Raw genomic sequence first — 251,651 nt, forward strand, 5'->3', positions numbered from 1 at the left:
CCAAACACGAGCTAGCACAACTTCCCCCACCCCCAAGGTGAGTTATGTGTGATACTCCTCAGGCACCCCTGGCTGCCCAAGAACAAAAAAAAAGGGGGGGGGACAAACGGTTAACAGAAATCACAGTCATACAGGACATGCGTCTCCATCAGTTTACAAATGTCTTAGTAGTAAATGACAAGAAAACAGCAATCTTATCAATAGCCTAATCTCCACAAACCTATAGTTTCCTGGAGCCCCTAATATCACCTTCCTCTGCTTAGTGATGTGGGAAACAAAGGCAAGAAGGAAATGGCGGTAAAATTAAGTTTCTTTATAACCTGAGCCCAGTGAGGCAAATATAGAATATAACACTTCTCCAGGAACTCCTATTGTCCTAATGTTAATGCCCCTGGCATCTCAGGAGTCTTCTTGTAGCATATCAAAAGGCCTCCCTTTCATCTTTACCTCCCCGAACTCAATAGTATATAACCAGTCTCTCTTTACAACCCCAGTGCTGCTCTTTCTTCCCAAGGGTCCTGTCCCCATGCTTTAATAAAGTCACTTTTTAAAAAATGTTTATTTTTGAGAGGGAGAGAGAGCACCAGTGGGGACCAGGGCAAAGAGACAGAATCCAAAGCAGGCTCCAGGCTCTGAGCTGCCAGCACAGAGCCTGCTGTTGTTGCATCCACACGACTCCTGAAACAGAATGCTACGGGCACCAGTGACAGTCACAGCAAAGTTTATTGCAACGAGAGGCAAGGCCGACCGATCGGAACCAACACTCTTGATCAGAGTGCGGCCCCGAACAGCCAGCATATAGAGTTTTTATAGCCCCAACCACATTGTCTTAGCATATGGGAACAACATAAAGGAACAAGTTCCAGGATGTGGGTGTTTATTCTAGACATTCTGTCGTTAAGGCGCAACCAGTTGACCTTCTTGACCCTGCATCTGGCGCCACTTCTTCCAGTATCTCTTTAATCCCTTGAGCAATGAACTGTTACTTACAGAAGCAGAACAAAGCGGTTAAGCTACAGTTTAACCCTAAACTACAATTTAACCCTTACATTCCCCCCTTTGTCTTGTTAATGAATCAATCCCTTGATTCATTATTAAGGACTAAGGGGACATAATTGGATCTAATCATCATAATTTTTACTTCACCAACTCTCTGTTGACATACTGTACTACCCAATTGATAATGCACTGGCCGATAGTTAACCCAAGAAGTAACAATAGCAGCGGCCCAGCTATGGCGGTGAGCAACAATATGAGCCAGGGGACCAAGAGAACAAGCTTTGGTACCAATTATTCTTGGCCTGTCTGTCCTGTTCTCTAGCTCTAAGGTTATCTCTGACCAGGCTGAGAGTGTCTCGGATTACTCCAGAATTATTGGCATAAAAACAGCATGTTTCCCCGAGGGCCATGCAAAGGCCTCCCTCCTTCATAAAGAGTAAATCAAGTCCTCTTCTGTTCTGCAATACAACCTCGGCTAAAGAATCTACCTGTTGTTCTAGCTTAGAGATTGAAGTTTCCAAGTAGCCTAGGTCTAGGTCTACTTGCTTGCTCAAGGTTTTGAAATTTTGGTCTCCTACGATGAGTCCAGCAGTTCTAACAGCTGTGGATCCCGCAATTCCTAGTCCCACCAGAAGTGGAATAAGGACTGGGGCTGCCCTTTTTGTCCTGGATTGTCCTTCTAATAGAAGTAAATGTTCTCTCCCTGCCTCTCCGCTCTATAGGTATATTTGCAGGAGAATGTGAACTAGGATACAAATCTCTCGGGTGCCGACTCCAAAGTACGCAGCTGCAATGCAGGGGATAATTCCTGATGAGAAAGCAAACCAGGCTCCAGTAGGGCCTCGGTATGCTATATCTTGGGCGCTATCGGTATCTGAACTACTTGGAATGTACACTTCTGCACAAGAGTTTTTGTAAGGGGAGGTCTGCCAATTATGTTCTTGGGACACTATGCACCAACCCTGCCTTTGGAGGTCTCCTAGCGTTAAAATTGGTCACGAACCCCAAGGGCACAATGACATGCTTGGATTTTGCAATTTTATGACATGTTTTTCTATGTCTTGTCCAATGCTAGCATTTGTAGCCACTCCCACATAATATGGGGGTTTAGGGTTTAAACACAGCCAACAATCTTGTACAATCTTGGTGTGAGATGAATTCAGCCAGGCATACATAGAATTTACTACCTCTAACCAATGTGTCTCAGGGGAGAATGGGTTTTGGAGATGACTTGTAGTCGGTAATTCTGACTTTGTGGGGGCACCCGATTGCAGGGTAGGTTGGGAAGGGACAGTCAGAAGGAGCGGGGGGATAAAATCATGTCCTTGTTTGGCCTTATTGGATTGGGTGGAGTTCTTCTCTTAACCCTCTGTATAGTAAAGGAAGTGCCCTTATCAACTCCTGAAGTATACATCTGGAGACCCCAAGTGTGTCCAGTGTCCCAAAAGGAGGGGAAAGTACTGGAACTAGAAACCTTTTTTAAACATACTTTTTGTTGGGTTACAGGTTCCTGAGATCTCACATTGGGGTTTCGGGACTCTAAGGAGAGTGATTAGGGGGTCAAGGCCCTGTCCTGCTAGCCAGGGGGCTAGCGTCTCACAACCCCACTTGGCCCAGTGGTACTGACCCTCTCCTTCACATTCATCTTTTTTACCTGCTGGGCAGCCGTACATCCCTGTTATACCTGCCAATTTTTGTTCTTGATCCCTGTGTCCACATCCATAAGTAGTCATATAGGGGTTTTCTGGGACTGGAGGAACAAAACCCCATTGGCTGTTTATAATTAGTAAAGTTCCCTATGATTCACCCACTAGGTCACATAAGTCAAAGAAAAAACGGGGCCTAGTGGAGGAGGTATTAGACGCTACTACCTTTCCCGTGACTGTGTCCCTGAGTTCCCATCAGTATGGCCAAAAAGATAGGGGGTGCAATCTCGTACAGTTTCCCAAGCTTATCATTATACAAACCCAGGCAATTATTATTATGCCCGCATTAGTCTTATCTTTAAAGGATCCTCTGGGTGCCTTTGGACCTTCCATTGCTGTTCGTTCTCTGGTTCCATATCAGCCTGGGGTGTTTCTGCCCTCATGCAGTTTTCTTAACCTGAGAGTGATGAATCCAGGTTCGGACACCATCTATCTTCACGGCCGTGGGTGTAGTTAGGATCACGGTGTGCGGTCCTTTCCAGCGCGGCTCCAGGGTTTTAAGCTCATGCCTCTTGACCTAGACTAAGTCTCGTGGTTGAAAGGGGTGGGGAAGAACAGGAGGATGAGCGAAGGCTTCTTTTAAGTCCCCGGTTATTTCCTTTTGTACATGTTGCAGGGCCATGAGTGAAGCCAGCAAGTGGTCCTGTTCCAGCTGTTCCTTTACGTCGTCTCCTAGCCTCAGTAGGATAGGTGGAGGTCTGCCAAATAAAATTTCGTAAGGGGAAAATCCCTTGACAAATGGAGTACAACGCGCTCGCAAAAGGGCAAAAGGCAGAACATCAACCCAATTTTCCCCCGTCTCAAGGCACAATTTGGTTAAGTTACAATTTGTAAGGTAACTTCAGGATCCTGAACCCACTTTTGTCCTGGTATCATACTTCCCCCTTTTCTTGAAACCCACTCTAAATCTTTACGAGTGTAACTGGGCTCCGGCAGAAGCAAGGGCTCTATTAAGATCGGTAGCACCAAAGAACCTTTACTTTTTAGTTAGGGCAGCTTCTCAGGCTGCCACCTCAGCAAGGCGGTTTCTGACTGCCTCTAGGGAGTCGCCTTTTTGATGTCCTGGGCAGTGAATGATCCTGAGTCTCGCAGGCTCCCAGATGGCTGCTAGAAGGTCTAGAATTTCAGCTTTATTTATTTTTTCAATATATGAAGTTTATTGTCAAATTGGTTTCCATACAACACCCAGTGCTCATCCCAAAAGGTGCCCTCCTCAATACCCATCACCCACCCTCCCCTCCCTCCCACCCCCCATCAACCCTCAGTTTGTTCTCAGTTTTTAACAGTCTCTTATGCTTTGGCTCTCTCCCACTCTAACCTCTTTTTTTTTTTTTTTTTTTCCTTCCTCTCCTCTATGGGTTTCTGTTAAGTTTCTCAGGATCCACATAAGAGTGAAAACATATGGTATCTGTCTTTCTCTGTATGGCTTATTTCACTTAGCATCACACTCTCCAGTTCCATCCACGTTGCTACAAAGGGCCATATTTCATTCTTTCTCATTGCCACATAGTACTCCATTGTGTATATAAACCACAATTTCTTTATCCATTCATCAGTTGATGGACATTTAGGCTCTTTCCATAATTTGGCTATTGTTGAGAGTGCTGCTATAAACATTGGGGTACAAGTGCCCCTATGCATCAGTACTCTTGTATCCCTTGGGTAAATTCCTAGCAGTGCTACGGCTGGGTCATAGGGTAGGTCTATTTTTAATTTTGGGGGGAACCTCTACACTGTTTTCCAGAGCGGCTGTATCAGTTTGCCTTCCCACCAACAGTGCAAGAGGGTTCCCATTTCTCCACATCCTCTCCAGCATCTATAGTCTCCTGATTTGTTCATTTTGGCCACTCTGACTGGTGTGAGGTGATACCTGAGTGTGGTTTTGATTTGTATTTCCCTGATAAGGAGCGACGTTGAGCATCTTTTCATGTGCCTGTTGGCGATCTGGATGTCTTCTTTAGAGAAGTGTCTATTCATGTTTTCTGCCCATTTCTTCACTGGGTTATTTGGTTTTTTGGGTGTGCAGTTTGGTGAGCTCTTTATAGATTTTGGATACTAGCCCTTTGTCCAATATGTCATTTGCAAATATCTTTTCCCATTCCGTTGGTTGCCTTTTAGTTTTGTTGATTGTTTCCTTTGCTGTGCAGAAGCTTTTTATCTTGATAAGGTCCCAGTAGTTCATTTTTGCTTTTAAGTCCCTTGCCTTTGAGCATGTGTCAAGTAAGAAATTGCTACGGCTGAGGTCAGAGAGGTCTTTTCCTGCTTTCTCCTTAGGGTTTTGATTGTTTCCTGTCTCACATTCAGGTCCTTTATCCATTTGAGTTTATTTTTGTGAATGGTGTGAGAAAGTGGTCTAGTTTCAATCTTCTGCATGTTGCTGTCCAGTTCTCCCAGCACCATTTGTTAAAGAGACTGTCTTTTTTCCATTGGATATTCTTTCCTGCTTTGTCAAAGATTAGTTGGCCATACTTTTGTGGGTCTAGTTCTGGGGTTTCTATTCTATTCCATTGGTCTATGTGTCTGTTTTTGTGCCAATACCATGCTGTCTTGAGGATTACAGCTTTGTAGTACAGGCTAAAGCCTGGGATTGTGATGCCTCCTGCTTGGTCGTCTTCTTCAAAATTACTTTGGCTATTCAGGGCCTTTTGTGGTTCCATATGAATTTTAGGATTGTTTGTTCTAGCTTTGAGAAGAATGCTGGTGCAATTTTGATTGGGTTTGCATTGAATGTGTAGATAGCTTTGGGTAGTATTGACATTTTGACAATATTTATTCTTCCAATCCATGAGCACAGAATGTTTTTCCATTTCTTTATATCTTCTTCAATTTCCTTCATAAGCTTTCTATAGTTTTCAGCATACAGATCTTTTACATCTTTGGTTAGATTTATTCCTAGGTATTTTATGCTTCTTGGTGCAATTGTGAATGGGATCAGTTTCTTTATTTGTCTTTCTGTTGCTTCATTATTAGTGTATAAGAATGCAACTGATTTCTGTACATTGATTTTGTATCCTGCAACTTTGCTAAATTCATGTTATCAGTTCTAGCAGACTTCTGGTGGAGTCTATCGGATTTTCGATGTATAATATCATGTCATCTGCAAAAAGTGAAAGCTTAACTTCATCTTTGCCAATTTTGATGCCTTTGATTTCCTTTTGTTGTCTGATTGCTGATGCTAGAACTTCCAACACTATGTTAAACAACAGTGGTGAGAGTGGACATCCCTGTCGTGTTCCTGATCTCAGGGAAAAAGCTCTCAGTTTTTCCCCATTGAGGATGATGTTAGCTGTGGGCTTTTCATAAATGGCTTTTATGATGTTTAAGTATGTTCCTTCTATCCCAACTTTCTCAAGGGTTTTTATTAAGAAACGTTGCTGAATTTTGTCAAAGGCCTTTTCTGCATCGATTGACAGGATCATATGGTTCTTATCTTTTCTTTTATTAATGTGATGTATCACGTTGATTGATTTGCGAATGTTGAACCAGCCCTGCATCCCAGGAATGAATCCCACTTGATCATGGTGAATAATTCTTTTTATATGCTGTTGAATTCGATTTGCTAGTATCTTATTGAGAATTTTTGCATCTATATTCATCAGGGATATTGGCCTGTAGTTCTCTTTTTTTACTGGGTCTCTGTCTGGTTTAGGAATCAAAGTAATACTGGTTTCATAGAATGAGTCTGGAAGTTTTCCTTTCCTTTCTGTTTTTTGGAATAGCTTGAGAAGGATGGGTACTATCTCTGCTTTAAACGTCTGGTAGAACTCCCCTGGGAAGCCATCTGGTCCTGGACTCTTATTTGTTGGGAGATTTTTGATGACTGATTCAATTTCTTCGCTGGTTATGGGTCTGTTCAAGCTTTCTGTTTCCTCCTGATTGAGTTTTGGAAGTGTGTGGGTATTTAGGAATTTGTCCATTTCTTCCCGGTTTTCCAGTTTGTTGGCATATAATTTTTCGTAGTATTCCCTGATAATTGCTTGTATTTCTGAGGGATTGGTTGTAATAATTCCATTTTCATTCATGATTTTATCTATTTGGGTCATCTCCCTTTTCTTTTTGAGAAGCCTGGCTAGAGGTTTATCAATTTTGTTTATTTTTTTCAAATAACCAACTCTTGGTTTCGTTGACCTGCTCTATAGTTTTTTTAGATTCTATATTGTTTATTTCTGCTCTGATCTTTATTGTTTCTCTTCTTCTGCTGGGTTTAGGCTGTCTTTGCTGTTCTGCTTCTATTTCCTTTAGGTGTGCTATTAGATTTTGTATTTGGGATTTTTCTTGTTTCTTGAGATAGGCCTGGATTGCAATGTATTTTCCTCTCAGGACTGCCTTCACTGCATCCCAAAGTATTTGGATTGTTGTATTTTCATTTTTGTTTGTTTCCATATATTTTTTAATTTCTTCTCTACTTGCCTGGTTGACCCATTCATTCTTTAGTAGGGTGTTCTTTAACCTCCATGCTTTTGGAGGTTTTCCAGACTTTTTCCTGTGGTTGATTTCAAGCTTCATAGCATTGTGGTCTGAAAGTATGCATGGTATGATCTCAGTTCTTGTATACTTATGAAGGGCTGTTTTGTGACCCAGTATGTGATCTATCTTGGAGAATGTTCCATGTGCACTCGAGAAGAAAGAATATTCTGTTGCTTTGGGATGCAGAGTTCTAAATGTACCTGTCAAGTCCATCTGATCCAATGTATCATTCAGGGCCCTTGTTTCTTTATTGACCGTGTGTCTAGATGATCTATCCATTGTTGTAAGTGGGGTATTAAAGTCCCCTGCAACTACTACATTCTTATCAATAAGGCTGCTTATGTTTGTGAGTAATTGTTTTATATATTTGGGGGCTCCTGTATTCGGCGCATAGACATTTATAATTATTAGCTCTTCCTGATGGATAGACCCTGTGATTATTATATAATGCCCTTCTTCATCTCTTGTTACAGCCTTTAATTTAAAGTCTAGTTTGTCGGATATAAGTATGGCTACTCCAGCTTTCTTTTGACTTCCAGTGGCATGATAAATAGTTCTCCATCCCCTCACTCTCAATCTGAAGGTGTCCTTAGGTCTAAAATGAGTCTCTTGTAGACAGCAAATAGATGGGTCTTGTTTTTTTATCCATTCTGATACCCTATGTCTTTTGGTTGGTGCATTTAGTCCATTTACATTGTGTTATTATAGAAAGATATGGGTTTAGAGTCATTGTGATGTCCATAGGTTTCATGCTTGTAGCGATGTCTCTGGTACTTTGTCTCACAGGATCCCCGTTAAGATCTCTTGTAGGGCTGGTTTAGTGGTGACGAATTCCAGTTTTTGTTTGGGAAGACCTTTATCTCTCCTTCTATTCTAAATGACAGATTTGCTGGATAAACGATTCTCGGCTGCATATTTTTTCTCTTCATCACATTGAAGATTTCCTGCCATTCCTTTCTGGCCTGCCAAGTTTCAGTACAGAGATCCATCATGAGTCTTATCAGTCTCCCTTTATATGTTAGAGCACATTTATCCCTAGCTGCTTTCAGAATTTTCTCTTTATCCTGTATTTTACCAGTTTCACTATGATATGTTGTGCAGACGATTGATTCAAGTTACATCTGAAGGGAGTTCTCTGTGCCTCTTGGATTTCAATGCCTTTTTCCTTCCCCAGATCCGGGAAGTTCTCAGCTATTATTTCTTCAAGTACACCTTCAGCACCTTTCCCTCTCTCTTCCTCCTCTGGAATACCAACTATGGGTAGATTATTTCTTTTTAGTGCGTCACTTAGTTCTCTAATTTTCCCCTCATACTCCTGGATTTTTTTATCTCTCTTTTTCTCAGCTTCTTCTTTTTCCATAATTTTATCTTCTAGTTCACCTATTCTCTCCTCTGCCTCTTCAATGCGAGCCGTAGTTGTCTCCATTTTATTTTGCAGCTCATTGATAGCATTTTTTAGCTCCTCCTGGCTGTTCCTTAGTCCCTTGATCTCTGTACCAATAGATTCTCTGCTGTCCTTTATACTGTTTTCAAGCCCAGCGACTAATTTTATGACTATTATCCTAAATTCACTTTGTTATATTGTTTAAATCATTTTTGATCAGTTCGCTAGCTGTTGCTATTTCCTGGAGATTCTTTTGAGGGGAATTCTTCCATTTCGTCATTTTGGATAGTCCCTGGAGTGGTGCGGAACTGCGGGGTACTTCCCCTGTGCTGTCTTGAATAACTTGCGTTGGTGGGCAGGGCCGCAGTCAGACCTGATGTCTGCCCCCAGCCCACTGCTGGGGCCACAGTCAGACTGGTGTGTGCCTTTTCTTCCCCTCTCCTAGGGGTGGGATTCACTGTGGGGTGGCATGGCCCGTCTGGGCTACTTGCACACTGCCAGGCTTGTGGTGCTGGGGATCTGGCGTATTAGCTGGGGTGGATCGGCAAGGTGCACAGGCGCGGGGGGGGGGGGGGGCAGGCTCAGCTCGCTTTTCCTTCGGAGATCTGCTTCGGGAGGGGCCCTGCGGCACCGGGAGGGAGTCAGACCCACCCGCTGGAGGGATGGATCCGCAGAAGCACAGCGTTGGGTGTTTGTGTGGTGCAAGGAAGTTTCCTGACAGGAACTGGTTCCCTTTGGGATTTGGGCTGGGGGATGGGCGAGGGAGATGGCGCTGGCAAGCACCTTTGTTCCCCGCCAAGCTGAGCTCTGTCATCAGGGGCTCAACAGCTCTCCCTCCCGTTGTCGTTGTCCTCCAGCCCTCCCACTCTCCGAGCAGAGCTGTTAACTTATAACCTTCCAGATGTTAAGTCCCGCTTGCTGTCAGAACACACTCCATCTAGCCCCTCCACTTTTGCAAGCCAGACTCCGGGGCTCTGCTTGGCCGGTGGGCTGCCCCTCGGCCCGGCTCCCTCCCGCCAGTCCGTGTAGCGTGCACCACCTCTCTGCCCCTCCTACCCTCTTCCGTGGGCCTCTCGTCCTCTCTTGGCTCCAGAGAATCCATTCTGCTACTCTTCTGGTGGTTTTCTGGGTTATTTAGGCAGGTGTTGGTGGAATCTAACTGATCAGCAGGACACGGTGAGCCCAGCGTCCTCCTATGCTGCCATCTTCCTCTTTCAAGATTTGTGCTTTTTTGGCTGACACTCGGTACCCCAGTTTTTGTAGAAGATTTAAGAGTCCCTTGGTGGTGCTCAGGCATTCTGAATGAGAGGGGGGGCCGCCAGCAAGATATCATCAACATACTGCAACAGAGTTACCTGCGGTTTGGAGATTCGAAATGATTCTAAATTCTGGTGCAAGGCTTCATTAAAAAGAGTAGGAGAATTTTTGAATCCCTAGGGGAGTCGCGTCCAGGTGAGCTGTCCGGCTTTTCCCTCTTCAGGATCGGTCCATTCAAATGCAAACAGTGGCTGGCTTTGGGGGTCAGTGGGATGGCAAAGAAGGCATCTTTTAAGTCCAGAACTGTATAATACACCTGAGAAGGGGGAAGCAAACTAAGGAGAGTATAAGGGTTGGGTACAGTGGGATGAATGTCCATTACCCTGGCATTTACTGCTCTCAGATCCTGATCTGGCTGGAAATCGGATGAGTTAGGATTCCAGACAGGAAGAATCGGAGTGTTCCACGGTGATTTGCATGGGATCAAAATGCCCGAGTCGCACAAACTCTTGATGTGAACGGCGATTCCCCGCCTAGCCTCCCGGGACATAGGATATTGTTTCAGTCTTACTGGAAGCACAGACGCCTTAATTTCCACTATTATCGGAGCTTGATGAATCGCCAGCCCAGGTGGATTGGTCTCGGCCCATACCTGGGGGAAGACTGCCTAGAGGCTTTTAAGGAGGGGATTGACTGTATGGACACTTTCATTGGGCACTGGAGTGAGCAGGCCCTCTTCCCCAAGTGGCACAGTCACCATGACTGTTGTTGGGCCAAACTGGCCGACTTTAACATGCATACCCCCTTTAGTGAATCTCAAAGAAGCCGTTAGTTTATGCAGTAGGTCCCTATCTAGTAATCCAGGGTAGGGGCATTCAGGCATGATTAAGAAAGAATGCATAACAGTCTTACAGCCCAAATCCACTTTTTGTTCAGTGGTCCATTTACAAGTTGGAGACCCAGTCCCACCCTGTACCAAGGTTGCTCCTCACCCAGTGGGGCCAGGATCTTGTTTTAGAACAGAAAAGGTTGCTCCAGTATCCGCCAAGAAAGTCTTAGGCTGGCCCCCTATATTAATAGTAACCAACGGCTCAGAACAGGCCACCGAGCTGCGGCCCTGTCAGTGGGAATCAACTTCCATGATAGATGCCTGGGGTGACCGAGTTTTGCACTGGGCTAAGTTGGGCAATCTTTTTTCCAATGTCCCTCTTGCTTGCAATACACACATTGGTTTTTTCCTCGTGGCGCTCTAACCTTTTATTTGTCTTTTTTTTCTTGTCCAGACCGAAATTCTCTAGTCCCTTTGGGTCCCCTTCCCTTGCAGGCATCCAGGACAGCTGCTACCACCCTCGTCATCTTTTTTGTTTGTCTTTCTTTCTGAGAGTCCCTGTTGTTAAAGACTTTTGGGGCAATTTCAACTAGTTTAGATAAATTTTTTCCTTCAACCCCATCTAATTTTTTGTAATTTCTTTCGAATGTCTGAAGCTGCCTATGAGACAAAGGCCAGGTTTAATGCCCGTCTAGTTTTAGGTGCCTCAGGGTCTACAGGGGTAAAGGTACGGTACGCCTCCATGAGCCTCTCTAAGAAGGCTGAGGGGCTCTCCTCAATCCCTTGAACTACTTTAGTTACCTTAGACATGTTTGTGGGCTGGTGGGCGGCTGCTTGGAGACCTCCCGGTAGAGTCTGGTGAAATAGGGTAAATGATCGCCTACCGTGAGGAATGTTTGGGTCCCAATCTTCAGCGTGTGAGGAAGGAAAGACTTCCTTGAGTAAGGCGGGATCCTCAGTGGGTTGCCTGTTTGGCCCCATCACCAGTTTCCGGGCCTCGTGACGGATCTTATCCCATTCCTCAGTAGTGAAGAGAACCTGCAAGAGCTGCTGGCAGTCATCCCAAGTTGGCTGATGGGTCACAAATATAGTTTCAAGGAGAGAAGTTAATGCTTGGGGTTCTTCTGAGAATGGGGGCTTTTGAAGCTTCCAATTATAAAGGTCGCTAGTGGAAGAGGGTACATACGTCATAAAGGGTCGGACATCACCCTGCAGGGGTGGCCCTGGGCCGAAGGGGTAGGGCAGCGGGAGGGGGATGGAAGGAGGTTCCTGACCCGGTGTGAGATGGGCTCAGGGGAGTATCTCAACTTAGGCTTGCCTCCTGGTCTGAAGCATCCTGACCCGTATTCTCCGGGCGAGAACTATAGGGCAGCAGGGGGTAAGTTTCTTCTTCCTCCTCCAGTGCAGACTGTAGAGGGGACGGCCGCTTAGTCCCATCAAGACTCGGACTTTGAGCTTCAAGTGGATGGCCAGTGAGCGGCAAAGCCTGTACCTTAGGGAGGCGAGAGGGAAGGAATGGTTTTAGCCAATCTGGAGGGTTTTCGATGAGGGTCTCCATGCCTCAATATATGGGACTTGGTCTTCGTGCCTGGAATAGACAATAGCATGAACCTTATATACCAAAGTCAGGTCAAAGGACCTCTGCGGAGGCCATTCGACCTGAAAGCTGGTCCATTCTACCTCACAGAGAGTTCAAAGGACCAGCTTCTTGGCGTGGAAGCTGAAAACGGAGGCAGCTCTCCTATAGTCCTGGAAATGGGTTAGTATGAGACTCAGAGGGGTGGGGGTACTCTGATTTTGAGAGATAGGCAAAACTGACAAGGACGCACAGTCAACAGGAAGAAAACAATTAAGACACAAAGAGAACACAAGTTTGAGATCTCTAGGCCAGTAGGCCATGGCAGCCACCTGAAAATATCGTTTTTGACCAAAAAAAAATTCAACCCAAATGGGGTCCACCGGCGTCCTGGTAGGAGCCCTGACTCTGCGTCTATAGCTGGTCCAGCAGACCCTCTTGAGTCATTCAAATGGCGCACCCCAAGAATTCCTTACCTCTCCCAATCCCAAGCCTCCTCCCAGGGGTCAGCGGAGCAATCCGAGGAAAGGGCCCTGTTTCAGACCTTTAACTTTCCTGGCCAATGCACCAAATGTTGCATCCACACGACTCTTGGAACAGAATGCTATGGGCGCCAGTGACAGTCACAGCAAAGTTTATTGCAACGAGAGGCAAGGCCGACCGATCGGGACCAACACTCTTGATCAGAGTGCGGTCCCGAACAGCCAGCGTATAGTTTTTATAGCCCCAACCACATTGTCTTAGCATATGGGAACAACATAAAGGAACAAGTTCTAGGATATGGGTGTTTATTCTAGACATTCTGTCATTAAGGCGCAACCGGTTGACCTTCTCGACCCTACATCTGGCGCCACTTCTTCCCGTATCTCTTAATCCCTGGAGCAATCAAGTGTTACAGAAGCAGAAAAAAGTGGTTAAGCTACAGTTGAACCCTAAGCTACAATTTAACCCTTACAACGTGGGGCTTGAACTCACACACCACAGACCATGAGATCATGCCCTGAGCCAAAGTCTGACCCTTAACCGACTAAGCCACCCCGGTGCCTCCTAAAATCACCTCTTTGCACCAAAGAGGTTCTCGAGAATCCGACCACCATTCCAAAACCTCATCAGGATGATTTCTGTTTCTCTGTCTTGAGATTCATTAAATTTTTGTCATTCCATTATGCAGTTAAATCCATCCAGTGATTGTTTTTTGAGAACTTTTTCCAATTTCAGAGTTTACATTTGGTCCTTCATTTACTATTTCTATTTCCTGATAGTATTTTCTAACTTTTTATTTATTAAGATTATATTTTCCTTTACAATCTTGAGATAGTTATTTATAATTGTGACTTACTATTTCTTGCCTCCTGTTTTCAACATTTGGGTGATCTCTAGGTCAGTCTCCTATGATTGTCTTTTCTTGAGTATGGGTAGAGTAGTAACAGTGTCATTCATTAGAGTATTTGGGGTTGTATTGTGGATATCATGAATGGTACACTAGAGATTCTAGATTGTTACGTATTAGAAAAGCACTGGATTTATATAAAAGCAGGCCTGGTTCATATCAAACTGTAGATTCTCTCCCTTGCAATGGATGACAGATGAAATTTCAGTTGTCACTTTAGCTTTAGTTGAACTACTTGGAGTCTGCCTGACACACATTATGCAGGAGTCAGCCAGAAACGTGGGCAGAATTTTTTACACACAACTTAGAACTTCTCTTCAGTGGCTTCCCCCCTCCCCCCCCTCCCCCCCCCCCCCGGGATTCCACCCCACCTCTTGGTTTTTCAAGTGCTATGCTTACCCAAACATTGTCCTCTGCTCCTTTAATCCAGTAAGACAGTTTGGTTTTGTGCTGGAATTTAGCTGATCCAAGTAGGGCAGACCAAGGTGTGCTCTTGGCCAAAACTTTGCAAAATGGAAAAGTCACCATACACAGTTCTTTGTGTCTACCCGCTTTTATTCAGTCTCCCCAGCACCTTCAGATAATCTTTTAGAAACATACTTTGTCCCCAGTTTACAGATACTATCTGCAAGAGTTACTCTGAAAAAAGTAAGCAGCCATTACCAGAAGCTTAACTCATTCTGTCAGAAATGGCAGCTTAGCATATTGGGTTTGAATCTCTGCATGGCTGTCTAAGCTTGGGCAAGCTGCTTAAATGACCTCTAAAGTCACTCCTGCCCCAAGTGTGCAAAGGACAAAAACCAGGGTGTATAGAGGAAGATAAATTAGGGGGCACATGTAAGAGGAGCTGAGTGGGTACAGTCACACCTTTGGGAAGGGACCGGAGTAGACCACCCTCACTTTTCTTCCTTCCTCATTCAATTTCAGAGACACCAGATCCTTCTGGCATTTCAGCTTTGTGGTAAGCCACCACACACCTTTGCACCCAAAGAATGGTCTTGTGTGCTGAGGCTTTTGATGAAAACACATTCCCTGACCGGGAATCGAACCCGGGCCGTGGCGGTGAAAGCGCCAAATCCTAACCACTAGACCACCAGGGAATTGGTTGCTGACCTCTTTTTCCTGCCCTCTGATGATAGCTCTATTGGAATGCTACTCTAGTTGTTTTCAGTCTCCCTATCCTTCCTTCCTTCCAGGGATGGACCTTTTAGGTCCTACCCTCCAAATTTTCCTAAAAGGCAAGCCCACAGGCTACGCATGGGGTGCCCTGTCCCCCAAGTAATGGCCGCCTAGGCAGCCAGGTGACCAAGTCACAGGGTATTTGTGCCTCTAAGACTACAAGTTCAGAACTGACCTGGAGATGCACCTTTTCCTAGAGACATGCGTGAGAGATCAGATTGCTGTGAGGGGGCTGCATGGGAGGCTCCCAAGGTGAGGAGGGGCTAAGCACTGAGACCTGGTGTCAATGACAACAGGATGGTGAGGTTTTAGGGTGATGGGGGGGGTCCAGAGCTGAAGACCAAAAAAGAATTCTTGAAGACGTCTTTGGTGCAAAAAGTGATTTTATTAAAGCATGGGACAACCCGTGGGCAGAAAGAGCTGTGCTGCGTTGTGAAGAATGATTGGTTTTACACTATGGAGTTAGGGAAGGTAGAGTCAAAAGGGAGGCCTCCAGAGGGACTTTGCTGTGATAAAGAGGACTCCGGAGATACCAGATACCTGAGGCCTTGCTATTGTCCAGCTAAGGTGGTTTTTCCCTCTAGCAAAGCATTAGCATTAAGACAGTGGGGAGTTCCTGGGAAACATTTTACTCTGCTGGCCTCAAGTATCAGTCAATGGGCTGCAGGTTATAAGGAGACTTAGTTTCCTGCCATTTCCTTCTGCCTTTGTTCCCCATATCACTGTGGAGAGGTGATGTTGGGGCTCTAGGAAACCGAGTCTCTAGGTTTCTAGACATTAGGCTATTGATAAGACTGCCTTTTTCTTGTAATTTACTGAGATATTTGTAAACGGATGGAGACCCAAGTCCTGTATGACTGTGATCTCTATCAGCTGGCCATTTGTTTTCTTTCCTTTCCTTTGTCCTGGGGCAGCCAGGAGTGCCTGAGGAATGTCACACACATCCCATGGGATGTGCTAGCATGCTAGCTTGTATTTTGCCCTCAGCCTGCCTGAGGCTCCCTTGTCAGAAATCTCTTTTAAGCAAGGCCCTGATCAGAACTCGGATTGTCGCCCCCCTCCCCCCAAAACATTTTGAGACTTACATTGTTTCCATCTCAGTTGGAATCCTTTGTTTCCAGGCTTCCAATGCTCAGAGCAAAAAACCTTAAGAGAGTTCTTTTTGACTCCAATGTAGTGCTCAACCCCCACATCTAGTTAGTCAGGAATTTGTGTTTTCCACATCTAATTAATTAGTCAGGAATTAATTCATCAAGTATGGATGTTGATCTACACGTTCCTCCTCTTTCTTGATTTCTGAATAGGTCAAACAATGCTCTTGATAAAAGTGGGGAGATCGATTTAAACAAGGGATCCTTGGCTCACTCAAGGTCTTAGGTTCCAGACAGTCTCAGGATGGTTGGGTGATGTGATCTGATGCTTGGGTCGAGAGCGAACAGTCAAGAAAGAATTCTTCAGACATTTTCAGTGCAAAAAGGTGGTTTTATTAAAACATGGGGACAGGACCTATGGGCAGAAAGAGCTGCACTGAGATTGTGAGGAGTGACTGATTATATAGAGTTTTCTATCCTATGGAGATGAAGGTGACATTAGAGCTCCAGGAAATTGAGTGTATAAGGTTCCTGGAGGTCTGGCGATTATTAACATTGTGCTTTTCTTGTAAACCATTAAGATGATGGGGAAAAAAAAAACCCTGACCTTGACAGGGAAAAATTATGTTATAAGACGGCCAACTGTAAAGGGCAAACATAGCTAGCCTCCTGTAGCCCAAGAGTAAACTCTGACCTATGTAAGCTTAGAAGGACCCCAGCGTATGAGATGCTGAACCAGTGTTTGTTTTGGGCTTTCATAGAAGTGCTGCTCCTGTTCCCTAAATATTAGTTCTGCTTAAAACCACATTTGCTAAGTTACTGGGAGATAAAGCTCCCTCTTAACTGCTTGTTTGAGCTTCTGTAAACCTGCTTGGCGTAACCACCCTTCCCCATTCTCGGGCACCGCATTCTGTTCGAACTAGATAGAAAACTAATATTATAAACAATATGATTCAGCATTCAACTAGCTAGAGTCAACAAGTTATATTTTAAAATTCTTCAGGACTGTGTGATTGGTGCCCGCCTTATATTTTAAAGACCTACAACATTGTGTGATTGGTGCCCGCCCTTTCAAACTGCCACCCTTTGCAACCCGACTGGTCAATACAGCCTTTATAAGACATTCCCAAAGCTTGTTTGGGGCCAGACTTTTGGGACCTGTTGTATTTCCCTGTCTGGCCCGGCCGCAATAAACTTGTTTTGATCCTGTTTTTGCTGTCCGGCGTTCATAAGCGATCGCGACCTACAACACCGACAGGACTGATAGGGAATTCCAGTCCCTGCCCGGAAGACTCTCCTTCCGGGATCTTCTTCCTGCCCCACTTGCCACATGCCAAATTGCCACCAACGCGGAAGTAGCAGGCTATAGATTGCCCCTATGCTTATGCTCGGGGCTCAGATCTTTGGAGAGACCTTCTCCCCTGAGCCCACTGATGTAAATAAATCTCCAATCCTCCAAGATCTCCTGGCTCTGTAACAAAGACAGTGACACACTGATGGAGTTTCATATCCTGCATGACTGTGATCTTTTGATCTTTAGGGGTTGACCATTGTCTTTTCTTTGTTCCTGGGCAGATATTAGTGCTTGAGGAATGGGGGTGGGGTATGTAGGGTGTCACTTTGCCTTTCCCCTCAGCTTGCCTTTTGTTATCTCATCGGTGGAGGTGATGAGGTTTTGGGTGATAGTGGGGTTCGTGGGGTCCGGAGCCGATGGCCAAGAAAGAATTCTTGAAGCCGTCTTTGATGCAACAAGGTGAATTTATTGAAGCACGGGGACAACAACCATGAGCAGAAAGAGCTGCCCAGGGACCATGAGGCCATGAGGAGAGACTGGTTATATACTATGGGGTTGGGGGAGGTAAAGTCCAGGGGAAGTTTCCAGTGAGATTTTCATATGCTAAAGACTCACAGGATAGTGGAGGCCTGGCTATTGTCAAGCTAGGGTTGTTTTCCCTCTAGCAAAGCATTAGCATTAAGACAGCAGGGGGTTCCTAGAGAAACTTACTCTGTTGGCCTCAAGTATTTGTCAATGGGCTGCAGGGTTTAAGGAAACAGTTCTATCTGCCATTTCCTTCTGCCTTTGTTTCCCCCCATCTCTATGCAGGGGTGATGGAGACTTAGGTCCTGCAGGACTATGATCTCTATCAGCTAACCATTGGATTTCCCCCTTTCCTTTGTTCTTGGGCAGCCAGGAGTGCCCAGGAGTATCACACATGTCCTACATGGGGGGGAGAGGTTTTCAGCCTGTCAGTTTGCCTTTTGCTCCCTCATCAGGGGTGGCTTGTCTTTGGCTCTGCCCCCAACTTCACCCTCTTACTGGCCCGTGTCCTGTGTGCACCTCCTCTCCTGTAGCAGAGTCAGGAGCCCCACACGTTCCTGTTCAACCTGCAGGGAAGCGACAGGTTCTTTGGCGGAGTTTGGAAGGACCCGGAGAGGTGCGAGTGTGCACGGAGTGAGCTTGTGGTTTCCTCACTGACTGCAGCCATTCACACTCCTGTAGAGGAAATGGCACCCGCTCCCTCTCTTCTGTCTTGATGGGGCCCCCAAATCCCACAAAACAGAAAAATGAATCTTCTCTCACTGGGCAGAGAAAGAGGAAGATAGATCAAGGAGGGAAAGAAAGGGAATAATGGCATTAAATTTCCTGATCTAAAGCTACCATAAAGTCTGCCTCCTCTAGGAGCTGGCCATCCAGTCACTGATGAGAATGATATGGTCCATTCCTGTTCTGGTCTCCAGTTTGGGCCAAAGTTGAAAAAGGCCAACCACCTCGGTGGGGTGTCTAATAAAGCCATTAGATCAAATTACTCAGTAGAATTTTTGTTCTTTAACAGAGGCAAACCTGAAAACGTTTCAGACATTACTTTTCTCCGAAAACTATCCCTGCCTCTGCTGAAATTCACACTGTAAGACCTGGTCAGTACGGAAACTAAAGACGCAAAAAAAAAAAAAGGTTGGGGTGTTGCAAAAGTTGAAATAAAACTGCCCCTAAAAAAGAATCTAAGACCTATGAGGAGAAATCCTGTCATCACAAAATATGCACGGAGCGTCCCTGGGTCCTCCACCTTCTGGCAAATCCTGAAACTCTTGTGGTTTATATTTGGCCTGGTCGCCTAAGTGTATTTACTACAGGCCAGAAAACATGATTTGTTCTATATTGGATATTTGACATTTTCAAACAGACAAATGCCCTAAGATATCAACCTATGTTACCGAAGCTGCTAAAAGACGAAAGTGTGATTAAAATATTGAACTAAATGAGCCGGGTAGAATAAGCGACAGCGGCAAGAATCGGAAGGACCCCACTGCCAGGAGGGTCGCGGCGCGTCGCAGAGCCAAAGTGTTGGCGGAGGAAGAGCAAGCACCCGACGTCTGTCCTGGGGCCCCTCGTACTGCAGGCGGACACTGCGTTCGTTGCGGTTCCCAAGGCCAGGCTGCTGAGGGCGCCAGGGTCCCGTCCTGGGGGGGAGGAGGGAGTGGGGAGGCACGGGGTCCTTTGCCAGGGCCGCTTCGGGGGCGCGGGCTCCTCGCTCGGAGGGTTGTGGCTGTTTCCAGGGCCTTGGGCGGTTCAAGCGAAGTCGGCGGCCCGATAGTGTGGCCGAAATGCCGCTTTTGGGGGTTAGAGCCGGAGACCAGGCCGCCTGCCTCGTTTCCGTAGTGTAGTGGTTATCACGTTCGCCTCACACGCGAAAGGTCCCCGGTTCGAAACCGGGCGGAAACAGCTTCCTTTTACCACTACCCCCCCCCCCAACCCCGCCCCCCCATCTATTGTCCTTTAAAACGCAAAAAGAACGAGGGCCGGAGTCCCACCGCCACCTGAAAGCCTTCTCAGCACTCGACCACCAGGCCTGGCCGCTGTGTGTCTGCTCCCAGTCACCTTGGAGAGCGGGCCACACCCAGTTAGTCACTCCAACAAGGGCACGCAGGACGAGGCCCACTTCAGGTTACCTCTACTTCCACGCATCCGCTGACCTGCTCATCTGGCGCCTCCGTCTGCCCGACGGGCTCACAGCGACCGTGGCTCTGAAAAGCAGCACGTTCTTCCCTGGGCGGCACATTTGCGCAACAGGTGTATTTATTTGCCTGACAGAACGCAAAGAACACAAACCAGCTGCACCTGGGACCCGAGCCAAAGACGCGTAGGTGAGGCGTTTCAGGCTCCACCTAATGAGCCCATGGGGACACCAAAGGAGCCCGTCCCCGTGCCGTCGTCAGGACAGCTCTGGAGCTACTTCGGAAGTCGCCAAGTAGAGGGACTCCGCCCCTCCCCCCCGCTGAGAGCCGAGTCCGCACCTTACCCATCAGCAAACGAGGCTCAGAAAGAGAGCACGGCCTTGGCTCTGCAACACACACGGCTCCAGCTGGACTAGAGTGTGGCACAGGCCAGTCACCTTGTGGTCAGGGCCCAAGGGGTCGCTGAGGCTGGAAGAGGTGGTGAGCAGCAGGGCAAGGGCTGGGAGCCTTGTGCGGCTGCATTCAGCCCTGCGCCGCTGGGAATCGCCTCCGCTTGTGCTCTGTCCGCCTGGGAAATGTCACCTTGACTTTCAGGGTTTTCATCTGCAGGGGCCGAAGCAGGGATCCTGTGTGGGTGGATTCCCCGGGATCGGATCGGTGGGATGGGATTTGGATTTTTCACCGCTACTGCTCAGGTTCGATTCCAATCCAGGAGACTTTGTGGCGCTGTCTCCATACTTAGGATTTGCCTTTTCATCCCCCAGAGTCTGGTGTGCACCCAGGGACGCTTGCAGAAGTGGCTGTGCACTGAGCCCCTAAAATACGGGAGGTCAGGAGTCCGGGTCCTTGTAATGGCCAGGCTGGGAGAGGAGAGCTGGGATGAGAAGCCAGGCCAGCGGCTCCCTTCCATTCACCTCAGAAACCCAAGGTCTCACTTCAAGCATTTTCCTCTAAAGAGAACCTGGCACTTGACTTTGTCACTCCTTTCAAACAAACAAACAAACAAACAAACTTTGAAACATACCAAAACAGTTGCCAGAATGGTCACATCCTATATCCCTCACCCAGGTGCACCAGTTAACATTGCCCCACATTTGTTTTCTCATTCTCGCTCCACATGTACAGACAGGACTTGTGCAGTCATCTCCAGATGATTGTTTGGTCCGCGGTTGCTCCTTTGCCTTGGGCAGTGTCCCGCAGAACCAGCCTCTGCAGGACCTTTCCTCCAGGGCCAGGGGAGGGCTTTGTCCTCTGGAGGAGAGCCCTCCTGTTCCTTCAGGAAGCAGACACCTGTTCCCTTCAGGCTGTAGAGAAGCTTCAGGCAGGCAGGCGGTTGGTTCTTCGGCTCTCCTGGAGAGGGCAGGCCAGGCGTGTCCTGTGCTTGTAGGAACACGTCCAGGTTGTCGTGCCCCCAGCACCGGCTGCCCTCCGGACTCCTCCTGGTGGCTTTGGTGGGCAGTGGATCTAGGGTGAGCCTGAGCTCTAGAACCCCCCCACCCGGGGAGAGACCCTTCAGGGAAGTGCAGCTGCTGCCCCCTGGATCCTCCTGCCCTCCAGGCTCTCCTGCCCTGCAGGGATCTTCAAGGGTCCTGGCCCAACGGAAGGTGAAGGATCCTTTCCCCGTGGTGGGAGGATGAGGGGGAGCGGGTGGGAAAGTCTTCAAGGGGAAGGGGAAGTTTTCAAGAGCTTTCCAGGATTGTCTGCCTTGGCACTGTCAGGTAGGTGGCTGCCCTGTGATAATGGTGCTTGGTCTTATCTCGTCCTGTCCTTGAGCTTGTCCTGGCTCCACTCTGAGTCCAAGCAGACACAGGCAACCTGATTTGTGGTGTGTATTCAGTTGAGCCCCTTCCCCAAGTGGGGTAGTGACTGAGCTTCTATTTCCAGGACCCAAGGGGGGCGTGCAAGGACGCTATTGATGGGGTTTTGTCCCCCTCACCCTTTTCTTTCTCTGCCTCCGCCCTTCCTTCCTTCTCTTTCTTTTCTTTCTTTTTTTTAAAGATCAAGAGTCCCATGCTCTCCGGATTGAGCCAGCCAGGCACCCCTCCTACTTCCTTTCTTGCTGAATCTGTAACCCGGGAAAACAGACAAACAAAAAACCCTGTTTAGATGTAGATAAATTGCTCTCCGTGCACTCAGGTACAAGGGGAAAACATCAAGTGGATAGAAAGGATGAATCTCGAATACGTTTAAACACTTTAAAGGATTTTAATAATTTACATATAATGGCACAGAACATGTTTATATCATGTCATATTTCTAAAGAGGACTTTTTGTGTGCATCCGACTGGTTTAATAGTTGTGGCCTAAAAACTGTTTTATGTTGTCTTCCAGGTTTTCTAATAATATAGAAAATATTGGTAGATATATTCTAGTTTATACAGGTCTTGGATTTATTTTCTCTTCAAATTCCTGGTGACATTTAGCCACCTAAATTTCCTATATTGGTTTTACTGGCCCAATAAGCGCACTTCAATTCCAATAGTATTTAAGGAGTTTATACAATATGAAATTATGTGTTTCAGTACATTAAAGAGATCCTATAAGATTTGTAAATGGAGAGTAAGTCTTAGAAGTCTGGAAGTCATAGTGACTTAATTATTCTTACAATATTTTGGGGTAAAGGTTTTTAGGTATTTTATATTTTTATATTCCACATGCATTTCTCCATTATGTGTCGAGTCAATTTGCAATTTTAAGGTCTACTGTTATCTTTACGTTCTTCCAATGATATTAAACTGAGTTAATTAATGTATCATTTTAGCCTAGAGCATTTCTAATTAAGAGCAAAAGAAAAAAACACTTTTTTAAAATAAAATTCCTTTAATATTTATTCATTTTTGAGAGAGAGACACAGTGCCTGCAGGTGAGGGGCAGAGAGAAAGGGAGACACAGATCTGGAGCAGGCTCCTGGCTCTGAGCTGTCATCACAGAGCCCAACGCTGGGCTCACTCAGAACCGCAAGATCATGACCCGAATGAAGACAGACACTTAACCGACTGAGCCACCCAGGCACCCCAAGAACAAAACACTTTTAATATAATGCTGCTGCACAGCTGCACATATTTAGACATCATATAGCGTAGCCGTGGGCAAGAGGTTAGGAGGAGGTGTGGGGATCTTGAGGGAATATTGGTGATACCCTGTCCCAGGCATAGTCAACCATTGAATCCTTTCAACAGGCCCACTTCATATCACTGTCCTCATTTTCCATGTAAGACAACTGAGATCCGGAAAGATTAAGCAACCTGTCCACTCAGCCAGTGAGTGGGATTGGAAAGCAGGAATTTGGACTGAAGACATCCTGGCTCCAGAAGATAGGCTGAGAACCACAATGTTTACACGCCTCCTACTTTTAAAAACCGCTAAAAATGCTGGACAATTCCTGGTTGTCCAGGTTTTGTCCAAATGCTGGTTCCTGCCAGAACCAGGTTTTCCCTCCCCTTCATGTTTTCCTCTCACCTACCTCACACCTCTTTCATATCTATTCTGTTCTTTCACTTCCAGGACACTCATTTTTTAAGTTTAAAACTATGAAAAATAGGGGCGCCTGGCTGGCTTAGTCCATAGAGCATGCGACTCTTGGTCTCAGGGTCTTGAGATCAAGCCCCACCTCGGGCATCAAACAAACAAACAAACAAACAAACAGAAGAAGGTAAGCATTCATCCTTATGCCACCACCTGGAATTAACTACTTCTAACATCTTTACATATTTTTCTTCAAATCTATTTTTAAGTTGTTCTACATTTTTTGCAAAAGCTATACATGGTAAAATTACACAAATGGTAAAATGCAAATGATGCACAAAATACGTATATGTAAAATTTTGAAACAGCTTAAAATAAAAAAATAATTTTGTATGCATTAGGTAATTACTAATGGAGTCATATTTGATAAATCTATAGGGAGGATGTATTTACAAATATTCTTGTATAAAAAACTGAGCTCTTATAGAGCCTATTTTTATTTGAAAGTATTGAGTTTAATAGGGCATGAATTTCACGGAAGAAAAAGATACAAAACAAATATGGAGGGATCGTTCACTACATGAGTGATAGTTTTCTAAAAGAACTTTCCAAGGCTAATACTAATTAATTGCACTTCAGACACTAAAATTGGAATGATTTGTTTTTAAAACCAAAAGTCTTAAGGTGTAATTTGTAAATAATACAATGGATCCATTTCAAGTTTGATGAGTTTTGACAAGTTGGATGCACCCAGGCAACCACTACCCTGTTCAAGAGCAAAGAACATTTCTATTGCTCCAAAATGTCTTCTTGTGCCCGTTTGCAGCCAATCCCCCACACCACCTCCTGTCCCAGGCAATCAATGATCTAGTTTTGTCACTATGGCTTAGTTTTGCCTGTTCTAGACACTGACATGGATGGAACCACAGAGTATGTGTGGGAGGCCGGGCCCCGGTGCCAGGCTGAGACCGGGTCGAGCAACGGTTCCCTGTTGACTCAGCCAACCCGGTGGTTCCCCCTCCCATTCCCCCACTTTCAAGGGCATACGAAAGCCTTGTCAAGGCTGAGAAAGTTAATTCCTGAAGCCTGTGGTCTGCGGGTGTTGGCAGTAATGTTACCTCCCCTTTTTCTACCACGAGTCAAATAGAAACAAACATGGGAACTGTGTTTTGCTAGCAATCTATCAACAAGGTCTTGTGACCCGTTCAGAAAGTTCACAAGGTACACAGAACTAAATGTTTTGGCTGGCAGTGACCATGTGAAACCTGTTTATTCTTAGAATGACCTGATCCATAAGAGTCTTATATTATAAAAGATTGTGTACAGCAACAATAAAGCCGTCACTTGGGCCATCAGCCCATGGGACCCTCCTGTTCCCAAACTGTCTTCTCTTCTCTCTTTTTTTCTTACATTCCCCTACCCTCAGGACCCTGATCTCGGTGTTTGTTGCGCCGGTCGCAACAAGTATGTATTCTTTTTATCACTCAGCATGCTGTTTTTGAGGTTCATCTTCTACTTTCAGTGTCCTCAATACTCGAGACGCATTCCAGTGTACTTTTTTAGTCTTCTTTGGACCTGCCCTTGTTTGTATACAACCCCTTCCCCAACTCTACTCCCTACCTCCAACTCAACTCCTGCTCCTAGTCTCTCCAGTGGTCTCAGCAGCTTCTGAATGCTGTTCCTGAGGTACCCACCAGGGAGGCTTGATGGTTCTGCCCGCCATGGCCCTGCCGTTTGCTTTTGGTCAAGTAGTTTCTATTTGCCAGGACAACTGTGGATCAGAAGTGAGCAAGTTAAGAAGACATCCTGGGAATTGGCAAAATGTGCACGACTGTCATCAACACTGGACCTGGTTGGTTTTCTTATAAACCGGAGTTGGATATACCACCGCAACTGCATTTTCAGACAGGGAACATCTAAAATTACTTGAGAGCTAAAAAAAAAAAAAAAAAAAAAAAAAAAGTTACTTACAATTCTTGCTGCCTTCTTATTAAGGAAGCTTCCTAATTTGCCACACTACTGAAGAGTGCCAGGTGCAAACCGGAGGCTGAGAGAGAGCTAGTGTTTTCGTGTCTATAAAAGGTATCAAGAAAGAGCCTGAGAGAAGAGATGGAAGGAAGGGAAAACCAAAGCCAGAAATAGAAAAAGCTGCTTTGGGGTGGGAAGGATGAGCGGGTGGTGTCTTTGGAATCGGCTAGTAACGGCTTTAAGGCGTAAAAAAGCAAGACAGACACCAAACAGGGAAACTAACGCTTAAAAAATGAAGTCTTAGGCAAGGTTAGGTGTTTAAAGAGTAGGACGCAGCCTAGTTGCAGCCTCTCACAAGAGGAGAAACTGGTCACCTTTGACTCCCAAGACTCTCTAGTGTAGGTTTCTGGTTGGATCACAACGCTTCCGACCACGATTCAGGTCTCACTGCGCTTCAGATTTGCAGGGAATATAACATGTGCAAAATTCAGAGCTGCTTCCTCGCGTAGCCTAAACATGTTACGAACGGAAACGAATCTGGACCACGGTACAGGCAGTTTCTCCCTAGCTTTGGGAAGTGTGTGCACCATGGCCTTGGCCTACCCAGCACGAACCACCCACATAAGAGTTCCTTTAAGCCTGTACACTAAAGAAAACACCTACGAAAAAACACACCCGTTCATGCGAACTGCGTGCACTACGGTGCCCTCACACGTGTCATATTCATAACGAACACACCTGTGGTCTGAATGTACACGCAGAAACGCAGAACTTCCATACCCAAAAACACCAATACGTAAGCCCACAAGATGAAACAAAGGCAAAACTCAAGAAGGTAAGAAGCTTTCAAAACACCTCAGCAATGCATAGAACTAGGTAAGGCAAAAACCAGCTTGGTTAAGCCAAGACACCACCACGCAGAACAGCACGTTCTCTTCTGTCTTTACCACGAAAAGTCAGGGGAAAGCGCGAACGCAGTCCCCCACTACCACAAATTATGCAGTCGAGTTTCCCACATTTGGGGAAATCGCAGGGGTCAGCACATCCCAAGTGCAATGGATAAGCCTCGCCCTGGGAAAACCACCTTCCTGATCATGGTATCTCCCCTGCCAGGTAAGTATGACCTCCGCCTCCTCCGCCCCACTACACCCTCTCACGCCTCACACTCTCTACACACGGTCACTTCCGTCCACACACCCCCGAGCCTCCCTAAGACTTTGCCACACGCAGCACACGCACTTGCAACCAACAGTCCTGGAATGGCTCCCACAGCACGCGAGATCATACGCTATTTAAGCGGTAGTTACCGAAACAGCAGCCCCTGCGCTCCCCTATTTACATAGCACACGCCCTATCCGTGACGTCACGGGAACGCGCCTTCCCTCCGGCCCATGCCTCGCCCTTGCCCCCTCCTCAATATAGCCAGCCAACCCTCAGGAGGGTGAAATTGGCTTGTCCCTCTTTTCCTCCAAGTGCCCGCCTGCTGGGGCAGAGGGTGTGAGTTCTGAACCTCCGGCCGGCGGGGAACCTGTCTGGGAGGCTGCTGGCGCCTGTGTACCTTTCTTTAAATAAATAAGGCCTTTTGCAGCGCCTGAGTGGCTCAGTCCCCTTAGGGTCTGATTCTTGGTTTGGGTTCTCTCGCTTCGTCTTTCTCTGCCCCTCCCCTACTCACAAGCGCACATGTGTGCGCGCTCGCGCTCTCTCGCGCGCTCTCTCTCTCTCTCTCTCAAAGTAAATAAACATTAAAAAAAATTACCTTTCAATGTGTAGAGCGCAACATTTAGGACTACAAAGGAAAGGGTTCCTTTCAAGTTCGGTGAGTTACCTCTGCGATGCATTTCAAAAAATTTTTGAAGCTATCCGGTATCGAAAGAAACTGAATTTATGAAACTAGACACAACAGCCAGGTGACTGCAAACCAACCCTTCTGTTTTTACCCCTATTGGTGTTCCAGGCTGGAAACCCAGCTTCAAGGCTATGTGAACATTAAAAGTAGATTCTATTCTGTTGCTCAAATCACAAAACATTTGCTGAAACGTTCTCCTCTGGAAACGGTAAAGCAAGGGCTCTGTGGCCACTGAGGCCACTGAAGGACACGGCAACGGGGATTAGGTGACAGTGTCGCAACTGAATGTGAATCAAGTTTGATCCAGACCCCATTCCCTGAATCCTGGCAGCCAGATGCACTGTCCAGGTGCGAGTGAAGAAATACTTTCCGGAGAATCTGACCAGCCTTGTAACAGAAACACCATGTCCGACTCCATATTGCTTCTATTTCCCTTGCTGCTGCATCTCACAGCTTAGAATTATCTGCTTGCTTAGCTCTACACTGGGCATGTGACAGCTAAGATTTGCAAAATCTGCTTTGCACCTGAAATCTACCTCACCTGAGGAGACGAGGAAGTAGGTACAGAAAGGACTATGCTCTGTTTAAGATGTACGGGATCGACATGACCAGATTCCTGTACACAGAGATCAACTGACCAAGGACAAAAAACCTACACGGCCTCCCTCAGATGTCTGCAGATGTCAGCCACCTTTTGACTCCAGCCCCCTCCCACTTCCCCCTTTTGCCAACATAAAAGAAACTTGGATTTCATGCCAAGAGGACATGGTTCTTTGGGAGAATAGTCCACCATTTCCTCGGTTTGCTGGATTTCTGAATAAAGTCGCTTTCTTTGTCCCCACATCTTGCCTCTCCATTTGCCTGTCACACAGGGAGCAGGAGGAGCTTGGACTCGCTAACAGCCTGAGAGGAAAGACGTGGCATCAGCCTGTAAGGGATTGCCTGGAGAGATTTGGCTTTAGATACTGCAGTCGGGGAAACAAACTTCAATATAAAACCGAGGGCAACTCCCAAAGACGGCAAGGAGAACTGTGGATTTACAGCCAAAGGAAAGAGTGAGGGAGTCAGTGACTGGAAAATTGCTACAAGGAACTTGTTTAGATATCAAGGATGGGGGGATTCTTGCTGGAACTGGGCTTGGAAGGCTGAGGACTAGGACTAACTGAGGGCCCCAGGAGCCTGACTTAAGTGAGTCAACGAGGGAGTCCTTGCCAACCCTACAGTGACGCTCCTGTTAAAAAGCAAAAGCCAAGCAAGAAGAGCAAAGGCTTATTTATTCAGGGCTTGCGTTTTTGCAGAGACTGAAATGAAAGGAAGGCAGAGGAGTGGGAGAACTTTACAGTAGAAAAATGGGAAGCCTTCAGGTGTGCCCTGATTGGAGGCCGTTGGCATGGGTAAGCTGTAGGCAGGTATTAACCTTGAAAAGTTATTTTCCCAGCAAAAATGGGCTTATTTGGGAACAGCAGAGAAATGCAATCCAGGACATTCATGCTATGGCAGAGCCACAGGCAAGCTGAATAAACAAAGGAGGGGAATATCACTAGATGGAGGAGAAGGAGGCAGTTGAGAGAGGCTGTTTTGAAGTAAAGTCCATTGGAGAAAAGCAAGAGTTCAGGGTGATGACTGTTTCTCATTGCTCCCTCCGCGCGGGGGGGGGGCGGAGGGGGGGTGGTCCTCAATTTCTTGTAGGAGATGCAATATACATTCTTCTTCCTATTGGGGCCTGTCATTGATGACTCTTTCCCGTTGAGAATTCTTCTGTTGGGGTCTACAATTGGCAATTCTTCCTGTAATTCATGTTGAGTGGTATAGCTCCCCCTTCTGGCCTCCCAACTCCATTCTAGTGAGGTTTCCCATTCTTAATTTTCACACTGGCTGACTAGAATTTAGAGGTATCCTGTGAGGTTGGTGGGGGTGCATACCTGGCTTTCTCTGGTTGGTCCTAAGTTGGAAGCAGGAACAAACACGAGGGAAATTATCAATTACCAAGTCCTGGCATTGTGGATGGGTATACTGGCATGCTCAGACTGTTCTAACAGAACACCACAGACTGCCTTAAACAACAGCAATTTATTTCTCACAGTTCTGGAGGGTGGGAAGTCCAAGATCCAGGTGCCATCAGGGTAGGTTTCGAATCCGGCCAAATATGCCACCCCCAAATAGGCCACTTTGGCTTAAGGATTATTTTCAGCGAAGGGCATGCTTGAAAAACAGATGCAAGAGTGCTCTGACCTCCTGTCCTCTTCCTAACAGCAGAAGATAAAATTGCCATGGGAAAGATGCCCTCCCTATACCAGGAGGAGAGAAAGGTTCTTGTCACCAGATTTAGGAAGTCGAGGCTGAGAGAAATCTATACAAACAGACCTGGTTAAAATAACCCTGATCTGTCTTTTGCCTCCTCGTATATTTTGGTTCCTTTTCGTAATTACTACTCTTTGCCGCACCTAGTACATGACCACTTAGGTCTAAGTACTTTTTGGATCTTTCTTCTTCCTTGAAAGCTCCCATGTGCATGGGAAGGATGTCTATGTTCTTCTCCTGCTAATCTGTTTTATGCCAACTTAATGCTGAGGCCCAGCCCGAGACCTTAAGAGGGTAGGGGAAAGAGTTTAGCCTCCCCTACAGCTTCCTTCTGAGGCCTCTTGTCATGGCTTATAGGCAGCCCCCTCTTGCCATGTGCTCACAGGACCTCTGCTAAGAAGAGGGGGAGGGGAGGGTGTTGAGGAAAACATATCTTGAGTTTTCACTGCCCCAGAGGTGTTAATCCAGGTGTAGCAGGTGGTGCTGGCCACAGCACAGACACCTCTTTGCTCCGCTAAAAAATAATCAAGAGCTATTTTATTATCAAGAACCATTTTGGGGGCGGCTGGGTGGCTCAGTGCCTCAGTCGGTTGAGCCTCCCACTTCGGCTCAGGTCATGACCTTGCGGTCCGTGGGTTCGACCCCGCGGCGAGCCCCGCGTCTGGCTCTGTGCTGACAGCTCGGAGCCTGGAGCCTGCTTCAGATTCTGGCTCTCCCCCTCTCTCTGTCCCTCCCCCACTCACGCTCTGTCTCTCTCAAAAATAAATAAACATTATTATTATTTTTTTTTTTTTTTAAAGAACAACTTTGGCCAGAGAGTCTAAGGATCTTTGCTGGGCAATTACTGCTTTAGCAGATTCTGCAATAACTTTAAGAATTAAGAAGTTCCTGATCATAGATAGCCTCACTTATTTTTATCCCTTGTCAGGGAGCAGGGATCTGCCAGTAAGAGTGAATCCTGACTCATGAAAGCCTGGTAGGTCCTCTCTAACTCACAATGTAAACAGGGATTCGGCCAATGAGATGGCTCATTTTGCTTGTGACAAGCCAGGGGCAGAATGAGATTTTGTCCTAGACTTAAATAAAAGGTTGTTCTAAGTTCCAGAGGTTCCCCCCCCCCCCCCCCCCCCCCGTTAGCAATGGTCTGGGGGATAAAGATGAAGGTGTTATCTTTCCAGGCCAATGCCAGAGTAAAGGAAAGGAAAGGAGAAAGGGTTTCACGTTTAGTTCAAGTATGAAATCTTGATCTGTTGTCTTCGGTGGGAGCAGTCTACCTCAAAGGCAACTGCTTCCTTTCATCGCTTTGATTTGAAAGTCTCCAGCATCTACACAGGCCCAGGTATCAGGTGGAACGTTTTTTAGCTGTGTGATGTGTACCCAAGGGTCCATGCTTCCCAGTTTTGTGGCAGTATTTGTGGTCAGGAGCACTTGGTTAGGTCCCTCCGAATGAGGCTCACGGGCAGTCTTCCTCTGATGACATTTCCAGAATACCCAGTCACCGGGCTACACAGACTGTGACCAACAGAATCTTTTAAATTGGGATCTGGGAAGTCTTCTTTAACCTACTGATGATAGATGTGCCTGAGCAGAAGACACTACAGACTTACAGCAGCTGGTAATCCTAGCACGAGGTGACAAGGGAACAACATAAGGTTACACACTGACAGAACTCTGAGAAGTCTGCAAGGTTTTTGTTAAGGTTTGTATTTTTCCAGTGATATGGAGATTGTGGGGGGTGCACAGCAAGTGGAAAACACACTTTCTTTCTTCCTTTCTTTTTTAAATTTTTTAAGTTTATTTATTTATTTGGAGAGAGAGAGTGAGCAAGCATGAGCGGGGGAGGGGCAGAGGGCGAGGGGGAGAGAGAATCCCAAGCAGGCTCCACACTGTCCGTGCAGAGCCCCATGCAGGGCTCGAACTCACCAACCGTGAGATCATGACCTAAGCCTAAATCAAGAGTCTAGACGCTTAATCCACTGAGCCGCCCAGGCCCCCCGGAAACACACTTTGTGACAGCCTTTTTTCTTACTGTGGGGGCATCAGCCCATCTGGAAAACGTAACATACCAGGGCGAGAATATATTGATGACCTGTACTAGGTGGCAACTGGATGAAGTCCAGCTGCAGGTGTTCAGAGGGTCCAGAGGGAGGTTTGAGGCCTTTAGAACAAAAATAGCTTTTCCAGGATTACAGACCTGACTGGTCAGACATTGCTGGTAGACTAATTTTGCAATTTTATACAAGTCTCCCCATACTATGGTAGGTGAAGGAATACAAAAACCAAAATACAGGATTTGTCAGAGAGCCCGGAAGAACAAATTGGCCGTCTTGGTTTTCCGTTGGCCCCAAATGTTCTCGTACTTCACAGCCCTTGTTCACTCAACCTTACTTTTTCTGATTCAGGAGCAGATTGCCTGGCATGTGATGGGACGTTAGGATGACAAAATCCTGGCAACGTGGGGCCATTCTTTGCGGAAGCAGAATGGGATTTCACCACCTGTGTCATCATCTTTATAGAGTCTGTGGCTATTGTCTTGCATTTTAGAAAGGCTCCATTTCCCTTGAGCGGCTCAGGTCATGTTCTCACAGATCGTGAGTTCGAGCCCCGTGTCAGCTCTGTGCTGACATCTCAGAGCCCGGGGCCTGCTTCACATTCTGTGTCTCCCTCTCTCTCTGCCCCTCTCCCACTCACGCTCTGTCTCTTTCTCTCAAAAAGAAGTAAACGTGGGGCGCCTGGGTGGCGCAGTCGGTTAAGCGTCCGACTTCAGCCAGGTCACGATCTCGCGGTCCGTGAGTTCGAGCCCCGCGTCGGGCTCTGGGCGGATGGCTCAGAGCCTGGAGCCTGTTTCCGATTCTGTGTCTCCCTCTCTCTCTGCCCCTCCCCCGTTCACGCTCTGTCTCTCTCTGTCCCAAAAATAAGTAAACGTTGAAAAAAAAAAAAAGTAAACGTTAAAAACAATTGCTTTCAATAAAATAAGAACATAAAAAAAAATTTAGAAAGGCTTCCATCTCTGCTGTTTCTGCTTGGGCCCCACTTCCTCATGTTCCATATTTTGCCTCTGAATACCCAAAGAAGCCATGTTTCCACTTCAAGGGGGAAGCAAGAAAGTTAATCATCCTCTGAGTTTTGTCCTAGGCCCCAAATACCTGTTAACACCCGAGAAGAGCCAGAGCCCAAACGTGTTCCAGGACATTAGCTTCCAACAAACCTTAGCTGATGCTGGCGTCAATAGCCCTGCCTTCGGGAATTTATGGAATAACTCCTGTTGTTCGCCTGGCAGTCACCTTTGTCTGGACCCTACCTTGGATTCCTGAAGAAACATGTACTCTCGACTCTTCTCCAACGTAAACACCTAGCCCCAAGCAACAAGGAGACTTTTTCTCCTTTACTGAAGTCTCAGAAGTCTTTCTGAGTCTCCCGGACACTTGGTCTGCTAGTCTCCATCTGTCACTCTCCCTGTTCAATAAACTTTATTTTCACTTTCTCTGGCTCCTGTTTGATCTCGATCCTTCGTGAAACCAAGGACTCTCTTGGCCAGTCCTGTGGGACCCTCCCCTAGGTCTCCGGACCCAGCCTGCCTGCATCACCAGCATTCTTTAGATTTGCAAATTTATAAATATATTTTACAATTTCCAGAAGCACTTGCCTTTTTAAATTTTCCCAATGTGGCACTAACACATTTAAGTATCTTTTAGTTTCTCTGTAAGAAGAAGCCAAAAGTAGATAAACCTATTATTTAGTCATTAATGTTTTGATATTTTGTCTTATTTGGAAATGGTCTAGATATTTAAGGAGTTTAACTTATCGTTTAACCCAACTTAGCAAAACTGTAAGGTTTTAGGTTACCAAAAAGAAAACTACTTAAGTAGACACAACATGAATTTATTTGGCTAAAGTTGATTTTACTCCAGTAGAGCAAAAGTTTTATATTTAATGCTGATAACTCTAAAGATGTGTCCGTTTTAATTAAACCATCAACCTTGGGGTGCCTGGGTGGCTCGGTCGGTTAAGTGTCTGACTTCAGCTCAGGTCATGAACTTGGGGTTTGTGTGTTCGAGCCTTTCCAAAATCCAGAGTCACTCTCAAAGATAGCCAAAACAAAGAGCCAACGACTTGCATGTTCCAGGCAGACAGAAAGCCTAGCCCAGTAATGCAAAATCAGACAAACAGGAAGACCATAGCTATCCGTGGGACAGAAAGGATCAATATAATAGGTTTGGATTTGAAAAGAAAGGGACAATGTGAAACTTTATTTTTCTTAGTTGGGCACTACAGATAGAGATCCAGAACTGATTCTGGTAAGAATTTTCACTCTGCGGGCACCTGGGTGGCTCAGTCGGTTAAGCGTCCGACTCTTGGTTTCAGCTCAGGTCATGATCTCATGGTTTTGTGAGTTTGAGCCCCCCATCCCCCATCAGGCTCTGCGCTGGGATTCTCTCTCTCTCTCTCTCTCTCTCTCTCTCTCTCTCTCTCTCTCTCCATCTCTGCCCCTCTCCTGCTCACACTGTCTCTGTCTCTCTCAAAATAAATACATTAAAAAAAAAAGAATTTTTGCTCTTCACTGGCTTCTGCCAGTTTTTTCAGGACCCCCTCCCTCTGCAGTATCCTCAGTATCTACCAGTTTCCCCTTGCCTATTTCAAGAATTATACAGCAGTTTACCAGAAAATCCCTCACAGTTTCATCAACTCTGGGAGGGGCCCACAGGGGCCCTCCTTTGCAGGTAGGTATAGGAGTATCTGTAAGGCCATTAACTCAGAAGGCTTTTGTTTACAGTTGTGTGGTCTCTTCCGAGTGGAAAAGCAATTGGGACAGAGGATCAGTAGAAGGAGTCCTCAAAGGAGGACAGAGGGGAGCAAAAGGAGTCACATCAGTGTTACAGTCTTTTGTTTTAGCCTTTTTCTCCATTAGCCTTTTGCAGTGAATCTTTCAATGAATTGGAAGGCTTCTGGAGGTTTTTCTTGCCAATTAACACAGTTATCCCATTCTGTTTAATTTGAGAACCTTTACTTTTAAGTGCACTTCTTAAATTGTCTTATCTACTTGGAATGTTCCCCGTCGTGGCCATTGTAATTCCAAATTGTTTTTAGTAAAATTTCGCCATTTCTACAGTTATGCACAGCTCCTGGCACCATAGTTTTTAGACATAAAGTAAGCAGGTGTGCCAGAAGGTGGCGTGCTTGGCTCTTTAGAATTTAAGGATCCTATTAGCTAAGCCCTGTTCACACAAAACCAGACAAACGTAGGCACTTCAACACACCAGCAGTAACCAAAAGATATTACTGGCAAAGAGAAGGCCCTGCACACCACCAGCGATTCCCAGCATGGACTAAACCAGTAGACTCCAGTAAATGGAGACTGTGGACTGGAAAAGGAGACAGGACTCCAACGTGTACTTGTGGACTGAACGAAGGGCTAAGGACTGCCGCTCTGTCGGAACCTCCCGTCAGTCTACACTACCCCACGACCCCTAGACTGGGAAACCAGTTAGATCAGTCGCTCGAACACACACACAGAAGCGGAGCTCAAGCCAAGACAGACTTACCAGTAGTCCTCAGAAGTGGCGAGAAAGGCAGTGAGCTCACAAGGCACCATGCCTGTTTCTCATTGTCCCCGAATGCCATCAGAAGTACACTTTGGATCCCCATGCTGCACCAAATCTCTTAAAAATACCCAATTCAACCTAGTAAATTTGAAGATCTAATTGGCTTCATTAAATGATTCATGAGTCAGGCAGCAGCCCATCTAGCAAGTACAGGGGAACTCCGCGGGAAGTTAAACAGGCAGAAAGGTTTTTAAATGCGGAAAGGGCATAAAAATCAAAGAAGAAAGGAACTTATTAGCGAGAAATGCATGATTTAGGCAAGGCTGCCCTCCTAAGGGGAAGAGGGAGGAGTGTACCAGTAAAGTTCCTGGTATTGACCAGGAAATTCCATGTTGCCGGTTACAATGTTAAAGGTTACATTTCTGGGAGGTTGAAACCGCAGTTAGGTTAGGTGGTAAGTCCTGTCTTACTGACTTGGGGCCTTAACCCAAGTGATGCCATTTTGGGCCTGTTTTGTTTTTGTTTTGTTTTGTTTTTTTAATATACTATTGCCGGGTGAACTGGGGAGACCCGGGGTCCTGGGGCCTCCTCAATCCAGCCAGAACCTGAAGGAGTTGCCAAAGGTTCTTGGTCTTGCCAGGAGAAGGAATTCAAGAACAGACATGTAGCACAACAGATGAGTAACAGAAGCAAAAAGTACACTCCTGGAGATATGAGAGCAGCCGAACTTGAGCTCAAGAGTAAGAGCGCCAGTGAGAGTGCTAGTGACAGAGGGACAGTGACAGCGGGAGGGGAGTGAGAGCCAGAGCCAGGTGAACTGCCACACCCTGGGGGTTGGGTTTCTCTCTTTCATTGACAGTTATTGACTAGGGGGGCGGAATATTTACTGTTTGGTCCAGAAGCAGGGTTTCCTTTTTTTTTTTTTTTTTCCCCTCAATTTTCCCATCCTGGCTCCCACCATCTTGGGCCTATCTGGTTTGATCCGGCTTCTTGTGGACTGCCGCTGCCAGGACAGGCCTCTGACCTCCCTGATAGCTGGCCAGCACTTCCTCTTTGCTGACCTCCAGGTGTCCTGTTAGAACTTAACTACCTGCCTACTCTAACGATACCGAAACCAGACAAATGATCCAGGATGTTGAACTGGTCCGGGCTTGCTGACCAGCTCCTCAAAAATCAACCCTGGTGGAATTATAGAAGGAAGGAAGAAACATGCCTTACAGGAATTATAAAAGACTTCTAACCCTCCATAGAGACTGAAGGCGTTTTTGAACTGGTGTGTGTGGAAGGCTGACGTTCAGAGGTAGCAGTGAGACATTATGGAGAAAAGCATTTAAGTTCTGTTCTTGCATCTCACTCCCATAGCACCGGCTCTACCATTTCTTATCCCTTCAAGAAAGAAATGATCAGTGGCACATATTCAATTTGCCAATGTGGCAGGGGCAGTTTGAGATCTGGGACCCTACATAAGGTTTGTTGAGGAAAATAGTAGATGAAAACAGGGGTAGGCAAACCTGATGATCCCTGGGTTTTCTTTTTCCAGAGTCTCCTCCTCCAAACCTCCAGAGCTGATGATTGTCATGGCTTCCCGCCCGCCCCCCTCCCCCACCGTGCTGCTTACCAATAAGCATAAAAACGATGCACTAAATAGATTTTTCCCGGACAGACTATAAAACAATAGTAGTGAAAATGACTTTATTGTACATGCTGCTCTACACTCGGGGACTCATCCTTCATTCTACCAAGACCATCAAAGACTGAAGCCTATCTCTACCCAGTTCCCCTCATCACCCTGTGGATTCTTCCCCACAAGTCTCCTCCTTCCTGGGGCCCCTCATTTCTTCCTCTCCACTGGGGTGTCTGCCTAGCCCTCCCTGCGGCTTGTCTCAATTTGGGAATTTCGTTTCTTGATCCCCACTCCATAGTGAGACGTGGTCCAATGGTCTGCCCAAGTCCAGCATGTGTATCAGTGACCAGATGACTCTATGGATTCCAGGGACCACCAGAAGGAAGAGTAAAAGTAACACTGGCTCTAGACCCAAAGATGCAAAAACGTCAGAGACAGACCCGTCAGACACACCCGCACGTGAAGGACATACCTTCTCCCAAGTCCCTGTTCACACAAATTCCTCAATGTCTTCTGCCCCGGAAATAACCCACTTTCCTCCCCTAATGGGGCAGCTGTTCCCTGAAGGTCAGAACCCCAGAGGGACCTAACTTGCCTGAGCAACAGACAGACAGTTCAAAGTAAAACTGCTGAACACACTGCACTGGCTGGGAATTGAACCCAGGCCTCCACCACTGAACCACCAATGCTCCCCCAAGATGTGCTGTACTAGGTCAAATCAGAAGGAGTCACCGGAAGGACTTGGAAAAAGCAATGGTAAACTAGATTTTCGCAGTACTCACTGTGGGCAACATTGTCAAAAAACAAAAAAGACACCCAGAGCAAAGGCTTGCATAGGAGATTTAATGTCCGGCAATGCTGTGAAGTTTTGGCTTCATGGCCAAATCCAAATATAGGATTTGGAAAAGTCTAATTCTGAAGTCGGCTCTTTACAAGTTGATAACAGAACTCTGTAGAAAAACATCAGAGATTCATGTTGTTTCTGGTCTCTGGTCCATATCTGCCGTGGACCCATGGAAAGTTGATTTTCACTGGCTGACACATTCTCTTTGCCCACCCATTGCTTGGTGCCTCCCAGACCCTTTCTTCCAAACTTTGAGATGAATACCAGTTCTCTACCCCAAATAGGTGGTCAGGACCCAGTGACGGTTCAGGAGGCTGGACTGGTGTGTCTAACTTACTCCAGAAGATCTGGGCGATAACTGAGGTTCTCTCCCTCTATGTCTCTTTTGAGTCCCTGGAAAAGGCCAAGGATTGAATCCTGCTTTTACATTTTTCTGCCTGACACAGACCTCTATTGAAGCAAAAAAAAAAAAAAAAGAAAGAAAAGAAAAATCCTCCTAGATTTGCTCCCTTCATCACATGTTCTGATCTGGCCACCCGGAAAGGTTGGTTCAAGGGGAAAAAAAAAAAAAAAAAAAAGAGAGAGAGTAAATTACGGGTACTTACAGATGCCAGGATATTACCCCTCTATCTAATTTAAAACTTTCTTTGCTTTTTACCCTTGTCTGATATTCATGTTTCACTCTTTTATCCTTTTGTTTATAATTAGCCTGGCATAGATTTTTCATACTCTTAATATTTAACCCTTTTCTAATATACTGCTATATCTGGAAGTTATTTTTTTTATCCAATCTGAGAAAATTGGATCCATTATAATCCGCAGTAATTGGTGTTGTATTGGGGATTCCTGTCATAGTATTACTTCCACCACCTCAGTGTGTGGTTTCTGTTTTGCTTTTTAATTTAATTTTTTAATTTAAAATATTTATTTATTTATCCATCTATCTATCTATCTTTTTTCTTTTCTTTTCTTTTCTTTTCTTTTCTTTTTTTTTTTGAGAGACAGCGTGAACAAGGAAGGGTCAGACAGAGAGAGAGACAGTGTATCCCAAGCAGGCTTCACACTTAGTGTGGAGGGTGTGGGTGGGATTTAAAATAATTTTAAATGTAGATTGGTTCACTTAAAATCTATTCCATCCTCCTAGCTGAAGAGGTTGAAAAACTGAAAAAATTGCATTTCTCAGATTCCCTTGCAGGTTGGGTTCAGGATAGAAATTAGATGCACTCAAGAGAGTTGGCAGAAGTGAGGAGAGGCAACCTTCTCACTGCTGTTGCTGATGGTAAGTAAGTCAATAGGGTTATGGAACCATGAGTGTTTAGAGACACTTTTGGTTGACAGTCACATTCTGGATTGTAGTCACTAGTTGAGTAGGTGTGAAAGGTGGTGGTATTGGCAGGGTTGAAGCTTCCTGATTCCAGTTAAGAAGGAAAGCCACAGTTTTCTATATACCAATGCTTCTACTACTTCTTGCGCCCAGGGGTTGCAGGGAGGAGATAAGGACAAGGGAGGAAAGCACCTGAGCAGAGCAGAAAAATATTCTCAATGTGTATAAATAAAAAATGTGGAGGGGCGCCTGGGTGGCTCAGTAGGTTAAGCGTCTGACTTCAGCTCACGTCATGATCTCATGGTTTGTGGGTTCGAGCCCATGGTTTGTGGGCTCTGTGCTGACAGCTCAGAGCCTGGAGCCTGCTTCAGATTCCGTGTCACTCTCTCTCTGCTCTTCCCCCGCTTGCGCTGTGTGTCTCTCTCTCAAAAATAAAAAACAGGTCTCTGGGAGCAGGTTTCTGGGAGGTCATATTGTTGACTGGGTACACCATGATTCCCTAGTGTTTAGTATTCCCTAGCCTACTATGTTCAGGAGATGAATCTGAGAAGACTCCTAAGTTTAAAAGTCAAACTTCAATAGCTAAAGCTCCTAGGATTATAGTATAGTACAGTATCTTAAATATAGTATAGTAGAGTAAGTATAATATAATATAGTTGATATGATATGATATGAATGATATAATATAATATAACATAATATAATATATTAACAATCCTGGGATAGGAGAGATTTCTCAGAGAACAAAATTGGCTTAACCATAAAAGAAAAACTATAGACAAATTAGATTTCATTAAAAAACTTATGCTCATAAAAAAACTATAAAAAGTGAAAAGGAAAGGCATACCGGGAGAAGCTTTTTGAAATACATGTATCTAACAAGTGACTCAAATTCTGAATATAAAAAATGCTTAGAAGCCAATAGTAAAAAGTCAAGTCATCAATCAAAGGAATCAAGGCTCAGGGTGCCAGGTTGGCTTAGTCGGAAGACCATATGACTCTTGATCTGAGGGTCATGGGTTTGAGCCCCACAGGGAGCACAGAGATCACTTTTAAAAAATAAAAATTTAAATTTTTTTTAAAAAAGGAATCAGGGCTCTTTGGAGAAATGGCTGATTTTGGCACTGGGGCAGGAAATACACAGGGAGACCCTAGAGCGTTTTGCAATACCATAAAATAAGAAAGTACCAGAGAAAAAAACAAACTCCACAATGATGGGGGTATGCCAAAGGAAAAACAGAAATCAACTGAAAATGCTCACAGTGGCTGAAACTGAAACAATCTGGGCAACAAAATGAATAAAATAGTATTGGATTATAACCCCAAAATATAACATAAATATCGACATGTCCATACTGATATAAGTAAATAAATGAATAGGGAAAACAGACAAATGTCCCATGCAGAAGTATCCCAAATTAATGGAGATACTCCACCCTCCTTAAAAGTGTGGGCTACTCGCAGTGACTTCCTTCATCTCATGGGCAAAAACAGTGATTTTACAGTGGAGAAGCCTAATAAACACTTCCTCAGCCAACGAATCAAGATTAACATCAACAGTGGTAAGTCATGGTAACAGTACATACTATTAAGAAACAAACCTCAACCGAGTAAATTTGAAGGTTGAATTAGTCTTTTTAAGTGATTCATGAATCACGAAGCATCCCAACCAGCAATCAGAGGGGAGCTCTGCTGGGCTAAACCAAAGGAGATTTTTAAAGGCAAAGAGAAGACAGAGAGAATGAAAGAATGGAAGGAAGGAAGGAAGGGAGGGAGGGAGGGAGGGAGGGAGGGAGGGAGGAAGGAAGGAAGGAAGGAAGGAAGGAAGGAAGGAAGGGAGGGAGGAAGGAAGGGAGGGAGGGAGGAAGGAAGAGGGAAGAAAGGGGGGAGGAAGGAAAGAAGGAACTTATTAGCAAGGAATGTATTATTTAGGCAAGGTTGCCCTCCTAAGGTGAGAGGAAGGGGTCTATCAGTAAAGTTCCCAGTATTGACCAAGAAATTCCATGCTGACTGGTTAAAGGTTATGTTTCTGGAGAGTTAAAACGGTAGGTAGGTTTTGGTTTACTGACTTGGGGCCTTAACCTCAACGATGCCATTTCGGGCCTGTGGTTTTCTTTTTAACAATACCCATTATACAAAGTGATAAGAATGGTACTTTACCTCCCCAAACCCCTAACCCCAGTTTGATCATGAGAAAAACATCAGACAAATCCCAGTTGAGAGACATTCTGCAAAGTATGTGACCTGTACTCCTAAGGATTTTCAAGGTCATCAGTAACAAGAGAAGTCTGAGAAATTGCTAGTCAAGAGGAGCATGAGGAGACATAAACTGAAGGCACTGGGATACTCTGGGTGGAATCCTGGAACAGGAATACGTCATTATGGGGGCCCCTGAATCAAGATATATTCTTAAAAATATGTCATGACAAAATTGGTCTTACACTGGGAAAACAGTTGATTCTCACTGGAAAATAAATTAAGGGGCACCTGGGTGGCTCAGTCGGTTAAGGGTCTGACTCTTGATTTCGGCTCAGGTCATGATCTCACAGTTCGTGGGATGGAGCCCCACGCTGCCGGGGAGCCTGTTTGGGATTCTCTCTCTCCCTCTCTCTGCCCCGCCCCTGCTCCTGTGCATGCATTCTCTCACTCTCTCACCAAATGAATAAACATTTTAAAAATGTTTTGTAAAAAAACAAAACAAACAAACAAACAAAAACAAAACAAAGGGAAAAGGTCATTATGTAAAAATCAAGGAAATCTGAATAAAACATGAACTTTAGTTAACACTAATATTGGGGCGCCTGGCCTAGGTGGCTCAGTCGGTTGAGCGTCTGACTTCAGCTCAGGTCGTGAATTCGAGCCCCGCGTCACGCTCTGGTGCTGACAGCTCAGAGCCTGGAGCCTGCTTCAGATTCTGTGTCTCCCTCTCTCTCTGCCCCTAACCCACTTGCATTCTATCTCTGTCTTTCTCAAAAATAAATAAACATTAAAAAAACCCCAATAATGTATTCATTCAATTATGACAAATGAACCATTCTAATGTAAGATGATAATTATAGGGGAAACTGAATGCAAGGTATATGGGAACTTTCTATACTATAATCTCAACTTTTTATAAATCTAAACCTAGTCTAACATAAAAAGTTAATGTAAAAAGTAAAGAAAAAAAAAAGTCAAGCCAATTAAAAGTAGATAAAACACTTGAAATCTCTTCACAAAAGATTTCTTTAGGACCAAAAGGCATAAGAAAGAATTCTCAACACCATTACTCATTAGAAACACAAATTTAAAATACTGTGATATACCATTACATACCTCTCAGAATGGCTAAAATTTAAGAGACAAAGAACACTCATGCTGACAAAAATGTGTAGCAACTTTATCTCTTGTTGCTGGTGAAAGAGTAAAGTAGTACAACCATTCTGGAAAACTGATAGCTGCTTCTTCTTCGTTTTGTTTGTTTGTTTGTTTGTTTGTTTGTTTGTTTGTTTTAACGGTTATTTATTTTTGAGAAACAGAGAGACAGAGCACGAGAGGGGGAGGGACGGAGAGGGAGACCCAGAGCTGCATGCAGGCTCCAGCTGTCAGCACAGAGCCCGACACGGGGCTCGAACCTAGGAACCCGTGAGATCATGACCTGAGTCGAAGTCAGAGGCCCAACCGACTGAGTCACCCAGGCACCCCGAAAACGGATAGCTTCTAATAAAGTTAAATATACAAATACCTTATGGCCTAGCAATTCTATTCCTAGGTTTATACCCACACAAAATGAACGTACAAGTGCACAAAAAGATTCCTGCAAGAATATTCATGGCAGCCTTATTCACATTATGCAAAACTGAAAATAGCCCAATTGTCCATCAACTATAGTGATCAACACATTGGAATAACACTCACTGATAATACCAAAATGATCTACTGATACACACAACAAAGTGGATACATCTCAAAAATATTATGTTGCGTGGGAAAAAAAGCCAAACACAAAAAGTATATTCATTTACGGGAATTTCAAAAGGAGGCAAAATTAATCTATGGAGATAGAAATCAGAATGGTGATTGCTTCAGTGAAGGTAGGGTGAGGATTAACTGTGTTAAAAAACAAAATTCAACCAAGTAGATTTGAAGATTTAATGAGCTTTATTAAGCCATTCATGAATCAGGCAGCGTCCCATGTGGCCAGAAGAGAGATGTCCCAAGGAGTTGTACCAAATGGAAGGTTTTTTTTGGGGGGGGGGGGCAGTTGGGGGCAAGGAAGTTAATTAGCCAAAGACAAGAAAGTTATTGAGTATTTTCAAGGACTCCAACAGAGAATACTACAACTTTATCAGCAATATTTTTCCATCCCTCTAGGGATAGAGGCCAAGCTATTAATTCAGGTACCTCAGGAGTATGGTTTGTTCTGGCACAAATCAATAGTCAGGTTTGTAGAATCAGATGTTTTTTTCCAAGCAAAGGGCAATGGTATGGTATGGTAAGACTTGACCATCAGCAATGAGGGTCACGAGAAAAAATGTGTTAACCCAGGGGCTAAAATTTATTCGTAACAGCAGAGGCCCCTGTAAAAAGAACTTAGATAAAGACAATTAGATATTTTGGCCTAGTGTATGAGTTTCAGGCAAGAAGGAAGACATTCAGTCCATATGGCAAATAACCTACGAAATCAGCGAGTTCTTCCATATTATAGGGTTTTACCAGCAGCGAAGGAGTCTTACTGTGTGTAATATAGCGAAAAGCATTAGGATACTTATTAGGACAAATACCAGCCCAAATACCTCAATCCAACACTCCTTCATGATTAATTCCCCAAAGAATCTGAAGGATGTTAAGTTAAAATGCCAAATATAAGCCCATTTGTGGAATTCTTTATTTCATGCAAAGAGGTCCACGAGAAGGAGTATCAGGACACAGGTTACAAATGCTGTCATATTACTTCATAGAAAAATACATAAGGGAGCTTCCCTAACCAGATGATTACAAAAAGTGTTATAAAGAAAATAACAAGTTATTGGTTTAAAAAAACAACAACACAGTACCAGTCAATTGTGCCTCTTGGGGGCCCTAAAAATATTTCCCCTCCCATATTGCTTCATGAGATTTGTAAGTTTATCAACTGCCCGGTGGGTCAGCTGATGAGTCACTTCTTCCCCACCCCCTCCCCCCGCCCCCTTATGTTCATTTATTTATTTTGAGAGAGAGGGAATCCCTCAAGCAGGATCCGAATTGTCAGCAGGGAACTCGATTCAGGGTTCAAACTCAGGAACTGTGAGGTCATGACCTGAGCCTAAATCAAGAGTCAGCTGAGCCCGACTAAGCCACCCAGGTGCCCCTGAGGAGTCATTTCCATCAGGGATCTTTCCGTGGACCGTGACCAGACAGGATTCCTATTTGGGCCATACCATAAATCAGTCAGTGGACTGAAACTACAACCACTGGCAGCTCTAAGGTTTTTTCTTTGTGGGATACCCTGGATTGAACATCCTTAAAAAGGAGTTTTAGATTTCCTTTCGGGAGATCATTTATGTTACCTATGAGGGCCTTGGTTTTGATAGATTTTAAGGCAATGGTCCTTGGTGCTCTACCAGCCAAAAATTTGTCTTTAGCTCCTCCTGAATCTAATTTGTACATATGTATGTATGTATGTATGTATGTATGTATGTATGTACGTACGTATGTATGTATGTATGTATGTTATGTCTGTAAGGGAGAGTGAGCGTGAGTCGGGGAGAGGCAGAGAGAGAAGGAGAGAGAGAATCCCAAGCAGGCTCTGCGGAACCAGACACCGGGGGATGGGGCTCAATCTCACTGGACCCTGAGATCCTGACTTGAGCTGAAATCAAGAGTCCGATGCTTAACCAACTGAGCCACCTAGGCACCCCTTCCTGAGTCTAATTTTGAATGTCCAGGAACCTTAATAATGGCCAAGGTGGATGCAAGTTTGTCAAAAATATCAAAAAGTCTTAGACACCGGACTGTATAGGATCACAGAACATGAATCAATAGTTAATTATGTATTGGACCACAACGACAATAAACGATTTTAAAGGCAAATACCAGGACATTACATAGCTGAGCAAACCCCATAAGAGACCTGATAAAGCACTGAAAATTATTTTGATAAAACACAAAATCTTTGCTTTCCTTTTTTAACCTCCTCTCAGGTGCAGAACGATAGTACAGGAAAACTTTGTCGTTTTAACAGAGGAAAAAATATTAATATTTGGTTTGATATAAGTAAATTACAATATGAGATCCATTAATTAAAAAAAATTTTTTTACCATGTATTTGTTTTTGAGAGACAGAGCACGAGCAGGGGAGAGGCAGAGACAGAGGGAGACACAGAATCTGAAGCAGGCTCCAGGCTCCAAGCTGTCAGCACAGAGCCCGACACGGGGCTCAAACTCACAACCATAAGATCATGACCTGAGCCGAGGTCAACCACTTAACTGACTGAGCCACCCAGGCACTCCTAGATCCGTTAATTTTATATGTTCATCCTGACATTGTTCTGCTAGACTGGGAATGACAGAACAGGCAGGGCCAATAGGATTCCATATTGCTGAAGAAGGTTGCTCTAGGTTGAGTAGGCAGAATAAAGATTTAAAAGATGGGACAAGTTCTAAACTGAGGGCAGATGGTATAAATATCAAAGAAGCCATCACCAGAATCCCAGCCTTGCAAGTAGTTATAAAACATGGGGAAGTTTTTGGGGCACCTGGGTGGCTCAGTCGGTTGGGCATCTGACCTCGGCTCAGGTCATGATCTCACAGTTCGTGGGTTCGAGCCCCGCATGGGGCTCTTGTGCTGACAGCTCAGAGCCTGGAGCCTGTTTCGGATTCTGTGTCTCCCTCTCTCTCTGCCCCTCCCCTGTTCACCCTCCGTCTCTGTCTCAAGAATAAATAAACATTAAAAAAACAAAAAAACATGGGGAAGTTGTTTCAACAAAGCTTGCCACCTGGCTATGAATCTTAAAAGACAAGGCAACAAAGGATGAGCCCATCAAAGAGTGATTGCAGCCTGGCCTTGAGGAGTCACCGCTGTGTGTGCAGAGGACAGAAAGGATGATTGTTCTTGTACTGGCATTTCAGCTGGCCACACAGACCCTTTGTTGCTCAATTTACTGTGGTATATAAGCAGTGGCTCTCAAACATGTTGGATCATTTCACAGCAAGAAATATACTGTGTAGTGTGTCTCAGCACATACTTACACACATAAAACCATATAACTAACTCAAGTATAAGTTTAATAAATGGACAAGTATTGCCTATTTTCAGTATATGCCATGTAGGTACTCTAATTTTTACTTTTTTAATGAAAATTTTATTTTTAATTTATATATAGATAATAACTACATCTATAATAAAATATGTATCGTCCATTCATCTGTATAAACAGATATGGATAACATTTGTATTTTCTACTTAAATAAGTGTTCATCATAATTCATTGATGGTCTGTGACCACAGGTTGAGAAACCCGAAGTTACAATAAATCCTTCCACAGTAGGAGAAAGATCTTATGGAAGTTCACTGATTCTTCTCTTCCGAAGGCACACCTGCTGGCTTGTCTGCATTCTCTCAGCATCCACGCATGCAGTTTATGCAGAGTTAACATATGCTTAGTATTCTAAGTATTCTCATTGGTTCATTTGTATTTTAACTCCCTTTCCAATCTAATTTTTAATCATTTGTTTTTTTAATTTTTTAATATTTATTTATTTTTGAGAGAGAGAGAGAGAGAGGGAGGGAGGGAGGGAGAGGGAGCTGGGGAGGGTCAGAGACAGAGGGAGGCACAGAATTCGAAGCAGATTCCAGGCTCTGAGCTGTCAGCACAGAGCCCAAGGTGGGGCTCAAACTCACCAACTGTGAGATCATGACCTGAGTCAAAGTGGGATGCTCAACCAACTGAGCCACCCAGGTGCCCCCTCTTTAACCATTTGTAATTTTTGCTTTTCAGTGACTATTAGGAAGCAGGCAATTGTGAACTGTCTATCATAAATTAGCATCCTGTTGTATATTAGCAAGCTTATAAATACATTTCAAAATTTTTAGAGACATACTCTTTCTCATAATAATTTTTTGGTACAAATGGAAATGCCAAAAGTAGATAAACTAAGCTTAGCATTTAATATTTATCTATTTTGGAAATAATTTAGATATTCAATGAGTGTCCATTATTTAGTTTATCTTAGTATAAACTTTGATCTTCTATTTATTTAAACTAAAACATTTATTTAAAAATTTTTAAGTTTTTATTTATTTCTTTTGCGGGGCGGCGGGGGGGGGGGGGGGGGGCGGCGAGAGCAGGGGAAGTTCAGAGAGAGAGGGAAAGAATCCAAAGCAGTCTCCATGTTATCAGGCTGTCAGTACAGAGCCTGACTGAACCGGAACCAAGAGTCCAAACGTTAACCGACTGAGCCACCTAGGCACCCCTAAATTACTTGTTTTTAACAATTATACTTGGATAAGACATTAAACAGCTAATCATCATTTTAAGTTATTTCTTTTGTTGATGAATTTTGTAACATAGAGATAACATGAGCTTATTTGATTAGTAAACTCAGGTAGAAAAGGCAGTTTATCTGCATTCTATTTAATGTTGATAACTCTGAAGATATTCTTGTTTTTATTAAACCAACAAACTTGAATTCGTTTTTATTTATCAAAGATTATCCTAGACTATATGAACTTGGGTTACTTTTTAGTCTATTTCTGAGAACTTTAGGAATACTTAATAGATATAAGTACTTGATATTCCTCAAGCCAATTAAGTAGAATTCTTTTACAAATTAATTTTGGCAATATCATCCCAAGACAGTAAAATACCATATCTATAACATGCATACACACACACACACACAGCTCTTACAGCTTTCTTTCCTTCTTTCTTTCTTTCTTTCTTTCTTTCTTTCTTTCTTTCTTTCTTTCTTTCTTTCTTTCTTTCTTTCTTTTTTTTTTTTTTTTAAACTTCAGCCATGTCTCAGGTAGGAAACCCAAAAGAATAGCTGGACCCAGGGGTGCCTGGGTGGCTCAGTCAGCTAAGCCTCTGATTTTGGCTCTGGTCATGATCTCATGGTTTGTGAGTTCAAGCCCCATGTTGGGCTCTAAGATGACAGCTCAGAGCCTGGAGCCTGCTTCAGATGCTGTGTCTCCCTCTCTCTCTGCCCCTCCGCCCCCCTTGTTCCTGCTCTGTCTCTCGCTCTCAAAAATACATAAACACTAAAAAAAAAAGAATGGCTGGATCCAAATTATGTTTCCAGCAGATGGACTAACTTAAGGCTACTTGCTCAGATGACGAAGCTTTTATTAAAAATGTATTATTATCATTATTATTATTTGCATGAATCCAAATTATGTTTCCATAATTTTAAGGTTACCTGCTCAGATGGCCAGTCTTTCATTAAAAATGTATTATTATTATCATTATTTTTGCATGGATGAGCAATCTTTTATTTAAAAATTGTTGTTGTTGTTGTTATTATTATTATTATTATTATTATTATTATTATTATTATTTGCATGCTATCAGGATCCTTTTAGAGCTGTTTTGGACTTATTTTGTCCTTTGCATACTAATCAAAGAATGCATTCCACTGTCTCAGAGAGGTTTGGAATCCTCTTTTTTAAGGGTGCCCCTTAAGGTGGACTTAACTAAAACAGAGGTTCCCCAGAATGGCTACTGCAATTTTAATTTATTTTTTTTCAACGTTTATTTATTTTTTTTGGGACAGAGAGAGACAGAGCATGAACGGGGGAGGGGCAGAGAGAGAGGGAGACACAGAATCGGAAACAGGCTCCAGGCTCTGAGCCATCAGCCCAGAGACCGACGCGGGGCTCGAACTCACGGACCGCGAGATCGTGACCTGGCAGAAGTCGGACGCTTAACCGACTGTGCCACCCAGGCGCCCCTGAATTTAAACAACACTTGTCCTAAAACAACCAGCAATCACAATCCCCACCTACACACACACACACACACACACACACACACACACACACACACACCCTATGAAACAAAAGAGTACTCATCAATAGTGAAACCCCTCCCTCCAGTGGCATGATGGGCATCTCCTCTCTCTCTGGGCACCCACCCGCCTGATCCCAGAGAAAGGCAACGACCTCAACCAAAAGGAAGGAGGGAGGTCGGTACCTAAGAGGACTCACGGTGCGAGTAGAAGGCTGTCCGTATGTATACAAGCTAGGAGCGGTGAGCACTAGTCTCCTGTAGAGACCGCACCCAATTCCAGGAGACACCGGTCCTGCCTTGCTGAAATCACCTCAGGTCCTGCTTCTGACAACAGGCTGTCGGCCTAAAATTGTCACAAGGCAATAATTAAGCAAGACCATTTATTTGGGATCAAAGAATCGCAGTTCAGCATACACAGATGTGAAGAGCAACCCAAATAGTTGTTTAACGAGAACTTTCGATTGGTGTTAATGGCAGAAAGCGAATCTGGACTGAGTGTAATTGATTGCTAAGGCTATCACTAAGCAAAGTCTCTGACTGTAGCAAGTTACAGGTTTTGCGGCTCAGTCCTTGTAATATTTGGTGTTTGGCACAATTCAAAAGTTCCCAGTTCTACCCGGTGGAGACGTGCCTGCACAAAGCCCATCTCCTTAATGGCTTCCTGGCTCCATTTTAAAACCCTTTCATGCAAGTGACCCCATTTCATTCCACCTTTCAGATTCTTTTTTTTAACAACAGGAAAAGAGGTCTAACTTTCGGGACTGATGTAAGTTTTTCGTAATTTCGGCCAGATACCAGTTACATTTAGCAAAACTCACTGGGTGGTGCACTTAACATTTGTGAACTCTATGTTCAATCATTCACTGTTCGAAAAAAAATGTTATCAAGTGAAGATGTTATTTTATTTGTTAGGTTTTATTTAAAGTATCCGTTGGAGTTCGAACTCTCATTTCATCTCGTTTCTTAGCTCGTCTAAAAAGGCCCCAGTGGCGCTTGAAACTTCTCAACCAGAAAAGCCTCATCGTTTCATTTTTGCAGAGACACCAAATACAAGGCGGCACCTCCCTCACCTCCTTCCAGACGTAGGGCAGTCAAGCATCTCAGTCAAGTCAAGTCTGAAGACCGAGACTTCAGCATGCACGGCGGAGGTTCCCTTTTTCTCAGCGCAGAGCTCTGGAATGGCGGGAAACCGTGCTCTCGTGCCGCAGGCAAATGGGGCAGCTCGCGCAGGTTTAAATCTAGCACTCGCCACCACCTCAGGAGACCCTGCTTTGAGCGGGATTGGAACCGAGGCTGCTACAGGTAGAACGCAGAGCACTAAAGAGCCTATGAGCCGGCTTGCAAATGTCTTGCTTTAAGCGGTCCTAAAGGCCTTCATGATATCTTGCTGCCTTGCCCCCCCCCCCCCCCCCCCCCGCCCCGAGCTACAAGTCTAACACCCTTTTCGTTCTTTCCCGTTCTTTTTCCTTCCTTCTCCTTCAACTACGATACAAGACCCATTCTCATCTCTCCGGGGTCTGGCCCCTTACGGCTGCCAGGCCGCCGAGGAGGTCTTGTTGACCCAGTACGCGCCTCCGCAGCTTCCCTGCCCCCTCTTTGCGGCTCCCTTTTCCCTCCACCTGCTGTGGGCCCCAGGCCCACGCCGACCCCCCACCCACCGCACTGAGCACGTACGCAGCGGAGCCGAGCTGAGCGCCGGAAGCTCGAGCCGGCGGGTGGCGCGCGGTTCGTCTTTCCCGTTGCTGCCGCTGCGGATGCTGCTCAATTAACTGGATGGGTAAGTTTGAAAAACAAATTTCCGCTTTGAAAAGCTTTTCACTATTTCCATTCTCGGGGTTCTTCAGTTCCTCAAGGGCCTAAAAGCTAAAGACGACCAAGTAATTTACAAGTCCCAGGAGAGCGTCCTGGTGAATGTCTGACCCTGTTCTCGGCGTGGGGACATTAGAACGACCATCGACCCGACCCCTGCCGTCGTGGAACCTCCCTGCCGGGCAGAGGAACCCGAAGGAAGTGGAAGCACCCCACCAGCCTCGAAGGTATCTCCGAATGGTGGGCTCTCCTTCTGACCAATTATGCCCTTCCTTACTTCCTCCAGGCCTCACATTCGTCCTGGGTTAGGGGACGAGTGCCGATGAAGGGTGGTCTGATGAAGGCAGAGAAGAGGGAAGCGTCACCAGGCGAGCCCACCGGGACGTGTAGCTTCCCTCGGGCCCCTCTCGCCTCGGCCCCGGGGACGCTAGCTAGCATTTCAGGCGGGTGGGGAGCAAGGCAGAGTGGGGCCGCTGGGCTGCCCTTTTGTCTTCGGAATCTCTCACTCACGGTTTTCACGCGATGAACACGCTTTGTCAACTCCTCTCCGGTTTTCCGAGGCATTGGAACTTGTTTCCTTGTCTAGAGTGCGGCACGTCCCCGAGGTTAGCAGGTACTTCCTACCTAAGGAGGCAGGGGAAGGGTGGAGCGCTGTGTCTCTGTGGCGCAATCGGTTAGCGCGTTCGGCTGTTAACCGAAAGGTTGGTGGTTCGAGCCCACCCAGGGACGGGCTGCTTCACTTTTGGCTCAGTTCCGCGTGTTTCCTGCTGTTTAGTTAGCACCTGCACATTTCCTCACATAAAGTACACATTACTGGATTCTGGGCCCTAGCCACCTCACAGCACCTAACCGTTCAGAGCCACCCCCCACGTCCCAACCTCATTCTCTGACGGTATCTGCTGGCCTATCAGCTTTATACCTCTACAACGCCAACTTCTCAAACAGATAGAAGAACCCGGGTTCTACCCAGTGTGGTAAAACTCTGTAGTCCGCCCTGAAAGATTGGATGAGTAAGTGAAACTTTTTGTGACTCCCATCTTTTTTTTTTTTTTTTTTTAATTTCTAAACATGATTGCCTTCATTGTTCAAACTGCTTGCCTTGGGAAAATTGGTCCGGGGGCTGACATTTTTTTTTGAAAAAAAAATGCTAATTGTTCATTTTTTAGAGCATTTTCGGTTCACAGCAAAGCTGAGGGGAAGGGACAGAGATTGCCCACACCCTTCCTGCCCTCCCCCCCCCCCACACAAATAGCCTGCCTGGTTGTCAACACCCCCCCCCCCCCCCACTGCAGTGCCTTTGTGCCTTTGTGACAACTCAGGAATCTATCCAAAGTCCATAGTTTACATTAGGGTTCACTCTTGCAGGGTGGGTTTGGACAAACGTATCCAGAAATGTGTCCACCGTTATAAGTATCACACAAAGTAGTTTCACTAGCCCAAACATCCTCTGCGCCCCCTTTCTGGCAACCACGAATCCTTTTCCCGTTTCCATAGTTTTGCCTTTTCCAGAAGGTCGTGTAGTTGGAATCACACAGTATGTAGCCTTTTCAGATCGGCTTGTTTCACTTACTAATACGCACTTAAGATTCCTCGATGTCCTTTGGTTGGATTGGCAGCTCATTTCCTTTTAGTGCTGAAATACTACTTCATAGTGTGTGTGTGTGTGTGTGTGTGTGTGTGTGTGTGTGTGTGTGTGTGTGTGTCACAGTTCCTTTATCCCTCCACCTGTAAGGGACATCTTGGTTGCTTCTAAGTTTTGGCAATTGTGAGTACAGCTGCCTTGGCATCCGTGTGCGGGTTTCTGTGTGGGCATAACTTTTCAACTTGTCTGGCTAACAGGGAGCCCGGACGCTGGCTGCTATATTAAGAACATTTTTGGTTTTGTGAGAAATTGCCAGACTGCCTTCCACGGTGGCTGTACCATTTTGCGTTCTCACCAAGCAGTAAGTGAGAGCTCCTGTTGTTCCCCCATCTTCGCCAGCCTTTGGTGTTGATGTGCCTCAGTTCTTTTTCATGGGGAGTAGGAGGCCAACCATGGTGTCCCGTCCCCAGGGAGTGCCTGGATTTGGGCATTGCTCTATCAATAATGTTGTGATCAGTGGATCCTCATCATCATTGTCCTCTGCATTTGTTTGACAGAGGCATTTCTTCCACAGTATGTGTGATACGTATTTAACCTCTTCCATATTGCTTTTGAAATTGAGTTGGTTTTATGGTTTTATGATTACGAATTCCTGTACACATATTTTTGGCCACTTGTGCAGGTACTTCTACAGCGTACAGAACTGGAAGTGCAATGACTGTAGTATAGTGTTCATATGCTGCTAATTTGGGGAAGTCCTGCAAACTTGCCTTCCACGGGAGCAGTACCAAATCACAGTCCCAGTTTATTTCCCAACCTATCCATGTGCCGTTCTTCATTACCTTGCCCACACCGCAATCTTCCTGAACGCCTTACACATAAGACTTTTTTCTTTCAAGGCCCTGAAATCTCGCTCAGCATTAGATTCATTTTAGTCCACCTCGTCCGTCCCTAGCACCAGCAGCTCCTGTGTGTGTACTGATGTCTCCGCTTCCCCTGAGCTGTGATCATCGAGAGGAGGACTGTCGGGTTTTCCCTTGGCTGGTAACGAAGAACCATTCCACGTCCTGGTTGGCCAGGGTTTTCATGCACTGATCACCCAGCCCCAGCGTGGCTCTGGGCTCCTCTGAAGGCTGCCTGTGCCCATGCCTCAAGGGAAGGCTTGTGGAGGGAGGCTCCTGGGCTCCGCTCATTACCTCCCTCATTGACTGTCACAACACTACTATCTCCTTTTGTGTTCTAGTTACACCCTGCCTGTGGCTATTCCTAGTGGTGTTTCCGTTACGACGCTGATATACAATTGAGTCTAAAAAGAAATTTACTAAGTAGAAGCTGTAAATCAAAGTATGGAAACTCTTCGGTAATCGGTGATAAAGGTACATGGCTGTGGCCAACTATGAAAGTGCTGTGTTCCTTAATGAGCTTTGAGAAGCATGATTTTTGTCTCATTTTTACGTGATCTCCTCTGTCCCCCTTGTCACTGCAGGTACACTCCCTCTTGCCCTGAGGCATTAAGTAGGTGGGAGGGCTCAGCTGTCTGCTCCACACTTTGAACATAAAAGGCACACTTGACAGGGATTTGTTTTCTTTTGTTTTTGTTTTTGTTTGTTTTGGGGAGCCTCTCTAGGGAACTTCCTTGTTCAGACCATTAAAAAAAAGAATCAAGATTCAGTAAATACTTCGGTTGGGAGATGTGATTGCATCATCCCGGGAGCCATGGAGTCTGTTTCTGGGGAGGACTAAATCGTTTTGTTCTTTCTCTTCTTCATTCCGTCCATTAGTTGCCAGTGTTAAGTAGGCCTTACTTTTAACCTTCTCTTTCTTTTCAACATCAGGGAGGCTGAGCCAGGAGGGGACGGCAAATCTTGGTGAAGGCTTCTCAGTGCGCGCTGGCAGGCTGGCCAAACACGAGGGCTCTGGAGGCAAACTGCCTGGCCCTGAGTGCTGGCCCTCCCCGTCACAGGGCTGGGCCCCTTGGAAAGTCAGACCAGCCTTTCGGTGCCTGAGTGTCCTCACCTGCAAGCAGGGGTGCTGATAACCTACACCGTCTCGGGGTTGTTATGGGGACTAGATAGGTTATGCTCGGTACAGCACCGAGGAACTGCGTGCTGCTCACACGGTGACGCTCGCTCGGAGAAAACTGCCAGTATCATTGTAACTAAGACTTCCGTTTTCACTTCTAACTGCACCACTGCTGACTTTCAGCATTCCCCAGAATAAATGAGGAGTGTTAAATGGTTCCCATGGGCTCTCCGCCTCTGTATCAGTGACCAGCACCTGGAAAACTGGTCGCTTGATAATTTCCATGGTGAGTTAACTGACAGGACAGTGCAGCAGGGAACTGGATCCAACTTGATCAAATTCTCGGACCTTGGACAGGCGTGATGAGTGTTCAGCTCCAGGTAGACAATCTTTTGCCCGTGCTTCTAGCAAGAGCTTTTGATATCCAGTCAGACTTCCCCGGGGGGGTATTAAAAGAAAACTTCAGCTATGCACCAGTGACACCCCCCCCCACCTTATTTTAAGAACAAAAGGAGGAAGAAAATGTGATTTATCTGGAAATTGTAGATTTCACCTTTCAGTGATGATGGAGTATTTGTAGCAGAACAGCATTCGCCCTGAAAAGAAATGAATGAAGTTTGAATGGAAGGAATTCTGCTTGAAGATTTGGAGAACTATCAATGCAGATAGGACCCACCAGTCCTTCAGCTCAAGGGGAGAGATGAGAGAGAAGAGAAACTCAATGGAATGAGACTAATTTTCTGCGTTATCCCCTCAGGGCATTTGCCAGTTCTTGGCAGGAACAGGAGACTGAGAAACTGGAGAGAGGGAAGCTACTAAGAGTCAGAGAAAACAACATGTTAAGTGATCTCATAGGTCTGGACAGAGAAGTTGGGGGGCCGGGGGGTGGGGGGGGGGGAGAGGAAGGTCATATGGAACTGTCCAAGGATTCAGACTTGAGCAGCCAAGATCCTGGAATGGGTTAAGTGAGCTGGGTGCTTGGTACAGAAGTTCCCCACAATACATTTGCAAATTAAGCTATGTGCATCGAAGGGGCTTGGAAGGCCAGCAGAGTGTGGCTGAAAGAGAGTGGAATTTGCAGCACTACCGAGGTGCTTAGGGGATAAAAACTGAAGCTCAGGATTCATGGAAGAGGAGGGGCCCAAGGAAACATACCAAGGTCGCAGGTGGGAGCCCCGGACGTCTGCAGCACAGCAGTGTGAGCAAACTAGCTGTAGATTGAGGCTTTCCCTGAGGGCGAACCAGCTGCAAATCAGCTTCGTCAAGGATTAGAGGTGATGCGCCCCTCTGCTGCCTGCTGGGGGAGAAGGTGAAAGATCTTCAGAGAAACAACATCTCCAGCCTGGCTGTCCTTCACACCACGGGTTCATCATTCAATCACAGTATTCTAGGATTGTAAAGGAAGAGAAGCAAGAGAAAGAAGGCAAACCGTAGAAATTGCCTCTTGAGATCTTGAGTTCTCAGATAAGAACTCAAAGCGGTAGGTTTCAGGGGAGCCTGGCTGGCTCAGTGGGTAGAGCACGTGACTCTTGATCTCTCTGGGTTGTGAGTTTGAGCCCCACGTTGGGTGTACAGGTCACTTGAATAAAATTTCTTTAAATTACTTAAAAATCAGGGGCACTTGCGTAGCTCGATCGGTTAAGCATCTGCCTTGATTTTGGCTCAGGCTCAGGTCATGATCTTAAGGTTGGTGAGATCTATGGGGCAGAACCTGCTTGGGATTCTCTCTCTCTTCCTCTTCCTCTGCCCCGAGCTTGTTCTGTCTCGCTCTGTCTCTCTCAAAGTAAATAAATTGAAACTTGAAAAAATATATTACTTAAAAGTTAGAAAAAAAAAAAGGTAAAGTGGTATGATTCAGCTGTTCAGAAAATAGATGACAAGATAAAATATTTCATCAGAGAAATAGAATCTAGTTTTAAAATCACATGAAAATTAAATATATGTAATAGTTGGCATTTTAAAAAAAGTCAGCAGGTCAGTTTAACTGCAGCTTGGACTCAATGGTAGAGAGAGTATTAACCTCGAAATTTGTAAGTAGAAAGAAACTCTCCAGACTGAAGCATACAGAGCCAAAAGGAAGAAATATTAAGAGCGTAACAAAGATAATGAGCCATGTCATGAAGTCCTAACACGTGTGTAATTAAAGTCTCAGGGGTTGGAGGACCAGAAAGTGGGGCAGAAACTATATCATGGAGAATCAAAGAAAAATCATGATGGTCTCTCCAACCACATGTGCAAGAAGTTCGGTGCACTGCAAGCCAGGTAAGGACAAGAAGGTCACACCCCTAAACTGCTGAACAACCAAGGGCAGCTGAAAACAATCACAGCAGCACCCAGATTGGGGTGTGGGGAGGAGGGGACACTCCTATGACATCGTCCAAAGATTGGGAGCTGAAATCTCAGCAAAAACATGAAAAACAAGACCTCAATGAAGGGCCAGAGCAGTATGATTTCCAGCCACCACGTGCTGTCCCCGACCCAGTATCTTTCAAGGGTGAGTGAAGTGAAGACCTTTCCACATAAGCTAACGAAAAAGAAATGCAAAGTGCAAAAGGTAACTCTTCAGGCAGAAGTAACTGCACAGGTCACAGGGGAACTGTGCAAAAGGAAGGAAGGAAGGAAGGAAGGAAGGAAGGAAGGAAGGAAGGAAGGAAAGGGAAGGAAGGAAGGAAGGAAGGGCAATGAATAGGTAAAATACGTGGCTAAGTCAAATAAATATGACTCTCTGAGCAATGGTAATAATGCCTATGTTTTTAAAATGTATGTTGAGGGGCGCCTGGGTGGCTCAGTTGGTCAAGCGTCCCACTTTGGCTCTGGTCATGATGTCATAGTTCACGAGTTTGAGCCCCGCGTTGGGCTCTGTGCTGACACCTCAGAGCCTGGAGCCTGCCTCGGATTCTGTGTTTCCGTCTCTCTCTGCCCCTTCCCTGCTCACGCACTGTCACTGTCTCTGTCAAAAATAAATAAAATAGATAAAATGTATTTTGAAATAAAATTAATGCCAATAACTCAAAAATGAGGAGGGTAAGTGGAGTTAAGATATTCCAAGTATACAGTGCAATAATGTGATAAACGTGTAAATGCTTGTACTAACAATATATGCAACATATCCATCAGCCCGGGAAGTTTCCCGGCAAATTATTTCAAAGAGGGAACCACTCTTCTCTGCTAATACTTCCTGGAAATGGAATCACCCAGGAGTATCAGACAGGTACATATAACTATGCGAGGGGCTTATCCGTGTTACCGCCTAAACCCTAGTTTGGATGTTTTTACTACAGAGTACTTAATCCATTCTAAACATATACAAGGGTTTGTGTATCACCTCTGTTGAGGGGCATTTGGGTTGTATCCGGTTTTGCCTAGTATGAATGATGTCGCACGAACGTTGTTGTAGAAGCCTCTTTGGATGTTGGCATTCATTTTTCTGGGGGAGTGAATAGCAATATTCCTAGGTAACGGGGCAGGTCAGGTTTTTCACTGTATGAGAAACTGCCAAATATTAGGAAAGTCGTGCTAAATTACAGTGCAATCAAGATCACGCAGTAATACCGTACACACTCCAATGCGGGAGGGAGAGAGGAAACAGCTTTAAAAATACCTATTTTTCTAGGCTTTTCGTCTTCACTTTGTTCCCAATGCTGAAGGCCCCCCTGAAGGTGGCTGTGGTCACACCGAGTCTCACCACCAGCCTATTCGGGAGACTCCAAGGCAGCCCACCCAAGAATCACTCAAAACGCCAGGTAGGAAGAGACCTTCCCTCCCCAGTCGTGGCTCTGCCACTCTTCCGCTCGGTGCCACTCAACTCGGTTTCTGGCTCTTCCTTTTCATCCCTCTGGTCCGTGACCTAGATTTCACTGGAGCGTGTTGGCCGCGGACCTCCTGTCAGTGGCTTTAAAGCAGCGCAGGCAGGAGCCCGAGGGACCCCCTTCGCCCAGAGGACACCGAAGAGACTCCGCTCTGCCGGGAGGGCCGCGGGGCGGCGCAGAGCCAACGGGCTGGCGGAGGAAGAGCGCGCACCCGACGTCTGCCCCGGGGCCCCTCGTCCTAGAGGCGGACACCCTGCGTTCGGTGCGATTCCCGAGGCCAGGCTGCTGAGGGCGCTAGGGTCCCGTCCTTGGGGGCGGGTGGCGGGGCGTTGCGGGGTCCTTTGCCGGGGCCGCTTCGGGGGCGCGGGCTCCTCGCCCGCAGGGTCGTGGCTGTTTCCAGGGCCTTGGGCGGTTCAAGCGAAGTCGGCGGCCCGATAGTGTGGCCGAAATGCCGCTTTTGGGGGTTAGAGCCGGAGACCAGGCCGCCTGCCTCGTTTCCGTAGTGTAGTGGTTATCACGTTCGCCTCACACGCGAAAGGTCCCCGGTTCGAAACCGGGCGGAAACAGCTTCCTTTTACCACTACCCCCCCCCCCCCCCCCCATCTATTGTCCTTTAAAACGCAAAAAGAACGAGGGCCGGAGTCCCACCGCCACCTGAAAGCCTTCTCAGCACTCGACCACCAGGCCTGGCCGCTGTGTGTCTGCTCCCAGTCACCTTGGAGAGCGGGCCACACCCACTTAGTCACTCCAACAAGGGCACGCAGGACGAGGCCCACTTCAGGTTACCTCTACTTCCACGCATCCGCTGACCTGCTCATCTGGCGCCTCCGTCTGCCCGACGGGCTCACAGCGACCGTGGCTCTGAAAAGCAGCACGTTCTTCCCTGGGCGGCACATTTGCGCAACAGGTGTATTTATTTGCCTGACAGAACGCAAAGAACACAAACCAGCTGCACCTGGGACCCGAGCCAAAGACGCGTAGGTGAGGCGTTTCAGGCTCCACCTAATGAGCCCATGGGGACACCAAAGGAGCCCGTCCCCGTGCCGTCGTCAGGACAGCTCTGGAGCTACTTCGGAAGTCGCCAAGTAGAGGGACTCCGCCCCTCCCCCCCGCTGAGAGCCGAGTCCGCACCTTACCCATCAGCAAACGAGGCTCAGAAAGAGAGCACGGCCTTGGCTCTGCAACACACACGGCTCCAGCTGGACTAGAGTGTGGCACAGGCCAGTCACCTTGTGGTCAGGGCCCAAGGGGTCGCTGAGGCTGGAAGAGGTGGTGAGCAGCAGGGCAAGGGCTGGGAGCCTTGTGCGGCTGCATTCAGCCCTGCGCCGCTGGGAATCGCCTCCGCTTGTGCTCTGTCCGCCTGGGAAATGTCACCTTGACTTTCAGGGTTTTCATCTGCAGGGGCCGAAGCAGGGATCCTGTGTGGGTGGATTCCCCGGGATCGGATCGGTGGGATGGGATTTGGATTTTTCACCGCTACTGCTCAGGTTCGATTCCAATCCAGGAGACTTTGTGGCTGTCTCCATACTTAGGATTTGCCTTTTCATCCCCCAGAGTCTGGTGTGCACCCAGGGACGCTTGCAGAAGTGGCTGTGCACTGAGCCCCTAAAATACGGGAGGTCAGGAATCCGGGTCCTTGTAATGGCCAGGCTGGGAGAGGAGAGCTGGGATGAGAAGCCAGGCCAGCGGCTCCCTTCCATTCACCTCAGAAACCCAAGGTCTCACTTCAAGCGTTTTCCTTTAAAGAGAACCTGGGACTTGACTTCGTCCCGCCTTTCAACCAAACAGACTCGGGCTTAACAGCAGTGGCAGGACCGACGGTTTTCAGGGTTAGAGCAGGAAGCCAGGCTGACTGGTTTCCATAGTGAAGTGGTTATCAAGTTCGCCTCACACGCTAAAATTCCGCGGTTCGAAACAAGGTGGAAACAGCTTCCTTTTCTTCAATGTTAATCCTCCTAACAGAAGGAAAAAAGGCAAGGGATTGGGAAATTGGGAAGGACTAGCTGTACCTGTGATTCTCAGGAACCATGAGAAAAAGTACAATTACTACTCACCACTATCTATGAGCCAGTACTCATTTGTCTTCTCATAAGCAGGTTGAAGAGGAGGCCAGGGTGTTACCACGTTCCCCCCACCCCCGGAAACACAGCAATACCCAATTCAGGTTGGACTTTATATCAGGAAATGCCTTAAAATTCCCTTTGTTTACCTTCTAGCGCCTGAATCTTCTCCATAGGCTCACACTGGATAAAAAGATTGTGTATCTGAAGTATTGCCTAAGGGTAGAGCTCAATTTCCCTTGACTCCATAGCAAAATCGCAGAAGTTTATTTCCTTGACAAAGCCAAGGTAAAGATATCTAAATCTGTACCTGGATCTCAAGCCAAGGATTTCCAGAGTCAATATTTCCATATGCATACCAATTAAAAGTATATATTTTTGTATGTTACCGAACTAAAGAACCCAACACTCACTCAAGGATACTATATGTGTTTTTCAACAACACAATCTTATTTACATATGCAAAGAGAAAGTGTGATGAAAAGACTTTCAGTAAATCCCTGAGAGTGTAAGCCACCAGAGGTGGACAAGGGAAAGGGTGTGGGGAAGCAGAAACTAACTGAAAGACAAGTATGAAAGAACCTTGCTTAGAGCGCCCATGTTAATTTTTTCCAGAACTAAGGCACAGAATGCCTGGTCTTATGTACCCAGGACCCAGAAATATATTGGGAAATATATCAGGAAAATGGAGTTTTCTTAAATGCTATAGGAAAACAGAAAATTGTATCTGTGTAAACCAGTCTAGTGAAAAACATAAGAAAAAAAAATTTTTTAATACATGATATAGAAATGAAACCAACTGGGTCAGGAATCCCCAACACAAGACTACACACTGCTAATTATAATGGCTTCAAGTCTTGTCAGGTTGTTATAAAAGTAAATTTCAGTTACAATAGGATATTAGAAAAGGGCTAAATATTAAGAGCAGTACAAACCTGTACCAAGCTGAGCACGAAAGAACTAAATATGATTCTTAGACAAAGGCAGAAGGCAAAAAAGTATTACATTGAGTAGAGTTGTGTTAAAAAACAAAATTTGAAGGTCTAATTGGCTTTAAGTAATTCATGAATCGGGCAATATCCCAGCTAACAAGTAGAGGGGAGCTTTGCAAGGTTTTTATAGGAAAGAGAATGGGACAACACGGTATTCAGCAAAAGAAAAGAAAGGATGTTTCAGACTGGGTCATCTTTCCTTAGGGGTAGTAGCTAGGATTCTAATTAGGTGGATTACTTCATCTTCCTTTAGGGAAAGGAGAGGGCCCAGGTGACAGATTAACTCATTGGTGCTGACCAGAAAGTTCCAGATTTATTGGCCTAAAATTCTAAAGTTTTTTTTAATGTTTATTTACTCGAGAGAGAGGAAGGGAGAATGAGTGGGGGGTGGGGGGTGGGGGCAGAGAGAGAGAGAGGGAGACACAGAATCCAAAGCAGGCTCCAGGCTCTGAGCCCTCAGCAGGGCTCAGACTCACAGACCAACTCCCAAACCATGAGATCATGACCAGCTTAGCCACTCAGGTGCCCCTATTGGCTTCAAATTCTACTCCTGGAGAGGCAGAAACTGCAATTAAGTCTTGGTTGGTTGTCCTGGGGACAAGTGACACTATCTTGGGCCTGTGTTTTTCTTTTTAACAGGTGTAATTGTCTTAGGTCTATCCATAATGTAGTCAGACTGCTTTGCACCGAACTGGCTTCCCTTCATGGCCAAAGGTATGATAAAGGAAATCTCGAAGTGAAGTTTCACTATTTGCTCTTTGTCTCTAAAACAAAGGAGATTAAAAGAGGAATCATTCAATATTTGGTCTTTTCCAGAGACTCACAAGAGACATCAAAATAGAAAGTACAAGTATTGTTACAGGCAGCTGGTTAGGTTCCAAGAGGATGTCTGGAGGCAAACAATGAGGAGATCAGAGCCAGACCAGAGGTCAGGAGAGTCATAGGCCCTTCCTGGCAGCACTCTAAAACAAAGCCACAAAAAGCTATATCCAACCAGACAGGCCCAAGATAGCTGATGAAGTAGGTTGGAAACCCCTGGCAAAATAAAGAAAAAAAGATGAGAACTCCTGCTTCCAAGCTATCCCCACCCCAAGTAATGAACATTCTACCCCCTCGTTCACAACTGTCAATAAAAGATAGAAACCTAAACCCCAACTTCTCTGAACTTCTCTCTCCCCACCTCCCTCTCCCTCCTGCTTCCCTGCTCTCTATCCCAAGAGTAATAAACTTTACTACTTGTGTCCCTACTATGCTGTGTTGCACGTCTATCTCATGACAAGACCAAGAACCTTTGCCAACCTGTTTGGGACGGGCCAGGTCGGAGCCTCAGGGTCTCCCCAGGTCACCTGTATCACGCAGATTTTCTTTAGCAACTTGGACACATTCCTTAATGTTCAGCTTCCTGAATTGTCGCTGGGTCCTGAACACCTTTTTGGAAGAACTGGTGACCATAAGTCTACGCTAGCGGATATCCTAGAGGATCAACAGCTGGGTTTGCAATCCAGTCCCTGGACCAGGCTTCCAGTATAGGATAGAAGGCCCCAGTTGATAGAATTTTTATGTTCAGGCTCCTTGACTTCCAGAAGCTGTTGGAAGCAGACTTCAGCAATCCTATTGTGAAATTTGTGATGGTTAAAAGGGCTGAATTTTGGTTGCACATCCCCATGGCTCTTAGCCTAGTAAGTAGTGATTCACTTCTACCTAGGGATTATTCCCTGCAGTCATTCATTCAACCTGTTTTCATCCTATTCTTCTATCCTTCCCTTGAGTGGGCATTACTCTCAAGTAATTTATTCCTAGTGTCCCTTTGTTTCCACATAGAGATCTTATGATTTCTTTGATTTCTCCACCTCTGCATGTTCATAAGTCTGGCTAAAGTTAGAAACCCACATCAAAGACAAGTCACACAGCTGGACACAACCCCAACTACTTTCACAGGATCCCAGGATCCAATTTTGAGGTCTACAGCTGGTGGTTACCTTGGTGTGGGAGCTCTTGTGGGGCAGGCAGGTTTAGAGGTGGAACAGAAGGATTGAATAAACACAACTATCATTCCTTTCCAGGGAAGCAATTCCCTAAAGAATTTTTTGTCTTATTTTTAATTTTTTAAAAATGTTTTTTAATTTAGAGAGAGAGAGAGTGAGCAGGGGAGGGGAAGAGAGAGACACAGAATCTGAAGCAGCCTCCAGGCTCTGAGCTGTCAGCACAGGGCCAGCGCAGGGCTCAAACTTGTAAACTGTGAGATCATACCTGAGCTGAAGTCAGCTGCTTAACAGTCTGAGCCACCCAGGCACCCCAGAAGCTTTTGTCTTTTGCCAAGTCTAAGTGATCTAGGCATGATTTCATGTTGCAACCCTTGTTGGGTAAGAATTCCCAGATGTATGTTGGAATATCTAAGCTGGTTCCTTTACTTACTTTCTGATTCTTGTCCCACTGAGATTTGAACTTTGCTTCTGAATTTCTAGTCCAGAGCTTTGATCCCTGGACCTTAAGATAATGTTGGGAGGAGATAGCTTATAAGACTTTTGGAGAAACAAAAATTAACTATCATAGAAAAACATGCAGTATGGATTTACTCTGTGAACCAGGTATGGTTATAATGTCCAGTGAATTTTCTTAATCTTAGAGTGCCAAAAATTCTTCCCCTTACATCTGTTTCTAACGTTCAGAGTCTTACCAATGTATCATATGCTTCTTGACTTCTCCTCCAATTGACGGAATCACAGGGAGAGCTAAAGTATGCCTTTGGAGTAGAAATCCAATATAAAATGATGTAACTTCCAACTAGGTCCCTTTGATTATTGGGTTTGACAAAGAAGTTCCACTGGCTCTCATGTTCAGTATGTGAACCATGCCTAATGGTTTCAACAGGGGTTGGATGGGGGATAAAGAAGAGGCTGATAACTATGGAATGATACTTTAGGGGAGCAGAGATGAAATTTTATTTCTACTCTTTCCCTCTCTTGTCTGTATATTTCCCACCTATTATCTCTTATTCTTAGCCCTAAAGAGCCATTCAGGACTGTTTTTATCTTATTTCCAAGCAAAATTTTATTTATGCTGATTTTATTCTCTATCCTTCCTAACTGTTCTGCTAGGATCTCTCCACTTTGTAGACTGCTTCTCCTGTCTGTCCTGCTAAATTCCTTTTCCTGTGTGTCTCAGAGAAAGAGACAGAGAATTATTCTCTTATTCATTTATCCATTCTTTAAAGCTAGGTCTTGAGGATATATTAGGTACTTACACACACACTTGGCTTTCTAGGAACTTCCAATATTTTGGAAAATAAGGACAAGTAGACAGTTATTTCATTAGGGAATTCTTAATGTCAAAATGTAAATAAATACATCAGAGGGCATCTAAGTCAGTTTAGAGGGTCAGAAAAATCTTTCAAAGGAAATGACTTCTGGAATGAGATTTGAAAAATGAGAATGAATCAGAACAATGAAGAGGAGGCGGGGAGAGACGGTTCCCCATAGAGGGAAGCACGTGCCTAGAAGTGTGAGAGTGACCAACACGTGGAGATCTGAGAACTGGCAAGAGACTAAGATGATGAGCATGTCGGGATATAGATCATAAGGTATCAGCCATTTTAGAGAAGGAATACAGGGACACTACATGGAGTTGGGCTGCAGGTATGTAGATTTAGGGTGTAGAAGGGTCACTCAGAATGCAATGTGGCAAAATATTGGAGTCAACTAGACTGGCTGGAGGGAGGCCAACTTTATACTGGTTGTATCAAGGGAGGTTAAAGTGCAGGATACCAGGTGTTGGCCAAACATACAGGTACTTTCCTAACCACCAGATAGAATGTCTGATGTGAGCGAATGAGCTCTCCTCACAAGACATTTGAGCAGAAACGACATGATGTGTCAATAGTCGAAAAGACTCTTGCAGGGGCCCTGGGCGGCTCAGTCGGTTAAGTGTCTAACTTCTGCTCAGGTCATGATCTTGCGGTTTATGAGTTCAAGCCCTGTGTCTAGCTCTGTGCTGACAGCCTGCTTGGGATTCTGTGTCTCCCTCTATTTGCCCCTCCCACACTCACACTGTGTCTCTGTCTCTCTCAAAATAAATAATCATTAAAAAATATATATATGTATATATAAAGATTCTTGCACCAGTTGCCTCTTTCAATCGTTTCAACTCTAAGATCCTTTTTTCCTGTGCTTGACAATTTCTTCACCAAATAGGTTTGTTAGTTTAAGAGGATTTTACACTCACCTTAACCTGAATTATCATAAGATCTTATCAAGTGTCCTGAATTACTGAGGAAAAATGATTAGTTAACTGTGCCTTGAGGAAATCTGGAGGGCACACCAGGCCAAGACATGTGCTTGTGTAGAGGGTACCTGGTCCAGGATTGGGGTCAGGAAGGGGCCAGCCTGACTCTAGGGAAGGATTTGTATAAGAGAGTTCTGGGAATTAATATTGGATAAGAAAGAGAAGTCACAAGTTAGAAGAACTACAAAGGCAGGGCGAGGAGTTTCGAGTTTGTATAGCAGATGGTGGAGAGTAAGTTTTCATAAACAGAGTGGGGACATAATGAAAATAGAACTTTTGGGTAATAAGATAAGACATTTGATAGTGTGGAGATGCTAGAATCAGAGAAAGTAATTAGGAGAGTGCAGACATGAATGATGAGACTGATATAAGGGACTATCTGGATGACTAAGTGTAAAAGATGCATGAAAGACATTTTATTTTTTTAATTTACATCCAAGTTAGCTAGCATATAGAGCAACAATGATTTCTTTTTTTTTTAATTTTTTTTAATGTTTTATTTATTTTTTGAGAGAGAGAGACAGAGTGTGAGTGGGGGAGGGGCAGAGAGAGAGAGAGGGAGACACAGAATCTGAAGCAGGCTCCAGGCTCTGAGCTGTCAGCACAGAGCCTGAGGTGGGGCTCGAACCCACAAGCTGTGAGATCATGACCTGAGCCGAAGTCAGACACTTAACTGACTGAGCCACCAAGGCGCTCCAACAATGATTTCAAGAGTAGATTCCTTAGTACCTCTTATCCATTTAGCCCATCCCCCCTCCCACAACCCCTCCAGCAACCCTGTTTGTTTTCCATATTTAAGAATCTCTTATGTCCCCCTCCCTGTTTTTATATTATTTTTGTTTCCCTTCCCTTACGTTCATCTGTTTTGTCTCTTAAAGTCCTCATATAAGTGAAGTCATATGATGTTTGCCTTTCTCTGACTAATTTCATTTAACATCATACCCTCTAGTTCCATCCTTGTAGTTGCACATGGCAAGATTTCATTCTTTTTGATTGCCAAGTAATACTCCACTGTATATATATATACCACATCTTCTTTATCCATTCATCCATCGATGGACATTTGGGCTCTTTCCGTACTTTGGCTGCTATAAACATGGGGGTGCGTGTGTCCCTTTGAAACAGCACACCTGTATCCCTTGGATAAATGCCTAGTAGTGCAATTGCTGGGTTGTAGGGTAGTTCTATTTTTAGTTTTTTGAGGAACCTCCATACTGTTTTCCAGAGTGGGTGCACCAGCTTGCAGTCCCAGGATGAAAGACATTTTGAAGAAAAACTTAAACATTGGTGAGAATGAGGATGCATAGAGGGGAGGAGAGAGAGGAGCCCCATGTTTACCTCCTGAGCTGACAAGGCTATTTGAAGACTTCAGTTGGCCACTGTGTGAGAATATACATTCATTTCACAGTAAGAATATAAATATGTCTGATTATGGGGTACTGCCCCAGACCCCACTGGAGGGGTATATGATGTAAGGACTATGTGCTGTATTACTCCTTAAAGAACCACAGAATTCTGGTTCTGAACACTTCTGACCCCTACTTTGCTGATAAAGGAATTGGACCTCTACTACATTACTTAGTGCTATTAGTATCCACAGTATGGAAATCGATGTATGTTTATGTCGGTGAATGTGTGAAGGGTGGCCAAAAATTACACACAAAAAGAAGTTTGAAAGGTTTCAGAACTCTGACAAATTCACACAATTAGGTGTTTGGTCTACAGTTGTCCAACCCCCTAGCTCATGGTATCTAGAGCTTTGAGGCCCTGCTTCCTCCTCCCCTTTCATTTTATTCCTATGGGGAAAGATCAACAACTCTCTCTCCCAACCCCTCCTATCTTTGTAGAACCTTCTCTTTAGGTTAGAGTACTAGAGATAATAGTAGCTGAATAATAGGTGTAATTTTGTCTGTCAATCTAAAGTGCTCTAGATTCAAGTGGGTGATTTTCATCACAGGAAAACTCTATGTTTTACCAATTCACCGCTAATGGAGTGCTTTGTAGAGATTTTAAAGAAATCTCATACTTAAACTGAATTTTTTTGTTGGCAATTATATTGTGGACCAATTCCGAAACTCTTTTGAATTTACTATAAGACAACAAATGAGCAAATATGCTGATACTGTGGGAATCAGTGTTCTCACTGTGAGAGAAGCAAAAATATGTCATGGGAAAGGAAGAAAGAACTGTGTGGTAATGGTTTGGAATCAGAGATGTCTGTAGGGTCTCTTGTCTTTATTGCTGAGAGGCATTGACACCACAGTATCAGTGAGAACAGCTGCCATTCAGATCTTGGGTTCTAAAAATCATTGGGGCGCCTGGGTGCCTCAATCGGTTGAACGTCTGACTTCGGCCCAGGTCATGATCCTGCGCTTTGTGGGTTCATGCCCCACGTCGGGCTCTGTGCTGACAGCTGGGAGCCTGGAGCCTGCTTCGGAGTCTGTGTCTCCCTCTCTCTCTGTCCCTCCCCTGCTTGCCCTCTGTCTCTCTGTCTCCCAAAAATAAATAAACATTAAAAAAAATTAAAAAATAAATAAATAAAATAAAAATCATTACCCCCTGTAATGACCCAGGGATTTTGAGAAATGGCTGATTTTAGGTCTGGCTGCAGAAAGAATGAAATCCTAGAAAATATAGTTGTGTTATAAATCAGTAAAATACCCAAGACTAATGTGGACATGTCAATGGCACATAGATAGGTAACTGCCTTGGGGGAAGTCATATTGGCCACATTTGTCATCTGTCACCTAGCAGAGATGGATCTCTGTCAAGTAAGAAACACGTTTATCATAAGAAGTTCATTTCACGATATGAAAACCCAAACCATGGGCAGTTTGTAAAGCAAGTGACTCTTAATCTCAGGGTTGTGAGTTCAAGCCCCACACTGGGCATGGAGACTACTTAAAACAAAAAACAAAAAACAAAAAAACAAAAAAACAAAATAAAAAACCCAAACCATCCACACTGATGTTACTGATGGAAGGGAACATCAACAATGTACAAATAAGATAGTTAGGTAGACAGATAGATAGACATTAAATCCAAGGACCTGACTGAGTGTGTAAAAGCCAAAGCTTTCATTTTTACTGATGAGATTCAACAGAAGGACCAATGGAATATGGGCTGAAAGATCCTTGTCTACACAGATGCATTGTCAGGTACCAAATTCTATTGGCTCTGATGAGTTGTATAAATGGGATAATTTTTGCAGAAACAACCAAACACTGGCAAGGAAAAGTGTGAAGTTAGTCGCCCACATGCTAATTCACCCTTCTACAGGAGGGGAAACAGTTATTAGATTGTTTGCATCCAAATAAAGGCAAAAATACAATTTATAAAGAAAGGGGAGGAGGATCATATGTCTGGGAACAGTCAGTTTTTTGTCCTACTGGATAAACTTCTTGGCAGGAAATTATCAGAGAGACTACTCTAGTCACTCTTCTCTGCATGCAGTTTATTGGAAGACTTTCTAAATATCTTGGAAGTTTAGCTGCTGAACATATGCAACAGTGTATCTCTGGATAATGTCCACATGTCTTTCTGTTGTACCTCTCTTAGTTAAGTCAGGAAGGCACCACTCCCCTTCTATACAATCAGATGTATAGAAAGTTTGTTGTGCAGGCAAAAGTATGAAGAAAAAGGCCCTCTCACTGAGTTTGAAAAATATATCCGAACATAAATTGGTGCAACTCTTACTAAAGTCAAACTTAGAAAATATAGAGAAGCCTTTGGCTTCTAGCAGAGGGGAAGTAACAGAAACCAGATTTAGCTTCATTTGAAAATAAAACAAACACAAGAACAGATAATATACATGAAATGATGGTTTTCAAGATCCTGGAAATCAGGCAACAGAGGATAGCAACCCCCAAGAGATGGGAAAGAAAGAGGTGAGACCTATGGTTGTCCCAGCTTACACTGTCAGGTGCAAAATCGTTTCCAGATGTGGTACAGGAAGGGATCGGAGGCAGTCAAAGAGACTGTATTGAGGAGATGAAGCTGAGGTCTGAGGAGAAACAGCCAGAGTTCATAGGACACAATACCAGTGAGGAGACAGCTGGGCAGAGAGAGAAGTCAGGAATTCCATCTCCAGGACTCTGTGGATCATGAGCTCAGTCCCTGATCAGTGAGCTCATGCTTGTGAAGAAACTATCTGAGGTCACGGGAAGAAACATATGAAAAGATTATGGAACAGGGCCTGGCATTCCCATAGGGCAGGAAAGAGTGCCTGTTCCCACTAGGTAGACTGGAACTATGCATAATTTGTTCTGCTTCAGTAGTAAGAAATAATCAGTCCTAGAATGAACACTGTTCCTGAACCACCTAAAAAATCCTAAAAGCAAGACCCAACAGGATCAGTTTATAAGTCACTTAACTATACCCCAGAATAACAATCAAGAATATGTATAGAAATACCAAAATAGCCAGTACCCAAGAAGCTAAACTTTGACAATGTCTGCGATCCAATCAAACAATGCCAGGCATGTAAAAACGTGACCCATAAAGAGAATAATCAGTCAATTGAAACTGAACCAGAATTTACACGATGTTAAAATGATCAGAGACAACTTTAGGACAGTTATTATCACTTATATATGTCCAAAGAGTTAAGTAGAAATGTGGAACATATACAAATGGCCAGAATGAAACCTTAGAGATAGAAACTAAATAAATCTACACCTGAAATAATAAATTCACCAAATGGAATTATCAGACTAGACACTGCAGAAAAAAAGATTAGGAACATAAAGATATGAACATTTGAAGATATGCAAAATGAAACTCAGAGTAAAAACAATTTTTTTTTAAATGAGCATAGCATCAGTGAATAGTAGGGCAACTTTAAAAGTCCTAAAACATGAATAATGGGAGTTCCTGAAAAGATCCGGGGAGTCAAATGAACCCTGAGCACAAGAAACATGAAGAAAACCACATAAAACCATATCATAATTAAATTGCTCAAATCCACTGAAAAAGATTAAATCTCCAAAGCAGCCAGAGGAAAAAGACATGGTCCATACGGAAACAAAAATAAAGGTCAGAGCTCTTATCAGAACCAGCGTGAGTGAGAATATAGAAAACATCTTTAAGGTTTATATTTTTGAGTCAGAGAACGAGTGGAGAGGGGGCAGAGAGAGGGCGACACAGAATCCAAAGCAGGCTCCAGGCTCCGAGCTGTCAGCACAGAGCTCTTGGGGCTCAAATCCAAGAGCAGTGAGATCATAACCTGAGCCCAAGTCAGATGCTTAATGGACTGAGCCACCCAGGTGCCCCCAGAAAACATCTTTAAAGGACTAGGGTTTCCCCCTAATGGAATGTGGAATTCTATGCCTGCCCGCCATCAAGTTCTTTCAAAAATGAAGGTGAATAATGACATTTATAGACATAAAAATGCTAAAAGACTACATCACCAGGAGGACTCCTCCAGGAAGAAGGACATTGATACCACATGGAAATCTGGAGTACCGAAGGGATGAAGGACAACAGAAATTATATCTGTATGGGAAATTTTATAAGATTTGTTATTATTTAAATCTGTTTAAAAACATGACAGTTTAAGGGACCTCTGGGTGGCTCAGTCAGTTAAGGGCTTGACTTCAGCTCAGGACATGATCTCACTGCTTGTGAATTTGAGACCTGACTCTGACAGCTCAGAGCCTGGTGCCTGCTTCAGATTCTTTGTCTCCCTCTCTCTCTGCCCCTCCCCTGCTCACACTCTCTTTCTCTCTCTGTCAAAAATAAACATTAAAAGAATTAAAAAAAAAAAAAAAAAACATGACAGTTTCGGCAAAAGTATAACAATGGATTGTGGATTTTATAACATATGTAAAGTAAAAAGCATGGCAACAATAGCATAAAGGTGAGCAGGGGAGAAATGGGAAGAGGCATGGGATCAACTGGAGGGAGACTGGTAAGTTACACATGTATATGCTATGAAGCCCAAAGCAGTCGCCGAAATAACAAAAAAAGATTTATAACAAGACCACAAAGGAGATAAAATGGAATCATGTAAAAACTGTGGTAGAGCAATTGCTTTTCCAGGACTCTATGGAAATACCTGTACAAGCGGTCAAAGATATGTCGACAGGAATGAAGACTACAGCATTATTTGTAATGTTAAAAATATAGAACCAAATTAATTTCAAAAGCACACAGAGTGTTAAACACTAGTACAAACGATAGAAGAAACTTCTATGGAAAGTGAGGCCGAGGACAGCTCTGCTTGTTCTTGCTTTTTCATGCATATGCTTTAAATAGCTCTTCCCAGGATCTGGGATGACCTTCCCATAAAGGATCTAGACGGTGCAATAAAGGATCCCGAGGTGCACAGGACCCCGAAGTGCTCCAGACGCAGAATGGTAATATAAGTGAGGTCTTCTCCTTCTTAAAGGGAAGGAGATCACAGGACAAAGGCTTTTCAAGGCCAAACATTACGTCCCTGGGTGGGCTCGAACCACCAACCTTTCGGTTAACAGCCGAACGCGCTAACCGATTGCGCCACAGAGACCCGCTCAAGTCAGGCTTTTCATCCCAATAAAGAATGAGCATGCCCTCCACGCGGGGAGAGCCGCCCACCTCGGCAGGACCACCGTGCAGGTTCCAAAGCCTCGAAAACCCGGGAGGACGAGTCGACGCGGCTAGTTCCTCGCGTTTGAAATCCTTGCCTTGGGCGATTCCGAAGGCAGAAGGGCAGCCAGCCGGACTGTTCGTTGTTGTGGCGGGAACCAGAAAATTAAAGGGAAGGTTATGGGGGGCGGGACCAGGAGGAGGTGGGAAGGAGATCAGGGGAAAACACGAAACGTGGAAAGGAGAAGTATGGACGAGACGGAGAGACCTGCCCGGACGGGAGATGGGAAAATTGTTTTGTGGAACAGAATGGGGAGGGAGAAACGGAGAAGAGCGTGAAAGAGGACAGCACGAACATCTGTAGGTGTCCAAGAATAAAAGGGCAAAGGAAGTGTGAATATGCTTACGTAAGAACAAACTGTAGGTATCTGGCAGTGGCGGCCCGCAGGCCTGTGGTGCATGGTCACTGTGCAGTGGTTAGGGCGTTTGTGGCTGCAAGTTCAAACCCGGTAACGGCAGAGTAGCGTCTTGACCCATCTTTTTGGGTTGCTCGTCATCCCAGCGCCAGAGTTAGCAGCAGTTGGAGCACAGCATACTTGGGTGCAGAGTACACGGCTGACCCCACAGAGCCACGCGGCCACAAGAGGAGTAAATGCCACGGTGCACGAACTGGCAGGCCGCCAGCCAAAGCGAAACTTTGGGAGTTTCCTCCTCTCACTACCCAGCAGAAAACATCCCAAAGGTGAAATACCGCCTTCAGGGAGGCTTGCCTGTAGCCTCCACTAACGAAATAGTGCGGTCATAGCCTTTTTTTCTGGTAAAGATATTTCAAATATCTGTGTGTGTGTGGCGGAGGGGGTGGGGAGGGGCTTACACTAAACGAGAACGAGTTTTTGAGTTTAATAAAATGCCAACAAGCGGTCCTGGTCTACCTCAGCTTGTCTTCATCTGCCATTCATTACTAGTTTTTATGGGAATAGTAAATTACTGAACTATAGTTCACATAGAGTAAAAACCACAAATCTTTAGTGTACACTTTGTTGAATGTGGGCAAATGAAATCATCACCCAAATCAAGTTACAAAATATTGCCATGATCCCAAAAGTGTACACTGATCCCCTTTCCAGGCAATTCAGACCCTATCTCACTTAGTTATCACTTGGAGGTCTATTTCCTATAGGTTACAATTGCTTTTTCTTGAAATTCAAACAAATAAATGCGTATTTTTTTTGCATTTGTCTTTTTTTCATGCAACATTATGTTCATTAAATATGTCCATACCGTTATGTATATCACTTCTTGATTTGGGTATTATTGGAGTAACTTTGGTGTTATTTAGTATTAATTAGTGCTATTGATGAATATTCTTAGTGTTTTGATGCATAGTCTGTGCCGGACTTTCTGTGTACTTGTACATTCATAGAAGTACTGCAGTTGCTGGGTCATGGAGTTTAACTTTATTAGAAATCACTGGGGTTCCTGGGCGGCTCAGTCAGTTAAGCCTCTGATTTTGGCTCAGGTCATGATCTCATGGTTTGCAAGTTCCAGCCTTAGGTCAGGCTCTGTGCTGAGAGAGCTCAGCCTGCCTCAGATTCTGTGTCTCTCTCTGCCCCTGCCCCACTCATACTCTGTATCTCTTTCTCTCTCTCTCCAAAATTAAAAATTAAAAAAAAGAGAGATTGCCAATAGTCCTCTAGAATGATTTTGAACCAGCAACTACAGTTGCAATTGCTCTACATTCTTATCAGCATTTGGTGTATTAATTATTTTAAATACAGCCATGCTGGAGGGTGTAGAATGTTATATCTCCTTATATTTTAATTGTATTTCCCAAAGGAGTAAAAATACCTGGAATATTTCTGATAACTTTTGGTCATTAAGATATCTTACTTTCTGAGGAAAGACTATTCAAATATTTTACCTATTTTTATTTGGTTTAGTTTTTTACCACTGATTTATAAAAATAATTGAGACATTTTATTTATTTATTTATTTATTTATTTATTTATTTATTTATAGGGACCGAAGGGGAGGGGCAGAGAGGGAAAGAATCCCAAGCAGGCTCTGAGCTGAGAGTCCTATGTGGGATTTGATCTCATGAAGCATGAGATCGCCACTCAAGCTGAAATCTAGAATTTGAAAGGCTTAACAGACTGAGCCACCCAGGCACCCCTGAGACATTTTAAAGTAATAATGTGACTAATATATTTTCTCAATTTGTGACTTGACTTTCATATGGTGATTTCTCATGAGTATAAGTGTTTAATTTGGGTGAAATTTTTTTTAGCTTTATTTTTTTGTTTATATTTATGCCTTTTTATGTTCTATAAGAAATCTTTGTACCAAATATTGTGAATATATTCTCCCAAATTCTCTATGAGCTCTAGAATTTTAGTCACAACTTAAAAATCTGTGATATGTTCTTCTCAAAATCAAAATAGTCTTAGGAGCTATCAATGACAAGGAATAGAAAATACTTCTAAAATGCTCTTAAGAGAATCTATTAGGGACTTGGGATGATGGTGTTAGCAATACTCCATGTTCACAGGAAGATTCAGAAATTATCCTTCAAACCTGTCAAGTGCTGAGTGAAAATGACTCTTTTGGAAATCTCTACAACGCAGTTTGCCCCTGGTTGCAAGGGCTGTTTACTGGATCTAGTGAAAGTCTGCATAGATAACCTGCACAGGTATTTTCTGAATTACAGTCTTCCCAAGGCTATCTCCAGTGAGTGATTCTCCCATAATATTTGGCTTCCTTTAGATGGCATTCTATTCTATTTTTTTTATTAAATAATTTTTTTTTTTTTTTTTTTGAGAGAGAGACAGGGTGCCAGCAGGGGAGAGGCAGAGAGAGTGGGAATTCCAAGCAGGTTCCAGGCTCTGAGCTGTCAGCGCAGAGCCCTACCCTGGGTTCGAACTCCGGAACTGTGAGATCATTACCTGAGCAGAAGTCAGACGCCCAACCGATTGAGCCACCCAAGCACCTTGATTTTATATTTTTTAGATGGCATTTAAAAAAGCCCTGAGAGCCTATCATGCGCGCGCACACACGCACACACACACACACTTACACTTGTCATATTTGAACACTTACCTCCTTCACACATTCCCCTTCCTCACTCCTCCTGGGCAGGGACCTGACCCACAATCTATCCAGCACCAATTCCAGAAGATCCCGGGGTGGATCCAACATCCCCCAGGATTGACAACTCTACCAATTCCGTATCTCTCCTACTCCAGACCTTAACGACAAGCATTTGCAGCTACCGCACGCCCACGTCATAAGGTGCCTTTGCGCGCCAGGTTCACGGCTCTAAGCCCCAGGAGCCCAAGGCCTCTTTGATGCTGGTGTCTGTGCGGGAACACCGGGGCTGGGTGGGTCAGGCGCGATTCTCCCTCCTGGCGTCGCTTTCAGCCCTGCTTGGGAAATCGGGTCTGCACCTTCGTCTTCCTGGATCTCCTCTTTCGCGACGTAAGTGCATGCTTCTAACTGCTTCTTGCACCACACCCCCTGTCTGTCCAAAAGGTGCCAGAGCTACACCTGCTCTTTCCCTGCAGCCCGCCCTGTCTGCGGGAGCTCCGGCGCCAGGATCTGGCCCAGCGAGCTCAGCACCAAGCTGGGAGCTCCTCGCAGGCCAGCAGGACAAAGGCCACACGGCGTCCGCTGGTGGGAAAGCACGCGGGGCGTCACCTGAGGGCCTCCGCTCCAGCGCCACATTCCCTTTGGAACGAAGTCGGAAGGAGGCACCCCTTCCAGGAGCAAGGAGGCCAGAAACCTGTCTTCGCACGGAGGCTCCCGGGGCCAGCGCGCCCTTTGTCTTCCTGCCCCGGCTGGCCATGGTTCCTCGTCTCTCACCCGGCTTCTCCTTCCCGCTGCTTCTCTCCCACTCCCGCTGTGTCCTTGGGGACAGGAAGCCGCCCTCTCCGTCCTCCCCGTCCTCCCCCCCGCCGTCTCCCGCCGCCACCCCATCCCCACCCCTACCCGCACCCCCCGCGGAAAGGACCCGTCGCCTCTCCCATGCTTGCGGAGCAACCTTTTGTAACAACGGGAGGAGAGAGGAACTGCGGTCGGAGGCAACCGGTTCCCGCGCTGGTTCTCACGGCCCAGCCCGTCGAGGGGCCCGGCTCGAGCCCAGAATCCTTGCTTCTCCTTGAGCTGCCAGAGCCTGCGGCGCCCGGAGCTGGCCAAGTCAGCGTCTCTCCCACCGCACCCCAGGGAAGAGCTGGAATATCCTGTGGGGGTCGCTCTTACCCAGAAGAGACACCTGGCAAGCGGTCCAACCGAAGCCCGGACTCTGCGCCCCGGGCCACTTCTCGGCGTCGCTTCCGTCGGCGCGTGCAGCCCTCGCGGGGCCTTGGAGAGCGGAGGAATGATGGAGAAGGACGCACTCTCCAGTGGCAATAAAAAAATCCCACTTTCCCCCAACTTGCCTCACCGTCCTCCCCACTCCTCCATTCTAACACCTCCAGGAAAGAAGAATGGTGGTCTTGCTTTTCTTGCAGATTTGTTTTTGTCCATGACTCCCTTTCCTTTAACGGACATGTATTCACATATCCACAAATTACTAGTAGAATGACATTTTTACCAGCCTTTCCCCAAGTAGAGTATATTGAAATTACTTAAGTATCCTGTCATTGGTCTTTAGTTTTACGCTGGTATACTTATCATTACACCATTATCATTAACACCAGAATCAAAGTGTGACAAATGCAATAACACATATAAAAAACATGATGTTGCTTGATAATGGTTAGTTAGAAAAAGTGTATATTCATTCATGTGAATCTGAAGAAAGGACAAGCCTAATCTGTGGGGGTAGACATCCCTAAAATAGCAAGGATGGATAGGCATTACCTGGAAAGTGTATCAAAGGGCCATGCTTGGATGAGAGAAAATTTGTCTCGATCCTGGTGTGATTAAACATTGCAATATTTAAATAGCTGTCCATTAATGATTTGGGCATTTTGTTCCATGAATACACATTACTAATTTCCTTTTTAGGATAAAATTGACTATCCAACGTTAGAGACTACAACGTAGACCACGACCAGTTTGGAGTGTATTGCAAACTCTTTAAAATCTGTTCTTTTTGTGTACAGCAGTCTCACTAATGTTTGAAATAGTTCCACCAAAAACAAAACAAAACAAAAAAAAAAAAAAAAAAAGAAAAAACAACTCGCCATAAGACTAGACCATTTCCTTAGTGGAAGCTACATACAGGGATCATTGAGAGCTTCCGCTTCATCTTTAGATATTTTCTGTTAAATTGGGAGATGTGGAGCGCGTCCAGGGTTTCTCTGAGACAGCGCTGCATAGAGCTTAGTGCACTATTGTTTGTTTTTTCCTTCCTCCTGACCGTATTGCACTTGGTGGTGGCCTGCGAAAAGTGTGGCTCTTTGCGTGCAGGTAAGGAGAGCGGCCCGTGTGGTTTCAAACACAAAGTAAAATGGAAAGCCTTGCCGTGACTCGGATTCGAACCGAGGTTGCTGCGGCCACAACGCAGAGTACTAACCACTATACGATCACGGCGCGCCACTCTGCCGGCGGTGAACTCAGTTCTTGCTCTGACAAATGGGATGAAATTCATTCCAGTTACTGTGCTGCTTTGTTGTTGGATAACTGCAGGTACTCGTGCTGTTCCCTCGTGTCTTGCCTTCGTTTTCACCCTCCCCATTCGAATTCTGGCATCCAGCCCAGCCTGTGCGTCTGCACAGGCCTCTGCGGGGTATCTTTGCGGTGTCCATGCCTCCTCCGCTTCTTTCCCTCCTCCATACGTTTCTCCTTTTGATGCCCCCACCTCTCACTCCGGCTCCCACCCCACCGACCGCGGCTGAGCAGAGCATCATCAGCACAGATGGGCGGGTGAAGACGGCACAACCCGAGGAGCCATCACGAGAACCCACCAGGCGTTCAGCTTCTCTTGGGCACCTCTTGCATCAGGCTCGGGGAGTCGCAGCCCTGGGCGTCTCTGGGGGGCTCTGGTATCTGACGCGAGCGTGGAACAAGGTGTGGGGGAGGCTGTTCAGCTGGCTGCCCTTCTGCCTTTGGAATCGCCCAACGCACGGGTTTCAAACGGGACGAACACTGCATCGCATCGCAACTCTTCTCTGATTTTCCGAGGCTTTGGAGCCTGCAGTGCTGTCCGGAAAAGGCGGTTGGCTCCCCCTAGCGTTGCGTGAGTGCTTGCTCTCTGTTCTATGAAAACGCGTGCTTCCACGGGTCTCTGTGGCGCAATCGGTTAGCGCGTTCGGCTGTTAACCGAAAGGTTGGTGGTTCGAGCCCACCCAGGGACGCACCCATCGTTTTTTTTTTTTTTTTTTTAGATCGTGAAAGTCGTTTCTTTCTATCTTGTCCATTCCCTCCCCTAAAGGCAGAGAAACTCCTCTGCAGAGAAACTCCTCTATTACCCTCCTGTCCTTACTCGTCTTGTGCACAACAGAAGGACCTAAGTCAAGATCATCACGGATCCTCAAAGACCTCGGGAGGAAAAGAGGTCACCAGGAATCCTCAAGAGTAAACATCGTTACCCTGAGTTCGTTTCAACAACGAGGCTTCTTTGCTTGTACTAATATTTATTTAAGCCTTTCCATATAGTTACCAAATTTTAATTTCCATATAGTTAACAAAATTAATTTGGTTTTATGCTTTTACTATTATAAATAATACTGCTGTCATATCCAGTCAATACTTGTATACACATCTACATGGTAGAATGCAATTGTTCTATCATAGTCTTTAGTCTTTACATGGTTTCTATAGGATTCCACTTTTTCTCCTTTGATGGTTTATTAGCTATAACTCTCTCTTTTGTTATTTCAGCTACTGCTTTGGGCTTCATAGCATATACATCTGTAACTTACCACAGTTGCCTTTAAGTGATCTCATATCTCTTCACATTTCTCCTCTGCCAGCCTTTATGCTAGTTTTGTCATGCATTTTACTTTGTGTATGTTATAAACCTCACAATCCATTGTCATTACCTTTGTTTAATCTGTCTCTTGGTATTAGGGATTTAAGTAATAAGAAAAAAATCCTATATTTTCCCATGGAAATATCCTTTCTGTTGTTCTTTATCTCCTTGGGTACATACAGATTCCCATCTAGTATCAGTGTCCTTCCCAGAGGACTTTTTAAACATTTCTTGCAATGTGAATCTGTTGGTGATGAAGTCTTTCAGCATTTGTATGTCTGTAAATGTCATTATTCACTTTCATTTTTGAAAGACTTGGGGGGGGGAGGCAAAGAATTCCACCGTTGAATTCCTCCCCCATCCTTTAAAGATGTTGCTCAACTGTCTCTTTTTTTTTTTTTCTAAAGGGACATTTATTCCTTTTCCAAATGTTACAGTAAAACCAGGTGGAAGAGAATGTTTATAACAGTTAGAAAAAAAAAAGTACAAATCTAGGGTTTGGCCATTAAAAGTTATTTACAACAATGGGAGGGGGAAAAAAGACAACAAGAAGTTGTTTTACATTATAGACCTCCCCCTCTCCCCAAAGCCTAATACTTGCTTACCAAGTCAAAAAAGAGACACAGTCGATTCACAAGCTGGAGTAAGACATTTATAAAAACCTAGACAGGGGCAGTGTCCTCCCCAGCCCAGGTGCCACTAGGCACAGAACAAGAGACTAAAAACTCAACAGGGGTGGGGGGGGAGGGGGAGGCTGGACACTCAGGGTTTGAGGGTGTAGGCACCCCACATCTGGCTCAGGGATTTGGGAAATAGGGAAAATGTCTTTTCTACTTGGAAAAGAATTGGGGAAGAAAACCAGCAATTGCCTTCTGCAGGGGTGGGGACAGGACAGGTAAGGCCAGGAGCAGGAGCATTTCACATCACTGACCTAACTTGGGAAACTGCAAGGGACCATCTTCAACTGGCCTTAAGAGGAAGGCCAAATGGATGATGGGAGAATCCACAGGAGGGAAAAGGAGAGGGAATGTGGCTGGGAGGGAGCAACAGCCCCTTCCTTTCTGGGCACAGGAAGGCAGTCAGGGGACCTGGTCCAGGCAGTGACCTTACAAGGACAGCACAGTTTTTGCAGCTTAGAGATCACCCACCTGCCCCACCCAGCTACTCATTCTGCTCGCTGGAGGGTGTAGGGCCACTCTCCCGCCCAGAGGGAGTGGATGGCCCTGCAGTCTGGGCCCCTACCTCTTCTTTGGTGTCTCCTCCCTTGGAGGCAGCACTAGTCTCTGCCCCCTTGGCCTGGGGCTCCTGGCCCTCCGGGGCGGCAACAGCCTTCCCTTCCTGGGCTGTGCCTTCCTCGCCGCAGGCACCGATCTCCCCCTGCTCCTGCTCTTCCTCTGTGGGTGAGGAGGCAGAAGAATCACCCCTACCCTCCTTCCGATTTCTCTTGAAGGACAGACCACTCAATTTGAAAGCCTTCTTGAAAGAAAATTTCTTCTTCTTCTCGGGGGTCTCCTTGACGGGGACATCCGCCTTGACCTCACCGCCCTGGCTAGGGGATGCTGGCTCGATGGCATCGCCAGTGGCCCCGGCTGCTTCCTCTGTTCCGTTCATGGGGGGCGATTCCCCTTCACCCTTGGGGAGAAGTCTCCATTGCTTTTCACGTGGTCATTCTCCATCTGTTGGCCTTAGCAGGGGAAGCGCCTGCTGCCTCCTAGGCGGTCACGTCGCCCCGGGGAGCCTTGGAGCTCTGGCTGCCCATGATGGGGGGAGGTCTGCTGGGGGGCGCCCGGAGCCGCCCTGGGCTCGCGCTGCAGGGGATAGTTCAGCCAGGTCGGCCTGGCCGGCGGAGGGGTGGGGCTCGCGCCTGAGGGGGAGGGGGAGGGGTGGGGGGGGGTGGAGAACCGAGCTGCACCCCCTCTCTGCGCCCGACCCGCTAGCTGTGCCCGACGCCGCCCAACTCCGCGCCAGAATGCCCTCAACTGTCTTATCATTTGTGCTGGTTCTGATGAGAAGTCTGACATCATCTTTATTTTTTTCTGTATGTACCTTAACCTTAAAACAAAATTGCCAGTTGTTTTACCAGCAAAAGATCAGTTTGTTCAGGAATAGCAGAGAATTACAATCCCAGAAAAGCAAGCTAAAGCAAACCCATAGACAAGTGCACAGAACAAAAGAGAGGTATGCTCTTTTATACAGGAAAGCGGGAAGTTGGGAAGACTATTATAAATAACTACTTTGGCTCAAACTAGGAGTTTTAAGTATAGGGGCTTCCCATTGGCTGAGTTGTGACTGTTTCATTGGCTGGGCTGTTGCCAATGAATGAGAAAATGAGAAAAGATGAGAAAAGCCTCTCATCTTTCTGCAGGGTAGCAAAAGTAGTGTCTTCCTACAAGGTCCACCTTTTACAGTTGGATTTGGAACTGAGAGCAAACGGTAAGGCATGAGAGCCTCCCCCCCTCCCCCCCCCCCCCCCCCCCCCCCCCCGTTGAACCTCCCCACTACATTTCAGTAAGGTTTCCCTTAGCGAATTTTCATAGTACCATGTCTTTTTTCCTCTGGCTGCTTTAAAGGTACCCCCCCCCCCCATGGATTTGAGCAATTTAGTTATGATGTAACTTGGTGTGAGTTTTTAAATAGTCCTTGTGTTCTTTCATTGTATCCATTTGGCTCCTTGGGTGGGTGAGCTTATAATTTTCATTATGACTGAGGGGCGCCTACATGGCTCAGTTAAGCCTCTGACTTGGGCTCCGGTCATAATCTCGCCCTCCATGGGTTCCAGCCCCGCATCAGGCTCTGTGCTGACAGCTCAGAGCCTGGAGCCTGCTTCGGATTCTGTGTCTCCCTCTCTCTCTGCCGCTCCCCCACTCACACTCTTTCTCTCTCTCTCTCAAAAAGAAATAAAACATAAAGAATATTAAATTTAAAAAAATTTTCATTATGATTGGAAATTTTTCTCATTGCTTCTTCAAACATTTTTACTTCAAAAAATTTTCTCCTGCAGTCTTTTCAGGGATTCCAATCACTCATATATTAGGCCTTTTAAAGTTGCCCTACTATTCACTGATGCTATGTTAAGTTAAAAGCTTTCTGGGAGCGCCTGGGTGGCTCAGTCGGTTGAGCGTCCAACTTGGGCTCTAAGTCATGATCTCGAGGTTTGTGAGGTCCAGCCCCGCGTCTGGCTCTGTGCTGACAGCTGAGCCTGGAGCCTGCTTCGGATCCTGTGTCTCCTCCTCTCTCTGCCCCTCCCATGCTCATGCTCTGTTTCTGTCTCTCAATAATAAACAAACGTTAAGGAAAAAAAAAAAAACCTTTAAAAAAAAGGTTGTTTTTTTTTTCTTTGCGTTTCACTTTGGATATTTCCATTGTTCATGGCTTTATGTTCCCTAATATTTTTTTTACACAATGTCTAATCTGCTCTTAATTCCATCTGGTGAATTTATTAACTCAGATGTTATAGTTTCCTCCTTTAACTTTGATCCTGGTCATTTGTGTATGTTCCACATTTCCAACTTAACTCTTTGGGCATATGTAACACATAGTATCTATTTTAAAGTCTTCTCTGCTAGTTTTAACATCTTGTCAGCTCTCGTTCAGTTTCAATTGCTTATTCTCCTTTGGGTTTTGTTTTTCTGCCTCTTGCATGCCTGGCAGACATTGTCACAGTGTACCTTCTTGGATACTGGCTACTTTGGTATTCCTATAAATTTTTTTGAGTTTTGTCCTGGGGCACAGTCAAGGGTGTGGCCTGCTCTCCAAGGTGACTGGGAGCAGACACACAGCGACCAGGCCTGGTAGTCGAGTGCTGAGAAGGCTTTCAGGTGGCGGTGGGACTCCGGCCTTGCTTGTGTTGTTTTTTTGTGTGTTAGTTTTCTAAATGGAAACGCAACAGCGCCCGCCGAGGCCGCCTTGGCTCAAGCCACCGTTCTTTCTGCATTTTAAAGGACAATAGATATATGTGTGGGGGGCGGGGCGGGGGGGGAGTGTGGAGGAGGGGGTCGTAAAAGGAAGCTGTTTCCGCCCGGTTTCGAACCGGGGACCTTTCGCGTGTGAGGCGAACGTGATAACCACTACACTACGGAAACGAGGCAGGCGGCCGGGTCTCCGGCTCTAACCCCCAAAAGCGGCATTTCGGCCACACCCGTTGGGCCCGCCGACTTCGCTTGAACTGCCCAAGGCCCTGAAAGCAGCCGCGCCCCTGCGGGCGAGGAGCCCGCGTCCCCGGAGCGGTCCCGGCAAAGGACCCCGCGCCTCCCCTGAGGACGGGACCCTGGCGCCCTCAGCAGCCTAGCCTCGGGAACCGCACCGAACGCAGGGTGTCCGCCTCCAGGACGAGGGGCCCCAGGGCAGACGTCGGGTGCACGCTCTTCCTCCGCCAGCCCTTTGGCTCTGCGCCGCTCTGCGCCGCTCCGCGGCCCTCCGGGCAGAGGGGACCTTCCGATTCCTGCCGCCATCGCTTATTCTACTCGGCTCCTTTAGTACAATATTTTAATCATGCCTGTGTGTTTTAGTCAGTACCGTAGCAAAGGCCACATCTTAGGACATTTGGCTGTTTTAAAATATCGAACACGAATACAGGCCAATCCACGATTCCCGGCCTGGAATGAATTCGTTCGAAGACCACATAGAGTAAGTATAAATCTATTCAGGAGCCAGGGACAGTGCACGCAGATTTCATGATTATTCGATTTCCTCCTCATCCCTCTTGAGATTCGTTTTGAAGAACAGTTTTGTTTTACCTTTCACAATACCTGACACTTCTTTTATTTGCCTTGCCTTTTATAATTTTCCCGTTCAACAGGTCAAGGAATGCGATTTTTAACCTAGGACAGGTCAAGAGGTAAAGGCGGTTTTCACAGAAAGCATGTGCCTGGAGGGGTTTTCAAGCTCACCTCACAGCAAAATGCTAGCCGACCAATGCTGGGAAAGACTAATGTTCTTTCTTTCTTTGCTTTTCTTTCTTGTCCCTCTCCCCTTTTCTCTTTTTCCTTTAGAAGTACAGCTTAAGAAGTTTGGCGAAGAATATGCCATTTTCTCCAGCGGTTGATCTTAGTGCAATGGTTACCGTGTGGCCTTCTCGCTCAAAGTTCAAGTGCTCCAACCCGAAGGAAGTGCGGGCAGCATACTCACTGGACACCAGCCCACAGTGCTCTGCTTTGTTCTGCTTTGGCTCAAAATGCAGTTAGGGATGCACCATCGTCACCAGCAACCGGAGGACCTGCTTCCAAAAGATGTGGCCTTCAAAGTAGCTTTCCATCATTGAATTTCTTTAGGTCACCCTCCCCCCTTTCCTTCCCTCCAAATTCTATTTTTCTCCTACCACCCCCAGCCAGGGGAGAGGATTCACTGTCTTTCTGTCGTGTCCGGACCCTCTGTGGTTGTACGTGGACAGGAGGAAGGAGTATTTGAACCTTCCCCTCCAGGAGCAAGACGTGCAGTCGGGGCTGGAGAACCACAAACTAATACACTTGGATCAGCTGGGTTCCCGCAAACCCAGTCGAGCGGTCCTTGGAGCCTCTCTGTTGGCTGAAACGGAAGGCACGTGGGATTCCACACCCCGCAAGAGGAGCTACGCTGAGGGGCCCCGGCCCTAACCCCTTGCCCTCGAGGACAGGCCTGGAAGAGGGACAGAGCCGCCCCCTCACTCCCCCCCGCAACACCACTCCCCCCCGAAAAAGAACAACGGCGGCTCAAACCCACGATCCCTAGACTTAGGGATGAGGGAGCCAAGGTGCCAGCGTTAAACTGATCTCCCGCCTGTGTCGGGAGAGTCGTTTGCCCGAATCAGCAAGCCGGTTGTGTGGCTCCGAGACGGCAATTAACAAAAGCAGCAGCAGGATTTTCGGACAAAGCAGGCGTGCGGCGTGTGGCTGGGGGGCCGGGGGCGGGGCGGGGGGCGGGGGGGGGGGCGGGACCCGAGTCCAGTCCAGGGCTGCCGAGCCTGCCTCGAAAGGCGTCTCGGTCCGCGCCGCCTCTGTCGCTGCGTCCCAAACTTTGGGGGGATGTTGGGGACTGCGGGGTCTCACTCCGGGCGCCTCCCCTCCCGCCTCTTCGCGGCGACCTTGTGTCCACACGCAGCCACGGGTGCGGCCTGGACGGGCCGACTTGTGGACCTGGAGGGGCCCCGGGGCGCAACCGCTGTCCCGCACAGTGTAAGGTCTTTCTTGTGGGGCATTTTTTATAGAGGGAACGGCCTTAGGGGACAATTACTGAGAGGGATGCGCGTCACCCAGAGCAAACAGACGGGAAATAGCCACCGCTTAACGCGGAGAGTACTCATGCTTCTTAAAAAGAAGCAGCTGGCAGCTCCCTGGTGGTCTAGTGGCTAGGATTCGGCGCTTTCACCGCCGCGGCCCGGGTTCGATTCCCGGTCAGGGAAGACCTTTTTCTAATGGTTCTACATGCACGAATCTGGATCTTCATCCCCACGTGGGGGGCGGGCAGGGGCAGGCCTCCGGGTCCAGGCTGTCTCCAGGCTCTGCTGGCAGTTCAGAGCCTGGAGCCTGCTTCAGATTCTGTGTTTCCCTCTCTCTGCTCCTCCCCCGCTTGCACGCTGCCTCGCTCTCTCTATCTCTCTCAAAAATAAATAAACATTGAAAGATTTGGTCAAATAGAATTTTAAAAAATGACAGAAAGCAAAGGGCCCTCTATATCTGAAAGAAAGGCAAGAGAGGAGCCTTGCAGCTTGAGAGGAATGAAAGGGAAAGACAAGGGGGAGGTGGGGAGTCCCACTGCTCTTGGCTTGCAAGGCGCTCTCTCATGCCTCACAGCTGTGCAAGTCCCCCAGTTTCTGCAGCTTCCAGAAGCTCCAAGGTCCAAGGGATAAAAACTTTCAATTTGTGCTTTGGTCAAAATCAGGAGTCCCGCCTGAGATGTGGGATTCTGAATCCAGGATGTGAAAATCCTGGGCCCTTACTTCCAGGGGAGAGGAAATAAAGCCCTGAAGCAGGGGCCTCTGGAGAGCTGAGCTCTCATTTGTCTGAAGCTGTCTCAGTTCTTTCTGAAGACTTTGCTCCTGGTATATTATGCATATGAATTTTGCGTATCACATGCCCTAAATTTGACACAGCAGAAAGCTCTGTATTCAGGAAGGGGTGAGGAGCCACTACAGTGGAGAAGTTGCCTTACATGTGAAAAATGAAACTAATAATAACACTGTTAGTTATATTTGAAAGGAAAAAAAATATCCTTTCAGAAACTGAGTAAAAACTGTTTTCTTTGAAAAACTTTATTCTTTTCTGAAGGACCTTGCTTGAAAATGCAAGAAATATAAGAGACCTCATTTGCATCCTTGGACTCCAAAGAACCCTGGAAATAGATTCAAGCTGGCTGAAGGGGGCAAGAAGAGTTGAAAACCGGGTTTGAGCATACCAAGCCTGCCTTCTAAGAAAGCATACACAGTTACAAAGAGCCAAATTCTGGCAATCCAAGAAAACAACTTTGCAGACAAATTCTATCTTTATTTCTAGAGCTCCACATGAAAATATTTCAGTTAAGTCCACCAATACTCCACTCATTAGAGCTTTTTGTTATCTGATTTAAATGATAAAAGCAACGAGAATGAGATCACTGATCAAATGATAGCAAAACCCAACAGTGGAAGGAATCTACCTGAAAAAACTCAAAAGGAAGCCTTTGATTCTAAGTGGGTTTATGCCACCAAGCACTGAGTTTATAGTCCAAGGGACAGGTGACCCAGAAGTCTTTGTGCCATACTCTGGAACATAGAACTAGCTATGGTTGGTGTTTCTTGCTACAACTAGCTGTTGGTGTTTCATCCTATGCCCGTCCAGGGTCCTCTAACTCTGTAAGTCTGGGGAGGCTTTGGACCTTGGAGACGTGACTAGGGAAGTCATATCATGGAACACATTTGGGGGCCTGTGAGAATCCCTGTTAAGTGATTTCAGGGCTAGCCTGGCAGGCCAACTGTCCTCCCCTAACTTGTTCCTTACCTCCCTCAGAATGAAAGATTCTGCAAATCCCATCTGCAAACTGAGAAGACACCAGAACCCAGTTAAATTTTACTTCCCCTTGCTTGAAGTGAGGTGTCTTGTGGACGCAGAAGCTTCCTTCCAACCAATTTTTACTGCTGTTTCTCCTTAGCCCCATGGTGAATGCAAGAGCTTCAGTTTTTAGCATACTTCCCACAGCTAACTTCACAGCTAACTTCACAGACATCAGCAGTGTCACTTCAGGTTTTTTCTTTGGAGGAAAAGCAAATATTCAAGCATTACTTTTCTAAGCATTTTTTTTTTTTCCTACAAAAAAGCCCTGGGATTGACAATGAATGCTATCCTTTGAGTTGATTTCTAGCCAGGGAATAAATGTAAACAATATCCCACAAGCTTAAGGGCCACAAGCTCGAAGGACATACTCCAGGGGCAGGAATAACCGAGAATCTGATGAGAGGAAAGTAGAAGGATGGTGAAGCAAGTAAGACAGGACACTGAGGCCTACCAGGTGGTTCAAATCTTGTCTTATTTTGCTGAATAACTTATCAGTGTAAATGCCTGATCCAACAAATGGTCAGGAGGGAGTAAGTTGTGTGTGTGTATGTGAGTGTATGTGTGTAGGCGTGAGAAAGTCACGTAGCAGAGATGCAATTTGCTGAAGTTCCCAGTCTTATTTCTTTGTGAGGTGCCATTGTTCTATTGTGTTTAACATTGTTGTAGTTGTCATTGTTGTAGTGACATCCTCGGTTAGAACTGAGTTACAATAAGTGAAGTGGTCCTAGAAGAATATGAGCTTAGGTATGGGTTCTGAGAATGTGTTCTGGATTATCTGCTATGGGGTCTTAGACCTGTTTAGATTTGAAGGTATTAAGGACCCTGATGTCACGGAATACTGTCAGTTCATGGCATGCAGTAGCAAAGCATTTACTCAAGAGGCTTTCACTGTTCACTTGCTTGGTTGACCGAAAACTTGCACCAAAAGTGGAAGTTTGTAAATGAAGTTTAAACGCCAGAACTTCTTTGGTATATTACAGAGGAAAGTATCCAAAAGCTTAGGGAGATCAGGATACTAGAGAGGATTTATCATGTAAGACAAGCTCACTCACCCCTATCTATATTCTCTGGAAAGGTCGAGAAGAACACACTACTTTCAACAAGGTTGTGAGAAATATATTCAAGAGGGCTGTCTCTGCATCTTCAAAGGACTCTGTAGTGGCTATTTCTTGAAGGACAGTGGGAGCTGCTGCCATTGAACTGTGATTCCTGAAATTAGTGGGGATAATGGAAAGATGGCATTGAGAGGGTCACATGACAATGATAAATCTCTAAAGAAAAAGTGGTCACAGCTAATACAACGGGTAGCAGACCTGAAACACTAATCAGAATGGCTTACCACTCTTTATCATGAACTCATCAGTGTCCCCAGATCTGAAATAGATGGGTAACCTATTAGAATTTTACTTGATCTGTATAAACAGAAATATTTTAGGTCTAGTGAACATAGGTCTGACTTGAGTCACAATAACCACAAATCCTTAACAAATTCAAAATCATAGAGCCCTTTGAATGAAGGAAAGATAGGTTCCCTCAAGGAAAGATGCTATTTATACAGCTAAAAATTAACACTCTCAGACCTTTAGCCATATAGCATGACCATGCCAGAGTCATCTGAGTAGAATGCTCTAATAGTAAAAGATGAGTTTATAAGAGAATATTTGAAAATTGTGCCATAATAAATATTACTTTATGGTAGCTATTATTGGTTATGTTTAATTGCCAAAAAAATTATATAAAGATTATCATTATGGTTGATTATCATTATCATTAAGGATTATCATTATCATTATCATTATGGTTGATCAGTGAAAATCAGAATGAAGCAAGTTTTGAGTTTGAACATCTGACTGTCATGAGATTTACTTTTACTAGGAAGCACAGAGTAGCTAACGACATATTTAAGCAGCATTTAACAATTTTATAGGAGCATATAATGAAATTCTTTATAGCAGTATTTGGTATTTTTAACTTTAGCCATTTCAGATACGTGGAATGATATCTCATTGCAGTTTTAATTTGCATTTGCCTAATGGCTAGTGATGTAATGGCTTGTCACGTGCTTATTTGCAGTCTTTATATCCTTTCAGGGGAAATATCAGTTTATATCTTTGTTAATTTTCTAATTGGGTTGTTACTTTACTGTTGAGTTTTTTTTTTTTTTTTATGTTTATTTCTGAGACTGAAGAGACAGAGCATGAGTGGGGCAGGGGCAGAGAGAGAGACACAATCAGAAGCAGGCTCCAGGCTCTGAGCTGTCAGCACAGAGCCTGATGTGGGGCTCAAACTCATGATCTGTGAGATCATGACCACCTGAGCCGGAGTTGGATGCTTAACCGACTGAGCCATCCAGGCGCCCCAAAATTCTTTTTATATTGTAGATACTAGTCTTTCGTGGATATATGGTTTGCAAATATTTTCTCCTTGTCTTTTCATTCTCTTAACAAAGTCTTGTAGAGCAACGGTTTTTAATTTTGATGTGGTCCAATCTATCAATCTTTCCTTTAATGGATCATGCTTTTGGTGCCAACATTTGGTGCCGTAACTCTTTGCCTAGTCCTAAATCCCGAACAGTTTTAAGTTGAAGCTCATTTTTTTTTTTTTGCCTATCAATGTCCAATTGCTCCAGTATCATTTGCTGAAAAAGGCTATCCTTCCTCCATGGGATTGCTTTCGCACCTTTATAAAAAAAAATCTGTTGAACGTACGCGTGTGGGTCTATTTTGTGGGTTCTCTATTCTGTTCCATTGATATATCTATGCTTTCACCAACACCACACTGTATTGCTTACTATATATAATAACCCTTAATTTCAGGTAGAGTGATTCCTCTCACTTTATTCTTCTTTTTCAAGATTATATTAGCTGTTTGAGAGTCTGTTACTTCCTTATAAGTTTTATAACAAGCTTATCTATGTCTCCAAAAATTTTTGCTGGGATTTTGATAGGAATTGCACTAAACCTATAGGTCAGTTTGGGGAGAGTTGACATCTTTAATATCTTGAGATGTCCAAACATGGACAGAGTATATCTCTCCATTTATTTAGGTCTTTTTTATTTCTTTCATCAGTATCTTGTCATTTTAAGCACACAAATCCTTTATTTGCTTTGTTAGATTTATACCTTAGTAATTCATTTTCTTTGGAGCAATTGTAAATTATATTGTTTTTAAACTTCAATTAAATTCAATTAAATAATTCCCAAGTACTCATTGTTAGTGTATAGAAATTCAGTTGACTTTTGTGTGTTGATCTTTTATCCTGCAATCTTGCTGAACTCATTTATTAGTTCTGGGTTTCTTTTTTTTCCTTGGAATTGTCTACATAGACAGTAATGTCATCTGCAAATAGGGTTAGTTTTATTTCTTCCTTACTAATCTGTATGCCTTTTATTTCTTTATTCTTGCCTTACTGCAGTGGCCAGAACTTGCAGTATGATATTGATTAAAGTCATGAGAATAGACATCATTTTCTTGTTCCTAATCTTTGGGGAAAAGCATTCAGTCTTTCACCACCAAGTATAATCTTAGCTGTAGGTTTTTTGTAAATAGTTTTTATTAAATTGAGGAACTGCCTCTCTTGTCCTATTTATCTGAGAGTTTTATTCATGAATGGGTATTGGATTCTGTTGCATACTCTTTCTGCATCAGTTGGTGTAATAGTATGTTGTGTCTTCTTTAGCCTGTTGATATAGTGAAATATGTAGAGGCCGCTTTTAGACAACAGGTGTGCGTGAGCAATGGAATGTAGAAAGAGCCCTCAGTGACTCTCTGGCTGAATACAGACAGGCCCACCACCGGGCAACTCATCTCAACATATCCATAGGCCCTGACTAACCAATGGGCTACTTACAACCAGGCACAGTTCAAAAAAAAAAAGAGGAAATGCCTTACTTACTCATACTCCTCACCTTCCACATTTAAACACAGCCCCCACCCACTGCCTCATTGCAGACACTCTGCTCTGCTGACCTGTCTGTAGCCCCCTTGTGTATTCAATAAACTTCTCTCCTTCGCTCTGCCTTGGGTGAATCTTTTCACCGCTCAAGCCACCAGCTTCCACTGTAGCAGGATTTTCACACAGAGATGGGACATGGAGGCTCTTCTTTCCAGGAAGCAGTTTTATTCATGCCACCACAGGCTCAGTGGGCTAAGACCCCAAAAAAGCAGAGCCTCAAGTGCAGTGGGGCTTTTATGCAATTTCAACTTCTTTGTCTCCTGTATATGGTGACACATAGAGTCTGATTGGACACAGTCCAAGTTGCAGAGTCTGTTAGAGTTATGCGTATGTGTATAGGAGTTCATTGGGCCAAGTTGCATGTTGCCTTCCTTTGTTTTGAGAAGGCCTCCACCACATTCCTTAGGGAGGGGCTCTACCACACCACCTGATGGTCACCCCACACTTGGGGGCCCCCATCCGATTGAAAGACAGACACCATAAACTATATCAATTAATTTTTTAGTGTTAAGCCAACCTTGCACACTTGGAATAAATCCCACTTTGTCATGGTGTATACTTTTTTTTATACATTGCCGGATTCAATCTGCTAATATTTTGCTGATAATTTTTGCATTTAAGTTCATGAGGGCTATTGGTTTATAGTATTCTTTTGTACTATCTTTGCCTGGTTTAGGTATCAGGGTAATGGTAGACTCATAAAATGAGTTGGAAAGTGTTCCTTCTTCTTGTATATTTCAGATTAGATTGTGTAAAATTGATGAAGTTTTGGGGTGATGGGGGGTTCGTGGGATTCAGAGCTGACGGCCAAGAAATAATTCTTGAAGACACCTTTGGTGCAAAAAGGTGATTTATTAAAGCATGGGGACAGCATCCTTGGGCAGGCAGAGCTGCGCTGTAAGTATGGGGGCGACCCTTTTATGGAGTGTGGGGAGATGAAGTCAAGAGGAGGTTTCAAGAGATACTTTCACATACTAAAGACTTATTGGAGGCCTTGCTGTTGTCAAGCTAAGGTTGTTTTTCCCTCTAGCAAAGCATTAACATTAAGACTGTAGGGAGTTCCTGGACTTTAGTCTATTGATGGAATTGCCTTTTTCTGGTAAACTGGTGGAGACTCTTACCAGTTTTTTGTCATTTCCTGTTTTTGGATAGCCAGGAGAGTCCAAGGAATATCATACCTGTCCCACCTAGTGTGTGGCGGGGGAGGGGGAGTGTGCGTGGGGGGTGTTAGCTTCTGCTTTGTCCTTGGTTTGCTTCACGCCCCCTCATCAAAATTCATGTTACTTCTTCTTTAAATGTTTCATAGACTTTTCTGGTGAAACCATCTGGGCTGAGAGACTTGCTTATGGGGAGTTATTTAATTACAAATTCAATTCTTCAGGGATGCCTGGGTGGCTCATTTGGTTAAGCATCCAGTTCTTGATTTTGGCTCTGGCCTTGATCTCAGCATCATGTCATGAGTTCAAGCCTCATGTTGGGCTCTGTGCTGGGTGTGGAGCCTACTTAAAAAAAGAAAACAGGGGCGCCTGGGTGGCGCAGTCGGTTAAGCGACCGACTTCAGCCAGGTCACGATCTCGCGGTCCGTGAGTTCGAGCCCTGCGTCAGGCTCTGGGCTGATGGCTCAGAGCCTGGAGCCTGTTTCCGATTCTGTGTCTCCCTCTCTCTCTGCCCCTCCCCCGTTCATGCTCTGTCTCTCTCTGTCCCAAAAATAAATAAATGTTGAAAAAAAAAATTTAAAAAAAAAAAAAAAAAAAAGAAAACAAATTCAATTCTTCAATCTTTATACAGGATTTTCAGATTGTCTATTTCATCTTGGTTCAGTTTTGCTAGCTTGTGTTTTTTGAAGAATTAGCCCAATACTTCTAAGTTTTCCAAGGTGTTTTTTGTTATTCACAACAAGCCTCTTTCAACCACACCTGAATTTATGTTAATGGAGGGACTTTTGGAAAGCCCCTAAGGATGAGGACTGGTTGCCAGTTGAACTGTGATTAGAAGGTTGGAACTTTCAGTCCTATCCTCCTACCCTTAGGGAGGGGAGAGGGCCTGGAAATTGCCTCAATCACCAATAACCCATAATTTACTCAATCATGCCTACATAATGAAGCCTCCATCAAAAATCCCAGAACCATAGGGCTCTAAGAGCTTCCAGGCTGGCAAACACAGGGAGGTGTTAGGAGAGTGGCAACCCCAGAGAGCGTGTGGAAGCTCTGCGCCCCTTTTCATATACCTTGCCCCATGCATCTCTTCCATCTGGTTGTTCCTGAGTTATATTTTGAAATAACAAACAAGTAACCTAGTAAGTAAACTGTTTTCCTAAGTTCTGTTAGACACTCTAGCAAACTAACTTAACCCAAGGAAGGGATTCTGGGAAACTCTGGGTTGTAGCTGGTGGGTCAGAGGCGTGGTTAATAACCTGGACTGGTGATTGGTATCTGAAATGGGAAAGAGACAATCTGAAGGGACTGAACTCTTGTGGGATCGGACACTAACTCCATTAGTCAGTGTCCGAATTGAGTTAAATTGTAAGACACCCAACTGGTGTTGCAGAATTACTGACGTGTGGAAAACTCACATAATCTGGTGTCAGAAATAAATTAGTGTTGTAATACTGAGGCTAGAGGAGACACACCAGGGATGTTTTTCCTTTACAACAAGTTCACTTTGGGTAAGTTACTCTCCTAGCTCTCACTGCTTCACTTAGGATGTTCTTTGAGGAGTCCGATGATGCTACAGGCATTCCTTAGGGTTCCCTGATTTTTTTGAACCCAGCCTGAAGACCATCTTTATTCTTGTCATGTTGGCTACCACATGCTCTGCCATTATCTTGGCTTTCTTCAGATACTTTTCATCCTCCAAATTTGCTGACTTTCTTCCATTTTCTCTCTCAGCTCTGGACTCTCAGGGCATTGGCTCAGCTCAGGCTATTAGAGGAAACACACACCGTAGGGCCCAGGTCGGGTCCCAGCAGCAGTTCCCAGGGCATGTTTAATACACATTACAGTTCTCCACGGACTCAGAGAAAACTGAGTGGGAGAAGACCTCGAAGAGCTAGAACAATAACCTTATTTTACTGACAAGGAAACAGGCCCAGAGACTAAGAGATCTTCCCAAACTCCCCCACCACTAAATGGCATCAGAATCACCACACAAACCTTGGCCTCAAGCTTCTCTGTCCAAACGATATAACACACCCCCCAAGGAACCCACATCTAAATTTCAGGGGACCTTGGAACAAACATAGGTATTTCCACTGTTAAAACAAAGAGCCTTTCCTGGGACATATTTTAAAATGTTTATTTTTGAGAGAGACAGAGACACAGTGTGAATGGGGAAGGGGTGGAGAGAAAGGGAAACAGAATCCAGAGCAGGCTCCAGGCTCTGAGCTGTCAGCACAGAGCCTGACACAGGGCTCGAACTCACACACCGCAAGATCACGACCTGAGCCAAAGTTGGACACTTAACCAACTGAGCCACCCAGGGGCCCCTCCTGGGGCATTTTTAAAATCACACTTCTATAGTCCTATTATTTATACTCAGTCAATTTTCAGTTGTGGCTGACACAATGGGATGAAGGAACACAAGTATTAAGTAAAACTTATCACAGTCATAATTAAAATGTATTGATGTGATTATCTATAAAATACTGGGCTCCTGTGCCAGGAAACCATCTTCCTGAGAGCAGGCACTCTGTCTGCCTTGTTTATCCAATCTCCCCAGTGCCTCCACAAGAAACTGCCAGATAAAACATTGTTGTAAATAGTTGTTGAATGTATAAGTAACAGTTACCAGGAATAACTAACTCTTACGGATATTGTCCACAAATCCCATCCTGGGTCTGTGCTGAAGAAATAAAAGCACAGCCTTGGGAAAAGCAGTCTAAGATGTGAATACTAGCTTCATCACATATCGCATATGCTTTTGTAAGGGTTAAACTGTAGTGTAAGGCTAACGCTTAGCTTGAAAAATAACAACTTTGTTCTGACACTGAAGGCCAAAAGATAACAGCCTTGCTTTTACTCTTGTAAATCATACTTCATACTCTTGTGAATCAGGCTTTACCAATGAAGGAAACAAAAGCTCAAAAAAAGAGCATCAGAGACAAGGTCAAGGAGATCCACTGGTTACAACTTAGCGGCAGAAAGTCTAAAATAATCACCTCATTCAATAACTGTTTCTGACTCATCTGGCAACTGTTTCTAACTCATCTGGGAACTGTTTCTCTGTTCTGTTCCCAGATAATGATAAAACGATGTGATCGGCTTTACAAACTCTGTACCCCGGCTGTTCAGAGCCACACTCTTATCAAGAGTGTTGGTCCCAGTCAGTCGGCCTTGCCTCTCGTTGTAATAAACTTTGTTGTGACTGTCACTGGTACCCGTAGCATTCTGTTTCAGGAGTCGTGTGGATGCAACACTTTAGTGGATGATTTCACTATCCTCTTTTTTTAAAATGGTTTTATTATTTTTGAGAGAGAAAGAGAGAGAGAAACAGAGTGTGAGCAGGGGAAGGGAAGAGAGAGACACACACAGAATCTGAGGCAGGCTCCAGGCTCTGAGCTGTCTGCACAGAGTCCGACGCAGGGCTCAAACTCATGAACCTAAGCTGAGCTGAGACCATGACCTGAGCTGAAGTCAGATATTAAACCGACTGAGCCACCCAGGTGCCCCTTCACTATCCTCTTTGAGCTTATTCTGCTTACATAGAGCAGGAAAGAATAGAGAAAGAATAGAGAAGGAAAAATAAATAAATAAATTTAATTAAATAAAATAAAATAGAAGGAAGCATTAACCAGGAGAGTTTCTGGATGTTCAAATTAACGTCAGTAGAGAAAGCTCCCAATCCCAGCATAATAGTCATTGGTGTGCTTATTAAAAATATCCGGGGGAATATGTGAAAAACTCACAGCTAATATTATACTCATTGGTGAAAACTGAGAGCTTTTCCTCTAAGATCAGGAACAAGACGAGGATGTCCAGTCTTACCACCTTTTTTTTTTTTTTTTTTTTTTGAGAGAGGGAGAGAGAGAGATAGAGAGAGAGAGAGAGGGAGAATCTTAAGCAGGCCCCACACTCAGCATGCAGCCCAATGTGGGGCTTGATCCTATGACCCTGGGATCACAACCTGAGCTGAAATCAAGAGTCAGATGTTCAATCGAGTGAGCCACCCAGGCACCCCTATTACCGCTTTTACTCGACACAGTCCTGGAAGTCATAGCCACAGCAATCAGACAAGAAAAAGACATAAAACCCATCCAAATTGGTCAGGAAGGAGTAAAATTTTCACTATTTGCAGATTACATGATACTATATATAGAAATCCCTAAAGATTCCACCAAAAACCCATCAGAATTCATAAATGAATTCAGTAAAGTTATAGGATACAAAATTAATATACAGCAATCTGTTGCATTTCTATACACTAATAGTGAAGCAGCAGAAAGAGAAATTAAGAAAACAATTCCTCTTACACTGTTGGTGGGAATACAACTTGGGCAACGACACTGGAAAATAGTGTGGAAGCTTCCTCAGAAAGTTAAAGATAGAGCTACCCTATGACCCAGCAATTGCTGGGTCATAACAAAATGACATAACAACAAAAATACTGATTCTAAGGGGCACATGTACTCCAGTGTTTATAGCAGCACTATCAACAATAGCCAAATTATGGAAAGAGCCCAAATTTCCATCAACTGATGAATGTATAAAGAAGATGTGGTATATATATATATATATAGATAGATAGATAGATAGATAGATATAGATATATATACACACACACACACATACATTCAGTCATCAAAAAGAATGAAATCTTGACATTTGCAATGATGTGGATGAAACTAGAGTGTATGCTAAGCGAAATAAGTCAATCAGCCATAATTCCACATATGACTTCACTCATATGTGGCATTTAAGAAACAAAACAGGATGAACATAGGGGAAGGGAAGGAAAAATAAAATAAGATAAAAACAGAGAGGGAGGCAAACCCAAAGAGACTCTTCACTATAGAGAACAAATGGAGGGTTGCTGGAGGGGCGATGGGTGATGGGATGGGCTAATTTGGTGACAGGCATTAAGGAGGGCACTTGTTGGGATGAGCACTGGATGTGATGTGTAAGTGATGAATCACTAGACGCTACTCCTAAAACCAATACTACGCTATATGTTAACTAACTTGAATTTAAATAAAATCTTGGAAGAAAAAAAATTCCATTTACAGTTGCACCAAAAAGAATAAAAATACCTAGGAATAAACTTAACCAAGGAGGTAAAAGACCTGTACTCCAAAAACTATAAAATTTTGATGGAAGAAGTTGAAGATGACACAAATAAATGGGAAAAAATTCCATGCTCATGGATTGGAAGAACAAATATTGTTAAAATGTCTCTAGTACTCAGAGAAATCTACAGATTTAATGTAATCCTTATCAAAACACCAACAACATTTTTCACAGAACTAGAATGAATAATCCTAAAATTTTTATGGAACCCAAAAGACCCCAAATACCCAAGGCAATTTTGAAAAATAATAAAATTGGAGGTATTGCAATCCCAGATTTCAAGATATACTACAAAGCTATAGTAACCAAAATAGTATGGTACTGGAATAAAAATAGACACATAGAGCAATATAACAGGATAGAGAGTCTAGAAATAAACTTATGCTTTACTTATGGTCAAGTAATCTACAACAAAGAAGGAAAGAATATACAAGGGAAAAAAACAGTCTCTTCAATAAATGGTGTTGGGAAAATTGGACAGTTACATGCAAAAGAATGAAACTGGACCACTTTCTTATGCCATGTACAAAAATAAACTCAAAATGGATTAAAGGCCTAAGTGTGAGACTTGAAACCATAAAATTCCTAGAAGAAAACATAGGCAGTGACCCCTTTGACATCAGATGTAGAAATATTTTTCTAGATATGTCTCCTTTAGCAAGGGAAACAAAAGCAAAATTAAACTATTGGGACTACACCAAAATAAAAAGCTTTTACGCAGTGAAGGAAATCATCAACAAAACAAAATGACAATCTACTGAATGGGAGAAAATATTTTGCAAATTATGTATCCAATAAGGAGCTTAATATTGATAATATATAAAGAACTTATACAACTCAACACCAAAAAGCCAAATAATCAAATTAAAAAAGGCAGAGGATATGAATAGTCATTTTTCCAAAGATGGCCAACAGACACATGAAAAGATACTCAACTTCATTCACTATCAGGGAAATGCAAATCAAAATCAAAATGAGATATCACCTCACACTCGTCAGAATGGCTAAAATGAAAAACACAAGAACTAACAAGGGTTGGCGAGGGAGGATGTGGAGAAAAAGGAACCCTAGTGTGTGGTTGATGGAAATGTAAGCTGGTACAGCTACTGTGGAAAACAGCATGGAAATTCCTCAAAATTTAAAAATAGAACTACCAATATGATCTAATAATTCCACTACTGGGTATTTACTCAAAGAAAACAAAAGCACTGATTTGAAAAGATATGCACCCCTATGTTTATTGCAGTACTATTTATAATAGCCAAATTATGGAAGCAGCCCAGGTGTCCATCCACAGAGGAATGGAGAAAGAAGATGTGGTACAGGGGTGCCTGGGTGGTTCATCGGTTGAACATTTGACTCTTGCTTTCGGCTCAGGTCATAATCTCAGGGTCATGGGATTGAGCCCTGTGTGTGGCTCTGTGCTGAGCACTGAATGTGGAGCCTGCTTAGGATTCTCTGCCTCTACCCCTCTCCCTGACTATTGCGCTTTCTCTCTCTCTCTCTCTCTCTGTCTCTCAAAAAAAAAAAAAAAAGATATGGTATATATATACAATGGAATATTACTCAGCCTTAAAAAGAACAAAATCTTGCCATTTGCAAAAACATGGGATGGAGCTACAGGATATAATGCTAAGTGCAATAAATCAGAGGAAGACAAATACCATATGATTTCACTCATATGTGGAATTTAGGAAACAAAACAAACAGAAAAAGGAAGACTCTTTTTTTAAAAAAATTCTTTAATTTTTTATTTATTTTTTAGAGAGATAGATCACAAGCACGGAGGGGCAGAGAGAGCGGGAGACATAGAATCTGAAGCAGGCTCCAGGCTCTGAGCTGTTAGCACAGAGCCCGACGCAGGGCTTGAACTCACAGACTGTGAGATGCTTAACTGACTGAACCACCCAGGCGCCCCCCAAAAACCCAGATTCTTAACTATAGAGAACAAACTGGCAATTGCTAGAGGGATGGTGGGTGGGGGGATGGGTCAAGTAGGTAAAGGGGATTGAGAGTACACTTATCGTGATGAGCACTGAGAAATGTATAGAATTGTTGAATCATTATATCGTACACCTGAAATTAACATAATACTGTACTTTAATTATACTTGAATTTAAAAAAATAGCTGGGTATAGAGCCTGAGAAACCACATTTGAGACAAATTCCCCAGATTTTCATGCAAAGGAAAAACCCCACCATTAAGCAAACAACTTGAGGTGATGACCCCCAAAGCCCTAACTGCAGTAAGAGTGACTCAGCTGAAGCAGGCAAGTCTTTTGTTCGTGGTGGTCTTTCAATGGTAGTGTCTCTGTTTGTAGGAAAGAGCGTTCCACCTGATTTGGGAAACAAAGGAAAACACTGCTTCCCTAGTATGGGTCTTTGGCTCCTTCCGTTCCATTTTTTTTTCCTTCTGCTCTGTTAGGTGATCTCAGCTCTCATATGGATCATTTCTTCATGAAGTCTTCTGTTATTGTCTTCTCTTGGTGAAAGAGAGAACAGAGATTAGTCTGGATCTCCATAGTTCTAGGCTTTTTGCTAAGTCACCTCGGTGGGCTGAAAGAAATCATGATTGATAAAAGTCAGGTCAAAAAAGAGGATCCCAGAGGAACATGAGATCGTTGGAGCAACCCCTCATGGGAGATAGAACAATGGCATGGTTAATGTCAGATCTATTCAGATGGGGAGGACTTATCAACTAACTATGCAGAGGATGCTGTGAGAGGAGGATGAGGACCATCCAGAGGAGTGTGAGACCAAAGAAAAAATGGATTAAATGAAGATAGAAACAAATGGGTTTTTAATTGGGTGGGGAGGAGGATATTTACTGTTGAGATAGAGTCTCTGGAGAATCCTATCTGTAGTCAGAAGCTTCATTAGCACCCAGGACAATTAAGAGGGCTTGATTATGGAGCAGGAGCCTCAACAGCCAGAGCTTAGAGCCTGAGGCACTGCTTGCAGTCCAAGCTCCAACAAAATTGCCAGTAATTGGCGTTACAAGCATAGAAGTAGAATATAAGGAGAGCTTCCTATCCAGGGAGGTTCTTTCCTTTGGCTGTCTAGCCAAGCCAACACCCAATGCAACGGCTCTAAAAGTGTACACTCTGGGCTTTGCTTATTTTAATAGCCATCTGCAGTCTTCTGGTACCTTTCTGCCCAAACTGCCAACCAACCACCTTAAAAAATCTACAATACTACTGCTTGTTCAATCTTCTATATACAAGTACAATATCTTTCACCTCCTCCCCTCCATTTTCGAGGACTGATATAAAGTCATCCCTCATTCTCTCTTAACCAAAACAGATTTTATGGCTTTTTCGTCCGATAAAAAATTAGAGAGTTTTAGATATTTCTTCTTCTTCTTTGAGTCCTCTCCAGTTTTTAAATTTTCACACTCTTCAAAAAAATACTAAAACATAAATGTAATATTCTACTTAATGATGACTAATTAATCCAGTAAAAGGTTTTATCCCCCTGACTTTTGATATTCTTCTTGATATACTCCAATACCATTGTCCTTTTCCTCACAGTGGGCTATATTGATGTTTCATTTAAATTGAGGTCAGTTTTGACCTTCTAATGTCTCACTTCCCACTACCACTTCTGCCTGTGGGATGCTTTTGTGTTTGCTTTGTTTTTTTGTTTGCATGGATGTTATTCTTATACTTGTTGGTTTTACATTTCATTTTGGCTGTCTAAGGTCACTTTACAATTAATCTCCTTTAAGATAGTGGTGGTCACCCATTTTGATGACGACCTGCACATCTGATGACATTCTTTTATTCTTTTATTCAGGTCACCAATACACCGAACGTGACAGGGCTCAGGAGGAATCTTGACTGATTTGCTGGAGGGAGGTTGCCACAAAGCCCCTGGATGTGGTCCAAGAATGTTACCTTTCTACAGAGCATGGTAAAATCTGGCCCTTGGGTATTTGGGGCATAACCCATGATCTGCATGTGAGTGGCATTTAGTGATGCTGCCACTGAGCTTGTCAAGGGATGCTCAAGTGTGGCAGGGGAAGGACTTATCTGACCCACCTTGTCTCTCCGTTCTAACTGAGGTTGAAGCCTGAGACTGAGGAGGATGTCCTGGAGTAACCATCTGTCTCTGTGGCTCTGCTGCTAGACTGTTGGTACCACATGTTTGATCCTGAGTGCCTCCACACGTGCAGCAAAATGATTTTTAAAAAGCGAAGGCAGAAAGACGAGGGAAAATCACTTTTGAAAGTTGTGCCTTACTCTACCCTGCTCCACATCTAGCTATGCCGTGCTATTGCATTGTGAAATGTCTCAAACACATTTCTGAACTCTCTTCTCCAGTAACAATGGGACCTGCCATTGTGTTGGAAAAAGACATTTTTTTTTTAATGTTTATTCATTTTTGAGAGAGAGAGTATGAGCAGGGGAGGGGCAGAGAGAGAGAGAGAGAGGGATAGAGGATCTGAAATATAGAAGATCTGAGCTGATAGTAGCAAGCCTGGTGGAGGGCTTGAACTTGTGAACAATGAGATCATGACCCGAGCCAAAGTCAGATGCTCAACCGACTGAGCCACCCAGGTGCCCCTAAACATTAACTCATTTAAACCTCCTACTAACTTTGAGGAAGTGTTATTATTGCATCTAGTTTATCAGAAAAGAAGCTGAAGATTACGGAGGCCAAATAATGTATTTGCTCAGGTGCTCAGGTTTTGAGGGTGCCACAGGAAATTGCACCCAGACTACTTACCTCTAAATACTAAGGAACATCCCCTGCCCAGAAGATAATGTCTTCCTTTAATGATGACTGCCAATTTTTTAAGTACTCTTTGTATACATGCTATTGAATTCTATCAACTGAAAGTAGATTAGGATTTTTAAAATATTCTTTATATTTAATCTGATAGAATATTAATACCGGAATTACACCAAAACCATCTTCACAAACTCTCCCATTTTAAGATGAAAGAATATAGGTTTGATTTTTTTTCCCAGTGGCAAATAATGGGGTTTTTTTGGATAATATAGTAGAAATTCTTGATTATAAAAGTAGCATAGTAGATGATCAGCAATCACATAAGGTCGTTTAACATTTGTATTTAATGTTCGATTACAAATAGTATTGCCAGCTCTAAGCTCAGCTGATCCCCCTGATGATGAGGTGACTTTATGAGTCAGTTTGCTTAAGGCTCAGAGCCAGTGGGTGGTGGTCGCATTATGAGGGTATTTAGACAGACTCAGAGCCCGGCTCCCTGATACTTTGTCTCTTCGTCACTTATGCTGGAGTTACTCCTATTCTAGCAACAACAGCCATTAGTGACCAGGCCACATCCCAAATGGCTGTGTTTTAGAATCGGCATCTGTTCATCCTTTGAGTCCCTCTCTCATTCAAGATTGTCACTGAAACCAGAGGAAAAGGAACAGAGAGACCTATTCACAAGGGCAGAAGTAGGCCTAGTTAGGGTAACAAACTTCAGTGAGGAGGACTTAAAGCTTTTCAAACATAAGAAGTGATGTTCATGCAGGAATTTAGGGGGGGACCAGATGCTAGCTATGGATCTTGAGAAGAGAAAAGACTTCTGGGAAGAAAGGAGAGAGCCTGTGTTGAGGATGTGAGATGTGTTGGTTTTGAAGCTGCTGTCTGTTGGGGCGCCTGGGTGGCTGTTGGCTCATCTGACTTCAGCTCAGGTCATGATCTCAGGATTCATAAGTTTGAGCCCCGTGTCAGGCTCTGTGCTGACAACTCGGAGACCGGAGCCTGCTTCAGATTCTGTGTCTCCCTCTCTCTGCCCCTCCCCTGCTCACATACTCTCTTTCTCTCTCTCTCTCTCAAAAGTAAACATACAATGAATTTGAAGCTACTGTATGTCAGCTTCAAACACTGATTTCCTGAGTACCTACAAACCAGCTCTCTCCCATTTGAGTCTGCTAATGGGAGCACTAGAAGGCAGGAAAATGAGAAGGATTTGCTTCTTCCTGTTTGCTCACTGTTCCTTTTCTACATCACTTCAGCAATAGTGCTTCATCTTGGCAGTTGTTTCCAGTAGTTACAGTTGGCCCCAGATTCTAGTGTTTTCCTCCTATTCCCAGAAGGATTTTCAGTGTGCCCCTTCAGAGATACCCGCGTCAGCAGCCCTGTGCCTCCTGTTCTGAGTCCTGGCGGCAAACGGGTGCCTCTTCAGAGCTCTTGCAGCAGTGTGGCGATGTCCCCTCTGGATCTCAGCGCTGCAAGGGTCTTGTTTAGACTCTGGAGGTTCTACCAAAGGTGGGCTTCCCCTTCTCCTCAGCTGCGAGCTTTGCAGGGTCCCTCCTTCGAATTCCTGAGGAGCCAGCATCAGCCAGGTACTGAGCCTCCTCCCAAAGGTTTGGGTCCTGATTCTGGGGGCTTTGTCCCCTCTGATTGCCTGAGGTAACAGCAATGGCTAGACGGCAGCTTCACCTCACAGCTCCAGGTTCCAGCTTCACGGGGCCTCTCTTCCAAGCGTCCAGACTTTACAATCCCCTTATATATATTCGTTCTGGTTTTCCGGCCCTAGGTATGGGAGCTATTTCCTGCTCTTTCTAGCTATGTTAATTTGGTGTTGGCTTTTTGAATGTTGAGCCTCCAATATCTGTTGAATTCATTCCACGTGGTTTCTGTTTCCCAGAGAGCTGCTCATCTCAGTAGTCAATGCCTGGGCCAAAGCTGTGCGACTCGAAGAATGATCACCTGACCTGAGCTCCTCCCATCGGATCGTTTAGCTATCTCCTACTTTCTTACGTAGGAAAAGGAGCATCCTCAGGAAACCTCATCCACCACATGGTTTCCCAAGATAGCTATCACTGGGGGAGAACAAAACCACGCTATTTCTGCAGGAGAACAGACAATGACAATCCACGTTCTATTTTTGACAGTCCAGAGTGCTACATGTGTGGTCAGTCTCGAAGTGACTATTATACAGCACTGGGCGGGTGGGGATGCCTGTGTGCCCTCCCTGGGTCTGGGTGCTTCTGTGAGTGCTCCAGGATCACTGTCCTTGACTTGAGCTCTCAGGGCTGGGGCATTGACTCTAAGCTGGAAAGGTAAGCCAGCAGGCCCTCTTTGGTGATGGGTGAGAGCGTGTCCATCTAGGCTGCCAAATTCTGAGATTCGACAAGGGCTTGCTCTTAATGTTACATCTGCTGGCCCATAAATGCTCACACCCCAGCTTTGGGGCAGTGGTTGGTCAGACTCCCACTCCCTCCCAGCCCCCATCCTTTAACATAGGAACTTCTGCGGAGAAATAGCTCTCTTGTGATGGCACTCAGGTCCCCTTGGAGTTCCACTTCCCGACCAACCCATCAAGGATTCTGAGGATTCCATCTTTCTTTTGGCATTTCATTGAAGAGACAAGGAGAAAAAAAGAAAAAAAAAAGGGAGAGAGAGAGAGAGAGAGAGAGAGAGAGAGAGAGAGACAAGGAGAATTAGTCATTTTCATGTCCAGTGTGCAAATGCTCCTAAAACTGTAGCTGCAAAGGGTAAAAAAGGGAAAAGGTGGGCAGAAGAGAGCAAAGAACAGGAGTGTGAGAGCAGAAGATGAGTTAGAGAAGGAAACAGAGGAAAGGAGTTGGAGCAGGGGTTGGGATGCTTTTAAATACAGTGTCGCCTCTTTTCAGATCCAAATGGCATTTTCTGCTGTCAAGGTCCATATGAGACCATCAGAAGAGCAGTATGGCTTCCCCATCCGGGAGGCCCAGGACCTGGGTCTGGCGCTTTCTTGCTTGTGTCTGTTGTGTGCAGCCTCCTGCGAACTACTGTGGTTTGGCTCTGTTCTGCCATCCTCTGTCTTTGCCTGCAGCTGCGTCTAGAAGCTAAGTGCAGAGGAGCAAAGTGACTCCCTTCAGGATGGTTTCCAGGCAGCTTCTAAACATACATCTCTTTTGCTGTCCAACTCTACTTTCTTCCTTTCCCCACTTGTGCTCCCCCAGGCTACAGGGACAACAGGGAAGACAGAGCCTCCCTGGTTTGCCTACACGGTCTCACTGTCCTGCAGCCCGATTCCAGGACTGGCCTTCTCGCTGTACCCATGGAGCTGCCTGTTGGGGACTGGGAGCTGTCACCCCTCTCAGCTGGGTTCAGAAGGCCTCAATTTATTCTCAGCCCTGCCACCATTTTCTTTGTAGTCTCAACTTCCTCTGCTGTTAAGTGGGTCCATACGTGACTCCTTTATTTCCCACCACCAAGTGCTCAAAGTGTCCCTGACTTCATCTTGGATTTCCAAGAACAAACTAAAGGAACTATTTTATGACCAGCCCTGCCCCCTTTACCACGTCCACTGTTGGGACCCAGGCCTGCCATGGACCAATGATCTCTCTCTAGCACTCCTCCTCTGGGAAGTCCCTGTGCTCCAGGTGTCGTCAGGACTCAGGTAGAGCAGCCCAAGGTTTTCCTTGTTTCCTCCTCTGACCTGTCCTCCTTCATCTTCAAGGTTGGTTGTAGTCATTCAAAGGCATAACCTTCAGCACTCTGCTCCAGATGACAAGCGTGGTTCATCCATTCGTCATTGCTCTATAGGACCCACTGCTGGAATATGCCATGATTTATTTCTCCTTTGTCCTATTGATGGGCCCTCATGTAGCTTCTAATTTTTGACCTTAACCCACTGTGCCACTATGACTATTCTACTAAATGTCATCTGATGAAATAGTATGATTTTCCATTGGAGGCCCCTTCTAGGTCTTCTGTGGTATTTTTTTTTTTTTTAATGTTTATTTATTTTTGACAGAGAGAGAGAGAGAGAGAGAGAGAGCGAGCATGAGTGGGGGAGGGGCAGAGAGAGAGGGAGACAGAATCTGAAGCAGGCTCCAGGCTCTGCACTGTCAGCACAGAGCCTGACATGGGGCTCGAACCCACAGACCACGAGATCATGACCTGAGCTGAAGTCGGACGCTCACTCGACTGAGCCACCCAGGCGCCCCTTCTGTGGTATTTTGATATGTCTCTTACATTCTTTGAAGTCTTCCTTGGCTACGGTGGTCTAGACAAAGCCCATCTTGACAATGATCTAAATGAGCGGCCCCAGGGTCAGGTGAAGGCTAAAAGCTCACTGACCCTGTGCCAGTTTTCCCACCATCTAGCCAGCATTCCAACACCACACAATAGTGTTCTCATACTAGTACTGGAGGGGATCCAGACAGCAATGCAGTGGGCCCATTTAGGGGCTGCCTGATTTGTCATAGGGGCAGGGTTTTCTTTACCTTGAGTTGATTATTTGAGCACAGGAGCTAAAGTAAAAAGCTTGTGCTATAGCCAGTGCAAGTTTACCTAAGCCTCATTAAAAAACAGGATCACAAATTATGTATGCAGACTAAGTGCATTTTGCTTAGCATTGGTTAATGATAATCCAGAAGTGGAAATGGCTTCCTAACTTTCCACAGACCCCAACAGGACATAACTGACTTTTCCTGGGCTGTTCTGTAGGTTTGCAGAGACAGGGCCCAGATTCTGCTCATGAGACAGGTAGCCCTCAGAGTTGAGAGACTAACCAGGCTGCTACTTCCTGAAGTTTTCGAGGGTAAGATTGTGTTTGTTTGTTGCCTGGCTTCCAGAAGTCTCAGTTCACAGGACTAGAGTATCTGGCAGCATCCACTGAGGTTTGATCTGCAGACAGAAAATGGAAGAAACCTCAATGAGAGTCTTTTAGTCTTCATCCTACTGATGGCTAGAGTGAGAGCCATGCAGTCCTAAAGACCAAGACCAAGAACACAGTGAGAGGCTGTAGAAGACAGGCTGAGTGGTGAGCAGCAGCCTGGAAGGGGGAAGCATTACCGGTGAATTCGAGGATAAGTTCCCTCCTGTGATGCAGGACTCCATGTTCACTGCCAGGAGTTGGTGATATCCTGTTCACAGCTTCTGCAGACTGGGTAGCCCTACCACTCTTTCCTCAGCTGCCAGTTTGCTCTCCAGACCCTTTTTTTATTTTATATTTTTTAACTTTAGAGAGTGGGGGAGGAGTAGAGGGGCAGAAGGAGACAGAGAATCCTAAGCAGGCTCCACATTCAGCACCGAACCCAATGTGGGGCTCGATCCCATGACCCTGAGATCATGGCCTGAGCCGAAATCAAGAGTCAGACGCTTAACCGACTGAGCCACCCAGGTTCCCCTCCAGATCCTTCTTTTCTAAAGAAAGTGATGGCCTTCTCCCTTTTGCAGGAAGAAGAGAGGTGCTTAATCTTGAATATGCACATTTACAAACAGCCTGTTACACATGAAAAGATGTTCAACGTCTCTCCTTATCAGGGAAATACAAATCAAAACCACACTCAGATATCACCTCACGCCAGTCAGAGTGGCCAAAATGAACAAATCAGGAGACTACAGATGCTGGAGGGGATGTGGAGAAACGGGAACCCTCTTGCACTGTTGGTGGGAATGCAAATTGGTGCAGCCGCTCTGGAAAGCAGTGTGGAGGTTCCTCAAAAAATTAAAAATAGACCTACCCTATGACCCAGCAATAGCACTCCTAGGAATTTATCCAAGGGATACAGGAGTACTGATGCATAGGGGCACTTGTACCCCAATGTTTATAGCAGCACTCTCAACAATAGCCAAATTATGGAAAGAGCCTAAATGTTCATCAACTGATGAATGGATAAAGAAATTGTGGTTTATATACACAATGGAATACTACGTGGCAATGAGAAAAAATGAAATATGGCCTTTTGTAGCAACGTGGATGGAACTGGAGAGTGTGATGCTAAGTGAAATAAGCCATACAGAGAAAGACAGATACCATATGGTTTCACTCTTATGTGGATCCTGAGAAACTTAACAGAAACCCATGGGGGAGGGGAAGGAAAAAAAAAAAAAGAGGTTAGAGTGGGAGAGAGCCAAAGCATAAGAGACTCTTAAAAACTGAGAACAAACTGAGGGTTGATGGGGGGTGGGAGGGAGGGAAGGGTGGGTGATGGGTATTGAGGAGGGCACCTTTTGGGATGAGCACTGGGTGTTGTATGGGAACCAATTTGACAATAAATTTCATATATTAAAAAAAAAAAAAAACAGCCTGTTACATTTTACAGAGAACACACCTCTTCATTAGATTTTCCTTTCTATTTAAAGAGAAGGGAAAGGGGTCAAAAAAGAGCCCAAGAATGTAAACGCTTAGTTGGCCTTTAGAGATCAAATAAGTCCAGTTCCATCATCCACAGATTAGGGGACAGTGGTTGGAGGAGGCTGAGGGAGTAGCTAAGGACACACAACCATTTGGTGAGAAACGAGAGTCTAGTAGAAGAGACATGAAAGCCTCCAGTCTGGAAGGAGCCAACAGTCATGAGAGGCACAGGGTCACCTTTGTGGGGACAAGGAGTAAGCCTTCACAGAAGTCTTGTGTTCTTTTGGAGAGGTTCAGGAGAGAAAAGAATCATCAGAGAAAGCAAAAAAGAATTGGCAAAAGGATTAGCCTAACCCATGTCTACCAAATTTTTACCCAGAGATCAATATTCTCCAATGGGACTTTATATCTCATTACACTATAGGAACATTCTAAGAATAGCATGAAAAACTTCAGCTGTTGCATTTTAAGCCATCTCTCTCTCCTGTCATCCTCTGGATTATTCATCAGACAGTGGTTTCTTCTTAAGTTTCTTATGGCATGATACAGGACAGCATAGAGATAAAAATGCTTTCATATGTTTCAATTCCTATTTAGAGAATTGTTGAGGCAAGTAGGTCCTCATAGTTCTCTTTTAAAATATGCCTAAAGAAAACTTTCTTTCTTTTTCTTTCTTTCTTTTCTTTCTTTCTTTCTTTCTTTCTTTCTTTCTTTCTTTCTTTCTTATTTTAAGAAAACATTTTAAATCCATGTTTTTCAAGCTATGTTCTCAATTCATGGGTGGATTAGGAAATCAACTTAGTACAAAATTATGAAAGTTCATTGCACATGGTAAGGGTAAGTATAATTTTGCAAAATTCTAACTATTTACATGTATGAACTGAATCACAGTGTAATATGTGTTTCTTATTGTGAGTTGTGGTCAAGCAAATGTAAGGAGCATGCTTCTAGAAGAAGGATATCTGTACAGGAAACACTATTGACATGGTTCATCTGTTGCTTTTCCACTGATCCTTGTTCCAGGCTCTCTCACCATCACCCCTGAGAGGCGAATGCAAACTGCATAAAGGGCCTGATTTTCAGTCTCTGCTGTGAATGAGATGCACACTGTGGGGCGGTTTGTAGCTGGCTTATCTGCAATGCTAGGCAAGTCTTATTCCTGGCTGTTTGTTAAAAGCATCTGTGGAGAATTTAGAACTCTATGCCAAGCCCCATCCCAGATCAAATAAATCTGAATTTCTAATGATAAGTTTTGATATCCATTTTTAAAACCCCTCAGGTGAATATAAGTTACAGCCAAGATTGAGAACATAAATTCCTTAACCTCACCCTTTCCTTGGCTTCGCCTTCTGTCTTTCCCGCGATAGCACGAAGATAATGCTCTGCCTCTGACAACAAATTATTCTCTCCCTTAGGGCCATGGCTGTCTTAATTCTTGTTTCACCTTCCTGCATCTCTGTGCATGTTTATAAAACTGGCCCATGGACTTCCTTTATCCAAAGCTAAATCGTACCTAAGTCCTCTTTCACGCCTTCAAGATTCAAGTGAGTTGCATTTTGCTGTATTGAAAACTTGACATAACAAAGGCAAAGTACAAAAGAATGACAGTAGGAGGGTACACAGAGCAAGGAGTAAGGAGACAAAGAGGGGGACAGGTGGGGGTAGAGATGGACAGTGGAAGGACACAAACCGGAGTATGAGCAAATTGTGGGATGTTCATATAATAGAACAGTACTCAACCATAAAAAAGGAACTACTAACTGATAGTTCAACAACATGGATGGATTTCAAAAGTGTTATGATGAGCTAAAGAAGCAGGTTGCAAAGCAATAAATACTTTATGGTTCTCTGGATATGTAGCGGGTGGGGAGTAGGCTGATGTGATGATGGTGGACTGGTCTCAATCCTTGACTTCTTCAAAATAGCATGTGACCTGGTCATTGTAATAGTACAACTAAGCAGAATTGCAGTTTGGTCCCAAATTTGATATGGAATGTGTTTTCCAAAGCAATTCTCATTCATTCATTCATTCATTCATTCATTCATTCATTCTTCTGTTGTTTCTTGTTTCCTCCATTGCTCTCCTCTCCCTGAACCCACAATTACCCATCTTAACAGGCGGTTCAGGCACACCTGAGATAGTTTTCTCCCTGTCATTGCCCTCTCTGACCTCAAAAGTTGCTGAACCTATAGGAGCCCAGGTGGAGTGTTGGAAGCCCACCGCTTCCCTTTTCCATTTTCTTGGCACTGGGTGGTTGAGAATGAACCTCTTGAGGCTCTCCTCTTGAATATTGGTCTTCAGTTGCCCATCGTTCTTGGAGGGAACTCTCCTGTGTGTATAATTCTCCCTGAAGCCCCAGAGTTAAAGCCCTCATTGGCTCTCCCTGGGAAAGAGGGACAGACTATCAGAGGTAAAGACACTTAAGACATCTGATGCTCCAGGTCTTGAAACCCTGCCCTCTTCATCTATTTCTGGACTGACTTCCCTCCAGTACACACTCTCAAGTCCTCCGGGTGACAACAGCTTCCAACGAGGCCATCAGATGCAGCTATGGAGCACGTGGAAGACCTACGACAGCACAGGTCTAGAACCTAATGCTAAGGAGAAACCTAACTCCAGGTCAGGATTGCCATGAACTCTGACCAACAGTTCCTCTTTAGGCCTAGATATGGGGGCTCTTACTTTCAGTTAGAGCACTTGTGAATCAGATGAACATGTCAGGAATTGGGGGTGTCTGAGGGCAGGTTTAGTAAAAGCAGACCCTGAGGTGAGGATTTACATGCACGTGATTTATTAAGACAGTCCTCCCTGAGCATCTGGAATAGAGTGAGGGAAGCAGGAAAGCAAAGGGAGGAAACCAAGAAACATTTCAGGCAGAGTCTCATTGACAGTAGGTTGGTGTGATACTCAGGAGAACTCTGAAATTTGTTGTGCCTCAGAGTTGTCCCAGTCCCAGGCGACTGTCTCACTTCTTCCCACCCTGCACCTTTAAGCTTTCCACTGCACAGAGTTCTCAAGCGCAAAGTCCTTATAGTTTGCAATGGCTCCCCCTTTGCCCATCAACACATTGCACCTCATGCTTCAACCATGCCGAATAAACTGTGGCGCCAATATGGAACGCGTCAAGAGAACCCTGCAGCTTTCAAACTTAGCCCCTTTCTGAAATATTTCCTATTTTCCTAAGAAATGACCCCATCTGCCTTTGTGCCCTCACTGTACCCTAGACAATTTTTGTCACTATGCTTACAGTGCTTCCTTGGTTTTTGAAGTCATGTTACCACTGGTGTGAGGACTTCCTGAAGGCAGAGGCTCTCCTTTACTCATCCATGACACTTCAGTGGCTCTCCCCGTCCAGCATTCAGAGCCTGATTTCACTCAATCACTAAGATTGATTAGAGCAGTGGCAACTGCTAGCCTTATCCCCACTCAGTCTGGAAACCAAATGGCTGCCAAACCTGTAAACCTTCCCATTTGTGTGACTCATAAGGATGGAAATACCTTCACTTTGTTCTGATTTACTGGTTTTGTTCTCTCTCTGAATGTCCTGTGCTCACGGATGTATGCCTGGTGACTATAAGCTAATTAAGGGTGATCAACACAGCATCTTATGTGTTTATGGGCGTAATAAATGTGCTACTAATAACAGACTCTCCTGTGGCTCTGAGGCAGGGTGAGGAGAGAGAAGTAACAGTACAGTTACATCTGAAACAAAACAGAGCTCAAAGTGCACACAGCACACAGAGATGGAAGAGGCTGACAGGATGCCAGCTCTGCCTATTCTAGATTCTCCAGGAAGCAAATGCTGACTAGGATTAAATGTGCAAGGGCTTTATTAGGGAAAACACCTGTGTGAAAGAAAATAGGAACATACTCAGGGAGGATGGCAAGGCCTTCAGGCCACAAAGCAAATCTGAATACAAGAGAAAAGGAGAGAAGGCTGGGGGGCCACGATTTATAAATTCATCACGGAGTCAATGAGCCAAAGTCAGCCAACAAAGAGTCCTGTGTTGCCCAAGGAATGGGGCTGTCTTAGCATCCCCACTGCGCCCAGCTATTGGCAGGGAGCAGTGCATGGGAGGTGTGGCCTCAGAGACCATTTTAAAGCCTAGCAACGGGGGCCCTTGGTCAATTAAGCTCCATGTATTAAGAAGGTCTGCAAGGCAAATTCTCATGGCCAAACCCTGAAGTAATACCTCACAAAAGCATTAGTGATTGACAAATATGTGGGATAGAAAAAAGAATAACGGTAAAACTGTTGTGTCTCCTTCCAACCGGAAGGTTTCATTAATATGAAAGCTACTGTCACTCCAATTTCTTTTGCTCAACCTCCACTTTGAGCTCCATGTGGCAATAAGGAAGAAGTGGACCCAAGAGCCACAGATGTGATCACCTCTGTGCCCTGGGCTGACCTCGTGAGAAAAGCCATCTTGTCAACAGCATCTTGATTAAAATGATCCTTTTTCTGATAAGTATGGCTTGGTTTCTTGCTCACGCCTTGATAGTAGGTGAGTGTGCCCAAGAGTAACTAAGACAAAGGGCTGGCTCACACTGCAGTAGAGAAAGAGAGAAGACTGGAGAGGGGAAGACCTAACCAAACATCCCTCCATTAAAACAAAACAGAAGCTAACCACATAAGGAGATTGGGTTGCTGAGGGCAATGTCCACATCCTTGTGAAGACAGGGGAGATTGGATTGAGAAGGAATGCTGAGAGGATAAGGTCTGAGAAATCCCTCCCGAGAAAGTAAAGATTTAGTCCACAGTGATTGGAGAAGGCAAAAAACTGATGCATATCAAGTGGAACAGTAATGCATGTAAAAGCATTTTGCAATTTTAAAACACTGCCAAACACAAGAGATCTCAAGTATGAGATGCATTGCCATTATTAATTTGGTGATTTTTCTGTAGACTATCACAATGCTTTCAACCACAAGATGAGACAGATTTTATTATTAGGGTGTTAGGAGATGAAGAATTTGAGACTGGCTTAAATACCTGAGAGCCCACATTGTTTGCCTCAAGCAAAACACAAAATAATAGTGGCAATCCAGACCCTACCACAGATGGTGGAGACAATCAGCTATAAGTAATACAGTGAAGACCCATGAAATCTGATTTGAATCTTTGGGGCCAGATGTTTTTAAGGTGTCAGGATTTGTTATTTTTTAAGGAAAGTAATAAAGAGTACAGTCTTTATATTCTATAACCCCTCCAGTGAGGACTGGGATTGTATCCTATGATCAGGTATACTGGAGTCTCTAAATGTAGGTACCATTTGTCTTGCCCTAGTCACTTGCAGCTCATGAAATGAGGGCCACTTTATTTGGAGGCTTTATCTGAAAGGACAATCTTCCTGGAAATGCAAGCTCTTCTGTCGCTTCTCTTTCCAGTTCTATGAAAACTACTGTCACTCCTTTTGTTCTACCTTCAGTCTGAGCTTTTGAAGCTGGGATTGAGAGGATCTGAGAGCCTTCTCAGAATTCCTCGGAGTGCTCTGATGAGCCCAGATTGGGAAGGGGATAAAGAAGAGGAGAATTTGGCTTCTTAGCACTTGGGAGCTGTCAGCAAGAAGGTGAGCCCAGTCACCGCCCACACTGACATTAAGATCTAAGGCAAAGCTGGGGGCACCTGGGTGGCTATTTATTAAGTGTCGGACCCATCTGCTCAGGGCATGGTCTCGTGGTTCGTGGGTTCAAGCTCTGTGTGGGGCTTTGCACTGACAGAATGGAGCCTGCTTGGGATTCTTTCTCTCCCTCTCTCTTTGCCCCTCCCCTACTCGCTCTTGCTCTCTCAAAATAAATAAACTTAAAAAAAAAAAAGATCTAAGGAAAAGGTGGAGGGAGGATCACTATTGGTATCTGAGGTGGAGCTGCTCACTAGGGACATATAATGGCCCCTAGTCACCCTGCACTTATCTGGGTTCAGTGAAATAAGAGTGAAAGCTGAGTTCCAGGAAACTGAATTTAGTATGCAGGCATCAGGGGATGTGCCAGGTACGTTTGTAGGAGATTGGTGAGGGTTGCAGGGAGCTGCTGAAGTAGTGCAGGTGCCCTTGTGATAAACTCCTGATAAAGGTAGTATCCTTGGGGTGCCTGACTGGCTCAGCCGGTTAAGCCTCTGACTCTTGATTTTGGCTCAGGTCATGTGAATAATCAAATGTTAAATTTAGTTCATGAGATCGAGCCCCATATCAGGCTCTGCACTGACAGTGTGGAGCCTGCTTGGGATCCTCTCTCTTCTTCTCTCTGCACCCCATCCTATGCTCTCTCTCTCAAAAATAAACAAGCATTAAAAAATAATAAAATCAAGTTAGGCCATGACCATTGTAGAGCACATGGGCCTAATTTTTCTCCCTGGCTCAGCTCTCTGAGGCCAATTCTTCTGACTTGCTAATTTAGTCACGTGGCTTACCTTGGTGAACCCATTTGTGTTATCAGTGACCATCTTTTCTATGTGCTCACATACCATCGAGTTAATATCAATTTGTTCCTGGTTTGCAAAAGATCAAAACAAAACTCACTCTTCTATAAGTATTAAAATATATTATTTCCATCATTCTGAAAATTTGACAATTGCTATTCTCCAGGCTTGAGGCAACTCTTGTGATCTTCATGACTTTGAATGACTCCATCGTTCTCTTGGAGTTCACCTGGGTCTGGCAAATGGTCTCCATTAACACTTTCAAATTTTATCCTACTACCTTTTGATGTGTGATAGTTTTTCTGTTCTTTCTAAGCACGTGATGGAGTCAAGGAGTCCCACAGTCCCACTCTTAATAGCTCTAACACTCCCTGAGTCTTTGCAGTCTAGTTGTCTGAAACAGAAATAGCTAAGAGAGGTCACGGCAGACACAGTGGGAAAAGAGGTGTGGAAGGGCCCGCACTACCTTGCTCACCGCCCCCCGCTGGGGTCCCATCCGGGCCCTGCAGCTGTGCCAGCACCACACTGGCCCCCAGCTCCCACCTGCAGCGCTCAAGGTCTCAGCCCGCCTGTGTGGAAGTGGGGCAGGATCTCTGGCCACCACCAAACAGGGTGCTGTGGTACTTGGTGCAGACGGAGCACATCCTGCACTGTGGGCTCCAGAAGGATGACCACACAGGTACCAGCATGCTGCTGGTGCTGGGTATGCAGGTGCACTCCAGGCCATGGGATGAATTTCCTCTGCTGACAACCAAACCTGTATCCTAGAAGGGTGTTTTGGAGGAGTTTCTGTGGTTTATCAAGGGATCCACAAACGCTTGGGAACTGTCTTCCAAGGGAATGAAAATCTGGGACTCAAATGGGTCCTGAGACCTCTTGGACAGCCGGTATTCTTGGACAGCAACAGAGAAGAAGGGGACTTAGGCCCAGTTTATAACTTTCAGTGGAAAATACAAAGATAAGAATTCAGATTATTCTGGTCAAGGAGTAGACCAACTGCAAAAGGTGACTGACACAATCAAAACCAACTGTGATGACAGAAGAATCATCCTGTGTGGGTGGAATCCAAAAGATCTTCCTTTAATGGCTCCTCTCTGCCATTCCCTTTGCCAGTTCTACGTGGAAAATGGTGAGCTGTCCTGTCAGCTGTACCGGAGCTCAAGAGACATGGGCCTGGTTGTGCCCTCCAGTGTCACCAGCTATGCCCTGCTCACCTACAGGATGGTACACATCACAGGCCTGAAGCCCAATGACTTCATACATACTTTGGGAGATGCACATATTTACCTGAGTCATGTTGAGCTGCTGAAAATGCAGCTTCAGTGAGAACCAAGGCCTTTCCAGAAGCTTAAGATCCTTTGAAAAGTTGAGACAATTGATGACTTCAAGGTTAAAGACTTTCAGATTGAGGGGCACAATCCTCACCTTACTATAAAAATGGAAATGGCTATAGCACAAAAACAGACACTCAGATCAATGGAACAAAATAGAGAACCCAGAAATGGACCCACAAACGGCCAACTAATCTTTGACAAAGCAGGAAAGAATATCCAATGGAATAAAGACAGTCTCTTCAGCAAGTAGTGCTGGGAAAACTGGACAGCGACATGCAGAAGAATGAACTTGGACCCCCTTTTTATACCATACACAAAAATAAACTCAAGATGGATGAAAGACCTAAACATAAGACAGGAAGCCATCAAAATCCTAGAGGAGAAAGCAGGCAAACACCTCTTTGACCTTGGCTGCAGCAACTTCTTACTCAACACACCTCCAGAGGCAAGGGAAACAAAAGCAAAAATGAACTAGTGGGACCTCATCAAAATAAAAATCTTCTGCACAGCAATGTAAACAATCAGCAAAACTAAAAGGCAACTGACAGAATGGGAGAAGATATCTGCAAATGACATACCAGATAAAGGGTTTACTATCCAAAGAACTATCAGATGCAACACCCAAAAACCAAATAATCCAGTGAAGAAACGGGCAAAAGACATGAATAGACACGTCTCCAAAGAAGACATCCAGATGGCCAACCAACACATGAAAAAATGCTCAACATCACTCATCATCAGGGAAATACAAATCAAAACCATAATGAGATACCACCTCACACCTATCAGCATGGCTAACATTAACAACTCAGGCAACAACAGATGTTGGTGAGGATGCAGAGAGAGAGGATCTCTTTCGCAATGCTGGTGGGAATGCAAACTGGTACAGCCACTCTGGAAAACAGTATGGAGGTTCCTCAAAAAGCTAAAAATAGAACTACCTTACAACCCAGCAATTGCACTACTAGGCATTTATCCAAGGGATACAGGTGTTGTTTCAGAGGGGCACATGCACATGCACCCCAATGTTCATAGCAGCACTATTGACAATAGCCAAAGTATGGAAAGAGCCCAAATGTCCATCGATGGATGAATGGACAAAAAAGATGTGGTACATATACACAATGGAGTATTACTACTTGGCAATCAAAAAGAATGAAATTTTGCCATTTGCAACTATGTGGATGGAGCTAGAGGGTATTATGCTAAGTGAAATTAGTCAGAGAAAGACAAATATGACTTCACTCATATGAGGACTTTAAGAGACAAAACAGATGAACATAAGGGAAGGGAAGCAAAAATAATATAAAAACAGGGAGGGAGACAAAACATAAAAGACTCTTAAATATAGAGAACAAACAGAGGGTTACTGGAGGGGTTGTGGGAGGGGGGAGAGGCTAAATGGGTAAGGGGCACTAAGGAATCTACTCCTGAAATCATTGTTGCACTATATGCTAACTTGGATGTAAATTTAAAAAATAAAGTAAAAAAAAAAAAAAAAAAAGGAAATGGCTAAAGTGCTTTAATTTTTTTTTTTTAAATGTTTATTTTTGAGAGAGAGAACGTGAGCATGGGAGAGGTGGGGGGGTGGGGGGTGGACAGAGGATCCGAAGTGATGTGGGGCTTGAACTCACCAACCCATGAGATCATGACCTGAGTTGAAGTCAGACGCTCAGCCAACTGAGCCACCCACGTGCCCCTACAGTGCTTTTCAGGGAGGTGTTTGAAGGATATTCAGTCTTTGGGGGTTGGACTGAATGCCCAGGTAAAAGCTCGTTTGCCCTAAAGAAAGAAGGAACGAGGTAAAAAATCTATTGGTGATCAGTGATTATTAACTTTTAAGGATGTTGCCACTGGCAAACATAACCTTGCCAGTTCTCTTAGGAACAAAAGGCCTGGAGTTTGGTTAACTCCCCAAAGATGTATGAAAATGCTGAGACTGGGAATAAAGTCAGGAGAGTGAAATTTATATACATGAAAAATGTATACATGCATTTCAATCCCACATTTTTATGAAGGTCAGTGAATTTCAAGAATTACATATAAGCTATTCCCCTAAATTTGAGCAAGCTGAACAATACTAGCAGTCTTAGTAATGTACAGTTGTAGTTATAAACATTTAAAGTTATATTTGTTTTATATATTGTCATAATAAAGAAGTGCTCTGCAAAAAAATTAAGTAACTAATAGCGAAATCTCATTTTTTCTTTAACCTTTTCTATGAACTTCTGGCCATTATGGGTTTCGTTCTTTCCTCACAAATTTTACTCTTTATAGGAATTCAATAAATATATGTAAACGATAATTTTTAAATAAGAATTTATTAATTTGATCCATTCATTTAAAGGTGATGTCGATGCCTCCAAGTTCACACCCAAGAATGCTGTTGATAGGGCTGGGAAAGTTCTGGAGAACGTTCTTCCGGACCCTCCAGACATCATGTCACAAGGTGTCCTGAGCAGAGCAGCAAGAGTGACTCTGAGCGCATGTGTGAGGGGTGGCTGGGGAGACCTCTGGAGCTGACTGGGCACTGCCTACGGAAGGAGAGACAGAGCTGCAATGACATCAGGAAGGGCTCAGGGAACTCTCTACACTGACTGCTCCAAACAGAAACTGACATCCCTTTCCTTCCTTATTCACACTCAGCTGGAAGTGGAAAGGGAGGGAGGGAGACACCAAGCTGGTATCCAGTTCGCAGCCAGTGACTCCCTGGTTATTGCACAGAGCAAGGGACAAATACATGAAATGTGAATTTCCCAGAGCTAGTGACTCCTAGAGTTTAGAGTCCAGGAATGTGTAGACAGGCCCTTATAAGAAGCAGCCTTATCCAAATTGAAAATAACTTACAATTTTGGCCCGTGTGGGGCTGGGCAATTTTTTTACTCTCCAGCCTCTTCTGCTTGCTTCTGCAACTGGGTACTGCTGTGGGAAGGTGGAACATGAAAGTGACCAAGTTTGGGGTTTGCCCTCTGTCAGCCTGAAGGCTCCAGTTTGCTTTCCCAAAGGCCCTTTTCTAGTTGCAGAGCTGAGGCACAGACTCTGGGTTCTACCCATGGAAGCCAGAGGTGGATACTGTCACAGGGAGTAAAAAAACAAAAAACAACAAAAAAGTCATACATCTGGGAAACAGATGCTCTCAAAGATGTACTTTCCTGTATACACCAAAGTTTCAGGCTCAGCCATGCAGAAAACCTGGGGGCTGCCTGAACTGGGAAACGGTTGTGATGTGGCTGAGTCACACCACGCTGGACCAAACACTCATGCACAGTGGCTGCAGTTGCGGGACGGACTTGCCCACCACTCAGTTGCCGCTGTGAGGTTGTAGGGGCCCTGGTCGCCATTATTCTGAGCTTGGCAAGGGAGAAGGGATGTGGAAGTACCAGTCTCCAAGTGAGAGCATCATGTGGAAAGCACAGGAACACGGGCCATTTGCATATGGGAAGTGGCAGGTGGTACCCAGAGCCTGTGGTGGTGGTGTGAAGGTGGGATGTGGTCCACCCTCGGCTGACGTGGGCATCATGGCAAGTCTTGGTTCCACCACTTGCCAGTCAGGCCAGAAGCCAGGTGTGGCACCAGGATGTACAGGGAGTCACAAGAATGGGCATCATGTCAGACAGTGCTGGGCGTGAGACACAGCCCTGCCTTGGGCAAGACAGTGTCTTCATTTATAGAGTAGGGACAATGACGCCTGCCCTGCTTCCCTCTCTGGTGGACTGTGAGGAAGACTAGGGTACAGCACACTGATGTGCTTTTTAACTGCAAACCTAAATGCCCTTGTGAGACTCTAGATGTGGACGGAACCAGTTTTGGCCTTTCCTACTTTTTCCTCGGTCGGCACTGCTGAGCACGTGTCCCAGCCTCTCCTGCAGGCGGTCGTTGATGTAGACGGACTCCTCCAGGCGCTGGCGCAGGTTCTGGATCTCAACAAGGTTCTTTTCCAGTAGGTCAGCCCCTGTTGCATCCCACCAAGACATGGGAGAGGTAGGAGGTGAGGAAGGCCACTTGCTCACAGGCAGCTATGGAGCCTGCCCAGGACTTCTCTGCAAGATCCCTGCCCGTCCCCGTACTCCTGTCAACTTCCTTCTCTCACCTGGGCACCAGGAAGCACCAGGCAGCTTTGTTTAAAGAGCTCCTGGGCTTTCAAACACAAGATGGCCCTCTGGAAGGAAACTCCACAGGGCCTCCTCCCAGATGAAGGCTGAGTACATCTGAGGGAGATGGATCCTGGGCTGGAAAACAAGGGTGGAAACTGCTACAGGTCTCCAGGCAGGACTGGCCAGTTGGTCTACCTCCTTTGGTCACAGTCCAGAGGCCTCCTCTCTACCTCATACCTATCCTACCTGATGATCCCTGACTGAAAACCTTTACCACCCATCCACTAATAGAAAGGCTAGAGTAAATGCATATGAAATTAAATCAGGCAGTGAATAATAAGGGATGCTGAGTATTTTCCTTTAACCACTTTTGGTGAAGAGTGACAAGGAAGGGCCTGGGGAGGTATCAGGACCTGAAGGAGGAATAGGAGAGAAAGGAGCACCTCTGAAGAAGTCAGAGGATGCACAAAGGGAAGGGGAAAGAGGCCAAGAATAGGCTTCATCCACTAGGACATCTTGCTTAGGGTCAGGTTTTTCTGAGAATTTCAAATGTCTTATTGTTACACTGTCTCAGTCCCAGGAACTGAGCTCCTTCAAGCCATTCTTCTCCATGGGTGCACCCTGGGTCACTGGTGCCAGGATGCCTGGCTCTAAACTACTAGCAAAATTTGAGAGGCAAGACTGACTCAGTAATTGCATACAAAGGGCATGTGTGTATAACTGTAGAAATAGTCTCCCATCCTACAATAAATAGCTCTTGACCGAAGGAAGATCTTCCCCAGGGTAGCTTGAGCTGGGAACTCCAAGAACAGTCTACATGTAGGCCGCAGAAGATTGTAGCACAGGGCAAAGGGAGCATATGAATACGAGGCAACTCATCCTGTCTGTAGAGCACCTCAGAATGCCCCTGACTTCCGGGATTCTCCTGCTCAGCGTGAATCTCTGGGTAAGGGGAATGGGAGACGCACTTAGAAAGGACCAGCACTGGGCTGGAATCTTGTTCTCTGGCTGAGCCACAGGATACTGTCCCTTCATCTCACCCACTTCTGTGAGCCAGGATCTAACAGGGGAATAAGAATCCTTGGGCCCAGGAAGAATGTGTTCGCCCCCATCCATAGGCTCCATTGTCACCATCTACTCTTTTGTGTTTACCAGAAGGCTTGGAGTTGGGCCGGTACAATGAGGAGAAGGAGGAGAGGCACCCAGACGCGTTCATTTTCTGAGGCCTCGTCTCATCCCATGGGCCACTGCTGCCATGGTACCCAGGTTCTGGTGTCCCACTCAGTTGTGTGGTGCCACTCAGAGGATAGGAGGGCTGGGTGGATCTGGCATCTGAATGGTCGCTGAGCAATGATGCTGAATCAGCAGGAGTGGCTGCGCTGACATCTGTCCAGAAAGGAATGTGAGGAAGAAATGGATGGGAAGTCAGAAATAAAGCGTTTTAAAAATAATTATACTGGGTTGAATAGTGTCCTCCAAAGTCATGTCCATACCTGGAACCACACAATGTGACTGTATCTGAAAATGGGGTTGCCGCAGATGAAATGATTTAGGACAAGATGATATTGGATTAGTGTGGACCTACATTCAATATGACTGATGTCCTTACAAGGACAGGAGAGGAGACACGGATAGAGTCACACGGGGGGAGGAAACCACACAACAAGGGAGTCAGGAGGCAGACACCAGAGAGATGTTTCTACAAGCCAAGGGAAGCTCCCAGCAACCACCAGAAACTAGGAAGAAGCAAGGAAAATGGAGCATGGCCCTGCTGACACCTCGATTTCAGACTTCTAGCCTTTAGAACGTGGGCAAAACAAATGTCTGTTGTTTTAAAACACGCAGTTTGTGATACTTTGTTATAGCAGCCTTAGAAAACTAATACAGTAATCCATGGAATTCAGACCAGAGCAGATGTGAGAGACACCCCAAGCACAGGCAGTCATTTCTCTAACATCAGCCATAGCAACATTTTTCATGATAAGGAAGGGAAACAAAAGCAAGATTAAACTATTGGGACTACCCCAAAATTTAAAGCTTTTGTGTAGTGAAGGAAACCATCAACAAAACAAAAAGACAACATACTGAATGAGAATGTTTTGCAAGTGATGTATCCAATAAGAGGTTAATATCCAAAATATATAAAAAATTTATATAACTCAACCCCCAAACCCCCCAAGCAATCCAATAAAAAATGGACAGACAACATGAATAGACATTTTCCCAAAGACATACAGATGGCCAATAGACCCATGAAAAGATGCTCGACATCATTCATTATCAGGGAAATGCAAATCAAAACCACAATGAGGTACCACCTCACACTCATCAGAATGGTTAAAACAAAAAACGTAAGAAATAAGTGTTGGCGAGTGAGGATGTGGAGAAAAAGGAACTCTTGTGCACTGTTCATGGGAATGCAAACTGGTGTAACCACTGTGGAAAACAGTATGGAGGTTCCTCAAAAAATTAAAAGTAGAACTACCAATATGATCCCATAATTTCACTACCTGGTATTTACACTAAGAAAACAAAAACACTAACTTGAAAAGATACATGCACCCCTATGTTTACTGCTGCATTATTTACAACAGCCAGATTATGGAAGCAGCCCAAGTGTCCACCCATGAGCGGGGGAAGGGGTAGAGAGAGAAAGAGAGACACAGAATCTGAAGCAGGCTCCAGCCTCTGAGCTGTTAGCACAGAGCCTGATGCAGGGCTCAAACCCACGAACCCTGAGATCTTGACCTGAGCTGAAGTCAGACAGTTAACCAACTGAGCTACCCAGGTGCCTTGAAGATGTGGTATTTATATATAATGGGATATTACTCAGCCTTTTGTTGCAAAGTCTTGCCATTTGCAACAACATGGATGGAGTTACAGGATATAATGCTAAGTGAAAGAAGTCAGTCAGAGCAGACAAATATCATATAATTTCACTCATATGTGAAATTTAAGAAACAAAACAAATGAACAAAAAAAGAGAAATAAACAAAAAGCAGACTCTTAAATATAGAGAGGAGGTGGGTGAAGGATGGTGGCATAGATGAGATTAAGAGTACATTACCATGATTGGCACTGAGAAATGTATTGAATTCTTGAATCACTATATTGTACACCTGAAACTCATATAACGCTGTATGCTAACTATACTTGAATTTAAAAAAAGGAAAAGCAAAGAAGTGGTGGTTAGATGTACTATCTGAGGGTCACAATATATGCACAGGAAAAGTACAGGGGCCACTCTCCTGCCTTTCTCTATGGAGGCACTTCAGAAATGTTTCCTTCTGTAGCAGAAATCACTGCAGATCTTACAAATCACAAGGTTAAGGAGATGAGCATTTTGCTAGTCTGTGAACAGGTAATATATTCACTGGACAGTCTATGCCCTTGCCAGTGACACAGTGGCTAATCCTTCCTGAGACTGTTCTCGATTGGGGGTTGTTGGAGGAGGAAGAGAAAGGGAAAATGGCCTCCGGTTATGGCCGTTGTGCAGAGAACTGAGACAGGGTGACGCTCCTGGTGGCTCCCACTCCTCCTGCCTCCTACTCTGGATGCCTACTGAGGCTGAGGGGGTCTCTGAGGAAGGCAAGTGGTGATTTGGATCTCACCCAGAATGGCTCACAAGACTGTAAAAATAATTCTTAAATATAGCTTAAATTGTCTGGCAAGTTTCTCCTCTAAGCAGATAGGAGTGAAGTCCTTGTTTTCCAACCAAGTCAAGTTCCTCTAAGGAACTATGCACTTGAATCAATATCCAGTAGGTCTTCTCCTTCCATTATGTATGGTCTTACATAAAACCAGTTATAATTAGCATCACTGTGAAAAAAAAGCGTAAGGTAGCCTACCATTAAGTCTTTAACACAATGCCCAACAATGTAGGAACTCAACCAAAAGGTGATTTCCAACCCCTTTCTTCTCTTTGTTTAATGTAAACTAAATTTATTCTTTGTTCTTTTTCTTTTCCCACCCCCTTTCAAACCTCCTTTATCCCCTCCCTAGAAAACCAGCTGACACTCAACCACGGCCACAGGAGTCCCAGGTCCATCGGTGACAGTGATCAGCATTTCACGTCCCAGTCTCCCCTCGCCACGTGCACAGAAAACATGCCCTATGCTGTACGCAGAAAGCAACAGGGAGCAGCCTCTTGTGAGAAGGGTTTCACCTCACCGGGAAGCTGCCCCACCAGTCACACTGCTTGTTAACTGTTCTACAAAGTTTGGTCCAAAAAACAGAGGAGGAGCAGTGATAAGCCAATGCCCCTCTGAGAGGATAATGACTTCAGATGGAACAAAGAAGGGTTTCAATCTCCCTCAGAGAAGAAGAAGGTGGCAGAAAATAGGGGTGATGCAATGCGATGAGGCCACTTGAGATGTGGCCTTCCCTACCAGTTGTGGCGGGAATTGTCGGTGAGGGGGAAGGTGTGTTTGCCCTTCTGCTGTCTCCCAGGGTGGCCCTGAGTTTGGGTCAAGTGACTCTGGGCAACTGAATTCAAGGATGTAGGTAAAACTCCCCTGGGCCCCTTGGAAGATGTCACATACACATCAAGGACAGCTCATTCATTCATAAATCCGTGGACAAAAGTGCAATGTCCATAGGGACTTGTCTCATCTGCAGAGGCTACACCATTGCCAGAAAGAGTGGAGTGGGGAAAACACCGGCTCCAGAAACCCAGCAAAAGATATGTGTGAAGAGGTGACACCCTCCCTGCTTGGTCCCTGACTGCTCAGGCTGCTGTGCAGTGGACGGTCTGAGCTGTTGAGTCAGGCTCACAGTGAATGCCATCCCAAGCTGGCCACTCTTCAGTAAGTGTCCTGACTTCACTGAGCCTCAGTGTCCTCAGCCTTGTAAAACTGGGACACCACCAACTAGTTGAGGGGATGGTTATGCTGATTAAATTAAAGGCAAGATGCGTAGTTAGTAATGTGAGCATACCAGATGTTCAATAAATGTGAATTTCCTTTCTTTCCTTGGTTGCTATAATCCCGGGGGAAACATTATGCTGCTCTGATCCTCAGGGTAAAATGAGAAACAGGAATAGTATCAGGTCAAATCCCAATATGGCTCATTCATTGCTTAAAACAGTCAATTCAGGAAAAAAAAATCAGACTAAGGTTGGTTTCTCAGTATTATTTACACCAGAATTTGATTGATACAGTTCCCTAAAAACAGAAATGCTTTTCTCAGGAGGAAAATTAAAGAGAAAGCTGAGCAGGAAAAAATGAAGGTTTGATTTTAAATGTATGCTGTTCCTCCTCCGCACCGAGGCTACCCAAGTGCCCTCCTTGGGGAATTCTGGGGAGAGGCAAGTTGGCGATGGGTTCAGACTGAACCTGAGACACGTCCCAGATACTGAGGGTTCAGAGGACATTACAGCTGAATTATTAGAATGATGGATGGGATCTATAAATCCACAAATGATAAAGAATGTTTAGCAATAAACAGAAAATAAGAACTGTGACTGTTTACCCCAGAGATTCCAAGATCAGAGACCCAATATTAGTGATGTTCATGCCCATGGCCTGAAACATGATATGATGGGATTGCAGTGATAAGGGAGCATTTGCCCCTTTCCCTTCCCAACTCATGACCCCTCCCCTCAAGTCCAATACCGTGTATGTGTCAGAGGAGGTCTAGTGGCTGATGACGTGTGGGGTTAGGAATGGAGAAGAGCTGCCTGACACCCTTGGGGCCTGTGCTTGGCACCGAGTCCCAGACCTGTGCCCCACCAGGTACATCACAGGGGATCTGTAGGGCCTGGCTGCAAAGATACCTACTCTTGGTGTAGACAAAGGAGCAAGCACCTAGCAACAGGATGCTGTCTGGGTACTCACTGGCCACAGCCACTGCAGGGTGTACTTCTTGCTCTTCATGAAGCAGGGAGGTGCTGCTGGAGGAGTGATGGGCAGCAGACTGGGCATGGCTGCTGGACTGGATCTGGGGCAGAGTCTGGGGCTGGGCCTGCTGTTTGGTCTTTAGAGCTTCTGGCACTTTACCCTTTGTATGCATCTCCCTTAAGATACTGGCGGGGTAAGAAAGACAGAGGGAAAATAAAGGTCACCTGAATGACATAGCTGTAGCAATCTGGCAGCCCATGGGAGAAGCCCCAGAAGTCAAGGAGACTGTTCCTTCAGAGGAGAAGGCAAACCATTTGTTTGGGGGTGGAGAGTGGGGGACAGGGGAGGACAACAGTTGCCCAGTGCCTTGGCCACAAACATCCTGAGGAAGAGAGAAGACCCATTAGGCCCCTTAAATAATACTCATGGTTCCTTCATAAGACACCCAGAGGTTCGCACTCTGTGAACACGATGTGCTCAGTAGTATTTGCAGTGGCCTATTTAAAACTGCTTCCCAAGGCAATGAGGCTTCCTAGGTGTCTTGTACTTTCTAGACTTCCTTCCCTAAGTATGGTCATGGAGTGTAAATCTCTTTTTTTGCAAGAAAAATTTGTAGTTATTTATCATGTGCCAGTACCTCTTGGGTCACCCTTAAAGAAACCAGATATAATCTCACTCTGGTCTTTACTTTTTTTTTTTTTTAATATCTTTTTTTTTTAATTAATTATTTTTTTTCTCTTAACGTTTATTTATTTTTGAGACAGGGAGAGACAGAGCATGAATGGGGGAGGGTCAGAGAGAGAGGGAGACACAGAATCTGAAACAGGCTCCAGGCTCTGAGCTGTCAGCACAGAGCCCTATGTGGGGCTCGAACTCACGGACTGCGAGATCATGACCTGGGCCGAAGTCGGATGCTCAACTGACTGACCCACCCAGGCGCCCCTTACTCTGGTCTTTAAAGATCTGAGAGAAATCAGAGCTGATCCCGGGGGTACAGGAGACTCCTAAGGTTAGAGCAGCTCTGTATTGCTAAATTGGTGATTGAATATGAGAATGGGACCAAAATAACAATAAATTAAAAAAAAAAAAGAAACGAGACCACTTCATCACCAAGGAGACATAATGATAATTAGCCATCTGTTTTTTTATGGGATGTGAGAGCTCCTGCTTATAAATCCTTCACCAGATTGTTTCACAGCCCCTGAGAATCTAGAGTTACCTGAGGGTCCGCAGCATGTGTCCTGTTTGATTCTTCTCACTTATGCAGTCATCTGAAAACCAGATTCAAAAAGGACCAGTCATAATTTAAGCAGGTCTTATTTCCCAGATTACAGACAAACTCTGAATTTTCTCTGGGATGAGACGTGACTATTTGATGCTCCAGTCCAAGATACTCTGAATCTTCTCAGGAGACATTGGCTCGAGACTTTGGAGAACTTGTCTGGTGGGCTTTCCTGAGCCCACCACAAAGGCCATTATCTTTACTTGCTCTGCCCTGGATCAGAGTCAAAAGCTAAATGTCTCTTTTCCTACAGGTCTTGAGCTACTTGTCTGGTGGCTCTGGACCACTCCAACCAGAGTCTCCCAGTTCTGCCACAGAGCTGGTTCCCAGTCCTGCCTCTGTGTGCTCGGCCACAGTTTTCATGCAGAACCTACTCCTATCTCTGTAGAGGTGACAGACATCCCTGTCCCACCTCTGCATCTGCCACCAGGAGCCCACACAGTGGCCTCAAGCCTATGCATCCTTGGTGCTCCAGGGACTATTCTATGAAAAAGGCACCTGAACTAATGTTCCCACAACCAGGTACTAGTCTATACAGTGTCTAAACTATGCCCAAATCAGCATGGTTGTTTGATCATGTTTTCGAAGTGCACTGATTAATATTGCTGATCTGATCCCTGGGACAATCACGCTGGTATTATTTGACCTAACTTTTTTTGTGAGGAAACAGAAATCAAGAGAAATATGAACGTGTCCGGAGCTGGCAATGAACACATACAGGCTAGAGCCAGGGTCTTCAGATCCTGGTTTGGGGCTCTGTTCACAGCACCCAGCTGCCCCTGTTCTACTTCCCTTTCTGCCAGTTAGTTTCAGATAAATGCTATCACCTGCCAGAGATGCCTTTTGCCCGAGTGGCCATATCCCATGAGAGATGGCAGGGCTGTGGCCCTCATCTGGGCATCCTCAATCCGGTGTACTTCTCCTCAGTGCTCCTCACCAGCCAGTCCTGACTCCACCATGCTTCCAAGGTGGTGACTACAGAGCGGGACATCAGATTGAAAAGTCACTTGTCGATGGATATGGGCTGGTCTGAGCCTTGGTCCTTGGGAGGGACTGAAAGTCTTCCTGGGCCCTGGGGCCGGCTTACCTGTGCTGAATTTGCTGGCAAGGCTCTCTGCCAGCTGGCTCCCCTTGGCCAGCTGCTCACGGAAGCGCTGCTCCATGCAGTGGTCAATTTTATTGCTGCTGAGGAGCTCCTCAAAGGTTTTCACGGTGTTCCTGACATGCTGAATGAGAAGGGAAGAGAAAGTTCTCCCCACGCTCATCTTCTGCCGCAGGTGGGTCAACTCTTGAGCCTGATCCTGGATCAAGGAATGGCATTTCCTAAAGAGGGGAAGAAACAGTAAGTGAGGAAAGAGGTGGCTGACAGGTTGTGGTACTTCAGCAGAAGACACTTAGAGAATTTCACCCCCAAAACCCCTACACTGAATTAGCACGTGTTTAGGGACCTGAATGTGGCAAAGGGAATGAAGAAAGGAAAACAAAGCCTTCTTCTGTTTGAAAGCCTCCTTCTAAAAGTGTCTTTCCCCAGGCCTGTACATCTGAAAATGGAATCAGCTTTTCTTCCCTAGTTCTGCTTTAAAATCTGTTCCCAATCCATCTCTTCAGTTTAATAAACCATTTCAGTACAGTAAAAAAAAAGTCAGGCTTTAATTGGAAAGTCGAAAGGAAAACCATCATGTGAGAAGAGACCACTTGTTCTCTCACCAGGATGGACCTATCTATGTTTTTCCTATAAATAGCTAAGGCTCCATTGCTAGGACATCTTCAAGATCCTTTAGTCTACCCACTGTATTCTACCATGTCTGTATGCTCTGGTGTAACTAATTAGTGCAGTGTTTTGCTTGTAGGGTTCAAAAGAGTGATCTGAAAAATGATCTCCAAGAAATGATCTGAACCAATTTAGTATCCCATAATATCCTGCCCAACACGACTACTATTTGTCATAGAGGAGAGTAGAAGAGGAGGTTTTAGTTCATCTTGTTCCTGAGGGAGGCAACACAGCTGGACGGATGAAGCAGGAAGCAGCAGGCCTAGACTGTAGCCCCAGTATGCTCTATGCTCCCACTGCAAACTTGGAAAGTCACTTTACTACTTTGTGCCTCAGTTTCATCATCTGCAAATGAGGGCAAAAGGACTATTTCGCCTTTTTAGAAATATGGTCAGGATTGACTTTAAGTTAATTTTTATTTATTTTGAGAGAGATAGCAAGCAGGGAAGGACAGAGAGAAAGGGAGACAGAATCCCAAGCAGGCTCCACACCATCAGCGCAGAGCCCACTGTGAGGCTCAAACTAACAAACAGTGAGATCATGATCCGAGCTGAAATCAAGAGTCGGATGTTTAACTGACTGAGTCACCAAGGCGCCCCAAACTTTATTTTAAATGTAGGGATGAGGACAGCAATCCCAGTAAAGCATTTAACTTATCAAAGACATATTATCATTACTTTGGTAATGGTGAGTTTATCAGACCAACCTGACGTCCCCTCGGTTTCCGCAGGTGTGCCAGAGCAGAATCAATGGCTTCTGATTTCACCAGTTTCTCTTGGAGACCTTGGCAGTGTAATCTGTATTGTGCTAACAGGGAGCATGGGTGCTAGTTATTTCCTGAGGAGGTGAAATTTTCCTGAAGCCCAGAGTCACTGGTTTAGTACATTAATCCAGGCATTGGAAAGAGCCAGGATGGCGATCAGGACAGGTCACCCCCAGGAAGCATCAAACTCTATTTGAACCTTCTAAATGATGCTATACTTTATTCACATTTCTGACCAACATTTCTCACATCATTAGGCAGATGCTGGTTCCTAGACTAAGAGCTCTTTCAGAGCCTGGAGTATTTTGGTCATCTTATGGACACAGCCGAACACAAAGGAGGCTCTCAGTAAACATTTTTCCAATTCTGGAAAAGAGAAGTTCTTACAAACCTCCACTCATCTCTCACTGTGTTCCTGTCCTAAATGTCCTCTCAGGGATCGTATGCATTTTCCACTGATGCAAAAAACCCTTGCCCCTAAGAAAGATCCTGTCCTCACTTGGGGAGCTCTGTGAAATATCAGTGCCCTCAGACTTGCAGAATATTGTCAGTCCTGGGTCCCTAACCTTTCCTAGTTAGCTTCTCTACTCTATGAACTAAGATTAATGCTCAAGAACCTCTTCCTTGGAAAACAAACGTGAGGAAGCCTTTACTGAAATTAAATGGGCATTACCGAATCTTCCTTCATTGGGACTTACTCACTATACTAAACCTTTTATGTTGTTTGTTCAAGAATGTAACAATCAGTTTTGGGAGCCTTTACTCAAGAAATGAAGGAAAAAATAGACCTATAGCCTATTATAGCTTACAACTGCATCCAAAGGCCAGGGCATACCCAAATTGTTTAAAGGGCGTAGCTGCATCTGCTAAAATTATGGAATTCTCCTTGAAACTTGTTCAGGAAATGAAATAAATCTATAGGTTCCTCATGCTGTAGAAAGTTTGCCAAACACTGAGCATACATACCATTTCTCAGCTAGTAGACAACATCTTGTGAGATCCTCCTCCTGTCTCCTGAGTGTTCTTTCCTGCGTCTCCTCAAATCTTGCTACCTTCCTACCCTTATCAAACAAAGGAGAGACTCAAACTGTTGAATTGGTCTCCTCAAATCAAACTCCTAGATTAGATTTACAAGAAACCCTATTGGCCTGTCTGGATTTAGTACTCTATGCCAAAAACTCTGAAGGAAAATATCAAGACAAATATGCTGTCACTACGCAACATGAATTACTAGAAAGAGGAGCCCTTCCTTTATTTAATTCAGCCCTACCTGCAGAGTTGTTTGGCTCTCACTGGAGCCTGTGAATTGACAAAAGAAAAAACTGCAAATATTTACACGAATAGCAGGTATATCTTCAGAGTAGTTCATCACTGTGGTATGCTCTGGAAACAAAAACTTTTTTTTTTCCTCCCAAGTAGTCTCTACACCCAGTGTGGGGCTCACACTCACAACCCTGAGATCAAGAGTCACGTGTTCCACCGACTGAGCCAGACAGGTGCCCCCCAAAACAAATGGCTGACTTTCATGCTAAGGTTCCTACTCAAGAGATTCCTAAGGTACCAGAACTTTAAATAAACGCCATAAAACGGCCAAGGGACAGATACTAAACCTTTTGGTAAAGCCATTCTCCTGAATTTCCATAACCTATACTCCACTGTAGATCCACATCAGATTACTTAAGACAACTGTGTAATAGACAAAAAATGGTATCTGATGCTGAAAACCAAAAGTGGCACCAAGAAGGATACAGATTTATCATAAAAAGAGGATTTGGGGAGGGTACACATGACTGGCTGGTGCCTCCTGAATCCCTCCATCACCACTCTTGCAAGTGCTTCATGTGACTACCCACCATGGAATTGACCAAATGTCGAATTCTGAAAAAATATTAGTGGGGTGATTGTTCTAAATTCGCACGATGGGTTTATATTCAATGATTAACCTGTCAATCATATAACCTGGGAGAAACCATTTAACCTAATTCCAGGGGCTGCTCCCCCACTGTCTGGACCATTTGAACATTTTCATTTGATACTTTTTCAAAATTCTCCTTCTGTGGGCTATCACTATGTACTTGTAATGGTATATCTATTTTCTAGATGGGTAGAAGGATTCCCATGTTGGCAAGCTGATGATCACCACAGTCGCAAGGAAATTATTAGAAATTCCTTTTCCACTGTGGGGAATCTCAGATGAAATTTCAAGTGATAAAGGACTCAGTTTACCTGGATAGGTTATAAAACAACTAAACAAGGTTATTCAAACGTTATGACACTATCATTGTCTCTATCACCCTCAGTCTTTAGGGAAGGTTCAATGTACCAATGATATCCTAAGAGTAAAACTGGCAAAATTGACTGAAACCACAGGAACACCTTAGCCTACAGTGTTACCCTTAGGCCTTATGACAGTGAGATCAACACCTTTTGGGAAACATAAATGAACACCTTATGAATGCATGCGTTTAATGATAAAGCCCCATGCACATCCTGCCCTTGTAAATTCTAATATGACTTTAAAGTACTGATACAATATTCAAAAACTTATATTCAACAGGTCAAGGAGGTTTTTAGAGACCTTCTGTGCCTGGTGAAAACTTTATACTTCATACACTGGAACCTGGAGACTGGGTATTCTGAAACAGATATAAATGAAAAACAACACTTGAACCTCTATGAAAAGGGCTCTACCAGGTTCTGTTTTTTCATACACTAGTTAAATTACAGGGTATTAAACCTTGAGTCCATGTCTCTCAATCCAAGAGAAACCCCCTCCCCCTCAACTCTTGGACTTGTCAACCTACGGCTAACTTAACATTAAGGATTTCCAGGAAAAAAAATTTCCCTTGAAGCAGACAAGGCAAAGAACTCAGAACAAGATTCTGTTAGATCCCCTATTTTTTTCCAGGACTCATTTTTATAACAATTACTGTGATATTACTGCTTTACAAATTAATACAGAACATTCACACCCATGTTCCTTTTTCTGTTAGGGATTTTCTCTACTCACTAAGGCCTACCATTCAATGCATACCTTCCTTTACTAATCAAAATGATTGTTGGTTATGTAGACACTTAAATGCTCAGGAAGACTCTCAGTGTTAGAACCAGCTCCTATACATGCTTGGATGACCGGAAAATGGCTTTACAAAAAGGTTTGGTATCCATGCCTTGGCCATTCAATTAATACTTACAGCCAGTTAATCTGGTACTGGGAGGAACTTTGGAAGCCAAAGGATGGCCCATAATCACTGCAAACTTCATTGTTGGCAATCTGTCTATGCACAGCAAGCCTTCATGGTACTGGACGTAATTTAGGGCATGTTCTAGACCCACTCTATAATCACACACTTTGGTTTGACTCAGACAATGGAGATTAGACTTCCATATACAACAGTACAGATTTTAAAATAGATAATGACCGTGATATTTTTGTCATGCTATTAGGAAAATTACTGAATCCAAACCTAGCTTATTCTGCAAAACAAGCGAAAATTACCTTGGGCCACTTCTTGCACATGCCTCTGAAAATCACAGATGAAATTCAAGCTGTTCCCCCAAATTGGCATGAGGTGGTCACTTTTAACCAATCCTCAATCATTAGGAAAACTCTAATGATGTAACCAATCATTGGAAATAATAAATAACCTATGCATTCTCACTATATAAGGTGTCTTATAACAATATACCTTTGAGCCTCATTCCACTGTTGGTTTGAGAGCTCCCAGTGGCAAACTACTTTTATGTGCACAATAAACTCTAACTAATATTTTAGTGATCTAGTGGTTTCAATCTTGCTATTTCTAGATTTTTGACATTCAACTCCCTCTAACTTTCTCATTTATACCAACTTTGGCTACCCAGGTCCCCTCATCACCTCTCATTACTCTCTTTTTCTAACCAAGAAGATGCTCCTCCCATCTGTTCTTTCAGCTCTGAGACCTCAGGATATAATATTGACATAGTGTTCTCTTGCAAAAAACACACACGTGGGGAGGCCTGGGTGGCTCAGTTGGTTAAGCATCTGACTCTTGGTTTTGGCTCAGGTCATGATCTCACAGTTCATGAGTTCAAGCCCGCATCAGGCTCTGCGCTGACAGCATGGAGCTTGCTTGGGATTCTCTCTCTCCCTCTCTTTATGCCCCTCCTCTCTCTCTCTTTCTCAAAATAAATAAATAAGCTTAAAAAAAAAACCCCACACACACATGTGCACACACACATACACAGATACAGATGTGCACAAGGGGCTAAGACTTGGTCCTGATTGCAATTACTAAGTTAATAAACCCTTTAACATCCCAGTTCAAGATGTGGACAATACTAGTGCAGGAAAAGGCCTCATCTTATTTTATAGATGAAGACATTGATACTCACAAAGTGTAAGAAATGTACCTGATATATGTTGATAATATCTCAGTAAAGTTGGAGTGGGGAGAAATACACCTGAGCTTCCATCATTAGTTGGTGGAAGGATCATTATTACAAATTTTGGTTCCAAACTCTCACTCTAGTGTTCTTTACCAGTACCATGCATCCTCTTGCTCTGAGTTTTAGGGGTCTCTGAGATAAACAAGGCTATTCCACTTTTAAGGCAAGGCCTTTTTTCTGGAATACACTTATTATTCTGGATTCTATAGGTTTATTATTTATTCCCATCCAGTTTCTCAATAATAAATAATACTTATTACAATGACAATTAAAATTTATTTAGGTAATTTTTAAAAAATATGGTTATTCGAAAAGATCAGTAAACTCAATGAGGCTCTAGGCAGGCTAGAGAAAAGGAAAAAGAGAGAGAAGATCACAAATTACTAATACCATAAATAAAAGAGAGGATCACTCTAGAGCTGATGCACACTGAAAGGATAATTAAGAAATGCTATGAACAACTCTATGGCCACAAATTTGATAACCTAGATGAAATGGTCCAATTCCTTGAAAAGCACAATCTGCCAAAGTTCACACAAGAATAAATAAACAATATGAATAGACCTATGTATATTAGACACATTGAATCAATAATTAATAACCTTCCAAAACAGAAAGCACTGGCCCCGGTTGAGCTCACAGTGAATTCTACCAAACATGTAAGGAAACAATTATACCAATTCTCTACAGGCTTTCTATAGGAGATAGAACCAGAGGAGATATTTTCTAACTCATTGTATGAGGTTAACATTACCCTATTATCAAAACCAGACAATGACATTATAAGAAAAAAAAAAACATCTTACAGAACAATATCTCTCATGAACACTGGTACAAAAATCTCCAGCAAAACATTAGTAAATTGAATACAACAATGTATTTGATGAATTATGTAACACACCAAGTGAGATGTATTCCAGATGGAGAGCTGACTTCAACATCTGAAAATCAATTGCTGTAATTCAGGCTAATGAAGAAAAATCATATGATCATATTAATAGATGCAGAAAAAACATTTGACAAAATACAACACCCATTCATGATGAAATGAGAAAAAAAAATTTTGGCAAACTAAGAATAGAAGGAACAATTTCCTCAGCTTGATAAAGAATATTTACAAAAAACAAACAGCCAGCATCATACTTAGGGGTAAGAAAGTAGAAGCTTTTCCACTCGGATCAGAAATAAGGTTAGGGGTCCCCTCTCACCACTCCTTTTAAACATCATATTGGAAGTCCTAGATAATGCAATGAAACAAACAAACAAAAGCAAGTAAAAGGTTTACAGATTGGAAAGGAAGAAATAAAACTGTCTTTGTTTGCAAGTGACACAATTGTCGATGTAGAAAATCTGAAAGGATTGACAAAAAAAACTCTTGGAACTAGAAAGTGATTAAAGTCAGATTGCAGAATACAAGGTTAATATACAAAAATCAGTTGCTTTCCTATATACCAGCAATTAACAAGTGGAGTTTGAAATTGAAAACAATACCATTTACCTTAGCACCCCCAAATGACATACTTTTGTAAAACTCTAACAGAATATGTACAAGATCTATCTATATAAGGAAAATAACAAAGCTCTGATAAAAGGAAATCAAACAAGCACTAAATGAATGGAAAGATATTCCATGTTTATGGATAGGAAGACTCAACATTGTCAAGATGTCAGTTCTTCCCAACTTCATCCAAAGATTCAAATCAAAATCCCAGCAAGTTATTCTGTGGCTATTGACAAACCAATTCTAAGATTTACATGGAGAGGCAAAAGAAGCAGAACAGCCAACATAATATTGAAGAACAAAGTCAGAGGACTGACACCACGACTGCAAGACTTATGATCAAGGTACAAGTAATCCAGAAAGTGTGACATTGGTGAAAGAATAAACAAATCAGTGGAACAAAACAGCCCAGAAACAGACCCACAAAAATACAGTTGACTGACCTTTGACAAAGGAACAAAGGCAGAACAATGAAGAAAAGATAATCCTTCAACAAATGGTGCTAGACAATTGGACACCTACATGCAAAAAATTGAACCTAGACAGGACTTTACATTCTTTACAAAAATTAGCTCAAAATACATATAGGTCTAAATGTAAAACACAAAATATAAACCTCCTAGAAGATAACAAAGCAGAAAGTCTAACTGATCTTGAGTTTGGTGATGACTCTTTAAACACAAATATCAAAAGGCACAATCCATAAAATAAATAATTAATAATCTGGACTTGATTATAATTTAAAACTTTCACTCTGCAAAATGCATGGTCAAGAGAATAAGAAGACAAATCACAGACATGGATAAAATATTTGCAAACGACCTGATAAAGGACTGTTGTCAAAATTATACAAAGAACTCCCCAAACTCAACAACAAGAAAATGAACAATCCAATCAAATGATGGGCAAAAGACCCGAACAGACATCAAAGAAGATATGCAGATGGCAAATAAGTAAAAGAAAAATCCTCAGCATCTTATGTCATTATGGAATTGCAAATTAAAATAACAATGAGACACTACTACATGTTAGAATGGTAAAAATCTCGAGCATTGGTAACACCAAATACTAGTGAGGATGTGGAGCAGCAGATCCTCTCACTCACTGGTGACTGAGTATGCTACAGCCACTTTGGAAGATGGTTTTGTGGTTTCTTACAAAACTAACCATACCATTACCATATGATCCAGAAACTATCCTCACTATTTACTCAAATGAGTTGAAAACTTATGTCCACATAAAAATCTGCACACAATGCTTATAGCAGCTTTATTCATAATTGCCAAAACTTGGAAGCAACCAAGATATTTATCTTTTAGTAGGTGAATTTATAAATAAACTGGCACATCCAGAAAAAAATGTAGTATTATTAACACTAATGAGAAAGGAGCAATCAAAGTATGAAAAGACATGAAGGAACCAAAATTTGTATATTAGTAAATGAAAGAAGCCAATCTGAAAAAGCTACATAGTGTATGCTTGCAACTCTATAACATTCTGGAAAAGGCAAAATTATGGAAACAGTAAAAAGATCAGTGGCTGCCAGGGATTAGGAAGGAGGAAGGAATGAATAGGCAGAGCACAGAGTATTTTTAGGGCAATGAACAGTCATTCTATATGTTTCTATAATGGTGAATACACATCATTATACTTTTGTCAAAACCCGAAGAATGTACACCACCAAGAATGAACCCTAATGTAAACTACTACAACTCTCAGTGATAATGATGTGTCGATGTAGGTTCATGGATTGTAACAAATATACTACTTTGGTGCAGGATGTTGATAGTGGGGGTGGAGGCTATGCATGTGCAGGGACGGGGTATATATGGAAATTCTTTGTACTTTCCACTCAGTTTTGCTCTGAACTTAAAACTGCTCTAAAAATAAAGACTTTATGAAAATAATCATGAGAATATGATTTTTTAAATGCATTTCACAAAGTAAGTATAGGCTTTGTGAATTAAGAGTCCAAGATTTTAATATCATTTCTGCAAAAAAGGCTATTGTGCAACTTTGATCAAGCAACCATATCTTTGGGCCTGAATGTTCTCAGGTCTGAAATGAGGAAATGAGACTAAGTGACTCTAAGGTTATTTTAGCTCTAACATTCTTCTCTGGGTCAGGGAAATTTAAGTGGTACATATTGACAGTACCCAATGGAGCATGAAGCTGAATTTTATCACCTTTAAATCTGTGCTCCAACCACTAAGCAAGTTAGTTATGATGTAGTATGTCAGTAACTGGTGTTCACAGGTAAATGTATAATGCATTAACTCCATATCATTTTAATGCCTTTGAAAAGCTATAAACATACAGCCATTAAAAACGCTGACAAGTCAAGCCAACCAGCCATTATTTGACAATTTTGTAAGCTTATTTTAAGAATTGAACTTATCGGGGCGCCTGGGTGGCTTAGTCGGTTAAGCGGCCGACTTCGGCTCAGGTCATGATCTCATGGTCAGTGAATTCAAACCCCGCATCGAGCTCTGTGCTGACAGCTCGGAGCCTGGAGCCTGTTTCAGATTCTGTGTCTCCCTCTCGCTGACCCTCCCCTGTTCATGCTCTGTCTCTCTCTGTCTCAAAAATAAATAAAACGTTAAAAAAAATTAAAAAAAAAAAAAAAGAATTGAACTTATCAAAATTGCCAGACCAGAAACCAGGGACAATCTTATTGTCCTGAAATCTCCTGACAGAACAGGAGATTCTTAGGTGTCCCTGTCAATGCAGAAAAGAGACGCTACTCACATGACTGGAAGAATTCCATGAAATCCCAAACATCCTCGAAGGTGATATATTTGGTGAATACATGCATTGTTATTTAGAATAAAACCAAATTTCTCTGAATAACATAAAGTAATTGATACTAAAAGCCATATAGGCTTTTCTGTAAAGACTTTTCAGGAAGGTCTTAAGAGACAGCCCTATAATTAAGCTACAGAGTCTGGATGCAGACCTGAAAGCTGCCGTGAGGGCAATGATTTAATTCTGACGGTGGAGTGTCTAAACAAAGAGTCTCTTACCTGCTGTGGGACACAGCGGAGGACCCTGTCTCCTCTGGCTGAGTCTGCTGCTCACCCACTTTCCTCTCAGCAGGTCCCTTCTCTAGGGGCTGCTGTATTCCAGCTTTCAGTTGCAGCATTTTCTCATGAAGAATCCTCTTACTGCCTCCTTTAAAAGGAAAGATGGAAGAGAAATGTGTCTGGGTCTCCACAATGGCCAGGCTTTCTTCCAAAGCTGCCTAGAGTAATCAAAACAAAATGATAGTTTATAGAGCTAGATCATTAAAGAGGATCCCATATGAGCACAGAGAAAGGGAGTGGGGAACCTGCCAGGAGGTAAATAATGAAACCTATGATGTGCTCCTGTGAAGAGTTTCCCCTCAGCCATGAGGACCTTGGTGACCATGGGTTGAAGGAAAGATACAGCAAGTAGGGGGAGATGGTGCCATGAGGGAGAAGAGCAGGACCCAGAGGTATTTTAGAAAAGCAAACAAACCTGGGGCACCTGGGTGGCTCAGTTGTTTGAGCATCTGACTTCAGCTCAGGTCATGATCTCATAGCCCCTGAGTTCGAGCCCCACGTCAGGCTCTGTGCTGGCACCTCGGAGCCTGGAGCTGCTTCAGATTCTGTGTCTCTCTCTCTCTCTGCCCCTAACCCACTCGCATTCTGTCTCTGTCTCTCTCCAAAATAAATAAACATTAAAAAAATTTTTTTTTAAAAAGCAAACAAACCAACCAACAAGCAAATAATGAAATAAACAAATGAAATCAAATGGGCTTTTTAAAAAAAATTTTTTTTTTTTTTTACATTTTATTTATTTTTGAGAAACAGAGTGAGACAAAGCGTGAGCAGGGGAGGGGCAGAGAGGGAAGGAGACACAGAATCTGAAGCAGGCTCCAGGCTCTGAGCAAGCAGTCAGTACAGAGCCCAACGCGGGGCTTGAACCCACAAACTGTGAGATCATGACCTGAGCCGAAGTCGGACGTTCAACCAACTGAACCACCCAGGCACCCGAAATGGGCTTTAAACTGGAGTAAGAGTTGAGTATTTTTGATTCTTACAGTTGAGATAAAGTTTCCTGGGAGTGTTCCTTTAGAAATCAGAAGGCCTTTTTGTCACCCACAAATTTTGAGAGTTATGAAGGCAGAAACAAAGTTTGAAATGCCAGAGCTCAAATCCGGTCACTGGGACATCAACATGGGAAGGACTCTCGGTTCTCGGTCTCAAATTGTAATCAGAGAATTAGAATGTGTTGGTAGCCACAGAACCTGAGAAAGCCCTGTCTTCTAAAGGCCTGCCATACTCAACACAAAACTGCTTGTTTCTCCCTGGATGTCTCTATCAATGGAGACCACCTCTCTCACCAACCAGTTTTAACATCTGGGTACTCTTTTACTGATACTACCAATTTTTTTAAAGTAATGTCTACACCCAACATGGAGCTCAAACTCACAACCCCAAGATCAAGGGTAGCACGCTCCACCAACTGAGCCAGTCAGGCACCCCAGCCAGTCAATTTATAAAGAAAAATCTAAGCATGTTCTCTTTGTTCAATCTTGCTTTTGCACAGAAAACCTCAAACAACAACCTTTTTTTCAACACCCTTATTTTCTTTTTTTTAAAAAAAAATTTTTTTTAATGTTTATTTATTTTTGAGACAGAGAGAGACAGAGCATGAATGGGGGAGGGTCAGAGAGAGAGGGAGACACAGAATCGGAAGCAGGCTCCAGGCTCTGAGCTGTCAGCACAGAGCCCGACGCGGGGCTCGAACTCACGGACCGTGAGATCATGACCTGAGCCGAAGTCGGACGCTCAATCGACTGAGCCACCCAGGCACCCCAACACCCTTATTTTCTTGAAGATAGTTTCAATAAAAACAATTCTGTGGCTCTTCATGCATGAATTTTTAAAAGCCTCTAGTGATTTTTACTGTTCCTCTTTGGGAACTGTCGAAATTTTACCCCCTAGATCCTTTCAAGGGAATAGTGACCAAAAACTAAGTATAACTAATAAATTTAGAATAATGATGTCTTACTTTTTAACCCCATAAAAATTAATATATCTTAGTGCAATGTTAAATTTCTTTCACTTGCAGTAGGAGAACATGTGGGCGTTTTATTTAACAGGAAGTAATTAAAAAAGATTTTTTTAATGTTTATTTATTTTTGAGACAGAGCGAGAGAGACAGAGTGTAAGTAGGGGAGAGACAGAGAAAGGGAGACACAGAATCTGAAGCAGACTCTAGGCCCTGAGCTGTCAGCATGGAGCCGGATGTGGGGCTCAAACTTAGGAACTGTGAGATCATGACCTGAGCCAAAGTTGGATGCTTAACCAACTGAGCCACCCAGGCACACCTAACAGGAAGTAATTTTAAACTTCCAAACTCCCAACTTCACTTAACTTACAGATGACTGTTTTTGCATTGCTTTAAAAAAATCTCTATTAACATTATACTCTGCTATGTCTGTTTTTCATTCTGGCTCTATAAGTTACTTTCCACTTCGTCAAAGTCCTCAAAACACTTTATCTCCTTGAATATGGATACTTAATGTGGTGTTCATTTATAAATCTAATAGATTTATTTATTCTTTCACTCATCTTTGACAGTTGCCTGGGATGCCAAAAAGCCATTGAAAATGGTCTGTGGCAGAGCCCAGTAAAATCTAGCTGATGGAATGGAGGGAATGGGTGGCAAGTGCAAGCAACAGTTTGGTCACCGCAGCTGAGACTGTCAAGAGAATCACAAATATAAAAGGTAACCTGACCTTGTTTTCCACTTCCTTCCGAGGCCTCCATTATTCTCTTTTTCTTTTCTTTACTTTTCTTTTCTTTTTTTCCTTTTTCTTTCTTTCTTTCCTTCTTTCCTTCCTTCCTTCTTTCTTTCTTTCTCTCTCTCTCTCTCTCTCTCTCTAGGCCTCCGTTTCAATGGTGTGCTGGTAAGTGTTTAATGACAAGTACTCCAAGGGATAAAATCCTGATTTGTAGCATTTGGCTATGTCTGTGGAGTAAATACTATCACCATGGCCAATTTTAAGCTACCAATAAGACATCACTGAATATAGAGTTGGGATATGATATAGTATTTATATATGATATAATCTTTCCACCATATAAATATGATAGATATACCACTTCATATCATAACTATTAGGATAGTTACTATTTTTAAAAAACCCAGAATAACAAAATAACAAGTGTTGTCAAGAATGTGGAGAAATTAGAACACTTGTGCACTTTGGGGAATGTAAAAAGGTGCAGCCCCTCTGGAAAACTGTATGGCAGTTCCTCAAAAAATTAAAAATAAAATTATCATATAATTCAGAAATTCTACTTCTGGGTGTATACCCAAAAGAACTGAAAGGAGATATTTGTATGCCCATGTTCATAGCAACATTATTTACTGAAACCAAAAGGTGGAAACAACCCAGTGTCTATCAACAGAGGACTGGATAAACAAAATGTGGTATATACATACAATGGAATATCATTCAGCCTTAAAAAGGAAGAAAATTCTAACACATGTTACAACATGGAGGAACCCTGAAGACAATATGCTAAGTGATATAAGCCAGTCATGAAAGGATAAATGCCATATGATCCCACTTACATGGGAACGTGGAATATTCAAATTCATAGAGACAGAATTTATTTTATTTTTTGAAATTAAAATTTTTTATTTATTGAAATTAAAAATAGAACTACCCAGCAATACAACTATGACCCAGCAATTGCACTACTAGGTATTTATCCAAGGGATACAAGTGTGATGTTTCAAAGGGACACATGCACCCCCATGTTTATAGCAGCACTATCAACAATAGCCAAAGTATGGAAAGAGCCCAAATGTCCATCGATGGATGAGTGGATAAAGATGTGGTATATATATACAATGGAGTATTACTCGGCAATCAAAAAGAATGAAATCTTGCCATTGGCAACTATGTGGATGGAACTAGAGGGGATTAAGCAAAATTAGTCAGAGAAATACAAATATATGACTTCACTTGTATGAGGACTTTAAGAGACAAAACAGATGAACATAAGGGAAGGAAAGCAAAAATAATATAGACACAGGGAGGGGGACAAAACATAAGAGACTCTTAAATATGGAGAACAAACAGAGGGTTACTGGAGGGGGTATGGGAGGGGGGATGGGCTAAATGGGTAAGGGGCATTAAGGAATCTACTCTTGAAATCATTGTCGCACTATATTCTAACTAACTTGGATGTAAATTTAAAAATTAAATTAAATTTAAAAAAAGAATGTTGTTTATTCGGCTGGGCAGGGGGAAATGGGGAGTCATTGTTTACTAGCGACAGAATTTAGGTTTGCTAAAAGAGGAAAAAAGTTCTATGGATGGATGGTGGTGATGGTAGCATAATAATGTGAACACAGTTAATGCCACTGAACTGTACACTTAAAAATGATGAAGATGGTAAGTTTTTTTAAGATGGCAAATTTTATGTTAAATTTAAAAAATTAATTTAATTAAAAAATATAATACACATAAAGAACCCCAAGAGCATAGATAATAGTAAAATGTTGTGAAATAATTAGAAAGTGATGTGTTCTGGATATTTATTACTTTGTTTTTGTTATAATTTATTTAATTGTAAGTTAAAACACATCATTATTATTTTTTTTTATTTTTTTTTAATGTGTATTTATTTTTGAGACAGAGAGAGACAGAGCATGAATGGGGGAGGGTCAGAGAGAGAGGGAGACACAGAATCAGAAGCAGGCTCCAGGCTCTGAGCCATCAGCACAGAGCCCCACGCGGGGCTCGAACTCATGAACGTGAGATCGTGACCTGAGCTGAAGTCGGACTGAGCCACCCAGGCGCCCCTATTTTTTTTAATGTTTATTTATATTTGAGAGAGAGACAGAGTGCAAGCGGGGGAGAGGCAGAGAGAGGGAGACACAGAATCTGAAGCAAGCTCCAGGCTCTGAGCTGTCAGCACAGAGCCTGATGTGGGGCTCAAAACTACAAACTGCGAGATCATGACCTGAGCTGAAGTTGGACACTTAACCAACTGAGCCACCCAGGTGTCCCTATACTTTAATTTTTAATGATGACAAAATCCTGTGAATTTAACAGCTACCTTGAGAGCTAGTGCTTGTTGACTGCACCATACTACTGACAGATTCCCATCGAGGGTTTAAGAGCCTAATACTTGGGTTGCCTTGGTTACTGTTTCTACGGCTCTGCTGTCAGGCTTAGATAGGCTGGTAGTAAAACCTGTTGGTGTGACCATGGCCATCTCTACACATCCTTCAAAGGATTTGGAAGAATATGAAGAAAGGTCATCTGGAAAGACTAATTTTGAAAGTTGTTATTGTTGCCCAATCCTCCCCCAACTCCTTGTAGACTGTGTAATGATTCTGCTGTATGGTGTTAGTTGGACTGTAAACTAGCACAACCACTTTGGAAAGCTTTTGGGGAGTTCATAAAGTTAAACATACACTTAACCCTATGATCCAGCAATAATAATAGTACTCCTATTTATTTCCCAAGAGAAATGAATGTATGCATCCAAAAAGATTCCAGAAAATGATTATTGCAGTATTTATTCATACTAGGCAAAAACTAAAAACAACCCAAATGTCTACCAACAGGGGAACTGATAAACTTAAAAAAAAATTTTTTTTAGTGTTTTATTCATTTTTTTGAGAGTGAGAGAGAGACAGAGCACTAGCAGGGAAGGGGCAGAGACAGTGGGAGACACAGAACCCAAAGCAGGCCCCAGGTTCTGAGCTGTCAGCACAGAGCCCAAAGTAGGGCTTGAACTCACAAAGTATGAGATCGTGACCTGAGCTTAACTGACTGAGCCACCCAGGCACCCCAGAACTGATAAACTTTTATATTCTCTGGATCACTACTCAGCAATACAAATGACCAAATGACAAATGCTCACAATAACATGGATAACATGGAAACAGTATGTTCAGCAAAAGATGCCTCTGCAAAAGGATGTTTTTAAATATCTAAAACATAGCTATTTTAGTGTTCCTGTGTGTTACTCATGTATGATTCCAGTTACAAGAAGTCCCAGAAAAGGCAGAACAGACAAAACTAAGTTGTAGTCATAGGAATCAGAAGAGTTGTAGCTTCTCTGGGGTATTTTGATTGGAAGCTTACATGAGGGAAACTTCTTGAGCTAATGTTCTATAAAGTTTGGTCTGGCTAATGGTTACAAGGGTGTATACATTTGTCGAGATTCATTAAACTGTACACTTTATATATGTGCGTTGTTTGTAAATTGTATCACAATAACATATTGTTAGCATAAAAACAAGATTATGTATATATTTTAAACTGTTGGAATTACATAAAAATAATTGTTCAGCGTTTAGTTTCATTCTGATACACATTATTTTACTTTTATGTGTTCTGTAAAATCTAAATGAAAGACTCTAATATAAATTAGAACTTCTGTACTTTCTAAACTATGCTAATGTTAGAGCAGGCAGTTAAGTTAGGCTCTGACCTGGAAGCCAGCAAAGAGGAAGTCATGGTCAGCTAGGCCTGTCGTGCCTGGCGCCACTCCACAAGAAGCCAGATCAAACCAGACAGGCCCCAGATGGTGGGTGCCAGGATGGGAAACCTCTGACCAAATAAGGAAGAAAAGGTGAGAAACTCTGCTTCTAAGAAATCCCTGCCCCAACAATAGTCCATCCCCTAGTTAACAACTGTCAATAAAAAATAGAAACCCAAGCCCTCTCCCTCCCTCCTTCTTTAGCTCACCTGCCCTCATATCTCATATCTTGAGAGTGCATTTTTCGCTTTAATAATCATTACCACTTGTGTTGCACATCTGCTGTGTTGCATGTCTGTTCTTAAATTCTTTCTCGAGACAAGACCAAGAACCTTCAGCGACACCTTTGGGACTGGCTGGGACAGGGCCCCAGGGCCCTGGGTCTCCCCAGTTCAGTGGGCAACACTAGGGCTTTACTAATACTAATTCCATTTACCCTCCTGCCTTTTGAGTTTTTATCATTCATTATATTTCAAAATATGTTCAAATCACACAGTCATTATTTTTGCTTTGGACAGTTATATTTATTTGATTTAATCACATATTTTACATATCCATTGCTTTTCATTCCTTCTTTCATTTTCCATATTCCCTTGGGATCATTTCTGCCTGAAGAATGATCTTCTGAATTTCCTTTACTGAAGGTATTCTGCTTATCTGGAAAAGCCTTTATTTCACCTTCACTTTGCAAGATATTTTGCCAGGGATTAAATGCAGATTGAAAATTATAGTATTTTAGCCCTTTAATAATGAATATAACATGAGTTGTTTTCTTCCAGGTGTTTCTAGATTTTGTTTGCCTTTGATTTTCAGTAGTTTTACAATCACATGCCTGGATACAGTTCTCTTGTCTTTAATTTTGTTTGGAGTTGACAGAATTTCTTGTACATTTGGCTTGATAGTTCATCAGTTATTTTTTAATTGGCCATTATATTTTACAAAATTGATTTCAACCCAATTTCAATCTCCTTTAACGTGAAACTTCAAATACAGATACGTTAGCCCTTTAAAAACATGACTTACACTTTTTAAAAACTCTCCCCTCTGAAGCTCTGAAGTTCCTTTCCTTTTAGCTCTTTATACTTCAGCTAGGTATTTTATACTTATTATTTCAATTACTAATATATTTCAACTGGGTCCAAACTGCTATTAAAACTATGTTACTTTTTTTTAAGTTTTTATTTATTTATTTTGAGAGAGAGAGAGAGAAAGAGACAGCAGATAAAGGGCAGAGACAGAAGGTGAGAGAGAATCCCAGGCAGGCTCCATACTCTTAGTGAGAAGCCCCATGCAGGGCCTGCTGTGGGGCTCAACTCCACAAACTGGGAGATCATGACCTGAGCGAAAATCAAGAATTGGACACTTAACCAACTGAGCCACCCAGCTGCCCCAACCATATGTTGCTTTTTAAAATTAGTTATCACATATTTTTGTTCTAGGATTTCCATTTGAGTTTTCAATAGATTCCTAATCTCTAATGTAAGTTTCCATTTTGTCATCTACGTCCTTGAATGCCTAAAACATATATATTTGAGTGTTCCTATCTGGTAAGTCCAATAGCTCAATCATGTTGTGAATCAGTCTCTATTGTTTGCTTTCCTGCCGTCCCCCTCTTGTTCATCTCTTTGTATGCCTGAAAAATGTGGTTGAGTGATGGTCCTGATATATGAAGAACCATGGAGTCTTTGGATAATGTTACCTTTTGGGAGAGATTATAGAGAGGCAGATCACCTCAATCCATTCCATAATTAAGCTATTTGACAGTTTGCACTGCTTGGAAGTCTCAGCCTATATCTGGTTTTGTCTACATTCCTAGGTGGTAGATCTTTAGGGCTGCCATCTGAGCAGTACCTTCTCTTTGGGGAGACCTGAACTTCAATTCATATCTATCTCCTTTGCACCATGTACCACTGAAAACTGCTCTTCTTTCAGCGGTACTCTGCTTGCCTTCATAGCTTCTTGACTGTCTATAGCAGAATTTGCAAATGCCTTGAGGGTGTGAAAATTAGTAACTTAAAACCTGGCTAAGGTGAAGATGGGAGATTTGGTAGGGGGAGCTGTCACAAATTGCCATACCAAAAGGATGAGACAGACCTTGCAAGTGGATATTACTTTACTATTCCAGCAGGAGGAAGAAAGGCTTTCCTCCTCCCCCAGCAGTAGCCCAGCTAATGAGAAACAGTCACAACTCAGCCAATGAAAAGCCACTATACTTTGAACCCCCAGTTTACTCCAATACAGTTTTTGTTTGTAACACCTACCTAACTTCCCCTTTCACTTTATAAAAGACCCTTCTCCTTTGTTGAGTGGACTTGCCTATGGTTTTGCTATAGCTTACCTATTGCAATTCTCTACTGTTCTTGAAAAAACACGTTTTTTGCTGGTAAAATAACTGGCAGTTTTATTTTTAAGGTTAACAAGGGCAAACCCTTTCCAATTATCTGGTTCACATCCCAATGCACTCCAGGATCTTGACTCCTCAAGTCTGAATACCTGGACAGCCCCACAAATCTCTCCAGCCCCCACTATGGCTCCCTTTTCCCCTCCTCATGGATTATTTAAAGTGCTGCTATTTTTTCTGATTCTTAGTAGCTGCCTTCTCCCCAGCTTCTCAGTCTCTGGGTCCTATGCCAAGAACTGGCCAATGCCTGAGGGGAAAAGGCAGAAAATTAGTTTCATTCCAATGAGCTTCTCTCTCTCTCCCTTTCTCTCTCTTGAGCTGGCTCTGTGTGTCCTAGTTGCATTGGTAGCCTTCCAAAGACTTCAAACAATTCCTTTAAACTAGATTTGATCTACTGTTTTCAGTGTCTGTGCTGGTTTACTGCAGATATGCCATCATAACTGAAAGAGGAAATCTACAAATTCCAGGTAAATTAAATTTTCCTACTTTGATTTCTTAAAAGCAACAACAACAAAAGGAATAGGTTACTGGTACATAATTGGGACTTTTCTTATTATATTTGGGATAAGTCTGACCGGCTATTAAAAGCTCTTGCTAGAAGCAGGTGCAAAAGATTGTCTACCATGAGCTGAACACTCATCACGCCTGTCCAAGGGCTGAGAATTTGATCAAGTTGGATCCATTTACCTGCTGTGCTGTCTCATCAGTTAACTCACCATGGAAATTATCAAGCAACCAGTTTTCCAGGTGTTGGTCACTAATACGGACGAGAAGAGCCCAAGTGAACCATTTAACACTCCTCATTTATTCTGGGGAATGCTGAAAGTCAGCAGTGGTGCAGTTAGAAGTGAAAACGGAAGTCTTAGTTACAATGATACTGGCAGTTTTCTCCGAGCGAGCGTCACCGTGTGAGCAGCACGCAGTTCCTCGGTGCTGTACCGAGCATAACCTATCTAGTCCCCATAACAACCCCGAGACGGTGTAGGTTATCAGCACCCCTGCTTGCAGGTGAGGACACTCAGGCACCGAAAGGCTGGTCTGACTTTCCAAGGGGCCCAGCCCTGTGACGGGGAGGGCCAGCACTCAGGGCCAGGCAGTTTGCCTCCAGAGCCCTCGTGTTTGGCCAGCCTGCCAGCGCGCACTGAGAAGCCTTCACCAAGATTTGCCGTCCCCTCCTGGCTCAGCCTCCCTGATGTTGAAAAGAAAGAGAAGGTTAAAAGTAAGGCCTACTTAACACTGGCAACTAATGGACGGAATGAAGAAGAGAAAGAACAAAACGATTTAGTCCTCCCCAGAAACAGACTCCATGGTTCTAGGGATGAAGGAATCACATCTCCCAACTGGAAGTATTTAGGGACCTTGATATTTCCTAATGGTCTGAACAGAGAGTTCCCTTGAGGGGCACAAAGGAAAAAGTGACTGTATGGAGGAGACAACTGAGCCAACTCCCACCTTCCTGACTTAGGGCAAGAAGGAGTGCGCCTGGAGTGACAAGAGGGAGGGAGGATATCCCATAAAAATGAGCCCAAATCATGTTTTTCAAACTTCATGGAATAACACTTTAATATTTGGCCATATCCATGTTCCTTTACCACTGATAACCTAATGTCTTCTTTATATTGAGTCACCTTTTTTTTTTAAGGAAAGATTCTTTTTAAAATTAATTTTGTCACTACCATAGCTGAAATACCAGAATGAATCAATTGTCTTAAGCAGGCTGTAACTGAAAAAATAAAGACAAAGGAAACAGAACAGTGTGATTATAGTAAAATAATATTAAAATAGTTAAAAATGCAAGTTAAATAGTAAAAGTAAATTGGCATAAAGTATAATAGGCAATTTAATTCTAGTAGCAGCAATTCAACGTAAATGTTATCTCTGTTGTTACAGAGGAGGAAGCTGGAATGTAAAAACTCAAAATTTGACTGACAGGCCAGAGCTAGTGGAAGTGGCAAGATCAAACCAAACCATCAGATGCCAAAGCCCCCAAATTCATGTCCTCTGAGATTTAAAATGGATGTTGAATTACAGTGTATGACAACATTGAAATGAGTGTTCACAGTTAGAGAGGAAGAAGAGAGAACATTTTCCATCAGTCTCTGGTCAGGACCCGAAAGGGGTCTTTTCTGGGGAGGCCGAGGGGTTAGCATTGAAGCAGAGCCCAGGAGCCTCCACAAGCACTCCCTCGAGGAGTGCGCAGAGACAGCCATCAGAGGAGCCTAGAGCCACGCTGGGGTGATCAAATTACTGAATTTTGCAAAGCTAATTTCTCTATTGCACAGATGAGATTGCAGTATAAGAATGGAAGTCACAGAAACAATGTCCTTAGAGGACACAGAAGGATGAAGTTTTGTGGTAGGACTTGAATGGTGATAGAGAGGCCTCAACCTTTAACGGGAGCCAAATGGCTAAGCCCAGAAAAGCTCTGGCTTTGACTCTACATGCTATCTCCCCCCTTCATGCCCCAAGTTACGTCCTGAGAGCAAAAGGGTATCCCGGAGCAAAACAAAAGCAAAATGGATCTCCAAAACCTCTCAGAAGTGAGAGGTGAAGCACAAGGAGGAGAATGCAGAAGCAGAGGTTTAGACACAGAATTAAAACAGGTTTATTAACCATACACTGACTGGGAACTGACTTTAAAGACTAAATTGTACCTGTCTTCCAGTGGCTCAGGGGCTGCATTTTCCATGGAAGTGTGTCAATCTTAGAATATGATGTACAGAGATTAATATAAAAATATTTAAATATTAGTAGTAAATAAGGGACTGTGAATCTCACGTTTCCTCAAAAAAGGGAGACCATCATCAAAATGTTGTCAAATAAGTAGAAAGCCAAAAGTATGAGAGCACCCAAAATGTCACAAGGAACACTTTGAACCTACTTTGTGTTCTGGGAGGTTATTAATTGTTGATTCAATTTCCTTAATAGATATATGTCTGTTCAGATTATCTATTTCTCCTTGTGTGAGTTTGGTAGGTTGTGTCTTTCAAGGAATTGGTCCAGTTCACCTAAGTGATCACATTTGTAGGCACAGAGTTTTTTCTCATATTCCTTTATTACCCTTTTAACATCCATGGGATCAGTACTGATGGCCTCTTTCATTTCATTTTTTAATTTTTAAATGTTTATTTTTTTATTCTTGAGTGAGAGAGAAAAAAACAACACACAAGTGGGGGAGAGGCAGAGAGAGAGGGAGACAAAAGAATCTGAAGCAGGCTCCAGGCTATGAGCTGTCAGCGCAGAGTCCAATGTAGGGGTCCAAACCACTAACCTCAAGATCATGACCTGATCCAAAGTTGGATGCTTAGTTGACTGAGCCACCCAGACTCGCCATATCTTTCATTTCTTATAGTAATAATTTGTACTTTTCTCTCTCTTTTTTGTTTTTATCAGTTAGTAGCTTGGTTGGAGGTTTATCAATTTTATTGATCTTTTCAAAGAGCCAGCTTTTAGCTTTGTTGCTTTTCTCTGTCTTCCTGTTTTCAATTTCATTGACTTCTGCTCTGATGTTTATTATTTTTCTTTTGCCTACCTACAATTTAATTTGTTCTTTTTCTAGTTTCCTAAGGTGAACCTAATTTGCATCCTAGCCTAGGCTTACCTAGGAGAATAAATTTCAGTATCAGTTTGGCAAACCTTAGCTAATCAAGCAGCCTTTTAATTATTTTTACTTAGAACAAATGTAAAGTACACTAAGTGTGCAGTTAAAAGTTACTTTATTAATTAAAGTAAACCCACCTGAGTAAACCACTACCCAGACTAAGGTACATTATATTTTCAGACTGTGGAAAGCTTCCTCGTGCCTCTTCTCAGGCAACATTCCACAGGGTTAGCCTTCCTTAAATGTCTATCACCATAGTTTTCCTTATTCTTTGCTTTCATGTAAATGCAATCAGAAAGCAAATACTCCAGGGCCTTTTTCATGGGGCGGGGATAATCTGATTTGTTCACTGTAAACTATGGTATAGATACATCCATTTTTTAAAAATTTAAATTCTAGTTAACATACATCCATGTTTTTTCATAAGTTTTTACTGCTGTGTGTGTTCCATCATATAACTACATCACAATATATTTAGTCTGCCGTTGTTGGACATTTGAGTTGTTTCCAGGTTAGAGTCATTTAGAATAAAGCAATTATAAACATTATTTACATGTCTTGTGGTGAACATATGCACACCTCTCTCTAAAGCAGTGTTGTCCCATAGAAATTTAATGCTACCATTTGCAACTACGTGGATGGAACTAGAGGGTATTATGCTAAGTGAAATTAGTCAGAGAAAGACAAAAATCATATGACTTCACTCATATATGGACTTTAAGACACAGAACAGATGAACACAAGGAAAGGGAAGCAAAAATAACATAAAAACAGGGAGGGGGAGGGGCGCCTGGGTGGCGCAGTCGGTTAAGCGTCCGACTTCAGCCAGGTCACGATCTCGCGGTCCGTGAGTTCGAGCCCCGCGTCAGGCTCTGGGCTGATGGCTCAGAGCCTGGAGCCTGTTTCCGATTCTGTGTCTTCCTCTCTCTCTGCCCTTCCCCCGTTCATGCTCTGTCTCTCTCTGTCCCAAAAATAAATAAACGTTGAAAAAAAAATTAAAAAAAAAAAAAAAACAGGGAGGGGGACAAAACATAAGAGATTCTTAAACATGGAGAACAAACAGGGTTACTGGAGGGGCTGTGGGAGGGGGGATGGGCTAAATGGGTAAGGGGCACTAAGGAATCTACCCGTGAAGTCACTGTTGCATTATATGCTAACTTGGATGTAAATTTAAAAATATACATATAAAAGAAGTTTAATGCTAGCCACAAATGTAATTTTACATTTTCTAGTAGCCACATTAAAAAAGTAAAAAGAAATAGGTGAAATGATTTTAACAATATAATTTAGCTTAATATAATCCAAAATATTACCATGTCAACATATGGCACTAGCCATAGTGGTCAACAGCTCTATGCAGCTAGTGTTTACCAGGTTAGCAGCATGGTTCTAGGCTATTTAGCTAAAATTGGCATTGTTGGTTCACAGAATATATACATATATGCCTATTTTCCTATCTATATTTATATCCATTTCTATGCTTATATCTGCAGTTGCCTTTAGTAGACACTGCCAAATAATTTTCCAAAGCTGTTGTGCCAAATTACACTCCTACCTGAAGTGAACAAGACAATTATCAGTACATAATTCACCCTTATATATGAGAGGGAACTGTTGATCTTTAAGTAAAGCCTCCCTCCAGAAAATTATATTAAAACAAAATAGGTGCGAGGAGAGAAAAGAAACACAATCAGGGAATAATGGATCTCTCTCTTTTTACTTTTTTTCTTTCTTTCGCTTTTCATAAGCTGATATTCTGGAATCTCTAAAAGGACAGGTTAAGCAATCTGCCCTGGGAGCAATTTCACTGGGTTATGAAGGAAACCGATTTCAGTGATGTGGAGGTTTTCTGGATAGCATTGAAAGTTTAGCTAAAAACTGTACATGACAAGTTATCTCTGCCAGTGTCCATCTGTTGGAACCTCTGTATTTGAAACCAGATTTGAATCTTTTCCTTTTCAGAATTTTTGAGCTACCATTTGGTCAAAATTCTGTTTCAAATGGAGCCAATTTGACCATGAGAGCCTCAGGCTCTTTTTGATACACCAATTGGATATTACCACAGGATAATGGTTCTGTACCAACATTTAAACACATGAATATTAGTGGAAGAAGACCAGAAAAAGTATGAGATCATAAGAAGTATGGAATCCAGTTCATACCCAATTTTATAGTCAGGCTTGGCCTAAATAGGATAATAAGGCTCAAGAATCACTTTGGTCAACCTTAGCTAACAGGTGAACTTTTTAAAAATCCTCACTTCAAAATCTTTTTTTTTTTTTTTTTTATTATTTTTAAAAAAAAAATTTTTTTTTTTCAACGTTTTTAATTTTATTTTTGGGACAGAGAGAGACAGAGCATGAACGGGGGAGGGGCAGAGAGAGAGGGAGACACAGAATCAGAAACAGGCTCCAGGCTCCGAGCCATCAACCCAGAGCCTGACGTGGGGCTCGAACTCCCGGACCGCGAGATCGTGACCTGGCAGAAGTCGGACGCTTAACCGACTGCGCCACCCAGGCGCCCCCTCACTTCAAAATCTTAAATCAACTTTTGTATGGCTGGTCAGTAAACACTAACTACTTAACTACTTGATCTACTCTAGGTAGCACATTTTTGCTAATCTGTGGAGTATCTAAAACTTGAGCTGTTTTGTTATTTGAACGAAAGTCGGTGGTAAGTTATACACCACATGTTTCTAGTTTAAGAACAACAAGCCAGAATAGAAATTCTCATACATTACAAACTGGTGAAATTCAGAATCTTGGAGCAGATCCTTAGCATGTTAGGTTCTTAATAAAATATGAGAGACTGCCTTTTTTAAAAAAAAGTTTTGTAGTAGTAGTAATAATAGTAAGAATGGCCACATGACCATGGTCCAGGTAGCATTTTGATGTGGTGAGCAGGGGAAAGTCATTTGATTACTTAAAAAGAATAATGTCAGGGAATCACATAGAAAAAGCACAAAACAGTTGCCTGTGAAAATTGAAAGGAGCCCAGTACTCTCTGAAAATTTAAGAACCGTAAAATTTTTTTGGTTGAAATACTTAATTTCTCTTATTTTCAATTCATATAAGTTATTATTTCAATTCATATAAGTTATATAAACCATTCTGGGCAGTCCTTCAAATTGCTAGAGACCAAATTTGTCTATATCCTCCAGAAGAAAACAAATTATACCAATTTGTTTTCTTAGAAAGCAGTTTATATTTGTATAATGGAAAAAACTCCTACAACTACTGGGTATTCTAAAAGAACTAATTACAGAAAGCAATAACACTATTTAAAGAAAAGGGCAATGATATTTATTAAAAATGCTTATCAGTGAGGAAAATAAAAGGAAATAATTGTTTGCAAGGAAAATAAAAGGAAATAATTGTGTTTGGAGAAGACTCATTGCTGAAAATCTTAGTAATTTTGTGATACCCTTTTCAGTTCAGCAGGACCCTCTCAGAATCTTTTGCATTGTGGTTACTGAATTTTATCCATTTTTAAAAATCCATTGTAAAAGGATTTTCTCTCTCTCTCTTAATAAAAGAATGAACTAGTTAATAGTTCTAGAAATTATTAAATCTTGCTTTATATAATTGTCAGAAGCCCTATTTGTTCATTTAATTGTCTAATTGTAATGACATAAATGTCTTTTCCCTCCTTTTTCTAGCCTGATTTAAATAGTTGTGAAATTATTCTACCATTTAGTAAGTTCAGTATATACTAAGAAAACAGACTAACAGATACCAGAAATTCAGTTAACTTTCTTTTCTAAGATCTCCATTATGTAGAGCAATTTATTAAAGTTAAGAGTTCTTAGGGGAGAATTACTGTGTATGGAGATAATTCTTGTTATACATAGTATTGACTTTGGGGTCCAAAGAATTTTATCTAGTGTTAGATAAGGTGTGAACAAATTCTCAGCACTGCGACTCACACACCAGGAAATACCAAAACCCTCAGGACAAATAGCCAATCAAAAAAGACTTGCAGGTTAGATTATCTGTCATTTACTGTCTAACAGAGAGTGGATCCTTGTGAACCACCACCCAACAGAGATCATCTCTGGATGTTTATTTTATAAAAGCAAAACCAGAATTCCACTTTGATACCACTGGCGGGAGAAAATGATTGAAAATGTACAAATGCTAGAGAAAAAGACTTGTCCAAGAATTACATGTAGTAGTATATAAAAGTCATAGAGCTCAATTTCTGCTCCTGAGATTCGACAGAAAAATCAACCTCTAACACAAGGTGCCCCGGTCAGGTGCAGGATTCTCCTGGCTACAATGATGTGTCTCAGGTGTGTGAATTTTTGTGGAAATAGGTGCCAAAAACTATTAAGGAAAAATATAGCAGAGGTGATGGTTAATTTTTTATGTCAATTTAGCTAGGTCTCAGCACCTAGATATTTGGCCAAACAATATTCTTGATGTTCCTGTAAAGGTGTTTTCAGATGAGATTAACAGGTAAATCGGTAGACTTTGACTAAAGCAGATTGCCCTCCATAATGTGAGTGGCCTTCATCCAATCAGTTCAAGGCCTTAGTAGAAAAAGACTAATCTTTCTGAAAGAAGAGAAAATTTTGTCTGCAGAAAGCCTATGGAGCCAAACTGTAGCCTTTTGTGGGTCTCCAGCCTGCCATCCTACTTTGCAAGGGTAAAGCCTCCATAGTCCTGTGATCCAGTTCCTTAAAATGAGTCTCACTTACCTGTCTATCTATCTGAAGGGCCAAGGATGAATTAGTATGTTGTCTATATTAGTTCTATATTGATTCATTTTATCTGGAGAATCCTGACTAATATAGACAACCTACTCTTTCACCCTTGCTATTTCTAGAGAAAGGGGAAGAGGAACAAATATTTGGGACCAGTGAGTTTTTTCTCCACCTTGGCCAGTCTTCTCTGGCTCTGGTTGACGAGGTCACCACAGAAATCAATTACAGTTTTACAAAAATGTCTTGGCAGTGTAGTCGAGGAGCAGGTGCAGATATCTTACTGCTTAATGCCCATCATGTCATCTTTGTACCTCCGCCTTAGTTAAGTCAGAGGACAACACTCCCCTTATTAGATTATCATGGATACATTTATGGAAATTTGTTGTGCTAGCAAGAGTATGAGGAAAAGAATTCTCCTAGTTAGAAAAATAAAATGAACGATAAATTGGTACCACTCCAGTGGAAGGCAAATTTACAGGATTTATGATTTACATTAAGAAACATATATATTGTAACCACTATGATAGAGCAATTGCATTTACGGGACTCTATCCTATAGAAATACTTGTACAAGTGGCAAAAAATATGAGTACAAGGATGATGACTGCAGAATTATTAGATTATCACGAGACCAATTTACTTGAAAAAACAGCATGTAAAAGGCTAAGTAATTGGTACAAAGGAAGAAATGCCTTCATTAAAAATAATGCAGGAAATAATAATGATCATGACTCTAGCACTTTTTTAACTTGTTTTATTTTTTAAAATTTACATCCAAATTAGTTAGAATATAGTGCAACAATGATTTCAGGAGTAGATTCCTTAGTGCCCCTTACCCATTCAGCCCATCCCCCCCTCCCACAACCCCTCCAGCAACCCTCAGTTTGTTCTCCATATTTATGAGTCTCTTCTGTTTTGTCCCCCTCCCTGTTTTTATATTATTTTTGCTTCTCTTCCCTTATGTTCAGCTGTTTTGTTTCTTAAAGTCCTCATATGAGTGAAGTCATATGAGTTTTGTCTTTCTCTAATTTCACTTAGCATAATACCCTCTAGTTCCATCCATGTAGTCGTAAATGGCAAGATTTCATTCTTTTTGATTGCCAAGTAATACTCCATTGTATATATATATACACCACATCTTCTTTATCCATTCATCCATTGATGGACATTTGGGCTCTTTCCATACTTTGGCTATTGTTGATAGTGCTGCTATAAACATGGGGGTGCATGTGTCCCTTTGAAACAGCACACCTGTATCCCTTGGATAAATGCCTAGTAGGGCAATTGCTGAGTCATAGGGTAGTTCTGTTTTTAGTTTTTTGAGGAACCTCCATACTGTTTTCCAGAGTGGCTGCACCAACAGCCATTCCCACCAACAATGCAGAAGAGATCTTCTTTCTCTGCATCCTCGCCAACATCTGTTGTTGCCTGAGTTGTTAATGTTAGCCATGCTGACAGGTGTGAGGTGGTATCTCATTGTGGTTTTGATTTGTATTTCCCTGATGATGAGTGATGTTGAGCATTTTTTCATGTGTTAGTTGGCCATCTGGATGTCTTCTTTGGAGAAGTGTCTATTTATGTCTTTTGCCCATTTCTTCACTGGATTATTTGGTTTTTGGGTGTTGAGTTTGATAAGTTCTTTGTAGATTTTGGATACAAACCCTTTATCTGATATGTCATTTGCAAATATCTTCTCCTATTTTGTCGGTTGCCTTTTAGTTTTGCTGATTGTTTCCTTTGCTGTGCAGAAGCTTTTTATTTTGATGAGGTCCCAATAGTTCATTTTTGCTTTTGTTTCCCTTGCCTCTGGAGGTGTGTTGAGTAAGAAGTTGCTGCGACCAAGACCAAAGAGGTTTTTTGCTTGCTTTCTCGAGGATATTGATGGCTTCCTGTCTTACATTGAGGTCTTTCATCCATTTTGAGTTTGTTTTTGTGTATGGTGTAAGAAAGTGGTCCAGGTTCATTCTTCTGCATGTCGCTGTCCAGTTTTCCCAGCACCACTAGAAGAGACTGTTTTTATTCTGTTGGATATTCTTTCCTGCTTTGTCAAAGATTAGTTGGACATACGTTTGTGGGTCCATTTCTGGGTTCTCTATTCTGTTCCATTGATCTGAGTGTCTGTGCTTGTGCCAATGACTCTAGCATTATTAATTGAGCAGTTATTAAACCCACACATATCCTGCAAGACACTAGTACACATTTGAAAAATTGAAGTATGTAAAATTTGCTACTAGCCCAAAGAAACATGACATCATCCCAGAACACACCCTCTTGAGGAGAGATTGCATCAGGCCTCTCTTGTTCCCTGTTTTTAGAAATGCAGTGTCTCTTACAGGCAGATTTTCTGGGAGGTCATGGAAGCACGGGAAGGGGCCATTATGTCACTTGAAGGGAAAGCAAGTATCTTGTCCTTTGCCAGAGTGAATCTGAGAGAACCGAATTGCTGCTGTAAAAATACCCATTACGTCCCTGGGTGGGCTTGAACCACCAACCTCCCGGTTAACAGCCGAAAGCGCTAACCGATTGCGCCACAGAGACACTACACTTTGGTTTCATTAAAATAGAGTGATCTCTCACTCAAGAGATTGGGCAGGCTCCAAAGCCTCGAAAAACTGAAGATTAGAGTGAAAAATCGAGTCGTTCGTCATGTTTGAAACCGGTACATTGAGTGATTCTGAAACTAGCACACCCAAATGGCTTAGCCCCGCCCTGTCCCCTCACCAATCACAGAATCCAGAACCTCCAGAGACCCCGGGGACTGCGACCCCTCCTCTATTCTTCTACCCCCAGCCTGAGTCGAGCGAATCCCAAGGGAAGCTGAATGCCCAGGACACTCAATTAGGACTTGTTGAATTAATAATGCATTGGAGAGTCTGAATATCCAGTTACTCAGGATGTTCAGCTTCTAGTTAACCGCCTAGTTTTCTACGCCAACAGCTTCCAAAGATGGCACACCTTAAGTCTCCCCCGTTCTACTGTAAACCTTTCCCACTGCTCCCGCTGCCTTCGTTTCTTTTAAAACGCAAGTGACCATGGTTGACGCCCTTGCAAGGCGTATAAATAGCCTTTTGCTTTTCTCATTTGGTCATCGTTTATTCCCATACATTGTCGCCTTTAAGCTTTTTGTCCTTTGAGGAACTCTGAGAGCAGAAATAGAAGTGTTTTTAAAAAGGGGAAATTCTTTTCAAAAGGTTTTAGTTTGGTCAATTGATTTCGAAGCCTGCAACATCCCATGGGCTGGGCAATGGAGGGGCCTACAGTGCACCATCTGTGCCGCTGGAGCTCCAAGCGCTCAAATCAACTGTGTTCCAACTTTAGTGGGGCCGATGGGGTCAGGGGGAGGGAGAAGGAAACGGGTCGGGGCCAAAAAGGAAATTTTAGGAGAAGGGAAAGAAGCAGGCGAGGCGTTGTGGAACACAAGGAGACCCCCCACCCCCACCCCCACCAAGAGACCTGTGGAGATGCACTGGCCAGATCCTGAGACATGAGAATTTTTTATTTCACTTCAGAAGGCACAGGTTTATGGCGCGCCGTGATCGTATAGTGGTTAGTACTCTGCGTTGTGGCCGCAGCAACCTCGGTTCGAATCCGAGTCACGGCAATATGTGGTGTCCCTTTTTTTCCTTGACAAAATTTGGTACATCTATCTTCCAGCCTCTCTTTTAATTCCCTCACCACTATTTATGGCCTAAGATCGGGGTTTGCTGTGGCTCTCCAGCAGTTTGCAGGCAGGAGAAAGGGCGGTCGGGTATTCGGTTTTCCAGAACCATGCCCCGTATCTGAGCTTGCGCAGAACTATCCCAAAAGGTAAAGCGTGGTCGGTAGCTTCCGCTTATGTAACGGTGTACTCATAACCGTTTTTCTGGTTAAAATATTTCAAATGTTGATGGGGCCTTTTTAGACACTGTGACAAATGAGCTTTTTATCAGTTTGTATTCGATAAGGTATTTTACAATAAAATCTAATAAACAAAACCTAGATTCAATGCCATTCTCGGCATTCCCCACCCAATTTTTATGCTAACAGTACATATTGAAGTACAATTCACAAAGAATAAAACGCACAAATCTTAAACGCACAGCCCAATGAATTTTGACAAACGCCTGACACTACCGTGACTGGGACTGCAGCCCAGGTTGCTGCGGCCACAAGGCAGAGCACTAGCCGTTATGCGATCACTGCGCAGCGCAAACCTGCTGGCAATTGGTGTCTGTGTCCTTTAGTATTTTTGATGTAAACACATCCACACCTAGATAAGAGCTATACAAAATTTCCCTCAGCCCAGAAACATCAGCACAGCCCTTTCCATAAGATTTCCCACCTACTTTCCCTTCATTTAAGCAAATCTTTCTGATTTCTTTTTGTTGTTTTGAAAGGACTTTATTTACATCTTAGCCACAAGTTAGATAAGCAACTTTGTTAAATGGCAATCAAGATTTTGAGTCCCAGCGAGAAGAATTACAAGGCCCAAAACAGGCATAATCATTGTTATTTTTAAAGGTTTTATCTCTATACCCAATGTGGAGCTTGAACTTACGACCCCCAGATCAGAGTCAGATGCTCCACCAACTGAAACAGCCAGGTGCCCCAAATCACGATTATTTTTAAGTGAACATTTTCTATATGTAAAATATATACATTCAGTTACAATTTACTTTAGAACTGAATTGATTTAAAAGCAAATCACCCACAGTTCCATGGTTATTAATAGTGTACAGGTTTTGGGGTGCCTGGGTGGCGCAGTCGGTTAAGCGTCCGACTTCAGCCAGGTCACGATCTCGCGGTCCGTGAGTTCGAGCCCCGCGTCGGGCTCTGGGCTGATGGCTCAGAGCCTGGAGCCTGTTTCCGATTCTGTGTCTCCCTCTCTCTCTGCCCCTCCCCCGTTCATGCTCTGTCTCTCTCTGTCCCAAAAATAAATAAACTTAAAAAAAAAAAAAATAGTGTACAGGTTTTTATCTTTAATACCATTCCCTACAAAAATGAATCAAAATTTCTTAAAGAAATTACCTCTTCCAGGAATGGTGCTGGGGAATTACAGGGTAAGCATGGGAAAGCTTGGATCAGAAACCAGTGATTCACTAACAATCTATTATGATCTTAAAAAAACACAACAAAAGACATAGCCAGCTTGAAGGAATTCCCACTGGCATGAGCTGTGATACTCTGAGCATGAAAAACAACTGTGATCTTTGTGCAGGGGTCATTAAACTATGGCCTGCTGGCCAAATCCCACTCAGAACTTGTTTAGTAAACAAAGTTTTATTGGAATACGACCATACTTACTCATTTATGTATTATCTGTGGCTGCTTTTGTGTTACAACGGTAGAGTTGAGCAGTTGCAAAAGAGACCATATGGTCAGCAAAGCCTAAAATATTTACTATCAGGCACTTGACAAAAAAGTTTGCTGACCCCACTCAAGTGGACTGAAAGACTGGATTAAGAAATATCGGAGTCAATGAAGTAATTTGCATACTGAAGTATTTAGGTTCAATGATCATGATATAACTTAACTTTAAAATGGTTCAGCAAAATGGGGCACCTGGGTGGCTCAGTTGGTTAAGTGTCCAACTTCGGCTCAGGTCATGATCTCATGGTTTGTGAGTTTGAGCCCCATGTTGGGCTCTGTGCTGACAGCTCAGAGCCTGGAGCCTGCTTCAGATTCTGCGTATCTCTCTTTCTGCCCCTCCCCTGCTCATGCTCTGTCTCTCAACAATAAATAAACGTTAAAAAAATTTTTTAAATGGTTCAACAAAAACAAAATTAAGTAGATATAAACAATTCTGGTTCTGATTTCTGTAGTTTTGTGTTGACTATTTTTAAAATTCACACAATATACTTTTTTTGTGTGTCTATTTTTTTTGTTTTCATGCAGGATAATAACATTTTTTGAGATCCATTCATGCTATTGAATATATTATTATGGTGTTCTTGATGAGTGTTATTCCTGTGTGACCATACTGCCATTGATGGATACTTGGATAATTTCTAGTTTTGGCTATTGTGAACAAAGCTGTTATACATATACTTGTGCATTCATTTTCTGAGTATATATTTCATAGTGATATTGCTGGGTCATGGGATAGATGTAAATTCAACTTTATTAAAAACTGCCAGTTTTCCGGAATGACTGTGAGATTTTACCTTTTCAACAGCAACAAGATATAGTTACTGTACATTGTCAGCGGTTGATGTTCTCCCATTTTAAAAGTTTACTAATTCTTGTGAGTGCATACTCTTGTGAGGATCTCACTGTGATTTTAATTTGTGCTTCCCTAATACATAATGATATTGGCTTCTTTTTTAAACGTTTTTATTATTTATTTATTTTGAGAGAGAGAGCGCACTGGGGAGGGGCAGAGAGACAGGGAGAGAGAGGATCCCAAGCAGGCTCCCCAACTGTCAGTGCAGAGCCTGAGGCAGGGCTCAATCCCATGAACTGTGAGACTGTGACCTGAGCTGAAACCAAGAGTCAGATGCTTAACTGACTGAGCCACCCAGGCGCCACAAGATTCTTATCTCTTTTGCCTATTTAGAAATTATGGTCCATATTGTGAAGAAAGACTATTCTGGTGTTTTGCTAATTTTTAAATGTTTTGGCTTTTATTATTGATTTCTAGAAGTTCTCTACCCATTCAATATCTGAGTTGTGTTCAGAGAAGAATATTGCAAACATCTTCTCCCACTCTGTGGATTGCCTCTTTTCTTTCTTTCTTTTCTTTCTTTCTTTCTTTCTTTCTTTCTTTCTTTCTTTCTTTCCTTTCTTTCCTTTCTTTCATTTTTTATTTTTTACAAATCTACACCTTTATTTATTTACTTTTCAGTTAGTTTAAATCCTTGAGGGGTACAGCATCACACGGATTCTGTGGCCAATGGCTTTAGCAGGAAGGTTGCTTCGGAATTTGGCACGAACCATGCCATTGTTTCCATGAGCACAAGTTACTTTTCCCCAGATTGCTCTGGTTTTATTCAGTTTGCCACCAGGAGTCACTGTGTTGTTCTTTGCTTTGTACATATAAGCACATCTCTTGCCTAGATAGAATTCAGTTTCATTCTGAGCATAAACACCTTCAGTTTTAAGAAGAGCTGTATGCTCCCTCTGGTTCTGGAGACCCTGCTTATAGCCAGCAAAAATGGCTTTGGACCACAGTCTTCCCGACATATTTGTCATTTCAGGAGTCCTGTTCCCAGCAGGCCTCCAAAGGTTCCAAGATGGCGGAAAGAGAAAGGCCTTGCCTTTTTACTTTCTAATGGTGATTTTTTTTTTAAATTTTTTTTTTTCCAACGTTTATTTATTTTTGGGACAGAGAGAGACAGAGCATGAACGGGGGAGGGGCAGAGAGAGAGGGAGACACAGAATCGGAAACAGGCTCCAGGCTCCGAGCCATCAGCCCAGAGCCTGATGCGGGGCTCGAACTCACGGAGTGCGAGATCGTGACCTGGCTGAAGTCGGACGCTTAACCGACTGCGCCACCCAGGCGCCCCTCTAATGGTGATTTTTGATGAGCAGAAGCTTTTAATTTTGATGAAATTTAATTTCTTTATTTTTCTTTTACTGTTAAGGTATCTTACTCTAAGACATCTCTCCTACCCAAGACTGTGAATATATTTTCCTACATTTTCTCCTAGATGCTTTAATATTTTAGTTTTCAGCTCTAGAATCTATGATTCATTTCCTGACCTCAGCCCAACATTTAATCACTTTGGCTTAAGAATCTTTGGCTTGTTTGCAGATCACCAACCTCCCAGAAATTTTTATAACCTTTGATGTAAAAATATTCATAATAGTTTCCTGCTCTGCTCTTCACTGACTACACATCTTTGTGTTTCTATCCCTTATTCCTTCTTTTGCCTCTCTTTCCTTCTCTCTTCTCCTCCCTACATCTGAGAAAACCAGAAATACCTAAAGCCGAGAAGAAAGATCTGATCAATCTGTGCTTAAGAGCACAGGCACTGGTTTGTAAATCTGATTCAGCCCTTGTGTGGCCTTGGAAAAGCTTAAGTAAAGTAACTTAAACTTTATGTGCCTGAATTCTTTCTGCTGTAAAATGGGGCTAATAAGAGTAATCTACTTCATTCTGTCATTGTTGGCTGTGACTGGATTTAGCAGCTACTCAATCAATAATGTCATTATCTAGTAGAATCATCATCCTCATTGTCATTATCCTCTGCACTATTTTCAAAAATCATCATTCTGATATTTTGCACCTTAATTAAATCATGGAGTACTCATGCTGCTGTGTTCTGCATGATGTCTGTGAAATTTTTTTTTTAATGTTTATTCTTGAGAGAGACAGAGCATGATCGGGGGAGGGGCAGAGCAAGAGAGGGACACAGAATCTGCAGCCGGCTCCAGGCTCTGAGTTGTCAGCACAGGGCCTGATACAGGGCTCAAACCCATGAGCCCTGAGATCATGACCTGAGCTGAAGTCAGACACTTAACCAACTGAGCCACCCAAGCGCCTCTGTTTTTTATATCAAAAGTTCATGCCTTTTTATTGCTGAATAGTATTCCACTATATGAGTACACTATGATTTGTTTACCAGTTCCTGATAATGGACATTTGAGTGGTTTCTAGTTTGGATTCTTGTGAACAAAAAACACAATGAACGTTCTTGATACATTTTTTTTTTTTTTTGGTATGGACATATGTTTTCAATTCCCTTGGAAGAATATCTAGGTGAAGAATTTACATGAATAAAGGGATATTTATGTAAATTTATGTTGAAATGTATAAGAAACTGTCAAACCAAAATGGTTATGACATATTCCCACTAAAAATCTTCACCAAGATTGGATGTTTTCAGACTTTATAATTTTAGCCATGCTACTGGGTGAAGTATCTCAATGAAGTTTTAATATATATTTCCCTGGCAATTAATGATATTGAGTACTCTTTAATATGCTCCTCGCCATTAGTATATCTTCCTCTCTGAAGTGCCTATTTAAGCTTTTGCCCATTTTTAAAAATGGGTGCTTCAGCTTTTAATATTGATTATAGGAGGTCATTTTATATTCTGGAACAGGGTCTTTGTCAGATATGTTTTGTGAATACTTTTTCCTAGTCTGCGATTTATTTTCACTTAATGGTTATCTTTTAATGAGAAGACATTATTATTTTAATTATTTTATAATTTAATATTCAATATTTTAATATTAATGTTAAAGTCTGATTTAATATTTAATTAGACTAATGTTAGTTTATTTTTAAAGTTTATCTATTTTTAGAGAAGGAGAGAGTGGGTGGGGGGTAGAGAGAGAGAGAATACCAAGCAGGCTCTACTCTGTCAGCACAGAACCAGATGCAGGGCTTGATCTTATGAACTGTGAGATCATGACCTGAGCCAACATCAAGGGTAGGTCACTTAATCGACTGAGCCACCTAGGAGCCTCTAGTCTAATATTACTTTAATATTTTAAAAGTCTAATTTATCATTTTAATACTTAATACTATTAAAGTCTAATTTGTCATTTTTCTTTTTTACTTATCTTTTTGTGTAATATTTAGGAAATCTTTGCTTACCACCAGGTCATAAGGAGATTCTCATGTACTTTCTTCTAAACTTTACAGTTTAGTGTGTGTGTTTTGGTCTATGATCCAATTTAAATTAGCTTTTGTGCATACTGGGAGGTAGGGAATGCAGGGTTTTTCACTATGTAGATCTCTAGTTGTTTCAGTACTATTTGTCGGAATGATCCTCCTTTCCCCACTGAATGGCTTTAGTATCTGTTCTTGGAAAATAATTTGGCCAGAGAGGGTGGGTCTATTTTAGGGTGGGTCTATTTTAGGTGTTTCAATTCAGTTCCGTTTCTATATATAATGTGTCCTTCTGCCACTCCCATACTATCTTGTTTATAGTAATAAACAGCTTAATAGTAAGTCTTAAAGTCTTCCAGGTTTGACTTCACACAGCTCAATAAATTTTGAAATGTATACATACCAAAGTAGCCACCACGCAAATCAAGATCTGTGGCTGCTTAAGTTGTCTCCTTTCATTGTAGGACACATGCCCTTACAGATTGTGGCTGATCCCTTAGCCAAAGATCCTCTATTACAGCCCCCAGGAAAAAGAAATCTCCAGTTACCTTTAGAGCTGATGAAAAAAAAAATATCTGTAACACTTAACCATGAATATAGATTTTTCTTGGGGGGAAAAAAGTTCATTTTCCAGGCCAATGACTATTATTTATGACCACGAATACAATGGTTTGCAATTTTCTGTTCTTTGTAGGGAGATAAAGTCCCAGGGAGGGCCTCTAACTTACTGGACTGATAGTTGAGTGTTAAAGTTGGTTAAACTTTAAAGTTGGTTAAAGTTGAAGGCTGACTTTGGAAGTGACTTTTATTGTGTTAGAAAAGATGAGGGGGATGCTGAGGAAAGGTGTAGGGAAGAGTAGGTTGGAACTAGAAAGGTGAATTTTGGGTCTTGCAGTGATTGTCAGATTTTGTAGAAAGAGGAATTTGGGGTATGGTAGTAATTGTCAGATTTGAGGAAAGAGTAACTTTCCACTAAAACAAACAACAAAAAAACTTTAGTGGAAACAACCAATACTTAAAGGCCTCATTTCTCTGAGGCTTTCTCATTTATATACATCGTCTTTCTTTCTCATTTTTGTAAAAATGGCGGGCTTCATGGGTTTTTTATGTAACTTTAAAAATGTGTATTTAAATTAAAAACTACTAACATTAAAATATTTATCATGAAAGTCCTAAATTCATCTGAAATTCGACCGACAGTGCATTTAAAATAAAATGGGCAGAACCTAAGAGACACACTTACTTGGCTGAAGTGCTGTTCCTGGGTGTGTGAGATTCTCAACCACAGTTGCTTTCGCTAGTTTTCCCCACACCTGAAAGTCCTCATCCAAAACTCATCAGATTTTAAAGTAATCTTAAAGTACGTGCTTTAAAAATAAACCTGCCAGGTGCATCCTTGGAATCCACAAGAAACCCAGGGAGAGACGTTCAAGGGCCAAAAGGAACTCACTGGGAGCCGGGCCAAGGCTTTGGTTCCTCTCCCCCTCCCCGCCCCCCCCCCCCCCGACGGAACTCACCTTCACCAGCTACGCGACGCCGATTTCATCTTCGGGCTGTTTGCAGAGGAGGAAAGTCGCGTGGAGTTCCTCCCTCCCCTGGGCTCTGTTTCCACCTCTCCGTTTCTGTCTCCTCCACGACGGTTCGGGAGCCTAACACTGGACAGGGCTGAAAGGCGAGGCTGCCCTTCTCCTCCGGGTCCCTCCCTCCCGGGCGTCGGGGCAGCTCAGTCGGGCCGGGACGTTACGGCCCGCGGGTGACGCCCGCGTGGCCGCGAGGGCAGCGGGGGCGGGGTCGCAAGTTCGCCGCGTGCATCCGCGTGCACCGCGCAGCTGCGCGTCGCCCGCGCCGGACACTCTGAATCGACCCCGCCGTCGGGGGGCTCATCCGCAGGCCGCACGCAAGGGTGCGGGGCGCGGCAGACGGAGGGAGAGGGCGCGGCGCGCCGAGGGGCCCCGGCCTTGCCCCTGACCCTGGAGGCCGGGCCCGGAAGAGGCTAGTTTGACGGGCAGAGCCCAGAAAGCCTCAACGGCGGCCCAGCCCCGGGTCCCGAGGGTAAAGGCCCCAAACCCCGAAGTCCTAGTGGAGCGGGGGTCGCGAATGGCGTCATTCTCCCCGCCTGTGTCGGGAGAGTCGTTTGCCCGAATCAGCAAGCCGGTTGTGTGGCTCCGAGACGGCAACTAACAAAAGCAGCAGCAGGATTTTCGGACAAAGCGGGCGTGTGGCGTGAGGGGAAGGCCGGCGTCGAAGAGCACTCTGTTTGGGCCCTGAGCGTGCAGAGCAGCAGCCGAGGTAGGTGGAAAGGGCAGGCGCGGCGGGCTGGGGGGGGGCCCAAGTCCAGTCCAGGGCCGCCGAGCCTGCCTCGAAAGCCGTCTCGGTCCGCGCCGCCTCTGTCGCTGCGTCCCAAACTTCGGGGGGATGTTGGGGACCGCGGGGTCTCAGTCCGGGCGCCTCCCCTCCCGCCTCTTCGCGGCGACCTTGTGTCCACACGCGGCCACGGGTGCGGCCTGGACGGGGCGACTTGTGGACTTGGCGGGGCCTCGGGGCGCGACCGCTGTCCCGCACAGTGTAAGGTCTTTGTTGTGGGGCACCTTTTATAGAGGGAACGGCCTTAGGGGATAATTGCTGAGAGGGCGCGAGTCACCCAGAGCGAGCAGACAGGAAATAGCCACCGCTTAACGCGGAGAGTACTTGTGTTTCTTAAAAAGAAGCAGCTGGCAGCTCCCTGGTGGTCTAGTGGCTAGGATTCGGCGCTTTCACCGCCGCGGCCCGGGTTCGATTCCCGGTCAGGGAATGGGATTCTTCTTACTGGGCTGCCCCCCCTCACCGGGAGCAGTGAGTTTTGCTGTGATTTTCCCCCAAATTGGCGGGAAAATGGAGTTAACTATTCATTGAGGATACAGGCCAGAAAGCAGAACTACTAGGTGAAATGGAGTGTGAATTTCAAACTATCAATGACACTACCCACGAACCTATAAGCACCAATTATAAGCCCCCACCTGTATGACGCTTCATTTCCCCCCCTCGCCCCCACGTTTAAAATTAACACTAGAAATTATCAATCTCTTAGACATAATTTCAAACTTTACTTACCATCAAGCAACCTCTTCATAGTCAATTTCCCCCATGGGCTTTAAGTCCACAAGAGACAAACTGGAAGTATTTCAGAAATCTTGAATCGGGAGTATTTCAGATATCTTGAATTGAATCTCAAATTGATCTGTTCTGGTATTTACCTTTTCTTCCAGGTAAGATTAGTCGCGGTAAAAATGTAAGTCTGCCTTTTTGCTTACCGTGGTCTCACCAGTTCTAAATTCTGTGGGTATGGAGCTGTTGCTTGGATAGTTTCATGGGCACATTTCACCTTTAGGAACTTTGGAAAAGTTGTGCACAGGAGGGTCCCTAAATCCATCTTTGGAAGTGTTGGCAGAAATAAATGAGCACTTCAACTTGTGAAGACTTAAAAGTGGTTGGAAGCAGAACAGATTTTTAAAAATCAGAGAGTTGTTTCAATAATTTAATTTTCATTTTGATGGCCACTTTATTTTTTTGAAGGAAGATAAGACTTATTTTATCTTTATTTACTTATTTTTTAAAGTCTATTTTGTTATTTTTAGTAATTTGTACACCCAAATGTGGGCTCAAACTGATGATCCTGAGATCAAGAGTCTCTTGCTCCTCCAACTGAGCCAACCAGGCACCCCCATTTTATCTGTTTTATGAGGACATTAGTGGAGGGAAATTGCTTTGTTGGATCAGTAATTTTTCTATATTTTTATTTCTCTAAAGGAAATTTAATGATAATAATAAGTTAATATAAATTATAATAAAAAGATTAATAAGATTTAATAATAAAATTACACATCTTACATTATTCACATTGATATAGTTGGCCTATGCTGGTCATGTATTGCGCACTGTATAACATTACCTGATGAGTTATGTTCAACTAGGTGGTAATACATACCATAATGCAGCTATTTATAATTCAAAAAAGGAGGTAAAATGGGAAGGTGTTGTGATCTCTTAGTGTAGTCCTGAGATCAACTGAATTTATACCATGCTCTCACATACTTTAGAAGACTATGCTATAGTAAAATGACATACCTTAGAGCCAGTGGTTGCCCGTTTCCTGACCCAGCATGATATACAGGAGTGACCATAGGGGGAAAATGGCCTTTTGAAGGACTTACCTAATATATCTCTCTTATTGGAATGACATCAGAAAAGTAAAGGGAAGGTTCATATGGAAAAGGAAAATTGTCTGCTTTTCCCTCTTTCCCAACCCTTAATACCCAATGGGGGAGCAAATACTCTGATTCTTCACGTATTAGGATAGATACTGAGCTTCCTTTTTTTTTTTTTTTTTTAACTTTTTTAACGTTTATTTATTTTTGAGAGACAGAGAGAGACAGCATGAGCAGGGGAGGGGAGAGAAAGAGGGAGATACAGAATCCAAAGCAGGCTCCAGGCTCTGAGCTGTCAGCACAGAGCCTGACGTGGGGTTCGAACCCACAAACTGCTAGATCATGAACCACGAGATCATGACCTGGCCGAAGCCGAACACTCAACCGACTGAGCCACCCAGGCACCCCTGAGCTTCCTTGTCTGATGGTTGAGGACACACTATATTAAAATATTATACAAAGGGGTGTGGCTACTGCTGCCCCTTTTCTATCTGAGCATCAAAACCTGCCGCCTGGCTGGTGTCAAGGAGAGCCTCCAACCCTGCATCTATTTGTCTTTTTTCTGGCTCTCTCCTCTCAGAGGACTTGTAGCATCAGATTCATTTGGGGAAGTTTGGTTAAGGTTGTTTTGTGCTTAGCAGGAAAATCTTCTAAGACCTTGAATTGACCAGTTTACTGGGATTCCCTCTACTGGGGCATAAACCCTACCAATAACAAATTGTGATTATATACATGTTGCCGCTTTTCATTGTATACATATCTCCCTCAGGAACCCCCACACCCACCAGGGAACCTAGGTCATTGGCAGAATGAGATTTGGGAATTCTTTGGTCCTCTGGCCAAACACTACTAGTAAGTGCTCTAATTCCATCACTTTTGAAATTATACTCACCATAAATTAAATACTGTTTATTTTGGAGAGTTTAGTTTGGGGGCAATGGAAATTATTGCTTTAATGTTCTTTCTGTACTTTTCAAATTTTATCCATAATGCAGATTTTTCATCAAAAAGTACGGAGGACAGAAGACAGTGGAAGAACAATTTTTACCATAAAACAAACAGGCCAAACTTTGTTAGGACTTACAAGTTTAGCTTTACAGTGGTGGCTTCTGTATAGAAAGAGTTCCTTACTTTGTGTGAAAAAGCAGTTTTTTTGTTTTGCTGTTTTTCCTTTTGGCTGCCAGAGGGATTAAGTATTGTCAGAAGGACTTATCTCTATAGTCCCAAGAAACCTCACTTGGCAAGCAAGCTACTGAAAATTGGTGGGGTATATCAGTCACTCTTCCTGGCAGAGATCTGATAACACTGCAGTCAGAGCCATTGAGAGTAAAATTCTTGACTTGCCAGTCAGTATGACATTATTGATACAGTGAAACTTTGGACATCAGCGGGTTTAGCTACTCATGCTAAATTTTGAGCCATCCTCTGGTGCCAAATGTCACCATTTGCTACATTTGCTACAATGGGAGTTTGTCCCATTAGCACTTTATTTAATACATGACAGTGCCCTGGACAGAAGAATCCCCATTAATACTTTAAGAGCATTCATAGTATAATCATGCAACTCATTGATTTCCATTAAACATTTGCACACCTGTACATTGATTTGGTATGGAAGCCATACTCTTAACTTTAATTTCTTTTTCTTTTTCTTAGAAGTTTTACCCAAACTCTGTCAGTTGAATTCACACTCTGTCTTATAGGAACACAGACCAAGGAGTTGAATACTTGCACTTGACCGGTTACACAGCAGCCTGGAAACCATTTTATCTCCTTGACAAAGAGCTCAGGGAGAGCGAGGAGGTGTGACTAGTCTGTGAGGCCCATTGGAGCAGTGAGGAGGCTTCTTATTGCCTGAGGTCAAGGGTGAGGGGTAGAGAGGGATGGAGTGGGGGCCATGGGGGAGCAGTCCCACTAAAGTAAGCACAGCCTGTTTACTTGCTTTTGGTTTTAAGAGGTTATCCACTCAGTCTCAAAAAACTTAGTAATAGCTAAAGCACCATTTAGGTGGCTGCTTTCAATCCTTCCTTGTCACTGCTCAACCTCCAATTGTCTATCAACATATGGGGACTATCAAAAGGTCCTTACTCTCCTTTTCATAATGACCACTTAGGGGAGATCATCCTGGGGAGCCTTCTCATATCCCCATGCACCGCCTTTTGTCTTTTCGCCGAGAAAGTACTGGGACTTTACTGCCTCTGCACTGAGCACCAAATTTATCATGCAGTCTAGCAGTCCCTAGGCAGTAGTAGATTGTGTTTGTCACACTTCTGTAGAATTGACCAGTAAGGAGACAACAATCTTAAATGAACTGAGGTAGTTACTACTTAGACACACAGCATAAGCAAGTGTAGTATGTTGTCAGCTCCCCACATCTATAATCCCATAGCAGGACACCATACTGGAGGGATCAAATGACAAGAAAACACAAGTGGTGGCTCACTCTGTCATGAAGGAGCTAATTCCATATTGCTGTCAAGCAGTTTGATAGCTTGTAGTTGCATCCTACAGGGGTGGAGGCAAGGTGGAGATTTCTGGGTCTCACCAGAACCAGGGAGACAGGTGAAACTGCCTGCTTATAGTTTGCCCCAGGACAGGCAACCTACTACAAGAGATCAGTGAGAAATAGCCATACAGTAGCACCTCACAAGACTGCCTATCTTTCCATGTTCCAAGGGGATATTCAGCCAAGATTTGGGTCAAACAACATTGAACCTTGCCTATGTGGCCCATGTGGAGAAGTACAGGGTCACCAGAGTGCCATAAAAGAGCCATTCTCCTATACCTCGAGCACAAAAGGAGGTTGGCTGGATAGGATATCTGTGATTTGCCCTTCTTTACCAAAGTTTCTTGAAAATGCTGCTCCACTGTTGCCTTGCTTTCTATGTTAGTGCTTATCTAATTCTGTTGCTTTTGTAACTTATTTCATAGTTTTGCCTAGAGCACCTGAGGATGTTTTCTTTATTTTTAAAGTCTAGTAGTTTTACTGTGGTGTTGTTTTGAAGTTGATCATCCATGGTCAATCCCTGGTACCTGATGAGCCCTTTCTGTGTGCCTTGTCACATAAGCAATGCATCATTTTCCTTTTTATAATAAAATCAAGTCTCCTAGGCCTGATTCCTGTTTAGAGAAAAATCTTAAAAACAAAAAATTATGTATCACATTACAATGTTTATTGGACAAAGACAAAGATTCTCAGACAAGTTAAAACAAAATAGTAAAACCATCCTGATGATTTCAACAAGAAAGGACTTTAAAATATCACCATCAGTTTACAACAAACGTACAAAGACATAATGTAAGGGTTAAATTGTAGTGTAGCGCTAACACGTAGCTTGAAAAGTAACAGCTGTTTTGACACTGAAGGTCAAGAGATAACAGCCTTGCTTTACACTTGTAAATCACGCTTCATACTCTTGTAAATCAGGCTTTACCAATGAAGGAAAACAAAAGCTCAAAGAAAAGAGCATCAGAGGCAAGGTCAAGGAGATCCGTTGGTTGCAATTTAGGCAGAAAGTCTAAAATAATCACCTCATTCAGCAACTGTTTCTAACTCATCTGGCAACTGTTCCTAACTCATCTGGGAACTGTTTCTCTGTTCTGTTCCCAGGTAATGATAAAACGATGTGATCCGCTTTAAAAACTCTGTACCCCGGCTGTTCGAGGCCGCACTCTTATCAAGAGTGTTGGTCCCAATCGGTTGGCTTTGCCTCTTATTGTAGTAAACTTTGTTGTGATTGTCACTGGTGCCCATAGCATTCTGTTTCAGGAGTCGTGTGGATGCAACAATAATATCAGAATAAGGAAACCCTTGAACATGAATAAATTTATTTTTAAAGAGTGAAATGTTGCTGGTTTGAAAATAGATTTTAAAAACTTAAATTTTAAGCTATTCTTAGATGAAAATGAATCACCCGCAGTCTCCAAAGCAGTCACGCACTTAGTGCCCTCAAATGGGAATCCTTTGAAGGAGCGTCCAAGAGGTAGAAAACAAACCCGGATCAACCGTTCCCAGAGTCTTCAGTTCTTTTTCCCTTATTAAAAGTCTACTTTAAGGGCTAACACCTGTTGGGGCGCACTGCCAGGCACGCGGCATCCTCGCCGGAACAGCCACGCGCCCGCGGGAGGCGTGCAGGTGGCGGCGGCTGATGACGTGAACCTACGCGTTTACAGCAGCTCCCCTCGGGTCCACGCGAGTTCCTCCTCACCAGCCTCCACCTTTATTCATGTTCAGGGGTGTCTGGGGGGCCCCGTGGCTATTGTCCTCCTGGGACTTTGGTGTCTCGATCCTCGCTCTGCGCTGACACGTGGCCCAGCGGCCAACCCAAGGCCCAGCACGGGCATCGGTGACCTGGTAGCTTTTTGGGTTCTGCGGGGCCTCCAAGGGAAAGGCTGAAAGTAACTGTGGTCTTAGGTCCAAATTGCAAACCCTTTCGCCCCGCCCCGCCCCGACACTCCCACTTTCAAAGTCAGACTCACTAAATGATTGCTGAATGCCAAGCACTGGAGCAGTAACAACCCAGAACTCTAAAAGACCGTATTTGCCTGTGCGGTGTAATTTTGTGGGATAAACTATAAAGGAAATTACTGCATTGGCCGGGAATCGAACCCGGGTCTCCCGCGTGGGAGGCGAGAATTCTACCATTGAACCACCAATGCTTTCCTGCACCGTGCAGGTGAAGTTTAGGTGGCGTGTCCAGAAAGACTTAGCAATAGTTGTAAGAGGTTTTTTTCAAGTGCTGGCTAATAGCTATTAGCTATTAGCTATGGGTTTTTACAGGCAACTTATACTAGACAAAACTATCAAAATATCTGATTTGTCTGTGCAAATTCTTAACTCTGAAAAAGGCTCTTTCAAACTGCATAACAGACTCCAATAGAAAAACATAAATTCATCCAGGTTCCTTGTTTCTGTTCCTAAATCTTCAGTTATTAACCTCAAACTGTTGTCTTAGTGGTTCCTGAAGGTAACCTGGTTACTTGGGAAGGTAACCTAACTTGTAGGTGAGGTAAGTAGAATTCCAATCCAGGAAAGAAATAAGAATCAGAACCAGAATTAGTAACCAAAAAGAGAGAAAAGGACAGAATCAAGATAGATATAATGAAGAAATAAATTTTAGTCCATGTAGTTAATTCTTTGTAGCTTTTTTTTTTGTAAAAGAGTAATGATCAGTCTTATAATCATTATAATGTGTCTGCTTTTTAAGGTGTATAAAACCTTAGCATGGATATATGATATGAAAAGATTAGTAGTATTAAGTTTGCATTTAATGTTGGGAGAATCCGCTTTCTCAAGTTAATAGGCTTTGATTTACTAGCTGTATGAGGAGTAGACTATTTTATTTTATTTTTTTAAACTGAGTTGAATCCTCAGCAGCTTTTTTTTTTTTTAAAGTTTATTTTTGAGACAGAGACAGAGCATGAACGGGGGAGGGGCAGAGAGAGGGGCACAGAACCGGAAGCAGGCTCCAGGCTCTGAGCCATCAGCCTAGAGCCTGGTTTCGGGGCTCAAACTCACGGACTGCGAGATCGTGACCTGAGCTGAAGTTGGACGCTTAACCGACTGAGCCACCCAGGCACCCCAGGAGTAGACTATTTTAAAGAAATACTTTATGTTGAAATATTAATATAGTGGTCTTTTGTTGAAGTTCAAATAATGGAGAGATTTCTTTCTTCAAATTTCCCTGGGGAAATTAAACTGAAGCGAGGAACCTGGAGAGCTCCTACACACGTTGGGACTAGGAATCATTATGACTTTTTGAAGGACAGGAGCACAGAGGTGCAATGATGCCTCTCTTGCTAGAAGAAGGCAAGCTAGGTGGAGGCCGAGTCATAAACTTGAGCTCAACAAGGAAAACAACCATCACCTCGACCTTGAAGAGCTTTGGCTCCCTCTGCCCTCTGCCCAACGCTCAGGACACACACCGGCTCTGGCCAACACGCTTTCAACTACCACCTGCATCAACCAGGGGTACATTTATGCCCACATCTCTTTTGAAACTACAGATCTGCATCTCCAACTCACAACACCTGATTTACAAGTCACTGCCTCATATGCATCTCAGAGTCACAAGTGCTAAAACTCAAGGCACCAGGGAGTTCCCTGTCAGCATCACACACCACCCTCTGTACCTCTAAGATCAGACCCAGGCACGGTGTGTCCCAAAATGTAGTAGTGCATTATCTCGAATGTTTTAGTCAATCATCAAAACAACAGCCAAATCTGTTCCTGCCCCTGCATAGTACATTTACCCTCACCCCAACCATCCTATTGCCCAAATCAGATCTTGCTATTCTTTTTGGATAAACTCTTCATCCTTCCAACACAGAAATTTGTTCCTAGTATAATTAATAAATAGTGCTTAAATTTATTTGGCTTTCTGTAGGCTCACTGCCACTTCATTACTAAACTCTTCCATCTATCACCTCTTCCTTCCTTCATATAAGTAGGTTAAAAATAATTGGCCCTCCTACAGCCAGTCTACTCTACTCCAATCCATTTGCCACATTGCATTCTGATCACTCCATGATGTAAAGCTGGACATACCTGTAGCCTAAATCCACATCACCCACCACAGTAGCTAACCAACAGCAATCCTCCCTCTCTTGGTCATTGGAGTCCTGGAGACCAGAGGAAGCGTTGGTAAAGAACTGTAGTGGTCAGCCCCTGGAGTTGGTGGGTTCTGGACTTGTAATGGCTTTGAAACACATGTACATGTTGCAGAAGCACAAATCTCTGGCAGAGATTGGAAATAAGGAAGCAAGAACAAAATGCATCACTGTGCTGGTAAACCTGGCTTTCTGACTTTGCAATTTCACCAAGTCAGTTTCCAGACAGCTGGGTTAAAGGCCACCAAAAGGCCCCTGTAGGAAGTTCCCTGCAGGAAACATTCTGAAACTTGGTCTTCTGGAAATTCTTAGCAGTCAAGCTTCAGAGGTGTCCGAGGAGCACAGGGGTCTCCACACAGGGACAATTTTGTATTCTTCAGCTGAGAATTTGTATCCTTTAGAAGGAGCAGGTCCCACCTGAGGTTCTCATCCATCCCAGATCAAACTCCAGAATGGGCTGCTTAGTATAACAGGGACTGTGTGTTCACCGAGTCCAGGTATGGACAGGTAGCTCCATTTCTGTAAAGCCCAGGAGATGAAGTCTAAGGACCTATCATGGGTTGTGAGAGAAGAAACCTCATCCAGTGTTGGACGCATGTTGGATGTGTTACAAGCTGAAGAATGTGGGTGCTTCAACAGCCAGCCTCTCATCTTCCACCTGAGTGTGCCAACTTTGGTTGCAGGCCAATACATATAACTGTTTTTCTTTTCTTTTTTTCTCCACCACAGTAATTCATTCACCTCTACTTGAATCTTTACTTCAAAGGCAAGTCTGGTCTATGCAAGGATCCAACAGACAGGGATCCAACTCACTGCAGTCATTTGAGGAAAGGGAGAAAAAGAATAAAATGGGCAGCGTTTGGGGAACAAAAAACTATTAAAAAGTGTGTCTACACAGTGACATGCCACCTTGGGACTGAGACAGGAATGTGATCATGGAAGGATCAGTGCTTAGCATGAGGTGCACAACTGTTCCTCTAGGGTATGGAGTAAGTTCTGGTGTGTTGCTGGGACATGCATCATTGGGAACTAATATCCTTGCCACAATTGTGTGCAGAACTTCTGATATCATGACATCACCTCCTAGAATATGAAGAATAACTTCGGTGTGTTTCTCTCTTTGGAAATTGGTTTTGGAACAAAGCCAGAAGATTTCCCTTCCTTGTCGTGCCTGTATTCTTCTGATTTTCTGTTGTCGTGATACATGTAAATGTATCCGTAGGAGGAGACTTGAGGAACATAAAGAATGTCTTACTCTCTCCTTTAGATTGCCATTCCATAAACTTTTCTTGAACTTCCTATATATTACATTGGACCAGAAAGTTGAGAAATTGGGCAATAAAGAAATTTCTCTCTAAAAGTCACTACACCATGAATGGTCAAAATCATACATTAAGTTAACTTCAGGAACCTAGTATCTGAGAAGTCAGTTGTTCCTTTTGAATGCTAATTATTTGCCTCTTCTAACTGCTTATCAGACAGCTACAGTTACTTTACACATAGATGAGTATTCACTTTCTGCCTTAGGTGGGCACAGCAAATGCAGAATAAAAACTGTTCAGAACGAGAGAGAAACTGAAGAGTGGGCCACGTGCTAGGAAGTGCTAGAGCCAATCCAACTTTAACAGCTGACCACTCAGTTAACAGCTGAACACCCTGATTGACCACTCTTCACAAATGAAATCACATCAAGTGATAATGTGGATAATTGCCAAAGCAGAAGCATGTCCAGCTTATCTCTACTCTGTCCAAAATGGCAGCTCCAGAAGGCTGAAAGTGCAGGACCGTATCAAACCTCTGTTTCTTTGCTACATTCATAGGAAACACGGTAATTTTGGGGATACCCAAACAAGTAGGACAGAAATGGCCATCCCCAGTTTTGGTGTTCTGAAAAGACAAAACTAAGGGGGTGGAGGTTGGGGGACAATGTTGGAAGTTTGATGGGGTGGTGGAAGACTGTTCCAGACCAAATACCTCCTGCTGTTGGCCCAGTGATGAGGGAAGCAGTTGGCATCAGAGGAGCCACATAGATGAGCATTTGATACACTGTGGGAGGCAGAGACAAAAGAGCAGCAGAAAACTGGGCAAGGCGGGCATGGAATTTGGCACCACCATCTATCCATCCCCACGCCAGAGGCAGTGTCATCCTGGGTTCTTTCTTGCGGTCTCCCTTGACGCCAGGCAGTTAGTAACCGAGGATTCACCTATGAAGCAGTTCTGACTTCAGTGCCAGGGAATTTTCCTAAATTAAAACATGACAGTAATCACACACAAATTGAAAGATAAGGTATTTTTAAAGGTTTATTAGTTTATTGTACCTTTACAGTTGGAGGGTGAAGACGAAAATATCAAAGCTCTTTGTCTAACAAAATGGCTCTTGGAGATTAATCTACATATCGTTACCCATGATAACCAAATAGCGTAAAAAGCAGTTAAAAATGGATAGTTATATCCACTAGAGATATTTACTGAAGTCATGCTTTTTGCCTTAAAGTCTATTAATGTAGCTGTCTTTTGGTTAATGTATTTAGTAACACTCCTTTTCTCTCCTTTTGTTTTCAACCTATCACATTATGGTTTTGGCATGTCTCTTGAATACAGCATATTTATAGTTTTTTTTTTAAATTAAGTCTAGCAATATTTATTTTTTACTGAATAATTTGGTCTACTTACCTTTAATATAATTGCTGATATAATTAATTTTAAACCTATCTTTATTTGTTCTATTTGTCCTCCTTGTTCCATGTTTTTCTTTCTCTCTCTCTCTCTTTGGACTAGTTATCTTTTAAACTATTATAACTTTTTTATTGTTTTATATACTTTGCTTCCATTTTTCCTTCTGTTTTTCATTGTATTTCACTTTGCTTCTATTCTTTCAGTGATTAATTTAGAAATTATAATCTTAATCTTTAATTCTTTTTCTTTTTTTGGTTAATTTTAGTCCTTAATTTATCAAGCATAATAATAATTATTCCATTTCCCTCATCCTGAACAGTATATAGACATTTGAATACTTTTATTCTATTTAGTCTCATCTACATGTATGCTGTTATCCTTTATTATAGTTCTGAGTATTAAGTCCCGAAGACAATTTACACATTTTTATACGATTAGTGTTAGATTTATCCATGTATTTATGGCTACCCTTTCTCTTTGTTTCTTTCTGTGTGTGTCTTTCCATGTGGAATAATTTTTCTTCTGCCTGAGAAACATCATTTAGAAATTTCTTTTGTGTTAGTCTGCTTGTGAAGAACTATTTCAGGTTTTTTTTTTCTTCTGTGTTTATTTTACTTTAATTACTGAAGACTATTTTTATTAAGTATGTAAGTCTAGAAGGCAGTTAACTGTCTTTCAGAACATAAAGGATATTTGCATTTGATTTTTGTTTTTCAGAAGTCAGTCAACGGTCTGACTGCTGCTGTTTTGAATGTAATGTGTGTGTGTGTGTGTGTGTGTGTATGTATCTCTATATATTTATATAGAGATAGATAGATATATAAAACAATTTTTGTCTTTTTTTTTATTTTCTACAGTTTTACTTTGATTTCTCTAGTACTGGTGTCCCTTTACTCACCTTGCATGGGATTGGTTGGCCTTCTGGAATCTGCTGATTTGTGTCTTTCACATTGTCTGGAAAACTCTCAAACATTGCTTCTTCAAATATTGCCTTTGCCTTGTTTTCTGTCTCTTCTCCTTCCAAGGCTCTAACCAAAATTCAAGGTATACTTTCTCACTCTATTTTTCCTATTTTTTGTTTGTGTGTTTAATGTTACATTTTTTTTCTTGCCCTACATTTTGAATTTTTCTCCTTCCCCGTATTCTGCCTTACTAATTTTCTCCTCAGCTGTGATTTCTCTCTTCAGCTGTGAACTCTTCCACTGAGTTCTTAATTTTAGCTATTTTTATTTCATTTCAGAATTTCTTTTTTTCCCTCGCCAAGGGAAGAAAATGTTTCCAGGAAGAGGAAAGGATCAACTGTAAAATGTTGATAGATTAGATTAAATGAGGGTCAGAGTTGACCATTGGGTTTAGCAAAATTAATTTTTGGCAGCCTTGACAAGAGCAGTTTCAGGAAAGTGATGGGAAGAAAGGTATGATTATAGTAAATGCTAGATGAGAGACTGAATATGTAAGTGGGACAATGGCCAGACCATATATAAAAATAGAATTCTGAGCCACATCTGCAGCAGCCAGCCCTGGAGACCAATCTGTTATTTATACTAACTAGCCCAGGAAGTCAACCTACAAGTCATAGTCAGTCTACAAGTCATAGTTGTAGAAAGTCAAAATGTTGTCTCCAGCAAACAGTTCAAGAAGTCAAACAATAACCCCGGTAACAATTGGCCCCAATTGTGAGATTTGATTAATAAGACAGCTTCCCTAGTTTTTGCTCATGCTTCCAATGAGACCAACCAGAGAAAGCCAAATATGCCCTCCTAACCAACTATATAGGACCCCCTTTCCCACCTACCTACAGCTTCCCCATGTCATAGCACTTGTTCCATCAAGTGCCTACAAGTGACAGGAGTAAAGATTTAAATAAACAGAAGCTGAATCAGTACAAGAAAGTGGTTTTGCTGTCAAATGACTATAAAAGTATAGGATCGACTTAGGATTTCAGGCAAGCAACAGAAAAATTCTCCACTGGTTTTTATCCTAGAGATGCTTTTGGTGATGACCCTACAGCAGGATAATCCTGGGATCCTTTCCAACTGTAAGAATATATTAGACTGAGAGGACCCAAGAAACCTAATTTCTGGCACTCCTGACCATGACAAAGCCCATATAACAGGTCTGTCCATGATTTAATGTTGAATCTGGGAATGGTCATTACCATTCTTTCCTATTTGAATGGTCATCTCATTTCCTGCTTCAAAAATGATATCCCCCAAATATATATCTATATCTGTATAGATATCTGTCTATATATCTGTCTATAGATATATATCTATGTATCTATATATATATCTATATCTATATAGATATCTACCTATCTATATAGATAGATCTATATATAGGTATCTATATCTATATCTAGCTGGCTTTAGGATTGTAGTCTCAATATTTAGGTGGAAAGTAGTCTCCAGAGACATCAGACACAATTAAGTATATGGATTGGGAATCAGGAAAGGAGGATTGTTCTCTTAGGAGATAGAGAAATTGATAGAACAACTGAAATTATGCCATTCACCCCTCATGTCCTGTGTAGGAGGGAAATTCTTGCCTTACTTGACCCATAGACCGCAGAGAGCCTCCACCAATAGAGCTACCAAAATGAAACATAAATTTGCTCTGGCTCAAAGCATAGCTGAAGTAGTATTGCATCATAAAATGATCCTCAGACATCAATTTCACTTGTAGTTCCTTACCACTACTCCAGTCTGTCTCCTCTCATAGGTAACTGCAAGGAAAATATCACCATCATTCATCACTAATTCCTCAGAATATTAAGGAATCACCACCACCAATAGTATCACCAATAGTAAAGTTCTGAGAAATTCTGGATTCTGTTGTCATTAAGGAGGTCATTTCTTTTGCATAGAATGTTGAAAGTTTTGATAGTATGCAGATAACATCTTAGATTTGCATTAAGTTGAAATAGTCTGAGGGAAAAAGTGATACAATAAAGCTCCTATAGGAAGCTCCTATAGGAAGCTTCTATAGGAAACGTTCTATACATTAGAATTCCATAACAATGAGTTTTGGTAATATGTTTTTGCTACTGCCTAGAGCATGAAGTTGGTGAAAGGATTTTTCTTTAAGTGTTCACCCTGGTGATGATCTTTATAATTTCTTATATAAAATATGCATGATATACTTTTAGGAGAATCAGTAAAGAATAGAAATAGCATGTAAAAATTCTAAACCATGAGAAGAGGGAAATGGAAAAAGAAAAACGGCATATAGAAGAAAAAACTCCATATAAAAAGTCAGGGAAATTTTAAAATTTATCAGTAATTGGTAATGAAAATATCATGAGTCCAAACTTATGAAATGCAGCAAAAATAGCAGTGATTACAATAAAAAGAAACTCTTATACTTTTATATTAAGTGTGAGGCTAGCAATCCCTATCAAACTAACTCCAGCATTCTTCACAGAGCTAGAACAAACAACCCTAAAATTTTCATGGAACCAGAAAAGACCCTGAATAGCCAAAGCAATCAATCTTAAAAAGAAAACCAAAGCTGGAGGCATCACAATCCCGGACTTCAAGCTGTATTACAAAGTTGTAATCATCAAGACAGTATGGTACTGGCACAAAAACAGACACTCAGATCAGTGGAACAGAGTAGAGAACCCACAAATGGACCCAAAAATGTATGGCCAACTAATCTTTGACAAAGCAGGAAAGAATATCCAATGAAATAAAGATAGTCTCTTCAGCAAATGGTGTTGGGAAACTGGACAGAGACGTGCAGAAAAATGAACCTGGACCACTTTCTTATACCATACACAAAAACAAACTCAGAATGGATGAAAGACCTAAAGTAAGACAGGAAGCCATCAAAATCCTTGAGGAAAAAGCAGGCAAAAATCTCTTTGACCTCAGCTGCAACAGCTTCTTACTCAACATGTCTCCAGAGGCAAGGGAAATGAAAGCAAAAATGAACTATTGGGACCTCATCAAAATAAAAGCTTCTGCACAGCAAAGGAAACAATCAGCAAAACTAAAAGGCAACCGACAGAATGGGAGAAGATATTTGCAAATGACATATCAGATAAAGGGTTAGCATCCAAAATCTATAAAGAACTTATCAAACTCAACACCCAGAAAACAAATAATCCAGTGAAGAAATGGGCAAAAGACATGAATAGACACTTCTCCAAAGAAGACATCTAGATGGCCAACTGACCCATGAAAAAATTCTCCACATCACTCATCATCAGGGAAATACAAATTAAAACCACACTGAGATACCACCTCACACCTGTCAGAATGGCTAAAATGAACAGTTCATGCAACAACAGATGTTGGCGAGGATGTAGAGAAATAGGATCTCTTTTGCACTGCTGATGGGAATGCAAACTGGTGCAGCCACTCTGGAAAACAGTATGGAGGTTCCTCAAAAAGTTAAAAACAGAACTACCCTACAACCCAGCAATTGCACTACTAGGTATTTATCCAAGGGATGCAGGTATACTGTTTCAAAGGGACGCATGCACTCCAATGTTTGTAGCAGCACTATCAACAATAGCCAAAGTATGGAAAGAGCCCAAATGTCCATTGATGGATGAATGGATAAAGAAGATGTGGTATATATATACAATGTGGTATATATATTTTGGCAGTCAAAAAGAATGAAATTTTGCCTTTTGCAACTACATGGATGGAACTAGAGGGTATTATGCTAAGCAAAATTAGAGAAAGACAAATATCATATGGCTTCACTCATATAAGGACTTTAAGAAACAAAACAGATGAACATAAGGTAAGGGAAACAAAAATAATATAAACACAGGGAGGGGGACTAAAACATAAGAGACTCTTAAATATAAAGAACAAACAGAGGGTTACTGGAGGGGTTGTGGGAAGGGGGGATGGGCTAAATGGGTAAGGGGCATTAAGGAATCTGCTCCTAAAATCATTGTTGCACTGTATGCTAACTAACTTGGATGTAAAATTAAAAAATAAATTATAAAAAAAGTGAAGGCTGAAATTAATAGCTTTAGCATGAGACTTAAAATTAGTAAAAGGACAAAATAAACCCAGAGAAAGGAGGACAAAGAAGATAATAAAGATAAGAGCAGGGGTGCCTGGGTGGCTCAGTCAGTTAAGCCTGCCTCTTGGTTTCAGCTCAGGTCATGATCTCACAGCCCTGAGACTGAGCCAAGCCCTGTGTTGGCTCCATACTGGGCATGGGGCCTGCTTGAGATTCTCTCTTCCTCTCTCTCTGTTACTCCCCTGCTCCCACTTGAGCACACATGCACATGCTCTCTCTCTCTCTCAAATAAATAAATAAATAAACAAACAAACAAATGAAAAATAGTTAAAATAGAAAAATCAAGATACAATAAGTAAATTTACAAAATCTCAAGTTGGTTCTTTGAAAAGACTAATAGTGTTGACAAACTTCTGGTGCAATTTATGATGAATGTAAATGCAGAAATCTCAAGTACAAATCACTGGCAACCAAATCATTAATATCTAAAAATATAGAATAAATCATGCTGAAATTAGATTTACTCAGGAATGTAAGAGTATTTTTTTTAACGTTTATTTATTTTTGAGAGACAGAGACAGAGTGCAAGTGGGTGGTGGGGCAGAGAGAGAGGGAGACACAGAATTCAAGGCAGGCTCCAGGCTGCGAGCTGTCAGCACAGAGCCTGACAGGGGGCTCAAACCCACCAGCCATGAGATTATGACCTGAGCCAAAGTCAGAAGCTCAACCAACTGAGCCACCCAGGCATTCCAGGAATATAAGAGTATTTTTAACAATAGTAAATCTATAAATATAATTAGCCACATTAGCAAATTTAAGGAGAAAAAGCACATTATCTCAATTTATAGAGTAAAAGCATTCAATAAAATTTAACATCCATTTGTGATTTAGCAAACTAAGAAATAAAGCATTATTTCCTGAAAAATATATATATACTCAAATCCTATGGAAACATAACCATATAAGGATCAGAAAGGAAGAAATAAACATTAGAAGATCATATGAATATCTATAAAAAAGACACAAAAGAATTTGATTAGTTTCCTCATTAAAAAAAAATGTTTATTTATTTTGAGATATATTTTGATAAAGAGACCGTGTGAGTAGAGGAGGAACAGAAAGAGAGACACAGAATCTGAAGCCGGCTCCAGGCTCTGAGTTGTCAGCACAGAGCCCAACATGGGGCTTTGGCTCATGAGCTGTGAGATCAGGACCTGAGCCAGAGTCAGAGGCTTAACTGACAGAGCCACCCAGGTACCCCTAGTTTCCTCACTTGCAAAATGGAGACGAGAGTGTCTACTCATAGTTTATTGTGAGGGCTAAATAAAAGATATAGCAAGCATATTTGGCTGGCACATAATAAACAGTCTATAAATATATGCAATGATGATGATAATGATAGCAGATAATCAGACAACATCTATCTAAAGAAAAAAATGTACTTTTCTTTGGACTGAGCAATATTGGTTCTAGGAATGTGTCCTCTGAAAATAATAAAAGATAGGTACTAGACTATTCATTGCATTGCTGGTGATAACAGTAAAACATTGGAAATAACCTCCCTGCCCATTAAGAGAGGTGGTGAAATTATGAAACATCTACACAGTGGAAAACTGAAGATAAAATAGTGTAATAATTATGAATATAGGCTTTGGATGTAAGTTTCAGTGAACTGGGACCCCCTGAGTCCTTCCTAGACCTTTCTTCCTTGCTTTTGTGTCAGTCAGCTATTGCTCTATAATAATCTCAAAAAATCAGTGGCAAGTAATAGTATGCCTTTATTTTTCAAAGTTTGCAGGCCAGTTTGGGGAACTCTACTTCAGGCTATGATGGCCAGGACAGCTCTGCCTCACAACATAGCTGGCTAGTCAGAATGTGTTCTCGTTGTGACAATCACAGAAGCACAGGGGGTTTCAGAATGAGCACAATGCTGTTTCTATCCACATTTCATTAGGCACCGAAAGTCATGTGGATGAGCCAAAGTCAAAGGTCAAAGAAGTATCCTTAGCCTCTCATGGGGCTGTGGAGGCAGTGCTGATTGAGGAAGGGGGAGAAATTGGGGCCAGTAATTGAATCTACAGCATTATTTGTCATCATTTTAATTCTCTGTTGGTGAGATTGCTACCCAAGTCCGTGTTTGCACTCATTGGACGCATTCTAGTTTCTTTAGTTTTCTTTCTTTCTGAATAGAATACCTAAAAATCCCTCTATATCTAAACAACTCTGCCTTAGGAACCAACTCATTTTGATAGCATAGAGCTTCTCCCCATACTCTGAAGCTCCCCTGTTAGGGACATTTGCATTCATGTATGTGAGTTATTTTTCTTCTCTACAGCATTTACATTAAACAGTTAATTTTCTTTGATGTAGCCAAGATAAACACTCCAAATTCATAATGTCTCTCAGGGAGTGGCTTTAAAAAAATAAAAATGGGACATTGATCCTGCACGTATTCCCAGAGGAATAGAGGCTGGATTGTAGTAGGGGAGCTCTTATAAATGAGTTACTCATCACGGGTCACATACAGGTCGATATAGAATAATTTGGATTCAAATGATAAAGTTTTAGAGGCACTGGCCAGTCTTTGGAGCAATTTTAGAAATGAGGGTTTGCTGGGGTGCCTGGATGGCTCAGTCGGTTGAGCATCTGACTTCAGCTCAGGTCATGATCTCATGGTTCTTGAGTTTGGGCCCCGCATTGGGCTCTGTGCTGACAGCTCAGAGCCTGGAGCCTGCTTGGGATTCTGTGTTTCCCTCTCTCTCTGACCCTCCCCGGCTCACACTCTGTCTCTCTCTCTCTCTCTCTCTCTCTCTCTCTCAAAAATAAATAAAGATTTATAAAAATAGAAATGAGGATTTGCCATATTTTAGATTCAAATAATTAGTAAAGGGAGAATACAGTCAGAATAGAATATCAATAAATAAAATATCAAAATAGAATATCAATAAATAAAAACTTTAGTCTTTCCCTTGAATTCCGAGAGTTTCATAAACCCCAAACCCAGAGTTTCAAACTAAGGGAGGTAGGCTAAAAAGTTTGAGAACAAGGAGAGAATGACTCAAGAATTAAGGATGTATTTCCCAGAAAAGGAGTGTGATGCAAGTGGTCAGAAGAAGCAGTTTCCTTCCTCTTTTCTAATCTTGGCTTCAGAGCCTCCAGCAGAAACTCTTCAATGTCTTGCATGTTACAGATTTCACTGTTCCCATCAGCTTGGAAATAACATGTGGCTCTTGACGGCTCTGCTTCTTTGGGGTAAGTTGGGCTTACAGGGGATAGCTAGAAGGGTACTGGCTCTGGCTTTGGGGACTCAAGATTTTTTGTCTTCCTTTGGTATCATAGGCTAGAACTCATAAGTATGGGGACAACCGTATTTGTGCTTCCATGGTTTATTCATGCTTATTATATATCAAAAGGATGGGAAGAGAGACTTTGAGGTAACATTAGGCCTGGAAGCATCATGTCAAAATAAAGCCTCATTAATAACCATCTATAGGCTGTTCAATGCCACTAGCACCTGATTTGGGGAAAGGGAATAGAGAAAGACTCAAGAGACTTAACCTGGCCCCTCAGAGTCTACGTTAGTTTTGTCTCCTTGATTCTCCCTTCCTTGTCATCTCCCGCTGACCAATTTATGTCCCTGTTCTTTGGTCTCTTACAGTTCCAGCTGGTGCGCAAGCGGGTGAGTAATCTTAAACTCAATTTCTCTTCCTCTGCCACATCCCTGCACATGGGTTTTGTTATCCTGAAGAAGAGAGTATCAGGAGAGGATAGAAAGAAGAGGGAATTACAAATTATGTAAAATCCTCTATATTTAGGGTATGATTTTGATAAAATGCTGGGTTTTAAGGTTTCTACGATTTTCTGCAAAAGCTTTGACCTCTGAACTGAATTGCCTACGTGTGTACATAATAACAGGAAAAGGCCAGAATTGCAAAAACATAGAAGTAGCTCTGCTGGGTTTTTCCCAAACCAGTCCCTTTTAGGAAAAAGCTGAGTGCTTGGTTTCTTCTCAGAGAGAACCAAACAGGTACCAATGGCTTTGAAATGAGGAGTTTGAGCCTTGGTTTCTGATGCAGATGCTAATTAAGGCCTGAGATTAACCCTCAGAGACAGTATAGCCCAGAGTATAAGAGAACCAGCCCCAATCAGCTTGCCTTAGTTTACTAATAAATTAGTCATTTATTTCTCAGGAACCCCAAATCTCCAACAGCCAGATGCAGATTTAATAACATGAACAGAGCTCTCTGCATGGGGTCTGGACACTTGCAATGGCTGGCTTTTATAGGATCCCATTTGCTTATTTTTCCATCTCATCTAAATACATATTTTGTCCTTGTGCTATCCATAAAACCTTACCAATTGTTCAGACTTTCCTTTTGTTCCACTTGTTTGTTGTTGTTGTTTATCCCCAAGCAGACCTTACAAAGGCAGTGATCACCTTGCAGCCTCCATGGGTCAGTGTATTTCAAGAGGAAAACATAACCTTATGGTGTGAGGGACCCCATTTGCCTGGGAACAGCTCTACACGGTGGTTTCTCAATGGCACAGCCTTTCAGACCTTGACCCCCAGATACAGAATCGCTGCTGCCAGTGTCAGTGACACTGGTGAATACAGGTGCCAGACAGGTCTCTCAGTGCCAAGTGACCCAGTACAGCTGGAAATCCACAGAGGTAAGTATGGCATGGAGCAGGAGAGCTGGAAATCACAAGGTCTTCCTTTGTGTTTTCTTCTTTCTGGATGCCACATGTATGTGTTTGATTTATTGGAGTATGTATGAGTCTCAGGTCTATGCGCCTACCAGGTGAAATTAAGTCAAGACACTCAGAAAATCACATTAGGGTCCTTAAACTGTGCCCCAACAGCACACCAACTGGGACAGCTGTGAGCAGGGTGTCTCCAGTAAAACCTAGACTCTAAGGTTTTATTATTTAAAATTATGTAACTTTGTTGAAAAAGTTATGCCTGCACATAGTAAATAAGAATTCAGAGAAATGAACAATGATGAACAGTGAAGTCTCTTTCCCATCCCAAACTCCTAGTCCCACAGTCACCTTCTGTAGAAACAAAACTGTTAATATATATAAACTTAAAAAAAAAAGTGGTTGGTAGACTACTCTATATACTGTCCTATCACTTGCTTTCATCACTTAAAATACCTTGGAGGTCTGTTTAAATCAATAGAAATCTGCCACGAACTTTCAAATGTCTGCCAGTATGGCTGTGCTGTAACTGATTTAGCCATTCTCCCTTTTACTAAATTTCTGTGTTTCCAGTTTTTTGTTTTTACAAGCAATGTTGCAATACACATCTCTATACATATAGTCTGGGACACATTTCATAGAATATCTGTAAGATAATATTCTGGGCATGAAATTACTGTGAGACTTGAAGCATTTTAAACAACAATGGATAGAAGAAGGGGGAAAAAAAAACCCACTACCCACTTAAATCTGTAAAAGGTTTCTATTTGTTAAGAAATGGAAACCGCAATACTCTTTAGGGCAAAATGTTTCATTGTCAATACAGATCATTCAAATGTGTTCTTTCGTTAATCAAAACCATCAAGATAAAACTTCTGTGTAATTGATAATGTAAAACTTTATGCTTGGGGCAGAATTAGATTAATGTGGACTAGGTTGCCTTTGGAGGAAATGTGTTTTAAAATACTGGGAATGTGAGAGGAAATGCTAGGTGTTCCTCATGAGTCTCTTTGGACTCTGGGAATCAGATCTCAGGCTACAGGTGTGAGGCAAGCCGACAGAACTGTTTTAGCAAGAGACTTTGTGTGTAGTTCAAGCAGAAGCAGTGGTGTTTCGTGGTTCAAGTGACAAAAAATGAAGCAGGGCTGGGAAGAGGCCATTTTTCTTTACCTCTGCACAGACTCCAGAAACCCCAGCATTGGTGACTTCTTGAGAATAATAGCTTTTACATTTTTAACATTGTATTATATATTATTATATTATGGATCTCTTACATTTTAATGTAAATTTTTATTGAAGTATAACACACATACAACAAACCTTAAGTGTACGCCTCAGTGACTTTTCACCAAATAAACAGCACACAGAACAATAGAACATTTCCAAAATCATAGAAACTCCCTCTTGCCCATTTCTTTAAAATTTTTTTTAATGTTTATTTATTTTTGAGACAGAGACAGCGCATGAACGGGGGAGGGTCAGAGAGAGGGAGACACAGAATCTGAAGCAGGCTCCAGGCTCTGAGCTGTCAGCACAGAGCCTGATGCGGGGCTCAAACTCAGGAGCTGCGAGATCATGACCTGAGCTGAAGTTGGTCGCCTAACCTACTGAGCCACCCAGGTGCCCCAAGACCCTCTTGCCCATTTCTAGTCACTACCCCCAGTGATGACTTCTAACACCATAGGTTTTTGCCTGTCCTTTAACTTCTTCGTATAAATGAAAACGATATGGTAGGGTATGTACTCTTGTGTTTGGCTGCTTTTTCTCATGTTCATTGTGAGATTCATACATGTTGTAAAGTTGCAATTCATTTGTTCTCATTACTATTCAATATTCCATATTAATTCATGCTATTGATGCATTCTTGGGTTGTTTCCAGTTTGGGCTTCTTATAAATAGCACCACTGTGGGCATTTTTGGAGTAAAGATCTCATTTATTTTTTTAAGTAATCTCTACATCAACATGAGGCTCAAACATACAACCCTGAGGTCAAGAGTTGCATGCTCCACTGACTGAGCCAGCCAGATGCCTTCACTGTGAACATTTTTATATATGTTTTTTGGTGCACATATGTACACGTATGTGGAATTGCTAGGTCACAAAATGTGCATATATTCATTCAGCTTTAGTATTCAAAAGTGGTTATAGCATATTACACCCTCACCAGTGCATGAGAGTTCTGGTTGCTCCTCCTCCTCATCAACATGCAGTGTATTTTAGCCATTCTGTTGCATGTGCAGCAGTTACCACATAGTTTTAATTTGCGTTAAAACCAGTGACTCATGATATTGAGCATTCTTCATGTTTATTGCCTGTTTGGATGTCCTCTTTTGTAAAGTACCTGTCAAGGTTTTTTGCCAGTTTTTCCTTATTGTTGTCTTTCCTTATGGACTTGTAGGAGCTCTGTATTTTGGATGTGAATCCTTTTTCAAATGTTGCAAATATCTTCCACTCTATGGCTTGTCCTTTCACTATCTATGTTGTTTTCTTTTTTCAGTGAAAAAAGTTCTTACATTTCCTGTAGTACAATACATCAGGGTTTTGGGTTGGTGCTCACTACACCCTATTTAAAAATGTTTTGCCACAGGGGCACCTGGGTGGCTCAGTCGGTTAAGCATCCGGCTCTTAATTTCGGCTCAGGTCTGGACCTTATGGTTTGTGGGTTCCAGCTGGCAGCATGGAGCCTGCTTGGGATTCTCTGTCTCCCTCTCTCTGCCCCTCCCCCACTCGTGCCCTCTCTGTCCCTCTTTCTCAAAAATAAATAATAAACATTAAAAAAATGTTTTGCCACAGTTAATCAGCAGTGGAGGCTCGCAGTCACTTCATTTAAATCTGTGTGTGAGATCACAAAAATACAGCTGGCCGAGGACCTACATCCTAATTATATGGCTTAGAATGAGTGTTCCCAACCTACTCCAAGGCGATGAGGATGGAGAGAATGTCTTCTGAGTAGGAAATTGGTAATGTCTGCCAAAAGCTGCACCCTACAAATTTTGATATATAATATTCCCATGATCATGTAAGGCTAAATATTTTTAATTTTCATTAGTACGCGTGTATTCTTTTTTCTTTTTCTTTATGAATTATTTACAAGTGTTTTAGGAGGGTGGCTTCTGTTATCGTTTTCTAACTTTATGGCATTTTGGTTAGAATTTATGTTAAATATGATGTCAGGTCTTTAGTATTTGTTGAAAGTTGCTTGTGGCCTAATATGTGGTCCATGCTTGCACCTGTTGCATGTGTGTTTGGAAAGTACACGAATTTTCTCTAAGCTATAGCATTCTATATAAATCCACAAAGTCAACTCTATTAATTGTGTCATTCGAATATTTTATATCATTACTAGTATTTTTGACAGTTTCTGATGGAGGTATATTAAAATCTGTGGATGTATAAAGCAAAAGGGTCGGTGTGTTTGGGCAGTATAGTCTTTGAGCACCATTTTGCCGGGAACGGGAATAAGGGAGGGAAGAGTATTGATTATATTTAGAAACCCTGTGGCAGCATCCAAAACTATAAAAACATGCTACATATAGCACTGGAGTGTCTGCCTTTCATTCTTAGGTAAGTTCTGGAGGGGGAAAAAGCACTACTGTCCCTTCTCTTTTGTCCTTTAAGAACCTCATCCTCATTTAGCCACACCACCTACCCCAGGGAAAGAAAAAGGAAGCATCTTTAGTTGTGTGTAGAGGTGTGCATCACAAGGGAAGGCTCCTTGGATGTGGGGCTTGTTTTTACCAGCTCTATCACTGATCTGCACAGATGTATGTGTCCTCTATCAATTTAGAAGCATATATTCATCTGGATATGTTTGCTGTTCTGTGTGTTTGTCTTAGCACCTGGGATCCCATTAATAACTTGCTCAGGACTTGGAGTATATTAGTTTTTCATTGCTGTGTAACAAATTACCACAAACACAGCAGCTTAAAACAGCATACATTTATTATCTTTCCATGGGTCAGGGCTCCCAGCACAGCTTGGTTGGGTGGTCTGCAGAGGCTGCAGTCAGGGTATTGACTGGGGTGTGTTCCTTCCTGCAACTCTTCCAAGCTCACATGGTCATTGGCAGAATTCAGTTCCTTATGTGGTAGACATGATGTCCCCATCTTTTTGCTGGCTGTCAGGTGGAGGCCGATCTCAGCTCTGGAGGCAGGCCCCTACCCTTATGGCCCTCTCCCAACATGGCAGCTCACTTCTTTAAGGCCAGTGGGAGAACTTCTTGGTCCAGTCAGCTAAGACAGAGTCATAAAATGTAACGTCATCATGGAAGAGACTCCCCACAACCTTTGTTATGTTCTGTTGAAAGTCACAGGTTCTATCCACACTCAAGGGAATTACACAAGAGTGTGACTCATCCTAAGACTCATCTTAGAATTCTGCTTACCAGATAGAGTAAGTTATTTTTGTCCCAACCAACTTCTGAAATCTGGAAAGGGAATATAAAAGGGGCTGTGTGCACAACTGCTGGAAAAGACTTTTCTTCCCAGCAAAGCTAAAGATAGGTGAGGAATGGGCAACAGGCCTCAAATTCAACAGAGTTATAAGGTTGGAATGTTATAAAAAGATAAGAAAGCCTCCTTGTACCTCTGCCACTGTATACATACATTTTGGGTCTACACTTTCCAGATTGGCTACTACTCCAGGTCCAAAGCAGAGTCTTCACAGAAGGGGAACCTCTGACCTTAAGGTGTCATGGATGGAAGAATAAGCTGGTATACAATGTGGTTTTCTACCAAAATGACAAGGCCTTTAAGTTTTCTGCTCAGAATTCTGAATTCACCATTCTGAAAACCAGCCTGAGTCACAATGGCATCTATCACTGCTCAGGCATGGGAAGGCATCGCTACACATCACCAGGAGTCTCTATCACTGTGAAAGGTATGTGTTTGAATAGTCATAGAGCTGTAGTTTTAAGGGCCATCATAAATCATCACTTCAGTTTGTGAGTGAAGAGACTAAGTTCCAGAGAGGCAACTGCCTCGCTGAAGGCCATGCAATGACCAGTGGCTGGGCCAGGACCAGAACTGAAGTCTCCTAGGTCTGTGTGTTGCTCTTTCCAGTAAACCACAGCGCCCCATCCGTAATCCCAGGAGCTAAAGTGAAGGCCAGGGCATAGTAAGGATCTATTTCATCAATTTTGTTTCAGGTGCAAGGAATAGAGACTCACTCCAGATGGGTGGGAGAGTTATTAGAAAATAACTCAAAGCAATCTCATAAAATCTCCATAGAAATGGAAGCCATGAATGGGGCGCCTGGGTGGCTCAGTCGGTTGAGCGTCTGACTTCAGCTCAGGTCATGATCTCGCGGTCTGTGAGTTCGAGCCCCACGTCCGGCTCTCTGCTGACAGCTTAGAGCCTGGAGCCTGCTTCAGATTCTGTGTCCCCCTCTCTCTCTGCCCCTCCCCTGCTCATGCTCTGTCTCTCTGTCAAAAACAAATGAACATTAAAAAAAAAAAAAAAGAAATGGAAGCCATGAAGACATTATGACTTGATTATACTTTCTATCTGGCAGGGGCATTGAAGCCTCTCTGGTTTTACTTCTCTCTGAACATCTATCTGCTAACTAAGCAGTTTCCTCTGTTCCAGCTTGCACATGGCCTTCATGGTAACTCTTTCATGTTAGTACACTTAACTAACTAGCAACTGTTTTCTGTCTGAAAAATAATTCATTCCTATGGGAAAGAGAGGATTTTCCCAGATTATCTTTTGAGGCAGTAACACAAGCAACGAGTCACTGAACTGGCTAGTGTGGGGGTCAGTGTCCACTCCTGGGCAACAATTACCAAAAGGGCACGGTCATATAATCAGTAACATGGCTATTCAGGGAAGCATGGACCGTGTGAAGGTATTCTCCCCAGTAGGAAATGAAGAAGCTGGTAACTGTAAGTATATCTTTGAGGAAACCCCAAGAATGCCTTTCTGCTGGAAGTGGGACAAATTGTCCATGGATGCATTCTCCAGGAGCAGGGTTCCCGAGAAGGAAGGGGGTATATCTTCTGTAAAAAGAACCTTGACACTGAAGCAGGCAACCCTGTCCTCATCAACTTTTTCTTTAGAGCTATTTCTGGCCCCAGTGCTAAAAGCATCCTTGTCATTACCACTCCTGGAGGGGCATCTGGTCAACCTGAGCTGTGAAACAAAGTTGCTCCTACAGAGACCTGGTTTGCAACTTTACTTCTCCTTCTACACGGGCAGCAAGACCCTGATGAGCAGGAACACATCCTCTGGATACCAGATACTAACTGCTAAAAGAGAAGATTCAGGGCTATACTGGTGTGAGACTACCACAGAAGATGGCAGTATTGTCAAGCGCAGCCCTGAGCTGGAACTTCAAGTGCTTGGTGAGTGAGAATAAGGGGAATTTCCAGGCACAGAGGAAGATGTGCCCTTTTCTCCTTTGGGGCTGAGGTCTGTTTAAGGGGATTTCATGGCCCACTCAAGAAAAATCCATGAACAGGCCTTTCCACTCTCTCTCTCTCTCTCTTTTTAATGTTTGTTTATTTTTGAGAGACAGAGTGTGAGCAGGGGACAGGCAGAGAGAGAGGAAGACACAGAATCCGAAGCAGACTCCAGGCTCTGAGCTGTCAGCACAGAGCCTGAGGTGGGGCTCGAACTCACAGACTGTGAGATCATGCCCTGAGCCGAAGTCGGACACTTAACTGATTGAGCCACCCAGGCACCCCTCCACTCTTGATTCATAACTTCCCTATTCTCATAAACTTCATTTCCTTTCCTTTCTTCACTTATTTCCTTCTTTCCTTCTTTATTTTCTATTTTCTCTCCTCTCTCCTTCCTTCCCCCTCATTCCTGCCCTCAACCCCAAAAGTCTGATCAGCAATATATTGAGTTCTTCCCATCTATTGTCATGGTATGGGGATATGAAGACACTGGGGTGCAATTCTTATTTCCAGGAGCTCACATAGTAAATTGGAGAGATGGGGATTTTGTGGATTGCACATAATACTTGCCCAAGTGTCTCTATCTGGCTGGGGTGCAGACACTGTGAGCTCCAAAACAAAGACTCTGGGGAAAAAAGTTCATCTTCAACCCAAATTTATTTCAAGCATTAAATGGCATAGAAATAGCATTTATGTCAGAAACTAGGAAGTTCACTGACAGGGCCCTAGCAGTTAAGCTGTAATGAGGAGGCTGCCCACGGTCTGTTACACCACATAACCCAGGTAGAGCACCTCTCTGCCCCCTGAAATGACCAATCCTCCACTGGGGACAGGCATATCAGGTGTCAGCTAGCTTTCTCCCCCAAGCAGAACTCTCAGCCAGATCTCTCTGGGTTCTAAGTAGCATTTCTTCTCTTTGTCATTTTCTTTTTCAGGCCTCCAGACACCAACTCCTGTTTGGTTTCATGTCCTTTTCTATCTGGCAGTGGGAATGGTATTTTTGGTGGACACCATTCTCTGTATGATTATACATAAGGAACTGCAAAAACAGAAACAGTGGAATTTAGAAATCTCTTTGGGCTCTGGTCCTAAGAAAAATGTAACTTCCTACCTTCAAGAAGATAGATACTTAGAAGACATTTAGAGCTGAAATGTCAGGAACCAGAACAGCCGCAAGAAAGGATACACCAGAAGTCCCTAGAGGGAGGGCAGCAGTAGCGGCCCAGTGGGTGCCCACGGGTCTAGACAGCCCCTCCCTCTTCTTTTTTTTTTTTTTTTTTAATTTTTTTTTCAATGTTTATTTATTTTTGGGACAGAGAGAGACAGAGCATGAACGGGGGAGGGGCAGAGAGAGAGGGAGACACAGAATCGGAAACAGGCTCCAGGCTCTGAGCCATCAGCCCAGAGCCCGACGCGGGGCTCGAACTCACGGACCGCGAGATCGTGACCTGGCTGAAGTCGGACGCTTAACCGACTGCGCCACCCAGGCGCCCCTCCCTCTTCTTATCCGGGCAAGCACTGGGGCACAAACAGCCGGAACTTTAGACACTGGACTGTGAGTCCCATGATAATCTGACTCACTCAAATAAAGCAAACAAATGAATGGACTTCAGTGGAGATTAACTTGGAATCTGGGTAATCAGGGATGATTTGAGGTGAAGCCTACTCTAAAGAAATCTTGAAAAACTTGCAGATGCAGTCTAACCTGCTTATCCTACTAGCTGGTTGAGCAATAATATATTTCTAGGGACAGGGTGAAAAGGTGTGTACATGTATACAAGAGATTAAGACAGAGAAAGACAGAATGAGAGGGAGAAGGAGGCAGAAAAAGAGAGAATGGATCTCAGGAAGAGAAAAGGGCATAGATCTCAAAGAAGGGAATATAACTCACAGATGGCTCCTGGGAGACTGTGGCAGGAGCGCTTACACCTCCCTGGAGTCAGCGTGGTTGTTTGGTGGCTTTTCTCTTCACACTAGCAGGGGATGCACCCACACAGCTGGCAGAGCCACAGGGCCGTTCCTCCCCAGGAGAGATGGGTACATTATTTTTGTCCTTTCCTATGAGGCTTTCTCATAACCTCTCTGCCCAGAGACACCGGGGCCCTGCCTGCCTGTCCCAGTCTCCACCCCACAGGAAGACAGAAGAACTGTTAACAGAGGCTTTCCTTAATAAATTCAACCCAGACCTCCTAGCTAGGCACTGCAAGGAGGGGCTGCAGGTGGGGAGGGGCGCTGACATTGGAAAGACCCAGCTCTCTCTGCCAGAGATGTACTCTCCCCTTCTGATTTTCTGGCTGATTACTACCTAGCTTCAAGATATGCTACTCTCCCACTCGGGCTCTCGTTTGGAGGCAAAATATTTTCCCACTACTCTGAAATAAAGCTAGAACATGTGAAAAGACTTTACTAAAGGTTTGAAAAAAACAAAAGGGCTATAAACAAACCTAGCAACAAATCCTAGATTTTTTTGTTTTGGTTTTTAATGTAGTTTATCTGCCAGACAAGGACACACCCCTGCCTAGCCTCTGTCCTGGCTCAACAAGGCAGGGCTCACCTTTACCAGCCACAACCTCAGAAGCACTCTTCTGCAATTCAGCACATGAAGTAGACTAGACAGAAGAGCACCTTAGCCCACTGCTTCCCTAGTCTGTGGACAATGAGAAGGTTCTCCCTTTCAGAACAAGGTATGATAATGATCATCTCAATAGATGTGCAACAACTCCCAACATTTGTATTAAAAGAAATGGTCATATATAACAGTAGGAGTTTGCACATATCATTTGGTGTCTTGGACTGAGAAAACAGAAACGAGGATGGCAGGAAATGATCCCATAGGGAAGAGACCCAAAGACCCTCTGGGACCACCTGTAGGACACTCTAGCCTCAGGAATTGGGAAGTGAAGTAGAAGTGACATTCACAGAGAGAGCTCTCTGCCAGCCCTCACAGGGTGGATAGAACTTCAGGGAAAGAGCTCCCTAGGGGAAGAAGATGGCAGAAAGACACTAAGGCCTGGGGCGAAGTTGGAATGGGGATAGTCATTAGTAAAGCATCACGAAGAGCCTTGTCCTTCCCCACTCTCCTCTTTTGTGCTTCCTCTCCAGATTTTTCCATGCTTGTGTCTTTGTCACAATTTTTAATCACTTGTACTGCTTAAATAATTGGTTTGATTAAGTTAATTTCTTGTGTTGCTGGGTGAGCTGGGGAGAACCCTGGATCCTGAGGCCTTGACCCAGCCTCTCCCAAAGATGTCACCAAAGGTTGTCTCAAGAAAGAATTCGAGCACAGACACATCACAGTGAATGAGTGATACAAGCAGGAAAGTTTATTAAAGTAAAAGTGATGTAGAGAACAAGGCAAAAGAAAAAAAATTAAACTTTCTTGCAACTTACAGCCCATTGACAAGTACTTGAGACAGGCAGAGTGACCTTCCTCAAGGAGCTTAGCTGCCTTGATGTTAATACTTTGCTAGAGACCAAGGGCAACTTTAGCCTGATGTTAGTCCGACCTCCAGTGTCCTGTAAAAATTCCTTTGGAAATTTCCTTTCTCTCTGCCCCCCACCCCCCAAGACATATGTTAGCAATCATCCTCCAAGCATATGGCTCCCTGATACACATCTGAAGGGTCTCATGACTGAGTTTTTACTAGACAGTAATAAATGACCTTTTCCTAACAGCAGCTAGCCCTCAAGGTCCTGGAAACCTTGCTTCCAAATTCCTCAGAGATTTATGCTATCCCTAACCCTCTCCCAACTTGAAAGCAACTCCTCACGACCCCAGTGCAGCTCTGCCATGGGCCCTGTACCTGTACCATAATAAAACCACCTTTTTGCACCAAAGATGTCTCAAGGATTCTTTGACCATTCACTCCTAAACGTGAACAAAAGTAGACTCTTGAGGTGAGAGTGGGAGGGAGAGAGAGAACTTCCCACGGTTCAGGTTTCTATTTTTATCAACAGCTATTAACAAGGGTGTGGTTTATTCATTATTTGGAGTGGAATTGGTAGGTTTTCTCTCTTCTTCCTTATTTGGCCAGGGGTTTCCTGTCTTGGCACCTGCCTTGTTGGGCCTGTCTGGTGGCTTCTTAAGGAGTGCTGTGAGGACAGGCCTCTGGCCTTCCCAAACGCTGACCATGACTTCCTCTTTGCTGGCCTCCAGGTATCCTGTTAGAACCTAACTGCCTAGTCTAACATTTGAACAATTTGCACTTCAGTCTAGCCTTATTTCTGGTCAATAGCTATGACAGGAATAGTTCTTGGGGTGCTCCAAATTGACACCTACCTGTCTGTTCCCCAAGCCATAGTGCTGGGTCTGGTCAAGGCCTGATACCACCCAATACTTTCTCCAGGTGGGTGCCCAGGTCTCCAATTTCCCTATGGGGGTTGGGTGCCCTGACCCTAGCACTTGCCCCTATCTAAGGGCTCACTCTATTTTTATTCCATCCAGTGCTGGAAACACACAGAAAATATTGGATCCAACTGGGGAGAGGGGCCCAAAGGCAGAGAAGGGAAACGAATGTAAAACGCAGCAGAAGGCAAATTGTCCCCTGCTGAGACCCCCCCCCCCCCCCCCACAGTCCTACCCTTCCTGGAACATCCAGCATCTCCTGCCTGAACAAAACAGGCCATTTCAGCCCAAAGCAGGACAGGCTTGTGAGCAGTACTTATTCCAGAGCTCCTCAGTGGGTTGGTCTAGGCTCTATCAAGCTTTCATTGCAGTCTGATTTCTTCCTCTGCCCAGTCCTGCCTCTTCATTCTTCCTTTCACAGGAGCTCATCCTTAATAAACATCTTGCACCCCAAACTCTGTCCAGCATCTGTTCCCAGAGTCCAGTCTGAGTATTTTGTATGCCATTGCAAAATTTATAGTCTTTGGAGTCTTAAAAGACCCATTTGTCCCAATAACACTTCTAAGGACTATTTATGTATGTATGTATGTATGTATGTATGTATTTACTTATTTATTTATGAGTACAAGCAGGGGAGGGGCAGAGAAACAGGGAGAGAGAGAATCTCAAGCAGGCTTCTCGCTATCAGCGTGGAGCCCGATGTGGGACTCGAACTCATGAACCTTGAGATCATGACCTGAGCAGAAATCAAGAGCTGGACACTTAACCAACTAAGCTACCCAGGCACCCTTGGGACATAGTTAATGGAGAACAAAACAAGTCGGTAACAGTAAAAAATATGCACACGTCTCCATTTTGACAAGAGAACGAGCTTGATATTCCTGCGAATGTCCTTTAACACCGTATCAAACTGAGCTGTTTATGATGCAAAATGTTCTCTCTCCCTCTACCTGTAAAGGAGAGGGAACATCTTCAGTGATTCTAGATGTACTTTTATGAATAATGAAGACTTCCATTTTAAGGTCAGGCTTTGGAATTTCACTAGTTCACATTAGAAGCAAAACACAAGCCTGCTAAAAATTGTAGTTGCAGAAATCAAGAAATGGATCCACAGAGGGGCATCTGGGTGACTCAGTCAGTTGAGTGTCCGACTTCCGCTCAGGTCATGATCTCGCAGCTCCTGAGTTTGAGCCCCGCATCAGGCTCTGTGCTGACGGCTCAGAGCCTGGAGTCTGCTTCAGATTCTGTGTCTCCCTGTCTTTCTGCCCCTCCCCTGCTCAGGCTGTCTCTCAAAAAATAAATAAATGTAAAAAATAAATAAATAAATGGGTCAATAGAATTTTACTCAATAATGAAACAAGAAACACGCAGCACTTTGTTCTAGAGTCTCCACCACCCCCTACTGTCCTACATATGGATTGCTTTACTCACTGACCAGCGCCTTTCTGGAGTGTGTGCACCCACGGGGATAGCTGGTGTTCTCGCAGGTACGTTGGCGATGATAGCTTTAAGGGAATCAAGCTCCCAACTGTCAACTTCCACGCAGGGGCTTCCATTGTATTGTGCTGCCTAAGGACATGCCCTCTGTAAGTGTGTGAAGCTACTTCTGCTTTTCCACATACTCTTTCCCACACACCCTTCACCCAGTTTGCAAAAGAAAGGTATCTTTCACACCCATCCCAAATCATGATTCATTGCCTTGGGGATTAAAAAAAAAAAAAAAAAAAATCTCTTTACCAGAGACAGAGGCACTATAGACCAGTGGTAGGTTTTTGTGTCTCTCTTATACTTACGAGTATTAAGGACAAAGCTAGGTATTAGAGATAAATTTGTTGGCCCATGTTGAGATGTTCTGAATCTTGGTGTATCGTAAGAGGTAAAGCAGAATTGATGACACTTTTCACGCAAAGACCTTGCCTCTTCTTTATTATTAAAAAAAAAAAAAAAAAAAACAGAAGAACGAAACTAGACCACTTTCTTACACCATTCACAAAAATAAAATGGATAAAGGACCTGAATGTGAGACAGGAAACCATCAAAACACTAGAGAAGAAAGCAGGAAAAGACCTCTCTGACCTCAGCCACATTAATTTCTTACTTGACACATCCCCAAAGGCAAGGGAGTTAAAAGCAAAAATGAACTACTGGGACCTTATCAAGATAAAAAGCTTCTGCACAGCAAAGGAAACAATCAACAAAACTAAAAGGCAACCAACGGAATGGGAAAAGATATTTGCAAATGACATATCGGACAAAGGGCTAGTACCCAAAATCTATAAAGAGCTCACCAAACTCCACACCCAAAAAAACAAATAATCCAGTGAAGAAATGGGCAGAAAACACGAATAGACACTTCTCTAAAGAAGACATCCGGATGGCCAACAGGCACATGAAAAGATGCTCAATGTCGCTCCTCATCAGGGAAATACAAATCAAAACCACACTCAGATATCACCTCACGCCAGTCAGAGTGGCCAAAATGAACAAATCAGGAGACTATAGATGCTGGAGAGGATGTGGAGAAATGGGAACCCTGTTGCACTGTTGGTGGGAATGCAAACTGGTACAGCCACTCTGGAAAACAGTGTGGAGGTTCCTCAGAAAATTAAAAATAGACCTACCCTATGACCCAGCAATAGTACTCCTAGGAATTTATCCAAGGGATACAGGAGTACTGATGCATAGGGGCACTTGTACCCCAATGTTTATAGCAGCACTCTCAACAATAGCCAAATTGTGGAAAGAGCCTAAATGTCCATCAACTGATGAATGAATAAAGAAATTGTGGTTTATATACACAATGGAGTACTACGTGGCAATGTGAAAGAATGAAATATGGCCCTTTGTAGCAACGTGGATGGAACTGGAGTGTGATGCTAAGTGAAATAAGCCACACAGAGAAAGACAGATACCATATGTTTTCACTCTTATGTGGATCCTGAGAAACTTAACAGAAACCCATGGGGGAGGGGAAGAAAAAAAAAAAAAAAAAAAGAGGTTAGAGTGGGAGAGAGCCAAAGCATAAGAGACTCTTAAAAACTGAGAACTGGGGGCGCCTGGGTGGCACAGTCGGTTAAGCGTCCGACTTCAGCCAGGTCACGATCTCGCGGTCCGTGAGCTCGAGCCCCGCGTCGGGCTCTGGGCTGATGGCTCAGAGCCTGGAGCCTGTTTCCGATTCTGTGTATTCCTCTCTCTCTGCCCCTCCCCCGTTCATGCTCTGTCTCTCTCTGTCTCAAAAATAAATAAACGCTAAAAAAAAAAAAAAACAAAAAAAAAAAACTGAGAACTGAGGGTTGATGGGGGGTGGGAGGGAGGGAAGGGTAGGTGATGGGCATTGAAGAGGGCATCTTTTGGGATGAGCACTGGGTGTTGTATGGAAACCAATTTGACAATAAATTTCATATATTAAAAAAAAAAAAAAAAAAGGTTTAGCTCTGGAGGGAGAGTCCTGAGAGCAAGGCAAAGAGTGTAAGAAATAGTGCACCTTATGTCATCTAGGCAACAAACTCATGCGCAGCCCTATACCTGATTTACTCATCTGTGCATCAGGCTGTGTAATAGGCTGGCAGACGTTCAGGTAACAATTCCTTAATCTGAGCACCTGAAGCCAACAGGGTTTGGTCATTTATTCATGCCACACCAAGGTCAAACCAGGAGGCTGATGGGAGGCGGGGGGGGGGGGGGGGGGGGGGGAGCTTGCAGGAACACTGTCAGCAGTTGTGTGGAAGCTGAGAGCATGGAGCATCCCAAACCAGGAATGCAATGCCCCAGCCCAGAAGTGACTCAGACACTTCCACCTCACTGGTCAGCACTAGTTACTCAGCTCCATTCAACCACAAAGAGGATGTAAAATTCTACAGAAGCTGGAAATACTGTGCAAACAGCACAGACGCTAGCGCATAGAGTTAAGATACATAAAAACACTCTGGGAATTGTCAACCAGCTTTAAAGAGCAGTCCCCCTGCATTTTCAGTATTCTAAGTTAGGAAGAGGGGGAATAGTTCATTCACCCAATTTAGTGTTTCTGTTTCATATTCTGCCTGATTTCAAAAGAGCTGAAACCTTTTACCTCTAACCCATCACATTACAGCTCCTAGAAAGTTGGTTTTACATTTTCTTGAACAATTTAGAATCTTTTTCGTTAATTTTTACAAAAAAAAAAAAAAAGTACTGCACACTGTATATCTGTGCTCACATTTTCACTCGGTTGCAAACCTGCTTCTGTCACTCATCAGTCATTTCCTGTTCCTAACTGGCATGTGTTAGTAGGTTCTACTGTAAAGCAGCATCTTAAAGGTCCCGAATACACTTTTTTTTTTTTTTAAGTGTTTACTTTTGATGGAGAGAGAGACACAGAGCATGAGCAGGGGAGGGGCAGAGAGAGAGGACGACACAGAATCTGAAGCAGGCTCCAGGCTCTGAGCTGTCGGCACAAAGCCTCACCGGGGGGGGGGGGGGGGGGGGGGGGGGGGGGTGCTCGAATTCACAAACTGTGAGATCATGACCTGAGCCGAAGTGGGAGGCTTAACCAGCTGAGCCACTCAGGCGCCCCACGAATATACTACTTAAAGCTCTACATTCAGTTAATGGCTAGAACCGGTTCCTGAATGGACAGACCAAGGCAGTAGTTGCGGTATGGGCCGCTCGCTCCACCCTGTGGCCGCCTGTGCACATTGCTACTTTGGCTCGTCGTTCGCTTTCCACAACCTGCCAAACCTGGTAAGAGACCTCAAGGCTTCCCCAGAGCCGACAGGGGCAAGAAATGAGCTCTCGAGTGGGTCGGCGGCAGCGGCGGCGAACAGGTGGCGGAGAGCACGGAGTCGCGCATGTCCGATTCGTCCCGGTACCCAGAAGAGCACCCAACTCGTGGGCGGTCCCCCAAAGGCCAAGTACTTGTTTGCTCTGGGCTGGTACCTGCAAGAACCGGATTCCCGCCTGGGCCCGGTCGTCAGCGGCAGGAAGTACGGCGGCACACCAGACGGCGGGGGTTGCGGGGCGGCTTCCTGGAACTGCGTAGCTGAAAAATTCCTCCGGGGCCGCGGCGACCCGCCCGCTCACGGACTTGGCGTGGCGCCACCCCGCGGAGAGGAGGACTTGGGAGACCGCGGGAAGGGGCGGGCGTTGACCTGCCCGGAGACCCAAGAATCCAGGTGGCTGGAGCAGATGGCTACCGGGAAGGAGCAGGTGGGGAGCCAATGAATGACCGCCGTTCAGTCAAACACAGATGACTTTCCCAGCAGAGCCAGGAAGGGAGCCTGGGCTGGCAGAACCCACTGGGCGGTGGGCAGTGAGCCCCCAGGTTCTTCAAGGGCTCCTCTGAAATGCATTCGGCAACCACGGGGCTTCACCCAAAGGCCTTTTCTGTCCTGGATCACTAGAGCTTCCAGGACGGAGAACACTGGAGGAGATTGATGCAGCCGGCAGGGAGGAGGGTGGCAGGTGTTGGGGAAGGGAGGGAAGGTGTTCTTTCATCCATCTCAGACTCAGCAGGGACAATACCCAAGGGTCTGCTGGACCTTCCAAGTCTTCCATCCAAGAAGCTCTGGGGCACATCCTATGATCCCCAGGGTTTACAGAGCTAAGTAGGACACCCCAGAGGAGACAGTTATGGAGCAGAGCAGGCAACTAACTGGTTGTGAGGAGGGGTCAGTTGGAGGTCGTTTTTCATCTTCCAGGTTCCATAAGGAAAGCCCTAAACTTATTTGAGCTTCTACAGGAGTTCAGGCCCATTCCAGAACACTCAGAGTGTTCCTAGCTTGAGAGGAATCCCTAAAGTGGACGACTGGTTTGAGGTAAAACAGGAACAGTTGGGCCCATTCTATGTCTTTCCTGGCTGATGTGAGAAACAGAGGCAAAAGAAGAAAATTTCCTTATAACTTACAGTCCATTGGCAAGTCCTTGAGACAGGCAGAGTGACCTTCCTCTAGGAACTCAACTGCCTCTATGTTAATACTTTGCTAAGGGCAAAAGGCAATCTTGGCCTAACATTATCCCACCCTCCAGGATCCTGCAGGTCTACCTTAACATATAAAAATTCCTTCAGAAACTCCCTGTATCTCTGCCCCCGCGCCACCCCCCACCCAGATATATGTTAGCAATCATCCTCAAAGCATATGGCCCCCTGATCTACATCTGAAGGGGCTCATGACTAAGATTTTATTGAAAGTAATAAATGGCCTTTTCCTAACCATAGGTCCTGGAATCCTTGCTTCCAAAATTCCTTAAGACTTATGCTATCCCTAGCCCTCTCCCAACTTGAGAGTGTATAATCAGTCACTCTTCACAACCCCAAGCACGGCTTTTTATGCACATGAGTCCTGTCCCTGTGCTTTAATAAAACTATCTTTTGGCACTGAAGATGTCTCAAGAATTCTTTCTTGACCTTTTGCTCTGAACCCCAACACTTCCACATCACTTGCTACCACACTGGGGAGAAACCCTAGAGCCTTCTGGATTTAGGAATCTCCCCAACCTTCATCCCAGAAGTCCAAGGTAGCCAGACCTGCCCGAAAACCAGATGGAATGGAGTCACAGCTGGCAATTGGCTGGAAGGTGTTCAATAGTCCTGAATGCCACCAGGCCAGTTAGACACAGACCCCAGGGACAGTAAGGACGGCACAATAGTGGAAGCAAGGAAACCAGTTAGGAATTTAGGTGGGAGATAATGGTAGTTTGGATTTACAGGGAGCAGTGGAGGTGTTGAGAAGTGGTCACATTTGGAATATATTTTGTAGGAAGTGTCCTCCTCCCCTCCCCCCCCCCCAGCTTTATGATTGATTAAATGTGGGGAATGTGGGGAAAAAGAGGAGTCAGAAAAACTAGATTTGGGCCTGAGCAATAAACTGATTCCATTAACTGGGAAATAGCAAGTTGTAATAGAGGAGAGAGGAGTAGCAAGAAGCAAAAGTTTTGTATTGGACATATTAATATTCCTGTTTGACATTTAAGTGTAACTTGAAAAACCAATGGAATATGAATGGTGCTCAGAGAACAATCCTGGGATAGAGCTAAAAATTTGAGAATCATCATATATATGTTGTATTTGGAGTCATGGGATTAGAAAAGACAATGTAAGCAGAAAGTACAGATAGAAAAGAGTCTAAGGCTGAACCCTGGGATGTACCAAATCTTAAACAAGTAGAAGGCTTAGCAGCAGAGGATATTGACAAGGAATAGCTAATGAGATAAGAGGAAAACAGAGAAGAAAGTGTCTCAAGAAAGAAAGAGTGTTAAACTATGTCAAATTCTCCTAAGACTATTATCGGATTTGGAGTGGGATTGCAATAAATATGTAGATTTGGGGAGTGAGGGTGAGGGAGAGATACTGACATCATTACAATACTGACTTTACCAGGGTGCCTGGGTGGCTCAGCTGGTTAAGCTTCTGACTCGGTTTTGGCTCAGGTCATGATCTCACAGTTCTTGAGTTCAAGCCCCAAGTCGGGCTCTATGCTGACAGCTTGGAACCTGGAGCCTGCTTCGGATTCTGTGTCTCCCTCTCTCTCTTCCCCTCCCCCAATCAGAGAGAGAGTCTCTCTCTCTCTCTCTCTCTCTCTCTCTCACTCTCTCTCTGTCAAAAATAAATAAACATTAAAAAATTAAAAAAAAAAAAAAAAAAAAAGAAGAAGAAATTGTGGACAGGGAGCATGTGTTAAAGGGAGAGTTTCCCAAACCTAAGTGAGTTAATGGAGACAGAAAATCTCTAAGGAAGGCCAATCGGTCTATACATTCCAGAGAAATAAGCTCCCCAAATGTGGTTCTGAGAATATCCTCTTGAGGAAGCTGTGGCATAATCTCCAGTGAAACAGCTCTGGGGTCTGGCTGTGACTGAAGACCATTTCTTCTGAAAGGGCAAGAAATGGCTTTATTGGCAATGGGTTTATAGGTTCCGTATTTATTTTAGAAAATAATCATTTCCTAACTTGAATTCAATCACATCTTGACATTTCACAGGCTTTGGGCCTGATAAACTAGAATTCAAATCTTAACCCTGCAAGGTTAGCTCCTTGAACTGCAATTTCTTATCCCAGTTACGTTTCATTCCACTGTGAAATCTATATTGTGGCCTCATAGTATCTAACTTTTATGGGTTAACTTTATTTACCAAATACTTTTTTTTTTTTAATTTGCTTTGTACAGGTTATTTCACTTAATAGTATCTGTTTCCGTCACTGCCTCATAATATTAGCAGCTGGCTTTTCATTTTTTTCCATTATCTTGATCAATTTGCATAAATATTGTCTCTTCCCTCAGGGTCTGGTAAAACTCTCTGGACCTGGAGTTGTTTTTAAGAGTACATCATTGCCCCTCTTTTCCGTTTCTCCTACAGCTATTTTTATTCAGTCATTCTACCTTTCTTAGGGCAACTTTGATCACTTGTATTAAAAATCTAATATTTTGGGGCGCCTGGGTGGCGCAGTCGGTTGAGCGTCCGACTTCAGCCAGGTCACGATCTCGCGGTCCGTGAGTTCGAGCCCCGCGTCGGGCTCTGGGCTGATGGCTCAGAGCCTGGAGCTTGTTTCCGATTCTGTGTCTCCCTCTCTCTCTGCCCCTCCCCCGTTCATGCTCTGTCTCTCTCTGTCCCAAAAATAAATAAACGTTGAAAAAAAAAATTAAAAAAAAAAATCTAATATTTTGTCTGCATCTGCAAATATATGTATCAAAATACACATACCACTTAGAATATCTTCTGCATCCAATGTTGCTGACATATTGGTGTACTTTTTCTCTTTCAATGTTAACTTATCAAAGGGTTAACCCTTTAATTTTCCTTCAAAGAACCAGATTTTGGTTTTATTGATGAATCCTATTTTGGGGAGTGAGGAAGTATGGTTGATTCGATTCATTTCTGCTACTTAAAAAAATTTTTTTAATGTTTTTTTCTGTTTTTGAGAGAGAGAGAAAAACAGAGCACGAGTGGGAGAGGGGCAGACTCAGAATCTGAAACAGGCTCCAGGTTCTGAGCTGTCATCACACAGCCTGACACAGGACTCAAACTCAGGAACAACAAGACCACACCAGGCTGAAGTCAGATGCTCAACCAACTGAGCCACCCAGGTGCCCCTGCTCGTTTCTGCTTTGAGCCTAACTTATTCCCCTACTCAACTTTTGTTGTCCCTTTATTAGCTTTTAAGGTAAAATCTTGCTTTGTTATTTCTAATAGTGCTCCTTTTCTCATAAATGCATTTTAAAGCTCTGAATTTTCCTCTGTCCTCTTCTTATAGGTTTTAATATAGTGTGCTCTCTTTGTTATTATAATTGGATGCTAAAAATTATATCATTTTTATTTTTATATCCTCCTTAGCCCATGTGCTTTTCCCAAAAGTATAGATCAAGGAGAATATTTTTAGTTATATCTTTGCAAATGATTAGTGTATGTGTCCCCTATGGTTTCAACTTTTTCAACACTCATTAAAGTTATGTCTTCTCACATGTGGTCAGTTTTTATCAGTATTTATGTGGCTTCAAAATGTACATTTTCTACTTTGGGTACAAGATGGGGTGGGTGTAAGTATAGCTCTGACTAATTGTGTTAACCATGTTCTTCAAATCCTCTATATCCTCAACAAGTTTTAGCCCACTTGATATGCCAATTCTGGAGACTGCTTTTTCCCACTATAAATGATTTGCATATATTAGTCCAAAGATTTATCTGTTATGCCCCTTTCCCGCCTAAATACACCCCCTGGTCATGATACCATGAAAGACATTTATTTTCTTCAGAAAATAAAAAGTTTTCTTACCTTTTTTCTCTAGGCCAAGAATTGAAATTCAAATGTTACCTTGGTTAACTTTCCTGCTAATCCCACAACTGTGTTCTCTACACATACTTGCTGTTTCTGAAAAAAAGATATTCACTTAAGAATAATTTCTATTGCCTAGCCCCTTGATAGTAATGTGAAGAAAATTATGAACAAGATAATTCAAACACTTAAAAAGATATCAGAGGAGGGGTGCCTGGGTGGCTTAGTCAGTTCAGTGTCCAACTTCAGCTCAGGTCATGATCTCACAGCCCGTGAGTTCTAGCCCCACGTTGGGCTCTGTGCTGACAGCTCGGAGCCTGGAGCCTGCTTCAGATTCTGTGTCTCCCTCTCTGTCTCTCTGCGCCTCCTCTGCTCACGCTCTGTCTCTGTCTCAAAAATAAATAAACATTAAAAAAAATTAGAATTCCACCAGCTAGAAACTAAGACTTACACAATGCTCAAACATCATTGCCTTCAACAAAACAAAAATGAAGCAGATGTCTTTAGGTATATTCTGTTCTCCTGAATGTTAAAAACCTGGATGTCAAAAGAGCGATATGGATTTCTCCCATAATCACCTTCTGGTAGTTTATGATTACTGCACTTGATCATGTGAAGTAACAGAGATAATTTGCTCCTTATTTTACTTCATTTCACTAATTTGCATTCTCCATTTTTTGCCACAAGATTCCTTCTTCTGGAGGCCTGGGACTGTTTAAGTCCCAAGATAATCTCCAACTCTCTCCCAAAATACTCAACCAATCCCAAGCCACTACCTCTTTACTACCTTGAGACAGTGGGCCAGCATCTAAGTTTGGTCCTCAAAAGTCAAATACTGGAGAACTGCTTCAGCCCTATTAGTTCCCTCCTCTGCTCTCTGTTTCTGGCTTTGGCCATCTAAGCAAAGTTCCTTGGATTGGTTGATAGTGAGATTCTCTCTAGATTCTTGTACCTCATTTTAGTACAATCATCTGAAATAAATCACCTATTACATAATGTGTTGTTGGCCAAAGAAAAGAAACCTTGAGATCTCAGAACTATCATCTGCCTTGTTCACTATTTCTTGGACAGTAGTTAAATAGGACAGTCTTCCGTGGCACCTGGGTAGCTCTGTAGGTTGAGTGTCTGACTCTTGATTTCAGTTCAGGTCATGATCCCAGGGTCATTGGACCCCAGGAACCCCCGTGGCCGGCTTCTCACTGGGCATGGAGCCTGCTTAAGATTCTCTTTCTCCCTCTGCCCCTCCCCACTCATGCTCTCTCTCTAAAATAAAAATAAGAAAGTCTTCCTTATATTCTTGGGAAAACTTTGGTTCCTGAATAGGTGGCAAAAACAAGAGTTTCATCTTGAAAATACTGAGAGGAAAAATGTGAAATACTTTAAACAAGCAGAAACGATCAACTCCTAAGTCATCAACCTGGTTCCACAAGCTCATTTTAAAATTTCTAACTTAAACTTTTCCTGGGGCGCCTGGGTGACTCAGTTGGTTGAGCGCCCAGCTTTGGCTCAGGTCATGATCTTGTGGTTCGGGAGTTCAAGCCCCGCATTGGTCTCTGTGCTGACAGCCCGGAGCCTGGAGCCTGCTTCAGATTCTGTGTCTCCCTCTCTCTGCCCCTCATCCCCTCAAAACTAAATAAAAACATTAAAAAAATTTCCCAAATATTTGCAATTCTCCTTTCTGTTATAAGGTGTGTCCTTCTCTGTGCTACCCAATAGTGTACCCTACATCATTTTTATTCACTTGGCTTACTCCTGTGTTAAATTCTCAAAATCCAGAGGTTTCAACTCAGAAATCAGAATAGCAAGGGAGTATTTAATGAAAGTATTCCATTTTTCCTGAGAGCATTGATGGGAGGTATTGTAAACATCATCTGATTAAAAAAAAAAAAGATATTTGTCAGATAATTTAGGTCTTTATAGAGCACTAGTAACAGACACTATAAATAAGGTCTTTTGTTTTCTAATGCATGCTTTTTTTTTTTTTTCCTATCAGGACACAGCAGACACTTGAAGGTTCTACAGAATCAAAGGCCCAACAAGTAAATTGTTGAATTGCCTTCTTGGGTAATGGTTTAGAACTCCTAGAAAAAGGAGTTCTTGGGGCTCCTGGGTGGCTCAGTTGGTTAAGTATCCAACTCTTGGTTTTGGCTAAGGTCATGATCTCACTGCTTGGGATTCTCTCCCTCTCTCTCTCAAAATAAAGAAGTAAACTTAAAAAAAAAAAAGAAAGAAAGAAAGAAAAAGAAGTTCTTATTGCTCCAATGCAAGATCCTTAGGGAAGGGACTCTCAAATCCCTAGGAATCTCTTAAAGCGGTGCTTGTTAGGAAGGGAAATGTGCTTTGGGGGTACAATGGTACTTATGCAGGAAGTGCCTTCCTACCCATACTCACAGTGAGGGAAACACTGATCAAATATTCACCATGTTCCAGCCTCCCTACTAAGTGCATACAATACATAATCTCATTCAGTCTTCATGACAAGCCTAGAAGGTAGGTTCCATTATTTTTCTCATTTCCCAGAGGAAGAAGTTGAGGTTCAGAGGAGGAAAGAAACTTTCCCAAGGTCATATAGTTCTTGGGGGGAGGGGGGGACTGGGACTCACTGCTAATGCTCATCACTACAGGAAGCTGCCTTTTCAGCTAGTATCTTTGACTTTATTATAATCAGTTTGCTGTAAGGGGTCCATGGCTAGAGACAAGAGAGTGGACTGTGACAGGATTCCTGATACAGAGCTCCTAAAACTCTTGTAATTTTCTGGGTAATAAGGGTGTCAAGAACATCTTTTCTTGTATCTGGTCTTTGACCCGGGTTCTTGACACAGAGCTCCTAAATCTCTTGGCATTTCCTAGGTAATGGGGAGTGTCTTTTGTCTCATGAGATGGTTTTTGGTGGGCTCCTAGATAGCTTCAGGATGGAGGCTGGTCACCAGAAAGGCTAAACTTTGATTAGACGCTTGGAACGTTTAGCCTCCCTCACCCCCCATCCTCGAGGGGAGGAAGGTGTGGAGATTGAGCTGATGATCCCATCGTGTCTACTTGATAAAGCCTCCGTAAAAATCCCTAAACTGTAGGGTTCAGAAACCACATTTCAAGAGAGTGGACACCACAACTCCACAGGGACAGACACTCTAGCACTCGGGACCCTTCTAGATCTTGCCCTGTCTTCATCTGGCTGATCATCTGTATCCTTTCCTAGATCCCTTACAATAAACTGGTAAATATGTTTCCCCGAGTTCTGAGACTCATTGCAACAACTTATCAAATGTGATGAGGGGGTGGTGGGAACGCCTGATTTGTAACCAAAACTGACAGAAGTGTGAGTAACCTGGGAACCCACTACTGTGATTGGTGTCTGAAGTGGGGGGCAGCCTTATGGGACTGAGCCCATAATCTGTGGTATCTGTGCTAAATCCAGGTAGAATTGCTTGGTGTGGAAAACCCACACATTTGGGGGCCAGAAGTATTGAGAGTAGAGGAAATGGAAGTTTTCTTCCACCCTCTTACTGCTTCTGAACTAGTATAGGTTAGTATAAATACCCAACAATTTACACTGGGAAACTTCTTTTTTTTTTTTTTTTTTAATGTTTTTTTTCAACGTTTATTTATTTTTGGGACAGAGAGAGAGACAGAGCATGAACGGGGGAGGGGCAGAGAGAGAGAGGGAGACACAGAATCGGAAGCAGGCTCCAGGCTCTGAGCCATCAGCCCAGAGCCCGACGCGGGGCTCGAACTCACGGACCGCAAGATTGTGACCTGGCTGAAGTCGGACGCTTAACCGACTGCGCCACCCAGGCGCCCCTACACTGGGAAACTTCTAAACTGCTTTGTGGACCATGGTTGTTAACAACCTCCCCTAGACCTTCACTCTGTGTTGTGCCGTTCCCGATTCAGAGAGCAAAAGATTTCAAACTCAGTCATTTTTTGTTACATCCAAGGCTGGGAGCTCTGCCATCCCTTTCAACCCTTCTCTCTCATCAATCCGCTCAGCCCATAAATATTTACTGAGCACCCACTATATTCCAGATACAGTTCTAAGTGATGGGGATAGGGAAAGAAAGAAAAAGACCTGCCTTCGTAGGACTTACTCTAGGAAGGTAAGAGGAGAGTCAGACAATGGGTCAGAGCACAGCCTAAATTACTGTAACAAATCTTTAAAAAACAAAAACAAAAACAGTGGCTTAAAGAAGATACAAGTTCATCTCTCACGTCATAGTCCAGAGCTAGTAGCGTAGTTCAGTCATCCTTATCACAAGATTTCTGTTTCAGGGTCCAAGGTGGTTGTCACAGTGCCTGCCGTCATCTTTGCAACCAAGCCAGAGGAGAGGGAAAAAAGGTAAGGGCGGCACATACCTATTCCTTCTTAGGGCACAAACTTGAAATAATATAGAACAGGAGTGCCTGTTCACCCCTCATTGGCCCAGAACTTTGTCTTATGGACAAACCTAGATACAAGAGAAGCTGGTAAATTAACCTTTAACTGAGAAGCCATGCACTCAGAAAGCACGGAGTTACAGTAAGCAGGTAAGAATAGTTTTTATGAAGGGAGCACCTGGGTGGCTCAGTTGGTTGAGCATCTGACTTTGGCTCAGGTCATGGCCTTGCAGTCTGTGAGTTTGAGCCACATGTCGGGCTTACTGCTGTCAGCCTGTCAGCACACAGCCTGTTTTAGATCCTCTGTCCTCCTCTCTCTTACCCCCCTCCCCTGCTTGTGCTCTCCCAAAATATAAATATTTTAAAAAGCAAAGAACAGTTTTTATGAGTAGTAGACTCTGATTCAGTAATAAACAAACACATTATTCAGATGATACATGGAGGAAAATTAAGCAAGGTAGGGGAATAAACAGTATTATGAAGTCGGAGGAGGAGGTGGGCTTATCTTACATAAGCTGGTCAAGGAAGTCCTCACTGGTAAGACGGTAAGGGACCCTTTGAGAAGAAACCCAAAAGACATGAGGAAGCCAGTCGCCTAAGTATCTGGGGGGACAGCCTTCCCAGAAGAGGAAATGGCAAGTGAAGGGCCCGGAGATAGGCCGCCTGGGTGTATTCAACTAAGAACAGAGAGACCAGGGAGTGCAGTGGAGCAAACAAAAGGGAGAGCAGGAAGACATGGTAAGTGGGCCATCATAAGGATGCCACCTTCACTCCGAAGCCATGGTTGGTGCAGGGGGTGGTGGGGAGGGTGGTAGGGGGTGGTGTTCAGATGGGGAGGAGAGCGTGGGAGTAACAGGATCTGACTCACGTTTCAAGAAGTTTACACCGGCTGTTTTGTGGAAAACAGAGAGGGTAGATGGCAAAAGCAAGGAGACTAGGCAGAAGGCCATTGCAACCACCCTGGGCACCTGGGGAGGTGGTGATGGCTTAGGGCATGGGGCAGTGGCACAAGTGTCAAGGCGTGGTTGGAGACTTGACACATTTTGAGTTAACGATATTTTCTGATAAATCATGGGTGATTGAGAAAAGGTTTGTTATTCACTCACCCTATTATCATCACCCCCAGAAAGAGAAAATTAATCTCACAGGGAACAAGAAAGTCAAATTTCTCTCAAGCCACACTGTGGTGAACAAAGCTTCAGCAGGTTTGAAGGGTTAGGAGCCAAGAACAATGTGACTTGAAAGGTTTTGTAAGCAGGAGGAGAAGCCAGAACTTTTCAATATAAGGACATAAAATAGTCTGTGAAAATAAAAAAATTTTAAGAGATACATTAAAGGTGAAAGGAAAATGTTACAACCTGGATGAGAGGTGCACAATTAATGACCTCTAGTCACAGAATATAGAATAATGGAGAATTTCATCTACCAAAATCAGACGATTAATTGAGAGGTTGCAGTGAAAATTGAATAAAGCTGAAACTTAAAAAAAAATCCCAGAGGATACTTAATATATTCGTTGCAAACAATATTCCAGCTGAACCTCATGTACTTGGGAAGGAGGGCACCTATAGAGCCCCATCACCTACACAGGTGATGGAAATGATCCTCATGGAGCTTTCCTGAGCCCTCCAGCCAGATGCAACCTATCATTCTCCTTAATTGAGAACATTTCCTTCTTCCCCCTCTTTTGGGAAAAACACATTTTGCCTTGAATTGTAATTATCTGTATACTGATAAGAAGAGATACTACACTTGATCTTAGCCAAAAGGCCGAGAAGCGATATATAATTATCTGTATACTAGTGTAATTCCCTCTAGCAGATGTATTTACATCTTGTTACCCATCTCACTGCTTTGCTGATATGTTCGCTATGGAGATTTGATCACACACGAAAAGAAAACACGACCCTGCTTTTACTTTTCAGAAGTTTGTTGATGTTGACAGTACGGGCTCTAGGATATTTTACCAAGTTTTCTATTTTTGCCAAATCATATAGTGGCTCAACAATAGTTACGAAATGTGGAAACAATCTTCAATAATATCTAGTAATTCCCCAGTCTTTTTTTTTTTTTTTTAATTTTTTTTTTTTTCAACGTTTATTTTTGGGACAGAGAGAGAGCATGAACGGGCGAGGGGCAGAGAGAGAGGGAGACACAGAATCGGAAACAGGCTCCAGGCTCTGAGCCATCAGCCCAGAGCCCGACGCGGGGCTCGAACTCATGGACCGTGAGATCGTGACCTGGTCACGAAGTCGGACGCTTAACCGACTGCGCCACGCAGGCGCCCCAGTAATTCCCCAGTCTTGTTCCTTCCTTGCTAAAGATTGACATTCTTTGGAGATGTCTGGCTGGCTCAGAAGAGCATGAGACTCTTGATCTCGTGAGTTTGAGCCCCATGTGGGGTGTAAAGGTTAAAAAAAAAAAAAGATTGACATCCTTTGATAACTCCCACTTTATGCCCCCCAAATAGATCTTAATTCCCATCTGTTGCCCTGTGCTTAAATTATAGTCATCCAAATTTAAATATGTTGACTCTTAGATCACTTTTAGGAAATGCATCGTTTTAAAATGAGATATTTGTCTAAAAATGATGGCAAGGTTAAATTGTCATCTTTTAAGTTTATATAGATACCACAATCCATTCACCAATCCTTAAAATGATGACTAACCAATCTCTTTTTTTTTTTTTTTTTTTAGCATTTATTTTTGAGAGAGAGACAGAGTGGAGTTGGGGCAGAGAAAGAGGGAGACACAGAATCTGAAGCAGGCTCCAGGCTCTGAGCGGTCAGCACAGAGCCTGACGCGGGCTCGAACTCATGAACCGTGAGATCATGACCTGAGCTGAAGTCAGACACTGAACCTGAGCCATCCAGATTCCCCATGACGAGCCAAGCTTAATGACATTTGACCCGACCCAGACCAAGACTATTTCTACATTTGCAATGCTCACTGGATCTGATATGTAAAGCTCCTTATCTTTAAAAAAAAAAATTTTTTTTTACATTTATTCATTTTTGAGAAACAGAGACAACACATGCGCGGGGGAGGGGCAGAGAGAAGGAGACACAGAATCCGAAGCAGGCTCCAGGCTCTGAGCAAGCGGTCAGCACAGAGCCTGATGTGGGGCTCAAACCCACAAACTGCGAGATCATGACCTGAGCCGAAGTAGGACGCTCAACCAACTGAGCCACCCAGGCACCCCAAAGCTCCTTATCTTAAGACCACAAACTTTTTTCATCTTCTGGAATGCATCTCCCTCCTCACCCTTGTTTACAAGACTGGAAACGCAACATCTAAACTAGGCTGAAAAAGCTCCAGTCTAATCCTGTCCTTTTGGCTACGTAGATACATTGGATGAAGGGGAGCTATCAAAAGCGCAGTACTCTATCTGCCCCTCTTAGGAGTTTTTAATCTCCAATTGTTGTTTTAACTGGGTCAGTATTATAAAAGTGTTTCAGGTTATAGGAGCAAGAAACATTAGGAAAAAGTAGAAGAAAAAACCTTATTGGAGTACATGAACTTACCACCTTCAGGTCCATTTTCTGGTGTTCTGTGGTCTGAGCAATCAGTCAACAAATGTTCATCAAGATGCTATTTTATAATGGGCACTGGAACAGCTTTTGTCAGAGATCCCAAGAAGGATTTTTTAAAGAAAGTAGACCCTGTCTTCTAATAGAAGACAAACACAAGAAAATGTAAAAACAACGAAAAAGAAAGTAAGGAACAGGGCTCCACAGTTCACAAAGTTACAGTTAATTGCAAATTCATTGTGCAAGGAATAAAGCCTTAAGCACTGAAAGGAGAAAGACTTCCTGTGAGCTATAATGGGATGGAAAAGCTTCAAGGAGTGAGATTTGAGGAAGATTTTAAAGAACTGTGGAAAACCTGGGTGGTTCAGTTAGTTAAACGTCTGACTTCAGCTCAGGTCATGATCTTGCGTTCCGTGGGTTTGAGCCCCACGTCGGGTTCTGTGCTGACAGCTCAGAGCCTGGAACCTGCTTCCGATTCTGTGTCTCCCTGTGTATGAGCGGGAACTCACACACACACTCTCTCAAAAATATTTTTAAAAATTAAAAAGTTTAAAGAACTGCCAGGTTGACAGGCTTTGAGTAGTCGAGAGGGCAACGGAGTACCACAGTTTAGAAGGACCACATAACAAAAGCACAAAGAGGACCTTAAGAGGCACTATAGGACAGTGTGTACAGCATTTGGGCTATGCTAGAAAGCTGAGGAAAATGAACAGCTGAAGAAGGAAAGTTTGGGGCAGATGGCAGAAAGCCTTTAGTTTCAGGATAAGGAGTTGGGGCTTAATCCTTTAGTCCTGAGTGACTCATGATAGCTTCTGATCAGGTGAGCCAACTGATAATGCTTTAACAACTTCAAAAGACCATGAAAAACATGGTCACTAGTCCTCTGGGACTTCAGGATCCTAGGGGAGGAGACCAGATAGGGTCTCTGATGGTTTGAGTAGAAGGCACACCACCCTGGCCTTTTCATTTAACTTTTCCTACCATAAGATGTGCTGCATAATGATTTCCTTTCTTTCACTGGGAAATTATAATTCTCAGTGAGTCATTCCTCTCGCCAGGGAAAATGACTCAGAAAATCTTCATTTCCCAGTGAAAGAAAGAAATCCTATATAGCCCATTTTATGTAACTTTAATTGGATGTAAATTTGAACTCTTACATTATAAAATTCATTTTAAGTGCAAACTTGTCAATTCCTTAAAGTTTATCAATAATGGCCTAATTTCAAATCTTGACAAATGAATCTGAAACTAAGATTTTTCCCTTTAACTTAGGGTAGGTTTTACTGGGCAAACATTCACCATCCTGGCCAGATTGGCCCGGTTATGCAAGTTTTGAACTAAGGGATCTTTAGAAAGCCATTTTATATGCTAACTGTGGCCATTTGCACATCATGCATTTTTTTTTTTTTAAATAAATGCACCTGAGAACACCAAAAACCACTTCCCCAAGTTCCCACCTCCAACCTATCAGGAAATTCAAGGAGAGGCACCTGGGAGGGCTTAGCAAGCAGCAAAGTGGCTTTTATAGCTAGGAAATTGTTACAGAAGACAAGATCCTTGCCCTGGAGAAGATCGTTTTCCTGTGGAGGAGTGTAAGCAACCACAGCAAATCTGTGTTCTCCTCAGCTTTCACCAAGAGCAAGAACATGCGCTAGGTGGTGGGGCTGAGGGAAGGTTTGACCCAAATGAGAATTAAATCCTGATGGAAGGGAAGTCTGGGAGCTTGGTCTACCAAATACCACAGGAGGACTGAGGTTACAGGCCAGGCGAAGTCTTGGCACAGTCCTGTACATTAGGTTAGGTTTCCCGGCATCCCTGGCCCTTACCCACTAAATGCATTAGCATTCCTCCCAAGAGAGGATTTGTCTGTAGGCATTACAAAATATCCCATATCCCACAGGATGGGGGCAAAAATCTGTACCTGATTGAGGTATGGGGCTAGAAGGAAACGAGGGGAGGATTGCTAGATCAGAACTACAAAGGGCAACAGACTAAAGCAGACTTTATTGGAAACCATTTGTGACAAACGCCTAGAAGCGTTTGTTACAGATTGGAACTAAGAAACAGTGGGAACAGAGAGCTATCTGTATACTAAGGAAAACAAACGTCAGCTGGCCTAAATTTCGTGTTGACATACAGCGTTAATAAAGTAGAACATCACCCCACCGCCAGAAATAAAAAAAACCCAGAACTGCATCAACTTTGCTTACTGTTACCTGTACCTCAGTTTCCTCTAGAAGTAGGCAGAGACCATTTTGAGGACGAGTTTTGTTACCAGGAAGAGTCGTGCCACTAGGGGGACACCACCGCACTATAGGAGATTCCAGGTCTTAACCAGGGCAAGCTTGATCAGTCGTAACCTAACTCCATGCCCAAATATTTGAGACCACAAGCCCACCCAACCTAAAAGCCACCCAAGCGTTTAACAAGTGTGGACAGCCGCTTCCTGTGACAAGTTAAGTGGCTCTGAAAAGAGCCGTTGGGGTAAAAGTAGCGGTTCTCTGTTGCGTCCTTTGCACGCCCTTACTTCGAGCTGGTGTATTTGGTGACAGCCTTGGTGCCCTCGGACACGGCGTGCTTGGCCAGTTCGCCGGGCAGCAGCAGACGCACGGCTGTCTGGATCTCCCGGGACGTGATGGTCGAGCGCTTGTTGTAATGCGCCAGGCGAGAGGCTTCACCGGCGATGCGCTCGAAGATGTCGTTGACGAACGAGTTCATGATGCCCATGGCCTTGGACGAGATGCCGGTGTCCGGGTGAACCTGTTTCAACACCTTATACACATAGACGGAATAGCTCTCCTTACGGCTACGCTTGCGCTTCTTGCCGTCCTTCTTCTGCACTTTCGTAACAGCTTTCTTAGAGCCCTTCTTGGGAGCGGGAGCCGACTTCGCTGGATCAGGCATTTTTGCTAGAAGAAACGCCACACAGCCGAAACGATCCGGACTACATTCAGGTGGCTTCGTTACGCGCTACTTATAGAGCCCGTATGCAAATGAAGGCTCGCATAGGACTGCATTTTTATTGGTTAATTTCCAACAAGGTCGTCATACAGGGGTGGAGTCTATGCAAATAATAGCTTCTGCTAGCGCTTCCTTAATGGCTATCAGAGCAAACGTCTTCTTAGCCAATTGAAATGTTCCGTTTCAGACCAACCAATAAGTTACGTAAAAGTATAGTTCACCTGTTTGGGGTGTTTGGGGATGGTTATTACTTTTCAGTTGTACTTGCATACGGAAAAGATCCGAAGTGCCCATTTCTATTTTTGCATCACTTTACTTACTACACTTTGTGGAAGTTTGTTTTGCCTTTGGGTTTCGGAGCAGTAACAAACATCTCAAAAAAAACAAAAACAAAAACCCAACCCATCACGAATTTCCCTCAAATTCCTATTCGTGTTTGCGCTGCCTGTCTTATGCAATAGGGTATTAGATATTAGATCCATACAACTCTTAAGACACATAAACCAGGAAAAAGGCTCCCATTTGCAAACCAGGACTTACATCCAGCTTAGTCTTAACCGTAAAATCTAGTTGAAAACCCAAATCCCCAACCCGGTAGTTATCACAAACCCACACGACCTCCCTCCCGCTTCGTTTCTATATCCAGATTCGTGCTAACGCTTTGTACGAGTAGCGTGTTAACGTTACAAACGACTAGTAGAGCAGAGTCCACCCCCTTGCAAGTTTTTCCTCAAACTAGTAAGGCTGACGCTGTAGACTGTAACTCAACATATGTAAAAGCTTAGGCAAAAGCGATCTAAGCCCCGCTTCAGCTGTTCCTCTAGTGCCTGTCAGCCGACCAAAGTTCAGACGTTGTGATCTTCCTACCCACCATGTGCGAGTTTCCCCTCATCCCTCTACCCAGAGCACCAGTGCACAACAGTACACCCCACGCCAGGTGAGATAGGCGACACAGCTACTCCTCGTGAAAACATGGGTGGCTCTGAAAAGAGCCGTTAGGTGGTCCACTTAAGAGCACAGGCCTTAAGCCCGCTCCCCGCGGATACGGCGAGCCAGCTGGATGTCCTTGGGCATGATGGTGACGCGCTTGGCGTGGATGGCGCACAGGTTCGTGTCCTCGAACAGCCCCACCAGGTAGGCCTCACTCGCCTCCTGCAGCGCCATCACGGCCGAGCTCTGGAAGCGCAGGTCCGTCTTGAAGTCCTGCGCGATCTCGCGCACCAGCCGCTGGAACGGCAGCTTGCGGATCAGCAGCTCGGTGGACTTCTGGTAGCGCCGGATCTCCCGCAGGGCCACGGTGCCCGGCCGGTAGCGGTGCGGCTTCTTCACGCCGCCCGTGGCGGGCGCGCTCTTGCGGGCCGCCTTGGTGGCCAGCTGCTTCCGCGGGGCCTTGCCGCCGGTCGACTTACGGGCGGTCTGCTTTGTACGGGCCATGATGCCTTACTGGCTTTATTCAAGAAGTACTAGGCAGTCATATTTATAGACATAGCCTCCTCTTGATTGGACCAGAACGGTTAAGAACTTCCAGACTTGTGATCTCATTGGCTAGATTTCAATCCTTTTTTTACTCGGGTAGATTACAATGCTAATCTCTTTCCCTTATTCCTTCATCTTTCCGTACTTTTCTGTAATTTTATCGGTCACAGATTTTTTTTTTAGGCCTTTCCTTTAAATTGATGTCACTTTTGTAAGAGCAGTTTTGAAAGTGTTTTTGCAAGCTTGGGATTCAGGTTCCTTCGAAATAAAAGCGTGCCTTCCCATGAACTAGGTTTCAGTCTACATTTCTAGCTGAGTTACTTAACTCCAATACCACAGCTAACATTTTGCGCCTCACCCTCTGCTAAGCGCGTTAGTTGCATTACAGTATGACTGGGACTCAACAAAACAATATGCAGTTGAAAGAACCAAACACTGAATTTACCTTTACCCAACTTCGGAACTACGCCGAAGCCCTGTGCTGATCACCACCGACTTGCAGTGTAGAGCCTTGAGCCTTCCCCCTTTCTTTAACCTTTTCACCTTGGAACGCGCCTCCCTCCCCTCAATGGCCAATTAGGTCCAAGAGACGAAACGCGTCTAAATCAGGGAATATAAGACGAGAAACGTTATTTTCTCCTTTATAATGGTGAATAGTTTCTAAATAGGCAATTTGCTGGTCGGTCAGATTAAAAGCTAAAATAAAGTTTCAAAGTAAACAAATTACTTGTTGATTACGGAGTTACTAACATATTTTCTTCAATTAAGTAGTTTCATCTAAAAGTTTCACCTGAAAGTTTCATCTTTTTTATTCTCTATAGAGAAATCGAAGATCCTCTGCTTTTCAGTTGTTTCATATGCTTTGTAGCATTGCTTGGAAAACTGCATGTCATGAAACAAGTGATGTAAGGTTACGAATGCTTAAATTGGTGAATACTTAACATAAAAATTTTAATCGTATGTTTATTCTATTGAAAAAGGCTTGCATCCAAACCTTTAGTAACTCACACCTGTGAACAAAATCAAGCCCAAGAAGCTTAAAACTTACTTTATGGTGTCAATATGAATTACCATCTTCCTGCTAGGGGCAAGTGATTTTGAGGCGATTTCCTGAACACTAAATAACTTAGAAACTTTGTATTTACAAGAGTTCCCATCAGCAGCACAATCTGCTCTAGGGAGACCTAAGATGTCTTGCAAAAGTGTTAACTGATGTGAACAACTGTTACCCCTTCCTGTGGCCAGTTTGTGATAATGACTAACACAGAGAGAGCACTACTTGGTATTTAAAAATTCTTCTGCATACACTGCTTCATTTAATCCCAACTCTGTGGAGTAGATGTTACTTTTCTCATTTTACAGATAAGGAAACTGAGTCTCAGAGAAATTATGGCTTGTCCTGGACAAGTAACAAGGCCTGCATAATATTCTAAAGGAAAAGAATGGAATTATAGTGGATTTCCAGTTTCATCAGCCTTGGGGTACATTTTAAAGCAATGAAGAATTTTCCCATCATGCAATCAAATGACTCAATGTTTCTCAAACTTCTCCACTGAACTATTCCCATCAGAAGAGGAAACTACCGGGGGGGGGGGGGGGCGGGGGGGGGGCGGGGGGGGGCGGGGGGGGGGGGGAGTCTTGGATGACAGCCCAAAGCAGCCTACACAAGTGTCAACATTTCTTTGCAGTGTTCTTTTTCAATCTATGTACTCTTGGCCCCGGTGTTCATTTAAATAAGAAAAAGATTCTCAAGCTGTTGTTAGGGAGGAAAAACTTTGCCCTACCCCTCAAGGTTTTTTGGCTGGTCTAAGAATTAAATTGACATGAGACAGATTAACAGGAGAAAACTATAGAAGAATATGAGGCCCCCCAGGCAGTTCAGGCTTATGTGCCATCGATAGCTAACAAAGGGGTTGAGGTCTGGGACTGCAAACAGAAGGAAGACAATTACAAGAAGATGAACATGAGTAAAAGTTTGGTAAATGTTTGCTGGGCCAGATAGAAACAATGGAGCATAGAAAGGGATTTTAACAACTAGACTTTGCTAAGTTCCTCCCTGTCTGTCACACCTAGTTCGTATTATACAGTAGTTCTCTATGGTGATAGCTCCCCTCCTAGAGCAGGTCCTCTATCTAAATTCTCTTATGCAATTAGGAGGGAGGCAAAAAGAAAAACTTCTTGAGTCTTCTGCTTCTTAAAAATAATCGGCCTAAAATAATCCACATACCAAAGAAACATATTTGGAGGTAGCAAAATTTTGCTCCCCTACAATGTATATTCATATAGAATCCAATAGTCATGGGGTGTATTTTCTCTTTATAATACAGAGAATCAGAAAATTCCAAACCTCTTCCTCTGGCGTTTCTCAGAATAGAACAATCTGTTATTTACAGATGCCAAAGGCAGACCACTCCAAGATGGGCCACTTTGGCATGAAGATTATTTCAAGTTAAAAAGTGATCAAAACCCAGCAGATTCAGGAAAAACTGTTTACCTGAAAAGAATTTCTTTAAAACAATTTTTTTTTTAATTTAAAAAATGCTTAGTTTTGAGAGGGAGAAGGAGAGGTGGCGGGGGGGGGGGGGGGGGGGCAGGGCAGAGAACGAGAAAGAGAGAGAACCCCAAGCAGGCTCTCCCTGACCTGGGGCTCAAACTCACAAACCCTGAGATCATGACCTGAGCTGAAGTCTGGAGGCTTAACTGCCTGAGCCACGCAGATGCCCCTGAGAATTTAGATAGAAGGCCTGTTTCAGGATGAGAGCTACCATCATAGATGGTCTGCGTGACTTCCCTGTACATACCAAATTAAATTTTATTTTCTCTGTTAATCTGTCTCATGTCAGAGTAGAAGGTAGGTCTGGGTAGAAGGACCTTGCAGGGGTGATTGCTGTGAGTGTTCTCAACACACTACTCTATCAGAAGTAAATTGACGAGCCAGAAGAACCCGTGCTTTGCTGCAGCTGTGGGGAAATGGGGATTCTTTTTCTCCTACTGATATCTCTGAAGTTTCTTTCACTAGAAATAATAAGAATCTGCAGTTTCCAGATTGAGCCCTGAAGTTTCATTATGTAGTACTGAGAGAGGGGAAATAGCATAAGAAGCCTAAAATTTGCCACAGGAAATAAACATGTAAAAGAAAAATGTAACGTTTTGTGTGTGCGTGTGTTTGTTTTTGGTACAAAAGTAATGGACTAAATTAAAATACACGTTCCTGGGGCGTCTGGGTGGCTCAGTCAGTTAAGTGTCCAACTTCGGCTCAGGTCATGATCTCACTGTTCCTGAGTTCCAGACTCGCATCGGGCTCTGTGCTCACAGCTCAACCTGCTTCTGATTCTGTGTCTCCCTCTCTCTCTGCCCCTCCCCTGCTTGAGCTCTGTTTCTCTCTCAAAAATAAAGAAACATTTAAAAAAAAAATTTAACTACATGTTCTGGGAAGACAGTTTGTGTTTAGTCTTTGATTACAAGTACCCCCACGGGTTCAAATACCCCCAAGATGAAACTGAATCTTTGGTTTGTGGGTTGGGTAGCCCATGTGCCTGATTTCCTTTCATCTTTTTAACAATTTTTTATTTTATTTTATTTATTTAATTTGAAAGCAAGCACAAGTGGGGGAGGGGCAGAGAGAGAGGGGGACAGAGGATCCAAAGCAGGCTCTGTGCTGACAGGCTGACAGCAGAGAGCTCAAACCCACAAACCGCCAGATCACCACCTGAGCAGAAGTTAGACACTCAACTGACTGAGCCACCCAGGCGCCCCTGATTTTTAGTTTTTAATTTTAAGTCCAGTGTACTTAACATACAATGTTATATTAGCTTCAGGTACACAATATAGTGATTCAACAATTCCATATATTACTCAGTGCTTATCAAGACAAGTGTACTCAATCCCTCTCACCTATCACCCACCCCTCACCCACCTCCTCTCTGGAAACCAACAGTATGTTCTGATTTCCAGGAAATAGGTAGGGGTCTGTTTTTGGTTTGTCTCTTTTTTTTCTCTTTGTACATCTTTTTTTAAAGTTTATTCTGAGAGAGAGTGAGTGGTGTGTGTGTGCTCGCGTGCGCATGAGAGCAGGCAAGGGGCAGAGAGAGAGAGGGAGAGGGAGAATCACAAGCAGGCCCCACACCAGCAGCGTGGAGCCTGGTTTGAGGCTCAAACCCATGAACAGTGAGATCATGACCTGAGCTGAAACCAAGAGTCGGCGCTTACCCAACTGAGCCACCCAGGTGCCCCTCTTTGTACGTTTGCTTGTTTTTTAAATTCCACATATGAGTGAAATGATTTTCTTTCATCTTAAGAGGTCAGTAGCCCTGGACCAAATTCAGAAGCCACGGGATTTTGAGCTTCTTTCCTTATCCCATTCTGAGATAAACTCATTCCTTCAACATCTTGCTCATTGGATAAAAACTCCCCCCACCCTTTTTTGGGGCTCCTGGGTGGCTCAGTCGGTTGAGCATCTGACTTTTTGGCTCAGGTCATGATCTCATTGTCCATGAGTTGAGCCCCTCGTTGGGCACTGTGCTGACAGCTTGGAGCCTGGAGCCTGGAGCCTGGAGCCTGGAGCCTGCTTCCGATTCTGTGTCTCCCTCTCTCTCTGCCCCTCCCTGCTCATACTCTGTCTCTATCTCAAAAATATATAAACATTTTTTAAAAATTAAAAAAAATAATAAACATGAAAAAAAAATCATTTCCCCTTTTTACCTTAATACTACTGCTTATACTATACAGTGAAGGGTAGCATAGGGGAGGAAAAAGTTTTCCTTAGTCCTCTTAGGGTCCCTGGCTGAGTCTGAAAGTCAAACCAACAAATACAGAATAACAGGAGAAGAGCACACAGTTTTATTTAACGTAGGTTTTATGTGACACAGGAAACTACATAAGGAAATGAAGACCCAAAGAAACAGACCTGAATATTTTTATGCTAGGTGTGATGAACTGTGGGCACTCATGTAGAAATACAGTAGGTTACAGAGTGTGAGATAAGTTTAATACACCAGGGGAAGCAGCAAGGCCTGTTTGTTAAGATTCTTCTGTATGTCCCTTTGTCTTTAGAGATAAAGATGCTCCTTTCTTCCTTATCTATCCCTCTAATCATATAGAGAAGACACAAGAGGCTTTTATGACCTGTTTTAGGGAAGAAGGCTTTGGGGAAGGGTCAGAGTGACCTTCCTGCTTATGTCCTTTTCTCAAAAATTCTCTGACTTAAAATATTCAATATTAATGTGCCATGTTTTGGGGCAGCATGTCCCGAACCCCATCAGTGACAGAATATGCCACCCCTAAATTATGTCACTTTGGCATAAGGATTATTTTGAGCTGAAGGCACTTGAAAAACAGCAGGTGCGAGAAGTCCTCTGACCTCCATTTCCTTCCCGAAAACAGGAGATCCCCCCCCCCCCCGCCCCCCGCCCCCAGCGACGAGGTCTTCCATACACCAGGAGGAAAACAACATTGTTTTCACCAAGGACAGGGAGTTGAAGCCAAGAGAAATCTGCACAAACAAACCTTGTTAAACTAACCCTGATCTTCCTCGTTCTTTTTCCTCCGTGAACTGCCCTAGCCAAAGCGCTTTCACCTTGTGACATTTTCATGATTTACTACTCTCTGTCCAATTCAATATACAAGCAGTCAACTCTAACTGCTTCTTTGGATCTTCATTTCCTCATGAGAGCTCCCATGTCAAGTAAAACTTACAGTAAATATGTTTGTATGCTTTTCTCCTGTTAATCTGTCTTCCGTCAATCATCAGGCCCAGCCAAAAACTCTAAGAGGGAAGAGGTAAATTTTGCCTCCTCTACAGCAGATTTCAGTTTGAAGCGGTTCAGAAGATACCATTAGTTTCTGCCATATATTTCCCAGTCACTGTCCCACAACTTACTGTCTGTAGCCCAAGCCCCTCTGTCTGGTCATATTCCCAGATTTTATTGTTCCTTGTTTTTAGAAGCATGTATAACCTTCTGGGCCTCACAGCCTTTTGGGGTCTTCATTTTCCTTCTGAAGACTCCTGTGTACACATAAAAATATTAAAATCCGTATGCTTCTTTTTTCCTTTTTGGTCAGTCTTACATGAGCTTAATTCCTAGTCCAGCCACAGACTCTAAGAGGGAGAAGGAAGTTTATACCATGTCTGGTTTTTCCAATGCAACACATCCCAATGGAATGCAGTAGACTCAAGGAATGTTCACAGTATTCTAAAACTATACAGATGAAAAGTATTTTTATTCCATTAACCAGTCTCATGAGATTTAAGCTACATAGTGCAAGAATTTTAAAGGTTATATTTATTTATTTTCAACAGAAATGACTTGTTTTGTTTTTATTAAAAAAAACTTTTTTAATGTTTTATTTTATGTTTGAGAGAAAGAGCACCAGCAAGGGAGGGGCAGAGAGAGGTAGATACAGAATCCGAAGCAGGCTCCAGGCTCTGAGATGTCAGCACAGAACCTGATGTCGGGCTCAAACTCACGAACTATGCACGGGATCATGACCTGAGCCGAAGTCGGACGGTTAACCCACTGAGCCACCCAAGCGCCCCTGTTTTGTTTCTTTTTAATGTTCAGGCTGCAGATGTTAGCATGATGCTATCCTTGATTTATGGGGAAAATTAGAATTGAATGCTCACAACTCAACTAATATACAGCCTGTCTGTAAAAAAATAAAGAAAAAAGGCTATTTTTAAAATGTATCTTCTTTCTCAACATTCCTTTCATTTTTGTAACCAACATCTATTGTGAATCCCAGGGTGTTGGTTTAGACAAGCGATGCCTGGTGAACCCATTCAATGAGCAGAGAACAAGGTGTATGGCTGGAGAAGGAGAATGAATTCCCTCAGTCCCCATTAGAGTCACACCTTTGAGCTTTGAAGTTTAATCATTTTGAGATTTCTGAGTTTAAAATGACTAAAGAACAACCAGGAGGATCTATATGCCTTGGGCCTAGAAGTCTGATAAAGATACAGTACCGGGATTCATTAGCATATAGAAGGTAGTTGGAGCCAGAAGAGAGATAAAAAGGGGCATATATATAAGATTTCCTAAGATAGGGGCGCCTGGGTGGCTCAGTCATCTTGGCTCAGATCATGATCTCCAGATTGATGAGATGGAATACCCCTTCCAGCTCTGTGCTGACAATGCTAAGCCCGTTTGGGATTCTCCCTCTCCCTCTCTCTGCCCATGCACCGCTGGCGCTTGCGCACTCCCTCTCTCAAAATAAACTGAAAAAAAATAAACACTTCTTAAGATAATAAACATCCTTTAGAAAAAAAAAGACAATTCTTTCTGATGCAGAAACCACATCTTCTGATAGATTCTCCAAAAGAAGGCCCTGGTAAAGTAACGAACATGCCTTCAGTAAAGGACCCCTGTCAATTTCATAGGGCAGTTTCTGGTAAGGACTTTCAAAAAGGAGATTTCCCCTTGAGAAAACCAATTCAGCCAACTTTGCTGGTTCCTCAAGGGGGACACAGTTGGGTCACTGATTTCTGGCTGAAAGCAAGGGTTGATTTCAGACGATCTGTGGAAACGGAGTCTTCTTTCTGTATATATTGCTTCTTTCGCCAGAGCTTTGAATGACTGCGTTGCACTCACTGACTTCCTTGAGAAGGCTTGCAAGTATTCTAAGACCAATTCTCCCAGGATCTGACCTGGGTGAGGTGAAATTCCATGCCCCATATCAACAAAACAGACTAGACTCCGAAATTACGGCGATCTCCCTCCTCCCCCCTCCACATACACCCCAGGAGCGGCTGCTCTTGACATCACCTTCCAGGTGCGCCAAATGATCGGAACTGCTTTTGTTGCTGTTTTATGTAACCATGCCTCACAAGCCTGTGACCCTCTAGTCGGGATTAGACCAGGCGCTGGCGCCGTCTTCTCCTTCCCGTCTCTGGACTCCATTTGGTCTTTCTCTGGTCTTCTCACGCCAGAAAGACCTTTCCCCTTAGCCTAAATTTTACGCCCTGGGGGAATCCACAAACGGAGGGAGAAGCGAAAACGGCTGCGGCATCCGGACGCCTCACGTTGGATGGATCTGTGTTCTCCCAAGGACTATGACCGGGAGATTTTTTTTTAAACTAAGAGTCCACTTGCCATTAGAGGGAGCCGTGCAGCTGGCAGAAGGACTGATAGGAAATTAGCAGAGAAGAAATGACGCAATGCGGAGGGGGCGGGGACAATTTAGGGCGGGCTTCCCGCCTCTCGCCTTCTGTTCTCAATCTGGTCCGGTGCTCTGTTATATTAGGGGGTAAAGCCGCCCTACTCTCACCGAAGGCTGTGTCTCCAGCTTGATTCTCGCCATGTCGGGGAGAGGAAAGGGCGGCAAAGGCTTGGGCAAGGGGGGTGCCAAGCGCCACCGCAAAGTTTTGAGAGACAACATCCAAGGCATTACCAAGCCGGCAATTCGGCGCCTTGCTCGGCGTGGAGGAGTCAAGCGGATCTCCGGCCTCATCTACGAGGAGACCCGGGGCGTGCTGAAGGTTTTCCTGGAAAACGTCATTCGGGATGCAGTCACCTACACTGAGCACGCCAAGCGCAAGACGGTCACGGCTATGGACGTAGTGTATGCCCTGAAGCGACAGGGACGCACCCTGTATGGTTTCGGAGGCTAAGCTGCCGCTTCATTTCTGCATCCATCCTGCCAACGGCCCTTTTTAGGGCCAACCATCTGGTCTTCGGAAGAGCTGGGCACTCGGGTAGAACTTGGTAACTTTGTTTTTGGGAGTTGGGCTAGAGTCGGGTTTTGGGAAGTTCGTGAGAGGTAGGCATTCCTAAAGTGTTAACAGCCCTGAAAACCCAAGTCATGGGGCGCCTGGGTGGCTCAGTCGGTTGGGCGGCCGACTTCGGCTCAGATCATGATCTCGCGGTCTGTGAGATCGAGCCCTGTGCTGACAGCTCGGAGCCTGGACCCTGTTTCAGATTCTGTGTCTCTTTCTCTGCCCCTCCCCCGTTCATGCTCTGTCTCTCTCTGTCTCAAAAATGAATAAACGTTAAAAAAAATTTAAAAACCCAAGTCGTTCACTAAAAACTGCCTTTCGTGTGCTTGCTCCGTATTTTGATTCATTTTAAAAGGTCTTGTACTCCAGATTTAAGCAATGTTTCTGTTTGCTTTTGGGTGCGCTGTATTGTGATCGGTGGGCTGGGCTGCGGAAGGTAAGAACTAGCTATCTAGCTCACGACATTTGCTTCGGAGAAGTGGGAGAGCGGGCAGCCCAATGGTTTGCAATCTAGAGGTGTCCGTTGGGCCCCCCGGTGGTGTTGAGTCTCAATTCTCTATTTTGGGTTTCACTTCCTACCTCTACAAGAGGGTGTGGGCTAGATGGCTGAAGGGCCCTCTTCGCAATGGACGATGTTTTGTAGTCTGAATTCTCACTTCAAAAGGTGCAAGAGCACTTAAAATCAAGAGAAATCCAGGTTATTAGAACAGATGAGATCACTACTGCAGTTTCTAAAAGCAAGTTTGGCGTATTATCTGCTGAGGGTACTTTTTTTTCAATGCTATATTCAAGGGACAGTTTGAGTCAAGGATGTGGGAAGACAACTGTCTTTCAGTGAAAACATTGCAAAAATACAGATGTCAGCTTCTACAAAAGCTGATGAAACTATAACATCATGGAAGCAAGTCTTCAAGAAACAGTTAATTCAGGTGTGTCTTTTTCTTGTTAGAAATGCAAAATCTTGGATCCACCCCAGATCTATTCAGTGAAAAATTCTAGGGGGTAAGATCTAGCAATTTGTGTTTTAACAAATCCTTCAGGTGAGTATGATACTCAGTTTGAGAACCTTTGGTCTACATAACATAGTTTCTTTAAATGAAACTAAAGTATTTAAATCTGAGTAGATATGTCCCTAATTAAATTGTTTCCAAAATGTTACATTTTGCTTTCTTTGAAGGGGAAAAGAAAAACACTAGGTGAATGAGCCTAGCAAATTTTCTGTAGTACAAAATATTACAGGAGGAAAAAAGTAAAACAGCTTATTTCTTCAAAGCATTTGAGGCAAACATAGAAGATATATGAACGAAAACTAGTCAGCTTGTTTTCCTAAATATTATTGGTTTGCGTTTTTAATACTGAATTTTGTAACCAATGGATGTTTTTTTCTTAAGTTTCTCTAAGATATCCTTTACTTGTTAACTACGCACCTTCTTTACAGTGATTTTAATAGTGATCCTTGTTCCCATTTTATCTTTCACTAAATACATAACTTAAGTAGAGCATGTGTGGTAAACATAGATATAGGAACGAGTAGAAGGACCTAATACACACCATGTTGAATATTCATGAGGTACATGAGGTACCCAGTATTCAAACCTTAAATCAGCCATCTGTTGGTAATACGTGATATGGCCCAATGTGTCCTCTGCATGCATACACACAGAGAAATCCATAGCTATTCTGCAGGTTATTGGTGAATCACAACTATGGCCAGGCATACTTGCCCCTTATCTCACTGATCTTGGGAGCATAAATTAGCTTCAGGCACCTTCCATCCGGTAAGCCTCCTTGCCCGTCCTCAGCTGTCAACCTTTTAAGTGTAGCCCCAGTACAGAAGGCTGGTGCTGCGGACAGAGGCACGACAGAAGATTGTGTAAGTCCAGGGTTGGACGCCAAGTGGTGTTTCCGCCATCACTGCACCCTCTTCTAAGCGTGTTAACCTCCTCCATCACTTTCCCCCTCCTTGTTTTATCTGTTAGTTTCAATTGTCTGTGTGGTTTGATATATTTGTCTTCATTTGGCCTATGAGGCTTTCTGTTCAGTGACCTCTGGGATTGCTTGTCTGGTAGTAGAGTAGGAAGCCATGATTATGGCAAAGTAATTTCTTACCACAACTATATTACAGAAAAGGGCTGATTGGAGGCAGATTGGAAACAAGGGGGATGGGAGGAGACACAACCGTGGGGTTGGGACCATCCAGGTACCCTCCAGGGCAGGTGGTAACCTGACTCTAGTGAGCATATCCAGTTCCTGCAACAAGGCAGCCTTTACAGTGAGACAGTATCCTGGCTGAGTAATGGCAGCCACTGAGCTCATCTGTCTCCACACTCTTCCCCAACTTCTTGGCCGTAGTTTGGCTTTTGGTATAGGTTTGCCTGCAGGGAGCTAAGGAACGAATCATGTTTCTTGTTGGAGATTAAGAGCATGATTTCCAGAGCCAGACAATTCAGGGTAGGATCTGAACTTCACCATTTACTAACAGTGAAACCGTGGGAAATCCCTTAATCTCTGAAGCTCATTTTCTTTCTCGGTAGCATTTAAGAGGAAAAGACCACCTACTGTGTGAGGGTTTTATGTGGATAACATGTATTCATATTTATAAAGCAGCACTTTGACTCAATAAATGCTACTACCTATTAATAATTATTATTAGGGTTTATGCATTTGTCCCTTGAGAGTCTTGTCAGTGGGATCTAGGTCCTCAGAGCCCACCTACCCAGGCTAACAAGAAAATGAAATTTCTGAGCCTACAGAGCCAAGGACCCACCTGGAATGGGGGTGAGAAAGGGCCGAGGAGGACATCCTGTTGACATCCTTCATTTTCCACTGCTTCACAATGCAATAAGACCAAATATAGTAATAACGTCTCAAACATTAGACACAAAAACAAAGTAGCAAAGAAAGAGCAGAAAGGAAAAAGATTCTCAACGAAAGAAACAGAAACCCAAAATCAAAACCTGGCCGAGGAAAACTTACTCATAAGCTCACAGTTTAGCCCTGGTGGGCTGGAGAGGACCTGCTACTTTAAGAAAGAAAGTTTGCAAGATCAGGAAGCATCTAACTTTGTTCTCATCCTGATGTTTGAGAGGGACTATGAGAGTCAGACCCAAATAACAACCTGGCCAAATTTAAGTTTGCTGATGTCCGAAGCCGGTTGTACCAAAACTTTTGGAAGACAATTTAGCAATAGCCATCAAAATTACTGAAAAATATACCCCCAAGTTATATGCACAAGGATAATAAATTGCAGTTGTGTTTCTGGTGGTAAAAATCTGGAAAACACCTAAATATCCATTAACATGAGTCTGAGTAAATAAATTAAAAAGCATCCATTAAATGGGGGCACCTGGGTGGCTCAGTTGGTTAAGTGACTCTTGATTTCCACTCAGGTCATGATCTCACGGTTTATGGGATCAAGCCCCTCATCAGTGCAGAGCCTACTTGGGATACTCTCTCTCGCTCACTTTCTGCCCCTCTCCCCTGCTGGTGCTCTCTCTAAAAAAAAATAAATACACTTAAAGAAACATCCATTAAATGAAAAACTGTGCATCCTTTAATAAAAATGAGGCAGATTGATACAGAAGTATATATATATATATATATATATATATATATATATGGAATATAGAAAGAAAGAGAGAGATTAATTGGGACAAAGACCAAATATATATTTTTTATTATACACCACAATACCACAGCTAAGCATACCCTAAAGAGCTGACTCTTGGAGAACGTTGAGACCAGGCAGAGATTAGACCCAATGGAATAAAGCTTGCAGATCTGTGTTGATTCTGAGCAAGTTGAGGGTGAACTCTTGGGTGCAAGATGGATTGCAGGGAGCAGAGAATGAGAAACTGAAACCAGTTAGGAGGCTGTTGTAAGCTATGGAGACACTGGCCAAGAATGGTGGCAGCAGGACTGGGGAAGATCGGAAAAAGAGATGGTGAGAACAAGAGGCACAGAAGCCCCTGGTTCCCTTAAATTTGAAGTGGGCATTTGGGTTAAATTGAGATACTTCTGTTTGATTTGAATTAAAAAAACTTTTTTTTTAATGTTTATTTATTTTCGAAGGAGAGAAAGACAGAGTGTGAGTGGGGGAGGAGCAGAGAGTGGGAGACACACAATCTGAAACAGGCTCCAGGCTCCGAGCTGTCCACACAGAGCCCGACGCGGGACTAGAACTTATGAGTCTTGAGATCATGACCTGAGATGAAGTCAGATGCTTAACCGACTGAGCCACTCAGGCACCCCATAAATCAAATTCCATGTATTATCTTATTTCCCTTAGAACTATGTTTTTAAGACCTGTCCCTTTTCCTTTTTTAATTAGAGAAGAGAGAGTGTGTGAGCAGGGGAGAGGAGCAGAGGGACAGAGAGAGAATCTAAAGCAGACTCCACACTGAGTGTGGAGCCCGATGCAAGACTCTGTCTCACAATGCAGGGATCATGATCTGAGCCAAAATCAAGAGTTGGACACTCAACCAACTGAGCCCCAAAGATCTGTCCTTCCTATGTGTTTCCTCCTGCTGCAGTCCTCCATGGAGCGAATCCACCGCACTTTCTCCATCCACTCTCCCAGTACTAATGCCCATATTGTTTCTAACGTCCCATCATCCTTGTCATGTGCCCTCATAGACCTGTGTGAGATTTTTCAAATAAATATCCAGAAACAGAATTGTTGGTTTCTAGCATGTGTGTCCTTAATTGGCCTAAGAAACACCAGGCTGCTTTTCAGAATGGCTGCCCTCATCTGTCCGTACCCCACCGGCAGGGCACCGACCATCTAGGCCCTCCATCCTTGCTAAGCCTTGGCGTTATCCAACTTTCCAATATTTCCCAGAGTATCCAGAGTAGAGTGACATCTTCTATTGCTTTAATTTGCTTTTCTCTTATCACTAATATTTCTGAGCATCTCTACATATGTATGTTAAATATTTTGCTTCCTCTTTTGTAAGCCTTTCTCCTACACTGTTTACAGAATAAAATCTGCACCTCCCCCCCACTTTGGCACGCTGACTCCCCAAAAAGACTCCCATTAAGCTGGCCTCAAAGTCCCCACCACTGAAAAGTCATTTCCCGTTCCTGGCCTTGGCCCCACCCCGTGGACCAGCCACCACGCACAGTTCTCCCTATTTCTGCTTCCCCTGCCTGGGTTAGACTCCCTACCTCAGCCTGAGTTCTCCTACAGGAAGCGTTCCCTGATACCCGCGGTTAGAAGTGACCTTTCCTTCTGAACTTCCGGAGAACTCCTCTGCACCTTTTCTGCCACCTAACCAGAGCATGCCTTCCATTCTAGTGCATGTACTCTTATGCGGTCTGAAGAACGGATTCCCATTTCTGTAAGCACATGCACATGCTTCCAGGTCTGAGAGGTGCTGGGACTCCTGCTCAACAAAAGAACAATTTTTGCATCTGAGTGGGGATTTTACTTTGTTCTTCGTAATTTTCTCTATCGCAAGTGGTTTTCAGTTGCAGGTTATAACCCATTAGCGGGTGGTAAAGTCAATTTAGAAAATGGGAACCAGTGGGGCGCCTGGGTGGCTCAGTCGGTTAAGTGTCTGACTTCAGCTCCAGTCATGATCTCACGGTTTGTGAGTTTGAGCCCCACATCGGGCTCTGTGCTGACAGCCCAGAGCCTGGAACTTGCTTTAGATTCTGTGTCTCCCTCTCTCTCTGCCCCTTCCCTGCTCACGCTCCGTCTCTCTCTGTCTCTCAACAATAAATAAATGTTAAAAAAAAAAATTAAAAAAGAAAATGGGAGCCAGTATCTTTTATTAATGAAGCAAAATAAGATTGAAAATATCAGGGTGCATCCCGTGGTGGGGGGGAAATCCTTTTGTACAACTGGTTTTGATTTTTAGATGAGTGTGAATATGCAGTAGGTAGTGTTGTAAAATTGTATCTTACTGTGGCTTGAAGTCAGCAGAAATCAGAGCTACTGATACAGTGATATTGTATCTCTCTGTATGTAATTATCGCAGGTATTGCTTTTTTCTTCTGAAGAATTGAATCTACTACAAAAAGAAAAGCAAAATACAAGACTCGGGTTCAAGGCTATTTTCTGGCTGGGTGACCCACATTCCCAGGTGTGTTTCCTTCACCAGGTTATGTTTCATCAACTATTCAACAGGAATTAAAAAAAAAAAATCCCTTCCTGCCTCCCAGGGTTATTGTGAAATGGAATGAGAGGAGAGGTGAGTGAAACATGAGCTATCAGCCATCTAGGAACCTGGATATTATTACTGCCTGGGCCACACAGTCTAGAAGCTCGTCACGTATTTAAAATTATTCATCAATTTTATGTTTTATGACATGGTTGTAACTTGGACTTACGTCAATTCACATTAATGTCACTAATATTTACATTGTCAATGTTAATGATATCATTAATACTGATTAATGACCACATGTAAGGCTCTGTCCCAAGCATTTTGTATGAACTGTACGGTCTCTTTTCATCCTTGTAACATTCCTGAAGTGGGTACAATTATGATCCTGCTTTACACATGAGGAAATGGAGATCCCAGTCTTTTCTCTCTGGAGACTCTCCCTGGTTAGGGGTAGGAGTCCTGGTCCTACCACAAAGGCCTCAGGCCTCTGCCCCAGTTGGTAGCAGCAAGGACCTTGGACTTCATTTTCTATCCCTTCTCTACCATCCTTCCTCCTCTGCCCACTTCTGCTATGTACACTTTACTCTCTCTGCACTGATCACCCCCATTCTCCTATCACATCTCAAACAAATCCTATCAGCAGGGCTGAATCTGATGTCTTGGGGAAATAAAGACAGACATTCTGCTCCAGATCATCTGCTTTGAGGAACAGATTATGGGAGTATCTCAGTGAACTCTTCTCAGTTACTATCATAGGAGCAGTTTTTCCAGACACCCTGCCCGTGGGCAGTTTCCTGCTCCCATTTTCCAGGACACCCCCCCGCAAGGACCCTGGAGGTTCTTTGCGGAGGTCCAGTTCAGACCTGCTCTTGATCTGTGACTGCAAGGACCTTAAAAGCTAGAGCCTCTTGTTCCCAATTCTCTCATATAAGGCAAGAGTCAAAGGGCAGATGAAGCAGGCCCCTCGCCAAGCGTTGCCTGACCACGTGTGGCACGCCAGGCACTACGTGGGTGCTAATGCCACAGGGACCAAAGAGAGAGAAAACAAGTTGATCTTCCCCCTGAGGAATGCTGCTGGCCTCATGTTGAGGGTACAGTATAGGAAGGGGTGTAAGGAAGGGGTGTAAGAGGGAGAGGCAAAGACGAGGGCCCAAAGAGGTGAGGACGAAGAAGAGAAGGGGGAGGGGAGGCTACATAAGGCTGGGTCTTGAAGAACGAGTGGGGGTTCTTTGGGGCTACAAAAAGGGGGAGGACAGAAAAATTCTAGACAGAAGAAATGGAATGTGTGAAGACATCGTATACTTGGGGACTGCAGATGTTCTATGGGGCTAGAACCCACTTGTTTGGCTGGCGGAGCGCCAGAAGGCCAGGGAGGCTCTGAGAAACACCACCAACTAGAGGTCTATTACTTCTTCCTGGGATCTTTGCCATTTAATCACGGTTAACAGCGTAGCTACAATTAACTGAATGTTTGTTCTGGACCAGACACACTTTTAGTATTTCCCAAAACACTATTAGCAAGATGCTATTGTCCCTTTTACAAATGGGACATGTGGGGCCTATGGAGATTTACTTGCTAAAGTCACATACCTGTTATAGGGGCAAGCCCATCAAATTGGGGTTTGTCTAACTGCAGAGTCCCTACTAGTTATTAACCTCCATTGCTCTGAACTACTATGCAGAAGAAGGTGGATTTTAACCTGAAGGGAACAGGAAGGAGGTGGAAAAAATTAAAGCATGAGAGTGACAGGCTCAAAAAAAAATGTTCTTTAAAAGAGACAGCTCTCACACAGACAGGAAGCCTAGTGGCAGGGCAGAGAGTCTAGCCTGGACACTTAATCTTCCAGATCAGGGTGGGTGGGGGCCTCAGTTAACGAAGGGACCATGGATGGATACAGAAAGAGTGATGGAACTGAAAGTCAGAAAGTAGATGTCATAACATTTGGTGACTCACGAAATTTGGACAGAGGGGAAGAAGAAGGAACTTCTGCCCTAAACAGACTGGGGGATGAAGGTATCTTTCAGTAAGATGGGGAACATGGAAGGAGAAAAATAGCTTTGGGAAGCAAGATGATGCTCTTTTGGAAATATGCTGAGTTAGAAGCACCTATCCAGAAGGACCTGGCCACCAGGCAGTTAGAAATGTTGGTGTGGAGCTCAGGATGGTGGGCTCAGCAGGAGATACCAACTCGGGAGCACTTGAGGGAGGCAGAGATATGGCAGGCAGGGAATCCATGATCTCACTTGAGTTGCAGGGGAAAACAAAGCCAAGGCCAGGAATATTGATGGGCCTGGCAGAGATAGAGGAGGACATGAGGTGGAGGTGCAGACGTGGAGAAGGATAAGGAGGACCAGGAGAGGGTGTGAACCCAGAGGCCAACTCCTCTTCCAAGGAAGCAAAGGGTAATGTCAACAGGGCCATACCTCATCGTTTACCTCTACCCATACACACACACCCGTCCCCCACTACCCTAAGGCAGATTTAAATCTGAACAGACACTGTTTTTCACTTCTTAAAAATCCCAGGTTCGAGGTAGACATTTCCTGCAACCGAGCTATCCACATAGAAGGTAATTATTACAGGAAGAGCATTTATTTACCTTGTCCTTAACTATCGTTTAACTCTCATCTGAGGGTAGAAAACGATTTAAGTCCAGAAAATATTAAATGTGAAAACTTACATTTTAAATTGTTCTCTTCGGGGCACCTGGGTGGCTCAGTCTGTTAAGCGTCGGACTTTGGCTCAGGTCATGATCTCGCAATTCATGAGTTCGAGCCCCGCATCAGGCTCTGTGCTGACAGCTCAGAGCCTGGAGCCTGCTTCACATTCTGTCTCCCACTCCTCTCTCCCCCTGCCCCGCTTGCAATCTCTCTCTCTCTCATATAAATAAACGTTTAAAAAAACTTAAAAAAATAAAAATAAATTGTTCTCTTCTATTGATGTCCCCAGGTTGCGCTGTTCTCCTAACAAACAAAAAGATTGGAAAGATTGCTGGGAGGGTAGGCTTTTACAGTCACAGGAACATGGATTTTATTCTATTCCTAACTGGGTATAAACAATGCCACTAAAGTTCCCTTTGGGGTTCAGACAGGGAGACTTGTTGAGGCTAGAGTTGCTTTGGCTGCTAAAGTAAAGCAGTGTGATATTGAGGCTAACACAGGACAGAAAGGACTGACATCTGTAAGCAACATCACAGGTTCCAGGGTCTGTGCAGCCACTCCTGGGCCCGAGATGCTGCCCAAGCCACCGAGAGCCTCAGATTGTACCCCAGAAAGCCCTTTCAGTATCTCAGGCTGTCAGTCGGTCAGGCTGAGTGGAGCACTCTTTGACTGTCAAGACCCAGACCTGCTGTTGTGTAGAAGCGCTGAAAGGCAGATTAGTGATGCAGACGAGGTCCATCCTCTGAAGGGCTCACCTTTGACAGGAAACCAGTTAAGACCACCCAGGGAAGGCCACCACTGTCCCGCACCAGTGAGGGGCCAGGTCCTAACTCCCCCGTGCTCTTCCTCCTCTGCTTTCCTATTTTCCTTCCACATCCTGCAATCGTGGATTTGGGGAGCGAGCGCTCCACTTGTTGTGGTGGGAGGAGCACACGTGGGTAGAAACGCGAGGAGAGGGGTGAAGGCAGATCATAGCCATTCCCACTAAGCCAGGAATCCCTGAACTGCCTTAGCCACGGCAGATGCCCGCAGGCTGTTCTCAAATCTCAGGGCCACGGGCAGGTCTTGGGCATCTTTGGTATTTTAGGTTGGTTGAAGCTGATGTAGTATCAGTTTGAGGCATGGGATCCTGAGGAGGAAGGGCTCCGGCATGGAAATCAGGGGTCTGCTGAGCCACTAAGGGCTCTGCCACTCTGGAACGTAATTCTGCCTTTGAAGACTTCAGGCTGCACTTTTGGAAACAAATTTCAACGGACAAGAGATGCGGGCTGCAAAGGGGTCATCCCTGCAGAGCTCCAAGTCACTGCTACTTCTGCTTATAACTAAGTCACAGGGGATCCCATCACGTACTGTTGGTCTGAGCAGGGAATGAGGCCCCGGGCAGAGACCATGGGGCCTGTATTGATGTCCTAGGGCTGCCCTCGCAAGATACCAGACTGCCTGGCTTAAACAACAGAAATTTACCGACTCCCAGCTCTAGAGGCTAGAAGTCCAAGATCAAGGGGCACCTGGGTGGCTCAGTTGGTTAAGTGCCAGACTTTGGCTCGGGTCATAATCTCACCGTTTGTGGGTTGGAGACCCGCGTTGGACTCTGCGCTGTATGGAGCCTGCTAGGGATTCTCTCTGTGTACCCCCGCCCCTGGTGCTCTCTCTCTCTCTCTCTCTCTCTCTCTCTCTCAAAATAAATAAATAAAAACTTACAAAAAAACCTTTTTTTGTGTTAAGAAGTCCAAGATCAAGATGTCATCAGGTTTGGTTTCCTCTGAGGCCTCTCCTTAGCCTGCAGGTGGCTGCCTTCTCACTGTGTCCTCTTATGGTCGTCCCTCTGTGCTGACTGTGTCCTGATCTCCTCTTATAAAAAAGACACTACTCATATAGGATGAGAGCACATCCTAATGACATTTTAACTTAAATGCCTCTTCAAAGGCCCTATCTCCAAATACAGTCACCTTCTGAGGTACTAGGAGTTAGAGCTTCAACACAGGAATTGCTGGGGGGGGGGGGGGGGGGGGGCGGGGAGGAGAGACACAATTCAGCCGGTCACAGGGCCTATTCTGAAAATCTCTGAGTCTGGGGCTGAAAACTGGGGACCCTCTGGCAGGAGCAGAAAAAGTTTTCTTCCTTCCTTCCTCTCTCTCTTTCTTTCCTCCCCACACTCCTTGCAAAGGGCAAAAGTTTTCAAAAGTTATCTCTGCCTGTTTCTGTTCCCCTCGGTGAATTTTCACCAATCTCTGTGTGAACGAAACCACCAACTCTGGTCTCTTCCGGGTGTACATAAACGACGATCAAGGATAAGAGGTGTCATCTGAGACGCACACAGCCGCTGGTGTTTGAGTGCTTGCTCGTGTAATGCCAGCTTCCCGAGGTCCTGCCCCACTCTTCTAGGTAAACAGACTCATTTCTAAGACCCCGAGAGGCGTGAAGACTTCCATTTCATCTGGTGTAATAAGAGTGGCCCCTCGGAGAGAAACTCAAGCCTCCGCCCGCACAGATGCTGGGGCAGACAGACGTGGGCAAGGAGGGGAAGGGAGCAGGGCGTGCTCTGCCTTCCCTTGGTTCCAGCCGCCCGAGAGCTTGAACTACTGAGCGCCCCCGCGCTGGATAACTCAAGTACCTGCACAAAACTCCTCAAATGTCTCTGCATGTGGGGTTGTCCTCCTGGAAGAATCGCGCGTCTCCTGCTGTGGACGTGAGCAGGGAAGGATACCGACCAGGCGGAGCTCCCGGGGAGTGGTGTCGTGTTGAGGAGGCCTTTGAATCCCGGTCCATCTTCCCACCGCCGCTGTTTTAGCGAAACCCATAGGACTGTCAGAGCTGAATGCTGGGCCACACAAGCCAGACCCTCTTTGTCCTGTGTGCTCCTGCCCGGAGCTGCCCAATCCTACCTTCTTCCTTAAGGTTCCTTGGCATTCAAAACAAAGGGCGGGGCGGGGCGGGGCGAGAAAGGCGGGGTGAGAAAGTGCAGAGCGCGAGACCTCTGGCAACGTCGCTGCGGCGAGCAAGGGAGTTTTGACAAAGTGGGTGAAGGGGATGAATGGCACCCGCTAAGTGTCCCGCTGCCCGGGGCAACCTGGGCGTTACCGACACCCGACGTGCAGGCAGGGTTTGGGAATCCCGACGACGACCTAGCAGAAACCTGGCGGTACCAAGGTGGCGGGTGGCGGATTTGCCCCGTCCCACCAGCCGGAGCGCCGCGCCTCTGGGGGCCACTTCCGGCGGGGGTGTGGAGGCCGCGGGAGCAGCGCACCCGCTGGGGAAGAAGCCGGGCCAGCCGAGTCCGGACCGCTCCCTAGGGACTCTTCGTCGTCTCGGCCCGTCCTGGAGCCCAAGGCCCCTCGTCTCCTGTCCCGACAGCTTACAACCCGGGGCCACCGTGGGGCACGTGAGGACACCCCAGGAAGAGAGCACGCATGCCCGCCCCACAGAGGCCGAAGTGGGGGTCCTGGCCGCACCCGAAAAAGGGAGCCAACAAACGGGACGGGACGCCCCTGGACTCGGCGCGTGGCCCCGCGAGCTACCTGCCGGGAGACACTCAGCTTTACCCGGTTCTGGTGTCTCATCCGCCCGGTGCGGGGGGGGGGGGGGGGGGCGGGTCTGCTTTGTACAGGGGAGGTGGTAGAGTATGAGAGCGTCGGCCGGGAGAGAGCGAAGACGAGTGGCACAGCTTCTTTCAGGTGCCGTCGTGGGTGGCTCTGAAAAGAGCCTTTGGATGGGATGGAACCTCGAGCCGAGCGCGCACTTTAAGCCCGCTCCCCGCGGATGCGGCGAGCCAGCTGGATGTCCTTGGGCATGATGGTGACGCGCTTGGCGTGGATAGCGCACAGGTTCGTGTCCTCGAACAGCCCCACCAGGTAGGCCTCGCTCGCCTCCTGCAGCGCCATCACGGCCGAGCTCTGGAAGCGCAGGTCCGTCTTGAAGTCCTGCGCGATCTCGCGCACCAGCCGCTGGAACGGCAGCTTGCGGATCAGCAGCTCGGTGGACTTCTGGTAGCGCCGGATCTCCCGCAGGGCCACGGTGCCCGGCCGGTAGCGGTGCGGCTTCTTCACGCCGCCCGTGGCGGGCGCGCTCTTGCGGGCCGCCTTGGTGGCCAGCTGCTTCCGCGGGGCCTTGCCGCCGGTCGACTTGCGGGCGGTCTGCTTTGTACGGGCCATAGCGAACCAAAACACCAACTCACCAGCGCAGCGGCAGCGAGAGTAACGGGGCCTCGGCCCGCCGCCGCACTCTTTATAGGCACCGTCTTCTTCCGATCGGGCGGGGCGATAATTGAAAGTCCCGCGCTGGCTGTCCATTGGCTGTGACGTCACCCGCCCCGGCATCACTCATTGGCCTGGGCAGAATCCTCCCTACCCCGCCCACTCGCCTCGCTTTCTACTTTCCAGTTCGCCAAGTCTTTCTCCTACCTTGTTTTTCCTTTCTTTTCCGCGGGCGGGGAGGCGGGAGGCGGGGGGGGGGGGGGGGGCTCATTTTTGAGCTCAACTCTGTCCGAATCTTCCTCCCTGACCCTTTTACCCCTTTGCCGCGCAGTACCCTCTTCCTTCCCTCGCGGGCTCCCCAACTCCCACCTCACTCTTCCGTTTGCTCCCCGCCCCCCAAAGCGCCTTGTCCCCTTCCAAGAGCCCCCTCGTTGGTGTGATGGATCTTCTTTTCCCGCCTTGTCGGTACTTTTCGGATGGGAAAGTTGTCGGTCTCACCCCACCCCCTCGCCTCCCGAGCGCAAGATCCCGCCTCCGGGAACCCAAGCGGGGACCTGTCCCTCCGCTTCGAAGGCGGCCTCCTCACTTTTACTTGAGACAGGCGGCTCAGCTAAGCCAAGGTCAGGGCCGCCACACTCCCGCAAACTGCCAGCTCCCCTGCCGACTGGGGGTGCACGTGTGTGTTGGGCAAAGGCCTCGCGAGCCCGGGAGTCGCGTACTTGGCACCCACTCCCGAGGGAGGAGCCCGGGGGCCACCCAACAGTACTACTCCTAGCGCAGTCGACCGTGGCTGCGCCCAACGGGCTCTGGCTCCTCTCCCTGCCTTCAAGTCCTAAGTAAGATCTACGAGATGGTTGAGGCGCAAGATTTGAGAGGCCAGGAGCGGCTCGGCGACTACTGGCCAATAGTGGAACGGAGAAGAGTCGCTACTGTGAACAACTCTTTATTTGAAAGGGTGGGTGGCTCTTAAAAGAGCCTTTGATTTCACGGGTACCCCTTTGCCACCAGGGCTGGCTGAGCTTCCGGACGCCGGCCTCACTTGCCCTTTGCCTTGTGGTGGCTCTCCGTCTTCTTGGGGAGCAACACGGCCTGGATGTTGGGCAGCACGCCGCCCTGGGCGATGGTGACTTTGCCCAACAGCTTGTTCAGTTCCTCGTCGTTGCGGATGGCCAGCTGCAGGTGGCGGGGGATGATGCGCGTCTTCTTGTTGTCGCGGGCCGCGTTCCCCGCCAGCTCCAGAATTTCCGCCGTCAGGTACTCCAGCACCGCCGCCATGTAGACCGGCGCGCCGGCCCCCACCCGCTCGGCGTAGTTGCCCTTGCGCAGCAGGCGGTGCACTCGCCCCACCGGGAACTGCAGGCCAGCGCGGGACGAGCGAGACTTGGCCTTGGCGCGGGCCTTGCCTCCTTGTTTGCCACGGCCAGACATGATGGCTACGCTCACCGCGACCACCTCCCGCTTGACGGCCGAGAATAGTCGCCGCAAACGCCGCCGCTTCAGCCTTTTATAGGCAGAACCCGGATTGTCTACGGGGCACTTTGATTGGCTAAGGCAGATCTTTGTTCTGACGACCAATAGGCCGGCTCGGCCAGAATCCGCTCATTTACATAATCTCGTCCCCCTCGCAGGAGCGCGGCCGAAAACTCGCGAATCACGACGCAGCGTAACCAGAACCTTAATTTGTGTGGGGCCTCTTTAAGTACCGAGTCGCTTCCGGTAGCCTCGGCCTTACGGTGGGGTTTGCGTTCCCGGTGGTCGGCGTCCGTGCCTTGTGCTCGCCGCTATGCCCGAGCCGGCAAAGTCCGCCCCCGCGGCCAAGAAGGGCTCGAAGAAGGCGGTCACCAAAGCCCAGAAGAAGGACGGCAAGAAGCGCAAGCGCAGCCGCAAGGAGAGTTACTCCATCTACGTGTACAAGGTGCTCAAGCAGGTGCACCCCGACACCGGCATCTCGTCCAAGGCCATGGGCATCATGAACTCGTTCGTCAACGACATCTTCGAGCGCATCGCCGGCGAGGCCTCCCGCCTGGCGCATTACAACAAGCGCTCGACCATCACCTCCCGGGAGATCCAGACCGCCGTGCGCCTGCTGCTGCCCGGCGAGCTGGCCAAGCACGCCGTGTCCGAGGGCACCAAGGCCGTCACCAAGTACACCAGCTCCAAGTGAGTCCCTGCCGGGACTCGGCGCTCGCACGGGTCGCCGGCCGCTTGACTCCAAAGGCTCTTTTCAGAGCCACCCACCTTCTCGGGGAAAGAAGCGGTTTTTCCCTATTTCAAAATGTTATTTTTCCATGCTATTTATTCTTTTTAATATCAGCCTTTTCCTTTGCATGACAAGAAAGGACTCTAAGATTGGACCTGAATCTTCTAACATTGTGGAGAGCTAGAGTACGTGTATTTGTTCTCAAAAGTAACCCAGCTTTAACAGTGAAGCGGTCAGCAATGCATGGCAGTCAACGTGTAAATATACTCATGATTATAGAAATTAGTGCTAAGGAGTGTTTGCTGTAAGGTAATTAGCTTGAATCTGTTTATTGTAATTGCATTTTTTCTTTGGAAAATTAATGTGTTTGTAAACATGGAAAGCAGTACTTCTGAAACCACGCCCAACACCCATAAATAAATTTTTCTCGGTACCTCGATATCTTGATTCTGTGGTTGAAGTAATTTCTAGTTTACACACTTTTTGCCCCAATTCGGTGTTTCTTTCAGGTACACTGAATCGGTACGTATTCACCAATCAAATTGGAGACGTTAAAGTGTCAGAATAAGATAATGCAAAAGCCACTCATTTATAATAAACCCTTCTTGCTCAGGTTGATAACCTACATTCTCCATAATTGTAGTTTTGCTCCAACCTGGATAAGGGAGGAGGAAAGAGGGTTTATAAATCCAGAATCTGGGCCTGTTAATCATAAAATGTCCAGAAACATTGTTAAAACTACTTAGGCCTTAAAAATATGTGTGCTTAGGGGCACCTGGGTGGCTCAGTTGGTTAAGCGTCTGACTGCGGCTCAGGTCATGATCTCCTGATGTGTGAGCGGGGGTTCAACCTTGGGCTCTGTTCTGACCACTCAGCCTGGAGCCTGCTTCAGATTCTGTGTCTCCCCCTCTCTCTGCTCCTCCCATGCTCATGCTCTGTCTCTCAATAATAAATAAGTGTTAAAAAATAAATTAAAAAATACCGTTTGCTTAGAGCAGTTCATTTTCTTTTTATCTGAAAACAGGGGCACTAAATATTAGAGAATAAAAAGGTCTTCTCCATTTCTGAGTTAGATATTTAAAAGCAGTGTTTCCTAAAACAGTTCAAAGGCCATTAGACCCTGAATCAATCAGTGGGTTTATCCCTTAACCCCCACATACTTCCACTGAACCCAAATCACTGGGGCACTGTGATTGGTGGGGTGAGAACAGAGTGGGACACACCAGGTGATTCATGTTTCATAACCGACGTATTGGCTATGTAGTTGACATGTTATTTGGTAACAATCTGTTTGCAGTTTTCAGTTACCATCCAGACATTTCCTCTTTCCTAAATTGTCTTTTCCCAGAATTATTCATAATATTACATACAAAACTAGCTTCATTTTTTCTCTCATTAATCCGGGGCACCAAATATAGCATAAGACTTTGCCTTTCTACTTTTATTAAGGTTTGGAAACACATTTTAAAGAGGTCAAATGAGAACAAAAAGTAAAGTACTAAAAGGCACAAAAATGAAACTTTCTGAAAAAAAATTAAGCACACTGCAAGTGTCCTAGCTCATCCCCTTGCTTATATACTTTTTTTATGTACCTACATAAAATCTCAGATATTATTGGCAGACCATCCTATCTGCCCTGCCCAATTAAAAAACGGTAACTTATTTCCTAGTATTGTGCTAAAGCCATCCCTTCTTTCCAACGCTTAGGTCTCAGGAAACATTTCCCTACTTTTGCACATGTCTTGCTTGGATCTACTAAGCAATTAGAAGGCCAAAGCTTGAAAAGTTCAGGTAAATTATGGAGATGGGGAAGGGAAAAGAAAATAGGGGAAGGTTTGCATTTACAGGGTAGGAATATAATGAAAACATATTAAGAGGCACACAGGATGTCGGGCAAATACTGTAATTATATGTGGGGGAGGGAGTGGTCACCTTTGGTTCTGAAGATTCTCCAGATATGGGTAGGAAAGCAGAAAACAGCAAATTCTTTTTTTTTTTTTAATTTTTTTTTTCAACGTTTTTTTTAATTTATATTTGGGACAGAGAGAGACAGAGCATGAACGGGGGAGGGGCAGAGAGAGAGGGAGACACAGAATCGGAAACAGGCTCCAGGCTCCGAGCCATCAGCCCAGAGCCTGACGCGGGGCTCGAACTCACGGACCACGAGATCGTGACCTGGCTGAAGTCGGACGTTTAACCGACTGCGCCACCCAGGCGCCCCAGAAAACAGCAAATTCTTAAAAGTGGAGGTGACTCATTATAACTGTATTACCTATCAATAGTTCCCTTTAGCACCGGTGTGAAAGCAAAACAAATATCCTGTTCAGGCTCCACTAGGAGTATTTTTGCACACAATTTCCTGCAATAAGGGAGAGGGGGAAAAAAACACATTTTGCACCCTCAGATAAATAAAACATGCTGGGGGTGCAGCAGTAAACAGAGAAGGAAAAGTCGCTATCCACATAAAGCTATATTTTAGTTAATGGATGCTGAAAACAAAAAAATGAAAGAAATGCATAATAATATAATATTCAGGGGAATGTATGTGTTATGAAGTACCACAGAATATGGAAAGGAGTGTGGACAATAGGTCTGATCTGTTAATATTTGAGCAGAGGCCTGAAGAAAGTAAGATACCCATAGGCTATCTTAGAGAAGAGTATTCTAAGAACTGTGTATTCTAAAATCCAGTGCAAAGCCCCTGAGGCAGATACAAGTTTAGAGAGTTTAAGGAATAAGCAATAAGCAATAGTGTGGCTGAAGCACAGTCCACAAAGGAAATATCTGCAAGGAGAAAAGATCACAGAGGTAGTTGACAGATCATGGGGGCTTCATAGGCCATGGCAAAGATTTTGTCATAAAGGAGTTGGAGTGCCTTTGGAGAGTTTGATCAGAGTAATGACATTATTTGATGTTTTTTTTTTTAAAGCTCATCCAGGATGCTATGTTAAAAAATAGACTATAAGAGAACAAGAGTAGAAGCAGGGAGAATTTCAAAGAGGCTACAGTAGTAGTTCAGGAGAGAGAGAGGTGGTACCAGTGGAGATCTGAGAAGTAGTGAAGATATATTTTGGTACATTTTGAATATATTTGATAATATATTCAAATGTATTTGATAATCTTGGACATATTTTTAAATTGATGAGCTGAATGTTATGACAGGAGAAGAATAAAAGATTAATTGCAGGTTTTTGGCGAGAGCACTTGGAAAGAGCTGCTATTTACTGACATGAGAGATGAGAGATTTGGAGGGAGAAATCCAAGAGTACTGTTTTGGACAAAAATTGTGAGACTCCCGGTAGCTATCCAAGTGGAAATATCAAAAAGGAAATACTAAATTCCCAAACAGGAATATTATATATGAGAATCTGGAGTTCAGGGAAGAGAAAGGGGTTAGGTGTATAAAGTCTGGCTCTTGCTCTGTTGTAGATGATCTACCCTTCCTTTTTGAAAGCACTTAGAATAACTATAACACATCAAGATACATTTTCTCCCTGAAAGTTACTTAGCTGTGGTCTCAGGATGTGACTAAATTCCCCTATCCAGCTCCACTTTCAACCTCAGATTTTAGAAGACAGAATAACCAAATGTCTAAGCCCATGTCATTTGAGCATCCTTGGACTGGTGCTATCACTTAAGTCATCGTTACCACTAATGACTATAGCAAGTATGATAAACAGGTAACATTCAAAGTTCTGGTTAGTATATGATCACCGTCAAACATTCATAAGCCTTTTGATGAGGTGAAAAATCTTACACATTCATGATGAAATTGTATCAGGGTGCGCCTGGGTGGCTCAGTCGGTTAAGTGTCCGACTTCAGCTCAGGTCATGATCTTGCGGACTGTGGGTTCGAGCCCCGTGCCAGGCTCTGTGCAGACAGCTCAGAGCCTGGAGCCTGCTTTGGATTATGTGTCTCCCTCTCTCTGCCTCTCCCCTGCTCACACCTCTCTCTCTCTTTCAAAAGTAAATAAACATTTAAAAAAAATTTTTTTAAAGAAATTGTATCAGTTAACAGATTTACTGCACAAACAAAATGGGATGTCTATGAAAGCTGTTTCTGTAGTATTTAAAGTCTTTAATTGTAACTTTTAAAAAATTTCTGAAGGAGGGGGGAATTCAAACCTATAGAAAAGTTTGTGGATGTTCAACCATTTCTTCATCTAGATTCACCAATTGTTACTATTTGCTGCATTTGCTTTATCACCTTTTTTTTTAAGATTTTATTTTTAATTAATCTCTACACCCAACATGGGTCTCAAACTTAACAACCCTGAGATCAAGAGTCGCATGTTCTATGGACTGAGCCAGCCAGGTGCCCTGCTTCATCACTTTTCATGCACACATGTTTTCTAAACAATTTGAAAGTAAATTGTAAGCATCTTGACACTTCTCCTTAAACACGTCAGCATGTCTCCCTTAAAAATAAAGACATTCTCCTATATAATTACATACCATTATTACATACAACACATTTAATAATGACTTAATATTAAATAACACACAATCCATATTCAAATTTCTCCAATTGTCAAAAAATATCCTATAATATAGTTGTTGTATTAACTTCCTATGGCTTAATTAGAAAGTCTTTGCAGATGTAACAACTTGCAATTGACCCTTGAACAACAAGGATCTTGGGACACTGACCCCTGAGCAGTCAAAAATCTGCAAATGAATTTTGATTTCCCCCAAGCCTACTGTTGGCTGGAAGGAATCCTCTCCAATAACATTAGTCATTAACACATATTTTGTATGCTATATGTATTATATACTATTGTCTTATAATAAAGTAGGCTAAAGAAAAAATGTTAAGAAAATCATAAGGAAGAGAAAATATATTTTGAGCCCTGTGCTGTATTTATTGAAAAATATGTGTACAAATGGAACCGTACAGTTCAAGTGTGTTGTTTAAGGTCACCTAAGTGTATTAAAAACTTTGTGGCTTAAAACACACACATGTATGCTCTTACATTTCTGGAGGTCAGAAGTACAAAATCAGTTTCACCAAGTGGAAACCAAGACTGCTCTCTCCAAAAGCTCTAGGGAGAGAATCCATTTCCAAACATTTTTGAAAAGCTTCTAGAGGGGGCTTTTTTTGTTCCTGGTCCCTTCTTTCCTCTTCAAAGCCAGCATCACATCATCTTCAAATCTCTCTCTGCTTTTATCACCTTCTTTCCCTTCTTGGCTTTCTGCTTTACTCTGATAAGGACCCTGGTGATTACATTTGGGGTTCCCGCAAAGAATTGAGGATATTTTCCTATTTCCAAATCATATCAGTAAAATCCCCTTTGCCATGTAATATTCACAGATTCTAGGGATTTAGATGTGCACATATTTGGGGGCCATATTCAGCTTACCACAGCTGTTGACTGCTGTTATGGGTTGAATTGTGTCCCCTGAAAAGATGTTGAAATATGACTCCACAGTGCCTTAGAAAGTGGCCTTATTTGGAAATAGGGTCTTTGCAGAGATGTACAGGCATGTCTCTGAGATCCTGTGGGTTTGGTTCCAGACTACCGCAAGCGAGTCCAATGACATTTTTGGTTTCCCAGTGCATATAAAAGTTATGTTAACACTATACTGTATTTTATTAAGTGTGCAATAGCATTATGTCAAAAAAAAAAAAAAACCCTGATATATATACACCTTAATTACAACATTTTATTGCCAAAAAACGCTATCACATGAGCTTTCAGCAAGTTGTAATCACTGATCGCAATCACCATAACAAATATAATAATGAAAGTCTGAAATATTGTGAAACTACCAAAACGTGACAGAGACACTAAGTGAATAGATGGTGTTGGAAAATGGCGCAGACTTCCGCCATATAGTGTTGCTGCAAGCCTTCAGTTTGTAAAAAATGCAGTATCTACAAAGCACAATAAAATGACATATGCCTGTAATCAATTTAAAATGAGGTCATCGGGGTGGACCCTAATCCAATGTGACCAGTGTCCCTATGAAGATGTAGAAACACAGGAAGAAAACTGAGCCAGAAGTCAGAGTTATGCTGTCACGTGTCAAAAAATAGCTGAGGCTACCCAAGGTGAAAAATAAGCAAGGATTCTCCTTGAGAGCCTTCAGAGGGACAGGACTCTAGCAGCACCTTCAGATTTCTAGCCTCCAGAGCTATGGCAGGATAAATCTCTGTTGTTTTCAGTCGCTCAGTTCATGGTACTTTGTTATGTCAGCCCTAAAAAACTAATACAAATACTACAATTTTAAATAATAGAATTACATTTTTATTTTTTTAATTTTTATTAAAAAAAAATTTTTTTTAATGTTCATTTACTTTTGAGACAGAGAGAGACAGAGCATGAACGGGGGAGGGTCAGAGAGAAAGAGGGAGACACAGAATCTGAAACAGGCTCCAGGCTCTGAGCTGTCAGCACAGAGCCCGACTTGGGGCTCGAACTCACAAGCCGTGAGATCATGACCTGAGCGGAAGTCGGACGCTCAACCGACTGAGCCACCCAGGCGCCCCTTGTTTAAGTTTTAAAATCACATCTGTGATTTGTTTAAATCTCAGACATTCCTTCTTG

At 43.7% G+C, this 251,651-nt stretch overlaps 8 protein-coding genes, 5 long non-coding RNA genes, 15 other non-coding genes and 3 pseudogenes across 38 annotated transcripts; 13 read left to right on the forward strand and 18 right to left on the reverse strand.

The window, feature by feature from the left end:
• Positions 1-1,060: 1,060 nt before the first annotated feature.
• LOC147578321 (uncharacterized) lies at positions 1,061-50,106 on the reverse strand. 3 transcript variants are annotated; one of them, XR_015255075.1, is made up of 5 exons: positions 49,786-50,106; positions 48,913-49,058; positions 24,918-25,068; positions 11,527-12,134; positions 1,061-3,403 (listed from the first exon to the last, which is right to left on the reverse strand). It is a non-coding gene; the product is annotated as an uncharacterized LOC147578321 (long non-coding RNA). The 3 variants fall into 3 exon arrangements; XR_015255074.1 differs by having other exon boundaries at positions 48,899-49,058; XR_015255077.1 differs by lacking the exons at positions 1,061-3,403; positions 11,527-12,134 and adding an exon at positions 19,792-21,897 and having other exon boundaries at positions 48,899-49,058.
• TRNAE-UUC (transfer RNA glutamic acid (anticodon UUC)) lies at positions 14,637-14,708 on the reverse strand. The gene has a single exon. It is a non-coding gene; the product is annotated as a tRNA-Glu (tRNA).
• On the forward strand, positions 19,527-19,599 carry TRNAV-CAC (transfer RNA valine (anticodon CAC)). The gene has a single exon. It is a non-coding gene; the product is annotated as a tRNA-Val (tRNA).
• LOC147578323 (U1 spliceosomal RNA) lies at positions 26,223-26,386 on the reverse strand. Its single transcript, XR_015255693.1, has one exon. It is a non-coding gene; the product is annotated as a U1 spliceosomal RNA (small nuclear RNA).
• Positions 49,839-62,237, forward strand: LOC147578324 (uncharacterized). 2 transcript variants are annotated; one of them, XR_015255073.1, is made up of 5 exons: positions 49,839-50,017; positions 50,210-50,751; positions 57,742-57,871; positions 60,154-60,285; positions 61,629-62,237. It is a non-coding gene; the product is annotated as an uncharacterized LOC147578324 (long non-coding RNA). The 2 variants fall into 2 exon arrangements; XR_015255072.1 differs by lacking the exons at positions 60,154-60,285; positions 61,629-62,237 and adding an exon at positions 57,980-59,447.
• Positions 51,180-51,253, forward strand: TRNAN-GUU (transfer RNA asparagine (anticodon GUU)). Its single transcript has one exon. It is a non-coding gene; the product is annotated as a tRNA-Asn (tRNA).
• Positions 58,431-58,503, forward strand: TRNAV-CAC (transfer RNA valine (anticodon CAC)). The gene has a single exon. It is a non-coding gene; the product is annotated as a tRNA-Val (tRNA).
• Positions 62,238-71,701: 9,464 nt separating the features above from the next.
• TRNAN-GUU (transfer RNA asparagine (anticodon GUU)) lies at positions 71,702-71,775 on the reverse strand. The gene has a single exon. It is a non-coding gene; the product is annotated as a tRNA-Asn (tRNA).
• Positions 71,776-77,294: 5,519 nt separating this feature from the next.
• Positions 77,295-77,366, reverse strand: TRNAH-GUG (transfer RNA histidin (anticodon GUG)). Its single transcript has one exon. It is a non-coding gene; the product is annotated as a tRNA-His (tRNA).
• Positions 77,367-78,056: 690 nt separating this feature from the next.
• On the forward strand, positions 78,057-78,130 carry TRNAN-GUU (transfer RNA asparagine (anticodon GUU)). The gene has a single exon. It is a non-coding gene; the product is annotated as a tRNA-Asn (tRNA).
• Positions 78,131-79,908: 1,778 nt separating this feature from the next.
• Positions 79,909-80,506, reverse strand: LOC147578328 (MARCKS-related protein pseudogene; annotated as a pseudogene).
• A 2,250-nt stretch (positions 80,507-82,756) lies between these two features.
• On the reverse strand, positions 82,757-82,829 carry TRNAV-CAC (transfer RNA valine (anticodon CAC)). Its single transcript has one exon. It is a non-coding gene; the product is annotated as a tRNA-Val (tRNA).
• A 2,222-nt stretch (positions 82,830-85,051) lies between these two features.
• Positions 85,052-85,123, forward strand: TRNAE-UUC (transfer RNA glutamic acid (anticodon UUC)). Its single transcript has one exon. It is a non-coding gene; the product is annotated as a tRNA-Glu (tRNA).
• A 13,945-nt stretch (positions 85,124-99,068) lies between these two features.
• LOC147578329 (uncharacterized) lies at positions 99,069-101,373 on the reverse strand. The gene is made up of 2 exons (XR_015255079.1): positions 101,027-101,373; positions 99,069-99,468 (listed from the first exon to the last, which is right to left on the reverse strand). It is a non-coding gene; the product is annotated as an uncharacterized LOC147578329 (long non-coding RNA).
• Positions 101,374-103,091: 1,718 nt separating this feature from the next.
• LOC147578330 (uncharacterized) lies at positions 103,092-107,287 on the forward strand. The gene is made up of 3 exons (XR_015254244.1): positions 103,092-103,229; positions 103,612-103,915; positions 107,140-107,287. It is a non-coding gene; the product is annotated as an uncharacterized LOC147578330 (long non-coding RNA).
• A 1,577-nt stretch (positions 107,288-108,864) lies between these two features.
• On the forward strand, positions 108,865-116,736 carry LOC112865236 (thymidylate synthase pseudogene; annotated as a pseudogene).
• Positions 116,737-118,091: 1,355 nt separating this feature from the next.
• LOC147578331 (myomegalin-like) lies at positions 118,092-167,024 on the reverse strand. 8 transcript variants are annotated; one of them, XM_086718058.1, is made up of 10 exons: positions 166,767-167,012; positions 138,489-138,706; positions 130,503-130,592; positions 128,090-128,325; positions 126,940-126,991; positions 125,718-125,905; positions 121,036-121,269; positions 119,610-119,741; positions 118,637-118,711; positions 118,092-118,323 (listed from the first exon to the last, which is right to left on the reverse strand). In XM_086718058.1, the coding sequence occupies exons 2-10, from the start codon at positions 138,605-138,607 to the stop codon at positions 118,232-118,234; spliced, it is 1,218 nt and encodes a 405-aa protein (XP_086574184.1). In that variant the 5' UTR covers positions 138,608-138,706; positions 166,767-167,012; the 3' UTR covers positions 118,092-118,231. The 8 variants fall into 8 exon arrangements, with proteins under 8 accessions (XP_086574184.1, XP_086574185.1, XP_086574183.1 ...); XM_086718059.1 differs by having other exon boundaries at positions 118,637-118,708; positions 138,489-138,636; positions 166,767-167,011; XM_086718057.1 differs by having other exon boundaries at positions 138,489-138,636; positions 166,767-167,011.
• On the reverse strand, positions 158,176-158,249 carry TRNAN-GUU (transfer RNA asparagine (anticodon GUU)). Its single transcript has one exon. It is a non-coding gene; the product is annotated as a tRNA-Asn (tRNA).
• TRNAH-GUG (transfer RNA histidin (anticodon GUG)) lies at positions 159,241-159,312 on the forward strand. Its single transcript has one exon. It is a non-coding gene; the product is annotated as a tRNA-His (tRNA).
• LOC112872092 (large ribosomal subunit protein eL33 pseudogene) lies at positions 162,507-162,936 on the reverse strand (annotated as a pseudogene).
• Positions 167,025-167,084: 60 nt separating the features above from the next.
• On the forward strand, positions 167,085-196,064 carry FCGR1A (Fc gamma receptor Ia). The gene is given in 8 exon segments (XM_086718065.1): positions 167,085-167,538; positions 186,895-186,956; positions 187,363-187,383; positions 188,121-188,375; positions 193,033-193,284; positions 194,462-194,746; positions 195,739-195,938; positions 195,941-196,064. Coding segments are annotated over 7 exon segments (1,125 nt in total). The 5' UTR covers positions 167,085-167,538; positions 186,895-186,925; the 3' UTR covers positions 196,022-196,064.
• Positions 167,969-168,040, forward strand: TRNAE-UUC (transfer RNA glutamic acid (anticodon UUC)). The gene has a single exon. It is a non-coding gene; the product is annotated as a tRNA-Glu (tRNA).
• On the reverse strand, positions 174,022-174,092 carry TRNAG-CCC (transfer RNA glycine (anticodon CCC)). Its single transcript has one exon. It is a non-coding gene; the product is annotated as a tRNA-Gly (tRNA).
• On the reverse strand, positions 192,331-193,125 carry LOC147578332 (uncharacterized). Its single transcript, XR_015255078.1, has 2 exons — positions 193,011-193,125; positions 192,331-192,638 (listed from the first exon to the last, which is right to left on the reverse strand). It is a non-coding gene; the product is annotated as an uncharacterized LOC147578332 (long non-coding RNA).
• Positions 196,065-214,850: 18,786 nt separating the features above from the next.
• LOC112849200 (U2 spliceosomal RNA) lies at positions 214,851-215,044 on the reverse strand. The gene has a single exon (XR_003222617.1). It is a non-coding gene; the product is annotated as a U2 spliceosomal RNA (small nuclear RNA).
• A 3,733-nt stretch (positions 215,045-218,777) lies between these two features.
• H2BC18 (H2B clustered histone 18) lies at positions 218,778-220,356 on the reverse strand. The gene has a single exon (XM_025931704.2). The coding sequence runs from the start codon at positions 219,694-219,696 to the stop codon at positions 219,316-219,318; it is 381 nt and encodes a 126-aa protein (XP_025787489.1). The 5' UTR covers positions 219,697-220,356; the 3' UTR covers positions 218,778-219,315.
• On the reverse strand, positions 219,903-221,223 carry LOC147578333 (histone H3). The gene has a single exon (XM_086718066.1). The coding sequence runs from the start codon at positions 221,185-221,187 to the stop codon at positions 220,777-220,779; it is 411 nt and encodes a 136-aa protein (XP_086574192.1). The 5' UTR covers positions 221,188-221,223; the 3' UTR covers positions 219,903-220,776.
• An 8,236-nt stretch (positions 221,224-229,459) lies between these two features.
• H4C14 (H4 clustered histone 14) lies at positions 229,460-230,235 on the forward strand. The gene has a single exon (XM_025931708.2). The coding sequence runs from the start codon at positions 229,523-229,525 to the stop codon at positions 229,832-229,834; it is 312 nt and encodes a 103-aa protein (XP_025787493.1). The 5' UTR covers positions 229,460-229,522; the 3' UTR covers positions 229,835-230,235.
• A 12,158-nt stretch (positions 230,236-242,393) lies between these two features.
• Positions 242,394-243,081, reverse strand: LOC147578334 (histone H3-like). Its single transcript, XM_086718067.1, has one exon. It carries the CDS (start codon positions 243,024-243,026, stop codon positions 242,451-242,453), a length of 576 nt encoding a protein of 191 aa, XP_086574193.1. The 5' UTR covers positions 243,027-243,081; the 3' UTR covers positions 242,394-242,450.
• A 749-nt stretch (positions 243,082-243,830) lies between these two features.
• LOC147578335 (histone H2A type 2-A) lies at positions 243,831-244,414 on the reverse strand. The gene has a single exon (XM_086718068.1). The coding sequence runs from the start codon at positions 244,329-244,331 to the stop codon at positions 243,939-243,941; it is 393 nt and encodes a 130-aa protein (XP_086574194.1). The 5' UTR covers positions 244,332-244,414; the 3' UTR covers positions 243,831-243,938.
• A 101-nt stretch (positions 244,415-244,515) lies between these two features.
• Positions 244,516-245,542, forward strand: LOC147578336 (histone H2B type 2-E-like). Its single transcript, XM_086718069.1, has one exon. It carries the CDS (start codon positions 244,687-244,689, stop codon positions 245,065-245,067), a length of 381 nt encoding a protein of 126 aa, XP_086574195.1. The 5' UTR covers positions 244,516-244,686; the 3' UTR covers positions 245,068-245,542.
• Positions 245,543-251,651: the final 6,109 nt, after the last annotated feature.

The sequence above is a fragment of the Puma concolor genome, chromosome C1 (genome assembly GCF_028749965.1).
Source record: "Puma concolor isolate L17-30 chromosome C1, mPumCon1.1.hap2, whole genome shotgun sequence".
Classification (NCBI taxonomy): domain Eukaryota; kingdom Metazoa; phylum Chordata; class Mammalia; order Carnivora; family Felidae; genus Puma; species Puma concolor.

What these genes read in the sequence shown, in the direction of transcription:
- LOC147578336 (XM_086718069.1), top strand. Translation starts at nt 244,687, where the DNA reads ATGCCCGAGCCGGCAAAGTCCGCCCCCGCGGCCAAGAAGGGCTCGAAG.
- H2BC18 (XM_025931704.2), bottom strand. Translation starts at nt 219,696, where the DNA reads ATGCCTGATCCAGCGAAGTCGGCTCCCGCTCCCAAGAAGGGCTCTAAG.
- LOC147578335 (XM_086718068.1), bottom strand. Translation starts at nt 244,331, where the DNA reads ATGTCTGGCCGTGGCAAACAAGGAGGCAAGGCCCGCGCCAAGGCCAAG.
- LOC147578334 (XM_086718067.1), bottom strand. Translation starts at nt 243,026, where the DNA reads ATGCCGGGGCGGGTGACGTCACAGCCAATGGACAGCCAGCGCGGGACT.
- LOC147578331 (XM_086718058.1), bottom strand. Translation starts at nt 138,607, where the DNA reads ATGCTGCAACTGAAAGCTGGAATACAGCAGCCCCTAGAGAAGGGACCT. An exon ending in GCCCAACTCCAAGCCTTCTG is followed by an intron (nt 119,742 to 121,035) that starts GTAAACACAAAA and finishes GGGATGCAACAG; the next exon opens with GGGCTGACCTACTGGAAAAG. An exon ending in CAGTGCCGACCGAGGAAAAA is followed by an intron (nt 118,712 to 119,609) that starts GTAGGAAAGGCC and finishes ACCTTCCCACAG; the next exon opens with CAGTACCCAGTTGCAGAAGC.
- H4C14 (XM_025931708.2), top strand. Translation starts at nt 229,523, where the DNA reads ATGTCGGGGAGAGGAAAGGGCGGCAAAGGCTTGGGCAAGGGGGGTGCC.
- LOC147578333 (XM_086718066.1), bottom strand. Translation starts at nt 221,187, where the DNA reads ATGGCCCGTACAAAGCAGACCGCCCGTAAGTCGACCGGCGGCAAGGCC.